This window comes from Petromyzon marinus, chromosome 4 (assembly GCF_048934315.1).
Source record: "Petromyzon marinus isolate PM22_M1 ecotype Great Lakes invasive population chromosome 4, UKy_Petmar_22M1.pri1.0, whole genome shotgun sequence".
In the NCBI taxonomy this organism is placed as follows: Eukaryota; Metazoa; Chordata; class Hyperoartia; order Petromyzontiformes; family Petromyzontidae; genus Petromyzon; species Petromyzon marinus.
In genome coordinates, this window is record NC_133670.1 from 14,183,808 (window position 1) to 14,385,969 (window position 202,162).

Genomic DNA, 202,162 nt, shown 5'->3' on the forward strand with positions numbered 1-202,162 from the left:
CGGACTTGGCGGGACTCACGTCTACCGCTAACCTCCTTGATACCTAAGGAGGTATAGCCTCCGGACTTGGCGGGACTCACACATCTACCGCTATCCTAGCCTAGAGTCCTCCGGCTAGGACCTAGGGGAGGCTATCTGACCCACCGCTGGCCCGGTGGGTCCTGACCACTGGGTATGCCGAGCCTTAGCCCTTAGAAGGGCTGGAAGGCTGGTCCAGGGTCCTAGCTAGGCTTCAGCCCAGTCTTCTGTCTTCGTGTAGGGAGAGAACTCCCCGAGCTCTGTTGGGTCACCATTATGCTCCTTCGTGGCCAGGCAGAACCAATCATACATTCCCACGTGGAACCGTCTGATTGGTTCTGACCAAACCCTGGCTACGATCCATTTCACCTCGACTGACCCTAACCGTTGTACGCAGAGCTAATGCTGCACTGTCCTGGTGGCAATGCAGGTTATGCAACAGTGCGTAGTTAACACCTCTACATCACCCCCTCCTTCGGAAGCTCCAGCCGTCCCGGCTGCAACAATGGGAAAGTCCGAAATTACCAACGGTGGAAGAATTGTGAGTGTGCCTCACGAACAACAAGAACAAGAACAATTAAAAAACCCATATAAATACCCCCCTAACAACATAACGTATTTACAAGGCAAAAGAACATCATAACAAACGGCGAGATTTCGCGCGCGTGTGTTTCGCGGGACCATCATAGGGGATGGCAGGCTTTGTTGGCGGAACAAGAGAAGTAGGAGGATGAGCAGGAACATCCGGTGGGTCTTTAGGCATCTCCACGGGGACACCTGATGCTCCACGGTCCCTTGAGGCCGAACGTGGCCTGCATGGAGCCGTCACTCCTGTGTCATCTGCAGGAGGGATGACACGCTTGTGCTGCGGGTTAGGCACCAACAGGGCAATATCCGGCTCGTCAAACGCGTCGCACACTCGGCCCCTGTGTTGCGTGTGTTGTGGAGGGACGCGCGGCATGACGAAGGGTTTCAACCGAGAGGGGTGAACGCACCAGCGACGCATTGGGGACGCAGGACTTCCACCACCTCAACCGGACCTCGCCATGGCCTGAGGAGTTTGGCCGACGTGGACACCGGCACCTGGGGGCAATGAAGCCATGCCCTGTCTCCCGGTGCCCACCGATGCGTGGATGTCCGAGGGTCCCGCAGTCACAAATTCGCTCGTTGGCGGGAAGCCGAATTTTCAATGGCAGCCTCCCGTGCCTCGGCCAACTTACGGAGGTTGAATCGCAAGTGGTCAACGAGCTTTGATTTTTGCGGTGGCTGTTTGATTTCCAGCCGAACGTCGGCGGGAGGAAAGGCATCCCTGCCGTACATTCAAAAGAACGGGGAAAACCCCATCGCCGCGTGAGGCGCCATGCGGTACGCGGCGAGGACCCCCGGAACCTGCAAGTCCCAATCGAGGTGGGATTCATCGACCTGATGGCATAACATAGCGGTGAGAGTTCTATGAAGGCGCTCCACCATGCCGTCGGTCTGGGGATGGTAGGGCGGAGTGCGCACTTTTTTTGTGCCCAACAGGCGGCACACATCATTCAGCAGGGCTCCTGAAAAATTTCTTCCCTGATCGGTCAGCAAGCGTTCTGGTGCATCCTTGTCCAGGACGTAGCCTGAACAAAGGCGTCCACAACGGCCGCTGCCGACTGGTTGGGGAGGGCCCAGGCCATAGACCACCGCGTAAAATACTCCACCCCAACCAGAAGGTACTTATTACCCCGTGGTGTAGTAGGAAAAGGGCCCTAAATATCGAGAGCCACCAACTTGTTTATACGAGACACCGAAATGGGTTGCAGGGGTGGACATGCCGGTTTAGCCGGCGGTTTACGTTGCGCGCAATGGGTGCACCCCAGCAGAATGTCAGTTACGTCACGCAGCATGCCTGGCCAGAAAAATTGCAACCGCAACAACCCAATGGTTTTATGCACACCCAGGTGTAATAAACGTTCATGCGCCGCCCATACGGCTTTGCATCGCAAGGCGGACGGCACGACGATTTTATGTTGATACGAGTCAGCATCCCAATGCATCAACAAGCTATGCTTTATGACAAATGAATTAAATTTCCCCTGTCGTGGAGCCGCATTATTTGCGTGACGACGCAACCGCAATAACGACATGTCGTCGCTCTGGTGCCGACCCCATTCGGCCAAAGTCAGCCCCAGCAAATCGTCACTGGCCATTGGATCTGCCTGATCCGGTATCGGCGCTGAGGCGGCGGGAAGCGCGACTGACACCGTTTTGAGAGGCGTGACTTGCGCTGGCAGCGGCGGCTTACAACGGCCCGAGCCCAAAAGACACGCACATTTTTGAGCCGGCGGGAGGCGAGACAACGCATCGGCATTCATGTGTTGTGCACCCCTACGGTAAGTGACATTGAAATCGTAGTCCTGAAGGACTTCGAGCCACCGAGAAAGCTGCCCGGACGGTTGGTCAACCCGCAGAGCGTGCTGTAAAGCCGAATGATCAGATCGCACGGTAAAATGCTGACCATACAGGTACGGCCTGTATTGCTGAATAAAAAAAACAATGGCCAGCAGCTCATGTCTGGTCACACAGTATCTTTGTTCAGCAGGAGAAAAGACTCTGCTACCATAGGCAAAGACCCTTTCAATGCCATCAACTTTTTGGGACAGAACACCCCCAATCCCCGTATTGCTAGCGTCGGTGTCCAACACGAATGGCACGGAAAAATCGGGGTATGCAAGGGACGGTGCCGTCACGAGCGCGTTCTGCAAGGAGTCGAACGCGGCCTGTTCTGCGTCCCCCCAATGAAACGCCACCCCTTTCGACGTAAGGGCGTGGAGCGGCTTGGCAATCATCGCGAAGCCAGCAACAAAACGGCGGTAGTATGACCCAAAACCAATAAAACTACGAACATCTTCTCTAGAACATGTGAGGAACAACTAATACCTCTAACACCACGGTTAATGGTATGGTTTATAACATGGAGCATAACAGCGTCCACCCGTTTTTTCACCATATGACATTGTGATATAACATTGAGGTAGTTTATATTTTAGTTTGTATTGGTTTACTATATGGTATTCATTATATAGTGTAGTGTATACCCAGTTAATGTTAATAGCTCAGTTTATTGAAGAATATATTGAGTACATTTATTATATTGATGTAATTTAGAATTAGGTTTTTCTCATCGGTTGACTGTATGACAGTTGAGTTGTTGCAGCCCCCTTTGGCGTCCATGTACGAGGTGCCTCTGTGGATGTGTAGGCTTTGACTTTAACATCTATTTCTGTGACCAGTCACAAGCTAATCCCTTAGCTATTTCAATGCTAAATTACTAATTGCCTCTGTGGATGTGTAGGTTTTGACTTTAACATAGCCATTTCCGTGACCAGTCACAAGCTAATCCCTCAGCGATTTGATATGCAAACCCCCTTTTGTCAAGGGCCTCACTTCTCCCAACCAGCTTAAAGTCGCTACGAATCTTAACAGCGTTCATTGAAGCTCTGTGGATGTGTAGGCCTTTACTTTAACATTTATTTCTGTGACCAGTCACAAGCTAATCCCTTAGCCATTTCAATGCAAATTACTAGTTGCCTCTGTGGATGTGTAGGTTTTGACTTTAACATAGCCATTTCCGTGACCAGTCACAAGCTAATCCCTCAGCTATTTGATATGTAAACCCCCTTTGTCAAGGTGCCTCACTTCTCCCAACCAGCTTAAAGTCGCAACGAATCTTAACAGCGTTCATTGAAGCTCTGTGGATGTGTAGGCCTTTACTTTAACATCTATTTATGTGACCAGTCACAAGCTAATCCCTTAGCTATTTTCATGCTAAATTACTAGTTGCCTCTGTGGATGTGTAGGTTTTGACTTTAACATAGCCATTTCTGTGACCAGTCACAAGCGAATCCCTCAGTTATTTGCACAAGCTAATCCCTTAGCTATTTCAATGCTAAATTACTAGTTGCCTCTGTGGATGTGTAGGTTTTGACTTTAACATAGCCATTTCTGTGACCAGTCACAAGCTAATCCCTCAGCTATTTGATATGTAAACCCCTTTGTCAAGGTGCCTTACTTCTCCCAACCAGCTTAAAAGTCGCTACGAATCTTAACATCGTTCATTGAAGCTCTGTCGTCCCGACAGGTCTGTTCCTTTCACCTGAAGACGGCCGCTTGCATTGTGGCCGAAACGTCGTGAGAATTTTATTGTGTTATTTTATTATTTTATTCTCATTCTACGTGACTTTACAGAAAGAACCAAAAAAGACTACGAACATTGCCCACAGATGTAGGGGTCGGCCATTGTTGAACACATTTGTTTTTTTCAGGGTCGGTAGAGATGCCCGAGCGGCTAACTATGTGGCCCAGATAGCGCACAGACTCACGCAGAAGGTGATACTTCTGCGGCTTGAATTTTAAGTTAGCGGCCCGCATTTTCAAGAAGACAGCACGCAACCGTTCGATGTGTTCGCTGAACGTGCGGCTAAAGATGACATCGTCAAGATAAATGAGACGTGAGTCCCACTGGAGCCCAGCGAGGACCAGCTCCATGAGCCTCTGGAATGTCGCTGGGGCCGAGTGGAGACCCATGGGCAATTTATTCAACTCGAAAAGGCCCTGTGGTGTCCGAAAAGCAGTCTTAGGTTTTGACGCTTCGTCGAGGGGGAGTTGCCAAAACCCTGACAGAAGGTCCAAGGTGGAGAAATAGTGCGTCCCTGCCAGGGCATCCAATGACTCGTCCATACGAGGGAGAGGGTAGGCGTCTGCTACCGAGATTTTATACTGGTAGGAACGAAGTTGTAAACTGAGTGTACCAGCCTGCAATAGATTAATGTGTCCGTCCGTCCGTCCGTCCATCCGTCCCCTTTCAATACTTTAACGAAGTGAAAAATTCCAATGTTCCTACCAGCCCACCCTGCAGAGACCTGTTTTAGGCGCCGAAAATCAACGCAAAAACGAAGACTGCCATCGTGCTTTTTGACCAGCACTATTGGAGCACCCCAGGGTCTAGTGGAGGGAGAAATTACATTGGCCTCCAGCATGTCATCCACAGCCGATTTAACATGCTGTTTCTCCGCCGGGCTAAGCCGAAACGGGTTTTGTCGAATCGGGGCAGCGTCACCAGTATCAATGTGGTGAAGCAGCAGCTTGGTGCAGCCAATATCAAATTTAGATTTACTGAAAACATCGGAAAATTCTCGCAGAAGAGCGCGCAATTTAATTCGCTGCGAACAAGACAGATCACCCGTGTCTGTGCAGAGCGCGTCCAACCATCTCTCATCCGATTCGGAAGGAGGTGGGACCTGCGGCGTGTCACTTACGTGTTCCGCGACTCCGGTCCCCAGCGGCACTGGGGTCGCGTGAGCGAGCCCAGTTCCTTGCGGAATGACGGTTGTGGACAATCCGACATTCAAAACCTGCAAGAACGGCTCCCTGTCGGCTGCTACGAAGGTCTCTGCAGCCACCAAATCTAACCCCTTTGCAGCTGTGTTTGAAGGCCCCAGCAAAATACCATGTGCCAAGGCATCCGGGGCTAGCGTTTTTTTAAGTCGCAAGGGCACGAGCATTTGTGTCCCTGGTGGAATGCGGACTGTGCTCGCAATAAACGCCTGCACCGAGGCATTAGCCATGCGCGGATGTGAGGATGTGGGCAAGAACGCCATCCGTCGACCCGACGGGAGTTCGATGCAGCCTTGATCTACAAGGATCTTAATAGGCATTTTCGCGAGAAAATCAGTGCCTAACAAACACGGCACGGCGAAGGAAGAAGAGACCAAAATAGGCCCTGCCAATTTAATGTCACCAATCGAAATTTGCGCCCCAGTTTGCCCAATAATGCCCAGCGAACTGCCATTAGCGGCAAAACACGGGATAGAAACCCGTTCCAAGGGGCAGCATCGTACGGGCAGTATGTTATAAATCAAATCGGAGATGATCGTAACCGACGCACCAGTATCGACCAACACGCGAAATTCCACATCCTCGATTGATCCGACAACCACGGATGAACCTGCCGTCGCCGCGACTACCCTATGGGCCAACTCAGACCACTGCCCAGGTCCGAGTGGCCGAGAAGAAACGCCAGAACACCCCCCATCACATGCCGAATTGCGAGCCCTTCTTATGGTGCATTGCGGTGTGTATGGTGTGAATGAGGGCCGAGCGTGAGAGGCGTCGCAACTTGCCTGGTTTTGCCGCGATGCCGTGGACGTCCTGTAGTCCTGGCCCCGGGATGCGGAGGGGCGTCGTCGAGGCGCACGGCAGTCGGAGGAGATGTGGCCTTGTCGACCACAGTTGAAACATGTTATGTCATCGTGTGGAGAAGGCCGTCCCCGCTGCTGGTCGTTGCGGCGACCAGCGTGGTCGGACGATTGCCGGCCCGTTGACCTGGTCGCCATGAAGGCCCGGTCGGGGGAGAACTCGGTGTCCCTGCTGGCAGGCTCCGATGTCGAAGCCGAGGCGGCGATGGTCGATTCTGTGTGGAGCAGCAGATGTGCGTGGATGCACCGAGCGGCTCGTAGCGAGCACATACTGTCATCGTCCACCGCTTGGATGACGATGCGCAGCTCGCGTGCCAGCTCCAGCATCTTCTGGAGAACGATAGCGTCGATGGCCTCGTCGTCCATGCGAGGGTAACCCGCTCTTGCCATCGCCAGCAGAGCGGTCCGGAATGCCAACGGAGACTCTTTAGGGCGGCGTCGCCTGTCGTAAAATCGGCTGCGGATGTCGGATGGAGGCCCGTAGACGTCGGACATCCGTCGGAGGGCCAATTGAAGAGTCGCCCTTTGGTGTCTGGGGATGGTGAGGAGCGAGGCGAGAGCGTCGTTGTCCAGAGTGGCCGGTAGCGCTCGGAGCGCCTGTGCGTCCGACCAGCCCACCATTTCTTGGTGGCTCAGGAAGCGACGCTGGAACGCCGCCCAGTCGCCCCCTTCAGATGCGAATTCTTGGAAAATGGGAAGGCTTTGTTGGAGGGCAGACGTCGTCTCCTCCTCAGCTTGCACCGTCTCGAGCCGGGGATCGGTGATTTCCCGGCCGATAGAGTCTACTGTACCGTGTCGGTACAGTGATGACGCGGCGTCCGCTGAGGAACTTGAATTTGCAGCGTCGCGTGTTGATGGCGCTGCAGGTCGTGCTTGGCCCCCTGCGTTCCCAGGATGCCCCTGGCTTCCGCTTCCGGCGGGATCACGTGGTTCCCCGGCGGGAAAATCAAAATGTCTGCCTTGGCCAATGGCGGGAACATCCGCCGGCGGCTGACTCGATCCGCCCGCAACCTCCGAGCTGATCTTGTCGAGGATGGAGGCCACGGCGTGTAGGAGTTGAGCGAGACGGCCGTGTGCTGCCCTGAGTCCGTCCCCCATGGCAGGGGGAGCGACCGGCTGCTCAACCGGTGGCTGGGCGGCCGTCAACGCGGCAGCATTTTCAGCGGAGCTGGCGGTGCTCGCAGGTGAGACAGCGTTATCTTCATTCTGGCTTCGCACGTGGGCTGAACTTCTTGTTTCCATTTTTAACCACTTCTGACTCCAGTTGTAGTGTTGTAAAGACGAGCAGACTTCTTAGGAGGCACACTCTGTTTATTGTATTATTTCCTCATACAGTCCTTAACACACACAGAGGGATATACGGTCCCCTCGCCCGATACCCTAGGGAGGTACAGCCTCCGGACTTGGGGGGACTCACCGTCTACCGCTAACCTCGTTGATACCTAAGGAGGTACAGCCTCCGGACTTGGCGGGACTCACACGTCTACCGCTATCCTAGCCTAGAGTCCTCCGGCTAGGACCTAGGGGAGGCTATCTGACCCACCGCTGGCCCGGTGGGTCCTGACCACTGGGTATGCCGAGCCTTAGCTCTCAGAAGTGCTGGAAGGCTGGTCCAGGGTCCTAGCTAGACTTCAACCCAGTCTTCTGTCTTCGTGTAGAGAGAGAACTCCCCGAGCTCTGTTGGGTCACCCTTCTTATACTCCTTCATGGCCAGGCAGAACCAATCATACATTCCCACGTGGAACCGTCTGATTGGTTCTGACCAAACCCTGGCTACGATCCGTTTCACCTTGACTGACCCCAACCGTTGTACGCAGAGGTAATGCTGCACTGCCCTGGTGGCAATGCAGGTTACGCAACAGTGCGTAGTTAACACCTCTACACGTATATACCAAATTGTACTTTTTAATGATTTTACTTTGTTTTAGGGCAACTTGAATCACACCAACCTGTGGTCATTTCCTATGTTAGGGATAGAGATGTCTGTGATAATTTGGGGTTTTTCTGTAAAAATAATTTTCCCATATTCGCTTCTCCATGTCAAATTCCTTGATTCCGTCTGTTTGAAGGAGGTATGTTTGCTGCCTGCCAACTGTAAAGGCACATGTCGCTTCCTCGTGTCACTCGTCCTCTGCACCTTTTACCTAATTCTAAGCTATCATTGGTGAGCCTCCACATCCAGACTCCGGAGGGAGCTCCGAGGTTTCGGAGCCATAGTAGAGTTTACCAGTGTTCTATGTTGTCCTTCGGAGCCAGAGCAGAGTTTACCAGTGTTCTATATTGTCCTTCGGAGCCAGAGCAGAGTTTACTAGTGTTCTATGTTGTCCTTCGGAGCCAGAGCAGAGTTTACCAGTGTTCTATGTTGTCCTTCGGAGCCAGAGCAGAGTTTACCAGTGTTCTATGTTGTCTTTCGGAGCCAGAGCAGAGTTTACCAGTGTTCTATGTTGCCCTTCGGAGCCAGAGTAGAGTTTACCAGTGTTCTATGTTGTCCTTCGGAGCCAGAGCAGAGTTTACCAGTGTTCTATGTTGTCCTTCGGAGCCAGAGCAGAGTTTACCAGTGTTCTATGTTGTCCTTCGGAGCCAGAGCAGAGTTTACCAGTGTTCTATGTTGTCTTTCGGAGCCAGAGCAGAGTTTACCAGTGTTCTATGTTGTCCTTCGGAGCCAGAGCAGAGTTTACCAGTGTTCTATGTTGTCTTTCGGAGCCAGAGCAGAGTTTACCAGTGTTCTATGTTGCCCTTCGGAGCCAGAGTAGAGTTTACCAGTGTTCTATGTTGTCCTTCGGAGCCAGAGCAGAGTTTACCAGTGTTCTATGTTGTCTTTCGGAGCCAGAGCAGAGTTTACCAGTGTTCTATGTTGCCCTTCGGAGCCAGAGTAGAGTTTACCAGTGTTCTATGTTGTCCTTCGGAGCCAGAGCAGAGTTTACCAGTGTTCTATGTTTTCTTTCGGAGCCAGAGTGTTTACCAGTGTTCTATGTTGTTTTTCGGAGCCAGAGCAGAGTTTACCAGTGTTCTATGTTGTCCTTCGGAGCCAGAGCAGAGTTTACCAGTGTTCTATGTTGTCCTTTGGAGCCAGAGCAGAGTTTACCAGTGTTCTATGTTGTCCTTTGGAGCCGGAGCAGAGTTTACCAGTGTTCTATGTTGTCCTTCGGAGCCAGAGCAGAGTTTACCAGTGTTGTATGTTGCCCTTCGGAGCCAGAGCAGAGTTTACCAGTGTTCTATGTTGTCCTTTAGAACCAGAGCAGAGTTTACCAGTGTTTTATGTTGCCCTTCGGAGCCAGAGCAGAGTTTACCAGTGTTCTATGTTGTCCTTTGGAACCAGAGCAGAGTTTACCAGTGTTCTATGTTGTCCTTCGGAGCCAGGATCCAGAGCTGCGGTCACTGGAGTTGGAGCCGGAGCCTGGAGCTGGAGTTGAGGTTCCGGAGCAGCTCCACAATTTCCTGCTTCCACTGTTATAATATGTATATATGTTTAAGCTAATTTCTTCAGTTTAAATAGTTCATTGTTAAAACTCGTAGGTATTGAATGTCTTTGCATAAATATTTAACACAGCCAAATGTAAGGTTTTTATTTTTATTTTTTGACTTCCTTTAAACAAATTAAATTAACATCATTGGCAGTGGTGCTCAAGCGCAAAAGAATGCGAGATTCATCATTATCTTTGCTTTATACATTAAAATATCGTATATATTGTGATATTCTGATGTTTTGGGCAGTGGCCCTTTGACATATCTTTGTGGCCAAGAGACACGGTGAGACACATGACAGCCTGATTGATATTCTTAGTTTTTTCGGTAAAGTCACGTTGAAGGGAAACAACAAAATAATAAAATATATATAAAACAATAAAAAAATTCTCACGACGTTTCGAGAATTTTTTATTGTTTAATATATATTTTATTATTTTGTTGTTTCCCTTCAACGTGACTTTACCGAAAAAACTAAGAATATGAATTACTGCAGTCACGAAAGCTTTAAAGCCTGATTGATATTTATCCCAGACCCGTGGTTTCCTCCTCTCTCGACCGGATCAGAGGCAATAGCAGCACATCACACGTGTTGGTTTGGTGCACTCTGTTAGCACATAGATAGGATAAGGCTCGCTAACTGATTCGTCCTTGGATAGACCCTGGTGTGTGGGAGTTGAAGGCTAGAGTTAATGACCATACAAATGAAGAGCCCCCGTTTATGTGGGGTTTCTCAATGAGCTGCTAATCTTAAGCAGGTGTATCGTCTTCTGCTGTTGGTGGCGATTGGCTTCTGCCTAACAGCATCATTCACAAGTGCTCTTCGCAGAAGCAGGTCCTGAGGCCATTGTATGAGCCGACAACATCTGCTTCACTCAGTCCCACTGAATCAGCTTCCCTCCAGCCTGTGTTGTCCAGCAAGACAAAATCTTCTCGGGCACATGGTAGCTGGGCATATGGACTACATTATCCAACACAGCCTTGCCCACTTTTTAAGAGTCTACTTAAAGGACTTTGCCCAAATGCTTTCATTATTCACAGCTCCTCGAGCAATCCAACCGAGATACACTCGCAAGCAGATTAGTCTAAAACGTCCATAGCTAGTGGAGGTGCTTTCTTAAAAGAATGTACATCTTGTAAGCATTTACTGTAAATATGCATGACCGTGGCCAAAAACCTTGAGTGAGTGTGTGTGAATGGGCGTGTGTGTTTGTGGGGAGCGGTGGAGTGGCAGCGCACGGCGCTACGAACCGAGTACCCGGGTTCGATTCCCGCTCACGGCCAACACCAACAGTGACGATTATCTCAACCGGTCCTGGGCCTCCCCTAGATCGACTCAGCCTCAAATTAGTACCTGGTGCGGTGCGTAGTAAACATCGCCACTGGGGAGACAAAGGAGGCCGGGCGTGGTGGCTGGTCGCCCATCCCCTCGTGTGCCGTACAGTATCTGCCTCCATGAGGGCACCTCGCTCAAAGCACTTGCCCCAACAGTCTGTTCAGGCTACACGGGGATCTTTGTGTGTGCTTGTGGGTTTGTGTTGATGAGCGTTGGCGGGTGTGCACGATGGCGAGAACTGCTCTCCAAATCAAAGCCAGCATGGATAACAAGTTCCACCTCAGAATGAAATTCTGTTCATTGTGACTGTGCCCAAAGTGGGTGGATTCACCGCATTTGGGATTGACAAAATAAGGTCATGACCAAGTCCGGTTAGGAGAATCAAAATTGTCCCCCTTTAGACAGATATCATGCACTTAGTGAAACTGGCAATCATTTTCTGAACTGAATTGGTCTAAGGAAATTCAGAAGGACACCATCCCATTTACCTCAAGTGCAACCTGTTCGATATGCGTACATCTTAAGGCACTTATGTATACGCATACAGTGAGGGAAAAAAAGTATTTGATCCCCTGCTGATTTTGTACGTTCGCCCACTGGCAAAGAAATGATCAGTCTATTATTTTAATGGTAGGTTTATTTGAACAGTGAGAGAGAATAACAACAACAAAATCCAGAAAAACGCATGTCAAAAATGTTATAAATTGATTTGCATTTTAATGTGGGAAATAAGTATTTGACCCCTCTGCAAAACATGACTTAGTACTTGGTGGCAAAACCCTTGTTGGCAATCACAGAGGTCAGACGTGTCTTATAGTTGGCCACCAGGTTTGCACACATCTCATGAGGGATTTTGTCCCACTCCTCTTTGCAGATCGTCTCCAAGTCATTAAGGTTTCGAGGCTGACGTTTGGCAACTCGAACCTTCAGCTCCCTCCACAGATTTTCTATGGGAATAAGGTCTGGAGACTGGCTAGGCCACTCCAGGACCTTAATGTGCTTCTTCTTGAGCCACTCCTTTGTTGCCTTGGCCGTGTGTTTTGGGTCATTGTCATGCTGGAATACCCATCCACGACCAATTTTCAATGCCCTGGCTGAGGGAAGGAAGTTCTCACCCAAGATTTGACGGTACATGGCCCCGTCCATCGTCCCTTTGATGCGGTGAAGTTGTCCTGTCCCCTGAGCATAAAAACACCCCCAAAGCATGTTTCCACCTCCATGTTTGACGGTGGGGATGGTGTTCTTGGGGTCGTAGGCAGCATTCCTCCTCCTTCAAACACGGCGAGTTGAGTTGATGCCAAAGAGCTTCATTTTGGTCTCATCTGACCACAACACTTTCACCCAGTTGTCCTCTGAATCATTCAGATGTTCATTGGCAAACTTCAGACGGGCATGTATATGTGCTTTCTTGAGCAGGGGGACCTTGCGGGCGCTGCAGGATTTCAGTCCTTCACGGCGTAGTGTATGACCAATTGTTTTCTTGGTGGCTATGGTCCCAGCTGCCTTGAGATCATTGACAAGATCCTCCCGTGTAGTTCTGGGCTGATTCCTCACCGTTCTCATGATCATTGCAACTCCACGAAGTGAGATCTTGCATGGAGCCTCAGGCCGAGGGAGATTGACAGTCATTTTGTATTTCTTCTATTTGCGAATAATCGCACCAACTGTTGTCACCTTCTCACCAAGCTGCTTGGCAATGGTCTTGTAGCCCATTCCAGCCTTGTGTAGGTCTACAATCTTGTCCCTGACATCCTTGGAGAGCTCTTTGGTCTTGGCCATGGTGGAGAGTTTGGAATCTGATTGATTGATTGATTCTGTGGACAGGTGTCTTTTATACAGGTAACAAGCTGAGATTAGGAGCACTCCCTTTAAGAGTGTGCTCCTAATCTCAGCTGGTTACCTGTATAAAAGGCACCTGGGAGCCAGAAATCTTTCTGATTGAGAGGGGGTCAAATACTTATTTCCCTCATTAAAATGCAAATCAATTTATAACATTTTTGACATGCGTTTTTCTGGATTTTTGTTGTTGTTATTCTATCTCTCACTGTTCAAATAAACCTACCATTAAAATTATAGACTGATCATTTCTTTGTCAGTGGGCAAACGTACAAAATTAGCAGGGGATCAAATACTTTTTTCCCTCACTGTACATGCCATGCCATGTCCATGGGTGAATGTGCGTGATCATATTGGTGAGTGAGATTATTGTGTGTGGCTTCTGTTCATTCTTCTCCTCTCCACTCTCGAGCAAGCTGTGCTCCCTAACCCACCCAATTTTCTCCATTTCCAAAAACACCGTAGGCTGAATCGGTATTGCACACATTCCACCGGATGAGCTCTATGAGAATGCCATTTGTTGGAGGGGCAAATGAAAATTTGGGAATGCCATTTTAATTATGAGGCCAAGGGAGTTTTAATTTTGCAGCGTCAGTGGCCCCCACCATTCTTAACACCATTAATCTTTAAACACCATATGGTTCCACTGAATTTTGCGTAATGGGAGCTCGAGGAAAACAGGTGGAGGTCACCACATGCATGCAGTTTTATAATCGCCACTCGGTAAGTAGGCAGACTCGATGAAGAACACCCGCGTGTATGTTATTCTGGCCCGGTTTGGGTCGAATACAATAACATTAAACACACTTTCTTGATTACAGTATTGCATATTAAAATATCACATAGGTAGGGTTTCAATGAATGACGTTTTATTTTGCATTACTCTATAAAAGTGAGCCATTTCCCCTCCACAATAAATAAAGACAAATCACAATGACTATCATCCGCGACTTCATTCTTCCTATTAACCATTATTATCTGCAGTTTTTCCCATTCTGCCTTTCGAAACATCTTCCTATTATCCAATCATGTTTTGCAGATGATGGATTTTTATGCAGATTCACCCTATTATAATTATCTGTGACACAAATGGCGGTTAAGTGGATGATCAATGCGCGATCTTCATCGCTGACATCAAAGAGTTTTACTGGAGAGGATTATTATAATGCAAACATGTGTACGAAAATTATTTTACATTTCAGTAGAGGGTGGGTTACTCGATGGGGGCTCCTGGCAAATGTTACATTTTCCATGTTTCATTTTTCACTGGTTCCCCACTCTTTAGAGAAAATACGTGTGTCACGCTGTATGTTCTGAATGCCATGGAAACTCCTGCTCGCAGCAGGAACCGCGTTAACCCCGGTCTGGTCACGGCCAAGTACGTACGGTACCACATGCCAACGGTGCGGCCCAAGATTGGCATGTGGATGGAACCATTGGACTAATGTTCCACGTTTGCCAAGAAGGCTTTCTTGGCACAAGGGGGGGCGGGGGGGGGCATAGTTGTATTACGCATGGGAGATGCTAAAAGACACATCTGTTATTTCAAACCCACACTTCATGGTAATTTAAAAATCCTCCGTGCGCAGGGGGTATCTTTGCATTTGCTTGCTCACACCGGCCCTGGCAGAAGTAGGACCTTCACGCGAGGCAGTGCTCTTCATCAATCTCCAGAGGGAGGGCCACTTTGGCCGCTATGACATCAGTGTGTGAGGGCCGCCACACATTTGAAACGATTGGGGTTTGACAGCAGCACAATGATGGGGGGGGGGGAGGTTTCACTCTTTGCGTAGTCTTGTCGGGTCCCGCACTAAAGGCCCGCGGGCCTTGCAATTGTCCTCGCAGCCGGCAGAGCCGGCCCTGTGTCAGCAGGGGGCGGAAGGGAGGCTGAGCCGGCGAGGTGAATGATGTCGGGACGTTCGTCCTCGGTAATCCCCTGGGGAGCATCGTGACACCAAGGGTGCGGACCCCAGGGAGGGGGCTGGGGGGGGGGGTGACGTCACATTCCAGGTCCCTTGAGAAGATTCTAGAAGGAAGGTGTGGCTAGGGGCGGAGTGAGCTGGGACTGTGTATAAAAGCCGGGTCCCTGAACGGTCCCGGCAGTTGTCGCCCGCCTGAAGAGCCACCAGAAGAACCGAAGAGAAGAACCCAAAGGGCAGAGCCCGAACCCCTGGCTAGGGTCGGGCTTATTAATGCTGTTAATGTTGTAATAAACGTGTTGCCTCCAAAGAAGCTTCCTCCCATTTGTACCCACTACACAATGAAGAACACCGCTCTCTCTCTCTGCCGCGGTGTTGTCGGTAACTACGGGGGGAGGGAGAACCGAGAGCCCCGAACCTCGCCAATTAGTCCGGCAGCAGACAGCCGTCAGCCGCCACCTCCGGTCCTCTCAGCCTCCCTCGGCCGTGCATGCGTAGTTGGGCAAACAGACAGGGAAAGGGACACGTTGAGACACGGAGACAGACACGCTGAGAGAGAGACACGAATACACTCACGCAGACACAAAGACCCCCCGTATAGCCCTAGCAGACGATTGGGGCTAGTGCTGTTAGCGAGCGTCCTCCGAAGGCGACCACGAAACACGAGGGGGTGGGTGGCCGGCACCACGACACCCGGGCCCGCCTTTGTCTTCCGGGTGGCGATGCTTACACACCGCACCAGGTTACACATTTTAGGCTGAGTCGACCTAAGGGAGGCCACCAGGACCAGTTCAGATCATCGTCACCGGCGTTGACCGTGAGCTGGATTCGATCTCGGGTGGACAGGGTTCGCGAGCTCACCGCTACACAACGACAGCTCCCCCATTCACAGACACGGACATGCAACAGAGACACGAATGTGCCCTCGAGTGTCACGGATTTTTCGCAGCGCCGCTTGAGTCCCCTTCGTTTCTCGCACGAGAATCGGGCGAGGGATCGTGAGCGACCTCTCAGCCTCGCTCCGGTCGCGTTGCCACCGTGGGGTGCAGCGTGCTCGAGACGCGAGCGACACCGCACACGAGGGATATTACGAAGAGGTGTAATGTACCCACACTTTACCCCCCCCCCCCCACCATACGCGACCTGCCGATGGACTACAATAATTACAATCATTATGAGTTGTTTATACTGCTGGGTGGATAGAGAAGTGGGTGGTTGCGGATTTAAGCTTGCCCCCTCCATCGTTTCAATCGTAGCGCGGGGAAGATCGAATAGAACTGGCAACCTCTGGATTGCAAGGACGGTGTGCTCAGCCATAAACACCGCGGCAGCATCCATGGTCTTAATTTGTATCATAGCTTGTGAGTCCAAGTTCAGGGGTCTGCTTAAGCCAAGCACATTGTAAGGGAGGGAGGAAGCTGTATGGATGTCTGCAAGGTCTCTTGCTACATTTCCGGGGTTCACAATGTTCTAACTCCGTAGTCTAGTCAGGATTTCCACAGTCACTTGCAATCATTAAAACTGTCTTGTAACAGAGAACAAAATGAAGAGTGGGCTGTGGTTTCTGCACCGAATAAATGGCCATTGTCCAACGTGAAGCTGCTGTGGGAGAGCACTGGTACAGAATTATTTTGGATTAAGGTTTGTGTATAAGGTGGTGGTCGGTATTTGTTTTTGATCTGTGGCTATTTCACCATGGTAAATATCTGCATAAGATCATAGAGGTGGCCAAATGTTATTTTTTGGATGATCGGACGTGCTTATGTGAGTATATTGGAGTGTGTAAGTTATAGATGCTTAATACAGGTATCAGTTAATGAAGCCAAAACACAACACCGTTGTAAGCTTTAAATAAAGCTAAGGTTTTATTTTCCAAAAATAGACTCAAGGTTCTACCACTTACAATAAGTAAACACAGTGGATAATCTACCCATACAAATTAGAAGTTCACACAAACCCCCTCTGAACAGTGTTGACACAGCAATTATGTTTACATTGGACAAATATATCTGCAGTGAGGTCCACAAAATGGGTTTGTCATGGCACAACCAAGCATATTGGAAACTGATGGATATGTATACTGTATGGCCATGAAGGCACTAAACCTTACATAAAAAAAACACATGGTTGTGGATAGGTTTAAAATTGAAAATAAACAAAACTATTTCACAACAGAGCAGGCACCGATCAAATATCAATTTTGCAGCAAATGGCGGCAGATGCAGTTTTATTCTGGCCATGAATTATGCAAAGTACAATACTGTAAATGAATTTGAAAATACTTTCCTGAACAGTAATCGGTGGAAAAATGCTTTTTGGTGCTCTGGAAATACAAAACATGTAAAAGTAATCATTCTAAAACATGTTTAACACAAAGGTAATGATTGGAATTGAAACAAGAAGTATGGAATTAAAGTTTCTCAACACGACATATTTTATCCAAATGCTGTATATTACATTTTTGTAGACATGAAGAACACAATGGATCCAATTCATGTGTTGTCAACGGGGCCATTAGGCACCAAAACCTCTTAATTGACGTGATCCTCTTGACCCTCCAACCAATGCGGAGGTTGGTCGGGTGATCCCACTCTGATTGGCTGACCTTTGACGAAGGTTAATCGGGTATTTTGGCCATCGAGGCATATGATGCAGGCCCTAGCTATGCAGTCGAATTGGCTTTAAGCAGCAATATTAAAAGTAACCGTGTGGTAATATACCAATGAGGTTACTGGAGTTACATCATGAAACCTCCTTTGCCAGTATTAAATCATGATAATAGGGTTTTCCCCTTTCTGGCAATAAAACAGGTGTTAAAATGTTAAAACACCAAACTGAAACCTTTGCAAGGAATCATGTCTGTATTAACCACATATACTTGTGGTGAACATGCAAACAAAAAAATATGCTCTGACAGTATGTCAAGAAAGCTGTCTCTGGTGTGGACCAATCAGTTTCAAAGACAATGCACATACTAAATTTTGATTTAAAGCTTTCGTGACTGCAGTGATTCATATATATTTTATTATTTTATTGTTTCCCTTCAAAGTGACTTTACCGAAAGAACCAAGAATATAAATGCACATACTGTGAAATCATGTTTTTTTGTTTGCATTTTCACCACACGTATATGTGGTAACTCCTATTATCAGGTTACTGGAGTGTTTCGTTTAAAGTTACCCACAGTTCCCATCCTTCCATTGCTCGTATAGACAGTGCATTTTAGATGCCACCCATTGGAACTATTTTGGCTCTTTAAATAGATTTTAGGCCGTTGTCCCAAACTATTATTTGCCTGATTACATGACTTTAAAGTACAATATTTTTTGTATGTGATCATTGTCCATATTTGGTTGATTTCAAATGTGGTAATCCTTACGTTACCTATGCTGCATTGCAAAGCTCTGCCATATTTCAATGGAAAGATATGTAATTGGATAACTCATAGCAGTGTCATGACCTTGACTCAGAATAGAGATTTATGAGGCAGGCCAGGAAGAGTAAAGGTCTCCTCATTGTGAGGCCATCCTAGCGATCCGTGACAAATCCAGTGACTTTCTGGGACGAGGACAATATGCGATTCATGAGCAATTCCAGGCAAGTATTCAGGATCGCGCATCCATTGACGATGTTTAATACATTTTTTTATCTATCTAGTGACATGCAGGGGCAGAGCCAAGGGGGTGACAGGGTAGAAAATTGTCACCCCCGAAAAAAAAAATCGAAAATCTGAAACATTCTGCGTTAAAGTGTACGACACTCGGTCTGGCGGACTCCGTGCAACTGCATTGTCAGAGTGTGTCGCCAACCGATGGCGTCTAGTTCAACAGCCTGACTCTCTAATCATTCTTGAAATTAAAATTTGTTGAATGTCACCCTGGGCTGAAAATCCTGGCTCCGCCCCTGATGACATGCAGTGACTTTCTGAATTCTGTTTGGTGATTTTTCGATTTAAGGATTTGGAAACTCTGCCCTCACAAATGATATAATGTGAAGAATTCGGTGAAGTTTCTTGACCAACACTGCCGGGAAGTACATTGGTCTGGGTGAGGATTACCTAGGCTGTGAGTTCCCATAGTACACTGCTTCCCAGCCATGGGCAGTGCCAGCTCCTGAAAAACACATTTTAGTCGCTTGGGAGTGTCTTGTCATCTGGTTCTTTTATTGTCAAGCTGTTTCATTTTTAGTTGTACTTTTTTTGCACTTGTTATTGCTTTGGTTTGCATTGTTTGGTGCTTTGTCAATTCCTTTTTTGGAGCGAAAATTTAAGACTGGCACAATTCCATATGAATGTGAAAGAAAATAAAAAATGGTACAAACTCATTCCCAAACCACATCTACTTTGGCTTCGCAGTCAAGAAGGCAATTTGCTGGAATTTAATACACTAAACCACGTCCCTGCTTTAGCTCATGCCAACACATGAATCAGACACCATCATTCACAGATATTTTGTGTACAGTGCTCAATAATAAGATGCACCATATTGTATTCCTAGGTATGTTGTGTATGCATGTCATTTGAGGAAGTGTTTTAAATGTTAACAATCAATACTGAGGTACATAAATAATGCTGTGCCTCTTTACCTGATTATGACCATTCCATTACTCCCCCTTTTGCAAAACACTCGCTATCAACAGGTTCCTGTCTGCTCAATTTCATTTATTTATTTACGTCAAGACCTGCACCCTAAATTTTCAACATATAATGTAGTATGTAGAAAAAATACTTTTCTGTATTGCAATGTTTCATTTCTTGGAAAAATCACGTTAAATGTTTACCTTTCTTGTATTTAAAACTGTAAGTGTTGTTAGTACAATGTCATTATCATTATGACAATGCCGGGGTGCTATTAAGTGTGAAATTGACGAGGGGATTGCCCGCGTTTTTAGGCATGACAATTCAGAGTCTTCACGCAGCATAAAAAAATGGCACATTTCATACAGTTTTTTTTTGGTTTCCGCACAGGCAAGCGCAACTGTGAAAATAATACGTCCGCACGGATAGCGGCTGCACCACCACGCGATCGGGTAAATCAGCGTGACCTGTTTTGGACTTTTCGCCAAGAAGCTCCGAATATTTTTAAATAGGACAGTGTCAAATTGAATAAATCTGTATTTTAAACAGTAATCAGATCCATTATATGGGCATTTATTAAAGTGGAACGTCTAATAAAAAATATAAAAAGGTGTTGTTACATGAAAAATAGCAGGTCAGCCATCCAGGGCTAATAGAATCTGACATCAAACAGCGTTACCAACACCGGTCAGGAAAAAAGCACCGTCTTGTAAATTTTCACACAATGAAAACATCTGTAACATGATGGCCCTCATTTCCTGAGCTTTTCTGCATGAACCCCCTCCCATGTAAGTTCAGTTTACATCCATATTTGCAAGAGTGTATATCCATGTATACACACACACACGTTTACATATACAGAGAGGGAATATTGTCAATGGAAAAAAGGCAATTTTGACAAAATGGCATGGGTAGAAATGAGGCCATACAGCACTGCACACTCATCTAACATTACAATACTTCATACACAACAGGGGCAGCATAATTAACAGGATCATGAGAACTGACTTTATCCTATCCATGTATGAAACAGAAGCATATTTTCATATGCAGTAAGACCACCGAGAATTGTCCTTCAAGTTACAGTCCGTACTTGCAAAATTTTTAAGTGAAATTTGCAAACTGCAACCACAACAACCCATCACGCTGCCACCACGTCTACAATACAAAGCCATCAAATTATCCCTTCATGCAAGCAATCACATTTTGCAAAGTACGACATACAGTACAACGCATTATAATCGCATACTTTTCAGCAAAAGCAGGAAATTGTAAAAAAAATATTAAAACACTGTCTCAATGGTAACCTATAAATTCATGGCTACGTTTTAAATTTGGACAACTGAAATTGGTTGATGATATAGCTTTCGTAAATTGACATTATACCCCATGAAAAATTTACTATTCCCATAAAACTTATACTCCTTTATTGCCTATTCAAATTGGAAATGCACATCTTACCTTTTCATGCCATTTCGACCTTTTTAAAATAGCCAACCTTTTATATATGAAACAAAAACGAAAAGTTAAAAAACACGTAGAAAAATGCATGATTGGAATTACATTCAGAGAGAGATAATATGCAGGTTAGAAACAACATTTAAGGACATTACCGTATGAAGAAAAGTAAGTAGGACAGGACACATCTCAAGAAGGGATCATGATCAATGGTCAAGAGCAAGGGTCGGCAATCAAAATAACAAGAAGAGCCATTTTTTTCTAATTCGGTAAACTCAATATTTTAAGAGCCGCAATGCATGTGGTGAATACGAGACGGTGGTCCTGAGTAAATCACGAAGCAGTCCTTGAACAGCTGCATGAGGCTCCGGAGCCGCAGGTTGCCGACCCCTGGTCAAGAGTTATGATGGCGTGACCGCCACAGGAATGCAATGCGTCCAAGAGGACTTTCTCCAAGGATATTGAACAACAAAATCAGCCGATTCTAGGTGCAGCTTCGAGGTGCATTGTTGAATTGTGGGGGGGGTGATTAAGTAACAGCTTGGAGAGGCCTTAACCCAGCAGTGGAGTCATCGTGGCTGATGACGATAAATTATAAGTACTCTACCGTTTAAAACCCCAACGGATTTTGACAAATTAGACCATCATTGAACATGACGTGTAATATGTATACGTGATTGTTATGAGCTTGCGTTTGTTATATACACCTACTCTTTCAAATGTGCTTGTCAGCAAATGTGATTTTAAAACAGTATAAGTGAGAAAGACGATGTGGGATTATCAGTGTTAGTGACACATCAAGCAGCCAGGATGTATTATACTCTGCCCAGATTTGATCCAATCTGTAAAATGTGACCTTCATCTACATTTTTTCTTCTTCCCAAAGACAAGTTTTTCAAAGCAACAATATGTTTTAGTAATCGTGAAAATTACTCATTGTAAAACTACGGTTGAATAATGTGCGATTCCAGGAAAAAGAGCAGACAATACATTGGAGTAGGTTCTGCCAAAATATCCAGCAAATTCGTTAATGTTTATTGTCTTTAAGTTGAAACGTATTGTATAATGCAGTACGCCTAAGCAACTGACATATAAGCATGACAAACGCACGCACATTGTTTCAATGATTTAAGCCGTGCTCTTCCTCCATTGTGAGCATTTCATGGTGCCCATCATACATTCACACATGCACTGTATATACAAATACACCGCATGGCATTTATATTAAAAAATAAGCATAAATGCCCTGAAGTGGGTATACCGCGCAAATATGTTAGCTGTAAGCAAACAAAAACATTCAATAACACGCAGATATTTCATTCATTAACACATTCAATACCATTCACTAACACGCTGATATTTCATTCACTAACATATTCAATAACATTAACTAACACGCTGATATTTCAGACCCACAGCTCTTCCAGTGACTGCCATTTGTATAAAACAAAATAGCATTATTTTTAAAAAGGCAGTTATTAAACTCAACATACAGCATTATAAGTGATAATTATTTTAAATGACACAAATGACAGAAAGGCACATTAATGAGAACAGCATTAACCAGTAGACCATGATTCCAGTTTTGAGAATGACTGAAAAAAATTCCGTTATCTAACTCTTTCAATTATTTTTGTTCTAAGCCCATCATTCAAAACACAATATCCATTCCACTCTGCTGTTACATAGCATTTACTATACTGGCTATACCATTATAGTCACAAACGCCAACAGTGTCTTAATACTATACTGTACACACACAAATACTTGACAACGCCATGCATTAATGGCCAGTGGTCGTACCACACCTAACAAAAGGAGGCAAGGAAGGGAAGGTACAGTGAGGGAAAAAAGTATTTGATCCCGTGCTTATTTTGTACGTTTGCCCACTGACAAAGAAATGATCAGTCTATAATTTTAATGGTAGGTTTATTTGAACAGTGAGAGACAGAAAAACAACAACAAAAAATCCAGAAAAACGCATGTCAAAAATGTTATAAATTGATTTGCATTTTAATGAGGAAATTAAGTATTTGACCTCTCAATCAGAAAGATTTCTGGCTCCCAGGCGTCTTTTATACAGGTAACGAGCTGAGATTAGGAGCGCACTCTTAAAGGGAGTGCTCCTAACCTCAGCTTGTTGCCTGTATAAAAGGCACCTGTCCACAGAAGCAATCAATCAATCAGATTACAAACTCTCCACCATGGCCAAGGCCAAAGAGCTCTCCAAGGATGTCAGGGACAAGATTGTAGACCTACACAAGGCTGGAATGGGCTACAAGACCATTGCCAAGCACCTTGGTGAGAAGGTGACAACAGTTGGTGCGATTATTCGCAAATGGAAGAAACACAAAAGAACTGTCAATCTCCCTCGACCTGGGGCTCCATGCAAGTTCTCACCTCGTGGAGTTGCAATGATCATGAGAACGGTGAGGAATCAGCCCAGAACTACACGGGAGGATCTTGTCAATGATCTCAAGGCAGCTGGGACCATAGTCACCAAGAAAACAATTGGTAACACACTACGCCGTGAAGGACTGAAATCCTGCAGCGCCCGCAAGGTCCCCCTGCTCAAGAAAGCACATATACATGCCCGTCTGAAGTTTGCCAATGAACATCTGAATGATTCAGAGGACAACTGGGTGAAAGTGTAGTGGTCAGATGAGACCAAAATGGAGCTCTTTGGCATCAACTCAACTCGCCGTGTTTGGAGGAGAAATGCTGCCTATGACCCCAAAAACACCATCCCCACCGTCAAACATGGAGGTGGAAACATTATGCTTTGGGGGTGTTTTTCTGCTAAGGGGACAGGACTACTTCACCGCATCAAAGGGACGATGGACGGGGCCATGTACCATCAAATCTTGGGTGAGAACCTCCTTCCCTCAGCCAGGGCATTGAAAATGGGTCGTGGATGGGTATTCCAGCATGGCCCAAAACACACGGCCAAGGCAACAAAGGAGTGGCTCAAGAAGAAGCACATTAAGGTCCTGGAGTGGCCTAGCCAGTCTCCAGACCTTAATCCCATAGAAAATATGTGGAGGGAGCTGAAGGTTCGAGTTGCCAAACGTCAGCCTCGAAACCTTAATGACTTAGAGAAGATCTGCAAAGAGGAGTGGCACAAAATCCCTTCTGAGATGTGTGCAAACCTGGTGGCCAACTACAAGAAACGTCTGACCTCTGTGATTGCCAACAAGGGTTTTGCCACCAAGCACTAAGTCATGTTTTGCAGAGGGGTCAAATACTTATTTCCCTCATTAAAATGCAAATCAATTTATAACATTTTTGACATGCGTTTTTCTGGATTTTTTTGTTGTTATTCTGTCTCTCACTGTTCAAATAAACCTACCATTAAAATTATAGACAAATCATTTCTTTGTCAGTGGGCAAACGTACAAAATCAGCAGGGGATCAAATACTTTTTTCCCTCACTGTATATATTGGAGAAAGGTGCAAATGATGCATTATTACAACCTTGGCACCAGGATATCCTTTAAAATCATCCATTATCACTTTCCATCAGGCTGGCCTGTGTCCATGGCTTTGTAAGTAGGCCTTCGTCATTGTAAGCTGGCTAGAGCTGGGTCACCCTGACTTTTATTTTAGATACCAAGCACTAAGAGTACTGTTTATAAAAAAAAAGGCTCAAATAAAAAATATACTTTTTTTTAATTTTACACAATCTATAAAAGCCATTGTTATTAACACGTTGACCAGCCAAGCCCTTGTTTAGATTATCTTATTCCTCCCACAGTGGCCAAAAGCATGTCTCGGGCAGCTGTGTGTGACAATGGCCACGGGTAGTCCGTAGGAGCCCATGGGTAAAGCGCCATACGATCCATAGTATGGCCTTTGTCATAGAAATGAGCATGGTTTAAAGATAAGTTTATGTTGCTTACTCCATAACCGACAACTGCAACTGACCCATTGCAGACTTCCGCTCAGTTAAAGTGCAACCTCCCTGGAAGTGTAAAGAGGCCGTAGTGATATAAATTCAGGAGTGTACTGTTGCTCTGTTTATCAAGATAACACAGTGCTGGGTCTTTAATGAGTGGGCTGGGATCCAACCTGACATTGAACATTTTATTTCAGGTAGACATAATTAGAATGACCTGGAACGTGTGAACTTTGAGAGGGCCACAATGTTTCAACTATGGAAATTGGTTTCGATTTAAAGCTTTCGTGACTGCAGGGATTCATATTCTTGGTTCTTTCGGTAAAGTCACGTAGAAGGGAAGTAATAAAATAATAAAAATAAAACATAATTAGGACGCTGTCTTTCCGACAGCTCTGTTTCTTCACCTGAGGATGGCTGCTTGCGTTGTGGCCGAAACGTCGTGAGAATTGTATTATATTCTGGTTTATTTTTATTATTTTATTATTTCCCTTCTACGTGACTTTACCGAAAGAACCAAGAATATGGAAATTGGTGTTTTGCAAATGCAACATTAGCATGCACTTCCTTAGGACCCACGCATATGAGGATCTCTGTCATGCCCTTTGCCAACAACTTTTAAATCCTTTGTTAAAAGTGAATATGACCTGTACTGCAACCCATTCCCCATGATTGACTACAGTAGAGTATTTAACCCTGATGTCAAAAGACTACACGGCAGAATGTTTTTGTAACCGGATGTCCTGAGGTATTTTTTTGGATATGCAACACATTGCTCTTTGAACGTCAAATGTTACGTAAACCAGCAAGTGTCTGCATTACCAATGGGTCTCGTACAGCAGCAGCCAAATCCATGATTAATATGGATTCTAAAGGTTGTGCAAAACAACTGCTGGGTTTTTTTTAAAGCAGGAATTTTCAGGATAGTGTGCAAGTTGTGATACGGGCAAATGTGTGCATGCTTGGATGTGTGATTTCACTTTGTCAGCTGTTTCAAGAAATGCATTTATACTTTGCATTTTATATTGACACGTGAAATTATTCGTACAATTTGGGAACACATTAATTTATGGCACTAATGAATAATAACACAAATAAAAACCAAGCAATAAAAACGGTAATTACATTACTGACCCAATGGCAGTTAACACAATTTGGTTTGGTGTCTTAACATTTTCAGTAAATGCTTTAATAAATATCTGCTTGGCCAAAGGTGAGCTGCCCAACTAGACAACACAACAACCAGTATAACAGCTGACAGAAGAAATGCTTCTCAAGACCTACTTGCCCAATTACAGGCAAAATCAACAATGCTTGCTTTTTTTTTTAAATCAGGGCAATAGTCACTGCAAGTGTCAGTACTGGACGAGTAATGTGAGAAGTCAACAGCAGTTACACTCTGGGAGATTGACTCCTGGTATAGGAATGTGGAATTACTAGAATGCGTTCAGGACTGCCAATAGAGATGAGCACTTCCCAACACTTATTTAAGCATTGAAACACTTGGACTCTATTATTAATTATTTCATAACCCAACCCAGATCACCTCTCCTCTCTCCTCTTTCCTTTCTCCCTATTTCTAGATTGTTACCCCTTTGTTCCTTTCCCCTTCAATGTATTTCTTCACAACCCACTGCCCGTGCATTTAAGAGGATGCAGTAACAAGGGGTTACTTGTCATCTGAAACGCCGAGGTTAAGCATCCTCTGTTCAAGCCCTTTGGTGGTGCGCAGATCGCCGTTGACAGTGGCGTTGCCAGGTGGTGAGGTGATCCTGCCTGCTGATGCCTCGCCATTCCAACGCTGAGCTGAGTTCTGGTTGCAGCTCTTGTACTGCGCAGAATAAACAGAACAATAATAATAGATCGCATGTGTCATACGTGACAGCAACCACGGATGATGCAGTCGGGGCTGTGGCTTCCGGTTTGTGCTCACAAGAGCTAGTAGAATGGAGTACAGAAAGTAGATTGCTGACCCAATCTCTTGGGATTTGTTGAGTAATGACCCCTCATATGCACGGGTTTTCTCCAGGTACTCCAGCCTCCTCCAAAGTGCAAAAACACTCATCAAAGAATTGCGAAAATGTCACAGGGAACCAACCTCCTGAATGTACAAGCTGCGACATAGCTAAGGCTTTTGTAAATTATTTTGTATGATATGTTATAATATTTAGTATTATGATGGAGCGGTGGTACAGTGGTTAGTGCACTGAGATAATGAACCTGGCGACCCGGGTTGATCCCAGGCGCTGCCAATATCAGTGGCAAGAGATATTAATACGGTGTTAGAGAGTGTGTATTTTTGATGTGGGTTACTGACCTTTCTGGAGAGGTTGTGGCACAAAGACACGATGGACAGAACCAGCAGCAACACATTTTTTGTCTCCTGAATAGTACTGTCCACCTACGGGGAAAAGATATCAACAATGAAACAATTTTGATTTAAAGCTTTCGTGACTGCAGGGATTCATATTCTTGGTTCTTTCGGTAAAGTCACGTAGAAGGGAAACAATAAAATAATAAAAATATAAAACAATACAATTCTCACGACGTTTCGACTGCAACACAAGCAATCATCATCAGGTGTGAAAACCACTTTTTTCAAATTTTCTTGCTGTGGTTTTCACACCTGATGATGATTGTTTGTGTTGCAGTCGAAACGTCGTGAGAATTTTATTGTTTTATATTTTTATTATTTTATCGCTTCCCTTCTACGTGACTTTGCCGAAAGAACCAAGAAAAATTAAACAATTCTCCAAACAGAATTACAACTTCTATATGGTACTGTATATATATAATTTGCATGTGTCTGTGCATTCATCTGTCACACTCTGTATCTCCCAAACAGTATGTCGGAGAAAAGGATTAATGAAACAAAACACGTTTCTCTTGACAAGGACATTACCGAAAGATTGTCATCTTTCTTAATTTTCAACATTTTGACTCTGAAAAATCGAAAACAAATACCTTGGAATATCCAATAGACTACCATTTGTAAAAGTTGATGTCATTAGAACGCCGGATTGCACTTTATTGCTCAAACCGGATATAATGATTAAAGGGTGCTTGCAAGTAGGATTAGCAGTGCCATTGGCAAACGAAAAGCACCTACAATTACAGTATTTAGCGAAACAAGTGAGATTTTATAATCCGTATTGGCATATGTAATGTGTATGGCAGCTTGAATGATCGAGACATGCAGTGAGGGAAAAAAGTATTTGATCCCCTGCTGATTTTGTACGTTTGCCCACTGACAAAGAAATGATCAGTCTATAATTTTAATGGTAGGTTTATTTGAACAGTGAGAGACAGAATAACAACAACAACAAAAATCCAGAAAAACGCATGTAAAAAATGTTATGAATTGATTTGCATTTTAATGAGGGAAATAAGTATTTGACCCCTCTGCAAAACATGACTTAGTACTTGGTGTCAAAACCCTTGTTGGCAATCACAGAAGTCAGACGTTTCTTGTAGTTGGCCACCAGGTTTGCACACATCTCAGGAGGGATTTTGTCCCACTCCTCTTTGCAGATCTTCTCCAAGTCATTAAGGTTTCGTGGCTGACGTTTGGCAACTCAAACCTTCAGCTCCCTCCACATATTTTCTATGGGATTAAGGTCTGGAGACTGGCTAGGCCATTCCAGGACCTTAATGTGCTTCTTCTTGAGCCACTCCTTTGTTGCCTTGGCCGTGTGTTTTGGGTCATTGTCATCCTGGAATACCCATCCACGACCCATTTTCAATGCCCTGGCTGAGGGAAGGAGGTTCTCACCCAAGATTTGACAGTACATGGCCCCGTCCATCCTCCCTTTGATGCGGTGAAGTTGTCCTGTCCCCTTAGCAGAAAAACACCCCCAAAGCATAATGTTTCCACCTCAATGTTTGACGGTGGGGATGGTGTTCTTGGGGTCATAGGCAGCATTCCTCCTCCTCCAAACACGGCGAGTTGAGTTAATGCCAAAGAGCTCCATTTTGGTCTCATCTGACCACAACACTTTCACCCAGTTGTCCTTTGAATCATTCAGATGTTCATTGGCAAACTTCAGACGGGCATGTATATGTGCTTTCTTGAGCAGGGGGACCTTGCGGGCGCTGCAGGATTTCAGTCCTTCATGGCGTAGTGTGTTACCAATTGTTTTCTTGGTGACTATGGTCCCAGCTGCCTTGAGATCATTGACAATATCCTCCCGTGTAGTTCTGGGCTGATTCCTCACAGTTCTCATGATCATTGCAACTCCACGAAGTGAGATCTTGCATGGAGCCTCAGGCCGAGGGAGATTGACAGTTATTTTGTGTTTCTTCCATTTGCGAATAATCGCACCAACTGTTGTCACCTTCTCACCAAGCTGCTTGGCAATGGTCTTGTAGCCCATTCCAGCCTTGTGTAGATCTACAATATTGTCCCTGACATCCTTGGAGAGCTCTTTGGTCTTTGACATGGTAGAGAGTTTGGAACCTGATTGATTGCTTCTGTGGACAGGTGTCTTATACAGGTAATAAGGTGAGATTCGGAGCACTCCCTTTAAGAGTGTGCTCCTAATCTCAGCTCGTTACCTGTATAAAAGACGCCTGGGAGCCAGAAAACTTTCTGATTAAGAGGGGGTCAAATACTTATTTCCCTCATTAAAATGCAAATCAATTTATAACATTTTTGACATGCGTTTTTCTGGATTTATTTGTTGTTATTCTGTCTCTCACTGTTCAAATAAACCTACCATTAAAATTATAGACTGGTCATTTATTTGTCAGTGGGCAAATGTACAAAATCAGCAGGGGATCAAATACTTTTTCCCCTGACTAAAATACAGAGATTAATATCTGCTACTAAAGATGTATGACCAAAGCAATCAACAGAAGGTGTGTACCAAATTAATTGCACTTGTGGAAAATGTTATGTTGGGCAGATAGGCCGAATGATCAGCACGAGACTAAAAGAACACCAAAGGAACATTAAATACTTCCAAATACAACTGTCGGCAGTGGCAGAACACGTGTGCCAACAAGGACACTCAATTGATTTTGATAATGTTGAAGTTCAAAACTAGTTACTATTGTTCGGCTTAGTGCTGCTTGGAAGCGAATCAAACAATGCATTGTTTAAATGCATGCCTATACCAGTCACCATACGTCAATGTGGATTACCTGTATGCAGCCAAAAACAGGTACTGCTATTTTATTGCACACAAACAACAGGAGGTACAAGAACAATTGGCATGCATAATGTACATACATAATGTACGTTGATTACCATATGAATAACCCAACCGGAAATGTACTCCCATTGTTATTTAGATGGATTCATTAATCCCACCCCCCTTTCCCACGTGAAGGGCTCACAAGTGATATCATCACATCTATCCCTCTATTTAAGGAACGAAATAGGAGGATTTCTCCACAAATCTGGCTGTACACCTGATGATGCTAGTTGTAATTACTGGCGAAACATTGTACTCAGATTGTAAATGTTGTGTAATTGCTCTCCAACACACCAGTGTGCTGTACTAGTAACGAATTGGGCATGTTCTAGTTTATGTGACAACTTAAATCAAATGTCTCTGTCTAATTGGAGAAGTAATCTAATCTACCCTTGCCTTGAGGTCGATCTGCACTAACCTTTGTGTAAGTAGCCACCTTGCCGTGCGTGGGCGTGCGGCAGGCAAGTTGTATCTGTTGGCACAAGGCTGGTAGCCGCCCTGCTTCCACCTGCAGCAGTGAGCGATCATCTTCCTCGGGCACCTATAGCAACGGCGCAGCAGTGAGGACACGGCAGACAGGACTGTGGTAAATTCATTGTTAGGCTGCAGTGCTGCACGTATGTCCAAATGTCTGCCCTCAAGGCCCTTGTATCCTGACTAGCCTTTTGCCTGTCCAAGGACGGTTATAATCCCTTGGTCATCATGACGTCCTTTGAAATTCGATGTCTCAACAGCGTTACGGAGATCGCGTGACGTGAGGGTTCTGCCTTTGTAGTGAGGGTTGTAAGTTAATGGGGGGGGGGGGTCCATGTGGAGGACGTAACCTGTTCATGATTATTAATGAGGGGGGCTGGTCGAAGTGGAGTGACGTCACGAGCGTTGCACACAGACATTTTTGGCTTATTATAGTAGGCAATGTTTAAATTAAATGCAATGGAAAGTCGTGGTTTCAACTCTAAATCGGTGGCGTTGTGTATTAACTCTTCAAGCTGCTCTTATGTGATTTAACAGATAATTGCTTCACTATACAATGTTAAACGTACTTGAATACTGAATGAGGATAACAGGTTAGACTCGAAATTTGTTATGTAATGCAGTGTCTCCCCTCCGTTATGCAGTATTGGACATAAAAAAATACATTTAAAAAATTAATGTACTGTGTGCTGTGAAGTAGTAAAAGTGATGCTTTGTGAAAATTAGATAAGCATGAGTATTAAGCAGGAGTGTAATTAAATATTCACCCGTACCCTTAGCAATTTGATTAACTGTCGCGATGCAGGGTAGTGATTCAATTTAATAATTTTGTTCGAACATTGTGGTGAATTTTCGGGCCTCTAATGGCTGCAGGGATCACACGTGCCCATTATATCTAACATGTAAATATACAATTATTATGATGCATGTATTGCAACCTTAATAATCCACATTATGTAAGGAATTGATGCATCATTACACTTCTAATATTAAGGCATAAATATCCATACTCAAAACAGTTACCCATTATTATCATGACTACCAACAGGGCACACAGTATGCAATGAAAAATCACAATATTTGAGTCGGTTAATTTTTGTGGCTGATAAGCTCACCAGCATGGAGAATGTCCGCAGGGCTGTGCATAATCTGATTCCCTCTTCAGAAAAAACCTGAAAGATTAACGTCGACTTGTTAATTACGAAACCCATCTCCTGAGGCATAGCTCTACTTTTTGAAGCCCAGGTACCCTTTAAAAGGTGATATTTTAATATAAATGGATAAAGCCAACCCACTATCACTCTTGTTTTTGGAATTTGACACCGGCGTTTATTAACTAGTTGTTAAATTAACTCTTTGATTTGTTTAACATTTTACAAAAAAATATCCACAAGATATTATGAAATGAATCAAAAGCAAAAGTAATTTTACAGTGTGGAAATCTGTCCGTACAAATTTACTCCGAAATAGAATTCTGTTGCCCATCAATTGTTTCACTTTGTACAGTGATATTTCAAGTTCAACAATAGCTTCCAGATGTTTTGGTATTTAAAAATCTTAAACAAAAAAAACTTTTCACATGCAAATTGAAATGCTTCTAAGCCGGTAATAAGTTTTATTTTTGTACTGTTTAATGTGCCGACCATGAAGCGGTTCACACCCATTTTAGAGTCCTGCACTCAAATTTTACCAATGCTGGCAGCGTTGACTAAAGGGTTATTCAAGTGAGAGCACCCTGCCAAACTTGGACAACTAGGGTTACCAGTCGTCTTCATCTCTCGTGGCGACAGGATTGCCTTCACTAAGAGACTTTTACATTTTATTTTAAAAGTGGTGTTGTTCAGCGGATCACATTTTTAGTACAGGGAATTAAACGATAGCGAAAGTCGAGTGTGCATGTTTGGTCAGTCAAAAAGGACACAATCATGTTTTTTCAATATATATTGGTGGCTATATGATGATACAAAGGCAAAATAATATTAGACTAATATTGTACTTCTTTCAAATGTCTATAAGCCCACTGCCGGAGCATCTGCTCTTTCAAGTGGCATCAATTGAATTTGTGTCCTCTTGACACCACCTTTTGTTTTTGAAATCTTAATTTCAGTAATTCTCTGGAATGTTTAATAGTATACGTTATCTCATATCTTAATGGAAATAGACCCGAGTCGCCAACACCATGCGAGGCACCTAGTGGGTAGGCAGTAGCGCCATAAAAGAAATATACATTTAATGTTATTATACCAATAATGTTATTATAATGTTATTATACCAATAATTCACCTCGGCTTGTTGGAACAGGTCATTGGTAGTTTTCAGCAGACCTTCACCCCTAAAACAAAACAGAACACACCTCTGATTATAGAAGAATATCATTGACAACAGTGCATGCAGAGCATATAATTCTATAAGTTCACTCGCATAAGCATGGCACTTCTTTTCTTCAAGGTTGCATGTAATTTGCAGGTTTATATTAGAGTATATACATTCCCCACGATTTCCTGCATTGTACAGCATCTTGAGATGTGGTTGCATGTAAGTACTTAACAAATGTTGTTGTGTATCCACTGCTGGATGAAAACCTCTCCGTGCTGTCACCATCCCCCATCGTTTCATGTTGCCAAAGTTCATCACTCTCTTGTGCATGAGCTGATCTCATCACTGCGTCTCCACGGTGATTGCCCTCTGGGCATGCTCCCTCCTTTGGCTGCCATACCTTTCACCAGTCCGATTAGCGCAGTTGGCTACGCACGATCCCAACATACACACACACACAGTCTCATCCATCTGCTGCCATCCCTTCTACCAATTGTGTGCTGCCGAAGTCCGCTTTCCTTAACTCGATTCTGTATCTTTCCTTCTGAACAACGTTCCTCTTTCTGTCTCAGTGTTAATCAAACTGGAAAAAAAAATTCAAGTGTTGATCCAAGCATGCATTTCTCCATGCCTCTTTGCACACTTTTCAGCGTTGGCTTACATTTTTGTCCTTGTCAATGTTTCTGATCGATATTAAATAAGAGTTTTCTTCTTCAAGCAAATTGGTTTTTGCTTTCCATTATCAAATTGGGATTTCCGAAAAGCAATTCATACAGTTTTCGGTCACCCATTTATTTAATCAGTTGCCTTTTCATATTATAATTTTTTCTATCTACATGACTTTACCAAAAGAACCAGAGAGTATGCCTTTTCATAGTTTATATTTCAGTATTTGATATTCATTTGTCTTTTCTAGGATGCGATTAATAATGAGTTTGTGGTTAATGGTTGAAACCCCTTTTCTATTTACAAAGAGAGGTCTGCTAAGTGTGTTGCAAAAAATGGATCAACTGCTTTGATGATGTCCACAGTTACTCCATCTGATCAATGCATTTTCCACATTCTTTATCCTGCAAAGAGCAGTGTTCACTCCTTCAGGTATGACATCTGGACCCTGAACGATCTTTTGTTTCCTGGGTACATGAATGTGGGTGGAGTGGTGTTGGATTCCCAGCCACGGCTAATATTGCTTGTGGGTGATACCTGAACCCGACTTGCCACCCCCAACCTCCCCCCTTCATCAACCCACACTGACCAGCATCGGGATGTCTAACGACCACCATGGCCTACACGGATTGGATAGGCCTTCATCCGAAAGTAGATTGATAAAGGGCCGCACATTAATATGCACTTATTCCCTGTAGAGCTGCTGTATACAATTTACGTTAATTTCGTGCATTATGGTTCGACTTTAATCTCTTAGGACTATCATTTGTCATTTACCAGTCACAGAGGTATTTTTATTCTGCTTAATACTCTTGATTATGATGACATCTTTACCTAGGCATATACTAAAATCCTACACAACATATGCAGCCATTCCTCACATTTTGAAAACATAATAACTTAAGCTAACTTTCCCCCGATTCCTTCTCATTCCTTGGCAGAGCTATCAAACAGAAGTATTACATTTTTAGTAAGAATCTCACACCATGCATAAGTCACCCAAGGCATTTTTTTTTAAATCTCCACTCCACTACTGTTCTAACGTACGTGCGCCTGGAGGTGCTACTGCATGACTGGGAAGCCGTTTTTCCAGCCACTCCCAGGCACACAGAGCAGGGCTCATGGCAACCCTGGAATAACAGCCTCAAGTTGTACCAGCAACTGGGCCGTCAAGGTGTCACGCACTGTGCATGCAGTAGGTGCAGCAGGGCGCTCCCATCACACGCGCACGCGCCATCAGCGCGGCTGTCCGATATTCGATGACGGCTGCGGCTGTCCACCACTGCCACCGTCAACCCCCTCATACGGGCACGTCCGGACCTCGAATCGTTCCATTTCATTGAATGGCTCCAGGGATAAAATTGTTGCATACCTTTTGACCAAGGTTTACGTGATGAGAGGTGTACCTGTAAATGTACAGCGATTTTTTTGTATCAACCTGCTGCTCAGTGAGGGCATCCCTGTTGGCAATTGGGGGTTATTTGGCGATACTCCAACCAATGGCGGAGCCAGGATTTTCAGGTAGGGGGGCAACCCCTCCAGCAATGAAAAGTGATAGAGGAGTTGTTAGTAAGTAAGGACTTGTCCCTTGCTTTTTATTCGACGCATGTACGGCAATGACGCAGCCATCGATCGAGGGTCGAATTCGAACCGCGTTGTGTGATCGGCATCGTGCTCGCTGAAGGTGTTGATGCCTTCAGGGAAGTCGTGTACTGAATACGCAACTGCGCACAATTCTGTGAATCACTTATAACTGATTTGCCGTTACTTATTGCCAATTATGGACTCAGACTATTGTCCTATCATCTCATAGAGTCCCTGGCACATAATATGCTACACAGTGGCAGTGGGGGTCGCAAAATGCCGATTTATTACTAATAAACCCCAATGATCTGATCGAAATGAGAGTCACAGGCTCTGCCAGTGACTCCAACCACGTTGGCCAACTTGAGTTGGGGAAGGCGGTGAGCGTAGATGCGGGGAGCATCGACGCACACTCCCACAATGGGACCTTGCGGGCACTGCCCACTGCTGCCCACCACGTCGCTCCCAGCAAGGCTGCAACAACTCGTTTCATGCACGGTGACTCCCCATCCAAGCACTCACTATCTCGGCTCGAACCTGCTGGGCGATTAGCTCAACGACTCGCGCCTCCGAGTAGCACGGCTGGGGCGACGTACGGTGCTAAAGAAGTACGACATACATGCAAATGAAGACAACAAAAACTGCACAACCCGCACGCGATCAGCACTCGCACGCAAATCGCCACCATCGCCCGTCCACTACAATTTGCACTCTGTTTTTGTTGTCATACCTAGTAGTGCAATCGTTAAATCTCTCTTTCTCACACACACACTAGCTAGTGTTTCTCAAGCTTGACATCTCATAAAGCACTCCACATGGAGGACAGTTCATTGCACTCTACACCACACACTGGGAGTGGATGATTGTATGGTAGTAAAAGCTGTAAATCAGGCTTTTGACTTCAGGGAGCTGTTGAGTTTGTAAAGGATGTTAAAAAAAAAACTGAGGGTGAATTAGAAGATGCTGCACATTTTTGTCTCGTGAAAAAGGTGACATTTACACAATGTGCTTTGGTATGGAACACTTCTTCCGCCCACCGAATCGATGATGAATTCTCACTATTTATGTTTCTGCTCCTGTTGCGGTGGCAGTGCCTCCAGGAGCTTAAGGGGTGGTGTTGAATCCCATTACGTACATGCAAATATTTAAATAGGACGGAAAAAAAACCCCGTTTCTTACACCTGAGATTCGATGCGTGTATCACGAGAGTGCAGAATGATGCAATGATTGATGTCATGATTCGATGCATGGCGACACGATACTTAGAATCGATACATCCGTCCACCCCTGGTTTATTTTACGTCAACATTTAAAGGACACGTAAAAAAGAATGCTGAATACTGTATTAATCTGCAGCTGTCGGTCCCCTCTGAAATGAACTGGCTCCGAAGAGATGACTCTTGCACTCATTGCCTCTGCGCTTATTTTTTTTAAATAATCAACAGTGGGAAGTAGCTTTGTTTACAATCAATAATAAACTAACACGCTCACGGATAATGGCCATAAACAAGTTTATGGCGGGGCATCAAGCGACGAGGCACTTAATTGAGTCCTTAATTGCATTATTTACCCAAATATTGCCTTCCTAAACCTAAGAGATGATGTCCTTGGGTGAGTATGATAATGAACAAAACGTGCTTTTACATCTGTTTTATGCAGGCGTTTGCAGAATTGTGCTTGTCCATAATGGTACTGCAATGTCTTCTTCCCAGCAGGTGAATAGCAATTCATGTCACATTGCCATCCTGTCAATTACACCGCTGCAGTGCCATCTGCTGTTACACATGGAACATGCAGGGTTGCTTCCCGAAACCATATGGAAACTATCTGCAGTCGTGGCGAAAAAAAAATTGGTCACAAATAACTTACATAGAACTATATTACGTACAGCCCTTTTGTCAATCGACTGCTGAACGAGTGCCTCGTCGCAACGTGTCGATCGTACAATGCTTTCCATGCCCTGTAGTTGTGGGTGAGAGTGAAAGCGGGAAGTGTTGACGTTGGGGCGTAGCATCGTGCTGTGACGTTCGCTACACTGCCCTCTGCGGACAACATAGCCCCACAGCAGCCTGCAACGCCCATTGGTATTCCTTCTGGTCGATCCCAAGCACTGCCCAGGCTCAAACATGCTTAGCATCTGAGATCTGATGAGATTGGACGCATTTTGGGGGATTTGGTTATCAATGAGTAATTACTGTATAACCCATAGCCCTTCCAAATAGCGCGTAATGAGTGTGTCTACTTAGAAACTGTTTCGCATTGAACTAATTCCCCTGTTGGTGGAGAGCAGTTTTCCATAACATCTAGCCAAATTCAATTTTTGTTTAACGAGTTCGACTCAGCTGATGAGATCCTGCAGGTCAAAACCTGTATAGTGTTTGTTTGCTTCTACAAACGTTTCTGGAAAATATTGGTCCAGAATTCCAAAAGACCGGTGGACTACAATGTTATTTTCGATCAAGTTTTGCGAGGCGAAACAGACTTATGTCTACATATTTGATACCAGTTTGAAGCAGAATAAATTTAGAACCACATTTTTAAAGATGCAGTTAATGAAAATGAATTAATGTGGTCACCTACTAAGTTATTATCACACTTAAATATGATCTACGATTCATGACATTCAAAAAAAACACGAGGATTTGAAAGCTCAAGTGGTAAATTTTGATTTAAAGCTTTCGTGACTGCAGGGATTAATATTCTTAGTTCTTTCGGTAAAGTCACGTAGAAGGGAAACAATAAAATAATACAAATATAAAACAATAAAATTCTCACGACGTTTCGACTGCAACACAAGTAATCATCATCAGGTGTGAAAACCACAGCAAGAAAAATGTAAAAAAAAATATTGCTCCTTTTTTTGCAAATAATTACAATCAGATCTTAGTCATTTCAGCAGTCTGCCAGTCTTTGGCCATACAATTTATACGAGGCAGATTTGTACTGTAGTCAGTAATACTAACATATCATGCCAGCAGAGACGTCACCAGCAATTGCAATGCTTGACAGAGATGAGGAGGTTTTTTTTGCTGTGACCTAAATTGTATCATATCACGTGATTCATTTTGCCTGTGGAATTGTAAAAAAGTGCCTTGAATAAAATATGTAGCATCTTACAGTTTAGAGATATTTTTCGGTATCTGATCATTGGGGTTCAGGATGTTCTGTGATTTGTCAGTCAATCTCATGATTAGCTCATGGAAAAAAATAACGTGATGTACATCACCAAATATAAACTGCCCTTTCAATACTAGTATTGCTTTGCTGATGTGTTAAGTTGTTTGTCCATTCTCATTTACAACCATTTCAACTGCATAAATATTGTAATGAGCAAAAATTGTACTATAATACGGTACAACATTGTGTTTTATTTGCTGCATCTGCATGTCATGTACTTGCAGTCCATACCATATATTAAGCATAAGCACAATATTCGTAGACTCTAAACTGTACTAGTGTACTTAATGGATTGCCAGGGCCCTTGCAATCGCTTGCCGTGTCACGGCATTACATACAATGTCGTTATTAATATTATTACTATTATTAATGAGGTCTGATGAAAATATATCAGGGCTGAAACTGCCTCATTCATCAGTGGTTACGTAATGCATTATTTGTGGCATTATACTCCCCCTTCCAAATTAAAACATAATGGAGAATGTGTCATTAAGCTCTGTCGGTAGACTTTTGGCAATGAACAAAGAGAATGAGCATTAACAAACACGGCACACGCATTGCACTGTGACTGCATAATTGTCACTTATACATTGTGAGTCAAAATAAATATTTAAACACCTACATCATTTATTTATGTGCTCAGCGTACAACTCACATGATTCCTGCAACAATGAATTGACGTTGCTGACAACAAGATGGCTTCATGTCCAATTCAGCATTGTGTCTGCCTTTTGAATTCTTCATTGTCATTGTGTCCCAGAACAACAGTGACAGCTGTAGACCAATAATATACTTCTAATTTAAATGAAACAGTCCTGCAGCCAATCGTTGTGCAGTAAGCCTCAGCCTAACACAAGCCCTATGCATTCACGTTTTCCCCATTCGTGGTTATGTCACGTCTATTAAAGTGCCGGTTACTGTTTTGGTTTTGGACTGATTGTGGGTAGCAGTATTTTTCAGAGCCACAGTTATCAATGTGGGTCTGGATCAGACTTAATCTGAGGGTGCAGGAGTGATCCACTAATTTTATTTCAATTGCCTACACCTTTGATTAGCACGGTTGGCTACAAACCAAAATACATTACCACTAGTCACTGCTTTTAGCAAACTGCAGCTTGAGAGTTCATAGGAAAGAGGCAGCGGTTATGTCATGTCTTGTTTCTATTATGATTCCATCATGACTATGTGCTCCAGCATGGAGGAAATTTGGGCTGAGCTTTCTACTCTTGATCAGGAATGCGCGGGTTCATTTATTGGATGGTCAACTCCACCCATTGACCTCTTGGGTCAATAAATATGTACTACTTTGTGGGAAGGCTCATCTTGGTCACCTTAAGGACAGACTCGCTCAGTTCATAATTTGGTCATGTGGGATTTCCAATCGTTGGTTCAGGGCACAGCACAGTGCTGATTTGAACAGGGAGACAACTTTTATACGATAAGCCTGAATAACGCTAAATGTGTGCACTTTGATGTGCAACATACACAAAATTCACTGCTCACAGTTGGGCAAGTACAGTGGTTTTAAAGACACAGTAAATTAGAGTCTCTGCTGACTCGGTGATAACGACTGAACATAAAAAGCCCTGAAAATTGTGCAGGTTTGTTACATTTTCTAAAATTCAGCTCTAAAAGGACACATTGTTAGAGGGAATGGTTTGTGATTGAAGTACATTGAACAGTTGTTGGATTTTAAAATGAAAAGCAATTGTGTGTATGCTCAGTGGAAGTGAAGAACGTTCGACTTATCAGCTGCAACCTTCACGTGGTACACCCCAAAAATAAACACTTGTACTGTACCATGCCTTTTCATGGATTGTCAGCAACGCTAGCTGCTATGAACATTTGCACAAAATACCTGAAGTGGGTGACGATGAAGACAGTGTTAAGATATATAGCCCTATTCTACTGCGAGACTAGACCCTGCTAAGGGGACACCAACAGAGGTGAGTGCTGGCTCACGTTCTCGTGTGAGCGTGGAGACACCTCCTTACCTTTTATCTATCATCATCACCAGCCCCCATGGTCCAACGATAACCAACCCATCAACCAAGATCTCGACAATGTACCTCGTTGCCTCATCAAGTCTCAATGTGGATGTCCAGAATTTACACCTCATTCAACACCAACACATTGCACTGCCAGGCTTTGACACTCCTCCAAGACCCTGGTGTAACCATCAACTTTGACATTCCTCCAAGACCCTGGTCTAACCATCAACCGCATCAAAACATCAACAGATCGATGTGCACATTTCCTTCATTAATATAAAGTTAAAGAGAAGCCACAGTGAAATTGTGGCCATGCAACCCACACTATGAACTATATAGTAAACCACTATAGCCTGTGCTCCTTCAATATAGGAATAGCAAAACTACCTCGAAATTGGCATAGAGTATACCGCCATGTGTAGGTATAGAGAATCGGCCATGGTCTGTACACTGCTGGATGAAGGCTTTCCCAAGCCTCCGATGATGTAGCAGTCCATCCAGCACCTGCGCACTCCATCTCCTAGGTGAATGTCCTCTTGGACCTGTTTCATTCTTCAACAATGTACGAGGTACGAGGTACATTGGTGAGATCTGTATCATTCTTTAGCTGTCACTCAGTTATTGTGCTTGAGCGTAAGCCATCATCCGTTCTGCTCACTGATCTGCCAAAGCCGAAATAGTTTGGATGATGGCATTAACCTCGCACCTCCGATTAGCACAGTTCGCTATCTACGGCGCGAAATAAGTTCAACATAGAGTACATAACCATGATTTGAAGCTTTCGAGACTGCAGGAATCCATACTCTTTGGTTCTTTCGGTAAAGTCACGTAGGTAGAAATAAATACGTAGGTATAAAATAAAATAAATCACGACGTTTCGGGCGCAAAACACAAGCGTCCCACCTGATGACGGACGCTTGTGTTGCGCCCGAAAAGCCGTGATTTATTTTATTTTATACCGATGTGACTTTACTGGAAGAACCAAAGAGTATAGAGTACATACATGCGTTCTCGAATCCAACGTGTTCCTATTTCTGCCTTTCAATGCAATTCCAAGCACGCATCTCTCCATGCTTCTTTGCACACTTTTAAATTTTTGTTCTAAAATTTCCATTAATTATCATGTTTCTGAACCATATATCATTGCAGGTAGTATGCACTAATAAACATTTAAAAAAAATCTTCTTTAGATACAGTGCTATGTTAATTTTCCATGTCAAGTTCAGTTTTTTCCAAAAGTACTCTAACCTGCTCTCGGCCGTCTTTTTACTTCATGATTTTTTTACTCCAGGTCCACTGTCAGTAACTGTCCAAGGTACACATCTTCTGACGTTTTTTTTCCAGGTCCACTGTCAGTAACTGTCCAAGGTACACATCTTCTGACGGTTTTTTCCCAGTTGTGACAAATATATGAATGTCTCCAGCAAATATTAAAATTTATTTACTGTGCCTCACCTAGATGATGTTTGTTTTGCTCATTTGAGCCTTGGTCCAACTTTGTAGCCTTCTTTGTGAGGTTCTTAAATAATTTCCTATAGTTCATTTCTAGTAGATGCTATAATCACAATGTCAGTAGGAAATCTGAGATGGTTAATGTATTCGCCATTAATCTTTATGCCTTTGTTTCTCCAATCCAGTGTTCAGAAAACATCTTCTAATGTCTCTATAAATAACTTTAGAGAATGCGTGTTAGTTTGCCCCCCTTTCAATGTGTATGTTGGCATGTTCTTAATATAATATTAGCGTGGCCATTACATGTTTGTAAATTGATTTTATTCTTTATAAGTATTGGCACAATGGTTATTGAAATTAATTGGTTTTTCGAGAATCTGATTTCAAACAACAACATCATAATAATTACCTTTATTTTCACAGGAAAGTCAGTGAGTTTCAAGGTTCTTTTTCAGGAGTGCCTTGCAATTGTACAAAATGGAGAAATCATGCTTACGAGAGGGTAACATTCAAAGATGCATGTTGATGGACTAAATAATTGCTGGAATCAATTATCCATTACTAGCCACCATGCAAGTCAAGCCTACAATCCCAGACAGTCTCCCATTCACGTGGAATCTGGTGGATGAGGGCAGCAGAGGGGGAATGCAGTGATACAGTGGTTAGTGTACTGCACTATCAACTCAGCTACCTGAGTTCGTTTCCCGGAAAAGACAACATTGCAATTGTATCTGACCAGCTGAGTGAAGTATGGTCAAACAAATCCCCATGACTGATATGAAAAGGGAGGTCCTCATCCAGCAGTGGTTTGACAACGGTTTTGAAATATTTTGTCAGTACACGTGCATACCTAAATTTATATGTTTCATTCCCAGAGGAACTATTCATCCCAAAGTATGCATGAAGGGGTGCATTCTGGGAATAACACCCAGAGACAGAAAGATGAATACATGGATCATGGACGAAATGCAATTACAGACATGTTTAAGGGATGATGGCCGATGAATGAGATTTGTGATGAATTGCCAGTCAAAGGAGGGAATACGCCTGAGAGGACGGACACCATAGAGATGAGATTATGAGATCAACTCATGTGCATGAGCAGGACGTTGGGAATACCAAGGGTGTGGGGAAGAATGGAGGCGACATGGAATGGCCTCCATCCAATCATGGATATATGGCTGATGATGATTATACGTGCATCTGGCAGTGACAGACACCGTCATCCTGTGTATTTTATTTATTTTTAAAAATGTATGACCTTGCTGCTTGATATGGCAAAACAGTTGCTTAGGCCGCTGTATGTATGTTGAACTTCTTTCGCACTGTACGTAGCCAATCGTCCTCATCGGAGGTGCGGGGGAAGGACAACAGAAGCTGCTGATGGAAGATCCTTCACTCAAGGGAGCTCTCATGGACACCTCTAAAAGGGCATTTGCCCGACTCTTTCATGCTGGACAGAAGTCTTGGAAGCCACAGGAGTATCCACACTTTACCCCATCAAACACAACCTTCACTAACTGTGGCGCACCCATTTTATACGGCTGAAAGTAATATAAAAAGGTTCGTAATCTTGTTATTAAATTCAATTGCCATTGTTTGTTTACAACTGTTGGATAGGTGTTGGTGTTTATGCAGCAAACTGCTGCGTGATTTCTCGAATAAAAAATATCCTTGAGAGTAAGACCACAAGGGGGAGCCCTAGACTTACTGTAAGATCTGAACTGCTCTGTCGGGTAGCTCGTGATTTAATATCCAGTCCCGCCATCAATACACTTATATTACTATTTAATTATTAAAAAAGCTCCAACGCGTACAACCAAACAACTGCACCCTTCTGAAAAAAAAGACTTTGTAACTGATAAAAAATTCATCATTAAGAGTATCAATTTAAAGTGATGTTTTAGCCAGGGTTATATTATGGTGCACTGTGTGCCTTTTTAGTGACAAATAGAATGCGAAGTTTCTATAATGTATCGTGGTCCAAGTCGTGATATATGCTTTATTTTAGCGATGTCCTCAATCTCGTTTTTCCCCATTGCAAGAAAGGTTTGTGCAATCGCAAGCAGTGCTTTATTGCTCAATACATTATCACCAAAACATACAGCACCTTTGGTTCCCCAGTGTTTCATAATATACAATACATGTTTTTACAAAAAATAATGGTAAAAGTACATTTAATATTCATTGCCAAATAAGCGAATTTATCAGGACTGCAACAAGAGCATAATATGCTTTCCCATGATTCATTCCGGACTTGCCAAAGGGATAGATTTCCCTTCATTTATTGATCCCTGATTAAGTTTCACCATGTGTTCTTGGAATGAATTATGCCAAAGGCAGTGCAAGCTAATTACCATCCTGCAGGTCATTTCAGATAAAACTGAACCGCATCATCATCTCATTATCTCCATGGTTTGTGTGGCGAGGTGACACAGACACTTTTGAGTGAAGCTTTAAGCATTGCTTTACCAAGCCTATTGCCTCTATTGCAGAATTTAATCACAAAAGATTAATATCTGTGGGGAATGCAAATAAGTTACTTATAAAGTTCTAAAAACCTGAGCTTTTTCACAACAATAAAACAAATTTTAACACTACGACACAACCATAAAAAACACTAATTTACCATTATTTAGGATTCTGGTTAATTATATAACCTGCCATTCTTTCCGTTTTCCTGCATGAAAATAAAATGTTTTGCCATATTTCATTAACATCTATAGTTCATTAAAGTTTCCACTGGAAGCCATTTAAAGAGCGGCCAATGGGAAAAAAAGTACATTGTAGAGCCCTTTTGTGAAAACTGCTGGCTCAAGGCATGCTTCTCCTCACCATGTGGGTCGTGGGTGTTATTCGACCGTTCTTCACCACGCTGCAAGGAAGAATAGGGCGACCATGACTACTACTGCACTGCCCTCTGTTGCCCACAACTCAGCACAGCCCGATAGACACCTACAACAATCTGGTGTGCCCAAGGGTCACCCATCCGTGCACTATCCAGGCTCAATCCTGCTTTGCTTCTACAGATCTCACGAGATCTGTTGCATTCCAGGTGATTTGATTCGATGCACATGACGAATCGGCGTTCTCTGCGAGAGTCTGAGGCGCCTCACCTGGTGAAGAGGTAGATTGCGTAGACCATGGAGGACAAGCTCTGGACAAGCTGGGTAACCTCGCCACCACCATCACGGCTGCTCAGCTTCTCTGTCTCCGCGTCGACGTCTGCCGTGAGCAGACGCAGCTCGAGGCCCAGCTTGGCGATCTTCACTTGCTCCTGCATGCACACAGAGGTTTGGAGGTGGAAAATCAAAATCCGTGTTACCACTGCCTAAGGTTTTCGCGGTTGTGCCAATACAGCACTCACTTGTGTTTAGGGCTGTACCATCCGCTGTTTGGCGTGTTTAACGTTTCACTCCACATGCCGGGAGCTCCTTCAGGACTGAATAATAACCCTGCCTAGCTTTACTCATAGCTTCTGAGCGTCGACGTTATTGGGAAGATTCAGGGTGATTTGGTTAAATGCAGTTCCTGTAGATGATCCCAGTGTGCAGTGAAACGTTGCACAGTATGCCACGTAAGACACGGTACACAACCTGATACCCACATTGCCTGTTGTGAATTATCAAGCCTGTGACCAAATTGCCTTAATGTTGTTGGATCCCAGAAGCTAAGCAGGGCTTGAGCCTAATGATTACTTGGATGGGTAACCACCAAGGCTTTCCAGGTGTTGTAGACCTAAGGCTGCAAGGTGACCAACAGATGACAGTGTTGAGTGTTTCGTCATTGTATGTATGGGTTTTTTTTCTGTATACATTACTCCGGTTTCTCACCACATGCCAAACATTCCTGTGCAGGATCTTCCTGCAGTAATAGCCTTGAGCGTTCCCTGATTAAATAATATAATTGCTATATGGTAATGATGATAACCATGATAACTCTTCCACGTGTCTGCAAAGTTTTTAAACTATAGAGTGAGCCAAAAGTCCTCATTTGTATATGTGCTCCAACCTCCCCCTGGAAGGAGACTTCCGAGGCCACAGATTCCTTTTCTACTGGCCCCTGGCTAAATTTGTACAAAAAACCCCCAATAAAGATGAATTGATATCCTTTGGAGCACACTCAGATAACCGTGCCTCTTTTTCAAGGGAGAAATTAGTAAATGCGTGGAAAGCCAATTTCATAAAAGCATCCATTGGGATGGTTGTCTTTAGAATCTAGATGACTGCACTTTTTTTAAGATAGGGAATTCAGTGTAATTTCAGTCTGTGCAGAGGGAAAATAACGTCACAGAAAGGTTAGGGCAAAAACAGCTGTCTGCAGTTGAAGAAACACATTGGACTCATGCCAGAAGGCCAAACTCCAAACTGCTTTCATCCAAATGTCAGCATTCTTGTATGAAAAAAAAGTGTGATAGGAAAAAAAAATCTATCATGCGAGTGTCTAACTCCTACTATGAACTCTGCTATAAACGTTATATAATTGTTGTTTGCGTTCTTATACTTGAATGCCTGCAAACAATTACCTAACCTTGCGGAGGTGCCGTGGGATATTTAAATACGCACAAAGCAGGTAAGCCGGCAGGCACTCTATCGCGCTTCGACATAATGCCATTTGGTTTGCAGACGCTCTTTCCAATGTGAGCAAGCTACAGTACTTTGCAAACCAGCCAACGCGATCCCCCCCTTCTCCACCTTGATCATTCTAACGGTATAAAACGACATGCAGAGACACACCTGCTTTGCTTTATTCCTCACTAATCTACCGGTGAAAATCGCTTACAATGTACCTGGACAAGCGAATTACAGACGCAGGATGGGATTTGTGCTGCAAGCACGTTACGGGAGATATGATGGTGAGCACTGTGCCAGTGGTATCTGGTCGTTGCCAGCACTCAGCAGCTGGTGGGGTCTTGGTGTTCAGTTTTCCATGTTTTTCTGCACAAGTTTGTGCGTTCATTACACACAACGTGCCGTTTATTCTGTCGCAGTATAACGCGCAGGAATTGTTATGTAATGGTGTCATTTACTCGGTGTTTTGAAACGACGTATGTGACCCTACAGTGCCCCGACAAAAAGCAACAGCAACAAACATGAACATGCTGGTATCTAGTATACCATGCCTGTACAGCCACAATTCTGCAAACCTATGATAACATTCTCTCAGTTATAAACGATATACATTTGAGAATAGGGTTTCCCCCTTTTTTTCTGGCAACAAAACAGGTGTTAAGATGTTAAAACACCAAACTGAAACCTTTTACAAGGAATCATGTCTGCATTAACCACAATACTCGTGGTTAGAATGCAAACAAAAAACACACTGATAATATATGCATTGTCTTTGAAACTGATTGGCCCACACCAGAGACGGCTTTCTTTGGAGCCTCGTCTCTTTTGGCGTCCTCTGGTCTAACACCGTTTTGAGACGAGGCTCAAAAGAAAGATGTCTCTGGTGTGGGCCAATCAGTTTCAAAGACAATGCATATATTATCAGAGTATGTTTTTTTGTTTGAATTCTAACCACGAGTATTGTGGTCAATGCAGACATGATTCCTTGTAAAAGGTTTCAGTTTGGTGTTTTAACGTCTTAACACAACTGCTTTGTTGCCAGAAAAAAGGGGAAAACCTATTCTCATATTTTGGTACTGGCAAAGGAGGTCTCATAACGATATACATTTGTTAGCTCAGTATCAGTTTGTGTGTTATGTGTGTATATTGCCAGTATGACAATGTGTGTAGATCAGACTTCAATGTACAGCAATCATCAGCAGCCTTGGTCAATCCACTGCTGCATGAAGGCCTCCCCAAGCCGCTGTCATCTCTCATGATCCTGCCTTGTAATAAAGACAAAGATCCCCCGTATAGCCTGAACAGACTATTGGGGCAAGTGCTGTTAGCGTGTACCTATGAAGGCCGGCACGGTACACGAGGGGGTGGGTGGCCAGCACCACGCCTTAGTCCCCCGAGTGGTGACATTTACACACCGCACCAGGTACTCATTTGAGGCTAATTCGACCCAGTGGAGGCCCAAGACCGGTTCAGATAATTGTCACTGGTGTTGGCCGTGAGCGGGAATCGAACTCAGGTCGCCGGTTTGTATTGCAACGTGCTAACTGCTGCACCACGCTCCCCACTGTCTTGTAATCATCCACTTGACACACGCACTGATTGCATCGCTCCATCTCCTCTGGTAGACGTCCTCGGACACCTTCTATGCCATGGCTGCCACTAAAACCTATTTTACATTAAACATTACACCAATTTGAATGTTGTGATATTACTATAAACTAAACATTTTTTTATTTTACCAGGTAAAGCCCACTCAGCTATATAGCTCTTTTTCAGAAGCGACCTGGCCACAAATAATAGCTCAACGAAGTGGCTTATCATGTGGAAATGTATCGCAGCCAAATACTCTAAACGCACTATTCGAAATGTGGAAGTAAAAACCAGAGGACCCGGAGAAAAATTCACACGTCCAAGGGGAGAACATGCAAACTCCAACATACAGGCGTCAGGGTCGGGATCGAACCCACAACCTCCTGCATACCACGTGAGGTAGTTAATATCTCGCCACTGCGGCGCCCCTCCCTGTACACTAATTTTTCTTGTCATCATCCCTTTTGGCAAGCCCACTTTACGAACAGTTTGAATTACAACACAAACTTGTCTTTAAATGTAATCCCAGGCATTCAACCCTCGGCACGCTCACGTGGACTATTCAGTTTTTGTATGAAACAAAAAATGTGTGCAGCATTGCATTTTCAAAGTAGGAGTAAAAATACCTCTGCATCCAGCTTCACTGGCTTGACTGGCTTGAGGTTTGAGCTGTGTTTCTAGAATCGGACACGTAAAGATATCAGCACTTCAAAAGAGGTCTCTCATTTCGTTTGTGACAGTGAGGTCGTAGTGTCAGGGGTCAGGGCAGGGGTCGGCAAACTGTGGCTCCGGAGCCTAATGCGACTTTTTAAGGACCGCTTTGTGATGTTATTTGTTAAGGAACCACCATCTAGTATTCACATTGCGTTGTGGTTCTTGATCAAATTTAGTTTTTTTACCGAATTTTTAAAAAGGCTCTTCTTATTATTTTGGTTGCAGACCCCTGGGTTAGGGGAACTGTGACGAATTCAACATCTATCACAAAGCCATAAACAGTAACACATTATAAGCAGAGTCACGTCAAAAAAGTCAAAGTATTTCCCCATCAAATGTGCATTAGATATTGCTCATCCCCAAATATGGCCCTGAACCAGTGATGGATATTCCATATTCCTATGGTGAATACCAGTCGCACCATAGGACAAACACTATTGAATTCCCACACAAAGTTACCACAGAGAGGAATGAAGGGCTGAGTCCACCCTGCAACTGGGATGTTCACTCGCAACCATCTTGTATTGGGATTATGTCTCTCTACAATCAGCTGATTCTGGTCGACTCATCATTCCATAGACAAGACCATCTTATGGGAGATAGAGCCTTCTGCAGCCAGATTGTGGAATACCCTTCCTCGGTCCATTAGGAATCATGTCTTACAACTCACATATTTGTACAGGATTTCCTTGAAACTTAAAATGAAAAAAAAAACACTGTGGTTGTTTCTGCTTGGATTACTCTGTAATTATTATTCGCTTTTTATCAAAGTTCTTCATTGTATTGGAATTTCGAGAGTAGTCATTGATATTACCAACTTTTGATTTCACTTTGATTGTATGTATACTTGTGAGTGTAGTTTTATTTTTATGTACAGCGCTTTGATATACTTCAATATGAAAGGCGCTTTATAAAAAGAGAGGTTATTATTATGATTCCATTACAATACAATTTGGTCTCATATATATAAATAAAACTGTATCTCAAGATGCCACAGAGGACAGTCGCAGAACATGGACATTGTTAGGTTATTTTATATAGAGTATGAGACAGTCAAAGGAAGAGGAAAAGCAGAAAGTCTTTTGCCTGAACTTTAACAGGTTCAGGGAATGGACAGCACATACGACTGAGGAAAGAGAATTCCAGATTATGGGGCAGCAGAGCCGAAAAGGTGACCTCTCACTGAGTGAATGTTGAGGTAGGGGATGCGTGGAGGGTAGTAGAGCTAGGCAGGGGCACTGTGGGTCCAGCCAGAGTGCCATCTGGCTTTTGAGAAATAAGTCTCCAATTCAGAACAGGTCAGCGAAGAATTGCTTCATGAGAGAAATGAGGGGGACGGCGTGAGTTTACAGAGAGTGCGAGTAATGAGCTAATGACGCCAGCGACATGTCACGTGGACACTGCTCGGGGCTTTTGTGCGCTCATATGTGGAATTGCTCAACATTTCAATTTTAACGAAGCATAATAAAAACGAATGCAGAAACAAAAGGGAAGCAAAAAAATGCTGCAATGTATATTTTGCTTATGGATTGGCTATTCACAATGAAATTAAATGGATGTATTTGCACAGGTGAAGCGGAAAGGAGTGAAAGAAAAACACGTCAACAAAACTCACCCCTGGCCTTGGTAGTGACAGGTGTGTCCGTTTGTCACCTGAATGAAATCAACACTCGTTAGGTTTTAAGTGAAACATTGCAGGGAGATTCGCGTAGTCTAATTAAGCAATCACTTTCACAAAGCGGACCATTTCATATAAATCATGAATCTATTAAATGAGCATGCATAACAATGCAACAGCATGTCCATGTGCAAATCTGCCATTAAATATGGTAAAATGTAAGCACAGTAGTATTTCCAACACACTTGTTAAATTACGTAGAGCAGCTAGGTGGCTAATTTATTTTGCCATGTAATATTACACAGCTGGGCGATGCCCACTTAAGCAAGGAAAATTGCTCTGATATTTTCTCCAAATTGTGAAACAATGGATGTTTTCATCCCCCCCCCCCCCCCGCATCAGAATACAAATGTAAGGCGCTACACATAATCATGAACGTGCCACTAAAAGGCTAAGCTTGAGTGCACATTAACATGAACAGAAAATGTTGTTGAATGTCAGGGTATCCAATTTACAGGTTAATGTACACAAAAAAGTATTTTGAATGCACATTTTGTAGCAGTATGTTGTGAACGCTCTTTAACCGTACGCCTCGTTGTCTTTGTATGTGCAAAAAAAACCAAAGACCCCCCCCCCCGCACAGCCTGAACAGACTGTTGGGACAAGTGCTGTTTGCCAGCACCTTTTATAAGTGCTCCGTCTCTTACACAGGCCACCGTCTCCTTTTAGAACGCTCCCACTGCGCTCGGACGGACACCTGCACGAGTCGGGATGCCCTCCTTCCGTTTGGAGTTTCAAAAGCGGGTAACGAGGGGCCGGGAACGAGACGTACACGGGGACACGGCTCGTACAGTGAGGCAATTACGGCCAGGGATCTCCAGTTCTGAAGGCGGCGGTGGCGGCGGCGGCGGCGGGCGCCACCGATCAATATGACGACGATAGCGGGCCGCGTTAGGAAAAGGGCCCCATAATGAATGCGGAAATTTGCGGAAGATAAAGGAGCATCCTTTTATCTTCGCGCAAACCTTCCGAGATGAATGCCACCACGGCGCAATGAGGCTTATATCAAATTGTTAATTATGAGCTATGTGAAGCTGGTGCGTGTCATGGAATCGGCCTCAAATGTCCTCAAGGATGCATTTGTGTCATTTTTACAGCATTGTTTTTTTCATCTGAAATATTTGCCCATGAGGATAATCAGATTTATTTTGATAATTGTTTTTATTTTGGGTGGGTGGAGGGTGAACACTCACTGGAGAGAGAGAAGTCACTGCGGATGTATCAAAAACAACTGGCTCAGTTGATAGCTTCACTAAAAAATTAAAAACACCACGACACTGGATGTTTCACTAACTGTGCGGTTCCGTGTCCCTCTGATGCTAGACGAGTTTTAGTGTCAAGCTGGCTGACAGATGCAATGGAGAACAGTGCAAAAAAATCACCGAGCAGGGCATGATACGTCAATCATGTGCCATTACACGGACTGTGAAAGCACCAGCTTGGTTTAATGTGCACTGTGGGCTCTTCGTGCTGCTTCACTCGAGAGCATTTTTAATAGGAATTGAAGCATCTGGTACTTTCACAAAGTTGTACCACTTAAAGCAGAAGCACCACGGTCATACCACTTAAATAATGCCACTTTGCACAACTTAATTGAAAGGCAGTTCTCCTGCATGTCCTCTGTTGATGATCTAAAAAAAAAACATTTATTACATATGTAATACATACATATGCAGTACATTGGAACTTGTATTCATATCATACCATGGAACAGAATACAACGCCATATTTACAATTTTGTGTTAAACCATATTTAACGTCTTGAAAATAAACTGTATTCAATGCTCGTGTGTGATATGCACAACACGCGATCCGTATGGCCCAACTGTTTACTCCCAAGCGAGGGTCGACAAGGCTGGAGTGACAGCCTCTGAAAAGGCAGGCAGGCACACAAACAGCCCTGAGCCGTGGTGTCAGGCGGACAACAGGATAAGGTCATTTGTGATGGAGGCCCTTGGGTCAGGAGTGAGTGCCATGGCATCTATTTGGATTCCCACCGTCTTATCAAGCGGATCGACTCAAGGTTACAATGACACGAAAGGAAGAGACAAGACATTGCAATGCGCAGTCAGTGGGGGGGCCCAACAGCTGGGACACAGCCCAAGGAACAACGACTGCAGAGGAAAATCCCAGTCCTTTAAACTTGTTTCCAGACGCCCCTTGGGCAAGTCATGTCATCTTCAAATGTTAATAGCCAATGCTTGCAGCGCTACCCAACGCATAAGTATTCACAATGACACTACAGTACCGCCATTTTATATAAACAGCATTATATAATTCATTAATATGCCGTGTACTTTCCAATGCGTAAAAATTATATTTAATTCATACCTCAACAATAGACGATTATTGATGAAGGGTACAAATAAAAATAATTGAATAAAAATCATCCATAAAGACCATTTACCCAGGAATTCCTCATTAAGGTGTTTAGTAACATCTGTTTCAGAAGTGTTGGAAGATTGGTAGCCTGCGTTAATGATATTAATAGTATTTAAAACTCACATTACTTATTGTGTAGTATTTAAAACTGTAGAAATTAATGTTGGAGACCTCTGCTGTAGTTGCGTGAGTCTGTACGGTAATGGAAGTGAAGTCGGGTGGTGGATCTCAGAGGACAGTTCCACTACTGAGCTGCTAAATTGTCTTTTGCATTTATGGCATTTCCCAGCAGGAAAACAAGCATAACCCATAACAGGACATCAATTGCTCTGTCCAAGATACTAACCACCATTTTTGTCAGCTATTCATCACAATCACTTAAACTGTGCAGTGAGTGGTAAGTGCGTGGTAAGTGCTCACATTTCAGGTTTTATTGTCATTTCAAATGTTTATAATGAAAGTACAGAAGAGGGTATGGAGTCATTTATTTAAAAAATGTTAAAAGCAAACAAAACAACAAATATTCTTGGTTCTTTCGATAAAGTCACATACAAGGGAAACAATAAAATAACATTTATATATATTTTTTTTATTTTATTGTTTCCCTTCTACGTGACTTTACCGAAAGAACCAAGAATATGAATCCCTGCTGTCACGAAAGCTTTAAATCAAAACAACAAATATGAAATATTGACTTGCTTTCATTAAATGTCACATTAACAAGTCATTAACATAAAACGCAATTTAAATATATCGTTGCTAGAGCTGGGCAGTTCTTAAAATTCCAAGCCTGGAATTATAACTTAAGATCTGGCTGGCCTCGTAGAATTGTCATTGAAACACATGGCCGATACCTCTGTAAATAACATGTTTCAATGGCGATTCTGATCGATACGCATGTTGAACTTCTTTCACACCGTACATAGCCAACCATGCTCATCAGCTATTCAGAATCGTCGGGATTGCCATTGAAACGTATGGCTGATGCCAATTCCAGTGTGGTATTCAGGCAAGATGGGAGGGCTCATGGGGCCTGGACAGCCTAGCATCTTGTGCGGTGCGACATCCGCCAATGCGCTCCACGTGCTTTAAGCGTATGTCGGAAACTTCAGGAAACTCCCAGCAAAATGCAGCAAAATGTCGAACATCATGCTAAACAACATAACGTGGTACAATATGAAAACACGTCAGAAATGTGAACAGCGCAACCGGGAGACCCAGTGGTAATGGATAGGGCATATGTTGGTCTCACCTCTCCGTCCCTCAAAGACATCTGTGATCTCCTTGATGAGGACTGCCAAGTCAGTCAGCTGAGACTCCCAGGACTCACAGAAAACGTCGAGGTTCTCCCGTGCGATCTTACTGGACGGATGGAGAGCCAGCGTCTGTGCGGCTGAGATAATCTACAAAAACGAAACATCAAAAATATAATTCGAGGCAGATGTCTTGAGCGTCTGTAAACTACGGTATCTTATGGCACCAAACACAGCAGCGAGACGGTTGAATCACTAGTGATTGCGAGGAAGGAGTTATAGTCCAAGAAAGATGAGGGATTTTTTTCTTCCATTTTAAGGTTGAAGTGATACATGTATTAGCTCTGTTCGTCTAACTGTTCATCTGTCTGTTAAAAAGAAGAGGGCACAACAACTCTCATAAACACACCCGATATATATTTACGAAACGTTAGTGTTGTTGCCCAAAACTCTAGAAGACAAACGCAGCATGAAAATGATTCACAATGGCGTTTTCACATAGCTGCGTGAGGCATCCTCGCCTCTCACCCCACCTCGTGATGATGACACCATTACATAGGACAGCATCTCGTGATGTCACCCGTCATGCGCTGTGTAACGTCTCATTATGCAACTCGAAACCTAATTATTGCTAATGAAAATTTCCGAGGGCAAATGCATTGTTGGGTAGTGTTACAGAAGCAATGCATGTGCACGATTTTTCCCTCCTAGCTTTACAAGAAGAACACCTTATTTTGGGTATGAGGCAAAGTGTATGAGGTGGGGAGGAAATGAAGACGACATCGTTGCGTTGACTTAAGAACGAGAGCAGGGGATTGAGAGAATCGGTCAGCTATAAGCAGAGGGAAGGAGTATAGTATTAAAGCTTGGACTTGAACAGGGGGAGGCAGTCAGCAGACAGCAGTTGGTCACGCACAGCGTATTCACGAGCACGGTGAACTCTTATTGCTGTGCATCCGTCTACAGGGCCCACCTACATGGCACTACCTCATTGTGCTGCACAAAAAGCAAGGTCTACCACGCTTGGGCGTCTCACTGCAACATAAATGCAAGTAAATTGTTTTATCGGCAAAGAGGAAGGAAATTATGGGAAACGATGTGAGGGAAAAAGAATGCAAGTTGAGTAAAAAAGCTATCGTCTTTTACCGGTGATCTTTTTATGTATAGAGACACGTACCAACAATCTCACCAAGTACAGTAAAACAGTTGCCTCTCTCTCTATATATATGTGTATATACCTTACACAAATGTTTTTAAAGCAGATTAATAAGAAGACTTTGGACTACATGGAGCATCTCTAGATGCCGTACAAGAAAAAAACTACATCCACTAATATAGACGAGACATCAACTATTATAATAACCACAGCCACAATGACCGGGCACATATAACAGTGAAAGATGCCATGGAAATATTCTTACAATTGGATACATTATTAAAACCAAATGCACCAAAGGCAAGAAGTATAAATCCGATCCTATGAGCATCAAGCTTTTTCCCAAATAGCCACGATCGCTCACAGCCGTACGACCATCCCGATTAGTCTAAAACGGCCGTACAATTCAATCAGAGTCTGAACTTTGATATGACATTATTAAATTTACAATATCGTTACAATGGCTTCACATTGTTACGTATCGTTCCATTCACGATTTGACAAATATTGGCAGAGAAGAACGCGTAAAACGACCTAATGCTGTAGTCGATAGACGCTGTAGATATAAGCTCTGCTGACCTTGGTTCATAAAAAGCCAATTCCACATTAAGTAGGTCTAGGGTTACAAAGGTCCATGCTGTTTTAGAATTTAATTTACGGCGAGAAGTGAGGAAAGTGCAAAGAGTAAAATGTACCTTTAACGTACACACACGGGAACACGCATACACCCTGTTACAACAACTAAGACAGTTTAAAAAACGTATTTACTGGTTACGGTAGAAGCAACTGCATGTCCTTCAACCTTACTAAGGAGACACGAGCCTCCTTGTGTGGGAGACAGCACATCACGGGTAAAACAGCCAAGATTACTTTCACATACACATTCACTGTATAACCATACACACTGTCAAGAACAAACATGCATGTACAAGCATGTCTTGGAGGCAAACACATGTACAGTGTTTACACACGCAACTGCACACACATATAAAAATTTGCCAAAATGCGAGATCAAAATCAAAACAATCCAATTTCTTCACAAGGAAAAAAACTGATTTGAGTAGACACAAGTGGGTGCACATGAAATATGCAACAGTGCATGCATCATTCTAAGCACACACTTTCAATAAGCAATACATGTTTGCTTTGTAGTATAATACACAACATGATACGAATACATATCGAGAACACATCAACCGCAGTCATTGAACAATGGAATGCATTGGAGTGATGCCGGTCACTCTGGGGCAAAATGCAAGATGGGTCTCTGTTGGTTTTAAGCACAACAGGCAGCTAAGAGCTCAACGGCGGAACTCAATATATGAAGGAATCTCTGGATCCTATACAGACTTGAGGCAGAGGGATGGAATATACAAAAATTTTATGGATGACAAAATGTGATCATGGTTTTGTTTTAATTCATGCATATTTGCTCACCAATGTCATTGCTGGAAATACTTAACATGGAGCTTTACACAAATAATCCAGGTGGCACGGTGGTTGGAACTCCCAAATCGCATCAGAAGGTTGTGAGTTCAAATCCTTTCTGGGGTTGACTCAGCCCATCATATTTCGAGGGTCAATGAAATGAGAGTATAATTTTGATGAAAACAACGCAACTACTCACACCTGGATTCCTGACTAATGTTGTGCCCAATTCATGTTTCTGCCTGGCAAACAGCTCTTCCTGATTCGATATCGCCTTTATATTACGGCTAATAAGTCAATACAATCCGGTGACCTTTAAAATCATTGGAAAGGTAAACAAAGGGCAATAAATATTCCTGCAAATTGAGAAAAAAATATATTTCTCTCGTTATGAGATTTCCCACGTACAACAGTTAGCTCGTAAGATGTTGTGGATGAGTGTGCATTATCACTTATTTACACTGTTTCACTCATCTGGATCTGTGAGCTGACGGCTTTCAGGCTATGAGAATTGACCGTTTGATATCCCGCAACAGTAAATCAAGCATCCCAGTGGCGATGGAGGCTGCATGGCAAGGCTCTTCATTAATACATGTGAGCCTCACCTTGAGCAGAAAACAGAAGTAAATCTGTGAAATTGACAAGTACACACACGTGTGGCTGCCATTCCAACTGTTACAAATAGAGTGTAACATCACAAACCGCACATGGGAGAGAACTGGCTGATCTCCCAGAGCTCCAGGGCAAAAACACTCTCTTTGATTTTGTATACAGCTGCCTGCTTCTAGTCTCCATTCGATCAACTGCGTAAACAATGGCCACATGCAGAGAAGTAATTCATTTCAACGGTGGACTTCAAGAACGCATGCCAACTTGACCAAACATGCTGGTCAAACCTAGGCGTTCATTTTGTCGGGATTGATCTTGATTCATACCTGTGGTCCGATGGCACGGAAGGTATTCTCGGCATGTGCACACGTGATCTCCAGTGGCTCCATGCCAGACACATGCCTTAGAAGTTGCGATGTCTGAAAGATGGATGGGAGTTTTAAAAACGTTGTTATGCACAACGCACATAACCAAAAAGCAATTAGCCAAATTATTTTGCATTTGCATGCACGGTTCAAAAACATTGTTGCAGCTTTAAATATCATACATTAACATGTCAAAAATGTGGCTCCTTTGTGACTGAATGAAGCTCTATATGAATGGCTCATTAATGTATATATCAGGGATGTGAGAAGGAATGCATGGTTGTCAGTTTTAATTATTTCACTGAGAATTAATGAGCGCATGTTGGGTGTCTGTGAGTGCGTGCGGGAATGCGTGGGTACAAGTGTATGGAGCATAACTAGCCAGTTGACCCAAGTGAGCCCGTGTGTGCATGTGTATGTGTACGTGTGTACAGGGCCATCCACCAGGCATAATAGAGCAAACACGCGATGGCCTGCCGGTGCAGGTGGGTGAACGAGCGTATGCATTCCATGCTCATACCTCCAAGAGCTGCTCTCGCAGCTCATGCAACCGAGCCGCAAACTCTGATGTCAGCTCCAGGTTTCCATCGGCGCCAGCCGTCTTGAGGGCTCGGAGCAGTGCGTGATCACCGTTTGCACGGAGACTCTCAGCGGCCACTTCAACGGCTGTTACGTGCAGCTAGAAGGCGGCGAGAGAATGACAAAACAATCAACACTGTGACAATCACAACCAACCGACTAGCAATCAACTGTAATGAATGTACGAGACCACGTGCATGAATGTGCCAATGACGTCGTGGCATCTACTTAAGGACCTGGATCAGGAAGGGCTTTGATTCGGGGTCAGACCTTCTGTTAACAATCTGAGGATGACAGGTGTAGTTTCCAGCGGAACGTCGCACCCGTTTAAAGGTTGTGAGATAACTCTCCAACAACACCACCAGTGGTGCTGCTGAAGCAGTAATAAATTTGGCCACATTTGATTCACGTAACGCTATATTAATTGGCTGTGTGGGGTTGAAGAGGGTTTACGACATAATTTTTTTTCCACCACCTAACTAAAAAAAAACATTTTATCCAACAACAGGAACTGTTAATCTCTGGCGATGGTCTTAAGCCAGTGGTAGAAATTCCACATTCTCATGACAGGGATTCGGCTCTATACAGGTAAACCACTGTTGATTTCCTACAAAGCTGTGTCGATTTTATCAAAACTAAGGGACGATGAACTGAGTCGACCACCACGAGTATTTTAAATCACCCTGCTGCAACATTACCCGGGCCGATCAAACACAGGTTAAAAAGTGTCTAAATTCTCAAATGCGCAATCCACAATGCTCAGCTATGACTGGATGTTGGCGCTTAGTCTGTTTGATGACAAAACGAATTTCACAAATATTACAAAACTTTGTAGGGTTGGTGGTAAAATGAAGATGTGTCAAGACTGGACATGCATTCACACATACAAAGGGGATATGACTGGCAGCGAATGGTCGTAATGCAGGGTTGCGGTGACGTGAAGTCGTTATGTGGTGACCCATAATTTCCATGTCGTTCCACGTAGATTTGTGACACACCTTTGTGCCACTATGTGTCATGAGCTATTCCACCAGAGACAACGGGGTAGTGATACACGACTCTGTGCAGGGGCGCCCGTCACAAACCCTACCCCCATCAAACAAAAGCATCGCATTGCCACTGCAAGCAAAATACTCGTTACATTTTCTGGAAATTCGATACTGGAATGTAAAATCTGTAAACTCTGTATATGTAGCAACCAATTATTTATTTATACACCTTTTATGTTCCATCAAAGGACCATCTTTGACATTTTACAGATAACAAATACAGTTTAAGAGTACAGATCCCAAAAACGTATGCTTATTTTACGGAGAGGAAAAATGTCTCCGAGTATAATGCTTAAACGAATGCTCCTTCAGCGGGATGAGCGACGCGTGCGGAGTTTCTCACCTCCTTCCTTATTTCATCCATGCATTGGGAGGTCCTGGATATGGCCGCATCCAGCTCCTCTCTCCCGCTAGGGCCCCTGCACTGCTTCAGACACAACGCCACATCACGACAGAGTCCTATGCAACACGGGCAGAAATACATTCCGCGTAACAGATTTAATTCACCTGCTAAATAAATAGACCAAAACGCAACACGACAATACCTAAAGGCAGAGACACACACACACACGCACTCACTTTTGGCTTCGTAATGAACAAATAAGCATGCAATGTCACACTCGTCTGGAGGATCGCCACCCACTGTCATGGCATATAAATTATGCAGAAGCAACAGGACACTTGGTTTGGTCAATAAGCTATAAATGCTAAATCCTGAATGAGCAGTGACACTCATCAAATTCGCGAACATGACAGAGCACACCGCTAGTGAGCTGTGTAAGTTACTGGGATCTTTGATAATCTACTGGAAAGGAAAATATCAATGGAGATGGAGCAATATTTACATTTCTCGACCGAGAAATATTTTAATTCTCCAGTCACGTTTGAATGATAACACCGACATCTTTTTTATTGATAGACGTGAGGCGAAACCTAAACCTGTCATAAATAAATCCCGTAACCTTTTCCTAATGCGGCAATAACATTAGCATGTAGCACATGTCACGATCAATTTAAATAATTATGTCATTGCTCATTTGCATTGCTCTTCTGTCACATGGCTCCACTCCTACAGAAATTACAATTCCGTGAATTATGTGGTCTGTTGATTAAGGAAGAACAACTACTGGAATTGTGGTATCTTTGTGTCGACTTTTTAAAACCGCAAAAACATGTGCACTGGCTGCAAGCCAGCCTCTGATGCAGAATCCAGTGGCAAACCACTCACTACTTCATGCCACGATAGGCAGTCTAAAACCACAACAATGCCACAAAATAGACCCCTTGACGATGACACTCACAAATGTATCCAATAAAAACACCCCCGAGCCCATCAAAATAAAGTATGACAAACATGTAGAATGCGCATCTGTCACGTGTTACTTTAAATAAAAGGAAGATTAACTTTTTGCCAGATGTCCCTATAAAACAAACAAATACATTTATAAAAATCTGTTAATGTAGTAAACATATCCCAAAGCAGGATATAGCAGACTCCCAGCCCTCGGCGATATTGCTTTTTCTCCGTATCAACCGACATCACACAGCAATAACGGAGCTGTGGCGCATCGGCTGCTTGAGCAGGCATAAGCTTTATTGCACGAGCTGTGGGCATGCATTATACTTGGCAGCTGCACAGGCAGGGATAAAATCAGGGTCTGAGCGTTCCTCAGCAAAACGAGGCCGGCATCTCAAGGCAATTTTTCATTTTCATATTTCTTTTTTTTACAAAAGGACCGGCGATCATTACAAATAAGCCTCTATTTGTTTTGTCTCCTTTGAGGCAGAATACAGTAGACACTGATAACTACGTGGATAAATGGGCCTTTGTGTGTGAACACTGAATGTTGTGAGTTCATCAATGGGTTTATTTCATAAATGTAATGCTATTTCTTTGAAAATCATTACATGTTGTGGACAAACCCGAATTCAGAAATTCGTGAGTAATAATAGTTTTCTGAACATTGGATTTGATTGGATAAATGAATACATAAACATATTTTAGGATATTAACCATTTTCAGAATTGCTTATGACACCATCATTTTAACAACCAATAGTAATCAACTATAGGAAATAATTTAAGAACCCTACACAAATCAGCCTGCAAAGTTGGGCTAAAGATCAAATGAGCAAAAAATTGGATAAAACATTTAAATATATATACCTATATATATACCTAGGACGATTACTTATGGTGGACCAGGAGTAAAATAATGAAAAGCAACATAGCAATGTCCCGAAAGAACATTTTCAATATCTGCATATTACTGCATACAAAGCTGCTATATATGAAGCAGAAATATGAAAAACAACACGGAAATGCAACGAAAACTGAAATGTGCACGCAGAAGCAGTGAGAGCCACGTGCTTGGAATGACTGAGGGACAGAAAGAGGAACACGTATCAGAGAACAAATTCAAATCATGAACAATAAAGCGGGGCTCGGGCACAGCGATGGAGATGATTGATGAGATCAGCTCTTGTGCGTGGCACGGATGAATCGTTGCAGAGTGAGATAGTGAGGGATGCTGATGGCGTCATCCAGCGGTAGATGGATCATGGCTAATAATTGTTATAATAGTTTAAAAGAATGTTTAGGTGTTGTTGCGATACTAATTTTTTAAGTAAACCAAACAAATTTTTTTATTTTACCAGGGAAGGCCCACTGAGCTCTACAGCTCTTTTTCAGAAGCAAAATAATAATAATAATGATTGTCCAACGAAGTGACTTATCACGTGGAAATTTAAGCAGCCAAATACCCTAAACGCATGTTGATTATAAATGTGGGGGGGGGGGACCAGAGGATCGAAAGAAAACTCCACGCGACCACGGGGAGAACATGTAAACTTCAAATATACATAGGTCAGGGTAGGGATCAAACCCACGATCTCCTGTATACCAGGCAAGGGAAGTTAACATTTCGCCACTGCAGTGCCCCGTAATTTGTACACCATCCTCATAGCCCCCTAACCTATGAAGTATCTCGATCTCTGAGATGACTCAAAATTACGACTGACACTGAAATATTGTACATTACCTTTCACTTCATCAGTGTTGGACTTAAACTACTTTACTATCGTGTCTGTCATTATCAGGATTATCATCGGTGCCAGTAAAGCATGAAACTTTCGGGACAGAAGAGACGTGGAACAAGCAGGCCTGTTGCAAACAACTAGAATCACACGCAACACCAGTGGAATATAAAAGTGAGTGCATTTAACATAGTCGGATTTTGCTGGGAAAAAAACTAAAGACTTAATCTACAGGATTAGCAACTCCAGACCCATGAGTCCTGCATCTGATTGAGTGACTATACCTGCAAATTGTTTACAGAGACTTACAAGATAAATATAGCTCCTATTATTTTCACGTTCCGTGTGTGTTTTTTTATCACATTGTCCGTGGCCATGTGATAAATAACGTTGCAAATTCCAATACATTTTACCCACAGACATTAAGAGGAGTCTGGGGATTGGTCCAGCACATACCGCATTGGAAACGGTAAAAATCATCCCACAGGGTCTCACATTTCGCTGCCAGGAGTATAATGTACCGCGGCTCCCATTCAGTGTCGTAACTGCAGCAACGTCCCTGCCATCAGAATGCATAGCACATCGCAAGTGATCTCCGTGAAGGCAAAATCTGTGTGTGCATATGGGGGTTTTTTTCTTCCTAAAGCGTCACGGTGACTAAGCAGGCAATATCATCAGCCAGCAGGCCATGTGGGGGCGCCACGGGGTCAAGGGGCGGCTCACTTGCTTGGCGAAGAGCGACATCATTGCGAACGTCTCCTGTTGAGCCTGCGCCACCATCTGCAGGATGCGCTCGCGCCGCTCATGGCTGGTGTATGGCGAGTCCGTGAAGTCCTCCGTCTGCTCCACGATGAGCTGCAGCAGGGGAGTCACATCGTCGGCACAGCCAGCCTCAAGTAGGAAAGCCTGGAGGGCCGTCGGGGTAGGAAAGAGGAAGGGCAGACGGTGTGGGTTATGGCCACGAGAATCGAGGCTTGCGTGTCTTGAGTCAGTGGTCTCAGCCCAGCCACCAATGGCTGCACAATACGAAAAACCATCACGTCAAATGAAGTTCTGCGGATCATTTGGAAAAATTTCAGCTGTGAGAATGTATCAGTTTTATTGCCACGTGACAAACATGACTGCTGTATGCAGAGCGGGTGGGCTCTGCCCTCTGATGTAGGGCCAAAAGGTCACTTGGAGAGATCTCAGAGGTAGCTCCGTGATATCTGGTTGCATGGGCCATTCTCTAACACGAGGAGATGCACTGCTCTGTGTGAGATCCGAATGGATACGTCATCTCAGGGGCCATCCATTTAGTACGTACGCATGGCGGGGGGAGAGGGGGGGTTAAACTAAATGCGTACACTTGCATATGGGGGGTTTACTGACAATGTAAATACGCATAGGAAGTGGGGGGGGGGGTGAAGCCTCGATAATAATTTGTCTACATTGGCCTTCAAATTAGTTAGATAAATCTTAACTTAAAGCTTTCGTAACTACAGGAATTCATATTCTTTGGGTCTTTCGGTCAAGCCACGTAGATAGATGCAAAGGAAATAACAAAAAACTACGACGTTTCGATCTCAACACAAGCGGTCATCATCAGGAAAAGGGGGTTCGCCTTGAAAGGCAAACTGTTCATAAAGGTTTAAAAATGGGCGTAGCCCAAGTGTCAGCAGCATGGGCGGGGTAGCTAATATTAATGTAAGGGAAGTTGCTGCTAGAGGTCATGGTAGTTGTTGGTAGTGATGGTGCTGGTGGGTGGGCTTCCACCAATAAAAGGGCTGCCAGGTCTAAAATGGAAACATTACAGCCAGTTATGACTTAAACTGGTTGATAACGTCCTTCCAGTGATTGCCGAGGTTTAAACCCATCTTCTTGGTTGAAATTGTGTCTATGTCTGTATATATGGATGGCTTCGTGGACGAATCTTTGTTGATAGCCAGTGGGTTTGCAAAGTACCTTCGTCTTCGAGAAATCAATTTCGTGTGAGGCAACTGCATTAAAACAATTATCAGCCACGGCCGAGGTATTAGTCCTACCGCGTTTCAGATCTGCCTTATGTTCACAAACACGGTCCGAGACATGTCGCTTAGTTTCCCCAATGTAACTACTGCCGCAGACATAGCTTAGTTTGTAGACTCCGAGTATTGCATGTCAGGGATCACATCCTTCCAAGATGGGATCAGATCACGAATTTTAGGTACTGTGTTAAATCTAACCTGGATCTTGTGTTTTCTCATGATTTTGGACATCTTTTTGGTGACCCCTGCTATGTATGGCAAGGTGATGGTTTTGATTGGGTCCTCAGATGGTTCTTTCCCAACGGTTGGGGTGATTGCTTTCCGGATTGTGTAGTCTGAATATCCATTCCTCTTGAGAGCTTGGTGTACGTGTTTCAGTTCACTGGCTAGCCATGTTTCGGACCGTGTCCGTGAACATAAGGCAGATCTGAAACAAGGTAGGACCAATACCTCGGCCGTGGCTGATCATTGTTTTAATACGGTTGGATCACACGAAATTGATTTCTCTAAGACGAAGGTACTTTGTAAACCCACTGGCTATCAACAAAGATTAATTAATGAAGCCATCCATATTTACAGACATAGACACAATTTCAACCGAGAAGATGGGTACAAACTCAGCAATCACTGGAAGGACATTATTAACCAGTTTTAGTCATAACTGGCTGTAATGTTTCCATTTTAGACCTGGGAGCCCTTTAATTGGTGGAAGTCCACCACCAGCACCATCACTGCCCACTGCTACCATCACCACTAGCAGCCCTTTAATTGGTGGAAGCCAACCACCAGGACCATTACTACCCACTCCCTTTATTGGTGGAAGCCCACCACCAGCACCATCACTACCAACAACTATCATCACCTCTAGCAGCAACTACCCTTACATTAACATTAGCTACCCCGCCCATGCTGCTGACACTTGGGCTACGCCCATTTTTAAACCTTTATAAACAGTTTGCCTTTAGAGGCTAACCCCTTTTTCCTGATCACGACCGCTTGTGTTGCGATTGAAACGTCATAGTTTTTTGTTATTTCCTCTGAACCTATCTACGTGGCTTTACCGAAAGACCCAAAGAATATGAGTTAGATAGTCCGGCGGTGGACTACCTGTTTCCTTAAACACGCTAATATTATTCATCCTTTATCGTTCCTGCGTGGATTAAATATCGGCCGTTCTATAAGATTCGGGGGGTGGGGGGGGGTGCGTCAAGTATACGTATGCAGGTGGGGAGGGGGTGTAAAAAGTCCGCGTGCGTACAGGGAGGGGGGGAGGGGTAAATTTTTGACAGATTTTTGCGTACCTACTCAATGGATGGCCCCTCATTGCGCGACGCTGACATACAATTTTGAACAAAACATTGGGGGGATAAGTTTAACAAAAAGGAATCCAGGCATAAGAATATTTCCTGCTGCTGGTGCCCCATTAACACTGATTTCAAAAATTCGTCTGCCATGAGACTTTCAAAGTATAAACACTTCATTAAATTCCCTATTCAAATACTTCAGTCATAGTAATCAACTGCATGCATTGTTTCCCCAAATTTAATTTTACATTTCTTCATTGTTGAAAAGACAGTTGGGCCAGCGTGGCCTGGGGTATGATGATCGGAGCGATTCACTCCCACGTCCAGTGTTCCCGAACACGGTCCATTTCCATTAAAAGCTAAACAAACCTGCTGTGTGGTTTGAGGATGACGCACAAATAACGAACGGAGCGGAACGCCGCAGAGGTGGCTATCGCAGAACCGACCGCCCTCACCTTGAAGTCACGAATGGCCGAGTAGATGCACAGGGCCCTGACGCTCGCCTCTCCGTTGGCCGCGACGTCCGTGACGATGTCGGCGACCTGCTCCATGGCCGCCCGTGTGCGTGCGAACACGCCATCGCGATTCGCGCGCGCAGACTCGCAGTCGGGGTGCCGCAGGCATGTCTGAGAGGAATGCCCAAGGCGGACGAGAATAGAGACATTTTTTTGTTGCTTAATATAAACTGTTATTTCATATAAATGTAACATTCTTTTAAAGGGTCAGTGAAAGCTCCCCATTAATACCCGTGGAACCTGTCTTTTCCTTTCCCGTTGAAATGTAACAGAGTGCATAACTCTGACACGCACATAAATCAGCACCGTACAGTTTCAGACACTGCATACTTGGTGTAATATTTAAACACCGTGCATGCTGGTACCACATTCCTTCGTGTGTGTATTTTTTTAAGTTATAAACAAATACATACTATTCAGTGGAAATGATATCCAGTGGCTCTCAGTGGTAGATTTGTTCCCGCAAAAGAAATGTGGAATTTACACTGGAGGATCAGGAATACCAGCAGAGATGAGCACGACTCAACGCAATGTTTGAGGGAGGATTTCTGACTTGACTTTCTTCAGCATTTCAAACAGCTAGTCGTGTGTCCGAAGAAGTGCAACTGTACTCATGTGAGCTCTAAAACAGGGCTCGCTCACACACCTTGGAGGCCGTGAGCAGCATCATTGTGCATTTCTCCAGAACCGCACGGCCCGCAGCCATGCGTGCCTTCTGCTTCTCATCCTTCAGGTCCTTTGCCCAGAGGATGCAATCGGAGAACACAAAAGCGTCAAAGATTGTACAGATTTCCCTTGTTTACACGAGGATTCCAAACATTAAAAGTGAATGCAGTTTCACCGTGGTTAGCACACTGGGCTATGAAACCAGCATCCTGAGTTTGATTCCATGTCATGGCTAACATCAGTGGCGAATGATACCTGTACCAGTGCTGGGCCTCCAACTTTACCAACCCACACTGACCATTGTGGTGACGTATGCTCAAACAACCTCCATGACCAACAAGGCATGGGGTGGCTTTAATCCAGCGAAGGATTGAGACAGGAAAATATTATTTCACTCGTATCAATATACTAGTGAAGCCCCTGTGGCCCTTCAGTTACTGCTAAAACAGATCTTGTCATCATGAACAGAGTGTATTGTTGAGTTTATCAACAGTACTTGCTTCCATTTCGGATAAATGTTAATTTACATAAAGACTAGAAGCAAGTAAAATGTATAAATCTCTATCAAACTCTAAGCACTTACAGGAGTAAAATACAATATCATTTGGCTGTGGCTTTTAATGCGACCACATATTGAGACACTGTAAAAAAAACAGCGTGGAGTAGAGTGAAATGAGGGGAGAGGTAGGAAGGAGAAAGTCCACAATCAATCTTGCAGATTGAGAGTATGATCATTATATTAACACTGGATTAGATTGAAAGCCATTGGAGTAACAGGAGTACTAGGGGAAGTGGTCAAGTTTACAGGTGTGGATGAGGAGTCTGGCAGGAGAATCTTGGATCATTTGGAGTTCAGAGATGTTCAACATACATACAGAACAAAATGTGTCATCTATATGTGTATATAAATATATAATTACAACACCATTCATGCAACTTTGAATTGTAACATAGAAATGTAAATATTATAGCTTCAATAGTTTGTAATGACATTCTATTTTAATCCTTAATGAGCCCCTTTAAAGTAATTAATTGAAGTGCCATATAGATATTAAAATATTAAGATTTACATTCAAATAATCCTATCATCTTTTTAAAGAGGTTGTAATAATGGAGTAATGAGCGATTTTGTATTAAAGACCTTCTGACATATGCAGTGAATATTTATGGTCTTAGATTCCAGTCATTGATATTCACCACAGGGCCAATTTTAGACACAATTGAAATTTTAATTATTATACTGACCCCACTGCAGACGGTTACAAAACAATAGATAACTTTAATAGCAATGCTACAGACCCTTCCGCATCGTTTGCCTAATTTAGACATCGGGTAACATCTCCAAGCCCAAACTGCAAAAGTGAAAATTATAAAATAATCAATGTGCAAAATTAATGACAAGTGGGTCAAGTTTTTGTTTAATCAGATTTTCATTGAAAAAGGTGTGCATGTATGTTGGGTCGAAAGTAAAATTAATTGAAATTAATATGAATTTTACCACGTTATTAAGAAATGATACGCGGCAGCAGATTTCCTACGTAGTTTTTTGTGTGGTGAGATGGCGTTAGCACTGTGCTTACGAAATTAAACCCAAACGATTATGAATGAAGACAGATATTACATTTTTAAAAATACGATACGTTTTACAACTACTAAAATATAACTGTCAATTTTTTTTCTAATTTCACTATTTGGGTTCCTACATATTCATTTTCCAACTTTTGAAAAATTATTTAAATTACTGCATTTTCACAAGTCTGAAAATTCTAATAGATGTTCTCCTTCATTTATCACTTCAATGCCAAACTTACCAATCACCCTCTCATCTCTACACCCGGTGCATATGATAGCATTAGTCACCCATCATGATGCTATAATGTGTTTCTCCCTCATTTGAAAGTTAAGTTACGTTCTCCATCCATTTGGTTTACTTCATCTTAGTGGCTCGATGTTGGAGCATATTTTGAATTACAGTAGAACTTCAAAAATCAATAATGCGCGAGTCCTAAATGTCGTGGCACCCCTGCTGTCCAAAGCAACTCTCGTAATCCGTGGGGCCGGTAATCCTGAAATCTGAGAGTTTTATGTGGATCATAGGCGGCTAATTCCACTTAAACTTTATGAGGCACAGCGATGGGGTGATTTTTGGAGAAAATGTTGCGCCGTGTTGCGGATTAAAGGGTGCACAGCGAGGTCCAGCCCATTCACCGCAGGTTTTTGGAGTTCTCCTGTATCTGTAACTTGGGAGTGGTTCGGAGACAAGTACTGTTAGCTGGTAAACTCTATCTGATGTACTCTTAAAATGTAGATGCCAAATAAACACATGATGTTTAGGTAAGGGTTCTCTACCATTCACCACACGCATACTCTCAATTAGCATATAGGGGTGAGATCGAATAGATACCATATGCCTAGCCTTTGTAAGCTATGCAAAGGCATTTGAATTGATGAAGTGACCAGAGCATAAATTAAAAATATATTTATAAACACCGAAACTGTACAAAAGCAGTTAAATTTCGATTTAAAGTCAGACCTGTTTCTTCACCTGAACAAGGCTACTTGTGTTGTGGCCGAAACGTCGTGAGAATTTTATTTAATTACGTTTTATTTTTATTATTTTATTTCCATTATACGTGACTTTACCGAAAGAACCAAGAAGATATACAAAAGCACTTAAAATTAACAACCACAGAACCTAAGCACACTCTCGTTAGGCTAATGACTTGCACTGCCTATGAAGTGGCATCCATTCATAGGCCAATCGACATCTCGCAAAAGCTTGTACCTGTGAAGAGGCATTTAAAAATGCTGCATGCTCTTTTATCTTTGGATAAAGCAGTTGCTTTTGAGACTGCCACATACTGTACACACCCCGATGTCATATTACTGTGATGTTATCATTCCCCAGAGCTCGTCAAACCCTCTATTGTGTCGAACAAAGATGCCATAAAACCAGCCATCCAGCCCAAGGGCACTTAAAATGCCATTGCAGCGTATTCAGGCACAGATTAATCAATACCTGGTCAGCACCCACTCCGTAAAAAATGTACTGTACATAACAAATTCACAGGTGACCCTTGCTTCACAGAGTTAAATGGTGACACTCTATTTTTGCTTCATTTACAATGTGCTCAACTGAGTCTTCCTGCTAAAACGGTAACAAATTGGCATTGAAAACAGTCAAAACAATGACCTACGAGGCAAACTGATACTGTGCACTCCACATAAGAGATAACTGAGCGTGGATTATAGTTGTGTTACAATTTACTGTGACTCCTACGTAATTATAAAGAAACTAGCCTTTGCGTTTTCCCGTATTAACTTCAGATAACTTAAATAATCAAAAATAACAGAAAACTACCACGTTTCGATCGCAACACAAGCGTTGTCTTTAAGAAAAGGGGGGTTAGCTTCCAAGGGAAACTATTTATAAAGGTTTGAAATGGGTAGCCCAAATGTCAGCAGCCAATGATAATGTAAGTGTTCGGCAGCGAGCCCGGCGGTGGTTCGTTTTCCACCAATCAAAGGGCTGCCAGGTGAAAATTAGCATGTTAAAGAGATATCAGCATGTTAATGGGAGATCGCAGAGCCGCAACCAAGATTCGTTCATGAAGCCATCCATATATATAAACAGAGACACAATTTCAACCGAGAAGATGGGTACAAACTGAGCAATCATTGGAAAGACGTTATCAACCAGTTTAAGTCATAATTGGCTATGATGTTCCCATCCTACCACCTTCCGATGTTAGTTTTGTTTTACGCCCATTTCAAACTTGCGCTTTCACAGTCACTTAGCGCGCCGTCCCCTTGGTTGCGGCTCTGCGATCTTCTATTAACATGCTAATCTATTACATTATGAGACCTCATTTGCCAGTAACAAGATATAGTAATAGGTTTTTACCCTTTTATCTGGCACAAAAACTGACACCTTTATACAAGGGATCATGTTTGCAATAACCACAACACAAGCAGTCAAAATGCAAACAAAAAAGACAACTCTGATAATATGCACTGTCCTTGAATTTGATTGGTCCACACCCGTTAGAGCCCAGTCTCCACTGGTGTTGGACCAGTGGAGCCTGGGCACTAAGAAAAGCCGTCTCGGGTGTGGACCAATCAAATTCAAGGACAGTGCATATTATCAGAGTTGTCTTTTTTGTTTGCATTTTGACTACTTGTGTTGTGGTTATTGCAAACATGATCCCTTGTATAAAGGTGTCAGTTTTTGTGCCAGATAAAAGGGTAAAACCCTATTACTATGCTAATCTCTCTTTAATATGTTAACTTTCACCTGGCAGCCCTGTGATTGGTGGAAAACAAACCACCGCCGGGCTCGCTGCCGAACACTTACATTATCATTGGCTGCTGACATTTGGGCTACGCCCATTTTAAACCTTTATAAACAGTTTTCATTGAAAGCTAACCCCCCTTTTCCTGAAGACGACCGCTTGTGTTACGATCAAAACGTCGTAGTGTCTGTTATTTTTGATTATTTTATTTGAACCTATCTACGTGACTTTACCGAAAGACCCAATAATATTCAGATAACTTTCTACTGGGAAAGAGCAGAAGTTTTTCATAAAAATAGCTAAAGGGTCTGTAGACTGTGTGGAAAAATTACCTACTATAATCACCCAGAAATGCGTGTCCGTCCCGCGCGTTACGTCACTCCACATGAGGCCCGCCCCCCCATTAATATTCATGAGTGAGTGGATTTTACACTAACGCAGAGAAATATGACGTTACTTTACAAAAAGTGACGGTAAAAAATAAATCTACGCAGCACAGTGCTACATCCGTGCGTGACGTCACTGCAAAAGAGGGCCCCCCCCCTTCATTAATATTCATGCCCGCGTGGAAATTTACACTCACGCACAAGGTTGTGCACTTCACATGCTGCACCCCTCCCCTCATTAATAATCATGTCTGGGCGACGTCACTCCACATGCCGCACCCCTCCCCAATAACCACGAGGGGGTGACGTCACTCCACATGCCGCACCCCTCCCCAATAACCATGAGGGGGTGACGTCACTCCACATGCCGCACCCCTCCACAATATCCATTAGCGCGTGACGTCACTCCACATGGGGCAACCCCCCCTCATTAATAATCATGAGCTGAACAATTTTTCTATTGAATATTTCAGATTTACTGCAATATACACCCGTCCTTGGACAGGCAAAATAGCTAGTAGATATAGAATAACCCACCAACCCCTTTCCTCCCTCCTGCCTCACAAGAGTAGGTTCATTTGCTTCATTCAATGTTTGTATTCACCCTACACAGCAGGCGAGCAGGTGGATACATGATTCAAAAGAGAGCTACTGTAATTCTCGGAGCACAACAGCTCGAACATGTGGCAAGTAGAGCCGCACAAAAGAGGAACGTGTGCGTGAGATTTATATTTACAAACGCTGCATACATTTGTAAGCAATGACATTTTTTTCATCGTTTATCGAAATACGAGGGAGATGTACACACAGTGGACATTACAAAAGATAGCCAACGCTTTGACCTCGAATATATTGTTTTTTAATGTTTTTTCCTATTCCCTTCTTCAGTGCTCTGCCCACGGCCATGTTCATGACTCATGCTCCCTCCATCCTTTCCCTCTCTTTCTATTGAAACCTCCAAAGCAAAAGTCAGGCACACGCCGAGGTTGCTAAGCAATAAAAAAACAATTGTTGGACATAACTTGAAAACGCAACGGAAAATGCGTATCTAAGGTAATTAATAAAGATGGCAAACGATAGAAGGATGCAGTGCTTTTTAAAAACTGAATTTGATCATGAAACCCCACATTACGTGGCTGAAGAATTAATGTTTGTTTTGGATATTACCCCCGATGGCATAAACAGGGGCAAATGGGACACTGAGAAAGGTGATTGAACAAATGCAAAAAATTGCACGAAGAAATGCATGCTTAAAATTACACCCAAATCACAGCCTGGGAACGATTGTTGAAGGACGTTTGATACATTTAAATTATTATAAAATTGGCTGTTGAGAAAAGTAAATGGGCTTGGGAAGGACACGTCCTGGCTAAAAGGAATGATGACTGACGTACATGACTAGCGTCGAATGGGAGCCAAAGGAGGGAGCCAACTCGAGAGGACCACCACTCTACCACTCTGCAGGTGGTTCCATGAGGCAGGCATGAGATGGATTATGGCATCACGGGACTGTGAGTGATGGTGACGGGCAGCAGTGGATTGACGATGGCGGATCACAACGATGAGCTGCATGTCATAGTTTGTAAGTAAAAATTATTCACAGATGTTTTCATTCAGTTAAAGAAAAGTATGTTGCTTTGGAGTTCCAGGCCTCGGTCCTGCAATGCTGAGGGGATGGCGGTGTCAGACGTGTGTAAACATTAAAAAGATACTTTGACAGGTGCTACTACAGAATGTAAAGTGGCTGCAAGGGATAAATGTACGATTCTAAACATATGAACCTTATGGCAGTACCCCGGGGTACCATAGTACCCCGGCTCTCGCATAATGTCTCCGTGATGCAGTCATTTTTAGTCTGTTGATAGTCGGCGATGCGGCAATCGACTCATCTCGACGAGCTGTACACGATGCACCGCTACGGTGCGTACGAGCGTTCAGGGTTTCAGCGCAATCGTCCTCGCTGGGTTTCGACATCGCGGAGTAGCACTGATTTAGGATTGATTAGTACTCAAGTCGCGGAGTTGAGTACACCCCTGGAAAAAATAGTGTCCCAGAAATAAAATATTTAATTGCCTCGGCTATTTTGTATTATTTGGTAGCCCGGGGTTCCGCCATAAAGATCATATATTAAAAAAACTGAATGCAAGATACAGAGGATTTAAAACCTCAAAGCATTCAATTATATTGAAAGATGTCATAGAACCAAGTGCAAAAGGCGGGATCCAAATGTATGAAGGCCTGCATGGTTTGGTATTAAGATGGATAAATTACAGGCAAATCAATGGCAATCAAATAAACATTTTGAGAAAATATCCTGTGCTTTAGGTAGTCCGTTGTAAGGTGTTTCTAGCATATCATATTATTAAATGAGACCAAATTAGCATTGCTTTCCACTAAGAAAACCTTTTTTTTCAAACCATAATGCTTTACTTGTTACACTTATATGGCCAATAACAGAAGACTATTATGTCTAGACATAAGTCCAGCAGAGGTCATCGACTCATCGTTGACCAAAATCATATTTGGCTTGAGCCACAAAGCCAAAGTGTTCTTGTTGTTTGCCAAAACGTGGCCATAATTATACCTATTTTGTGAATGATGTGCTCTGTAAGATTTGTAAGAGAAAGTTTCTAAAATGTTACATTTGCATAAGTATATACACCGTTATATGTGAATATATTGAAAGATCACACAAAGTCCATCTGAGGCACTTATATGTGTGCATGAATTCTACTTGCATTAATATGCTTATTCTTGGTTCTTTCGGTAAAGTCACGTAGAAGGGAAACAATAAAATAATAAAAATATAAAACGGAATTTAATTGTTTTATATTTTTATTATTTAATTGTTTCCCTTCTACGTGACTTTACCGAAAGAACCAATAATGAATCCCTGCAGTCACGAAATCTTTAAATCAAAATTTAATATGCTTAGTTAATTATTTACCAAAATTATTACCAATAACCCCCATTACTTAATCCAAACTGCAATAAATTACAGTTATTTTGGTAGGCTTTTTGTCTGTCTGCTGTAAAAAAAAAGGTAGAATTTATTTTCGATAAATATTAATTTAAATTGCTTTCCAAAACACAATCATACGTAATCTCGCCTAGAATTACTGCCTCCATCTCAATGCAAACTGACACGACTCTTCAATGCATATCCAGGAGAATGACATTGACTTACACAGCATGAGGTACGCCTTTCAATAGCTGAGTTATTAAATTTGAACCATCCAACAGTCTGGAGTATTTGGGCACCACATGGCTTGATAATAAGTTAACATCGCTTGCTGCAGATTGGACTGCATGGACACCACCTTTTGAGAAGAGATCCTCATTATATAGTCTTAGCTCTTTCGGTAAAGTCACGTTGAAGGGAAACAATGAAATAATAAAAAAATATATAAAACAATAAAAATTCTCACGACGTTTCGACCATAACACAAACGGTCGTCATCAGGTGTGTCGGTTTGCATTATTTTAATTATTTTTAAACGGTGTACTTATTTATTTATAAAAAAACGTCAGCGCCACGCGCAGCGATTTGCCAGTTTATTTGGAAGGACTAGTCCATCTATGTTCTGAAAAGAGGAGGGGGGAGACGAAAAATTAATGTATGCTGTCTGAAAGCCACTGTAAGCGTGAACAATCAATTAAAACCTGAAATGGTTAATCAAATCTATCCAATGATTGCTAAGCCAGAATCCATCTTCTCGGTTGAAATTGTCTCTGTGCTTGTATATGTGGATAGCCTCATGAACGAATCTCTCATGGTAGCCAGATGGCTTACAAAGAACCTCTGTCTTGGAAAAGCCAATGTCATGTGAGCCTACTGAATTATAACAATGATCTGCCACGGCCGAGGTGTTGGTCCTACCGTGTTTAAGGTCTGCTTTGTGTTCACGAATGCAGTCCGAGACATGGCGTTTGGTTTCTCCAATGTAACTACTACCACAGAGGCAACTTAGTTTGTAGACACCAGGGTACTGTATGTCCGGAATCACATCTTTTACAGATGGAACCAGATCACGGATTTTATGTAATGTGTTGAAACGGACCTGGATCTTGTGTTTATTCAAGATTTTGGAGATCTTTTTTGTGATCCCCGCAATGTAGGGTAAAGTGATGGTTTTGAAAGGCTCCTCAAGAGGGTCCTTCTTCATGGTTTGAGTGATAGCTTTGCGGATTGTATAGTCGGAGTAACCATTAGCCTTAAGAGCTTGGTGTACGTGTTTGAGTTCACTGCCTATGTGTTCCTGGTCGGATATGCATTGGGCTCTATGGTACAGAGTCTTGATGAGATAATTCTTCTGTGATGGATGGTGGTGGGAATCCGGTTTCAGATAAGCATCCGTATGGGTAGCTTTCCTGTAGACAGAGTGGCTCATTGAACCATCAGGTCTCTTTTTTATTAGGACATCCAAAAAGGTAGCTTGCCATCTTTTTCGACTTCCATGGTAAATCTGATGGCTGGGTGTATGGAATTGATGTGGTCGAAGAATTGGTCTAGAGCAGGCCGGCCATGTGGCCAGATGACAAAAGTGTCATCCACGTACCTCTGGGCCCAACAATATGGAAGAGGTACGTGGATGACACTTTTGTCATCTGGACACATGGCCGGCCTGCTCTAGACCAAGTCTTCGACCACATCAATTCCATACACCCAGCCATCAGATTTACCATGGAAGTCGAAAAAGATGGCAAGCTACCTTTTTTGGATGTCCTAATAAAAAAGAGACCTGATGGTTCAATGAGCCACTCTGTCTACAGGAAAGCTACCCATACGGATGCTTATCTGAAACCGGATTCCCACCACCATCCATCACAGAAGAATTCTCTCATCAAGACTCTGTACCATAGAGCCCAATGCATATCCGACCAGGAACACATAGGTAGTGAACTCAAGCACGTACACCAAGCTCTTAAGGCTAATGGTTACTCCGACTATACAATCCGCAAAGCTATCACTCAAACCATGAAGAAGGACCCTCTTGAGGAGCCTTTCAAAACCATCACTTTACCCTACATTGCGGGGATCACAAAAAAGATCTCCAAAATCTTGAATAAACACAAGATCCAGGTCCGTTTCAACACATTACATAAAATCCATGATCTGGTTCCATCTGTAAAAGATGTGATTCCGGACATACAGTACCCTGGTGTCTACAAACTAAGTTGCCTCTGTGGTAGTAGTTACATTGGAGAAACCAAACGCCATGTCTCGGACTGCATTCGTGAACACAAAGCAGACCTTAAACACGGTAGGACCAACACCTCGGCCATGGCAGATCATTGTTATAATTCAGTAGGCTCACATGACATTGACTTTTCCAAGACAGAGGTTCTTTGTAAGCCATCTGGCTACCATGAGAGATTCGTTCATGAGGCTATCCACATATACAAGCACAGAGACAATTTCAACCGAGAAGATGGATTCTGGCTTAGCAATCATTGGATAGATTTGATTAACCATTTCAGGTTTTAATTGATTGTTCACGCTTACAGTGGCTTTCAGACAGCATACATTAATTTTTCGTCTCCCCCCTCCTCTTTTCAGAACATAGATGGACTAGTCCTTCAAAATAAACTGCCAAATCGCTGCGCGTGGCGCTGACGTTTTTTTATAAGTAAATAAATACACCGTTTAAAAATAAATAATTTAATGCAAACTGACACACCTGATGACGACCGTTTGTGTTATGGTCGAAACGTCGTGAGAAATGTTATTGTTTTATATATATTTTATTATTTTATTGTTTCCCTTCAACGTGACTTTACCGAAAGAGCTAAGAATATGAATTACTGCAGTCACGAAAGCTTTAAATCAAAATTTAGATCCTCATTAATGAGCAATTGCAACTACTGCTCCATGAAACCTTCCACACGTGTGCGACACAACCGTATACCCATAACATAAAGCTAAAGCCATATAAATGCCACAACTGCCTTTCATTAGCTAATCCGGGCTATTTATTGTTCCGATAAAACATTTTTAACATTTAGCGAGCCTTGAATAAGACCCACGACAGAATGGTTAGTATTTTTAAGTGGTCCATAAGCAAATTGAAGATGTTAAAATAACAAGGACCATAAATGTAAAACAGACCGTATGCATGGCACAGGGCTATTAGAAACGGATGTATGCTCATAAAAGGGTTTCCAGATGGAACCGCAGAAGTGGCTGTAAGCTTTTTTGGCAGGGCACCAGCTACCAACGACTGCACGACTAATTTCAAGTGTGCGCCAACAGTGTTTCAAAATCATATTTTACGGACGTAATTTAGTTTGCTACATTAAACATTATAGATCAGAATCCGCTTTAGCCTACAAATTATTTTATAATGAGAATATTAAAAGAGTAATTGTTTTTAATATACATTTCAGATTTTTTTTAATGCAAGACTTTGGAAGATTTACAAGACAAATATTAAACATTTGCGAACAATATAAATTAATAGACAGTAGACCGTGACTTTGCTTTTACAAATGCTGGTGCTCATTAAAAGTTACTTAGAAATATTTCACAAGTTCAAAATAATACCCCCAGCAAAAGTCGGATAAGTACGCACTCTCAACACAGACACACGATAAACATAGTTACAAACATGTGATGTTTTATACAGCTTTGGAAAAAAAACCTTGGGTCATGGGAGTATCCCTGAGAAAGGAAACAAAACAACAAAACCCAGGAGGAAATTTATTTGAAATGTTTTGACCCGAAGCAACCTGTATCCTGCAATAAGCCTGCAGTACAATCGCAAGAGAATTAGACCCCACCTCCGCCCGGAAGAAACACTGGCAAGTAGTCGATGTTTTCACAGAAGCAGCTTCCATTGGACCAACATTATTTCTCATTCTTCAGTGCTGCAAGGGATTACTGGAGAAAAATGCCTTGCTGCAGCACATTTGTTGTCCGTAAACGTAAATTGAACTCCAATTTATTCCTGATCTTAAGTACTGGTGCAGTAACTGTAAATACTGTAATGGTATGATGATAATGATGGATTCTTCATTACTCTTCCATGTGTCGTCATTTGCCAGGTCCATCATGCGAGAATCACTAACTTTATAATGTGCACCAATTCATTTTCTCCCGATGTAGACACCATAATGTAATTCTTATTTTGAAAAATTACCTTTTAGTCAAGAGGTTTTAAAGAAATCTAAATTTCCACAGGCTTCTCTTTATCAAGGATTATCTTTCAGGGATAAATAATCAGCCCTAAAAAAGGTTTGAGTGATGAGATCTCACCAAGCTTAGCTGACTCTTCCACTGTGCTCCTCACATTTATTTTGTGCACACTTCACATTTTCCGATGCTGAGGATGAGGCATCAAGAGGGAATTGATGACCAACTGCCCAGACAAAATTAGATTTTTTTTTACTGGGTATAGAAGCCATAACATTGTTTTCATCACTCTTTTAATAAATGTACCATCTGTTTGAAAAAACCCTCTGAATTGCTGAAGATGCACAAATAGACTAATCAGACTAACTGTATTTAAAAGGGCATTATACTCATATTCTTCAATGGACTTAACGATTAGTGTGGTGTTGCCGGATGAGAACTACTCCTCCGCTAATTTTTAATGCACGGAAGTTTTATTCGCTTCGTAAATGATGTTTACGTACACCTTCATGTGACCAGTTGCACAATGACAGTATATTAGACACGTGTGCAAAGAGCTATAGAAAAAACAAGGTCGTGTTCGAATGAATAATAGTCATCAACAAACATTTCCAAAATGCCACCGTTTGTATTGAAAATATCTTTATTGCACTTGGTTGTTTTTTCTTAACCACATAAAATAAAGTCTCCTTTTCTCCAGGTATCTTTCAAGTTGATTAAGAAGGTAAGTGTATGTTTACAGTGATTGCTATTATGATCTATATCACTATGCTTGTGACTCATTGTACTGCTTATAAAATAAATATTTCAACTCAATTGTTAACTAACCATGGTAGTAACAATTGATTGATGAAATTCAAACTGGGAAACACATTTTCGTTTTTTGCCCACACAAGAATAATTTAATAGGTAATGTACGAATTTTTTATCCGTCATAAAAAGGGAATTTGAACATTTATTTCTGAAAAAGTATAATATCCCTGCACAGTACTCACGTTCTGGCGATCACCCGTGAGGTGAGCAAACTCCACCATCTCGTTGCCAAACTGGCTGAACACCTGAACAAATTCCTGAAAGCTGCCCACATTTTCCAAGCGCTCCAGGCTTGCCAGGACCTGTGAGAGGCATAACACAGATACAGAGCAGAAAAATCAGTGCACCTTCTAATTATGATCTATGAACACAGCCAAAGCCACATGTAGGGCATGGAAAATAGCACGAGCCAAATTCCCATTAACAGGGCATGGGCTTACGTCATTAAATGACCCTAGACAACACATTGTCTGAAATAATTCACAAGTGCAGTTACTTTTATCTGAGGATCATCAAACGATCCACTGTGATTTAATGGTGGGGAAAATGCTTGTCAGTAAGGTCCTAATGGCTCACACTCTATCATGCTCTTGATAGTGTCATGCAATTCCAACATTGTGCTTACTTGACTTCCAAAAATATCAATAAAGTGGCAGTACATTAGAGGTGGCTGTATACATAATAAAAGATAACTGACATTGCGTTTGACTTCTTAAATTCAGCGTGAGAGTAAACAGCGTAGAGACAAAGAAAAGCAGCTCAGGAATGATCACTGTGAGTGCGTCGCTGTGCGCTCTATGGCGCACCTTGCTCCTGGAGGTGACGATTTGTTTGATGACAACGCGATCGGCAAGGACGAGGACTCTGGTGACCGACGAGAGCAGAAGGCGAGCGGAGCGCGCCAGGACGCCACGCTCGGACAGAAGCGGGGCAGACAATGGCGTTGCAGAGCCAGGCGGCCGGGGGGATTCCAAGTCAGGGCCGTCCGTAGCGCAGGCCTCTGTCAGTCGGTTTATAGCTTCCCCTGCACATCATGGTACCAATACGTGCAACTCAATACGGCTTTAGCCTTGAGAGACATGTAATGGCATGGTGTGTTGTGTGATGCAGCAGTGTGGTGTGATGTCGTGCTGTGGAGTAATATGGTGGGATGGAATGTCATAGCTGGGTGATGTTCAATTGGCATCAGTCTAGTTTTAACGGGGATAAGTTATGCATCAGCCCATGTGTCTGGGTTACAGGACAGAACAATCTGGAAAATGCAGTACCTGCTATTGGCGCCTATCAAACAATGGAATTGACCATCCAGGGATCAATGATTGACCTGACCCATTCAACACTTTGCACATATACTACTACTGGGTTCTCATAAAAAAGTAGACATTTTGAATATAAATGCATGCAAATAAGTTGAGTGAGTTACCATTTTTTATGTATATTATTCTCCAACTGCACTGCTGGTGTCGCGTGCTGTCATTTACACTTTGTTTTTTGCAGCAGTGTCCTGATTTTCTCTGTTTAGTTGAAATCTGTCACATGCAGCCTCTTTAAACTTAAAACTCATTCACTGCACCTTAAATACTTTTTTTTAACGTAAACACTTTTATCCCATTCATTAGTAGGGATATGTATTTTGCATATATCGATTTTCCAAGCATTTTTTTAATTGAATAACCAACGCGTAATGAAACAAAAGAGTGTATTGGAAACTCCACAATGGTGATAGTAGTTAGTCTGCATCCTCAGCTCGCATGAGGATACGCGATGGATTATTGCATCGCAAGACCATAAGAGAAGGTGACGGCTTGGGGGAGGCCTTCATGAAGCAGTGAATAAATCATGGCTGATGATATAAATGATGATCAAGCACATTAGTGTATGTTACACAATATACAATACTGTATATTGATGTTTAAATTTGATAAAAGTGGGAACGTGTACTGCGTTGTCGTATATTATAACGGTAAGATCTACGTATTAAACCGTGCAGATTTAGTCGTAATATACTGCACTGGGACACATATTTTGGGATAACGATGATTAGACTGATGAGACAGATGGGTCCGGCTGTGTTAAACGTCCCGTGTCCCCGGGGCAGCGATGCAGGGTGGGGTGGGGGGAACGGGTGGGGTAGCATGGAGCTGCGTGCACCTGCGGCTCGGGCCTCCCGGCACGCCAGGCTCATTTCCGGCCGCAGCTCGGGGTTCTCCTCGGCGATGGCCTCGCCAATCGCCACGAACCGCTCCACGGCCACGGAGAGTGACTGGCCCACGCGCCGCACCGCCCGCACGGACCGCTCCGACTTGTGCCACTTCTCCTTGTGGCTCACGAGCGTCGTGATCTGCATGGTAGCGGCGGCGGCGGGGAACGGCACAGACACAAATGACCCGTCACAGATTGCAGCCAACATGTCAACGATGGCGCAATTAAAGATTGTAATCGACGGGTGTGAGTTAATACATTTCTCGAATTGAGCAAGGTTGTGAGAAATTATTAACGTGCATACTCTGTTCAGGACGATCCGTTCATAGATTTCCCACTGTATAATGATGTAATGACCCTCTTACTTTCCTCTCGACAGGTGATTGAATGATGGGAAAGTGATGGCTCCACATCTCACAGAGGTGAGCGATAAAAGATTTATTAAGTGTATTCAGGTTGGCACCAAACGTGTGGAGGCTTTCAAATAAAATTACGTTTTTTTTATAATTCCTACAAATTATTTTAGTGGAGTACCTATAAATAGATGAGCCTGTATATTTTTACATATATATCACAGTTGCTGACCACAGGTACAAAGAGCAAAAACTACAAGTGACCAGAAACAAACAGCACTATTAAAGTTGTAATAGATAAGCATGAATATGTTATCCTGGGTTGAACAAGGTTATAAGAAATTGAGAAAAAGAGACGATGGGAGGGAATTTCAAAGTCAAGCAGTGAGAGGGGAGAAGCGCAGTGTTTTGACCCGCATTGTGTGGTGGCTGAACACGGTGTGGATGAGACGGAACATTCTGGTAGATTGAGTCCTCAACATGGGAGTAGAATCCCAATAATTTAAGTTCAAGGGAACAGTAACCATGGTAGTAGCAATTTTTAAATGATAAGGAGGTGAATGAACGCCTGTGGGCAAACGACTGCGGTGAATCGGTGAGTGCTGGATCATCAATCAACCTGACCGCTTTATGTTGAATTATCCACCCCAGATACAGTCCGGCATTCTACAGATTACCGTTCCTCACGTTATTGATCAAAAGGAAATATCTTCACGATTAATTATAGCGTTGGTGAAAATGTAGCTTGAAACACCAGCAAGCAACATAGCCAGGATTCTTTATTTTATATAGAGTGGGTGCCTCAATGTGGTCTTCCCAGGTTTCATGCGTATATCAAAATCACCCACAATGGGCCCGATCCTAGAAGCTAAGCCGTTTGAGCCTGGATAACTCTCGGATGGTCGACCACCATTCATAAATAAATGACACTCAACACATTCGTCAAGAACATTGAGATTTTTTTTCGCGTCTGCTTTTGCACCACTGCCAATGCAACAGCATCAGCAAATAATTCGTACAGCGGGGTGTTTGTCAGCTGCTATATTGTCAACAGTGGGCAGTGCAGAAATATCCATTGTACTGTACTGTGCTCCTGGCCTTTACCAACTCAACGTGGTGAAGTATGGTCAAATAACCCCCTCGCAAACCCGCACGATTAGCACGGTTGTCTCCGTACGGTGCGAAATAAGTTCAACATACATCCACTTAGTAGTATCATTACCGCTCAAAGTGCAAATGGCGTGATGCCATTCGCTATGAAGTTATGTAATGTGAATCCCCAGAGCGTACGCACTTTTCTCTTTAGCTTTTAATATTCAAAGTTTGCGTCTTCGCACATGGATTGTACAAGTTTGCTGATTTGAAAACATTTTCTGTTCAACTGGCTTCATGCTATTCCAGTTGATCAAAATCACGTACATCCAAATACAACTAAAATTACGTGGCACAATCTGTAAAAAAAAAATGAACAAACAACCGACTGTAGTATTCTCTAGAGTTCACAGGGAAATTAACAACTTTAAAATAAAAATACTGTTGCCCAAACGAAACATTCTGACCAACGGCGTGTGTCGTCAATTTTAGCAAAACAACTATTCCAGCATCATTCCCCGTCAATGATGTATTGGCAATTCCAAAAGCAATTTCCATGTACACCTATCAGTTTGAATAATGTCGTGTTTTTAATTTGCTTATCACCAGTGCCAAAGCAGTTTAAAAGTGTTCTATGCGTCAGAAGCTATGATTAATGAGCCACAAAAAGCACACCATCAGGGATAAAATATCCAACAGTCTTTTAAAGTAAAGGCATTATTTCATTTTTTTACTCACAATACAGTTTTTTTTTTCAAAAACAATCCTCTAAGGGTTATTGTTTTGAGAGCTCAGATGATTGGCGAAGAAATAAGGCATACTTTGAACCTCAAGGCATTCTAATAAACATAAAGGCTTTCATGAAGCATTCTACCATAGTCTTATTCGACATCAACTAAGAGGAACAACTGTCACCGCTCGCCGTAACACCATCACGCTTGTCAGACTAAAACATACAAACTCCAAGAGCCACAGTCCTAAACAGCTGCCCCCGGTAATATATGCGAGTCCAACTTCACATTTGCATGAGATGCGTTATTAAATCCACAAGCAGACATCAGATATTCCGGTGTACTTTTTGTTGTAACCCTCCACCACCCGACACGGCCAATCAGTAAAAAAGTATCACGTTGACAAAATACAAAAAACATTTACAATTGTTGTGGATTCACTCTTCAACACACCGGTGGGCTAAAGTAGTGAACTAATTGTATTTTGTCAACGTGATACTTTTTTACTGATTGGCCGTGTCGGGTGGTGGAGGGTTACAACACATTTATAAATAACGCCAACCCAAAAACGTTTATTATGATTAATATTGGTCGCGAAAGCCTACGTGTTATAATTCCACTTACCACTCAAGTTGCCTATTTAAGTACTATATAACAATCTTGACTTGAAGCTTTCGTGACTGCAGGAATCCATACTCTTTGGGTCTTTCGGTAAAACCACGTAGGTATAAAATAAAATAAATCATGACGCTTGTGTTGTGCCCGTAACGTCGTGATTTATTTTATACCTACGTGACTTTACCGAAAGAACCAAAGAGTACAATATATAACAATCCCTGGTAAAAAAAAATAATGCTATGAAGGAATCCAGTTGGATACACCCACAAACATTTATGTTCTTTTAATGCCTGACCCACAAAACAAAATTGAAGTACAAAAATATACTTAACCTTAAATCTAAATTACCTTGCAATTAAACATTTTCTCCAAAATACATTGAACGTGGAATTGTAACAATTTTGAAATGGATGCATGCACAGTTGGCATGCGGTATAAAAGTGCAGGATTCATTTTCAATGTACAGCTCAGAACAAAAAAACTGCGTTGCGTCTGTCCTCTGAGATCAAAGTAAAACTGGCAAAATATTCCGCTGTGACTTATATAGGCGGTTGATGTAAGCCTACACTTGCAAATCTGCAGTAAAAGGAACACATAAATGAACAATCATATTTATCCTCACCATCCTTGTAGGCAGTACTCTATGTAATGCAGCCTGGGCAAAAAAAATAAGAGCAAGGCATTGTGGTCCTCATACAATAAATATGCTGAAGTTATTTTAAATTACACACATCTCGAGTTTATATATTTTGTCAAAACATATCACATGATATATATCATACGCACAAACGTATATTACAGTTTTTACTAGGATAGGGATGGAGTGATGGATTAATGTATCGAGTCATGTGTGTAGGAATTGATTTGTTCAAATGTGTATATGTTGTATGTAATTGGGTTCGCGTGCCCTTTGCAGCCACGAGTGTCACCACTGTTCACTGCAATGTTAAAAAAAGATAAACGATTCTTAAATTGAATCGCAACCTTTAATCACAGTGACTCATTGACTCGCTGCGGGGAGTGAATCATTCCACACATGATTATCATCAATGACAAGCCCATTAAACTATATATATTACAAAAAAAACTAAGAAACTGAGCGTAATCTTTGAGGTATTGCGCTTATTAAAAGTTTTACTAATTCATGAATTAATTGTGCCTCAAGAGGCTCAAGTTAAAATGTTGGACAAGAGATGACAATCGAAGCGACTTAAACGTATTGCACGAATACGACTTCGTGTAGCCACGTGCTACTTGCAGCCCTGATCTTAGGTGCGAGTCGGTGGAAAATTTCCCGAATATTTCCGTCGTCTTTGTGACAATCCCCTTGCCACAGCCCCTTTATAGCAACCAATGCACAGGGGCGATCAGGAGAGTCGCTTCGCTTGCATTTATTTAAACCTTCGCTACTCTTCCCGACTTGCCATGGCAGATTCCCTAACTGGCACTTTTTGCTCCAGCTCAGTTTCTCATTTAGCTCCTGAGTGTAACCTCCGTCCCAATGGTACAGGCGTTTCAGCTTATGTTGCTGTGCCCTGGTGTGGGACTGGGAGAACAAAGCAGTGTTGTTCCTTTGGGCACGAGCAGGCTGCATGACCTTTAAAATGCAACAACGTGTTTGGTTGTGTTGTGGTTGTCTGGTCAGGTCAAACGCAGCAGTTTAACGTTTGCGCCCATAGGCGCAAGTGACTCATCTGCCATAACGAGTCTCGGCTCTGAGCCACACTTGAGAAGATGCAAAAAGATAATGGTCAGCTCTTAACACACTTCCCAGCTGTCCCATAATGAAGGTCTGCTACACCTAATGAGGCCTAGATACATCAGTGGCGGGCCGTGTATTTTACACCTAGGACTTCAGTGCTGTCCTCCCGCAATTAAACCGCCTTCGAATAACCTCACCATGACACTAGGGCTATAGGCTATTGTCAGTCGACGTAAGCACCCCATATTCAGTGACAGTAACCTTTATTGGGTAGAATAAAGTGATTTAACACGAGGCTTAACACCTATGAGAGTTACAATACACTAATTGCAGAGACATTAATACATGGTGACTGAAACCATCAAGGATGTACCACTATTACGCAGTGTGACAGGATGCTGCATCACAAATAGACATCACGTAGCCCAAATCAATGTCATTACCAAAGAAATAAGAACTAACTCACAACAACATTTACTCATACGACCACCAAGCAAGCAAAAATGCCGTAAAACACAAATAACACAATCAGGATTCAACAGGCTTCCCCACAGAAAATAAAAATCTAAAGCACTACATCAAAAAATTTAAACGTCACGAATTTTTTTTAAATAAATCTTAGATGATGCTACATTACATGCTAGCTAGTTTTACTTCAGTTAGCTAACTGGCCCTCTGATAACGCCACACGAAAAATGCTGACGTAGGTGGCTAGGCCAGCTAGAAGGCCCTGGCGTGTCAAAGAATACGCCTAACATGGCAAACTCGAAATCTGATTGGTTAAAGAATATGACAATCAACAACATCGTCCCCATATGCGTCAACAGCAGAGGGGATTCACTCGACATTCTGAAGGCCTCAGGGTACATTTTTCACCCGGAGAGACGGAGACAGTACAGGTGGAAAATCTGATTGGAAAAAAGCTCTAATTTATTAGCTGCACTGGAAGCAGAGCAAACTCAGGGAGAGAGTGGCAGTGAAATGACGTTAATAGACTGATGGGAACGAACCTTGTACATACATATAGCATGAATGAAAACATACATTAAATTATAAAGATACAATTTTCTGATTCTGACAATCTCTAGGCCAGCAGAGAAAGCCTTGCTGGCCCTGGCGGCCCACCTCTGCGAGATACCTTATGAAGCAATATAATATAAACAAATAATAATTTTGAAATAATACGCTACATAAGGTATGGGGATGGATCAGTGATGCAGTAGTTAGTGCACTGCGCTATGAACCCAAGCCACCTGAGTTTGATTCCTGGGCAGAGTTGAAGTCACTGGTAAATGATATCTGAACCAGTACTGCACCACTCTTTCACCAATCCACACTGACCAGCCTAGTTAAGTATGGTCAAACAACATCCATTATCGAAATGGTGTACAGATACCTTCATCCAGTAGTGGATTAACAAGGGCTGTAAATTATTATAAGGTGCTGTACGTCATTGTAAGAAGAAAATAACACATTTAATATCACAGGCCTCCATCAGGGTATGGTACTGAACTTAGGTTTTGTTCAAACAGCGCTCTAGTGTGTAGTCATTTTAAATTGGCTTCATGTTTGATAACCATTACAAAAAAAAACCTACATGCAAAAAAAACTTTAATCTATCTTTAATGTCAAAACCGGCATTTGTTTCAAAAATAGAGTACTCAGGCATTTGTGCTAAAGGGTTTGTTAAGTGTTGAAAATCCAATTTCCTTGAGCATATAAATCTGAGGCTGTACACAGCGGAGGCAACATTCAATTTATTTACAGCAGCAAACAGACCACAAATCTACATGTTGTGGTAAGAGCATGCAGCCGGGGTTAGTTTTGGCTGCAAAGCTGCCTCGCAGTAAAACGCAAGATGGTTAGGTTATCGAGCATAGCTGATCATGTCTTCTGGTCTGTAAAATTGACCTGGTGTATTGGATATAGCGGCCATTCCATTCATCCCACGTCTGCGTTATTGCTGTACTCATAATGGTAGCGTACATTCGTTTCACAACTGACATTCTAAATAACTTACAGGATTGAAAATATGAATGCTAAATAATAATTATAAAAATGTACATTATTGCAGAACATACACAGGTTAATGGATTATCCATGGTTGATGATTTATGATGGGTTTATAGCCATTTGTCAATCCGTTGACATATGCAGACCTCCCAATGCTGTATCGGTCATGGGGGCTGCTTATTGACCATATTTCACCATGCTGGTCAATGCAGGTGGAAGGAGGAACCCAGGACAGGTTCAGATTCAATGTGCCAATGGTGCTAGGTTATGGCTGGGAATCGAACACAGGTTGCTGGGTTCATTGTGATGTGTGCTACCCACTGCACAACCACTGCCCATTCTCACACATATAATCATGTGCGTGTATATATAGTATACAGTATTGTAGGTTTTTAATGTACCAAATTGCTACTGTAAAATTGATTGTGTAATATAAACATACACGCCTCATATGAGTAACTATTTAAAACCAAGCACAGGAAGCAAATTATTTGAAAGAAGTCATCTCTGCTACATGTGAACTAGAGTTGGGGTTAACAATCTTGAAGGTTCCACAGTTCCAACAATCCTGGCGCAGTCCTCTGAGCTTGTTTGTGACTATGAAGCAACGTTGAACACACACGGATCAGCTCACGCTGGTTTACTGTGGATGATCTTCACGTTGAAACTGGTCCAGAGTGTGCATGTGCAAGCAATAATAAACAAAAAACACACATTCATCAATAACACTGCCTAATATGTGACGTTCCAGACAACGGTCTTTCACAGGACATACAAGCCAGAGGTAGATTACGGCTATCATTATTGATAAGTCTACACTCTTGATTACCCTGGGTAATGGGGAGGAGGGATGGCCCAAATAAAACAATTACTGTTGGCTAAAAGTTGTACTTATTGAATACCGATATAGAAGTGTTGTCTCTTTTAATTATTTACAAATATATAGTGATGGGTTTTCCAGGGAGGCACTGTCTCTGACCGCGACGAGTGAGGAGCAGCTACTCCTGTAATTAAAACCTGTGCGTAGAACAAAAGCATTCAAAAGCATGGTTAATTTGCAACCTGGAGGATCTGTCCACAGTTAATCAAGACTTAACTGTACGTAGAGATTCGAAACATTGTCATGGCTGGCCATGTACACTTTGTACTCTATCTACGCTTCACCGGACCGGTCTTTATTTATCTCTGGGGCTTCTTTGGACCGTGCATGGTTTTAAAAGCCTCTGCGGCCTATTAATCACAAGATTACTGGAGACGTACATTTAATGCAAGCAGAAAGAACAATACCCGACAGGGTGAGGTATTTTTTCAGCGGTGGAATTTGTATTAACCCGTGCAGATTACAATATATTTTCCATGTGACTGTAAGACCACCGCAGACAAATTGCTGATATTCCTCATTTAAATTCAAAGTACAACGTAAACAGGTGCCACATCGTAACCCAGGGAGAATGCTAATTTTCGCTGGCAATAGGTCAGGTTACACATTAACTTAGGTAAACATTGCCACTAAAATAATTCCAACGAGTAAGTGGTATACCGGCATGTCACAGACTACTCGACCGAATTTCCCATGGCTTTATTTGGGTTACCAACACGATTTTAGGCTTTGCATTTGTACATTACAGAACCCTTTACAAGTAGAGAACAATTTGCAATTACTGTACTGAAATAGCGTGCTGTATTTTATTGCCATACATAAAAACGCCCATATATTTAACCAGTGAAAATGTTAACGCTATACATGAATTTGTGTTGTGGTCCATAGCGGGAGGACAAAATATATTCATTATTTCAAAATAATTATAGTATTGCTATAATCGTGATCAGGCCATGCTCAATGCACTGTTGGATGAAGGACTCCACAAGCCACCAGCCACCTCGAACGATGCTGAAATGTAATAATTGGAGCACCTGCACGTGATTTAATTTTAACGCTCCATCCTCCTCGATGAACGTCCTCTCAAGATGCCGATGTCACACACCTGCGTATGTTCTCGAATCGACGTGCAAATTGTTATGCACCACACCAATCACAGTGCAGTCTTTCATTAATAACTGTTATTTAAACGGCAGTGCATGCTCGTCGACACAGAAAGTCAATGACCAAGTTAAAGGTCCTTTTGTTCTTTATTCGTTGACAAGGGCAGGAAATGCCGACGATGTATGTCTGTTGAACTTTTTATTGCACCGTACGTCGCCAACCCTGCTAATCGGAGGTATAACAACAAACTAAACGCCAAAAAGCAGTTCTAAAGAAATTCGTTTTCAATCGAGAAAATGGATTTTAATCTAGGTGGCAGGCAGTGGAGTGTGCCAGTGCTCCAGGAATTTCTAATTTCCGTCCAACAAACTAAAAGCTAACCAGGCACCAAATTACAGCTCTCTCTATGTACGTTGAACTTCTTTCGCACCGTGCGTAGCCCAGCCGTGCTAAGTAATCGGGAGGCGTTTAATGATTGCCCTCGTGTCCCCCCACCGCCAGCATAATATAAAGCATGGGCGTTGGTCAACTATAACCGCAAACTGCATAAACACACCGTGTCATCGTTGGACGACAATATTCTCAACGAATGTAATGACATAAACGCTCGCCCCGACGCTGCATTTGCAAGCCCGACGCTCGTCCCTCCTAGCGCTGCCGATTGAACGTTAACGAAGGTAAACGATTCGCCATCGAGGCCGTCAGTCAGTGCGAGTGACACCTGCGACGAGTGGAGGGCGAGAGGCATGCGGCAGAGTGTGAACGCGCCTTTGTGTTACATTATTACACACACAAGGAAAATAAAGACAAAGATCCCCCGTGTAGCCTTAACAGACTGTTGGGGCAAGTGCTGTGAGCGACACAGACACAACAAAGACAAAGATCCCCCGTGTAGCCTTAACAGCCTGTTGGGGCAAGTGCAGTGAGCGACACAGCCACAACAAAGACAAAGATCCCCCGTGTAGCCTTAACAGACTGTTGGGGCAAGTGCTGTTAGCGACACAGCCACAACAAAGACAAAGATCCCCCGTGTAGTCTTAACAGACTGTTGGGGCAAGTGCTGTGAGCGACACAGACACAACAAAGACAAAGATCCCCCGTGTAGCCTTAACAGACTGTTGAGGCAAGTGCAGTGAGCGACACAGCCACAACAAAGACAAAGATCCCCCGTGTAGCCTTAACAGACTGTTGGGGCAAGTGCTGTGAGCGACACAGACACAACAAAGACAAAGATCCCCCGTGTAGCCTTAACAGACTGTTGGGGCAAGTGCTGTTAGCGACACAAACACAAAGATCCCCCGTGTAGCCTTAACAGATTGTTGGGGCAAGTGCTGTTAGCGACACAGCCACAACAAAGGCAAAGATCCCCCGTGTAGCCTTAACAAACTGTTGGGGCAAGTGCTGTGAGCGACACAGACACAACAAAGACAAAGATCCCCCGTGTAGCCTTAACAGACTGTTGGGGCAAGTGCTGTTAGCGAGCACCTATGAAGGCCGGCACCGCACACAAGAGGGGGGTGAGTGGCCAGCACCACGCACGGCCGCCTTTGTATGCCTCTAGTGGCGATATTACGCAGCACCAGGTACTCATTTGAGGCCGAGTCGACCTAGGAGAGGTAACGAAATCGCTCTGTTGGTCAATTCATTCCACACTCTCACACGGAACTTTTATGCTCGGGAGGTTGAGAGGAGTCTCTGCAGCGTCAAACCTCGTCTAGCCCAAACAGAGCAAACCTCGTCAGGTTAAACCTCGTCTAGCCCAAACAGAGCAAACCTCGTCAGGTTAAACCTCGTCTAGCCCAAACCTCGTCAGGTTAAACCACGTCTAGCCCAAACCTCGTCAGGTTAAACCACGTCTAGCCCAAACAGAGCAGACCTCGTCAGGTTAAACCTCGTCTAGCCCAAACCTCGTCAGGTTAAACCTCGTCTAGCCCAAACAGAGCAAACCTCGTCAGGTTAAACCTCGTCTAGCTCAAACCTCGTCAGGTTAAACCACGTCTAGCCCAAACCTCGTCAGGTTAAACCTCGTCTAGCTCAAACCTCGTCAGGTTAAACCTCGTCTAGCCCAAACAGAGCAAACCTCGTCAGGTTAAACCTCGTCTAGCCCAAACCTCGTCAGGTTAAACCACGTCTAGCCCAAACAGAGCAAACCTCGTCAGGTTAAACCTCGTCTAGCCCAAACAGAGCAAACCTCGTCAGGTTAAACCTCGTCTAGCTAAAACAGAACAAACCTCGTCAGGTTAAACCTCGTCTAGCCCAAACCTCGTCAGGTTAAACCACGTTTAGCCCAAACAGAGCAAACCTCGTCAGGTTAAACCTCGTCTAGCCCAAACAGAGCAAACCTCGTCAGGTTAAACCACGTCCAGCTCAAACCTCGTCAAGTTAAACCACGTCTAGCCTAAACAGAGCAAACCTCGTCAAGTTAAACCTCGTCTAGCTCAAACCTCGTCAAGTTAAACCTCGTCTAGCTCAAACAGAACAAACCTCGTCAGGTTAAACCACGTCTAGCTCAAACCTCGTCAAGTTAAACCTCGTCTAGCCCAAACAGAGCAAACCTCGTCAAGTTAAACCTCGTCTAGCTCAAACAGAACAAACCTCGTCAGGTTAAACCACGTCTAGCCCAAACCTCGTCAGGTTAAACCTCGTCTAGCTCAAACCTCGTCAAGTTAAACCACGTCTAGCCCAAACAGAACAAACCTCGTCAGGTTAAACCACGTCTAGCCCAAACCTCATCAGGTTAAACCTCGTCTAGCCAAACAGAGCAAACCGCGTCAGGTTAAACCTCGTCTAGCCCAAACAGAGCAAACCTCGTCAGGTTAAACCTCGTCTAGCTCAAACAGAACAAACCTCGTCAGGTTAAACGTCGTCTAGCCCAAACCTCGTCAGGTTAAACCTCGTCTAGCCCAAACAGAGCAAACCTCGTCAGGTTAAATCTCGTTTAGCTCAAACAGAACAAACCTCGTCAGGTTAAACCTCGTCTAGCCCAAACAGAGCAAACCTCGTCAGGTTAAACCTCGTCTAGCTCAAACAGAACAAACCTCGTCAGGTTAAACCTCGTCTAGCCCAAACCTCGTCAGGTTAAACCTCGTCTAGCCCAAACAGAGCAAACCTCGTCAGGTTAAACCTCGTCTAGCTCAAACAGAACAAACCTCGTCAGGTTAAACCTCGTCTAGCCCAAACCTCGTCAGGTTAAACCACGTCTAGCCCAAACCTCATCAGGTTAAACCACGTCTAGCTCAAACCTCGTCAGGTTAAACCTCGTCTAGCCCAAACAGAGCAAACCTCGTCAGGTTAAACCTCGTCTAGCCCAGAGCAAACCTCGTCAGGTTAAACCACGTCTAGCTCAAACAGAACAAACCTCGTCAGGTTAAACCTCGTCTAGCCCAAACAGAACAAACCTCGTTAGGTTAAACCTCGTCTAGCCCAAACAGAGCAAACCTCGTCAGGTTAAACCTCGTCTAGCCCAAACAGAGCAAACCTCGTCAGGTTAAACCTCGTCTAGCCCAAACAGAACAAACCTCGTCAGGTTAAACCTCGTCTAGCCCAAACCTCGTCAGGTTAAACCTCGTCTAGCCCAAACAGAGCAAACCTCGTCAGGTTAAACCTCGTCTAGCTCAAACAGAACAAACCTCGTCAGGTTAAACCTCGTCTAGCCCAAACCTCGTCAGGTTAAACCACGTCTAGCCCAAACCTCATCAGGTTAAACCACGTCTAGCTCAAACCTCGTCAGGTTAAACCTCGTCTAGCCCAAACAGAGCAAACCTCGTCAGGTTAAACCTCGTCTAGCCCAGAGCAAACCTCGTCAGGTTAAACCACGTCTAGCTCAAACAGAACAAACCTCGTCAGGTTAAACCTCGTCTAGCCCAAACAGAACAAACCTCGTCAGGTTAAACCTCGTCTAGCCCAAACAGAGCAAACCTCGTCAGGTTAAACCTCGTCTAGCCCAAACAGAGCAAACCTCGTCAGGTTAAACCTCGTCTAGCCCAAACAGAACAAACCTCATCAGGTTAAACCTCGTCTAGCCCAAACAGAGCAAACCTCGTCAGGTTAAACCTCGTCTAGCTCAAACCTCGTCAAGTTAAACCTCGTCTAGCCCAAACAGAGCAAACCTCGTCAGGTTAAACCACGTCTAGCCCAAACAGAGCAAACCTCGTCAGGTTAAACCTCGTCTAGCTCAAACCTCGTCAGGTTAAACCTCGTCTAGCCCAAACAGAGCAAACCTCGTCAGGTTAAACCTCGTCTAGCCCAAACCTCGTCAGGTTAAACCACGTCTAGCCCAAACAGAACAAACCTCGTCAGGTTAAACCTCGTCTAGCCCAAACCTCGTCAGGTTAAACCTCGTCTAGCTCAAACAGAGCAAACCTCGTCAGGTTAAACCTCGTCTAGCCCAGAGCAAACCTCGTCAGGTTAAACCTCGTCTATCACAAACAGAACAAACCTCGTCAGGTTAAACCTCGTCTAGCCCAAACCTCGTCAGGTTAACCCACGTCTAGCCCAAACAGAGCAAACCTCGTCAGGTTAAACCTCGTCTAGCCCAAACAGAACAAACCTCGTCAGATTAAACCTCGTCTAGCTCAAACAGAACAAACCTCGTCAGGTTAAACCTCGTCTAGCCCAAACAGAACAAACCTCGTCAGGTTAAACCACGTCTAGCCCAAACCTCGTCAGGTTAAACCTCGTCTAGCCCAAACAGAACAAACCTCGTCAGGTTAAACCACGTCTAGCCCAAACCTCGTCAGGTTAAACCTCGTCTAGCCCAAACAGAGCAGACCTCGTCAGGTTAAACCACGTCTAGCCCAAACCTCGTCGGGTTAAACCGCATCGAGTCAAAACCGGCGTTCGATGAAGCCGCACTGGGCAAGGTATCTCCGTGTTAACAAAGTCGTGGTGCTACTCAGCGCCGGACACCGTTTTATTTACTGCGCGCTAAAAAAGAAGGGTGAAAGTCGAGTCGTGTTGTACGCACGTTTCGGCCACGACAATTGGCACCACGTTGCAAAGTAAAGCAAACTCAACACGTGTGTCAATAACACATGTGCCTTAAAAGGTAACACAAAAATACACACGATATGTTGGGCAATGGTCCTTCTTCGTAGCAGAGAGACAGAGGCCAAAATCGCCGAGTAAATAATACAGTACTTAATTTGAAATAGTTATCTCTGCTATGAAGATGTGCCTTTGCCCGAAACCTTCCTATTTGTTTTTCATTTTAAGCCAGTGCTGTTGACGCATGTATTGAGTTTGTGTTATTTGTGTTTGTGCATCACTGCCAAAGCAGTATCGCACATTTTTTGTCTAAATTTACAAGGTAGCGACTTTCAGATCCGTACTGGGGGGGGAGTGCTGGTTACTTAGATAGGAATGCAAGGACCCTCTCTTGCCCACAGCACATCCACAAATTCCCCACCCCCAAAGCAACCACTCTTCCACCCCCCTCCAGTTTAGCTCCTCCGTTCACAGCACTGCAGGAATGTCAATACTGACGCGGCTGACAGACAGGCCTTCATTTTCGTTGTACTAAGTAACAGATGGCTTCATCAGTGGGGAGGGGGGAGGGTTAGATGGGGTGGTGCATTCAGTAGCTCGGCCTCAGCAATGTCAGGACAAAGGAGAGAAAATGAAAGGTGACACATTGACTGTGTTCGGTGCAGTGGGAGAGAGCAAGATGTGCTGTTTGTTGACGAAGCTATAAACCCAGGTGTTTGGTATTCACCGAACATTTCACGGATATTAGGCACGTCAGTTTAATGATTATAATAAAATGTGAGAACCCCACAAAATGACTCAAGCCAAGTGTAAAGTTCGCGATTATGTTTTTTTTCTCACCACGTTTGCAAGCCTAACAAATGAATCACATATTCGTATTTTCGTAACTTAAACAAGCTACGATTAAAATTGTACATTTAATGGCTTAATTTAAAAAAAAATCCTCAATGATTCTGCCTCAGGCCAAAGAGGTCGTGTCAGTGAGTAAATTAATTGTAAAATCAAGGTGTTATTCCCATATTGCTCCCTCTCTCCATGAGGGCTCATAAAAAATGCTTTAAATAAGGTATCAGCAGCATATTAATATATTTAAAATACATTGAATATACGCGTATATTTATTGTATGCAAATATAGCAGATTAAATTGGTCAAAGAGTCATCATTTCATGGGAAAAAATGCTAAGACGGTATAGAAGTATTACTATTAATTGGAAATCTGAGTATGGAAAAGTGGGAAAAGGGCCAGTCTCTAAACATGCTTTAACAACCCTCCCACATACATATACAATGAAAGGTCAGAATGCACATTTGGGAGTGTCTGACTGAAAAAAGTACACAGATTTATTCAGAGAAATTTGTTTCATCCTTGACATGGTAGCCTCTGCCTCACAAAGGCCAATTCTATGCATTACAGGCCCTCAAGAGGTCCAATCACTCGGCATACCCCTCCAAGCGAAGATGTGTTGCTTTTTGAAAACACAACACTGACACTTTGGGATTGAGGTGCAAGTGTGAACAGCAAATTACATTTCCCGAATGATCATAGTATGTATACCACTTAGCTGCCGCATTTTGATTATGAAATTGTTTTGTTAGCACAACACTGAGCAACATTTTGGATTGTCTACTAACACAGAAAACTCCTGACTGACACATGTAACCAACATAAGTGATAAGTACATTTCCTCAGTTGGAATTGGACAATACAAAACCCGACAGGGAGCGATTGCTGTTACAAACAGCCTCGACTCTTCTTCAATCTCAGTGGTAGATAAGATACTTTGTTGCAATTTTACTGACATGGTAGCAGGTCAATTGCTTCAGTTGTCTTGATGATAGCAAGGCCCGTGAGATATGTGACTATTTTATAGCTCCACTATCAGCTTGAAAGACACTGAAAGACACTGAATCGGAGCATTCCGATTGAGTATTTTATTCTGAAAGAATAAAATTAAATATATATTCTGAAAGAATAAAATATAAATATTGAAAGTAATAAAACAGTTAATAAACAAAAAGTAGGGCCTAAGTCAATGCACTGCTGGATAAAGACGTCCCTGCACTCTGTTGGATGTGTGGGTTGCTTGACCATACTGAGCTATGCTGGTGGACCCACTCATATATCACTCGCCAATGGTGCTAGCTGTGACTGGTTTCAATGCTCAGCAACCTGTCCACTGTGCCACCATTCCACCGAGCTAATTGTCTACTTTGGCGTCCCTAATTCAGTCAAATCACCTTGAATTTCAATATACTGTGTGCAGAACATCGTGGAAGTACTGCATGACCCATCATTAATCACTATCTCATGATCATCTTGCAAATCAAGAAAAATATTGCACATTTGTTTTACAGCTTAACGGTGCTTGTACGGCAATGTTCAGTGCATTAAAACCTTGATGATAAATGTCAATCTTTGTAGAACAATTTTCAACATTTCTAAGGTAATGAAATTTTTTTCACAGAAGTCATCATTTTCATTTTATTGCACTTAAAACCTATACAATCTCATTTGATTAAAATATAAAAGCACTATATAATAGTATAACTCACAAGCTGACCTTATGGGTGCATTCCAACCGCTCTCGACTTTCTAAAATAATATGTAAGACATTGCTAATCCACGGGTGTTCATTGCATTCTTGAGGTAAAGAGAAAACATGTCAATATGTACTGTACTTACTGCAGTGTTGACAGCCCTTTGTTAACCCCCGACTGGATGAAGTCCTCCTCTTGCCTTTAAGTCACGTGGTTTATTTTACCATACTTCAACTCACACTGACCAGTTAAGACTGTTCCAATATCACTCACTACTGATGTTATCCATTGCTGGGTTCATAGGGTCGTATGCAAATTACTGCACCACCACTCCACACAACTCTTATGAGGAGGCCTTCTTCCAGTAGTTGATTGAAAAAAGGTTATTAATTAAATATATTTTTAATTTTCACCCAAAAAATAAGTGTCTCTTTACAAACGCGTTTCTATGGTCTCATGTGGGGGAAACACAGAGCTCTGGGGGTTTTAATGTGGCATCCTCTGTCTGGGACTTCCCTAATTGGCTGGGGTGATGGCTTTGAATACTGTACAAATTAACTGAGGCTGCGACAATTCCACATGATCCCTTTGTGACCCGTATATGATTTGCCAAAATGTCACTTTCAATAAGGCTTTGCACACAATTATCAAAGATTTCAGTCTATTAAAAACTAGTTGATTAAAAACTTCAAGGCTCGTGACTCTGATGAAGCATTTTTTTACATTTATCAAGGTCCTGATGACATTTGAAAATTTCCTTAACGCATTTCAGCAAAAATGGTGACAATCTTGAATGCGCCTCGATAATAAAAATATAATATAAATTGACATCAAATCGTGTAAACAAAAAAATGTTAAATACAGAACAGACATTTTCTCATTAAATTAATGGGGTGGCAGGGTCGCACATTAATACTTGTGCCTCATGACAAAAACGGTCCTGGGTTCAATGCATTTATTTGTGGAATTTGAATGTTCTCCTCCTAGTTCTGCATCTGTTTGCTCCGGGTTCTCTGGTTTCCACCCATTGCTAATCCCTCCCCCCCCCAATATAATGTAACTGTTATTGGCCAACCATCCCAATGCTGAAATATTACCTTCAAATTAATGTACTCAATGGGGATTGCACATGGCAACGTCAAAAACTTGGCAGAACCCTCCGCAAAAAGAGTATTGAGACCCAGTGAGGCTTTCTTGGGTAAACAAGAGTAATAATACAATGCTGAAAACATTTAGGCAAACGCCTTTTTATAATCGGTCTTCTGCAAAGTACAGCAGTATGCGGCTTTAACGTATAATGAAAGTGTTGTGTAAGATATACATATACAGTGAGGGAAAAAAAGTATTTGATCCCCTGCTGATTTTGTACGTTTGCCCACAAAAAGAAATGATCAGTCTATAATTTTAATGGTAGGGTTATTTGAACAGTGAGAGACAGAATAAAAACAAAACAATCCAGAAAAACGCATGTCAAAAATGTTATAAATTGATTTGCATTTTAATGAGGGAAATACGTATTTGACCCCCTCTCAATCAGAAAGAATTCTGGCTCCCAGGTGTCTTTTATACAGGTAACGAGCTGAGATTTGGAGCACACTCTTAAAGGGAGTGCTCCTAATCTCAGCTTGTTACCTGTATAAAAGACACCTGTCCACAGAAGCAATCAATCAGATTCCAAACTCTCCACCATGGCCAAGACCAAAGAGCTCTCCAAGGATATCAGGGACAAGACTGTAGACCTACACAAGGCTGGAATGGGCTATACGACCATTGCCAAGCAGCTTGGTGAGAAGGTGACAACAGTTGGTGCGATTATTCGCAAATGTAAGAAACACAAAATAACTGTCAATCTCCCTCGCCCTGGGGCTCCATGCAAGATTTCACCTCGCGGAGTTGCAATGATCATGAGAACGGTGAGGAATCAGCCCAGAACTACACGGGAGGATCTTGTCAATGATCTCAAGGCAGCTGGAACCATAGTCACCAAGAAAACAATTGGTAACACACTACGCCGTGATGGACTGAAATTCTGCAGCGCCCGCAAGGTCCCCCTGCTCAAGAAAGCACATATACATACCCGTTTGAAGTTTGCCAATGAACATCTGAATGATTCAGAGGACAACTGGGTGAAAGTGTTGTGGTCAGATGAGACCAAATGGAGCTCTTTGGCATCAACTCAACTCGCCGTATTTGGAGGAGGAGGAGGAATGCTGCCTATGACCCCAAGAACACCATCCCCACCGTCCAAAATGGAGGTGGAAACATTATGCTTTGGGGGGTGTTTTTCTAAGGGGACAGGACAACTTCACCGCATCAAAGGGACGATGGACGGGGCCATGTACCGTCAAATCTTGGGTGAGAACCTCCTTCCCTCATCCAGGACATTGAAAATGGGTCGTGGATGGGGATTCCAGCATGACAATGACCCAAAACACACGGCCAAGGCAACAAAGGAGTGGCTCAAGAAGAAGCACATTAAGGTCCTGGAGTGGCCTAGCCAGTCTCCAGACCTTAATCCCATAAAAAATCTGTGGAGGGAGCTGAAGGTTCGAGTTGCCAAACGTCAGCCTCGAAACCTTAATGACTTGGAGAAGATCTGCAAAGAGGAGTGGGACAAAATCCCTCCTGAGATGTGTGCAAACCTGGTGGCCAACTACAAGAAACGTCTGACCTCTGTGATTGCCAACAAGGGTTTTGCCAACAAGTACTAAGTCATGTTTTGCAGAGGGGTCAAATACTTATTTCCCTCATTAAAATGCAAATCAATTTATAACATTTTTGACATGCGTTTTTCCGAATTTTTTTGTTGTTATTCTGTCTCTCACTGTTCAAATAAACCCACCATTAAAATTATAGGCTGATAATTTCTTTGTCAGTGGGCAAACGTACGAAATCAGCAGGGGATCAAATACTTTTTTCCCTCACTGTATAAGATGATAGTCTAATAGTATAGGCCATGCTTGTCACGGGTCAACGTAAGTACTGTAGTGCCTTGGTGTCCCTTTGCTCTGTTTTGTATTAAACACCTAATTTTGCTCAAAATATTGTAAAGTAATCGATCCACCACAAAGTAGTATGTAATTCAAATTCACGCGCTCGAGAAAACATATACTTATAGGCAGTGAAAATCATGCTTGTTTTAAGCAAAATGCAGCATATGGCAATGTACCTAATAATTATTATTATATTGTTTCCTTTAGGCAAAAAATATATTCACTGAACCCTAATTAATTGATACATACCCTCAGTGTATAATAGGAAAACGTTGTTTTATTTTGGTTTTTCAACTACAGTACTGTAGAGTATACCTTAATACAATATATGAACATAAATTTATATATTTAATATTGTACCTAAATCTGCTGTCTTGGATAAGTCAGTACATTATTATTAATCATTATACTGTCAACCCAGCAACTGAGGAGAACTCTCCCAGTAGAATAATGATTATCCCACAAATCACATGACTTTCAGCATGTGACCTTATCAAGGTAGAAGACACGAAAACGCATGCAGGCACGTGTCTGAGCAATGTAAATCTCACTTGTATTTGGGTACAGCGGATACTCTATTAAGCGTCAACAGTGTTACATGGGGTAAATCAGAAAACAATATTTTTTGTCCCAAACACATACTGTATAATTATTTTTATAAACCACATGAAGCCCGATTACCAGAAGCACAACATTGTGCTCTGTTTACCACATGGGAAAGAAAGGCCAAACTTTACAACTTTGTTTCTGGTCACCTCTGTAAGAATAACCGTTACTTGGACTTTACAACGTTGTTACTGGTCAAAGGTGCAAATGCCACTCTCATGGTAGAATCGCCTTATTATTATTCAAATAAAGAGTATGCATTATCATAAGAGAGGTGCCAATGTTTGTTTGCCATCAAAGCGCCTAAATTAAATATAACTAATCTGAACCAACATTAATTTTCTACATACCTGGGCAAGCATAAATCGTTATCTTTAGTTTAAAGATATGTTTTATAACAATAAAGGGGAACCCCATTTATGGACTGAAGGTAAGTGATGACAATCATATTTCAGAGCCAAATTTATAAATGTATTTTTTAAAGTGTTGGACTTTTTTATTTTACCAAAAGGCTTTCTATCTCAGTTTGTTGGCACTGGTACTGAATAAAATCGAATAATGCACAATATTCAAACCATGTGGTTAAAATAACGTAGCAAATTCATGTTACATTTATACAATAACTGTTGAAATGGACCAAGTTAATTATAACACTGGTACCCAATAATAATTATAACTGAAGTGTTGCACGGCACGACACTTGTTTGAATGCAAGACTTTTTTTTTAAAGTAGTGTTGCATTGGAACAAGCTGTATTTTCTATCTCAAAATCAAAGTTCTTTGTAGGTATGCATGTTTTCGAATTCGAGTACGGGCCCTCTGTAAAGGAATCTGTTGGTGATATCTTCAAGCAGATATATATGCCACTGCTGAAGCGCGACCAAGCAATCGTCGCTTCTCTTCTCATCTACCTGCCGACTTCATGCTGCTTCCCACATACCAACATTATCTGTCACATCAGCAGCTTGAAGTTTTTTTTGTATATATAAAAGAAGTGGCTTCACATGCTGGTGATAACACAAAAACACCACATTTCCCCTATCACAAATCACATACCGAGAGTTATATATTTTATTTTTTTACAAACCGATGCCATTTTAATTACACGTTGTAGTATTTGATATTGAGAATAAGGTTTTAAGAATATCACATTTTTAAAAACCAAACTTAATTACATTTTTAAATAGGCACTGTATACCTGACACATAGTACAGCGAGCCAACAAATGCTGTAAGCTGCTAAGGTGTAAAGGTTGGAAACACCACGGGACATATAATCCAGGTCACCGGTTTTATACGATCTCCTTTGGCCTGGCGATTGAAACAGTGTCCCAAGTTTCTAAAAATCCCCCCCCCCCTGCAACGTCTTTGTCCGCCCAGCAGCGTAAATGAGCACAGCACAGTGAAGTCCGGTGGGAGCACGCACGTGGCGTGCGTGAAGGGTGGATACATACTCCCACCTCTTCCAAGAGATCTGGGCCCAAGTCTGGAATAGTAGGCTCAGATTTAGAGGGGCTGTTGCCTGATGAGGCTGGTTGTAATTACCGGCGAAACGTCGTGCTCGAATTGCAAATGTTGTGGGTAAACTCTCCAACACACCGTTGTGCTGAACTATAAACGAATTGGCACGGGTGTTTTTTTTACATGACAAAGCTTACTAATCGGCTGTGTCGGGTGGTGGTGGGTTTACCCACACACCTATATTTACGCGATCCAACCCAAAAAAAACTCTATTATAGAGGGGCTCTATTGAGCTCCCTCTAGTGGAGGCACTTCTGCCACCAGTGGTGTGTGCAAGAAATTGCAGGGCTGCACCTTTTATTTTATGATGCATATGGGGGACAGCATCAAGCCGGCCTGCCTACGCCTCCAAAGTGCCGTTGTTGGTATAATGAATTTGGCGGTTGATTTAAAAAAATCCGTCTGAGATAACCTAGAAGGAAACAAATAAAAACTACTCGTAGAAGCCAAGACCAGGACCCAAACACGAGTCACCAGGATCAGAGTACAGAATCACAAAAAATGCAAAACAGGCACACGTGATGACAATCAGAAGAGATCTAAAGGGAGACTAAGGGAGCTGGAATGTAGGGGAGTAGAGTTGGAAATGCAATAGGAGACGCTCCAGTAAAAGCTATGCAGGCATAGCAGCTTCCATGGATAACGAGGTAATGCCACATAACTGCACCAGCTATGCAGAGCAGCAAGCACCGCTTGGCTCTATGGGGCCGTCCATAAATTACGTCACGCACCTTTGGGGGGAGGGGTCAGACATTTGTGACGATGTGTGACGAGGGGGGGGGGTTGAGAAATGTGACGTCACATAAAAATGCGCAACTTTAAATAAATATAGACAACACGTTCTACTTAATTAAATAGACTTTTTCATAAATGTTTTCTCCTACATCAGAGTGCAGCGGCACATTAAATACGCACTACAATGACAATAGTTTAAAGCGATTTGAAGATTTTTTTTGGGGGGGGGGGGGGCAGAGCTTTGTGACGTCATATTTGAGGGGGGGGTCTGACTTTTTGTGGGGGGGGGGGGGTCAAAAATCGTCCAAAATCGCGTGACGTCATGTCATTTATGGACGGCCCCTATCAGTAATGTTCGTCGCAGATGCGTGGCAGGAACTCCGTTTGAAAAGGGATCTGTTTGCAACGGGCACGCTCTGCTTTGGTGGAGAGTCGACAAATGCTGACAGCAGACGACGCTGCAGGAGCCCATTTCCACTTCTCGCCTGGCTCCCCGAGATTCGCTTTTTATATTCCCCTACCGTTACCATTCACGTGTCCAGAAGGACATCATGTCCAGGAGATTACCTCAGGTCTAAATGAAGATTCCGGTTCAAATTCTGACATGTAAATAATGCAGTGTACAGCCCCTAATAATTGGTGCTCCAGTATTGCCAACCGGATGCAACTATGCATTGTTATCAACCGTGTCCTTGTGACACGACCGGTCCACGAAGTATTGGGGTATACACACAGACACACACACTCCTTAATGTCAGCTGGCTAAATATAAATGTAGTAATTCAATAACCATTTACACTTGCGGTGGGTATGCATACACCTCTAAAGCATACTGTATACACTCTACACAGTGAAATAATGGTATACATTCTAATAAAGACGAACTATACGTATCATACAGTACACTATTCAAGAATTATATAGTTACAATTTGCAGACTTTTATCTATCCACTGCTGGATGAAGGCCTCCCTACGTCGTGTCAGTCGTGGGGATTGTTTGGCCATACTCTTATCAATTTGGGTAAGTGCAGGTTGATAAGGAAAGGGGACCAGGACTCACTTCACCACTGCTATTAGCCATGGCTGGAAATCATCATCATTTGACCTGATTCATATTTGCAGTGTGCAAACCACTTCAAAAATTATGATATTTTTAATTAACAGGCAAGAATAGAGTAGACAAAATACTACAGTATTACAAAAAGTTTTTGTTTAATCCCAAAAAGGGCATTTTTCCAGATTATTGCATCAAATCTCGTAGCCTTTAATCACGAGAGCTGTCACATCACATGCCTTGGCTGCATAGCTCATAGTTTTGGTTATTTAATAAGCCGGTGAATGTTGTGTCATGATGACACAGCCAGAGATAATTCTGACAGGAGTGGATTTCCTCAAACAAAAACAGCTTTACACACCACAGGCCACAGTTTTCACTGAATATGCTCGTCTAAAGTGGTATGTTTAAGGCGATTTTGACACATTTACACCTAGACCCACATTCAAATTATCATAGAAATATGCACCCAAGTAGACACAGTTTGTGAGTCACACTTCTATTCATACCCAGCACAACATTTTTACATTCTCCATGGCAGGTAATTTTCAGCTCTTGAAATATACAGCGACACACGATCTTATGCTGTTTTTTTTTATGTGCTTTCCAAATTCATAACCTATAACATGAATGAATGATATTCACAACTGCTGAGAATGTATGCAAACAGATGTTTAGTTGGATACCAATTTAAACTTTTAGTTTATATATGATTCAACAAAGCTACATTTTAATTAAAGAATGCATTCTCTAATCTAAGTCACTGCCCAGCCTCCGTGTTAAACTGATCCCTCATATTCTCTTTTATCGCCTCCTTGGCACATTTCCTCCCTCCCTTGCAATTTCACCCAACTGATGTTTCTACTCCCGATACATCTTCTAATTTAGCTCAGTATTTGTGATGTCACACAATTTCCCTTGATCATTAACCCATGTACTATTTTATGCATCAACATATCCACATAAATTCACTTCAATGCAGACAGTAATGTAATAAAGCAGTGAACACAACCTTGACCTTCATGAAAAGAAGCTTTTGGAGATTTACAAAAAAAAAGCACTATGCAAAGAAAACGCAGTAATTTACGTAACATTATTTCGTAAGCACATCGTGCGATGATTTTGTGATGTGTACCGATATCCACTCTGGGGTAGGGCACCCTGAGCCTGAATCATGTCCACTGAAACCAAAGTGCACATGGACGCGCGGGTAATGCCATCAAAGATGAATAAGAAAGAAAACCCATGCGCAGCAAAATGTGAAAATACAGTTCAATGTACTCTGTCACGCCGGCTACGATTTCCCTTGGGGTTTTAGGTGTGGCTTGTCGTCCATGCCAATAAGTCCACAAAGCAGCCCAGCGACTGTGCTCCCTCCTCCATGCCCCCCCCCCCCTCCTTGTCTTCCCATATACTGCACCCATGCATCCTCCCACGCAGAAGCCCAATCCCATGTCTAACTTGTCACACACTGCAAAGTGGTAACCTGCCCCAGCAAGTCACCCCGGAAACACAACAGACAACAGGACATGTACAAATGGCATTGTTAATCAGTTTAAGAGAAACCCTTGCCTTAAATGCGTGTCTGCCAAGCGATAGCCTTTACTGTAAAAGGTTCAGCCTGGCAATTGATTGCTCACCACAGCTGGCAAAAGGGCCTCCACTAGGAGTGTTAGAGAGTGCTCGTCGAGGGTATTTGGCCTATCCTTCCACTCTGGCCATGCGTCTTGAATAAGGTGCAATTAGTCACACTTCACCCCACCACGTGTGACCTGCTGATTGACTAATTGTGGTGTACCATGTAGACTGCAAGTCCAGTGTGCTAAGCATTACACTATGGTGGCATCAGCCAATACTCTAACAAAGCGATAATCGGTGTTTTTTTCACAATGGATTTTTTTTAAGATGGTGGATTTGGCTTGTGCAGACTTTTTGTCAGCTTTTAGTTATGGTGGCTTTCTGTTTTTAATGTTTTTTTTTGCTGAGGATTTCAGTTCCAATGCAGATTTTTAACATGATTCCAGAATAACCACAGTTCTCAAAATGTGTGACCTGGCAAAGCGTCATGTCAGCTACCGCTTTAATTTCTTACTTTTATTCATTTGCAGAGCAGAATTTCTTCCATGGTTAATATCACTTTCATTACGAAAGAGAAAATCAATTTCCATGAATGTAAGCAGCAATATTTAATTGTTCCGAGATGTAATTCAGGTCAATACGAGATGTCATTTTGGTCCATACGCAAATGTACTGCTCAACCTCAAAAGGCTACACACGATGCATTACAATAAGATTGAACTTGGCTTCGTGGGATCACTTTGGAAATGGCATAAACATTTAAGCATGTTTCACCCTTCCACCCCCACCACATTAACCCTCCCACCTCATTCATCTCTGCTATAGAGTATGACAGTTACTGAATCATATATATGATATGATATGGAATGGTTTACCAATGTGCTTAAGGATGAACGTTTTTAATCAGTGTATGTCACCTGCTTTGACATAGATCACAATTATTGGCATTGGAAAATTAAATGGAATAAAATTCCACAAAAGAAACACGGAGAGATGTATGTTTGTATTTACATTAAGATATGGTGAGAGGGACACCGAACACGGGTATTTGAAAACATACGCAGTTTACTGACATAGTTCAAACTGTTAAGAAAAACACTTTCAAGTGTGCTTAGGCATGACACGTCATTCGAAGGATGATGGCAGATAGTCGAGATTGACGATAGAGCATAGCCAAAGGAGGGACGCACGAGAGGACTGCTGAGGGCAAGCAGTGAATCAGCTCGTGTGTAGGAGTTAGATGTTACATCACAACACGTCGACGCTTGGAGAGGCCTTCATCCAGCAGTGGATAGCTCATGACTAATGATAATAATGAAACGAAAATGGACAATGTATTACAGTGAAATTTCTAAAGGTGCATTAAATATTTTTGCATAATCCTGTAAAACAAACTAAGAAAGTACTGAAGTGAGGTTAATCAGTGGTGCTAATTAAACCTGATACAGGGCCTGGTAGCTCCACGGTTTGACTGCCATTTGATGATTTTTTAAATGAAGAAAAATCCCAGCAGCATGATCCATACATTTGCTTTTGACACGCATGTTTCATTAAAGATTGCAGTTTAGAAAAATGATTCTCCCCATCCATAGCATGGGCTTGTTTACATTAAATTCATGGAAATTGAGACAATGGGAAAGTGTTTTAAATCCCCCCCCCCCCCACATATGTTCACCCAGCGGTATAAATGGGTACACCATAGACAGTCGATAAGCAGGTTATGTGTGGTGGGATAGAGTGTGGGCACTCCCCCAACTAGCTAGCTTAGAAGAGTAGACCAAAATACCTCGTAGAGGGGCCTTATAAAGCCCCCTTTAGTGGACGCCGTTCCACAAGCAGTGGCATGAGAAAGACATTTCAGAGCTGCACCTACCGAACATTTTTTTGGTGTCAAAAGAGTCTACAAAACATACGATTCTTCACATGGTGCTGTTGTTATAGGAGAGCCATTGCATGCCATCCCCATGGGAGCATAAGTATAACAATCATGCAATACAAAGTGGATTTATATTGAATATAATGCAAGCACACCTCAAGACGCTCTAGAGAAACGGTAGGCATGTTTATTTTAGAGAGACAGGCGGTCAGTCATAGGCAGAGATACAATGGAAAGTCTTGAGCCTGGATTTGAACAGTGGTATGCAACCACCAGTGAATGTATCCCTTGACATGATGACATGGCACCATCCCTGGCCAACCCAAATGGAGCACATGGCCAAATAGAAAACTAAACTTAAACACATTTCATAGAATTCTTCAATGTGAACAAACAGCAAAAAAGAATTGCTGATTGAGATAAAAAAAAAGATTCTGATAAATAAGCACCCACGTAGCATGGAGAGGCTCAGTTCTTGACGATACAGATAAAAAGGTCAGCTTTATCATTATAATAATTTATCATTAGTACTCTTGGTATCCTCGACATTTTTTCAGGGAAAGACTATGAACAATGCGCTATGTTTCAACAGAGAATCTTAAGTTGCTTCGTAGTAGGGGGCGATGATTGCTATAAATATATTCAAATTCTTTGGGTCTTTCGGTAAAGCCACGTAGATCGAAGACGATTGCTTGTGTTGCGATCGAAACGTCGTGATTTAGATTTTTATTTTTTCTATCTACGTGGCTTTACCGAAAGGCCCAAAGAATATGAATTCCTGCAGTCACGAAAGCTTTAAGTTACATATACAAATTTTATATTTTGCAGGTAATTTTATACATTTGGACCGTGACACCAGCACACAATGGTCTCCTATTTTCAAATGACGTCACTTGATCTTTAATGCCACTATGAATCAGTCTGTGTCTAGTTTATGTTCATTATAAACAAAACAAAGATACCCCATATAGCCTTGAACAGACTTTTGGGGAAAGCACTGTTAGCAAGCACCGATGAAGACCGGCATGGCACACAAGGCGGTGGGTGAACAACAACACGCCTGGCTGCCTTTGTCTCCCCAGTGTTGGTGTTTTTACACACTGCACCAGGTACTCATTCGAGGCTGAGTCGACCTTGGGGAGACCCGGAACCGGTTTAGATAATCATCACTGGTGTTGGCCATGATTGGGAATCAAACTTGGGTCACTGTACTATTACTCCACTGGTTATTACACCTGCAAGAAGTCATACATATACCACGTATGAATACTCTTTGGTTCTTTCGGCAAAGTCACGTAGGTAGAAATAAAATAAAAACAAATCGCAACACAAGCAATCTTCATCAGGTGGAACAACCACAGCAAGAAAATGTCGAAGTAGGCGAGACAGCTGCCGTGGCAAGAGGTTATATAGGTAAGAAAGGGGGGGGCAAGGGGGGAGAGAGAGAGGGGGGGCTGAGTGAGGCTGGGGGGGGGGGGCTAGAAATGGGAAGCTGAGTGTGGGACACGGGGGGAAAAGTGAAGCATTAACAGGGTCCCATCGTGTTTATGGAGTCTTGTTGTCAATAACATATGGTAATCCAGCAGCGTTAGGTTTACGAGCTGATGAGACACAGAAAGACAAAACTGGACCACAATTTCCTTCCTAAAATAAATTCTGCTCAGAGAAATCTTATAAAATACCACCAGTATAGGGACGTGTGAACAGCAAAAGAACATATGTAATACAGTACAACATTCTTATTATGAAAACGTATGTAAATATGCTGTGTGAGCATGAGTAAGCAGTGCATAGATATTCAATGTGTACCTTCACACTGGCAAAATAGGCTAAAGTAATCACAGAGTTAGAATAAAACTTACATCATTATTTTGTATCCGTTTAAACCGTTTCGACTCGGTATTTCACGCACTCCGCTATGAGCCCGGCAATCTGAGTTTAATTCCTGACCCAGTGAGAGATGAACAGCTCCTGGGCCCCTCCTTCACCAGTCCCGCACTGTGTGCGTGATGAAGCATGGCCAAACACGGCCCCATCGCATCTGGCATCAGCGTGGCGAGACCTTCATCTGGCAGGGGCTTGGCAAAAAAGGCTGTAAATTCATTATTAATTGTTGTTGTTGTTACCACTGGACTTACACAATTTCGGCGACGTCATTGGACGAATAGAATAAAGCAGCATTTGAAGCAAACGTTTGTCTTATATCATGGCAGAAGTGCTTTGGAGACACGCGGTGAACTCAGTACTCAACATTTATGAACGCTGTGAAAGGTGTTTCATAATGACAACTCAAATCTCCGGCACACTTGTGAACGCTGAGTAAAAATAGGCACAGTTCAGATGGCGGTGATGGCACAGTGAGTAAAGTAATGCAGAAAAAAACAAAGACCTGAAGCAAGTGCCTTTGCACAATCACCTACAAAAATTACGAGCACAGATACTTGAAATTCCTTTGTAGATCTACAGTGACCTTAGAAGCAGTTGCTATGGTAACTCCACAGAATTTGGGAGATTCTCTCTCTCTCTCCACGTTAACCCACAAGTAACAAGAGAAAGCTGCGTCTCTTTGTAAATTATTGCAGTGACCGCTGTGTTATCGTTAAATGAACATTGTACTTAACTTCAAAGTGTTTGTATAAATAGTATTGCACTTTAATGTTTCGTGCCTCTGGCTTGTGTTAGCAACTCACTGCCCAATAGTTTGCACTCGGAACAAATTCGACTCACTATTATGTTTACAGCACTTTTAAGTGAATGTTTCCATTAATAGCAATACAAAATTTACTTTTTTTTAAAGTCCACATACACTGCTCCTAAACAGCAAAATGTTTACTTGCGTTGATATGTTTATTTGCGTATTTATCTGATTACTTTGAAATCCAGGATGATTAACCACTCCATGCCGCTGCAAAATAGTTAAGGCCACATGAATGCTGGCTGACCAATCAACATAATAGCTGCAATTAATTCGAATGGATCCATGTGCATGAATGCTTCACAGCACAAACACAACGCTGCTTAGCTTGTTATCAAATTGGACTTCATTTCAGCCATGAACTACCTGGTTAACACGTCAAAGTCAATTTACATCTGCACGTGCAGCACAAACTTTAAATTATAACAACCATTTGTACAACAAAAAATTGTCCCATCAATTTAAGATCACTACACAGAGGGTCAACTGCATTCTAATATGAGAAACATAATAAAATACTGAGAATAGCTTTTCCCCTTTTATCTGACAACAAAACAGGTGTTAAGATGTTAAAACACCGAACTGAAACCTTTAACAAGGAATCATGTCTGCATGAGAGACAGCTTTCTTTTGAGCCTCGTCTCAAAGCGGTGTTAGACCAGAGGACGCCAAAAGGCGGACAGCTAAAAGACAATTCACTATCAGAGTAATGATGTCTCGGGGTGAGCAGCTACATCATGGGACCTCCTTTGCCAGTACCAAAATATGAGAATAGGGTTTCCCCTTTTTTCTGGCAACAAAACAGCTGTGTTGAGACGAGGCTCAAAAGAAAGCTGTCTCTTGTGTGGACCAATCAGTTTCAAAGACAATGCATATATTATCAGAGTATGTTTTTTGTTTGCATTCTGACCACAAGTATTGTGGTTAATTCAGACATGATTCCTTGTAAAAGGTTTCAGTTTAAGGTTTTAACATCTTAACACCTGTTTTGTTGCCAGAAAAAAGGGGAAAACCTATTCTCATATTCTGCATTTGAGTAGTTCAAAAAGCTACAACTACTGTATTCTCATATTTTGGTACCGGCAAAGGAGGTTCCAATGATATACTTAAATACTGTACTCTTTTTTTAAACAACATTAAGCATTTCCCCTCAGAATTTAATAGACTTGTTGCAGCATATAGAGTTTATTGGAGACAAAGTGGTGTTGTCTCACACACACTTTTCTTCATTATTAACTTTATGTAAAACTCCATGTCTACAACAGTTGTAGTAGCTGTTTTGAGATAAGTCTCATAACAAGAAGATTAATTGAATTAATCAGATATTAATCAGCACAGCGAAATGCCCCATGTCACACATAACCATCTGATAACCATTTATAATCTTTCCATTGGGAGAAATCAGTATACAGAATATCTATGTGCCTGAAGAAGAATATTCTGGAATTACACGAAGGAATATAAAGATAAGTATATGGATTAGGAGAGAAAAAAAGAAAATTGGAGACATGGCAAAACAAATTAGGAGCAGGTAGGATACATAAATATGAGATGTTGGCTGGTGGACAAGACTGATCAAGACTGATGACAGAAAGGCAGCTAAAAGAGAGAACATGCCCAAGAGGATGACCGCCATATGTATGAGTGAGATGGATTATAGCATCGCAAAACTGTGAGGGATGGCGACAGCATTGGGAGGCCTTCATTCAGTTGTGGATATACAATGGTTGATGATTGTTGATGATGATAATGATGGATAACAAATGGGTAAAAACCACAAAAACTATGTTGAAGAAAATTGGAGAGATGAAAATGCCAAAGAAAACAAAGGGCTCCCCTAAACCATCAAAAAGAATGAGGAAATAAATTGGAAAGTATACAAAACACAAAAACGAATGAAGATGCCATAAAAAGGACCAGGAGCATGTAAGCAGAAAAAAATGAAGTTGAGGATTGATAAATTGTAAATCATAGCCCTTTTAGGGCCACATGAAACTAGAATGCGTGATAGTAGCAATCATACAACTCATGGAGGAATTCTATACAAGCCTTTATGGAAAAAGCAAATCACTATCTCAGGAATCAAAACAAATTTCAGATGAGGAGATTGTTCCATATGTCACACATGATGAGATGACCACTGCTCATCATAGTATGTAAAAAGAAAAAAAGATCCTGGACCACATGGAATATCATAAAATAAGTGGAACAAGCTGCTGGATATCACAACAAATACTTAGACTTATTTTAGCAAACTTTGCACGTAAATTAAATACCTCAATCGTTGAATGATGACTCAATCGTTGTTCTGTTCAAAATTTATAACAAAAATTGATTTGAAGAATTGTAGACCGAATAGTCTCTAATCCCACGTATATGGAATATTCACAGGGACGATTAGTAACAGAATAATGTCCAATTCAGAGGTGAGGCAAGTACAAAAGCAAGCATGTTTTATAAAAGGGTCTTGCGCCATTAACCATATATACTATCAATTGTATTCTGTGAAACATGAATATCAAATACTTTTCTTTTTGATTTAAAGCTTTCGTGACTGCAGTAATTCATATTCTTAGTTTTTTCGGTAAAGTCACGTTGAAGAGAAACAACAAAATAACAAAATATATATAAAACAATAAAAAAATTCTCACGACGTTTCGACCATAACTCAAACGGTCATCATCAGGTGTGTCGGTTTGCATAAATTTATTTTGAAAACGGCATATTTATTTATATATATAAAAATAACGTTTGCGTCACGCGCAACGATGGCAGTTTGCCAGGACTAGTCCATCTATTTTTTGAAAAGAGGAGGGGGGAGACGAAATTTGTTTTTATGTAAGCTGTCTGAAAGGCACTGTAAGCGTGAACAATCAATCAAGAACTGAAATGATTTATCAAATCTTTCCAATGATTGCTAAGATAGAATCCATCTTCTCGGTTGAAATTGTCTCTGTGTTTGTATATGTGGATAGCCTCATGAACGAATCTCTCATGGAAGCCAGATGGCTTACAAAGAACCTCCGTCTTGGAAAAGTCAATGGCATGTGAGCCTACTGAATTAGAACAATGATCTGCTACGGCCGAGGTGTTGGTCCTACCGTGTTTAAGGTCTGCTTTATGTTCACGAATGCGGTCCGAGATATGGCGTTTGGTTTCTCCAATGTAACTACTACCACAGAGGCAACTTAGTTTGTAGACACCAGGGTATTGTATGTCCGGAATCACATCTTTTACAGACGGAACCAGATCACGGATTCAACACATTACATAAAATCCGTGATCTGGTTCCGTCTGTAAAAGATGTGATTCCGGACATACAATACCCTGGTGTCTACAAACTAAGTTGCCTCTGTGGTAGTAGTTACATTGGAGAAACCAAACGCCATATCTCGGACCGCATTCGTGAACATAAAGCAGACCTTAAACACGGTAGGACCAACACCTCGGCCGTAGCAGATCATTGTTCTAATTCAGTAGGCTCACATGCCATTGACTTTTCCAAGACGGAGGTTCTTTGTAAGCCATCTGGCTTCCATGAGAGATTCGTTCATGAGGCTATCCACATATACAAACACAGAGACAATTTCAACCGAGAAGATGGATTCTATCTTAGCAATCATTGGAAAGATTTGATAAATCATTTCAGTTCTTGATTGATTGTTCACGCTTACAGTGCCTTTCAGACAGCTTACATAAAAACAAATTTCGTCTCCCCCCTCCTCTTTTCAAAAAATAGATGGACTAGTCCTGGCAAACTGCCATCGTTGCGCGTGACGCAAACGTTATTTTTATATATATAAATAAATATGCCGTTTTCAAAATAAATTTATGCAAACCGACACACCTGATGATGACCGTTTGAGTTATGGTCGAAACGTCGTGAGAATTTTTTATTGTTTTATATATATTTTGTTATTTTGTTGTTTCTCTTCAACGTGACTTTACCGAAAAAACTAAGAATATACTTTTCTTTTGTTTTTGTAGGCTATGAAAAGGCTTTTGATGGAATGGAGCTCTCACGAGTCTAAATAAGAATATATATAAATTATAAAAACCGTTTCTAAAGGTGGATCAACTGTCTTGTGGTTACTTGAAAGTATAAAACACAACTCAAATGAGGAATCAAGCAAGGAGATATGCTCTCACAAGACTATTCATAGCAACACTAAAATCTTATTTTTTGAAAATTGGATTTGGGAAATAAATGCATTAACATAAAACACAACAGAGTACATGTATGTATATGTAGGGAAATTAATGAAGGTGAACTAGGATCTAAATGAAATAAAGGTAACAAAAAGCAGGTTACAGTGCACATTTAAAATTAAGCTTATCACAATCAGAATATTTATTTATATTGGCCGAATCTAATGAGCTATAAAGCTAATTTTTTACAGATGTCCAGTAAAGGTGGGTAGGAACGTTACAACAACAAACAGTACAAAAACAAGATAGTATTGCAAAATACAAGAAATGTAAACAAATCACCCAAACACATACAAATACTAAATCATCCCCATCCTGCCAGGCATAGCCCACTGAGGTATTGACTTATTTTTCAGAAGCGACCTGGCTTGGTCATTAAAAGTAACATATGAATATGCCTTTGTATGCTATTAAACATACTGAAGAAAGGAGATCACAGTCACTGCATAATGTAGTATCTAAATTACAAATAGGTCAGAAACATGGACTCTGACAAGTAGCATGGAACAAGGCTGAAAAAAACACAAATATGCATGGAGAGATGCAAGCTGGGAATACTACTGAGAGACAGAATGAGAAATGCATGGATCAGAGCATAAATGCTAATTAGAGACAACCTGTTGAAATAAGAAAAGTGTACTTGAGCAGAACACATCACTGAAAGCCAATAGTTGAGTCTTGTGATGGATGGCAACCAAAGGAGGGAATATGCCTTACTTAAAGGATGTCCACCAAGAAGATTAAGTAATCTAATGAGATCAGCTCAGAGAGAGAAGAAAGATGGGTCATGGCATCACAGTAGCTGGAGATGATTAATCACTCACATGCACAACCCAACCACTGGTGTTCTGAAAACACAACTTACATTATTCTGCATTTTTAACGGCATGTTATACAATGTTGAGCTTTCACTCAACAATTGAGAATCCATTATCAAATCACACATGTTGGGCATTGTAAGTATTGTCTGCTTCACCAGCATAAGATCCAGCGTGTCCATTTATGGACTGGCACTATTTACAACAAAAACAATCCGGCTATTTAATTTTGAAGTCGCATGGGATACAGAGAACAGCTGAAGTGGTGCAGTGCGCCGATGAACTGTAATGTTGACAATCGATAATACATTTTCTCCCGACAAATGTTGTTTCACGCACCCAGTGGTCGACATTACAGTCAAGCCTTGTGAATTTTGGCCACATGCCTAGTGCTTCCCGGTTTTTCCCAGGCAAGGCAAATACCACCACGACCAACTCTGCAGAAGAAAAATGAAAGCTTGCATGGAGCCAACGCAGCAGGACGCCGCATACCTTGGCAGTCAGAGATCCACAGCAAGCACTACGGTAATATTTCTCGGCTTCTGGTTTCCAGCTCAAGATGTCAAACACACTTCTCGGTGGTCTATGAAAATCAGGCTTCACGATTTATAGGGACTTATACATTGCTGCAAGTATTTATACATTTCTGCAAGAGTGCAAGTATATAAAAGGCAAAAACATTAATAAATCAGTTTTTTTTTGTTTGACTGCAAAGGGTGTTTGAAGTAATGGGTGTTTTTTTATGGGCTCCCACAAAAGAGAAAACTTCAATTCTTTTCTTATGCTTTTGGCTGATGCACAGAATACCTCATTAGTATTCTGTGCATCAGCCCTTTTCTAAACGTCAGTTTTTAAATCCATTCACGAGCTGGAATTTAAAGTGTCCAGCAGTCCCCAAGCACATTGGTAGGGGTTATGTAGGCTTAGCCACTGCAATGGCATTCCAGCACCTACAAGCCACCCTTCCCAATTTAATAGGATGAGTAGGAAGAGGGTGCGTTTACCCCGGCCTGTGGCACCAGAATGGTATCGCTAAGATAAAATCATTGTGGATGTGGTTGACACAGATAGCTAACACCACTGCTCTCAGTCCCATTTTACTTTCTGCTCATACAATCCTTAATCATTCCCTGACAACTTACTAATACAAAAACGTCAAATGTAGCTATATGCAGCTGCTATATATTTCGCAAAGTATTATTCTAAACTAATTATATGAAAGTATTTTACGACTAAAAAAAAACAAGTACAAAACAAAGATTGTTCCATCTTTATAAAATACTTCTTTTGTTACAATCATCATACCTCAACGTTGCCACAGAGAGCACACAGGAATTCAAGGTACTGTATTTGCCTGTTATACATATTCATACTCCACATGCTAATGCCCCAGGAATTTTAAATGCCAGCCCTGCAAAGATGCAGCGACTCATAGCTTCCAGAATCCATTTGATGATTAGTTTACGTTGACACAAATTCATCATGAATACGCTTACAGTTTTTTATATCGTATATGGCTGCTGCATAAACCAGTACTGACCATTGTGGTGAAGTATGGTCAAACAACCCACATGGCCCACAAGCATCAATGGCCGTCCCCAGTCTTCAGCAACCATGGATCCACCATCCACCAGCCATGGTGTTGGCTGGGAAGGTGAAGGGGCAGGGGGGTAACGAAAAATGACTGCGTATCAACAGGCTATCATTTGGATTAGAACATTGCTACATGCAATCTGGCAAATCAAAAGTCAAGCTGAAAGCGTTAGGAGAGAACTCCACACATAATACCGGCAAACTTTTCTATCATAGCGGAAAAGATGACAGTAATTACGGTCAGGGGGAATCTTAGTCTCTCTGGGAGTCAAGCATAAGGTTTTTTTTAATGAAGAGAACTTCGAGTAAATGTGCCCAGCTAACACTGACGCTCTTGAGCCAGTTCACGTTACCCCCCCCACCCCCCCAATAACAAGCCATGAAGGTGTAGATGAAATGTGTGAATGAAATTAACCAACGTCGAAATGAGGGGAAAATGCGCTTCGTCATAATCGAAGATTCCAATGCAAAGGTAGGCAAGAGCAAAGATGCGAGGATAATTGGTCATTTTGGCATCAGAAGACGAATGAGACAGAACATCTACTAGAGTTTACAGCTATCCAGGACATGCAAATAACCTTTTTTTTAAAAAGGGCATCTATAGAATGGATGTGGAGGAGCATAAAAGGATTTTTTTTAAATAAACTGGCTTCTCATAGACAATACATGTATCAGGGATGTCACAGCTTGGATGACTCCATCCATTTCCAATGAGTCAAATGCCTTTTTATAGTCTACAAAGGCTCAGCATTTTATAAACATCTATATAAAAAAAAATCATCCATCTGGATTACGCAATGCTTTATAATGTGCTTTTGTCCTCGGAAGTGTTTCCTTCGCAATAATAAGGGTGGCGATGAGACAACGGGACTTGGATAGTGCCTCTGCCCGGGAGGGCACGCCTTGGCCGAGAGAGCTGGCTTGATGAAAGACAGAGGGGGGGGGCATAGCAGGAAGTACGTTTTGAATATACACTTACTTCTTTCAGAACATTGGTATGTTGCTTTTGATTTTCAAGTTCAGCTTCCCAAAATCACTCCAACCTGGTCTCATCTGCCTATTTCCTTCATTATTTAGATTCCAGTCAACTTTTTAACAGCTGTCCTAGATATACATATTCTAATACAGTATATATGCCAATGGTGTCCCTCTAACAGATGTCTCCAATTGTTTAGTGAACTTGTACATCACCTTTGTCTTGATTATATTTATCCATAGCCCAAATTTTCAGCCCTCCCTCTCGATGAGGTTCTTCTAAAATTTGCTGGACGCTATTATGACTGTGTCATCAGCAAGTATAAGATTGTTAATGTTTTCTCCGTGAACGTATATGCATTTGCTTCTCCAATCCAATTTGCAGAACACACCTTCTAATGTTGCTGTGATTAACTTTGACGAAAGCACGTCACCTTATCTGATTCCCGTTTTAATATGTATTTGGTACGTCGTGTAATCTCAATGCGACTTTTATTATTCATAATCATTTGTATTTGAGGCCTTAGTTTGTGAGAGCTGGGAAACCTGTATACATTATATTTTTTACTGAGTTAAATGTTTTTTTTAGAAAACGTAAACATTACCAACATTACCATTATTAAAATTGATTTCATTACATTGTAGATACTGTATGGTGTTTCGTATATGCCTATCAAGAACAAAACTGCACCTCAATAACGTTCTTTATGGGGCATCCTATTCGGAAATTAAATGGCAAGTAAATTACGCGTTTAATACAAGGAGTTATGATCTGCGTTTGTAAGTTAAACAACCATAACTTGGCAATCTATCAACCAGCGTGCATGCTGACTGCAATAGTTCACCATTAATTACAACGACACTATGGTAATTCCAAAGCTCATGTATTGTAATGAATGCCTTCAAGTTATAAATGCAATAAAGTAGTAAAATATTTAGCATTGCATAAAACTAAAAATACTGCAGTGTTTAAGCCGTTAAAGCAATGCTACGCTTGACATGACAAATATCACCACCATCAACAACAACAACAAACTGAATGTTACACAACAATAAAGTAGTAAAATATTTAGCATTGTATAAAACTAAAAATACTGCAGTGTTTAAGCTGTTAAAGCAATGCTACGCCTGACATGACAAATATCACCACCATCAACAACAACAACAAACTGAATGTTACGCAACAACTCATCAACTGAAGACAAGATTGCAAAATGGCACTGCTGTTTCTGGACACTTTTAAAGTGAATTACGTGATTTGTTTTTCAACACACAAACACCACAAAATGTGCAGGCCGCTGTACCTGATGACGAAACCATCGCGTGAAATGTGTCTTGAAGTGTGCAATAGCCAGTTTTCTTTTCTTTTTTTCCAAATATACACTTTGTCTGCAAACTGCAGATGAGTGAAAACGTGCAGATGGAATTTCACGTGTTCAGTTAGCTCCATGCGGCCACCCAGTAAACATGGAACGTTGGACCAACGTTTGGCTAACGTTGGTCCAACGGTTCCAAACACATGCCCACCACGTTGCATGTTTACTGAGTGCACATACAGTGAGGGAAAAAAATATTTGATCCCCTGCTGATTTTGTACGTTTGCCCACTGACAAAGAAATGATCAGTCTATAATTTTAATGGTAGGTTTATTTGAACAGTGAGAGACAGAATAACAACAACAAAAATCCAGAAAAACGTATGTAAAAAATGTTATAAATTGATTTGCATTTTAATGAGGGAAATAAGTATTTGACCCCCTCTCAATCAGAAAGATTTCTGGCTCCCAGGTGTCTTTTATACAGGTAACGAGCTGAGATTAGGAGCACACTCTTAAAGGGAGTGCTCCTAATCTCAGCTTGTTACCTGTAAAAAAGACACCTGTCCACAGAAGCAATAAATCAGATATCAAACTCTCCACCATGGCCAAGACCAAAGAGCTCTCCAAGGATGTCAGGGACAAGATTGTAGACCTACACAAGGCTGGAATGGGCTACAAGATCATTGCCAAGCAGCTTGGTGAGAAGGTGACAACAGTTGGTGCGATTATTCGCAAATGGAAGAAACACAAAAGAACTTTCAATCTCTCTCGGCCTGGGGCTCCATGCAAGATCTCACTTCATGGAGTTGCAATGATCACGAGAACGGTGAGGAATCAGCCCAGAACTACATGGGAGGATCTTGTCAATGCTCTCAAGACAGTTGGGACCATAGTCACCAAGAAAACAATTGGTAACACACTACGCCGTGCAGGACTGAAATCCTGCAGCGCCCGCAAGGTCCCCCTGCTCAAGAAAGCACATATGCATGCCCGTCTGAAGTTCGCCAATGAACATCTGAATGATTCAGAGGACAATTGGGTGAAAGTGTGTGGTCAGATGAGACCAAAATGGAGCTCTTTGGCATCAACTCAACTCGCCGTGTTTGGAGGAGGAGGAATGCTGCCTATGACCCCAAGAACAACATCCCCACCGTCAAACATGGAGGTGGAAACATTATGCTTTGGGGGTGTTTTTCTGCTAAGGGGACAGGACAACTTCACCGCATCAAAGGGACGATGGACGGGGCCATGTACCGTCAAATCTTGGGTGAGAACCTCCTTCCCTCAGCCATGGCATTGAAAATGGGTCGTGGATGGGTATTCCAGCATGACAATGACCCAAAACACACGGCCAAGGCAACAAAGGAGTGGCTCAAGAAGAAGCACATTAAGGTCCTGAAGTGGCCTAGCCAGTCTCCAGACCTTAATCCCATAGAAAATCTGAGGGAGCTGAAGGTTCGAGTTGCCAAACGTCAGCCTCGAAACCTTAATGACTTGGAGAAGATCTGCAAAGAGGAGTGGGACAAAATCCCTCCTGAGATAATAAAGTATCAAAGCTTTTGTGACTGCATAAAGTTACTCATTGTTTTTTTTCGGTAAAGTCACGTATGTAGAAATACAATAAAATTATATTAAAACAAAAAACAATCACGACGTTTCGATCACAACGCAAGCGATCTTCATCAGGTGTCAAGAACAAATCACGGAGGTAAATACAACAAAAAGATGAGAGACGAGAATTCAACAAACCTGAAAAAACATTATGTGAAGCACATCCATTCGGTAAAATGCACACACCTCCTGAGATGTGTGCAAACCTGTTGGCCAACTACAAGAAACGTCTGACCTCTGTGATTGCCAACAAGGGTTTTGCCACCAAGTACTAAGTCATGTTTTGCAGAGGGGTTAAATACTTATTTCCCTCAATAAAATGCAAATCAATTCAACACATTTTTGACATGCGTTTTTCTGGATTTTGTTGTTGTTGTTATTCTATCTCTCACTGTTCAAATAAACCTACCATTAAAATTATAGACTGATCATTTCTTTGTCAGTGGGCAAACGTACAAATTCAGCAGGCGATCAAATACTTTTTTCCCTCACTGTACACATATGGTTTCCCAAACAACGCATTCTATCGACCACGTTGGTTATGCACGTACAGACTGTACATGTATTTTGTAACAGAATACCGGAGTAGTTTACAACCGAATGTCACTGTTTGATAAGGCTTTCCCCCCGCACCTCGTCATTCACGGGGTTTGACCATACTTCACCACGCTGGACAGTGCGTGGTAAAGAGGGTTGGAACCCAGGACGGGTTCGGATTATTATCACTCGCCACTAATGTTAGCAGTGGCCGGGAGTCGGACCCAGGTGACAGGGGTTCATACTGGTAGGAAACGTAGTGGACTGCAAGCCCAACCGGGATTAATTCACAGGAGGCAGGGGATTAATTGTGTATGTCTGTGGATGTCTGTCCACGTGGGAGGGGTGGGGCTGGGTGGAGAGGGGAGGGTAGGGAGGGGCTGGGTGGGGAGGGTGGGGCTGGGTGGGGCTGGGTGGGGAGGGGCTGGGTGGGGAGGGTGGGGCTGGGTGGGGAGTGGGAGGGGTGGGGCTGGGTGGGGAGGAACTAGTCACCCCGTGGTGCCCTTATAAAACTCAACGTTTAACCTACTCACGCCGGATTGTGCCCGCCCTTACAGTCAGGCATCTTTGTGGAATACACCACGTGGTGCCGCCGTTGACCCTGGCCATTGACCGAGCAACCCAACGTTCCTACCAGCTCCGTCCGCAGGAATGTGTTTTACATCTGTGCACGCTAATCACTGTTTCCTACATCTATATGGGGGCCGTCCATAAATGACGTCACGCGATTTTGGACGATTTTGACCCCCCCCCCTCGTCACACGGCGTCACAAAAAGTCAGACCCCCCTCAAATATGACGTCACAAAGCTCTGCCCCCCCCCCAAAATAAAACATGCTTAAAATCGCTTTAAACTATTGCCATTGTAGTGCGTATTGAATGTGGCGCTGCACTCTGATGTTGTAGGAGAAAACATTTATTAAAAAGTCTATTTTATTCAGTAGAACATGTCTATATTTATTAAAAGTTGCGCATTTTGATGTGACGTCACATTTCTCACCCCCCCCCCCATCGTCACACACCGTCACAAATGTCTGACCCCCTCCCCCCCCCTAGGTGCGTGACGTCATTTATGGACGGCCCCATGTACAATCGTCGACAACAAGCACCAGTACACGCAGAAGTGCATAACATAACTTACTTTGCAATTTTGATTTAAAGCTTTCGTGACTGCAGTAATTCATATTCTTAGTTCTTTCGGTAAAGTCACGTTGAAGGGAAACATATAAATATATATAACATATATTTTATTATTTTGTTGTTTCCCTTCAACGTCACTTTACCGAAAGAACTAAGAATATGTATTACTTTGCAATGTTCATATCAGCGCCTTCTACAGCATTCTAGAAACGACACCGTTGAACTCCACACACACACACACACCAGCACCTTTGTGTACACGCAGGGTGATAACCCCCACGGGAGACAATGCCCGTCGTTTGTGGGCCTGCTCAGCTGCAGAGAGAGTACAGAGGGCACACGTGCACAGAGGGTGCACGGTTTGTGGTGGCGACAATCATTCGTGCAATGAGAAACAAGACGCAAGTAAATGCACTGCTTAAACACTGCCCTGGGCAGCAGTCAACGCACACTGTCGACGCGGGGGGGGGGGGAGTTCTTTATGAGCTTACACGGAGAACGGCAAAAGACCCCCCCCCCCTCCACCGTGTAGCATTAACACACTGGGGGCAATTGCCTATAGAGATGCAATGACATACACACCTAATACACTTACACACACACACAGGTAACATGACATGTGCAGAATAGTAACACTTAAAATCAGACGATCGAGAGACAATGCACTTACAATAACACGCACCTACAATGACAGTTAATACATTTAAAAAGTAACGCGCACACACACCGTGATGTGTAGAAGACAATCACTCGAGTGTGATTATTCACGGCAATCATCGCCCCCTACTGGCAGATTATTGCCCCCGGGTCACACATTAAATGCGACTCATCCCGGTTTCCTGAGTTCTCACGTGGTTAAACTTAACTAAAGACAACACACGTAACATAATATACAGTATATACAATAAGGACAAAGATATTGCAGTAGAAGAAGTGCACAACATACACACACACACGTACATTCACAGCTGCACTCATGGGATGATGAGTTAAAACACAATGACACACAGAGTGACACGTCACTCAAAATAACACACACGAATTCGCTGGCAAATGCACCTCCAACGACACGAAGATGCAGTTAGAATTACACACTGGGTGATAAACACACTCATGACACACATGGTGACGAATATACATTGATAATCACACACACACACGCAGGGTGAGATGAACAGGAATAACGACACACACACACGGGAAACAGTTGAACAAGCCGGAACACGGCTTGGTAGTAAACCATACAACTAAGACAAATATCTTTGTTGTATGAGTTACTGCAACAGCCACATACACCTACACACGCGTTGACATACACCTACACACGCATTCAATAGTATTGACACTAAGTACGACACAAACAAATATGCCATGCTTGGAATGACACACACACGCCGTGACATGTACACTTACAATGACTCTCTCACACACGCCGTGACATGTACACTTACAATGACTCTCTCACACACACGCCGTGACATGTACACTTACAATGACTCTCTCACACACGCCGTGACATGTACACTTACAATGACTCTCTCACACACACAGTGACATGTACACTTACAATGACTCTCTCACACTTAGTGACATGTACACTTACAATGACTCTCTCACACACGCCGTGACATGTACACTTACAATGACTCTCTCACACATAGTGACATGTACACTTACAATGACTCTCACACACATAGTGACATGTACACTAACAATGACTCTCTCACACAGTGACATGTACACTTACAATGACTCTCTCACACATAGTGACATGTACACTTACAATGACTCTCTCACACACACAGTGACATGTACACTTACAATGACTCTCTCACACACACAGTGACATGTACACTTACAATGATTATCTCACACATAGTGACATGTACACTTACAATGACTCTCTCACACATAGTGACATGTACACTTACAATGACTCTCTCACACACACAGTGACATGTACACTTACAATGACTCTCACACACATAGGGACATGTACACTTACAATGACTCTCACACACATAGTGACATGTACACTTACAATGACTCTCTCACACATAGTGACATGTACACTTACAATGACTCTCTCACATAGTGACATGTACACTTACAATGACTCTCTCACACACACACACAGTGACATGTACACTTACAATGACTCTCACACACATAGTGACATGTACACTTACAATTACTCTCTCACACATAGTGACATGTACACTTACAATGACTCTCTCACACATAGTGACATGTACACTTACAATGACTCTCTCTCTCACACAGTGACATGTACACTTACAATGACTCTCTCACACACAGTGACATGTACACTTACAATGACTCTCTCACACATAGTGACATGTACACTTACAATGACTCTCTCACACAGTGACATGTACACTTACAATGACTCTCTCTCACATAGTGACATGTGCACTTACAATGACTCTCTCTCACATAGTGACATGTACACTTACAATGACTCTCTCACACATAGTGACATGTACACTTACAATGACTCTCTCACACATAGTGACATGTACACTTACAATGACTCTCTCACACATAGTGACATGTACACTTACAATGACTCTCTCTCACATAGTGACATGTGCACTTACAATGACTCTCTCACACACATAGTGACATGTACACTTACAATGACTCTCACACACATAGGGACATGTACACTTACAATGACTCTCACACACATAGGGACATGTACACTTACAATGACTCTCTCACACATAGTGACATGTACACTTACAATTACTCTCTCACACATAGTGACATGTACACTTACAATGACTATCTCACACATAGTGACATGTACACTTACAATGACTCTCTCACACACACAGTGACATGTACACTTACAATGACTCTCTCACACATAGTGACATGTACACTTACAATGACTCTCTCACACATAGTGACATGTACACTTACAATGACTCTCTCACACATAGTGACATGTACACTTACAATGACTCTCTCACACATAGTGACATGTACACTTACAATGACTCTCTCACACACAGTGACATGTACACTTACAATGACTCTCTCTCACATAGTGACATGTGCACTTACAATGACTCTCTCACACACATAGTGACATGTACACTAACAATGACACACACAGTGACATGTACACTTACAATGACTCTCTCACACACACAGTGACATGTACACTTACAATGACTCTCTCACACATAGTGACATGTACACTTACAATGACTCTCTCACACACACAGTGACATGTACACTTACAATGACTCTCTCACACATAGTGACATGTACACTTACAATGACTGTCTCACACACATAGTGACATGTACACTTACAATGACTCTCTCACACACAGTGACATGTACACTTACAATGACTCTCACACACATAGTGACATATACACTTACAATGACTCTCTCACACATAGTGACATGTACACTTACAATGACTCTCACACACAGTGACATGTACACTTACAATGACTCTCTCACACGCACAGTGACATGTACACTTACAATGACTCTCTCACACACAGTGACATGTACACTTACAATGACTCTCTCACACACACATAGTGACATGTACACTTACAATGACTCTCTCACACATAGTGACATGTACACTTACAATGACTCTCTCACACACATAGTGACATGTACACTTACAATGACTCTCTCACACACAGTGACATGTACACTTACAATGACTCTCACACACATAGTGACATATACACTTACAATGACTCTCTCACACATAGTGAAATGTACACTTACAATGACTCTCACACACAGTGACATGTACACTTACAATGACTCTCTCACACGCACAGTGACATGTAAACTTACAATGACTCTCTCACACACAGTGACATGTACACTTACAATGACTCTCTCACACACACATAGTGACATGTACACTTACAATGACTCTCTCACACACACAGTGACATGTACACTTACAATGACTCTCTCACACAGTGACATGCACACTTACAATGACTCTCGCTAACACACACACATAGTGACGTGTACACTTACAATGACTCTCTCACACACACAGTGACATGTACACTTACAATGACTCTCTCACACAGTGACATGTACACTTACAATGGCTCTCTCACATAGTGACATGCACACTTACAATGACTCTCGCTAACACACACACATAGTGACATGTACACTTACAATAACTCTCACACACATAGTGACATGTACACTTACAATGACTCTCTCACACTTAGTGACATGTACACTTACAATGACTCTCTCACACACACAGTGACATGTACAATTACAATGGCTCTCTCACAGTGACATGCACACTTACAATGACTCTCGCTAACACACACACAGTGACATGTACACTTACAATGACTCTCTCACACTTAGTGACATGTACACTTACAATGACTCTCTCACACACACAGTGACATGTACACTTACAATGACTCTCTCACACTTAGTGACATGTACACTTACAATGACTCTCTCACACACACAGTGACATGTACACTTACAATGACTCTCTCACACTTAGTGACATGTACACTTACAATGACTCTCTCACACACACAGTGACATGTACACTTACAATGACTCTCACACACATAGTGACATGTACACTTACAATGACTCTCTCACACACATAGTGACATGTACACTTACAATGACTCTCGCTAACACACACACAGTGACATGCACACTTATACAATGACTCTCTCACACATAGTGACATGTACACTTACAATGACTCTCACACACACAGTGACATGTACACTTACAATGACGCTCACACACATAGTGACATGTACACTTACAATGACTCTCTCACACACATAGTGACATGTACACTTACAATGACTCTCTCACACACATAGTGACATGTACACTTACAATTATTCTCGCTAACACACACACAGTGACATGTACACTTATACAATGACTCTCTCACACATAGTGACATGTACACTTACAATGACTCTCTCACACACATAGTGACATGTACACTTACAATGACTCTCACACACACAGTGACATGTACACTTACAATGACTCTCACACACATAGTGACATGTACACTTACAATGACTCTCTCACACACATAGTGACATGTACACTTACAATGACTCTCTCACACACATAGTGACATGTACACTTACAATTACTCTCGCTAACACACACACAGTGACATGTACACTTATACAATGACTCTCTCACACATAGTGACATGTACACTTACAATGACTCTCTCACACACATAGTAACATGTACACTTACAATGACTCTCGCTAACACACACACACACACAGTGACATGTACACTTATACAATGACTCTCTCTCACACACACACACGAGAGAGGCAGGTGAACTCGCCCGAGCACGGGATGGTCGAGCGGGGCACACACACACACAACAGTCACTCACACACGCACTGTAATGTCGACTGTAGAGGTAGATTCTGACGGGTGGTGTCTATCTCCCTCTCTCTCTCTCTGTCTCTCTTTCTCTGTCTCTCTACTCTTCCTCCGGGTCTGTACCTGTGCCACCAACGGGACAAGCGTCTGCTCCACGGAACGCGTCTTAATCTCGAGTCCCAGATCCCCGTTGTTGCTCGTCGCAGAAGCCATGATCGCGCTCGCTGCCCTCTCCGAGAGGACGCGGGAACTCTCCTCCTCCTCCTCCCTCCTCCTCCTCTCTCGTCCCTCCTCCTCCTCGCTCCCTCGCCTTGCAGCGCTGCCCGGCGCACGCACGACACACACCGACTCAGACACACGGGGTTGGGGTCGCGGTGGGATGAAGATCGGGGTGGGTGGGTGGGTGGTGGTGGTGGTGTGGGGGGGGATGAGTTTGAGACAGGGTCGGGATGAGAACGCGATGGGTTCGGATGATCTTAGGGACGAGTCAGCCGGTGCGAACGTAGGGGCGCAGGACGTGGGCGATCGTCGTGATGGGGACGGCAGCGTCTTTTTGCGGTGGTGATCACGCATGTGGACGGGATGAGTTTTTGTTGTTGTTGTTGTTTTGGGATGGGTCAGGAGGATCTGGTGTGATTGCACGGATAAAGCCAGTGTGTGGCCCCACGCAGTGGCTCGCGAAAGCGGGGTTGTGAGTGAGATGGGGCTCAGATGGTGCAGGGTGGGTTCGGCATAGGTCAGGATGGATTTGGGATGGAGTGGGATGGGTTAGGAAGGGTAATCCAGTGTGGTCGCACGCACGCACGCACTGATCCACGCACCCACGAGGTTGTGACGGGGATGGGACGAGACGGTGTGGCGATGAGTTCAGGATGACTTGCGATGGGATGCGATAAGGTTGAGTTAGGCTGAGATGGGATAGCCGGTGTGGCCACGTACACACACACACACTGACCCACACACACACACTGACCCACACACACACACTGACCCACACATACACACTGACCCACACACACACACACTGACCCACACACACACACTGACCCACACATACACACTGACCCACACATACACACTGACCCACACACACACACTGACCCACACACACACACTGACCCACACACACACACTGACCCACACACACACACTGACCCACACACACACTGACCCACACACACACACTGACCCACACACACACACTGACCCACACATACACACTGACCCACACACACACTGACCCACACATACACACTGACCCACACACACACACTGACCCACACACACACTGACCCACACACACACTGACCCACACACACACACTGACCCACACACACACTGACCCACACACACACTGACCCACACACACACACTGACCCACACATACACACTGACCCACACACACACTGACCCACACATACACACTGACCCACACACACACACTGACCCACTGGCTGGGGGTGCACAACGCGGCAGGGAGAGAGCTGAGGAGCCCAAGGGTGTGTGTGTGTGTGGGGTGTGTGTGTGGGGGGTGTGTGTGTGGGGGGTGTGTGTGTGGGGGGGGTGTGTGTGGGGGGGGTGTGTGTGGGGGGTGTGTGTGTGTGTGTGTGGGGTGTGTGTGGGGTGTGTGTGTGTGGGGTGTGTGTGGGGTGTGTGTGTGTGGGGTGTGTGTGTGTGGGGGGTGTGTGTGTGGGGGGGGTGTGTGTGGGGGGGGTGTGTGTGTGGGGTGTGTGGGGGGTGTGTGGGGTGTGTGTGTGTGGGGTGTGTGTGTGTGTGGGGTGTGTGTGTGGGGGGTGTGTGTGTGGGGGGTGTGTGTGGGGTGTGTGTGTGGGGGGTGTGTGTGTGGGGGGGGTGTGTGTGGGGGGGGTGTGTGTGGGGTGTGTGTGTGTGTGGGGGGTGTGTGTGTGGTGTGTGTGTGTGGGGTGTGTGTGTGTGGGGGGTGTGTGTGTGGGGGGGGTGTGTGTGTGGGGTGTGTGTGTGTGGGGTGTGTGGGGGGTGTGTGTGTGGGGGGTGTGTGTGTGGGGGGGGTGTGTGTGTGGGGTGTGTGTGTGTGGGGTGTGTGGGGTGTGTGGGGGGTGTGTGTGTGTGGGGTGTGTGTGTGTGGGGGGTGTGTGTGTGGGGGGTGTGTGTGTGTGGGGTGTGTGTGTGTGGGGTGTGTGTGTGTGGGGGGTGTGTGTGTGTGGGGTGTGTGTGTGTGTGGGGTGTGTGTGGGGTGTGTGTGGGGTGTGTGTGTGTGGGGGGTGTGTGTGTGTGGGGTGTGTGTGTGTGGGGGGTGTGTGTGTGTGGGGTGTGTGTGTGTGTGGGGTGTGTGTGTGGGGGGGGTGTGTGTGGGGGGGGGTGTGTGTGAGGGGGGGTGTGGGGGGGGGGTGTGTGTGGGGGGGGTGTGTGTGTGGGGGTGTGTGTTTGGGTGTGTGTGTGGGGGGGTTTGTGTGGGGGTGTGTGTGTGGGGAGTGTGTGTGTGTGGGGTGTGTGTGTGTGGGGGGGTTTGTGTGGGGGTGTGTGTGTGTGTGGGTGCTGAGTGCGCGTCCCGCCCTATGGCGAGAGGCTCCACTGCGGGTCGCATGCGTCCGCACTTTGCGAGTGTCACTTTTTTGCGTAGCCTGGGAAATGAAAGGGCCTCGTCAGCCCCACCGCGCGTGTCTTGTTTCAGCGGTCCGGGCGTGGTGGTTATCATCAGCACGCTGGACGTCTCTCGGTGGCGCGGTTGAATGAGAAATATTACAACACGCAGGCTGATCTATTTGCGTTGTTACTCGTCGAGCCGTCTCGAGTACTGCAGGATAAAAGGCGCCGTGGAAGGCATGCAAGTTCTGTATTTTGAACACAGTTTTTTTGGCTTAAGATGTTTGGGATTCTGCCGTCCTCTCGCGGTTTAAGTTTAGACTGACTTTTTTGAATCGTGGTGCCTCCCACTTGTGTTTGGCTCCGCAAAATTATTTTTTTGCCGCCCCTGGTAATTCAATAAGTTATTTATTCAAGGCACACAACAAGCAGCGCAAACATTTAAGTCACCGTAACACCTAGACCCCTGTACATTTTCAACATCCATGTTAATTCAATCACCAGTGACGTTAAGCATTCAGCTGTTTTACTTCACGGTGCTGTTATGGGAATTTCAAACGAAAATGTCGCTTGCATTTTACGCAACCACTGATTAAAAAAAAAACTGTAATTAAATAATGTTTTATTCGTCCGAAGCAGCTTCCATCTCATCTTTCTGCATCTTGTTGACATAACATGTCATACTTTTATTCATAAATCGTTTTGCAGCCAAACCAGCCATAGTTTGGTGATACCAAAGTTAGTTGAATGGGTATTTTGCAGATGTATGCGGTAGGCAACTTTTCTCAATCATCTTACCACCTTGTAACATTCCCGAAGTATTTATCCAAAACGTAAAGATGTGCTGCTTCACTACAGTACAGTACTGGCATATGAAGACATGAATTGTACTGAATAGATTTGCATTTAAAACATGATTGTCCCATTCCCTCTCTCACACCCACCCTCCACCAAAGTAAAAATACACGGATGCATTGTTTCATGTTTACTTTATTGTATCCATTTATTGCTTATTAAATAACATGGGATTGTATGCAGAGTTTTGTCTAACCTCGACCAAAAGCAAAGTGGAAAGAGAAATATTTAAGTGAACACATTTACTTCTTACCAGCCTGCTTCATCACTTGGCACCTACAGTATGAGTACATTCAACGAATTATTTACTTAAAGCTGTCAGTGGTTGCGTTTGTTCTAAAAAAAACGTGGAATATATTACAAAGCGACTTTAAAAAATAATGATTTGACCACTCCTGCAGCTTTTTGCAAAGGTAAGCTTAGTTATCACTTGCATATATCTTATACGATATGTTGCAGGTTTCACATCTGCAAATCCATAATTTGTGCTGAGAGATTACATATCAAAGATATATAATTCAAATTGTTGTTTATTTACTTTGATGCGTCTTTACTCCAGACATTCCTGATATATTCACAGCGCATTCTCATCATTCGTGTATCAGTAGCAGTATAACCTGCAAAGGGCACCCTTCCTAAATCTGAAAACATAAACCAAGCCGTAATTATTGATTTTTTCCCCACAATTTCAGTTGCAGGCATTGTATAAATTTTGGGATTTGAGGTTTTTACTGACATACAGTAAAGTATATTTCATCTTTGTTATAACATAGGGGCACGACCCACATTTTATGCCAACTCATTCTGAAATGTATCATTCGTAAAATACGCTGTTGTAATGTAACCCTGTACAAATCCATATTCGACAACTTCTAATATATTTACGATGTCAATTATGACTTATGGCTTGTTTGTAAATTTTATTTTATTATTTAATTGCATGACCAGTTCTTACACTGCATAGACATCGGGTACTTAAAGGATGATATATTGGATATAGCGCTTCTGCAATGTGGTAGTATTTAAAATCTATTACTCCAGGCTTTTGTATTTGACAAATTGTAATTCCTTCATATAATAAAATGCTAAACATCGAAAATTGAATAGAAAAGCCACATTTATCAATGATTGGTCTATACGGTACTGTATTTCCTGAAGCCCCAACAAGCAAAACAATTAATGCCCCAAAGCATGAGCAATCATTTTCCACAGTGTCCACCCTCTTGATAACCACATCAAAACGATTATCATATTTACCAATTTGGTGTAATTGAACCATTTTGCATGACCATGTGTGAAATGCATTATTAATGAAATTTAGCATTCAGATTATGGATATCCTTTAAAACATGAAAAAAAATCAGAGCTCTTTATACGGATGTTTCTACTTTTTAACAAAATGCTGTGGGCGAATATGTATACCTCATTTTTGCTAATAGAGTGTCGACTGTAAATGCACATATTGATATAATTCCATGCAAAATGCTACTTTTAATTATGCAGCACAGTAATTAAATCATTAGATGCTTTGAATACCGTGGTTTTTCAATCCAATTGAGTAATTATCTTGTATACTGTATATGCATCATGCTGGCCTGCCATTTTACCATTAGAATAATGTACTGGCGTGCTTCTTTGCTGATACAATATGAGTATTTTATCAAAATAGTAAATCAATGTAAATGCTGGGCAGTAATTTTGATTTTTTTTATCGCTGAATAATTAAGCTACTTCAAATAGTATTCAGTTTTTGTACTTTGTATCTTACTCTCTGTATATGCAATATCAAAACTAGAAACTACGTTCAAGGGACCTCTTTTGCCAGTACCAAAATATGATAATAGGGTTTTCCCCTTTTTTCTGGCAACAAAACAGGTGTTAAGATGTTAAAACACCAAACTGAATCTTTTAGAAGGAATCATGTCTACATTAACCTCAATACTTGTGGTCAGAATCCAAACAAAAAACATACTCTGATAATATATGCATTGTCCTTGAAAGTGATTGGTCCACACCAGAGACAGCTTTCTTTTGAGCCTCGTCTCAAACGGTGTTAGACCAGAGGACGCCAAAAGGCGTACAGCACAAAGACAAGCATTATACGTTTATTGTAAGGTTGCCTTTCACAGGACAAACACAAAAGTATTTTTGCATACCCAAATGACATGCACCTTTTTTCCCTAAAGCACAGTTATACCCGTGTTCACCTCTTTGGAAAACATTATGTGTGTGCTTAATGTAAAGATAATAGTTTTGACTATGACAGTCCACAATGTATTAGGTTGGAAAGTGGGTGTCTTTATGTCGTGTTATATTTCCCAATGCGAGGCAGCTCCCAGCTTCGTATATAGCAAACTCTCGCCACCTGCCGACTGCTCTATTATTAACCACTTAGTTAAGGCTAAAAATACTACAGTACATCACTACCTCCTTGGAGATCACACACTTATAAACTTTAAATATGGTATCAAGATTAAATATCACTCGGTTAATCCTGTTTAAACACTCAGCACATAGTAATGCACTCATATCTTTGTTCGCCAAGGGGTAACATTGTGTTACCAGTAAAAAGTCGTTTTTTTCCACACTTAACTTACAATGACGTGCCACCAAGTGTCGGTTTTCTTTATATCCTCAATTAGCGTTTGCTTTTCTCGCATGTTGTATGGGATTTGCGCATGTCCCCTTTGTGTTCAAAATTTGGATAGCGTGTGATGGGGTAAAGTGTGGGGACTCCCACCTCTTCTTACAGCTCGGCAAAAAAACAGGGGCAAAAAACACCCTCCAGAGGGATTATCTCGAGATCTCTGGCAAATGGAAGCCCTAACCGCCTAACGTCAGCGTGCCCAAACAATCGCAGAGATGCACCTTTACCCATCATAAAAGGAGTGAGGGACAAGGGTAAACACACTTCCATGACACAGAGCGAACGACAACGATGAGAGGCAGCTATTGGCAAAGAACGGACTCGAGCTTGTGTTTGAACGTGTAAAGGTTTATGCCGATGGCCAGGGGCGAATCGTAAATAGAAATGATCTCTAATCAGGTTTACTGGGAATTTAAACACAAGCCCTTTTGTTGTCGGAGCGCTGGGTAATAGGGGAAGTTTAGTAGAGCGAGATGAGCAGGGGAGGGATAAACAGGGGTAAGTCTGTGGAGGATGTTGAAAACATGGTTTGCAATTGATATGCAGGGTTGGGGAGCCAGTGGAGGAATCTGAGAATTGGGATGTCACATTCATGATGAGCCAATCCATTCTGAATCATCTGGAGCCAAAACGGGTCACGCTCAATGGGCTCACCCATCTACAAATATATCATGTGTATTGGATATAAACTTATAGGTAACTCCAATTCTTCTTCATTTCATTGGCGATCCCGATTGGCCTTTGGTGCGGACCCACGACAATACTTTACACGAATGTGAAAACATCCCCCCCAAATCGTGCTGTCAACCCCAATGGTTTAAAATGTGTGGTGGGCCTCATACACTGACTTCTGTTTTATTGGCGAAAGTGCCCCCCCCCCATCACCTTTGAAAAGAGTGAACACTGCATTTCAAAATCATCTGCAGTGGTGAGTGCCGAGTCCAAACTTGGCGAGCACGTCACCAGCCCCCCTCCGTGTGTTGAGTGACGCGCTGTAACAGGATACAATGAATCTGCGACGGAATTAATTATAAATTATGTTAATGTAGAAGGCCCATATATGGAGTCATCCGGCGTGGGATTTGCCCGTATCAGGAATTGTGGAACGGGAATCGACGTATTTTTAACGGTACAATGATCGATTGAACGAGAATCGATCTATTTTTAAGGCTACAAAGCTTGATCTATACTCGAACGCATCGCTGCGAAATGTAAAATCTTATAGAGAAATCTTTAGTGATTTATTGACCGAAGAAAGCCCATATTTAAACCGCCCCTTGACGCTGATCGGATTGCTTGCACATGGACAATAATGAATCGCTCATCATGTCCCGGATTCATTTCACGCCTGTTGCAGCGCTCCCCACCAAAGCAGAGCCCTTTGACCCTTTGAGTGCAACTGTCCCCCACGTGGGCTGACCCTCATTGGAATACAATGACGTCGCCTATAATCTAAATGTTGTGGCTTGGCTCTCCAACCAACACACCTGTGTTTTGCTGTACTAGGAAGGAATTTGCATGTTCTTTTTACATGACAAACCTTATCAATTGGCTGTGCCGGGTGGTGGCGGGTTTAACGACACATATATATTTGCGCGATTTATCACAAAAAAAACTGGATTATGTGGATGATATCGGTCCCGAAAGCCTACGTGTTAAAACTCAAATCTAATCAATCAGAAGCACCACCACTTTTTTTTAAACCCATAATAAGAGAGGAGGGGGGGGGGTCAGATCAGGTAAATGTAAATGTTGAGTCGTTAAAATCGCCATGTGTGTGGTTAATGCGGACATGATTCCTTGCCAAATGTTTCTGTTTGGTGTTTTAACATCTTAACACCAATTATTTGGTTCTTTCGGTAAAGTCAATGCAACTGCTGCCGCAGATACAGATTCGTTCATGAAGCCATCCCTATATACAGACACAATTTAAACCGAGATGGTTAAAAACTCAGCAATCATTGTAAAGATGTCATCAACCACCTTGGGTCGTGACTTGATTTGTGTTTTTTCTTGTCAATCTCCACCATCAGCAGTGTGGGTGTGTGGAGCGAGTTGTAATGATTGCCTGGTGGCCCTTTGGTGTAGTTGCATGTCTTTTCTTCAACATTAACATCAGCTGCCCCGCACATGCTGCTGACACACTTGGGCTACGCCCATCTCTAAACCTTTATCAAGTTTAATCTTGATTTGAAGTTTGCCTTTAGAGGCTAACCCCCCTTTTCCTGATGACGACCGCTTGTGTTGCGATCGAAACGTCGTGGTTTTTGTGTTTAGTTTTTTTTATTACTGAAAGAACCCGAATAAGTATACATTATAGACTGCCAGTACGCTCACTCAGGTTCAGTTTAATAACCATTGCTACATTCTACATTAAAGAATGCCAATACGCTCACCAGCTTAAAAACCAGACTACAGTCTACATTATAGACTGCCAGTACGCTCACTTTTATTATGTTTATATTATTTTCTATCTACGTGACTTTACCGAAAGAACCAAAGAGTATGAATTCCTGCAGCCACGAAAGTTTTAAGTCAAAATTTATGAATGACTTTTTAAAACCATTTGCTCCCCCCTACCCCCCCCCCGACGAGCAGGAAATTACGTCACCGCGAGCGTGGATCGACCCCCCGCGCCGTGACGTCACGCCGGAGGTGACGTCACCGGCTTCCACCTCTTCCGCCGGAGCCGGCGTCTGCTCGGTCTCTCGTCCCGCGCGCTCCTCCCTCGGCCGCCGCCACCGCCGTCGCCATCGTCGCCATCGTAGCTCGCTCGCTCGCTCGCCCCTCACCCCTCCTCGCATTCGCCCGCTGTGAGTCTTAACGCTCGCCGCGAGTCGTGGCCGCGTCGCGAGAGAGTCGCGACCGGCGTGGGTGACCGCGCGAGGCGCTCTTTGTGCGAGGCGGCTGCGACTCCGCGGCCTTGCGGCCTCCTCGTGGCGCGGCCTCCTCGTGGCCTTAGGCCGCCGCCGTCGCCGCCGCTCTGACCTCCTTGGTCAGAATCAGAATACTTATTTATGCTGGGGGTGTCTCGCTCAGTCGTCCCTGTTGCTTCCCCTATCCCTCGCCTCTCCTGGTTTACCCGTTCCTCTGACTTGAACCTGCCTCGGCCTCTACCGGCTCTTTACCCGGGACTAATCCTTTTCATCCTCATCTCCCGGTCACTTATTATTTCGCGACCCGCTGCTTATGCGGTCTTCTCCAGCCTCGTCACTGCGTTCGTGGTCTCTCCCCGGACGTTTCCTTCCCCCTTCCGTCCCTCCCCTTGATCCTAACCTTTCCTAACCTCGACCGCCATTTAGCGACTTTCGTCTTCTCTTTTCCGGGCGCTCCGAATCTCCTGATCCTCGTGGTTTTCTCCGGTCTCCTTTGTCTTCCTCCGCCTATGCTGGCCTTTCGTTGTTTTCTTCTTTGGCGTGATCTCCCTTACCCGTTCTCTCTCGATCTGCGCAGCCATCTGTGATCAAAGCAAAGCGGGTTCTCAAGTCTAATTGATCATTTAAACCCGGCCAGGGGTGACTGGGCAAAATTTTTAAACGTTGGTTCCACAGTTAAATTTGCTAAATTCCACCGCTGATAATTAAACACATTGGACGACGATGCGACGACCATTTCCCAAGCACAGGACCATTGTGGGAGCGTTACCCCTAGTGTGGATATGCGGTAGTGTAAGGACTACAACTCTTTCCGCAGTTGATTCCTTCAAGGATGCGTTTACTCTTACGAAAGATCCGATGGGATTCTTTCGTCTTGTGACAATAACGTCGATACAATTGTTGAAAAGGAAAACAAAAACAGCCCCGTCTTTTTAGCTCGCCGACCTCTCCCGTTGTCTCCTGCGATACGTTACGGGCCCCGACCCTCCCCGTCTGCAGTCGTGCCATTCTTGGCTTCACCGTTGCCTTTCTTTGGCCTTATCCAGCAATTATGTCTTTGTCCTCAACTTCTCACTCTCCTCGGTCGATCATTTAACTCTCGGTCTAATTCCTCTGGGTCTCTTCGCTTGCCTACCTATCCCGACATCTGCTGATTCCCCACAATATCCTCTCTCGTTATGAATGCCTCCCCAAAGCAATAAAAAATGTGGGACTGACATTGACTCGATCTAGCGATGCAACAATACATCTAGCACACAAGCTTATCGCGCTATCTCAATACGGAACCTCCTCTCTGGCATGGTCTCTCCTTTTGGCCATTATATCTATAGCTGCGTGTTCTGCTCAGCCCACTTTTCGCAAGTCAATATGATGTCCCCTGTCTCGTTCTCTGATCCAAGTGTTCTTTCGTTTCTCAATGTAATTTCCAAACTTTCATGCTGCCATAGCTCGCTGTAATGTGAATCTTTTTTGTGTTGATTTGTTCATTCTTTTCTGATTAATTTTTATCTGTTTTTGCGTGTATTGTATCTCTTTAACATGTTTTTTGGTTACAGGTAATTATTTTGTACTGTTTCCCTTCCCCCTCACATATCCATTCATTTGCGTGTCCATTGCATGATTTAAAGTGGTAACATCCATTAAAAAAAAATTCTGCTGTATTTGACGTTTCCCCAGTCAATTGCCATTCACTTTGTTGACTTCTCGCTTGTCCTGGGCCTTTTCCTCGATCAGGCTTTCGATTTTTTTCTCAGCATCTTCCAACTTCCATAATTCCCTTTCAATTTCCTCCAGTTTCTCCTGGCTTTGCAACTCCTCCCCATGGGGTCCACTCACCTATTCTGTTGGCATCTTCTCCCCTCTGTTTAACCTTCTGCCTTGCTAAATTGTATCTTTCACCCTTTTCTTTACAATTCCCTCCGCCCTTAATTCCACTTCTCCCACAAGCACCCCACGCATGCCCTTGTGCTTAGTCTCAGCCTGTGGCCACAGCAAGGATGGTAAAAAAAATAGATTGGACAGTGCTTAGGCCAAGAACACTAAATGCACAGTCACTATTTTGGTTAGTTTATTAATATGCGCTGAACCGTGGTTCGGTGAACTGCTTGCTTTAAAATCTCTTATTTGCGTTTTGCTGCATCGGCTTGTTTGATTTACAGTGCTTTGGTGTACTTTGTGACCACCATAATTGATGTATACTGGATTAATGCAGTTGCATCGTCAGGTGTAGGTGATGGAAAATAAATTACGTCTCGACAGGCTTAGTTAACAGAACCAAAGGATTAAGTTTAATTAATTTTTAAGTGCGGCAATTTGAACGGATTTAACTACAAATCGGCAGTTAACTTGACTCCAGCAGGACCGCAGTGTGTATATTATGTAACATTTTGGCAGTCGTATTCTCATGTGTTCATGTGCATAGGTCTAACGTGATAACTTTGTAAAAAAAATTGTTAATGTATTCAACAGAAATGGTTTTTTTTAAAGAAACCTGCAGTGTGCCACGCTAAACGCATGGCTGTCTCTGGTATGCAGTACTGTGTAGTAGTGTCGAGCCAGCCTTTGAAAATGCCGTCCGACCTGGCCAAGAAGAAAGCGGCAAAGAAGAAGGAGGCGGCAAAGGGCCGTGGGGCCCGGCCCAAGGGCAAGACCAATGCCGAGGAGGAGCTGACCAACGGCGCGGCTGCAGATGGCGAATCTGGTACAGCTTAATACAATCCTTTTGTTAATTATTGTGTAATACAATTTATGTATACAGTGCCATGTTTGCTGTCTTCCTTGATAGGTTAGGTCTGTAGTGATTCTATGTAGCTCAATTAAAATGTCGGAAAATATATTTGATTTAATATCGGCATTCATTAAAGCAGGGATAATGTATCAAGCTTAAAATCATTTTTTTAAAACAGTTATTTGCTTCTCATGATTTACAATTCCTTTAAGTTGTTACTTCACAAATTGTGTAGTATTAAAAAACATGACAATCTATACAATTGTGAGTTAAATTTGTGAGTACAATTCATGTGTTCATGGACCCTTGATGTAATGGCACTGTTTGTGGCAGTTGTAGCACTGGCGGAGCAGCTGGATGAGATGGAGCTCAAGAAAGCAGAAGCACGGGCTTGTACAGGCGTTCTTGCATCCCACCCCAACAGCATGGACGTGCACATTATCAACATGTCACTCACCTTCCACGGCCAGGAGCTGCTCTCTGACACACAGCTGGAGCTCAACTCTGGTCGCCGTTACGGCCTCATTGGCCTCAATGGCACAGGTCAGCTTTGTTTCCCTGGTTTTACCACCATTTGCATAGTGTGCCGTTTCATTAATTTGTCACGATATGATTTCTAGTGTGCAAGGATGTGTGTGATGTGGCGATATGATTTGCATCACTGGTGTCACCACAGGGAAATCGATGCTTCTTTCTACGATTGGCACCCGGGAGCTGCCCATCCCCGAGCACATAGACATCTACCACCTGACGCGGGAGATGGCACCCAGTGACAAGACAGCGCTGCAGTGTGTCATGGAAGTGGACACAGAGCGCATTGTACTGGAAAAGGAGGCGGAGAGGCTGGCCCACGAGGACTGTAAGCGTCTGCTTTCCCTGAAGATCATTTAGTGGTGCTGGGATTGATGTGCTGCCATTTAACCAAAAACATGACTTTTCTATTTTGTTTCATAGGTAATGGGGGGGGGGGGGCAGCATTTCTCGTGATATATTCACACTGGATGTTGTGTTAGATTTAAAACAAATTTTATAGCGAGTTATCTTTTTATGCCTGGACCAAAACAGAATTAACCTTCCTTGGGTTTGTGTTCCAATAGCCGAGAGTGAAAAGCTGATGGAAATCTATGAGCGACTGGAAGAGCTGGATGCATCCAAGGCAGAGATGAGGGCAGCACGCATTCTGCATGGCCTTGGATTCTCTCCAGCCATGCAGCGCAAGAAAATGAAAGACTTCAGTGGTGGCTGGAGAATGAGAGTTGCCTTGTCTAGGTAAAATATAATTCACACTTTTTGCACAATTTTGTTATTTTATGTAGATCATGTCAAATTGATGCTGTGGTATCAAGCACATCAGGTTTTATAGTTGAGCTTGTTTTGTATTTTTATTTCCTGACCGTTGTGTTCTCTGTTTACAGGGCCTTGTTCATTCGGCCATTCATGCTGCTTCTAGATGAACCCACCAACCATCTGGACTTGGATGCATGTGTGTGGCTTGAGGAGGAGCTGAAAACGTGCGTGCACACTTTCTTAAAGCCTACTTAAACACTTAAGTAAAAAATCTGAGATGTAACAACACTTCATACTGGCTGGTTCAGTCGTTATCACCATTTAATGTTGTAAAGTTACGAGTGTGAGGTATTTATGCATTGTTTTTTTACTTTCTGTTCACTTTGTTAATATGGGCATTTGAAAGTAATGTCAAATTCAGTTTATTGTTTTTTCTGTAGGTTCAAACGTATTCTGATCGTCATTTCTCACTCACAAGACTTTCTCAATGGCGTTTGTACAAACATCATCCACTTGCACAACCGAAAGCTGAAGGTTTTCACGGTACGATTTCAAATATAAAGATGTTCTTAATAATTACATCTGCTGTTCATTGGGTGGTAAAAAGTTAAGCATATAGGGGTACGATATTTTTGTTAAAAGTATGCTTTTTGCAGGGGAACTACGATCAATACGTGAAAACCAGACTGGAGTTGGAGGATCATCAGATGAAGAAATTCAACTGGGAGCAAGATCAGATTGCACATATGAAGGTTATTTTCCCATATTGTTTTAAAACCTGGCATTAAGAGTTATTTTAATGTCGGATACATCTACATTTGGCATCTTTGTGTAATTGTGAAGAAAAAGCTGTTTAGATTTAAATTGATATTTGTATTTTTTAAACCCCTTACATTTGTTGTCTGGGTTTTATTTCTTGCACAGAACTACATAGCACGGTTTGGTCATGGCAGTGCCAAACTAGCTCGACAGGCCCAGAGCAAGGAAAAGACCTTGCAAAAGATGGTGGCTTCAGGATTAACGGAGCGCATCGTCAATGACAAGGTTTGTAATGAAAATGTATATTTTTACTGAAATAACTTCCACAGCCAAAAATGTTGTAACAAATTACAAATATGTTTGGTCTTTATATCTTCTAATAATGAAGTGTTATTTTTTTTGGCGTTTTTCGTTCCTATAGACGCTGTCTTTCTTTTTCCCGGCATGTGGCAAGATTCCTCCACCAGTCATCATGGTGCAGCACGTCAGCTTTAAGTACACTGAAGATGGGGTAGGTACCTTGTCCATTACCTCCAAGAAAAATGTCTTAAATGGTGTTGACAGCTTGCCAATGAATGATGAACTAAAAGGCCGAATTCCAGCACTCTTAAAAATGGCAACAGGTTTCTCTTGCTTGGAGTGCGATGAAAAAAATACCTTGAAGCGAAATTCAAACTGACCTTGGCATGGAGTGCAATTCCATTTTAACAAGACTGCTGAAGAACTGTATTATAATAATCTCAATGTTATGTACTTGTACAGCCATTGATCTACAAAGCCCTTGAGTTTGGAATTGACCTGGACTCTCGAGTTGCACTTGTGGGGCCCAACGGTGCTGGAAAATCAACTCTACTCAAGCTTTTGGCTGGAGAGGTGAGAATTCTTTGCATGTTTTTTTTTATTGTACAGTATTTGTAATGCTACATGTTAATTAATGTTATGTAACATGGGATTTACACTTATTTTGTTCTTTAGCTTCTTCCTACAGATGGCATGATCAGAAAGCACTCTCATGTGAAGATTGGACGGTATCACCAGGTAGGCTTATATATTTTTTTAATACAAGTGGTAGTTGTGATTATTAGTGCTCTTGGTCATTGATTTTTACTCTTAGTTTCGTGGGGAATCTTACAGTAATTTGTTAAACCTGCATTCTTTGATATTGCGCAGCATCTGACAGAGCAACTGGACCTTGACTTATCCCCTCTGGACTACATGATGAAGTGCTACCCAGACGTGAAAGAAAAAGAGGATATGAGGAAGATAATTGGCCGTTACGGATTGACAGGAAAACAGCAAGTAAGTAAATTACAGCACTGAAGCTCACTGCCAAACTTGGTTTGTGCAAGTTATGAAATTGGTATGTGTTTATGTATTTCTAACTGTTTGACCATGTACTGTGCAGGTCAGTCCAATCCGGAGCCTTTCGGATGGTCAAAAGTGCCGCGTGTGCTTTGCTTGGCTGGCTTGGCAAACGCCACACATGCTCTTCCTTGACGAGCCTACCAACCATCTGGACATGGAGACTATCGACGCACTGGCAGAAGCCATCAATGAGTTTGAAGGTGGAATGATGCTGGTTAGCCATGACTTCCGTCTCATCCAGCAGGTAATGCAAAAATCGGTGTTTTCATAGCAGGCTTTCGTTTAGGATTATGAATGTCGCTTATTGGACTAAAAGTGGATTGCCATCGTGGGAGATGCTCCCTTTTTACGCAATAATTGTTACATTGTGGTTAAACCTGTAGCTTTGCATTCATTCCATCTCTTTAAGTCTACCACTTGTTAACTTGCAAAAAGGTGTTTTAAATTACATGTTAATCTCTAAGAACTAGAAATAGATGTATATGAAGAAACATCCTCTTTCAGGTGATGTCATACAAACATCCACATTGTTGGATTTCTACTTAATATGCTTTTCACATGCATGTTTTCACATTGCCAAGGGTAAACCAAAACATTACATTGGGGACATGAGTGAAAATTTTGGGTGGATGATTAGTGGGTTACAAAATTCTAACTTGCAAATCTTTTGTTACAGGTTGCTCAAGAGATTTGGGTGTGTGAACATGCAACAATCACCAAGTGGAAAGGAGGCATTCAGGCTTATAAGGAGCACCTAAAGAATAAGGTTGTGGACAATGATCCCAACCTCACCAAGTCTGTTGACATGTGATAAGCTTCTGCAGTGCCAAGGCATGCAAAGCTTGTACTGTGCTGCCTTCAGCTGAATTACCTTCAACTGTAACTTAACCAGAAGAAATGTCTGCACCACCTGTCATTTTCACCAAAAGTGAAAGATACGCTTGCCGTTGGCCCCCTGGCCAAACATCCGATATCAAAAGTAGAAACGTTGAACTCCACATTATAGATTGTGCCAGATATCTTGAGTGCCCAAAGCCTACATTAGTGCATGAAGCTCCTGCACTGTGCCCTGCATAGCTGCTTTTTAAAAAAGCTGCAATACATTAGGACTATTTGTTAATATAAGTCACTGTTTTGTTATATTTTACTGTTATGTAAATACATTAATTATATATCTAATGTGCTTGACTGAGGCTGTAAACTAGCCTTTTGGCGGCCTATAAAATGAATGACTTCGATTGATAACTTAATCACGAAATGCCACGTTTTGAACAATTTAATTTTCCCCACCAATATTTAAGTTGGCAAAGTATGTCGGTGAGGCTGTACAATTGGTCTTGCAGACTGCCCTACCAATGTTTGTGGTATCAGCTCCTGATAATATTCAATGCCGAGTGACGACACTGCTGATGTCATCAGCTTGGCTCGTGTTTTGCACAGGCTCACCATTTGCAGTATTTCAAGAAATATGACCAGTGCAGGAGAACCTATTGCTCTCCAATTATTTTCACTTAATATATTTACTAAGGATGAAATACTTTTTCAGAATGAAATGGTGAAGTATGACTTGTGTACAGCCCACTGTGTATACGATGTAATAAAATATAGTAGAAATACCCTGGAATTTTGGTAATCTATTTACTGCGTGGTTAGATTTTATACTACATTGCACTATAAAATGATGCTGCCAGTTTTAAGGGACCTCTACAGCTGTGACATTTGTAATTTGAAATAGGTTTATAATTGTTCATAAGACACTTTAAAATGCAGGAGCAAAGTAGTACAAGTAGAAACTCAAGCGTTTGATTATCTTGGCTTGGGATTTAATGCAGTAATTGCTTCTGTTGCACCAAATTGAAGTCCTTGTGTAGACAATGCTTATTTATAAAAAATATTCTTAAGGCAGACATCACTGAACTCTTAACATTTAATATCAAAACAATTTGCACAAAGATGTACCCTTTTAACCCAAGCTTGGTTTTTGGCATGTTGATTTGTAAATCATGCAGTAGTGATATTAAAACAGTGTTAAATGTATACAATTTTTTATTCATAATGCACCTATTGCCAAGTATCACCAGTGTATGTGGCTTAACCTGTACATTTTGAAATAGTCCTTTGCAATAGTGTAGCCACTTATGGTTTGGTTCATCTGCCTGACCTGGAATGGTGCAGGACTTTACCAATACATATTGCTATGCTGTACATTACATAGTCTTCAAAGACCCCAAAGTAGGCCACTGTATTGTTTTGTAACCTGAACCTTGAAAGTTTCAAATGAATCGTGGTCCTCAAATGGTTATTCACGTTTCCCATGCAAAGGCAATTACGTAAACTGGTGAGTATTCATCTTCAGATTGACTGCTCAAAGGTTGTACGCAGAGAGCAGTGGAAGACGGTAACATGAAGGAACGATTTGCATCAGACCTGTGGACAGAACATGTATCGATTCTTCAGAAGGTGCTCTGATGGTACTTCACACTGCAAAGCCATTCTTTTGGAGTCCTTGTCAAAATAACAGCTAAAATGCAGCTATGTATGAAGGAGTCTGGTGGTGGCAGCTAGCTTTTTCCTTTGAAGGAGTCCTTGCGATGCCGCAGATCCTCCAGCACTTGTGCATGGAAATCACTCTCCTCGGTTCCTGCAGGCTGAACAAGCCCCAGCACAGCCTGCAATGCCGTGGACCGTGTGCGTAGAAAAGGGTTGTACTGCTTCTCTTCCCCGATGCTTGATGGGCACTAGTGACGGGCACATCACTCTTTTTTAACAATTGGAAGAATCCCAACATGTACCAGTTCACGTATCTCAAAGCAAGATTTGCTTATTTTAGTGTTTCAGAAATATGTAATACTAACAAATATTTTCTAAAGGTACTCGGATGCATTGTTACAAACAAAAATTATGTAAACTATTCAGCAGATACAATAAAAATTGCAATATTTAATGGTAAAAACTGCAAAGAAAACTACCCTAAAGTCACCATATTTTCAAATGTAATTTGGTGATCATCAGTGCCAGTCGCAACCTCCAGAGTTGGAGATGGCATTACAGGAATGTGTGGAGCTTTGAGCAAGTGGGGGTTCACCAGATATTCCATTTTCCTTTCACATCCTAACACTTTAATATAATTTGCAAAACATCCCAATGCAGGACCCTCCTAAAAATAGAAATTCAGCGATGATTTTTCATGGGAAAATTAAGGAAATTTTTGAAAACGGCACTGCCGTGAAATCTCTAAATATCATGTGTGAAGCATCTCACCGTAGACAGCTTCTCTCGTCGCTGTTGTGCAACCCAGTCTAGCTTTTGCAGGATGGCTGGGTTATCGGGCTCCATCTCAACCGCAAAGCTGAGGTTGTCAAGTGCACACTCATGGCCTGCTCTCCAGGAACACAACATTCATGGTGCACGTGGGATTTACACTTCATCACAATTGGCCTTGTTTCAAATTTAAAACATCAATAGTGTGTTGTATAAGATCCACAAATCGTCTGGAAAGCTATTTTATCTCTCTTCAGTATCTTATTTCTTAAATAGTTTTGTAAAATAACATGCTCAATGATTAAAGTTGTACAGAAATAAACATCAAATTGGTAAGAATAATTTCTTTACTAATCGACCACATGAGAACAGGGTATTTTTTTGTGTGATGATCACAAGTTTACAGCTAATAATTTTTGTAATGGCGATAGACTTACGTCAGACTTTAGTAAAGTGCATTGAAGAACTTTAAAGTGTTTTTATTGGTGCTGGATGTACGGTTCCGTAAACTGCTCTAAAATACTAATTGTTTTTAGATATGGGAAACTGGTAACGCGATAAGTCATCGTGAAATTTCATATAGAATCATATCGCATTGTGATAAATTATATCATGGAAACCTTATTTACTTTGAAATGGAATCATCAGATGCCCAATGTACCTGGAAATAGCAGTGTGCTGTCTGCCAGACTGCTTACAATGTCTAGCGATGACAACATAGTCTCCGGTGTTCCTTCAAACATTCTGCCTGGTGAAATAACAAATACAGTAAAATTACAAAAAAAATCAAGTTACACTATAACATAAAGCAGCAGTGGAATTACTATAAATTGTGGTAAATAAAATGTAGGCGATTTCACAATCTTACCACAGCCAGCGAGAAAAAGTAGGTCTCCAGAGAAGAGGCAGTCAGGGGCACCAAAGGGTTGGCCATCCAACACGTAAACCATGTGCCCCACCGTGTGGCCTGGGGTGAATCGGGCACGGAAACAGAGCCGTCCAAACCGCAGCTCCTCTCCATCAGCCACGGGGCTGCAGTCCATACAGTTGATCCCACTTACACCAGTGCACATATGGGCTTACTACAAATACCACTGTATTGCCATGCTACTTTTGTATACAAGTACATTGGTGTATTCCTTAAATAATGCAGTTTTTTAATGACTTTGAAATATGTGATGCAAAAGATTAATATGAATTTCTTGTGGAGCCTAGTGCCACTTGAATAAAGGATTCATGATCGTAAAAAAATAAAGTTAGTGTTGTGATGGGTCAGAGGAGCAATGATATTAAAGGAATAACACTATCAATTTTAAAAACCTCATAAAAAGGAACGGTGGTAAATGTCAGTATCCATGAAAGTATTAATATTTAAAATAATTTTCTATACCCCTTTAGTCTCCATCACTATATTTATGACTGAACAGGTATACTTTTACATCGTCAAATATTCCATTACACACAAATAATATTCCACCATTCAAAGTGATCATTCGAATGACCATCCGTGCAGCCAATCTCATAAGATCTGACAACTTAGCGTGATTGAGCGTGAGTTTGCGACAACTCCTGTAATCCGCGGTGGTGGTGGATCCTAAAATGTCACTTTTCCGCTGATTCTTGGAGCTCTCCCATAAACTATGGTGCACTGCGGAGATGCAAAGATAAACAACTGCTGAGAGACAAATGGAGATGCAGACAAAATGGAGCAAAATTTGTTTTTGGTGTATATCACAGACTGCTAACGTTATTGTGTTGAGTAGTTAGTATTTTTGCATGGGTTAGACTTAAAAATTAAGTCTTGTATGCAAAAATATTTAACATGGGTTTCAGGAGAAACAGTGAAACTACAATATTTTTTTGTGTATTATTGAAGTTTATAGTCACATGCAATACTTATGCAATCCAAATTTTCGCCACATTAACAGAGTTGCGCAACTAAAAACCCCAAATATCGATGATACACCACCATGGCGCAAATGTTTTTGCTGCAAATTATTGGATTTTGTACGGTGTACTGCAGATTATAGGATCCATGGCTAGGTCTTGCCATGAGTTAATCGAACTCTGCTGCACTTGGATGGGAGATTACCTAGAATTACCAGCTTTAGGGTTGGCCTGCAAGGTGGTCACGTAATGAGTCGGATTAATTTGGCTATTCTTGCTTCTTTACACATGGTAAACACCAATTGGTCACAATTGTACTGTGACTTGTCTTTAATTTTCCATTTATTAAGGCAATGTGCCCATCGGCCCATTGATGTTCTTATGTGGTTAATAGTACACCAGTGTCTTTGAGGAATGTTAAAGCAGGGGGGGGGGTGCGATATTTGTGTCTCGAAAGAGGTGTTTATTCTGGACATTTGCGTTGTTCCACTCTGTTCGCCAGCATTTTTCTGGATTTGGGTGAGATCCAAGGTTGGTGACAGCGTGATCTCAGAAGGGAGATCGGGACTTGAGTCAGTTTCAGTTTAATTTATTAGGTATAGCCGAGGTACATTGTTGAGGTCTTAGTTGATGGGCAAGTTGTTGTTGGCAATACAATCTGTAAACTCCCTTTTAGTTTGCATGTCTCTGTGGATATTTGGTAGCAGATATTGTACAGTAGTTTAAATGTTCTCAGCAGCTGGATTTGACTTAATGCATCATGTCCCGTATATGTACGTTACATATGCTGGATGAGGGCCTCCCCATGCCGTACGGGACGTGGGTTTATATGAACACACTTGACCACATTGGTCAGTGGGGTTGGCGAAGGTGGAAAGCATAGATTTTTGTTGCACTTCCATCTGCTGACAATGTAGTCTTGAAGCAGCCGTCCTTTGGAATACTGTTCAGGCTAAAATCTGTTTCACTCCTGATCTCTGACAAGATTGGGTGCATTACGGGGGAGGTTTTTTTGTGATTAGCTGAAATGGATGGAGTTGCATTGCACTCAGAACGATTGCAAGTGAATCCTTGATGAATGTTGCAATGTGCGTTTTTTTACAAATAGGAAATAACATACTTAGTTAATCCTGGAATGTTGTCATGTGGGCAACCATATACAGGACACTTGTAAATCTTCCTTAAAACCTGATTTCCTCCACTGTGGTCCCTTGAAAGAAAACATCGGAACAAAATGCAGTATTTAATGCAAGATTTATAACAGTAATTTTTATATCTCAACTGCCCAATAACACCGTCATCCAAACATTAGTCTGAAGGTTGCCTAAGGCAAAATAAATTCTCATCCACCTGTCTTCTGTGTGTATTATTTCCGCAGAAAGTTATTTTCAATACAAAACTGATTATTGGATATCTATCCTAACAATGTAAAAAACACATTTATGGTGTTTTATCATGATATCGACTTCTCTCGTGTCAAATACATTTATAATTGCTTCTCCTTGACATTTTAAGATATGATTAACTTTTTTCTGTTTTGACAGCATGGTTTAATTTCTTTGCCGTTTAAAAGTTATGGCTTTTTTCAGTTTGAGTGCAAGTCCGCATCTCTCACGTCCCAGTTCTTACCAGTGTTTGTGAGTGGCCAAGATAGCCTCGAGAGTGACACCTTCTTGTTCTATACAAACCTGTAAAAAAATATCAAATGTATCGTTTGAATATACATGCACGAATGCATACAAGCATACCTGGTAATAAATGGGATGGCTGTCCAGGTTGTACTGCATGTTGTTCAGGACAATGGCCCACGTTTCACTCCACGTATTTGGGTGCTTTTTCAGAAAATCATAACAAAGGGAACTAATTCCTTAAGAAGCTCCCAGCACATGGAGCAAACCGTCAGACATGTCAAACAACACACGGTACAACACAAATAACCATCGGAGAGCTATACAGCACAACTGCCATAGTCTACACACCAGTGCATGGGCAGATGATTACAGACCTCTATGGCTTGCGGGTCAGAAGCGTCCAATACGACGGCAGTCCTCGACTCCAGATCCGTCACCATATATCCGTAATTATCCGTCATAATGGGCACGGGGCTGATCATCAGGCCTGTTCAATTACACAGGCAGTTAGATGCACGTATTAAACAGCCATTCAACATGAGTAAAGTTCACTTAGAATATTTGCATTTTTTTTATTTATTTTACTGTAATCATTGTATTCATTAATAACATATCAAAGTGTACAATTCATTTTTTTTATATATATGTTTTAATGAGTTACATATCGAAGACGTGATAACACATCACAATTTCAATTTTAACAGCTAGAGTACCGTACTTTAAAAGGTGTGTGCAATGAAAGGGTGAACGCACCATTAAAAATGACTGGCTTGACAGTTGAATGTCCCCCAGGGAACTGTTCCCTTGCCTGCTTCAATTGGCGCTTGTGATAGACATACCCCAACTTCGTCTTGGTATACAGCGTGTACCTGGTGGGTCAGCAATCGATGTGGACACGGAAAATTAATGTGCAGGGACAAGTGGTTGACACTGGGAAATGAAACAGCGACCAGAGATAGATCTATCTATGAGTCTGCGTCAGCCACAGAACAGTAATACAGCAGTAGGTCTCAGCTTTGGAGGGGGACCATAGCAGCACATCTCCGGGGATTCCCTCAGTTCACAGCGAATGATCACAGTGTCTAAACTGAAACCATGTCACGCCACACCCAATAGGGCCCGATTGATCCAACTGGAGTGTCAAAAGGCCCATGTGAATCACAAGTTGAAAACAGTGAAAGCACAGTATGAAAAAACAATAGGTTTTACCCTTTCTGGCAATAAAACAGGAGGTGTTAAGATGTTCAAAATACCAAATAGAAACCTTTTGCTAGGAATCCTGTCTGCATTCACCACACACAGTACTTGTGGTGAACATGCAAACAAACATGCTGATAATATATGCACTGTCTTTGAAACTGATTGGTCGACACCATAAACAGCGTTCTTTAGGGCCTAGTTTCACCAGTGTCAAGACTAGAGAATGCCATAAGGCGACCAGTACAAAGACAATGCCACTTTCAGAACATGTATAGCTCGGGGTGAGCAGCTACAAAATGATAAATTTTTGCCAGTATCAAAGTATGAAAAAACACCTGTTTATTGCCAGAAAGGGTAAAACCTATTCTTACTTTTTCTAACTTTGATACTGGCAAATAGGCCCCACGAACAGCACGAAATTTTCTTTTATATTGCCTGAAATTAAAGTGGTTTGTGTGGGCGACCAGAAGTTTCGTATGAAAGGGCATTTTTATAACTTAGGCAATGCCAATATAACAGACGGAAAGGATATCCCATGTTAGAACAGTGGCAACTCTGCACACACCATTGTCTAAGCTCTCGCGTCATTGAAGAGCCATTCTTAACAATACTTAAGCGGATTACATCAAAACGAAAAACCGGATTCCAACAATTACAGTGTGTTACGTAACCCATTACATTATTTATATCACTGTTAAGTCAGTGAATGATGGTTCATGACCGTTGCACTAAAAGCACTTCCATTGCTAGAGTACTATGCACATGGATGTCATAACGTGTTACACAGCATTTAGGACAGCATGCAGGAATACATGTCTGTATGCTACAAAGTAAATATTTGCTACACATCCTTAGAGCGATATGAACACTGCACACATTCTAATGCAAGTGTCGAGTGTACAATGTGTGGGTGTATACTGTGTATACAGCACACATGTACATGTACACTGTGTGCACTGCCACGTGCAAATTTGCGTATACTCCACACGTGTGTAAACTATGTGTACTGTCATATGCACATATTGCGTATACCGGCTTCACGTATACTGTGTATGCTGGGCACCTATATACTGTGTAAACTGCATACCAGTATATCGATGTGCATACTGCACATCTGTATACTCCTCTATATTGTATGCGTGTGTATCGTGTACAGCTGTATGCTGTGTATATATACTGCATATCTGTATACTGTGTGCATACTGCACACACCTGTACACTGTGTGCGTGTGTACACTGCACACACCTGTACAGTGTGCGTGTGTACACTGCACACACCTGTACAGTGTGTGTGTGTGTACACTGCACACACCTGTACACTGTGTACACTGCACACACCTGTACACTGTGTGTGTACACTGCACACACCTGTACACTGTGTGTGTACACTGCACACACCTGTACACTGTGTGTGTACACTGCACACACCTGTACACTGTGTGTGTGTGTACACTGCACACACCTGTACAGTGTGTGTGTACACTGCACACACCTGTACACTGTGTGTATACTGCACACACCTGTACACTGTGTGTGTGTGTACACTGCACACACCTGTACACTGTGTGTATACTGCACACACCTGTACACTGTGTGTGTACACTGCACACACCTGTACAGTGTGTGTAGACTGCACACACCTGTACACTGTGTGTATACTGCACACACCTGTACACTGTGTGTGTGTACACTGCACAAATCTGTACACTGTGTGTATACTGCACACACTTGTACACTGTGTGTGTGTACACTGCACACACCTGTAAACTGTGTGTACACTACACACACCTATACACTGTGTGTGTGTACACTGCACACACCTGTACACTGTGTGTGTACACTGCACACACTTGTACACTGTGTGTATACTGCACACACCTGTACACTGTGTGTGTACACTGCACACACCTGTACAGTGTGTGTACACTGCACACACCTGTACACTGTGTGTGTGTACACTGCACACACCTGTACACTGTGTGTGTACACTGCACACACTTGTACACTGTGTGTATACTGCACACACCTGTACACTGTGTGTATACTGCGCACACCTGTACAGTGTGTGTACACTGCACACACCTGTACACTGTGTGTGTGTACACTGCACACACCTGTACACTGTGTGTGTACACTGCACACACCTGTACACTGTGTGTGTGTACACTGCACACACCTGTACACTGTGTGTGTACACTGCACACACTTGTACACTGTGTGTATACTGCACACACCTGTACACTGTGTGTGTACACTGCACACACCTGTACAGTGTGTGTACACTGCACACACCTGTACACTGTGTGTGGGTATACTGCACACACCTGTACACTGTGTGTGTACACTGCACACACCTGTACAGTGTGTGTACACTGCACACACCTGTACACTGTGTGTGTACACTGCACACACCTGTACACTGTGTGTGTACACTGCACACACTTGTACACTGTGTGTGTACACTGCACACACTTGTACACTGTGTATACTGCACACACCTGTACACTGTGTGTGTACACTGCACACACCTGTACACTGTGTGTGTGTACACTGCACACACCTGTACATTGTGTGTGTGTAGACTGCACACACCTGTACACTGTGTACACTGCACACACCTGTACACTGTATACCACGCGTGAGTACACACACACGAACACAGCAAGGAGTAACCCTGCGGCGACAACAACAACAACCGGCACACGACTGCCGCCTTCACGCTCGCACAATGCAACAGCGGCCACCGCAGTGCAGCAGCAGGAGCAGCAGGGCGCGACATCCATCGCCATCATCACCAAACCCCATCGACACCACCACCACCATCATCACCATCACCACCACCGTAGTCGTCAACCCCAACACCACGAGCACCCCCCCACCACCACCACCGCCAACCCTCACGCCGGCCCGATGCGGCAGCGGCTTACGCGAGGGTGAAGAAGAGCGGCTTCTCGGCGCGGGCCATGGCGCCAGCGCCGCCCGCAGCAGCAGCACAAGGCGCAGCGCCCCGCGTGGACGCTGCGGGAAGCACCCCGAGGGGGGGGAGGGGCGTGGGGGAGGGGCGTGGGGGAGGGGGCGTGGGGGAGGAGGCGGGGGCGAGGAGCGTGGGGGAGGGGCGTGGGGGAGGGGCGGGGGGGAGGAGCGTGGGGGAGGGGCGTGGGGGAGGGGCGTGGGGGAGGGGAAGGGGCGTGGGGGAGGGGCAGAAGTTGCGGACGGGAATCGCCAGGTCATGGTTGGGTCTCTACCCCTGTGGTGTCTGAATGGGGGGGGGAGGGGTACGCAGACCCCCCCGGTGGGGGGGAGGGGTACTCAGACCCCCCGTAGGAGGGGTACTCAGACCCCCCCGGTGGGGAGGGGTACGCAGACCCCCCGTAGGAGGGGTACGCAGGTACCCCCCCCCCGGGGGAGGGAGGGGTACGCAGACCCCCTGGGGGGGAGGGGTACTCAGAACCCCGTTGGAGGGGTACTCAGACCCCCCCGGGGGGGAGGGGTACGCAGACCCCCCGTAGGAGGGGTACTCAGACCCCCCCCCCGGGGGGGGGAGGGGTACGCAGACCCCCCGGGGGGGAGGGGTACTCAGACCCCCCGTAGGAGAGGTACTCAGACCCCCCCGGGGGGGGGAGGGGTTACGCAGACCCCCCGGGGGAGGGGGGTAAATACCTGTCAACCCCTTATCAGTGCCTAGGGACCGTCGATAAATGACGTCACGCACCTAGGGGGGGGGGCAGACACTTGTGACGATGTATGACGAGGGGGGGAGGGTTTGAGAAATGTGACGTCACATTAAACACGCACTACAATGGCAATAGTTTAAAGCGATTTGAAGCATGTTTTCTTTTTTGGGGGGGGAGGGGCAGAGCTTTTGTGACGTCATATTTGAGAGGTGGGTCTGACTTTTTGTGACGCCATGTGACGGGGGGGGGGTCAAAAATCGTCCAAAATCGAGTGACGTCATTTATGGACGGCCCCCTACGGGCAAAACATGTTTTTGTCTAAAAAAATCCGTGATCTGGTTCCGTCTGTATTAGATGTGATTCCGGACATACAATACCCTGGTGTCTACAAACTAAGTTGCCTCTGTGGTAGTAGTTACATTGGAGAAACCAAACGCCATATCTCGGACCGCATTCGTGAACATAAAGCAGACCTTAAACACGGTAGGACCAACACCTCGGCCGTAGCAGATCATTGTTCTAATTCAGTAGGCTCACATGCCATTGACTTTTCCAAGACGGAGGTTCTTTGTAAGCCATCTGGCTTCCATGAGAGATTCGTTCATGAGGCTATCCACATATACAAACACAGAGACAATTTCAACCGAGAAGATGGATTCTATCTTAGCAATCATTGGAAAGATTTGATAAATCATTTCAGTTCTTGATTGATTGTTCACGCTTACAGTGGCTTTCAGACAGCATACATAAAAACAAATTTCGTCTCCCCCCTCCTCTTTTCAAAAAATAGATGGACTAGTCCTGGCAAACAGCCAATCGTTGCGCGTGACGCAAACGTTATTTTTATATAAATAAATAAATATGCCGTTTTCAAAATAAATTTATGCAAACCGACACACCTGATGATGACCGTTTGAGTTATGGTCGAAACGTCGTGAGAATTTTTTTATTGTTTTATATATATTTTGTTATTTTGTTGTTTCTCTTCAACGTGACTTTACCGAAAAAACTAAGAATATGAATTACTGCAGTCACGAAAGCTTTAAATCAAAATGTTTTTGTCTATTTGTTTGTGTTTCTCCCTTGTGATGGGACTTTGTTGGATGAACGTTGAGATTCATAAAGGGCACGGGGTGACCAATAAGGTCTGAATTGCTCTGTAATGAGGTAGGCACTGATAAGGGGTTGACAGGTATGTAAACAAAACAATCTGAATTCGTATTTTTTGTTTGTTAGTAAAGCGCGGCACCTTGCTTCGGGGTTTTTTTTCTGGATCTTTTACATTTTGTTACGTCTTTGTGTCTTCGGGCTCGCAACGTGGCGTCACTCGACATTACTCCGTCTACTTTTCGGATTTTCCAGATGAATGCGGCTATCGGGGAATGTCGGGGAAGAACAATCCCAATGCAGACTTGCACCATACATAACTGATGAGCCGCTTATTATTAGCCACGCACGTGAGCACCAAAGTACAACGACCATGGCTTTACAGCTCCCACTGCTGTAAAGCCACTGTGCGTCCATAACCCCCACAACACCCTCCGTCACAGTCATGCGCGCTGCTCGACCGTGAAGGATTGTTGTGATGTGCAGTCAGTCAGTCGTCTTCCTATTCTTCGAAGCCAACAGTCCCATTTGTTGCATGGGATCGGCCGGATAAGATTGCTTTCTTCCTGGACAGTACAAGTGCTTTTTGTTCTGTGCCCCTTTTCATAGTGGCAACCACTGTGCTTACATACAGAGCCATATAGACTTACAATGAGATCCAAATAGACTTACATCATCTTCTCAGAAGTCCCATTTGTTGCATAGGGGTTGCTTGCTCAGATATTCTTAGTCCATGTACTTCTATGCTGCATCTCTTTGCTAGCTGCATCCATTTCACTCCTGTCTCATTCCACCACATCCTTCAATCTCACCCTCGTTTTGCTTCTACTCCTATCCCCTTCACCAGGATCGCAAATAGCCCTTCTAATTCCAGAGAAATTGTAATTACGCTACAGTACTGTAGCCTATAGCCATTGCATTTCCATTGCGCGTATTTCCGTTGCACTTCCGAGTTTTTGTTGTGAGCAATACATGATACACTTTAGATTTACGGTTTGAAGACTATACTTGTGTAGTGGGTTCAACTGAGTCGCAGACGTAGACTGTGGAGGCAGCGCATTTATTTAGTTCCAACACACGGGGTGACTTCCCCTTAACAGAATAACAACCTCAGGTGGTGACCACCCGGCTAACTACACTAGTTACCACGTGACTGGTGTAGTTAGCCGGGTGGTGACCACCCGGCTAACTGTAGTTAGCCGGGTGGTGACCACCCGGCTAACTACACTAGTTACCACGTGACTGGTGTAGTTAGCCGGGTGGTGACCACCCGGCTAACTACACTAGTTACCACGTGACTGGTGTAGTTAGCCGGGTGATGACCACCCGGCTAACTACACTAGTTACCACGTAACTGTTAACTACGGACCCGGGGCCAACAGCATACTGCCCGGGTTCACGTGCTGGAAGACTCACAGAACGGAGATCGTAGACGAAGGGTTTCTTTCCCGGGATGAACAACCACGATCCCTCTCGGGACTCGGCTTATACTCCCTGTGGCGCGGCCGGCTCCGCCCTTGGTCACGCCGCCCTTCTAGAACCATCGGGAAGGACCTGCGTCCCAATCATGTGACCCCCCTAGCCCCCTCTTAGGGGCCCCTTTGTCATCTTAACCGGTCACGTGTTCTCCCGGGTCAACCAGAGTGCCATGGCCTCACACGACCTTCCCCCTTTGGTCGGCACCCACACACCGTTTCCTGTAGGGCCGGCACTGCACTTACAGCCTGGTGACATCCAGTGATGTCACTACACTTGTATAGTGGGTTCCACAGAGGCGCACACTCGAAGTTGGAGGCAACACGTTTATTTCTTAACACAATGGGGTAACTACATAATCACTTGAAGGATAACGATATAGGGTGGTAACCACCACGAGTAACTACATAACCACTCAATGGGATAACGACATAGGGTGGTGACCACCACGGTTAATAACCACTCGACGGGATAACTATACGATCGGACCAGGTCAGCGAACACCCTGCCTGGTCCACGATGCCGTGCGCAAAGCCCGAAGACCGAAGACGTAGCCGGCGGATTCCATTCCCAGAGATGAACAACCAAGATCGCTCTCGGGACTCGGCTTTTATGGGCTGTGGCGTGGCCACAGCCCCTTTCCAGATCCTTCTCGGAGACTCTGGGCCCACATCACGTGTCCCTCTCACCTCCTCTTTGGCCCTCGTTACCACCTCGTCCGGTCACGTGACCTCTCGGGTTCACCCAAACTACCATGTCCTCACCCGACCTCTCTCTCACTGTCACCCGAACTATGACCCCTCGGGGCCCTTCCGTTCTGTACTCATTCCGGTGCTTGAGAGAGGCTCCACACATACAGTACTGCTCTTCTCTCGGATGACCGCTACAAAGTATGATCTTGAGTTTTGATTATAGTGTTCTGATCTCTAAAGGTGTATTGATTTTTTTTTATAATGCTACTGATACTTCTGCTGTTATGGAATGACTCATGCAGCCAGTTATAGCTGCAAAGTTTGGTCGCGCATGTTATGTATAGTTTATTGTTAAATTTGAATCACAGTTCCTTTAATCACTGTTACATTGTTTTTATAGCTTTAGATTTTGAAAATTTTGGTTTAGCCATGTTTGTTTGTTGAAGTACAGAGTTAGCCTGATAACTTTAATTTAAATTGTCTTATGGTTGTTATTGTTTGACTTGCATCCCACGGGATTTTTGCACACAGCGTTGAAATACGGTGTTTTTTCTGGAAGACTTTGCTGTTTTTTCCTGGACTTTTCTGTTGCATGTAGTCACTTTAAGATGTTTCTTGTTCAAGTTTTTGTTTGTTGCGGTTGCACCCGAGTCAAGAGCTGCATGGCTCACAGGGTTATACCTAATAAATGAAACTGAAAAAAACACCACAGTGACTCTATACACGCCTAAAAAACTTGTATAATTGGGCAGTCGTGGAAATACCACACTTTCATGGTGGGGACCAGGGATATTCATATAATCACTGCTATGTTTCCACCAAATGGCGGTAGTGCTCACGAGTTGGTCATGATTTTAATTGGAATTTAACTTAAGAGCTCAATACAGTACTGGGAGTCCTGCTTCTCTAACGCTTGACCGAAGCGTGTCCTGCCCAGACAAGATCCGTTGAGCAGCCCCTGAAATTTAGTAGCTGTGGAAAATCGACATTCCCAAGACGGAGACCAGTCTCTCCATAAGACAATCATTGTTGATCTCCCACAAAGTGGTACTCAATTTAACCACTCATGGAATGGCTGCATTTGCCCCAAATGTGAATTTTACGAGTACACTCGGACTGTAAACTTTAAACTGTCCACGGGAAGTTTTTTATGTGTGCGTTTCGTAATTCGTGGCCAGTGACGCCAATACAGAGCGCGTGATTTAGTGGCACGTAACCCTGCTCGGGGTTTTACCCTGGTCCAGTGGGTGTCGAGATCAGCTCTGGGGGGACAAGAGGCATGTGATTCTTGCCACATCACCCACCCCCCTGCGTATGCCGTGCAGGCCATTGAAATAGGTGCTCACTAACACTAGTCCTAACCGTCTATAAAACTGGTTGAGGAAGGATAAAGGCTACAGTAAAGGCATTACACTGCGGTGTGTACTTCCTCTTTAGCAGCGATCCGATGATTCGTGACTTTGATTCAATAATACATTTTGTGTCACTTATACAATGCTGTCCTGTACTCTTAACCCGAGCTTTTAATGTTTTGATATCGCATTGCTTTTTTGCTGTTCGCCTTTTGGCCTTCTCTGGTCTAACACTGGTGACACAAGGCCATAAAGGAGGCTGTCTCTGGTGTAGGTCAATAAGTTCCAAGGACAATGCATACATTAAAGCATGTTTATTTGCATGTTTACCACAAGCACGTGTGGTGAATGCAGACTTCCGTGTGTTGCAATGGGTGTCTATTTAGTGGTTGAACATGTTAACACTTCCTGTAATCTTGCACTGTGACATTTGCATTGTATGTATTGTCTAGTTTGTACTGTCTTGTATGTCTGTCTCATTTGTTTTGTCGTACATGTTGTTGTATGTGGAGGGTCTTATAATATTTATTATTTCATGTAATTGATTCTCGCAAGCTCGTGTTTAGGAGTTTTCTTACATCAATTATAAGACCTTCTCCACAATGGTCACCAGGTTCATAGATCCGTCCAGCCGTATAGGCTTTTTCAAGAAATACGACTCATGAAACAGAAATAAACCACTCGGACACTTAGTACACTACAAATATGAGTATTTAATAGAGCAAACCATCAACTAGTGTCATAATGATATAATCGCCTGCAGGTGCGCGCGCGTCAGCATTAGTTGTGGTGTACGCGGGCGTGTGTGGAATAACCCCGTGCGGCGGTGATCGAGCAGTTTAGCCATGTTCTTTAGAAAGGGCGCTAGCGCGGGGGGGCGATCACCCGGTCGGCGGGGGCCAGGCAGGAGCCGATCGACGCGGTGGAGGATGGAGTGGAGGATGGAGTGGAGGGGGCGGACGTTGTGCCCCACCTGCCCGGCAAGGGCAGTGGGGTGGACGCCGGCCCCCACAGCCTCCCTTCCTAGACAATAACTCTGCTGACAGGAATGAATGCCCCGTTTTAATGAACTCAACGTATATGTAGTGTAAAAGAGAGTAATTTAAAGACATAAATCTTGACTTAAAGCTTTTGTGACTGCAGGAATTCATATTCTTGGGTCTTTCGGTAAAGAGACACTTGTGAGTAACATTTATAAATATAATATTAATTACGTATTCTCAAAAAGGGGTACACATACAACAATGTACTGTGTTGCTTTTAGGTTTGCACTGTCTCGTTTGTACTGCGTCGTTTATGCTGTCGTTTGTGCTGTTTTTTGTATCGTTTGGTATGGTCTGTCGTCTTATATAGTTTCTCCTTTGTGCTGTTCTCTCGTTTGTATCGTTTGCCACTTTGTAGTCTATCTCGTTTGTATTTTGCTTCGTGTGTATTGTGTCTCATTTATTGTCTCGTTTGTGTTGTTTGTCTCATTTTTATCGTCTCCTTTCCGACAATTTGTCTAAAGGGATTTTTTTTTGTTACCATAAATTGTATAAATAGAGGAAACAAAATCCATTCTCGCATAATTCCCATGCGTGTATGGTAAACGTGAGAATAAAACATAACAACAATCGATGAATTGAACAAAAGCCAGTATTGTAGTGTGGGAACGCGCGTGAAATCACGGCGCAAACACCTGCCCCCGCTCGATCATTTGTAATCGATTGTGTAAAACATTCCCACGCTCGCCAATGACGGCACGAGACCGAGAGACACGTCCGAGATAAGGGGCCGTCCATAAATGACGTCATACGATTTTTGACCCACCCCCTCGTCACACGGCGTCACAAAAAGTCATCCCCCCCTCAAATATGACGTCACAAAGCTCTGCCCCCCCCCCCATAAATAAAACATGCTTCAAATCGCTTTAAACTATTGTTATTGTAGTGCGTATTTAATGTGCCGCGACAGCTGCACTCTGATGCTGTAGAAAACATTTGTTAAAAAGTCTATTTAATTAAGTAGAACATGTTGTCTATATTTATTAAAAGTTGCGCATTTTGATGTGACGTCACATTTCTCACCCCCCCCCCCTTCGTCACACATCGTCACAAATGTCTGACCCCCCCCCCCCCCGAGGTGAGTGACGTCATTAATGGACGGCCCCTAAGACAATCATCATCGTACGCATATACCCGTGCGCGATAGTGATCACGTACTTCTACTATCCGTACGTACATTTAATAAGTTACGAAGACCTCCGTTTGAGAGTTTGCGATGCGTCAAGTCGATGGGGTGGGGGGAACACGTGGCAGCCGCTGTGACGTCACCAGGGTTCTCTTCCCACGCGCATCGCCGCGTGGACGGCCTCGACGGACCGCGTCACGTTACTCTCCGGTGGCTGGGTGGGTGGGTGGAACCCAGGGCCCAACTCGACAAATGCATCATTAATTATTCACTCGGCGACACACGAGAGCTCTGCTAGGGTTACTCCCGTCGCGATTCAAGGTCGCCAGAGAAGCGAAGTGAGCCGGGTGAGTTGTTCCGACTGTCGAGTCCGTCTATCGTGCGTCGCAATCGCTTGCGTTCGTGTGTGTGTGTGTTAAGGGGAAGCGGTGGTGTAGTGGTTACGGCCAACATCGGTGACGATTCTCTGAACCGGTCCGGTGCCTCCCCTAGGTCGACTCAGCCTCAAATGAGTCCCTGGTATGGCGAGTAAAAAAAAACATCGCCACTGGGGAGACAAAGGCGGCCGGGCGTGGTGCTGTCCACCCACACCCTCGTGTGCCGTGCCGGCCTTCATCGGTGCTACTCGCTAACAGCACTTGCCCCAACAGTCTGTTACAGGCTATGCCGGGAATCTTTGTCTCGTCCCTTCTCTCCGTAATCCGTGGTTTGAATCCCAAGCTAAAGTCGTTCGCGGTTTACAGATTTTGTTTTGCGATGGAACTTTTTGAGACGAGGAGTGTGAAATGCGCTGACGGGAACTGGGTTTTGTTGTAACACAGAGTGGCCGTGTTGCTGCTTCCTCCCCCATCCATTAACCCACCCACCACTGTATGTTGCGATTTAAAGTAAACGTGTGGCGGGTTGCGCAGCGTTTGATCATGCATACTGTGAGACTAAAGTTTACAAAGGAACGCTACAAGCCAGTGCGCGTTATGCTTAGTTCCAACTCTACAAAACCGAAATACTTGAATTTTTGCATGGAATAGTTGTGATGATTACAAGCGTCGACCAAGACATCAAGGCATATCAACCAACTAAGTAGCATGATATTGGTAATAGCAAATAGAGATAGTCCTGCTACATTATTAAAGTTATAGTATTTTGTTATACTATTGAGTAGCATTTGTTGTTAACTTTCTTGAGCTATTGTTGCTCTTCGATTAAAATAATTGTGATATTAAAGGAGCGCCCCACGGTTTTATATTTTTGTTACAAATGTCCAAAAATATTCTGATCAACTGGTGACGGCTGAAAAAATATAATTTTACACTTTTGAGTGCACTTTTAAATAAAAGCGTTATTAAAAAATATATATATTTTAAAGTTTATTGGGATAGACAACCAACGCCACGATTCGTTACACACTGTGTGTGTGCTGTGTGTGGCTTCTGCTTCTTTATCGCGCTCCCTAGCAGCACTTGTCCCAGCCAGTCTTGTCCAAGGCATCTTTAACGACGCACGTGCCAAGGGAGGAGGATCTTTTGTTTGCACGCACAAAGTACAATCATGGTAGTGCTGTCTGTCATCATCATCAGCATTGTATGAGTTTTGCCATTAATGAACTGTTGAAATGGATATTCGGCACTAATGTTGATAAATTGCCAATTTTGACAGATTTTATATTTCTGATTGTGGGTTTTATGCAGCGTGGTAAATACCGTAGAATGTATGTATCTTAAGACGTCCAGTATATTCGGCTCGTACAGTGAGGGAAAAAAGTATTTGATCGCCTGCTGATTTTGTGCGTTTGTCCACTGACAAATAAATGATCAGTCTTTAATTTTAATGGTAGGTTTATTTGAACAGTGAGAGACAGAATAACAAAAAAATCCGGAAAAACGCACGTCAAAAATGTTATGAATTGATTTGCATTTTAATGAGGGAAATAAGTATTTGACCCCCTCTCAATCAGAAAGATTTCTGGCTCCCAGGTGTCTTGTATACAGGTAACGAGCTCTGTATAAAAGACACCTGTCCACAGAAGCAATCAATCAGATTCCAAACGCTCCACCATGGCCAAGACCAAAGAGCTCTCAAAGGATGTCAGGGACAAGATTGTAGACCTACACAAGGCTGGAATGGGCTACAAGACCATTGCCAAGTAGCTTGGTGAGAAGGTGACAACAGTTGGTGCGATTATTCGCAAATGGAAGAAACACAAAATAACTGTCAATCTCCCTCGGCCTAAAGCTCCATGCAAGATCTCACCTCATGGAGTTGCAATGATCATGAGAACGGTGAGGAATCAGCCCAGAACTACACTGGAAGATCTTGTCAACGATCTCAAGGCAGCTTGGACCATAGTCACCAAGAAAACAATTGGTAACACACTACGCCGTGAAGGACTGAAATCCTGCAGCGCCCGCAAGGTCCCCCTGCTCAAGAAAACACATACATGCCGTCTGAAGTTTGCCAGTGAACATCTGAATGATTCAGAGGACAACTGTGTGAAAGTGTTGTGGTCAGATGAGACCAAAATGGAGCTCTTTGGCATCAACTCAACTCGCCGTGTTTGGAGGAGGAATGCTGCCTATGACCCCAAGAACACCATCCCCACCGTCAAACATGGAGGTGGAAACATTATGCTTTGGGGGTGTTTTTCTGCTAAGAGGACAGGACAACTTCACCGCATCAAAGGGACGATGGACAGGGCCATGTACCGTCAAATCTTGGGTGAGAACCTCCTTCCCTCAGCCAGGGCATTGAAAATGGGTCGTGGATGGGTATTCCAGCATGACAATGACCCAAAACACACGGCCAAGGCAACAAAGGAGTGGCTCAAGAAGAAGCACATTAAGGTCCTGGAGTGGCCTAGCCAGTCTCCAGACCTTAATCCCATAGAAAATCTGTGGAGGGAGCTGAAGGTTGGAGTTGCCAAACGTCAGCCTCGAAACCTTAATGACTTGGAGAAGATCTGCAAAGAAGAGTGGGACAAAATCCCTCCTGAGATGTGTGCAAACCTGGTGGCCAACTATAAGAAACGTCTGACCTCTGTGATTGCCAACAAGGGTTTTGCCACCAAGTACTAAGTCATGTTTTGCAGAGGGGTCAAATACTTATTTCCCTAATTAAAATGCAAATCAATTTATAACATTTTTGACGTGCGTTTTTCCGGATTTTTTTGTTATTCTGTCTCTCACTGTTCAAATAAACCTACCATTAAAATTATAGACTGATCATTTCTTTGTCAGTGGGCAAACGTACAAAATCAGCAGGGGATCAAATACTTTTTTTTCCCTCACTGTATGTTGTATACAGTACATACTGCAGGATTGTGGCTGGTTACGATTGTTTACATGCACTGTTAAAGAAAAGCACGTCCTCTCGAATGAAGCTTGACTTGGAATGCAGTTGTAAAATAAGGAAGGCCCTTCCATCCTTGGTTTCACTATACATCTCATGTAAAGGTATGTGCCCGTATGTATTTTACGTCTTCACAAACTGTGGACACGTTTTCCTGGCTTGTCATTGACCCCAGGACAGTGTCGTTCATCTGTCCGACTATCCTCGTGAATTTGTTAAGTTCAAACAAAGTCGTCTAGCCGAAGCAGTAAAATCCTTGTTTGTAGACGACACATAATCATTACTTTTCGGTGCAGTGTATTTTTAATTTGCACGGACTACTGTACAGTATTTACCTTTTTAAATGTTTGAAGTCTGTTGCCCCACTCTTGCTAAACGCTTGCTCGGTGTGCTCGACCAACCGTAACGTTTGCCAAAGGCTTTAAGTGTTTGAAATGAACACTGCTTGAGTGTTTTTGAGTCAACTTGTTAAAAAAAAGGTCTCATGTTGACCTTGCCCGCTGTAACAAATTAAAAATGTTTTCTTCCTAGTAGTTGGGACAGCATACTCTGCTTTGGACAGTGGCTGCCCCGCATAAGCCATACATTTATATAACAGGCTGACACAGCACTGTAAGAATGTATTAAGCGTCTATCTTATCATTGAAAAGGTGCGTGATTTTACTGGTAGGAACCTCCTGGTTACACCAGCAGCCCACAGGGGATTATTGTGTCCGTCCGTCCGTCGTGCATCCAAAAATGGGAGGGGTGGGGCTGGGTGGAGAGGGGTGGGGAGGGGCTGGGTGGGGAGGGAGGGGCTGAGTGGGGGGTGGGAGGGGTGGGGCTGGGTTGGGAGGGTGGGGAGGGGCTGGGTGGGGAGGGTGGGGCTGAGGGGGGGGGGGCTGGTCACCCCGTGGTGCCCTTATAAAACTCAACGTTTAACCTACTCATGCTGGCTTGTGCCCACCCTCACAGTCGGGCATATTTGCGGAATACACCACGTGGTGCCGCCGTTGACCCTGGCCATTGACCGAGCAACCCAACGTTCCTACCAGCTCCCTCCGCAGGAATGTGTTAATTGTGGTTGTGGCGTCTACTCCGTCTACCATCCCCCTTGCGGTTGTATAAAAGTATAGTACCATTTTTGAGTAAAGTCAGCAGTAGTCTCTGGATCGATATACAATACCTTTGCCAAAGAAATGTGGAATTTCCACTAGTTTAAGGCAGTCATTGGTGACTAGTACGACGGCTCGGCCTTCATTTTGAAGATTGAGATACTCTGACTCTGAACAGTGGACTGTGATAACGATGAGACACCGCTGTAACGTGAGGTTATGCCCAAGAGGAATGTGGGTGAAGTTAATCTCTCAAATAGGCTAGGCTCTGCTCGCTTCAAGGAAGGTGAGAGCATGGAAAAGGGAGACACGACAGTCAAAATGCAGAGATATGTCTCGTCCATCAACTGTATTTAGCATTATTGGAAACTGTTCGTCTAGTATTTTATGCTGGTTCAACGACGTTAAGAGAAGAAGGGTGCTGGTCTAATTTGTCCCGAGTGGCTGCCATCGCATTATTAGTGGCCAGGATCGTGCAATCTTATCAAGCCAGATTAGGGTCACGACATTGGGAAAAGGGGCAAGTTTCAGTGCATGTTGTCGTTTATCATTGTCCTCATTTGAACCACCGGGTGGTTGTGTAGTGTCCATAAATCTGATGCATGACTCCATGTGGCGTGGTCACATGAAGGTTGATACAATTATAAACAATATACTTAGGTAAAGGTGGCTTCAGCAAGGCAATCCATAAAAAAATGAATTTCATTGAAATGTGTATCGTGCGTATATTGTATTTACATTTGTTAAGAATTTGATCTTTTACCATATGGGAAGGTTAAATTAGCTCGGTTATTTGTGGATATTGAGGTTTTTAAGCTATTCAATCGCCTTTACAAGTTTGTATATACAGTACAGCGAAACTCCTGAGTAAATATGTCCACTAATTGTTATTCCCAACAACCGGTCCTACTTTAATAATGTCCACACTAATAGCTTCCCGTCGAAATATTTTATAACTTTTTATACTGTGAAGAGCCGGATTTATTTTTCAAGTGCAAAGTCTATAAATCCCTCTTCATCTGAAACAAATGTTTGATTATTCTTGGTTCTTTCGGTAAAGTCACGTAGAAGGGAAACAATAAAAAAAAATATTTCTAATTATTTTATTGTTTCCCTTCTACGTGACTTTACCAAAAGAACCAAGAATATGAATCCCTACAGTCACGAAAGCTTTAAATCAAAATGTTTGATTATTAGGAAATGTAATTTTTGTTGCTGTAAACATTTAAATAGAAGGCCTCTAATTTATGTTATGATGCCGTATTTGTGAACTGCCAATCGTCAATCCCCATTTTGCTGCTTTTATGCTCCCATTGCTTGTGTTGACATCTTCAGCCATATTTATGTTGTGTTCTACGAATGATTTTATCATTATTTTGCTAATCCTGTGTATATTCAGTATTTAGCTTCTTACTATATATTTTGCACCTCTTCCTCACCGAGTTTTGGGTTTCTAGATATGTTTTTCTCTTTGCTTTTTAGCCTTTTTCCCCCCACTTTCAATGTACTATCCATTACTGTGAGTTATTGCATTATTTTAAGTGGTGATATGAATGTAATGATTCTGAACCTCAAGGAATTGTAATCTGTTACTTACTAAATGGTTATGAAGTGTTAACTGCGATTTAATACCTCAATCATGGAATGATGCCAATTCTTTCCATTGTATAAGGGTGATAGAATTGACATGAAGAATTAGAGACCCATTAGCCTTTTATAACACGTAGAGTGTATACATTGTTAACAATTACATTTTGGGAATGGAACAATTTAAAGTTTAAAGACCAGCCAATCAATAATAAACGATTATATGCCATTGGCCACATGTATACTGCCAAATTTTGAAAAGGGCATTTAATTTAGTAGGACTTATGAAGTAATCCAAGCTCTTGAGTCCGAACATAAAACGCCCTTAAAAGCATGGAACAGCAACATATGCAATTCAGTTAAAAATTACACAAATACATATTAGAAGGTAAGTCAGACAAGGATTCGCACCATCACAAAAGTTATTCACTGCGAGATTACAGTAGATGTTTTGCAAAAAATTGTCTTCGACAAATAAAAGGGGTAACTATGAATATCACATTTTATGGTTATATAGCCATAATAACGACCAGTGGATAAGAACCACAACAAACAATTGATTAATTAAGGTTTCAGAATGGGGCTGAAGGTAAATAAGATCCAAACCAAAATAATATGCCTCAAGTTCCCAAAACAATAGAAAATATCTGATGGGGGGGGGGGGGGGATAGAACTGTAAGGCACTTCAGAGTATGTGTACCCAGGGCAGTGTTATTGAGAGTTGACCGCGATCACAATTATTTAATAAAATAGGTGGATCAGAAGAGATTAGGGTGCATTTGGAAAGCTTAACAATCAAAATCAACAGTACAATGTGGCTCAAGAGTAACGTATTTTAATTCGCACATATTACCTGCTGTGATATTGATCAGAAACGTTCATGGTTGACTCAGAAAATGTAACAAAAGCTGAAATGTGCAACAAAAAAAGCATTGACGCATGCTAGGAATTGCACTCACAGTCATAAATACAAATACCTGGATTGATAACATAATGGACTTGGTTTGCTGGAAGATATGATGGCTAGTGGTCAAGATTAATAATGGAGTGGCAGCAAAAGGAGAAAACACACCGAGAGAACATCCACCACACAGATTGAGAGATAAAATCAACCTCTGGCAGTGGTAGATGGATTGTTACACCATAAGACCGTGGTGATGCCTTGGCTAAGCTTTCTTCCAGTAATGCAGAGATTATGGCTAATGTTGATGGAACTCATTTTAACCCATTCTATATGGGGCACTGGGAGCGGATCATATTATCTCTGGTTAGTTGTGCAAATTACTCTTATCCTCAGGGTAAGCACAAAAAAACATCGATAATAGGATAAATTTGCTGCCGCTGATGGATCACTTCTAAACTGTACAAAGGCTTAGATAATCAGGTGAATTTAGAACATTCAGGAGACTGATTAAATACATAACAGGTGTTCGCGCAGATGGAATTGTGATTGTAATGCATTACGAATGGGGCACGTGTATATGACCCCAGGTCTGCTTCCAGGTGTCTCTTTATCACTGCCAAGGCTCTGTCTGGCAGTAACATGAATTGTCCGTCACTTCCAAGTCGCTTTTCTCATCTGTAGTAAAGCTGTGGAAAATCAGATGCATTAGCTTCCATTTCAAGGTCATTACTCTTATTTGCGTAAAAATGCTTTGGATGAGAGGACGGACTCATTGTGGATTATCGTATTTTGTGAAGATTTATTTGGGTAGATGGATAATATGTGCATGGGCTAATAAGTCTGCATATAGGGACAGTTGCAGTGTCCCACTATTCATATAAATCCTTGTTATATGTCAACGTTTGTTTGCTGTATGTTAATTAAGAAGTGAAGATGGAAATGTGATCTCGGTCAGCTTGACGCTATGTTGTAGTTGTGCTGTATAACACCATTATGTTACGATAATGAGATATGAGCACCAGTAACACATCTGAAATGGATGCTGGTTTGATACTTCGATACATTGGAAGGTAACTATTACCAGCCAGATTTACCACGAAATTTTGATTTTGACATACTCGCTGTATTTTACCATTGATATTCTATGAAGCCAGTACCCAACCGATCCTACGAACCAGGTGATGTGTTTCTAAACCACACGTTTGTCAATCTGCGCACCATGGGTGACCTGAAGCATTGTTATGGTCGTAGTCATACACAGCCGGGGTCATACTTTACATGCAATTATGCCCTGTCCACCAGGCCGAGCATAGCAGCACTTATTGGTTCAAGCACGGTGATATTTTTAATTAATGAGTTGTATTGACCTGCATAGATCGTTATCAATACGTTGCACACTCGAAATGAAAGACGTGGGCATGTGCTCCAAATCGAGGGTAAACACATTTATTGTGGTTCATCTGTAGAATGCAACAGCACGTGGTGTCACACACAGCAATCCTCAGCCGAGTCGCTATTAATCATGTGACTGGTGTACACGTCCCGTTAATCAATAACAGTTTTCTTAAACCCAATTCTACTACTGATAAGCCATCTGTCTTTGCCAATAACCTTTGCACTTTACTATTCGCATATTACTTTAAGCCTAAGCTGTATGTCGATCTATACCATCCACTTATATCGGTATCTTACACCCATTACCTGTACTGTATGTGTACAATATACGTACTGGACTTGTCACCATTGTACAACTTACTACTCTACATGTGTTCTATTCTCAATAGCATTACAAGTAGTCATACTCTGGTGCATGGGCATGGTTATAGACTAAACAGTATTAGGGTTATATAATTAAAATTACAGTATGTAATTACAGTGCATCATCCTTTACAATGCACAGTGCTAAAAACCCTTCCAATTGAATATATCACAAACGAACAATTCAAAGCCAAGCTTAAAGTCTAGAACAAGTCGATAACAAGTCTAGGACATTTCTATAACGATCAAAAACAACCTTTGGGTCATATTCTTAGCTCTTTCGGTAAAGTCACGTTGAAGGGAACCAATGAAATAATAAAATATATATAAAACAATAAAAATTCTCACGTTTCGACCATAACACAAACGGTCGTCATCAGGTGACGAAATCCTCTATCAAACGGTCGTCATCAGGTGACGACCGTTTGTGTTACGACCGTTTGTGTTATGGTCGAAACGTCGTGAGAAATTTTATAGTTTTATATATATTTTATTATTTTATTGTTTCCCTTCAACGTGACTTTACCGAAAGAGCTAAGAATATGAATTACTGCAGTCACGAAAGCTTTAAATCAAAATGTAACCTTTGGGTCCTTTACCTGTGAGATGCAACAGCACGTGGTGTCACACACAGCAATTCTTGAACCGAGTCGCCATTAACCACGTGACTGGTGTACACGTGCGGTTATTCAATAACCCTGCCAGCCACCTACAGGCCCAACTCAGTCACCACATGCTGCTGTACACATGCATTGATGCACTGCACAGCACATCAGGACTTTCACAGAACCACACTTTACTCCCTTGCTGCACAAAGAAATAATAAAAAGAGTGGTCCATTCCTAATATGCCACAAACACCACATCTCCTTGGTTTCTTCAAGTCAAAATGAGCCCTTATTCAACATTGAAAACTGGAAATTACTCAAGTGCTTTGACAGATGGACAAAATAAGTTTCTTATATTTCAGCATGGTGCTATTGCCGTAATGCCGTGAGATGAAAACATTTCCATTCAGAACTCTGATAGAAAGCAGCGATTCACCCCATGATAGAGGATTTCCTAAACAAAGTACACGTATTATGGGATTTTGTGAGATGCCTTTCGTTATCTTATGTCAAAACTAGGTACACCCTCCCCCAGCTTGCATACCTGGCTAGATAGGAGTTGGACACATTGCAGTCAAACAGCCATAAAAATATGAATCATTGTGTGTGCAGTTATCAGTGACTTATGGCTGCTGAACTTAAGAAAATTCATTGTACTCATGGGTGTTCGCTCAGATGGAATCCAACATGTCAGTGTTGCCGGTTCATTGCCATGGCACAATATTAACCCTCTCAGCTACCCATCCATCTTCACTCTTGCTATTCTGATTCCACTATTCTCACAATCCTGAACACACATTCATCATTGCTGTCACCTGAAGCACTGATGATATCATGTGGGTATAGAGACGACACCATGCCTGATGGCCCCTTGTGGTGCAGCCATGTTCTGCCGGTTCAACAAATTGATTTTGTGAATGTTATTTGTTCTTTTTTTTATTTTAAAGTTTTTTTTTAAATTCATTGTTCTTTATTTAACTATTTGAAATCTCATTGAGATCCAATGACATCGAATAGCAGTATTTTAGTAGAAGCTGGAAATTACATAAGCAGATGGCACGTTAAAAAATATATCTTAGGTCATGATTGCTGAAAAAGTGTAATTGTAATAGGTAATGTCATTTTGAAATAATTTGAATCATGACCCATTCGTGTGGCGCGGTGAATAGGGCATGTGCGTATTGTTGTAGTAAACATTGTTGAAATTGAATATAAACTATTTTAATACAATTTAAAACAGTTCTGGTTCACAAAAAAACACATCCTGAGTCGTGTCATTGCAAACAAATATCTGCAGAAACATGCAAACTGCAAAAAAGTTGACACGTTCTTTTACCAACGACAACCTACCCCAAAAACAAGACATCAATAATGTACCTCCTTACTGACTCAAGTCCTGATCCCTCATCTGGATTCATGCTGTCACTATCCTAGATTGTCACCCAGATTCAGAAGAACGCTGGCGAACAGTCGAACAACACGGACGTCCATAATTTGCACCTTAACTGAGATCCAAACATCGCACCTCCTGACTTTACTTTTTTTTTTAAAGACAGGTATAATAATTATCAACCGCATCATAACATCAACAGGTCGGTGTGCACATCTTCATAAATGGAACATTAAAGAAAAGTGACTGCGGTCTTGCAACCCAAACTATGGGTCATATCGTAAAACATTGTATTCAATGGAATTTGAATAGAAAAACTACAGGAACAAACCCTGAAGCCCTCTGGACGTGGCTAGCGACTTCGACACGTGGCATTTAACTCCTGAAACGCATTACCATCATACGCAAGAATCGAATAGAATTGCTAACGATTACATTCCTGAGCCCTGTAATGGAACAAAACTTCGCGGAGATTAGAAGAAGAAAAAAACACCCAATATCCAGCTGTTGTGTTGATGGATTCTGTTCTCAACAAATTTAAAAAATAAACCCCCCACCCCAATGTGGGCCCTCGTTGGCACTGGCGAACGAACTCGCGATGCTGCTGCTGGAGGAGGCGGCGGCGTGCGCGATGCGCGGGTTGCCATAGAAACGCATTTTACGTGAATCACCGCAACGCTGCTATTTATAAACGCGTTTCGCGTAACGCCGATTATATATATTTTTTTGGTGGTGGTGGTGGAGGATATGTAGAATACAGAGAGGGGCAGCAATTTGCCTTATTCTTTCGGCACGGCGGTGATAATTTGCGTGTGCCATCGTAGGGTTGGTAGCGCGGCACGTGGTGGTGGTGGTGGTTGTTGATTTACTTGAAGGTGGTGGGTGGGTGGGTTACCGTCTGATTACCGTCCCGAGGGTTAGTTGTGAAGCGGCCGCCACACCGTCGCTCCACGACTGCGGGAGGGGGAGGAGGAGGAGAAGGAGTCGCCGATGCGAGCACCCAGAGACCCAGAGAGAGAGACACACAGAGAGAGAGACCCAGAGAGAGAGAGAGACATCGCGGGCGGCGTTGCGACGTTCCACTGCAAGATGGCTGCTGAGAGGAGCCGCCGTTAGAAACGCGAAGCTGCAGCGCTCGCGATAAACAAACACATCTTTTAAATTGATACAAAAGTCGTCGTCGTCATTCATTTGTTTTTATTCTACCAAATTTGTGTGGGGGGAGGGAGCTTTTTGGTGTCCCTGCTCGAGCGGGTCCGTTCTCTTGCGGCGGCAACGTGAAACAGAATGACTAAGGGAGTGGTAAGTTGTGATTTTTAAAATCGGTCTTCTTACCTCGGGGATTTTCCCTCGTCACATTATTGAACTGATTGTATACAGCTATCGAACTAGGAATTGGCTACGACACGTGTGTGTGTGTATAACATTGTTTAATGACATCTGTTACGTTGAAAGTGAATTGTGGACACGGAATGTTGCGTCGTTTTTGATTGGGAAATGTATTTCATACAGCCTACAAACCAACAAAAAAAAACGATTTGCAATTTATATTATTGGTTCTTTCGGTATTTTATTGTTTCCCTTCTACGTGACTTTACCGAAAGAACCAAGAATATGAATCCCAGCAGTCGCGAAAGCTTTAAATCAAAATTAGCAATTTGATGAGGCTCGTGACACCATCCATCGCTCTCTCTCTTCACGAAATGTAATCGCGTGTGTCGGTACCTTACCCCAAATGTTTATACAAATAAAACACACGGTGATATTGCATGCATGCTTTAAAAAAATACGTAAAATCTCCTTCCTTACATTTGTAAGACAATTTAACAAAATGGGATCTATCATATGCACGTTATCTTATGACAATGCAACAATTGCCCACGCGCGCCATGATATATATTTGAAAATGTTGTTGCTGTTGTTGTTCCATTTGGCAGCTGGCTGCTCATAACAACAAAGTCCAGGACGTGTCCCAGGAGGAGTCCGCGGTTGTTGCAATGGCAATGCCCACGGCTCCACCCAGCTACGCCGAGGCGACGTCGGGCAAGGGAGGTGCCGCCTATCCTCCGCCCGTGCCACCTCCACCCGTGCCACCACCACAGCTCGGTTGGGCCTACACAAATAATAACAATAGCAGCAGCAGCAACAACGCCGGTCCCGGTGAGTTGTTGTTTTAGTCGAATCGCTTTACCTTCCCCCCACGACCACACACACACACGTTTCTTCATTTGTTCATCTTCTAGAATCTAGAACCATAACATTTTGGGCCGCTTAGGGCGAAAACCCGGTTTTTTTTTGCACGAATATCTCCTCCGTACTAATAATGTGGTGTTTCCACTTCTTCTTGTTTTTCCCCTTCGCTGCGTCTTTCAGCTGAGACAGCTCGCATCCTGTCCGATGTTTAATATTCGACGTGCAGTTAAGATTATGGGTTTTCCTTCTCTTTCCCAAGCGCATTCAAGTGTTCCCTCCCAACACAGTCCTTTGCAAAGGGTCATCATCATCATCATCAAAGTCCTTCTTTGTAACGTGTCTAAACGTTTCTTCATTTGCACACCGTAAGAATTGCAGTGATTGCAGCGGACGTAGTCTAGTGGGTCAGCGCTGACTTGAGTGTGATTGCACTTCCGTCCGGGGAAAACCAGCGCGTTCATTTCAATGAGTATATGAGCATGTCTTGGATATTCCCTTTGTCGGATCAGCCATAAATGAGTTTCGTTAGGCACGGTGTGTAAATGACAGCACCTGTCAGATGTGGATATGGCAGTGTTGCCAGCCTTAATTGGTGCTTGATCACGGTGCTTGTCCCTACAGTCTATAATGTCAAACGGGTGACGTCTTTTTTTAAACGTTTTTTTTGTGCAGGATTGGGATTGTGTATCCATACAGTGGTGTAATCTTGATTTAAAGCTTTCGTGACTGCAGGGATTCATATTCTTGGTTCTTTCGGTCAAGTCACGTAGAAGGGAAACGATAACATAATACAAATATAAAACAATAAAATTCTCACGACGTTTCGACTGCAACACAAGCAAAATCATCATAAAATTTTCTTGCAGTGGTTTTCACAATTGATGATGATTGCGGCTTGTGTTGCAGTCGAAACGTCGTGAGAATGTTATTGTTTTATCATTTTATTGTTTCCCTTCTACGTGACTTTACCGAAAGAACCAAGAATATAGTGGTGTAATCGTCACATTTTAAATAGCGTTTCCTATTTCAACCCGAATTGTTTAAAACATGAGCGTCAAGAACCTGAACCTTGGCACATTGTAATGCTTAACCTTTAGGTACGATAAATACCGTGTAAATTAAACAGGTTAACTGCTTTATTTGAAAATGAAAAAATAGAGGTAATGCCTTGCTGAAAATCCCATTTGAGCTTTGTAATGCAGTTGTGATTCAATGGGAATGAGACTGACTGATGAATATAGTGCATACAAGATTTAATCTTTATTGTCACAACTTAATTTTGAGCCATTTTGCAACGTTGAGCAATGTGAAAAACATTCTAGAAAAATAAGTCTGTACAGTCCCTTGTATTACAAAACCACAGCAGTTGCCATTTGGCTTCCTAATGCCGACGTTTTAAAGATAATTGAAATTCAAGTCAAATTGAGTAATTTGTTAATCTGATTAACAACTTCATTCTTGGTTAATGTGTTGCTATTCCTATGTATCCAGCCTTGGGAGAGGAATTTGGGCCACAGCTCATTAGTGCACCCACCCCGTGTGTGCAAGTTGCCTTGGAGATATTTTTATACGCTTCAGCCATTTGTTGACTGCAGCATAAGATATATTTGATTTTGTATGCTGACTGCATGCCTCACTGACATGTCACACCAATATTGTATTATGTCAACTACATTTGTAAATGAAATTCGCTTTGAATACTGATATTCAAACAATTTGCTTTTAAATTACTGTACGCTATATTTCAGTTGTATATTGATCAAAACGAGCTCATGAGTTTTTTTAAACGTCAATATTTACACGTCTGCTTTTGCGATCAGTATTATGATTAATAGTTGATATTTGGGTAAAATCTTATAAGTAAAATGTCTATTGTACACACTGGCGGTTCCAGTGGGGGGGGGGCACGTGCCCTCCCAATGATCCGATCGAAATCTCTAATTTCGATCGGATCATTGGGGTTTATTAGTAATAAATCGGCATTTTGCGACCCCCACTGCCACTGTGTAGGATATTATTATGTGTCAGGGACTCTGAGATGATAGGAAAATAGACTGAGTCCATAATTGGCAATAATTAACGGCAGTGCAGTTATAAGCGACTCAGAATTGTGCGTAGTTGCGTATTCAGTACACGACTTCCCTGAAGACATTCACCTTCAGTGAGCATGATGCCGATCACACAACGCGGTTCGAATTCGACCTTCGATCGATGGCTGCGCCATCACCGCACACACATTGAATAAAAAGCAAGGGACAAGTCCTTACTAACAACTCCTCTATCATTTTTCATTGCTGGAGGGGTTGCCCCCCCTACCTGAAAATCTTGGCTCCGTCATTGAATGTACACCCTCCTCCACCCGACACTGATATTTTGGAGACCAATCCACAACATTGGTAAATGTTGTGGATTGCTTTCCAATGTTCTGGATTGCCGAAGCAGCAATAGATTGGTACCCTAGTTCACGTGACAAGTTTATTAATATTTTACTTAAGTGATATGGCCTAAAAATCAATTATGAATGCATCACCATGTTGTAGCCAAGTATGGTGTAATGTTAGGACACAGTATATCTTGAATAATGATCTGTTAGTGTTATATCTATATGAAATGCAACTCTTCTTTGTTGTGATGGAGAGTAGCTCCAAGCTATGGACAGGCCTACACAAGCCCCTCGTACACCCCATACACGGACACGAGCAGCAACATCGGCGACAGCTTTTCCTCGAACACATGGGAGGACAAAAACCTGCGACGGGTCTTCATTAGAAAGGTGCGTGAAGCAGCGAGGGAGGCTGCCTATTTGATTGTCTGTATTTAAAATAACATGTCAGGGATAACCAGAATGATCTGAATTTGTCTGGAGATTGAGCGATTGCAACAATAATTTTAGTGGCACAGAAAGTTTATTCATAATTATATGGATTTAAATTCTATATTCAAAAATGTAATGTTTTAAGCAAATCAAGAATATTATCTCCGGGATGCAGCATTTTATAGCTCATCTGCTAAGAACCACTTCATTTTCATTAATTATCATAATTTCATTTTTGCCCATGGTGTCCATGGCCTACGAGCAGATTATTGTTCATACAGAGTTCTCGTGAGGTCCTAGAAGGTAAGCAGGGCAGACCCCCTGCATAGTGCTTGGATGAGAAACCACCAGTGCATAAACCAGATGTCATGGGTTATTGTGGGGTTACATTGTCAGCAGAGGATAGTGTATCTAAAATCAGCATAGTATATAGTATGCTAAAATAATCCCCCCCATGACCTGCACAGCATATGGTTTAACAAAATGGTTGTAGATGTACATTGTGTCCAACTTTACAGCCGTTTATAAATTTGTTCCCTCATGATGATTACACACGCTTGAGCGTGGACACTCAAATTGTCGTGCATACACATTGCTTGCTTTCTCTCTTGCCAGGTGTATGCAATCCTCATGCTGCAGCTGCTGGTGACGTTTGGGATTGTAGCCATTTTCACGCTTTGGTAAGAATTTCTCTTAGAAGGGACATGTGCCTTAGCGCTACAATATAACGTATTATATGTGTAGTGTTTGGTAATGGCATTTTTTTTGCCAAGATTACAGTTTAATAATTAATAAGATTTTAACTGAATGCGTTCACAGTGAACCAGTGGGCTATTACGTGAAGAGGAATCCTATTTTGTACTGGTCGTCATAGTGAGTATATCTTGCCCCTGCACTGATTCAAGCTGCAACATTCGCATTGTGTTTTTTTCCCCATCTGTTATTCATTAACAATCGTCAGCCATTGTCAATCCACTGCTGGTTGAAGGCCTCCGCAATTCTCAATGATCTCCCATCATCCAGTGATGTAACACTCCACCCAGCACCTGTATCCGAGTTCATTGCATCGCTCCATCTCCTCAGCGACGTGCTCTTGAACTCGTTCCATTTCTTGGCTGCCACAGCTTCACTATTCTTGACCATTGGCCATCGTCCCTTCTAGCGTCACATCCTGCCCAAACCGACTTACTTAACTGTTTGAATTATGTCTTTAATCTGTGCATGTTCTCTAATGCATATGTACCACTTCCTGTCTCTTAAAGTACTGTAATTCAACGCGTGCATCTCCCCGTTCATTTGCTTCCACTGTATTGAAGCTAATCGTACAGCGATTTCAGCACCGTTTTAATTGAATTTTTTTACCAAGCTTAAAGAAACACGTGGTTATAATTCTTCAGATTCAACATTACATGCATATTGTGTGTTGTGTTTGTGCAGTGCGGTGTTCCTGGTTACCTACTTGGTGTTGGCATGCTGCAAGGAGCCTCGGTAATTGCCATGCTGACACAATTTAGCATTGACTTTTTTGTTGAGAGTATTACTATAATCTCCGGATTATAAGATGCACTTTTTCTCCTATATTTTATAGCAAATGTTTGGGGTTACATCTTATAATCCAGTATGTGGCCTTTATTGCCACTGCGGCCGCCTTGACATGTGTGACAATATTGAAATCACTTTACTGGCACTGGTGGGCACAGTCAACAACTTGATTTCCACCACATAGCCACTTCTACTTTTACCGTATTCTCTAGATTATAAAACATACTTTTTTCCTTCAAAGTACACTCTGTAATTAACACGGCTTTAGTTAAGTGCAAGTTGAATGGAATTTATTTTTACAGCACTTCATATATATTTTCAGTGACAGCACATACACGTGAACAATGTAATGTTTGATAATTTTACCACAAGGTGCTCTTTTGCACAAATGTCTACAGATTAAATGTGTTTTCTTTTTCAGTCGCCGTTTCCCATTGAACATCATTCTCCTGTCTATCTTTGTAAGTACTTGTTTGTAAAACGATTTAATGGTGTAGATGTCCTGTCTTTCAGTATTTTTTGCATTGAATGTGCCTCACAACCACATGTTAGAATTCTTCACGGAAGTTTAGTAATAACTTAACTCGATGCAATGTAAACTTTCATCCTTATTTGTTTACAGACATTGGCTATGTCATATATGACAGGAACGCTAGCAAGGTAAGCTTTTAAGTTATCCACCTGCATTTAAAAATAATTCACAGTACAGTTACTTTACTGATTAACTTTTCATATTTCAGTGATGCTTGTCAGAGATGGTGTGACAGAAATTATCAGCAATATCTCAAACGTAATTACCATTATTTGTTTATTTGACTAAATCGGGATAACCTAGTTAAATAATGTACAGATGGTGTATTATTCCTGAAAGAACCAATAATAAGTCTACATTGTAGACTGCCAGTACACTCACTCAGGTTAAGAACCAGGCTACAGTCTACATTATAGACTGCCAGTATGCTCACTCAGTTTAATAACCATTGATGCAGTCTACATTATAGACTGCCAATACGCTCACCAGCTTAAAAGCCAGGCTATAGTCTATATTATAGACTGCCAGTACACTCACCGAGGTTAAGAACCAGGCTACAGTCTACATTATAGACTGCCAGTACGCTCACCGAGGTTAAGAACCAGGCTACAGTCTACATTATAGACTGCCAATACATTCACCCAGCTTAATAACCATTGTTACAGTCTACCTTAGTGTTTTTTTTTTATTATTGTTTTATTTTTACTATTTTTATTCCCTTTATTTTGTATTATTATTTTCTATCTACGTGAAAGAACCAAAGAATATGTAAACAACTCTTCCAAATATATTCAGTATCTAGATGTCCACAAGCTGTGTGACGATTTTTGACTTGCAACCACAAACATTGTATTGCCGAGTTAAACGAGCATCAATTTCTTCAGTGTTTTTAGTATTTTCAGTAATTTACCATTTTGATTACGCATGATTATTCTGTGATTTTTTTTGTTTTACAGTGTGGAAATTTTTGAATTACTTTATCTGATGCTACTATCTCTGCCGATGTCTCTCGGATGTCTGTGAAAACGAGGTGTTTCATCTGAAAATACTTTTCCTGGTTCAATATTTTCAACTAGCCTTTTTCCCATCCAAGGACGGGTGTATTGCAGTAAATCTGAAACTTGCAAGCGAAAAGCAGACCGCGACGTGATATTCATTGCATTAATTCGTGTGCAATTTGTAAGGGCGCGGTGACACAGACCTATTTAATTTTAAGGTTATAATCCCTTGTTCATCATGATATCCTTTTTACTTTGATGTCTCAATCGCGTTACGGAGATGGCGTGAAGTGAGGGTTCTGCCTTTGTAGTGAGGGTTGTAAGTTGGCACCAAGAAGGGGGGAGGGGGCGCCTCGGCCCCCCATGTGGAGTGACGTCAGCCGCTAATTATTTTTCATGGTGGGATGTCCATTTGGAGGACGTCACCTTATAATGATTATTAATGAGGGGGGCTGTTCGATGTGGAGTGACGTCACCTGCGCATGATTATTAATCAGGGGGGAGGGTGCTCAATGTGGGATTATGTCACCCGCTCATTATTAATCAGAAGGGGTGGGGGGAGTGTCCATTTGGAGGACGTCACCTGCTCATGAATATTAATGAGGGGGCTGGTCTATGTGGAGTGACGTCACGAGCGTTAAGGACAGACATTCCTGAGTGATTATAGTAGGTATAATGAAATGCAATTTTTTTTTCTGACAGCTTCTATAGCACACGGTCGGTTATGCTGTGCTTTGGAATTACTGCCCTCGTCTGCTTCTCAGTGACTATCTTTTGCTTCCAAACAAAGGTAACAGCAATTTTGTTTTGTATCTTTGGAGTTATAGTCACTTGTAATAATTAAAATGTACGAAATGGAAATTTAGAAATCAGTGTAAAACCTATTGGTCCTGCATACCCTGTTAACTCTTGTTTCCCCTCTGAAGAAATATCATAGTCCTGTATAGGTATATGAAACATTATGAAAAGTGTCTATATACATATTTGGTTTTGAAGTGCCCTTATGGCATATTGTTGTACATTGGCCCATTTTTAGATCACTGGTATTGTGTATAAATAGAGTATGTTATGAAGCTCAAAAAAAATGTTATGTAAAAAACTTGTTTATAGTACATATGGAATTATTGCAACACCCTGTATTTGTCACTTTTATGTATTTTTTTATCTTAACATTGCTTTTAAGTACATATTAACCAAGCACCATACTGTACTTTATAGAAATTCACACCTGTAAAGCTTAGACTGTATAAGGCACACATTATAATACAGCAACTCCATTCACTGGGATTACCGCCGCTCGATATGGACTGTATATATATTTGATTTCAGTATTAAACGGCTGTTTAAATCTGTGTTGCAGTTTGACTTCACAACCTGCCATGGGCTGTTGTTTGTACTGCTGATGGCACTTGTTCTCACTGGACTGGTGGCTGCGATTGCTGTGCCTTTTGGATATGTGAGTCTTTGCATGTTCATTACTCTCACATCTGGGTTCACACAATCTCCTTCGAAGTGTCAATCGAACCATGTTCCCCATGAGTGACCCCATATATGTCACCTTGTGACATCAGGTATAATGACGTGTGTTTATCTGTTGATAGATGCCTTGGCTGCATGTGGTTTATGGAGGCCTCGGAGCGGTTGTCTTCACACTGGTATGTTCAGGCAGCCCCATTCATCACCATAGGGCATTCAAAGATATATTTATGCTTATTTTGCACTGACATTTGACAAAAAATAGGTGAAGGATTTGTGTTAGTTTTGTCTTACTGTGCGAGCATGTATGGCTCGTGGTGCGTGAGCCCAGCAGCAACAAAAACAAAAACTTCAATATTGCACAAAAAACTAGGCATTTCAATGGTTGTAAATAAAACACAGGAGAATTAAAAAAACAGTGGAAATATAACATGAGACAAGAAGTGCTATGAAGAAGAACCATTGCCAAATAAGTCGCCTTATATATGTTTCCTATTAAGGCAGTGTGATTGACATATATGAGTTTTGTTGTTTATGCTTGTGCACCACTGTTAATGCAGTATCGCTAAATAATTAGTTTCATGCTTGTGTGAAGCTGTTTGCTATCATGGAACCTGCGTCTGCTTCGTTTGTGCTGCTGCGTTGCAGTTCTTGGCGTATGATACGCAGCTGCTGATTGGAAACCGCCGTTACGCCATCAGCCCGGAGGAGCACATCTTTGCCTCTCTTAACCTCTACATGGACCTTGTCTACATATTCATGTTCCTCCTGCAGATCTTTGGCAGTCGCGAGTAGGGATTATTGTGTGCCAGCCTGCTCAGAGAGCCATCCCACATGCTCTTCAATGATTGGTCAAGACCTAGGTACACTCCGCAGTAAACGACCTCTGTCAAATTTCTTCGTGTAGAATACTTTACATTAGGTTACTCCTCCGGTGGAGTTCTGTGACATTTGTTTTGCAGATTGATAATTAAGGTAATTTTTGTGCGGTGCCTGAGCATTGAAAACACCCACATGCCCTTGATATTGTTCAGGATTTTGAATTTTAAACGTGCAGTAATAATACGAATCAACATCTGTCAGAAATGTATGCTTAAGAGTCGTGCGTTCCTTGACTAAGACAAGAGAAAATATTTGAGTTTAAAATATTCGTTAATAAATAATGTTTCCTATAAATATAAAAAAATATAAAAAAATATTAGGCCTACAGAATTTTTAAATGTATTCTATTTAGTATAGGTTATGAAAAGTGTTTCAGATGAGCTTCATAATAGTATTTCACTCAATAATAGTCATTGCTCATTCAGTGGTTCCCTTAGGTGTTAAACTATGTTTCTGCTCTGCTTTTTAAATGATGTTAATGACATGATGCTTAAAGCATAATTTCCCACTTAAGTTATTTTCATTTTTGTGCATATATATTGCACTCCTTTAAATAAATGTTGCATGGGGGTGTAAATCCTGTAGTGTATGTTGTACATTGTTGATGGTGGTCATTTATATTTAAACGGTTCTATAAGTGATACCAACGTATGCCAAACTCAATGAAATAATTAAACTTCCATGCAAAATCAACTACAAATGTATTGTCTAATGGTTAGCACCAAAAATTTGAAGTATTGTATGTGCAAAAATGATAAAGTTTCTCGATGTTAAGTGATGCAAGGCTTTTGGCTTCAGCCGATAAATATTTTTGAACATGTTAAAGGCTTTGTATGCCACTTGGACATTGGTTGCTTCCAATTGTCAACTATCGTGATAAACCATTCGGTGAAGTAGCTACATTTTTTCAAACGCGGTTTTTTCAAGGATACAACACCGTGTTCTATTAATTATAAGACGCACTATCTTTTGTTGTATTTGAAAGCAAAATGTAGGTGTGCGTCTTAATATCCGGCACATGTTTACAGTGTGTCTAACTTACCGGAGCGTCTTATAATCCGGAAAATACATTGTGATTCTTAAAAGCCGTTGTTAAAAGTATCACTTATTGTATCTGTATCTTAGAACTGTAATTAAACCGTTGTATAAGTAACAAGTGTGTAGTGTAGATATGTAAAGGAGATGGGAGGGAACCATTAAACGTCAGATTTTTATCGAATATTTGTTTTAATTTGGAGTAAAGTTTGTAGATTGTGGAGATATTTTAAAACCTAAACCTAAAGAAATTAAATAGGCTATCATTATTTAACCTTCACTTTTATAATAGACAGTTGAGTTTGATTCCTGGCCATGGCTAAAATCGGTGGGAATTGATATCTGAAACAGTCTTCGGCTCGTTTAACCAAACCAAAATGACTAGCGTGGTGAATTATGGTCAAACTCCAATAGTTGATATGGTGTAGCGAGGCCTTCATTCGGAAATGGAATGATAAAGGGCTGAAATGTATTATTTGTCAATTTAGACTAATTTGTAAATGTTACTGCAGTTTAAACATCGCACAATTTTGCAATGAGAAAGTAATTTTAAAAAGTTTATTTAGAGTTGCTGTAGCGGTGTGTTTTTATTGAAGTCTCGGGGATTTATAGCTTCCGTCAGTTAACTTTTTTCATTCTGGTTGTTGTAACTTAGAAACAGAATCCCTGTGTTTACTGCTCGTGTAAAGTACTTTCAGATTTTGTTGGCAATACTTTTGATTTATTGAGGCCAGCAGTTTGCATATCTGTAACTTCTGAGCATCTTCAATGTAGAATGTTTTAATGATTAAAACAAATCAACGACATTGAGTTATATTACTTGCCTACACTGTATTTAGTTTTAGGCCTTTCGAAGCTATTCAAGATCCGGTCTTGTCACGAGTCGGCAAGGGACTAACGTTAAATTGCACCGTTATTTTGCATAATTGCAGCGTATAATCAAGAGTACTGATTGGTGAGGTTTTCACATGTGAGTGGCCTCATTAATCAGCTACTGGACGTGTGGTTTTACATAATAGCCTGAATACTTCAGTACTATGCCTGAGGTGATATTGTAAAAATTATGTCATCTTTTCAACTGATGCGATTCTGTTCATACGAAACATGATGGGGTCAGTGTCCCGACATTTGTGTTGCCCGACTGTGCATTGCTCAGATCGCGAGACCACTTAACAGGGGCACCCCGTGAAAGTTGTCGTCTTGCTCCCGTATAGAGTATACTGCTGCAAATTGCACCTTTCCATACGAAAGAAGAAGACCTGATGCTGCTTGTGTTGCCAATGTTGATGGATTGCGCACTCACCCGTAGCAGCAACAAGTAATCGATTCATTTCTCGAAACTGATTCTCTATACCATTCGTGCAGCAAAATTATTTAAGGGTCATTGGCCATGTCCTCAGAACCCTCATGAAAAATGTGTTTCTGGGATAAACAATTATTAGTCCTCACGAGAGCTGTGGTTCATGATTGCCTGCTGGTCAGTTTTCTCCTTGTATGTGTGCAGAGTGCTTTGACGCAAATTTGGATAATTGCTGCTGAAGTCGCACAGTTCATTGCGTATATTACAGGACACGTGGATACGCTGGGTCGCTAAGCGAGGGGAAAGGACTGAGCTTGTTGAGGCAGACGCACAGTCCCCAACAAGAGGCATGGGAGAATGAACATTTGGGTTACGGGGTTTCAGTTTGAACACTTCAAGCTGAGACCCGAAGAGATTTTTGGTGGTTATGTAAAAGTTAGACGGACCACTCACTTCTGACCAGCGATGGGTGCGTTGTGATTAATCTGCTCATTAAAATTCAGCCGTCTTAGAACTGGGTTGAGTGACCACAATGCAGACTTTAGCTACGAAAGCAAAAGGTGCAGAGTCGATGTGAAAATAATTATGTATCCCTGTACTTTGTAAAGTGGTGTGATTGTGGAATATTTCTCTTTGATAAGCCTTGAGTATGCACCAATAAAGTGTATCAACAATGAGTGGTATCTTATTGTACTTTATCACCTTTATTAAACAAAAAATATGAAACTGTGACATTACATAGTGTTTTAATATGGTAAGGTATACATTCGTTTGGAATGGGCTTACATTAATGAGAGCAGCATGATTCAAATACTGTACTATGTTTTTAGACCATTGGAGGCTTTTTTAATTAAATACTTGATACAAAACTAGTTTTATTGGCAGCTACATTGTATGCCATTAATATGGGCTGGTTTTACGTTGAAGATGTATTGCATATAAAATTGCAGTTTTGCATTTCATAATTACGACACTAATTAAGATCCACTTATGTAAAAATCCAATCCTTAAAACACTTCACATACATGTAACACAATGATATTTGCCTGCTCAACCCAGGCAGGCAAAGGATATATGCCCAGAGATGGAGCGATGAAATCGGATCACCTGTAGGCACTGGATGAATTGTCACATGGTGAGACCGAGAGGGGCGACGACCGAGTGTGTGATGGCCTTCATCCAGCAGTGGTTAGGTCTGGGCTAATGAGTAAAAAGTTTTTTTTTGTATTTCCCAAACATTTAGTAGATGTAGCTTTTTCGAGATTAACGAACACATGGCAGCCAATGAATTAGAATGTGTCCACGAGGTTTCGCACACCTTGGAGATGGAGCGATGAAATCCGTTCATGTGCAGGTACGAGGTGGATTATAACAGCGGCGTGTGTGCTAAGTGCCCACCTGCAGTTGCTGTCCAACAGTCGGCGCTATGTCACTACACATGCACGGCCTAGAGAATTGAGAGGGACCGGGGGTGGAGGGCTGACGGATGTCTGCTGCCGGACCCCGTCGCGACCGATGGAGAGGGGGGATGGATCGGCCACTTAACGGCACGGAGAGTTCGTCTGTCCTAGCTTGCCAACAGTGAAGTTGTTTCCTTTTACTCCCAAAATACTGCGGCATACCTGAGGCTTTGCCACGTGACAGCGGTGCTTCTCAACCGGTGCTACGCGTACCCCTGGGGGTGCGTGGGGTGCTTTATAAATCTGTGAAATTGTAATCATACATGAGCCATTGGTGAATAATCACGTATGAATCTGCCAATATATAATAAAAAAACCACGATCGAATTTAAATTTACTTGAGAACCTGGAACGAGATAAAATACCTTCCTAAACTAATTTATCGTACACAATGTTGTTTCTAAGAGTAACTGGCTAGCGTGAACAAATTACGTCTGGCATTGCTGGAGCGTCCGTTCATCTACAGTAATTTTTTATTCACTCGCAGCTACATCCTGTGCTCTAAGCTCGTTCGGATACCTCACTAAAATTGACGAAAGGTGAAAATGTTGATGTTAATTCACTGCATTCACATTTATTTCTCAGCTATGTTGGGTCAGGCCAAGGGGGTTACTCGGTTGAAACAAAAATTCAACAAGGTGGGGGGTGGGGGGGGGGTTACAGGTCGCCAAAAAAAGGGTTGACGGCCACTGCTCTATCCACTGCTAGATGATCATTAACGTGGCGCTGGTGTGGGGCCGTCCATAAATGACGTCACGCAATTTTGGACGATTTTTTACCCCCCCCCTCGTCACACGGCGTCACAAAAAGTCAGACCCCCCCCCTCAAATATGACGTCACAAAGCTCTGCCGCCCCCCCCATAAAAAATAAAACATGCTTCAAATCGCTTTAAACTATTGTCATTGTAGTGCGTATTAAATGTGGCGCTGCACTCTGATGTTGTAGGAGAAAACATTTATTAAAAAAGTCTATTTAATTAAGTAGAATGTGTTGTCTATATTTATGTAAAGTTGCGCATTTTGATGTGACGTCACATTTCTCAACCCCCCTCCCCGCCCATCGTCACACATCGTCACAAATGTCTGACCCCTCCCCCTCTAGGTGCGTGACGTCATTTATGGACGGCCCCTAATCTAGGAAAAGTTATGCACTTCGACGTGGAATTCTATAGGCATTAACCCCGCCAGCGAGAGCACTGCCATAACGACAGGTTTCATGTGTTGACATGGTAGAGTCTCACATAAGAGTTGCTTTATGTGCGGATTTAGCACTGTCGAATGTAATTGAGTCGACACAAATAGTGCGTGTGTAATGCCCGGATGTCTACGTACGTTATCCGGATGACCTCGGATCCTCGATAGGTTTCGTTTTGATAAAATGTTGAATTGAGCTGCAGTATACAATAAGAATGTTATTTCTGGGTTGTAACTTAATGCCCAACATTGTAGAGTGACAAGGTGTATATATAATCGCCCGAATTGTTGGTGTTAAGATGTACTGTAGCAACATGTGTTTTTCTGCACACATCGTCACAAATGTCTGACCCCCACCCCTCCCCCTCTAGGTGCGTGACGTCATTTATGGACGGCCCCTTAGGCAAGGCATGGGGGCAGCAGGCACGATGCACATGGCAAGGGCTCCACCGCAGCTTGGGGTCGTCGCAGTCTCTGTGGCGCAATCGGTTAGCGCGTTCGGCTGTTAACCGAAAGGTTGGTGGTTCAAGCCCACCCAGGGACGGAGGATGTTATTTTTTTTATATATAAACTTTTTTTTTCTGTCACGACATTTTACGAATTAGTGGTGAGACAAGCGTCATCGGTTCACTCGTTTATAATGTAGTTTTTTTTTTAAAACGTATTCTGCGAATTATAAGACGCTTCGGAAAGTAAAGACGCACCACCCCCGACTTGTGCTGGGTGGTGGTCTTCTAATGATCGACTGCTCGACCAAGATCGCCCCCACACCGTGTCGAACATGCGGGGTTGTCTGACCATAACTTCACCACGCTGGTCCGCTGGGGGGGGGGGGGGGTCAGTGAACCTAGGTACCACAAAACATGATTTATATCGAGATCTGGTACCGGGGGCATTGTGTTGCAACTTAATTCGGGGTTCAACTGCAGCAGCCACGGTAAATCCACTGCTGCTGGACGAATTCCTCCATCGTGCGATGTGATGACCTGCCCAAGAACCACCTTGCACGCGCGCGAGCCGTTAATTTTTCATCGCTCCATCTCCCACACGGCGGTCGATGTCCTTCCTTCCTCTCTCGGACCGCGTTGCCACTCCCTCGGGCTTTTCCACTCCATCGCGAGCCGCTTCAAACCATCGGCCCCCCCCCCCCCCCCTTTCGAGCGAGGAGTTCAGCCCACGCCAGCTTATCTCACTTTTGTCCTGCCCGAGTTCTCTTTAAGCCACGATGCGCGCCTGTCTCCCGGTGGTATTTGGTGCAAGCGGTAACAGCCTCGAATTTGCACCAACACGTGTCTGTGAGCACGTGTTGGTGCTTAACGCCAAGCTTACAAGGTGCTTCAACGGCATGGTTGGGCACAGCCGAAATAGCTCAGTTGGGAGAGCGTTAGACTGAAGATCTAAAGGTCCCTGGTTCAATCCCGGGTTTCGGCAAAGTTGCTATATTTTTTTTTAAATTGCTCTAAACGGATTTGCCCAAAATACGAACATTCACCGTCGACTTTCGACAGTTAAACGAAGCGTGTAATCTCACAGTGATGCTTGGTTCACTTAATTGGGCACGTTTTCGCGTACCATTGTCACCCACCAACAACAATTCGACAATGTCGATGTGAAACCAGTGCTGCGTGCAGGGCGTGACGAACACGATTTCATCCGGGAGCCCAGTAGGAGGCGATCTGGAGCAGCTTGAATCATGGGAGCTGACGAGACGTGCTTTGGCATTTGTGTCTACGCGGTACATATTTGCACGTCTGGGATTAACTTCGTCGAATCTGTCTGGATAGGTGGCCGACTCAGCCCACCACATAAAGTTATAACTCTCGCAATGGGCTGTGACTACTAGTCATATGTCTACAGCGACCGGGAATATTCTTTAGTGAGATCATTAAAGCCCCTTCTTCATATCGCTGATAGATGAGCGACCACCAATGCATGCAACCGTTGCTACGGGACTATGTTGTTAGTAGATAGGCAGTGCAGAAACATTCACTGCTCTATCGCCTATGTTCCTCGCCTTCACCAACCCTTGCGGACCTGCAGCGTGATGAAGTATGGACAAATAACCACATTTGGCCGGCGAAGAGTAGGGATGCCTTCATCCCGTAGTGGATTTACAAATAAAATGTCTGTCAATGTACGGGTTACATATTGTTAAATAAGCATGTGTTGTAAGTCGGAACTAGGTGGATTGCTTCATCACGATTTCTTGAGATATGGCGATGGCTTGGGAAGACTGGATAGATCATAGCAGACCATTCGGATAAAGAATATATATGAGATACACTTGTGAAATGTATTGCAGTAGCTGAATTATTCTAGATTTGAAGCTTTAGTGACTGCAAGGATCCATACTCTTTGGTTGTATTCGGTAAAGTCACGTAGGTAAAAAAATAAAACAACAAAAATCACGACGTTTCGGCCACAACACAAGCGGCCTTCATCAGGTGAAGGGATCAGACTGTCTCGAGGACAGCGCTGGAGTGAAACAGAGCCAAGCTCAGACCGCGACCTTTAAGCTGTGTGAGAGTAATTAAGGCGCCTTGTCAAAGGAATTAGCATAAAAAATTGCATTTTAATAGGCGGACTTAGCATGATGAAAGGTGGGGAGGGGGTGAACATGTGCAGGATGGCGAGGGGGCAAGGTAGAGTCGAATTATTGTACAGCTCCTAATGACGTATGTGATCGGGGTTCTCTCCCGAACACCTGAGCTGCTCAGAACCAATCGAGCAGGTTGTTACCCCAGTTCTGCAACAGAGAAGTTGTTCAACGAAGCATTACGGATGACTGGGTGTTTCACGTAGATTTGTAATAATTCGTGATACGAAACGATCATGAATACAAGTCGCAAAATGTGCGGCAGTGCTCACAAAGTCTTTACTCAAGCGTGACAACAAAGATGGGAGAACGCGATGCACATTTTGGTAAAGTTTTGGATATTCGTTGCGTTAATACAGCTGTGAAATGTTTGTACAATTTCAGAGAAAACTGTTGCACCGTGTGAAAGTGTGTTGCTTTTTTTTAACTCTCTGAAAATTACATTGGCAGATCTGGTTGGAAATATTCAATTTCTTATGACCTTCAAACCCTCTCAGAATGAAACCATTGCTCATAGCACATGGGTGAAGTCTGCTGTTACAACGTAACCATGGATTGTATTTTTTTTTTTCAATTAAGCCCGTATGCCATGTGTTGTCACTGTTTGAAAAAAAAAATGCTGTGGTTCTTGATTATTTATGGTGCTTAGCACATGCCACTGCAATTTCCAGGTTGGCTTGAAAGAAAGCATGACATCTGGAAGCCGAGACGAATTGTGCAGACGAGACCACAAGTCTTGTGCAAGCTCCGCAGCAGATGATGTACTCGTGGCTCCAGGAAGACTGCATTACGTGCAGCTAGCAAGCCGGCTACTAGCGTTGATACTTTATATCACCAGGTCTTCCTGAAACCGTTCGATGTGCTGACACACACACACGTCTTGCGGAAATTGCCTTGGTTTTGACCGTAGCACGTGAGACTTTGAGCGGTGTGACATGATGCGGGCCTGTGAACAAATAACATAAGTAGAGTATTGTGTGCAGGATTCATTGCTTATGACGGCAAACCATCTCTACACTGTAATTATGGAAATTGCTTTTTATAAACTGCTTCTGTCGTGCCACTTATTTCAGCTGTAGATTATAATGTACGCAGTATCATGTAACATCACGCTATACAACTTTTGCTCAGTATGCAGCAGTGGGAGGTCTCTTATTTTCATTTGATACCTCTAAACTTCTAAAGTCTGGAACTCTTTTTGCCCAGTCATCCCTGTGCAAGTACAGGTGCCCAGGGCCGGTTCAGATATCATTCGCCACTCACCCGTGCCCCAGGTATAGAACTCAAGTATGTGGGTTCAGATCGCATGGTGGCTAACCACTGCACCCGGATACATTTCTCGGAGAACAAAAAAAAACAATTGAGTTGGAAAGGAAACGGAGCAATGGTGGTACCGCCGCATGCACCTCGCCCTCCCTCACCTGACCTGCTCGCCCTCCAGCAGCTTGTGGTAGGTGGCGATCTCCACGTCCAGAGCCAGCTTGATGTTCATGAGCTCCCGGTATTCGCGCACATGCTGCGTCATCTCCTGCTTGGCCTTTAGCAGCTCGGCCTCCAGGCTGGCCACGGTCTCGCGGTCCTCCTTCAGGGACAGCTCCCCACGCTCCTCCACATCACGCACCTCCGTCTCCAGCTGTGCTCGCTGCACCAACGCAGAGGGCGAGAGGGCTTTTTTTTTCATTCATATGCACTTTGTTGTTTTGTATTTCCTCACCTTCAACATGGTAGTCACCGTCGTAGTGAACTATGGTCAAGTAATTCTCGCTGCCTACGCAATTAAAAAAATATATTTTAACAGGTAAAGCTCAATAAGCTATGTAGCTCTTTTTCAGAAGCGACCTGGTGACAAATGATAACCCAGCGAAGTGGCTTATCATGTGGACATTTATAGCAGCCAAATACTCTAAACGCTTGTTTCTAAATGTGAAGGGAAAACCGGAGGACCCGGAGAAAAATCCACGCGACCAAGGGGAGAGAAAGGGAACATGCAAACTTCAAATATACAGCAGGCATCAGGGTCCGGATCGAACCCACGACGTCCTGCATACAAGGCGAGCGAGTTAACATCTCACCACTGCAATTGTGCGGAGGCCCTCACTCAGCAATGGATTGACAAACAGGCTGTACATGTACATTCGAGGTGATTGGTGAGGGTAGAAAGGTAAAACTTAAGGGCGCTAGCAGAGATTTAAAAACAAACCTTGGGAAATTAACATTGAAGACATTTACATGTCATAGATATCAACTGCTAAAACGTTCCAATAGCTACACTGGCCACCAGTAACTACATATATACCATGGTAAATTATATAAAGTATTGACATCATTATTTTTACTTGACAGCCAAGTACAACAAAGGAGACAGGTCTACTGAAAATCAATGGTATAATCTGAGAGAGAGCGAGAGCACCTGTTTCTTCAAAGCATCAATCTCAGCCCTGATGCAGTGGATGAGTCGTTTACACTCAGTGATTTCATTATTGATGCTTTGCAACTCCGTCCCACTTCTCCTGGAAGCCTCGTTCACATCTTCCAACTGCACGTGGCAGATCAGAGTAATCGCGTGGAACTTTGACATGTGCTCATTATAGTTGAGTAGAGCCATAGGATGAATCGTACATGCATTTCTGGTCGTGTGGGTGTGTGTGTGCTTTTCACTTGCCTGAACAATGCACTACGCCTAAATACAGTGTTAAATAATCTACTTTAGAAACACAGCATTTTGTTCAGGCTATGTATATCATAAAGGCTTCATTTTCCATGAAATATTTTCCATTGCCCTCACCCCTGAGAGTAGGGCGGGGCAGGAATATCTTCTGGAGCTCAGCCCTCGACAGCTCTGGTTAGATTTGAGCCCAAAACTGTACATCATCATCACAGTAGGAACAGTGAAACGAGTACACATCTGGCGAATATAATTGTGAACGATCAATAGACTGTCTGCCGTGGGAGCATGGGATGTCCACGTTTTTACGCGACTTGGAATGGTTGCAGAAAAATGATTGCCGCACATGGAAATTTCATCTTTATGGAGTGTGTTGTCACAGTGGACATTCTGTGGGATATCCCTTCTACATACTTGCCAATCCTATCGATTTAAGCTGCCTGTTTATTAAACCTTTTTACCCGTACCAACTATTACATTTAATCATACCGCTTCATAAAATAAAAAAAAAACATTGATGCATTTTTGGATATTAAAATCGGTATGCGATAAATGAGTCGAAAGATCAGCATTCTATCGCTTAAATCGGTAAGGTTGGCAAGTACGCTTCTATTATCCAATATACCCAACCAAACTAACCCAGAGAAGACTCAGCTTGCTATATCTCATATAACCCACAGACGACTGACCTTGCTCTTGAACCAGCCCTCAACCTCCTGGTGGCTGTAGAATGCCACTGCCTCGTACTGGGCACAGAAGTCGTCGACGAGGGACGAGAGGTCCACGTTCTGCGCCGCATCTAGCTCCACGCTCACCGAGGTGTTGCGTGTCAATCATTCCAGCTCCCGTAGCTACTGCACGGGTGGCGGCACGGAGGGCCTCAGCGTTGCTCAAGGGAGCCTTTGAGCAAGGCACTAAAAGATGAGGTTGAGTGGGCTAAGGTATTCCGTTGCAGTGAGTAGTTTGTATCTCTCAGCGACTATGCTAAAGTTTGAGGCGTTGCACCTGCTGTCTTCAGGACTAGAGGATATTGCAGTTTTGATACATATTTGATGGAAATGGGGCATTTCATCATGATCCTTTTCATCTGATATCTGGTGTGATGACAAACCACTCTACTGTACTCATAATCCTCGTGTTGTGGGGGTTGACTTAGCCCATCAGTTTTCTGAAGCTGTTCAATTTGTGCCTTAATGTGGGAGTTCAACAGTGGTTTGTCTAATTTGGAGACTCCTGTTAGACATGTGAATGTGTAATTTTCACCCATGACTCAGGGCCACCAACTGAAATGAGCACTGCCCCACTCCCGTTTAAACAGTGAGACAATTTGGCTCCTCTTCTGGAAAGACTGATGTGAAAAGTTAGGACCATTATTGGAAGGTAGGGTACTGGGAGGTTATTGTCTCAGAGGCCCCAGATTACTCTCTGGCAGCCTATCAAGACAGACGTTGGTCATTGTATTTGGTCCCCTGGGATAAGGGTCCTTGTCATATCTTTTGATCTCATCACTGCAAATAATTATTGCAAAAATACAACCTCCTGCAGTTCGGCAAGTCTGATTACCAGCTGCATCTTCAACAGATACTCCTTGTCCAATTCCTGAAGAAATATACGGCAATGCTATTTACAGTTCAAATTCTGAGTTCTATGTTAATATTATCAAAAAGGTGTGAATTAACACTGGTCTCAATAAACAGGATAGTTATCTGTATTCAAGACAGTGTTGGTAGTTTGGCAGCGCATACCGTTTTGGTGGCGACGAACCGGGTGTTTGCTTGCACAAGGAGGTTATATTCATTGTCGTGCCTTCAACAAGAACGATCAACCACATCATTTACAGTCTTTTGTATGTACATGAATTTGATAAATATGACACCACACTTTGTCTCAATTATTTGTCAAAAACGTGTGCTATCTATTTTGAGCGACAGAAACATCCTAAAAAATGTGGTCATCTAAACTCTAAAGTAGAATGGACCCATTGGGGGCAGTGTGTGTGTCCCTGACCTACTTTGTCTTGATCTCAGTGGCTTGCTGGCGCATTTTCTGCAACTCTGTGTCCATCTTGGGCTTCTCCTGGAGTGTTAACTCCAGCTTTTTCCGCAGCCGAAGGATTAAGGCGTCCATCATCGCGCCCAGGTTGGAGGCGCCTTCTGCGTGCTGGTTGCACTGTAGGGCCCTCCATTGTGCCTCCAGCACCTGGTTCAGCTGCTTCAGGTGCCTCACCTGTAGAGGCATTGAGAGTAGTGTTGTTACACTATGGACATTACAGTAGTAACAAAACCTCTTTGCTTTTTCTCAAGAATTGTTGTTTATGGTTTCTGCATAGCATCGTGGACGCTATTCAACCAACCAGGATAAACGCCCTTTATTTATCGAATTTGGATGCTATATAAATGCAAATTGTCATTATTTTTGTGTTCCCTTTTCCTCAACACATACCAATTGACATATCTCTGTTATTTCTGTGCATTTTGTAAAGCGATTTAAGATGCAGTTGCATGTAAGTGCTGAATAAATGTAAATCATATATTCTATAACGTGTGCTGTCATCACAATAGCTGTGTTTACCAATGTAGGAAATCCTGAGTCTCTATACTTTACGTGCAGTAGAGCTCTGCTTGAGGTGTTTGTTAAATTCATCATGTTTTGGTAAAGCACACTCCATGTATGTTACCGGAAAAAACCCAAAGAAGACTCGTGGTCCACAAAAAAATAGGTCAAAACTTAAAAAAAAGTCTCACCTTCAGGACTGTCCTGTGAAATCAACCGTATGTCGTGTGCACAATATAGCATGTTACATAGTATTCTTAGCTCTTTCGGTAAAGTCACGTTGAAGGGAAACAATATAATAATAATATATATAAAACAATATATTTTATTATTTTTAATATATATTATATATATTTATATATATAACAATATATTTTATTATTTTATTGTTTCCCTTCAACGTGACTTTACCGAAAGAGCTAAGAATATGAATTACTGCAGTCACGAAAGCTTTAAATCATGTTACATAGTTTCAGATATAAATTAACCTTATTTATTGGGCATCCAATAGCCTGTTGAACTATGAGCAACACACGAACACAAGTTATTTATCTTGCCTGGGCAACAATTAACATTTTAGCAACAACACGCCATTGGTATAGGCTTTACACAAACCTTATCGATGAAGGAGACAAACCTATCATTGAGTCCTTTGAGGGCCTCTTTCTCCTGGGTGCGAATTTTCGTGGCGTTGACATCAACGTTCGTCATGGGTGGCATGTCAGAGGGGTCCCACGGGATGGTGGTGATGGGTCTGGTGTTTAGCCCCGTCACAGATGAGGTCACCGCCGTGGTGCTGAACGTGCCGACCGTCGAGGGCATGCTGTACATGATGGTGCTGCTCAAGGACACGCTGCCGGATGCCATAGAGAGACGGATGCTGCAGGTGATGGACTGAATTCAGTTATCAACTCGCACACGGGTGGTGATTCAATTCAGTTTCAGTTCAGTTTATTTATTTTGGTATAGCCCTGTGAGCCATTCGGCTCTTGAATCGGGTGCAACCACAACAAAAAAAAAACACGAACAAGAAAACATCTTAAAGTGACTATGTGACTGTGCAAACAGAAAATCCATAAAAAAACAGCAAAATATTCCTGAAAAAAAGCACCGTACACCAACGCTGTGTGCAAAAAATCCCAGTGGAATGCAAGTCAAACAACAACAACAACCACAAATAAACTTAGATTAAGGCCAACAGTCTAACTCCGTACTACAACAAAACAAACATGTCCAAACCAAAAAACACTTTTCGAAATCACCAAAAAATAAAGCCTTAATTGCAACGTAATAGTGATCATAGGGACTGTGACCGAATTTTTACAATAAACTACATAAACAACATGTAACACCAAATCCTCGAGCCATAGCTGGCTGCATGAGTTACTCCACACCAACAGAAGCATCAGTCGGAGTATCAAATTTTTCAATGCACCTTTAAGATCAGCACGCTAAATCAAAATACAGATAATACTTTGCAGCGTCATCCGGAGCGAAACATTTTATTTTATTTTATGCCAATGAATAGCAGTGGCAGCTAGGGGTGTACAACTCCTCTAGAGCAGTTTTGAGAGAATATCTCATTGGTAGCGATTAAAGTTGCAGTTTATTGGCAATAGCATTCCAGACCCTGGGGGCATCAATAGCAAAGGCCCTTCCTCCAGTTTTTGTACGGCAATAGCGAATGTGAAGCTGGTAAATGAGCGAAGACCTAGGTCAAATTTGTTCTTTGAAACAGAGAGGAGATCCAGCAGGTAGTCTGCGGATTTTTTTGTAAGTACATCGTGAATAAATAAGATCTGGTGCACAAGCCGTCGAACATTAAGAGATGTTAAGTTTGACCCAATGTAGAGATCACAGTGGTGAGTCCTATATGGGCAGTTCAATGTAAATATTAAGGCCGAGTGATAGATGGAATCAAGCTTCTTCAGTACAGTACTTGGGGCTGATTTATACACGATGTCACAGTAGTCAAGTAGAGGCAGTATGGTAGCTTTTATCAATTGCAAACGGAACATTGTGGGGAAGCAGTGCTTGTGTCGATACAGAAAACCAATTTTTATTTTTGTCTTTTTACCAATATAATCAATGTGATCTTCAAAATTCAGTTTTGAATCCAGGATGACCCCAAGATACTTATATATCTTGACTTGCTCTATTTGATAATTATTTAAGGAATGTAATTGGGGGGGGGGAAATAACTTCCTGCTTTAGTCCTGGTGAGAAGCATAGCACCTTGGTTTTGGAGGTATTCAGGACTAGTTTAAGAACAACTAGCTGATGTTGTAGTTTGTTGAAATCTCCCTGTAGCTTAGCAATCACGTCATCCGGAGAGCGGCCAGCAGTAATCAGTATCATGTCATCTGCAAAAAGATTTACCCTGGAATGATCCAGGTTAGTGCCCAAGTCATTGACATAAAGAGAGAACAAAAGGGGGCTGAGGATGGAACCCTGTGGAACCCCTTTTGTTATCTTAACACTGTTTGACCTCCAACCATCTGTAAATACAGTTTGAGTGCGAGAAAAGAGGTAATTTTGTAACCATTTTACTGCGTTTTCGGAAAAACCGAGGCAAATTAGTTTACTAAGCAGGGTGTTGTGGTCTACTGTATCAAAAGCTTTGGACAGGTCTAGAAAAAGACAGGCACAGTACTGCTTATTATCAAGGCTACTGTAAATGTGATTCAGAGAGTCTAATACAGCAGATGTGGTGCTGTATTTTTTTCAGAACCCAGATTGTTTTAGATGTAGTAGATTGTTGGTAGACAGGAAACTGCTAATTTGGTAGGTCAATAATTTTTCAAAAATGTTCATCAATGGGGACAAAATTGAGATAGGTCGGTAGTTATTTCGATCATCTTTAGGGCCCCCTTTGTGAAGTGGACGGACGTAGGAATGTTTCCATTCTAGAGGAACTGATGCTTCTTTGATGGACAGGTTGAAAATATGGGCTATAGGTTTGTATATTAGGTGACCAACAGTTAGTAGAGCAAAGACGGGAATACTATCTGCTCCGGTAGAGGAGGACCCTTTGAGGTAGGACAGTTGTTTCAGAACATTACTTTCGTGGATTGGCTGGAAACTAAATTCGTTTAATGTTTGGACAGGGGTGTAGGAATTTGCATGAACAGGGGTGACTCCCAATACATTATCAAAAAGATTACCAGCTTCAGAAAAATGAAGGTTAAAATTGTCAACTATTTTTTTGGGATCTGAAAAATATTCCCCATTTCGGTTAAGCTCAATGGGCAGATTGTCTGTTTGGATGCCTTTTAGATACATTTGATTGTTTTCCAGAAAATCCTGGCATTTCCATGTGATTCCAGGAGAGTGGAGGAAAAGTAGGCATTTTTTGCATGCCGTATTTTTTTGACTCATCTATTCCTTAATATCCTGTATTCTAGCCAGTCATTGACCAAATTACTTTTCTGAGCACATGCCTAAGCCTTGTCCCTAGTTTCCATGAGCTTTGTAGTCAAAGGATCAAACCATGGTGGGCGGTTGCCTTTAGTTTTAAATCTAATCAACGGAGCATGTTTGTTAAGAATTTGGAGAAACGTGTACCTGAAGGTCTCCCAAGCCGTAGTCAGGTTGGGGACATCACATACCTTGTCAATATCCGAATGAAGCACATCATTAGTAAATGCCTGAGTGCTGAAGTGTCTCATAGAGTGCTTCTCAACCAATTTAGGGGGGGCTTTGGGTCTGGCTGATGATCTCACCTCAAAAATGAAGGAGTGATCACTAAGGTTATTATCCAGAACACCAGTCAGTGTGAAATTGTGAGGGATTTTTTAGGTTGGGTCTTGTGGGGACATTTATTAATTGAAACAGATTAAATTCATCTGCAAAATTTGTGGCCACGGCCGGCGGGTTTAGCCAATTCCAATTTAGATCACCCACAAACTATTTCACCTTTAGGGAGGCCCCCAAAAAGCTCTCTCAGTGCAGATGCAGCTTCAACATCCTTCCCACTAGGCGGTCGATAGCAGCACACTACTAATATCTGTTGATTATTTGGGAGAGTTATTCTGAGAGCCAGACCTTCAAAGCAACATTTTTTAAACAAGGAGTGAGCTAGTGAACATGCAATAGTATTACGAACATACATGGCAATTCCACCTCCTTTAGATCCTCGGTCAAGCCAAAAGAGGGTTGTAGTTGTCAATCGCAATCTGCAAGTCATTGATGGCAGGAGTGAGAAATGTTTCTGTTAGGCAAAAAATGTCCGGGTCAAGATTTGCCGCTTCTAGTTTTAGTTGACTTAATTTAATCACAAGCCCTCTGATGTTGATATGTAGAACACCAACACCTTTCCTGCCAGAAAAATCTACAGAATTATATTAGTTCTTTTCATTTGGGCCAGGATGAAGCTCAATACCACCCAGAAATAAGAAAAGTAGAATTAATAGTTTGCACAAGTACTTTCTGTGAAAAGGAAAAGAGCGGCGAACCTTGGACGAATAGCAGTAGCTCGCAGATGGTGTTATTTTTAAGAGCAGAATGAAGTTTGGAAGGAGTGCTGGTGAAGTAATGGGACATAGATAGGGTTTAAATGGATACAATGATGGAGTGTAGAAGTGTCTATGAGCTGTTTCATTAGCAGGTGTAGTGGCAAATCGAGCAACAAGTATGGACGCAAAGTAACGAGGGTAGCTGTTTGTAGAGTTGAGTGTGGCACTAGATATGGCCGGGAGGGACAGCAGTAGGATACACAGCAGGAGAATTGCCATCTCTAAAATATCCGGGGTAAACGCAGATTAACACAACAAGGTGCACTCGCCGCTTTATACAGTATATGCAGGCTATTTCACGTAACGAGCACTGGCGCGGGTTGTAAGCCACTCACGTCAAGAATAGATTAAAATAATAAATAAATTGCAACCCAATTGTATCTGTTTATAAGGTGATGTTCATATACATGTGATGTAAGCTGAAAATTAGGGCCGCCCCACCCCCACTTTGGTTGCATGGGGTTTGCAGTACGAACACAATTATGTTACAATAATGGGTTGGTTTTGTCCATGCGCAATTCCATATCAATTTGCGAAAAGCGATATGTTGACCCATTACATCAATTGCATCGTTGGGAACTGCTCCTGGCTGAATAAATTGACAACAATCAAGTTGATGGCCAGATCAGCAATAATGTCACTTGCAATGTTAACGGCAATTCAATACACGGCAAATGATTGAATTACTGGGTAAACGGAAGCACAACATAACGGGCCTACAGTAAATAAATCTACGACTGTCGTGTACATTTAATGTTGTCTATGACCCTATTACCCAAAATGCTCTCGACCTCGCTGGATCGCAGAAGCTAAGCAGGGTTGGTTGTGCTGAGTACTTGGATTAATGACCACCAGGGCATTACAGGTGTTGCAGATGTGGGGCTACCAGGTGCCTAGGAGATGACAATGCTGTGACCTCCCCTCACATGAATATTTTTTTCTCCGGGTAATCATGTTTCCTCACCACATGCTAAACAATTCCTTCATGGAATTGGCCTAATATCCCAATTCAAGACCCTCCTGAAAACGCGTCTTAAGACTCGGTAAGCCTTTCTTGGGTAAACATTACATATTATTAACATACTCATCTACACATTTATTTGAGCGATTCCAGTTAACCAGTTATATGATTGCTATGCGCACATTGTTTTACATGTAATTCTTTTGGTGTCACGGTGTAGTGTAATGCAGTTATTCCACGTGTGAATGGCATGCTTTATCATACCTTTTTTTAATAGCAGTGGTTTTCATTTAACCTAATATTGAATCGGCGACCTATATTCAATTGTAAAATCATTGTGGCTGTTCGACACATTATTAGCAGTGAATGCAAACTAGATAATTGTTATTCTTGGTTCTTTCGGTAAAGTCACGTTGAAGGGAAACAATAAAATAATAAAATGTATATAAAACAATAAATTCTCACGACGTTTCGACTGCAACACAAGCAGTCATCATCAGGTGTGAAAACCAACGGCAAGAACATTTGAAAGAAGTGGCGGGTTGTATTTTTTATAACGTTTAAAAATAAATAAATAAAACCGCCACTTCTTTCAAATGTTCTTGCCGTTGGTTTTCCCACCTGATGATGACTGCTTGTGTTGCAGTCGAAACGTCGTGAGAATGTATTGTTTTATATATATTTTATTATTTTATTGTTTCCCTTCAACGTGACTTTACCGAAAGAACCAAGAATATGAATCACTGCAGTCACGAAAGCTTTAAATAAAAATTTAGATAACTGTTATCCACCTAACCCTTCTGTATGAAAGACAAAGCCTATATTCTTTGGGTCTTTCGGTAAAGTCACGTAGATAGGTTCAATATGAATTCCTGCAGTCACGAAAGCTTTAAGTCAAGATTTAGACTAAGCCTACTTTCATTTTGTGTTGTGGCTCTTATTTTGTATAACATAAAACAATGGTGGACATAAACAGCATATTTAAAAGCAGAAGTGTGCATAGTGTCAATGAGCCAGCGTGCATTGCTCTGAGAGGTGGAGTATTCTCTATTGAAACAGTGACAGGTGAGTGAGCCTGATTACAACAGGTTTGTGTCAAAATGTCATATGGCAAGGGTGAGCTCCTTTTCAGATCAACAGAAAGTATCTCTACATTCTCTATTTGGCATACGTGTGACACACACACACATAAAGTACATTTAATAATAAACATCT

At 42.7% G+C, this 202,162-nt stretch overlaps 5 protein-coding genes and 2 non-coding genes across 10 annotated transcripts; 4 read left to right on the forward strand and 3 right to left on the reverse strand.

Annotated features, from left to right (window-relative positions):
* Nucleotides 1-16,642: 16,642 nt before the first annotated feature.
* CTNNAL1 (catenin alpha like 1) lies at nucleotides 16,643-128,378 on the reverse strand. 2 transcript variants are annotated; one of them, XM_032946074.2, is made up of 19 exons: nucleotides 128,142-128,378; nucleotides 81,263-81,452; nucleotides 79,918-80,135; nucleotides 79,294-79,413; nucleotides 66,469-66,558; nucleotides 65,763-65,933; nucleotides 62,721-62,903; nucleotides 59,306-59,389; nucleotides 57,855-58,013; nucleotides 57,296-57,388; nucleotides 53,776-53,926; nucleotides 50,079-50,116; nucleotides 48,376-48,426; nucleotides 44,705-44,865; nucleotides 32,686-32,734; nucleotides 31,518-31,574; nucleotides 30,347-30,469; nucleotides 27,051-27,134; nucleotides 16,643-26,564 (listed from the first exon to the last, which is right to left on the reverse strand). In XM_032946074.2, the coding sequence occupies exons 1-19, from the start codon at nucleotides 128,229-128,231 to the stop codon at nucleotides 26,403-26,405; spliced, it is 2,274 nt and encodes a 757-aa protein (XP_032801965.1). In that variant the 5' UTR covers nucleotides 128,232-128,378; the 3' UTR covers nucleotides 16,643-26,402. The 2 variants fall into 2 exon arrangements, with proteins under 2 accessions (XP_032801965.1, XP_032801966.1); XM_032946075.2 differs by having other exon boundaries at nucleotides 59,306-59,386; nucleotides 128,142-128,377.
* Nucleotides 128,379-136,737: 8,359 nt separating this feature from the next.
* Nucleotides 136,738-144,713, forward strand: ABCF2 (ATP binding cassette subfamily F member 2). The gene is made up of 15 exons (XM_032946076.2): nucleotides 136,738-136,895; nucleotides 139,494-139,659; nucleotides 140,020-140,229; nucleotides 140,363-140,545; nucleotides 140,784-140,955; nucleotides 141,102-141,197; nucleotides 141,414-141,516; nucleotides 141,630-141,725; nucleotides 141,898-142,017; nucleotides 142,154-142,243; nucleotides 142,495-142,605; nucleotides 142,708-142,770; nucleotides 142,903-143,031; nucleotides 143,138-143,341; nucleotides 143,774-144,713. Exons 2-15 carry the CDS (start codon nucleotides 139,527-139,529, stop codon nucleotides 143,906-143,908), a joined length of 1,845 nt encoding a protein of 614 aa, XP_032801967.1. The 5' UTR covers nucleotides 136,738-136,895; nucleotides 139,494-139,526; the 3' UTR covers nucleotides 143,909-144,713.
* Nucleotides 144,714-145,006: 293 nt separating this feature from the next.
* PNKD (PNKD metallo-beta-lactamase domain containing) lies at nucleotides 145,007-154,112 on the reverse strand. 2 transcript variants are annotated; one of them, XM_032946077.2, is made up of 9 exons: nucleotides 154,004-154,112; nucleotides 150,630-150,745; nucleotides 150,251-150,363; nucleotides 149,875-149,933; nucleotides 149,366-149,455; nucleotides 147,227-147,390; nucleotides 147,020-147,106; nucleotides 146,359-146,474; nucleotides 145,007-145,835 (listed from the first exon to the last, which is right to left on the reverse strand). In XM_032946077.2, exons 1-9 carry the CDS (start codon nucleotides 154,039-154,041, stop codon nucleotides 145,659-145,661), a joined length of 960 nt encoding a protein of 319 aa, XP_032801968.1. In that variant the 5' UTR covers nucleotides 154,042-154,112; the 3' UTR covers nucleotides 145,007-145,658. The 2 variants fall into 2 exon arrangements, with proteins under 2 accessions (XP_032801968.1, XP_075913775.1); XM_076057660.1 differs by having other exon boundaries at nucleotides 147,227-147,414.
* A 7,573-nt stretch (nucleotides 154,113-161,685) lies between these two features.
* On the forward strand, nucleotides 161,686-185,681 carry LOC116938652 (protein lifeguard 2-like). Of its 2 annotated transcripts, none has more exons than XM_032946073.2 (12): nucleotides 161,686-161,893; nucleotides 174,169-174,391; nucleotides 177,067-177,197; nucleotides 177,855-177,919; nucleotides 178,059-178,112; nucleotides 178,677-178,727; nucleotides 179,203-179,242; nucleotides 179,404-179,441; nucleotides 181,014-181,101; nucleotides 181,672-181,767; nucleotides 181,913-181,966; nucleotides 182,436-185,681. In XM_032946073.2, exons 2-12 carry the CDS (start codon nucleotides 174,229-174,231, stop codon nucleotides 182,580-182,582), a joined length of 927 nt encoding a protein of 308 aa, XP_032801964.1. In that variant the 5' UTR covers nucleotides 161,686-161,893; nucleotides 174,169-174,228; the 3' UTR covers nucleotides 182,583-185,681. The 2 variants fall into 2 exon arrangements, with proteins under 2 accessions (XP_032801964.1, XP_032801963.1); XM_032946072.2 differs by lacking the exon at nucleotides 161,686-161,893 and adding an exon at nucleotides 172,829-173,533.
* Nucleotides 185,682-188,128: 2,447 nt separating this feature from the next.
* On the forward strand, nucleotides 188,129-188,202 carry TRNAN-GUU (transfer RNA asparagine (anticodon GUU)). Its single transcript has one exon. It is a non-coding gene; the product is annotated as a tRNA-Asn (tRNA).
* Nucleotides 188,203-189,016: 814 nt separating this feature from the next.
* On the forward strand, nucleotides 189,017-189,089 carry TRNAF-GAA (transfer RNA phenylalanine (anticodon GAA)). Its single transcript has one exon. It is a non-coding gene; the product is annotated as a tRNA-Phe (tRNA).
* A 1,425-nt stretch (nucleotides 189,090-190,514) lies between these two features.
* On the reverse strand, nucleotides 190,515-192,155 carry LOC142907844 (keratin, type II cytoskeletal 59 kDa, component IV-like). Its single transcript, XM_076057680.1, has 2 exons — nucleotides 191,676-192,155; nucleotides 190,515-191,200 (listed from the first exon to the last, which is right to left on the reverse strand). The coding sequence occupies exons 1-2, from the start codon at nucleotides 191,933-191,935 to the stop codon at nucleotides 191,086-191,088; spliced, it is 375 nt and encodes a 124-aa protein (XP_075913795.1). The 5' UTR covers nucleotides 191,936-192,155; the 3' UTR covers nucleotides 190,515-191,085.
* Nucleotides 192,156-202,162: the final 10,007 nt, after the last annotated feature.

Bases quoted from the DNA above. Each gene is read 5' to 3' on its own strand.
- LOC142907844 (XM_076057680.1), bottom strand. From the start codon at position 191,935: ATGAAAAAAAAAGCCCTCTCGCCCTCTGCGTTGGTGCAGCGAGCACAG. The intron at 191,201-191,675 runs GTGAGGGAGGGC...ATTTGTTCACAG, and splicing joins CTGGAGGGCGAGCAGGTCAG to GCCCGCATCATGTCACACCG.
- CTNNAL1 (XM_032946074.2), bottom strand. From the start codon at position 128,231: ATGGCTTCTGCGACGAGCAACAACGGGGATCTGGGACTCGAGATTAAG. The intron at 81,453-128,141 runs GTACAGACCCGG...GCTACCATGCAG, and splicing joins TTGTCCCGTTGGTGGCACAG to ATCACGACGCTCGTGAGCCA. The intron at 31,575-32,685 runs GTGAATTATTGG...TTAATCTTTCAG, and splicing joins ACCTGTTCCAACAAGCCGAG to GTTTTTTCTGAAGAGGGAAT.
- PNKD (XM_076057660.1), bottom strand. From the start codon at position 154,041: ATGGCCCGCGCCGAGAAGCCGCTCTTCTTCACCCTCGC. The intron at 149,934-150,250 runs GTCTGTAATCAT...ATTTTTTTACAG, and splicing joins CTGACCCGCAAGCCATAGAG to GTTTGTATAGAACAAGAAGG. The intron at 147,415-149,365 runs GTATGTTATTTC...CACTGGTGTAAG, and splicing joins AACATTCCAGGATTAACTAA to TGGGATCAACTGTATGGACT.
- ABCF2 (XM_032946076.2), top strand. From the start codon at position 139,527: ATGCCGTCCGACCTGGCCAAGAAGAAAGCGGCAAAGAAGAAGGAGGCG. The intron at 142,018-142,153 runs GTTTGTAATGAA...TCGTTCCTATAG, and splicing joins AGCGCATCGTCAATGACAAG to ACGCTGTCTTTCTTTTTCCC. The intron at 142,244-142,494 runs GTAGGTACCTTG...GTACTTGTACAG, and splicing joins TTAAGTACACTGAAGATGGG to CCATTGATCTACAAAGCCCT.
- LOC116938652 (XM_032946072.2), top strand. The intron at 177,198-177,854 runs GTGCGTGAAGCA...CTCTCTTGCCAG, and splicing joins GACGGGTCTTCATTAGAAAG to GTGTATGCAATCCTCATGCT. The intron at 177,920-178,058 runs GTAAGAATTTCT...ATGCGTTCACAG, and splicing joins GTAGCCATTTTCACGCTTTG to TGAACCAGTGGGCTATTACG.